General features: G+C 38.7%; 1 protein-coding gene across 1 annotated transcript; it reads right to left on the bottom strand.

Annotated features, from left to right (window-relative positions):
- Positions 1–76,122: 76,122 nt before the first annotated feature.
- On the bottom strand, positions 76,123–284,743 carry SRGAP3 (SLIT-ROBO Rho GTPase activating protein 3). The gene is made up of 22 exons (XM_088134308.1): positions 284,031–284,743; positions 188,619–188,814; positions 178,981–179,143; positions 160,942–161,004; positions 154,423–154,608; positions 147,908–148,036; positions 137,528–137,749; positions 136,712–136,813; positions 133,992–134,189; positions 131,485–131,569; positions 120,697–120,724; positions 117,589–117,691; positions 112,054–112,114; positions 111,092–111,169; positions 107,814–107,948; positions 104,671–104,776; positions 104,198–104,425; positions 100,572–100,651; positions 94,797–94,977; positions 91,449–91,598; positions 89,437–89,764; positions 76,123–80,324 (listed from the first exon to the last, which is right to left on the bottom strand). Exons 1-22 carry the CDS (start codon positions 284,095–284,097, stop codon positions 79,908–79,910), a joined length of 3,306 nt encoding a protein of 1,101 aa, XP_087990434.1. The 5' UTR covers positions 284,098–284,743; the 3' UTR covers positions 76,123–79,907.
- Positions 284,744–288,358: the final 3,615 nt, after the last annotated feature.

Raw genomic sequence — 288,358 nt, 5'->3', positions numbered from 1 at the left:
GTGTATAAAGATATGGAAAGGAAGAATATAATCTGTTTTACTCTCTATGTATGTATATATATATAGTGTGTGTGTGTGTGTGTGTGTGTATACACACCCACACACACACGCACACATACATACATACACACGTCTACACATACATGATGAAGACACTATTCTGAGATTATCAAACCTACTTAAATTTTCAAGATCAAAGTCTTTTAACTATTGCTGCCTGCTATCTTAGACTAATTATGCAGAGTCAACCATAATAATAATTTGCTAATGGCTGATGTCACACATTGAAATAATTGAAATTTGCTAATGGCTCACTTCACATGTGGGGCTAAACAACTGTTTGCTTATCATGAGATGTCAACTATGCAGTAATTAGTCTGGTTTGCACAATTTGCTAAGTCATAAAGCATAGTGTATAAGTCATAATGAATAGGTTCACATATCACATTAAGGCAAAACCAAACACTCCACATTACAGCTTGGCATGTTAGAGGGAACTTGTGTGTTCCTCAGAGCAGGATCTAACCTGAACAATGATTAGTAAAGCAGGTTTTATAATGATAACAGAAAGAATATTTATTTACAGAAATACATTATAGAGATAGACAAATCCTAGCACCTATTGGAAAGTTACTGTGACTAATTTCCAGTTTAATTTCCACCCAGCACACTCCCGGTCAATCCTCATATCCAGATCAGAACAAGCACACAGGTCACTCAGTACAGCTTGCAAAAATATAGCTCCGTGTTTATATATTAAACATCCACAAACATAAAAAAACATTTAACTGGCAAAAATGGGATAAAAGGAAGGAGAGAGAGAAACATGAAGAATTAACATGATCTCTATAAAGATATCAAAAAGATCTCTAAAGCACAGCACTTTCAGAGTCACCAGAAGCAATAATGCAGGTAATTAACATGGACAGATCCAAGGGGAGTGGCCTTTGGTTGCTCCAATGTTAACCCATTTATATACATCAAAGCAGCAGAATTGCGATAGAAAGTAGGACACCAGATTACCCCTTCTTTATTCTGCATCATTGAAAGAGAACAATTTGATGAATAGGGATGATGTATCCAACAGCACCTACTAATTTCATCATATCAGGGGAGAGTCAGAGAGCAAATGCTTGTGTGTGCGCACCCAGAAACAAAAACAGAAGAAATAACCCTGAATTTATCAATCTCATAGAAAAAGAGTAGACAGAACAATAGACAAAGAGGGGACACAAATAAATCCTTAACTCTCTATCAATACCCCATTGCCCCTTGTGGTTAGTAGTCTTGTAAGGAGCTGCAGAGTCAGTGCTGCTGAAGTTACACTTCCAACAGTGTGAATCTATTAGTTGCACAGAGTAAATAATCCTTTACTAATTTGCAATGTGTTTTAACAACAAACATTTAGATGAAGAAAATATATATCCTCAAGATTTTTCCGCCTGGCATTTTGTCTTTCTCTCCCTCTCCCTCTGTTTCTCATTATTTAATTATGTTTGGTGGAGGTGGGGGGAACCCTGAAACTTGTTTTTACTTTCCAATGGTATAAGTAGAGCACAATTTTGGAAAGAAGCTGCACTTTCCCGTAATATATTTCAATTTTGTGGAATCATGCCAGGATCTCTTTTAAAAGCATAGTCTCCAAAAAAACAAGTGACTCAGAACATAAGATTATGATAAAAACAGAAAATCCATAGCAGAAATAAACTGGTATATTTTATGAATTAACAATCCCTCCCCATCAGATCAATTGGCTTGATCGGAACAATTTTTAAAAGAGAGCAGAACAAATCCTGCATAAAGCCCCATGAGCAGAGGTTACCACTTTGACATTTAATGATTGAAAAATACACATTTAACTTGAACATTAGAGTTCTTCTAAAACTGTCATTTCTAAAGCACTCTGGACTGTTCCTTAGATCTGTTATTCCCCAGCTGTTCTCAGCCAAGATCACTATTCTTGTCATCATTTAGATTCCCTTCAGGCATTAGCTTAATTGAAAGCAAAGGGACTTCATCTGCAGTTTCTTGGAACCCATTATGAAGTTTCTGTCTGCAATTATGCTGGTAGCCCCTGGCCAATCTTCTCTTAGCTTTTAAGCAGAGTAGGGTCTGGTTAGTACTTGGCTGGGAAAGCACCAGGGTATTCTAGGGTACAGCCTAGATTGGAAAGTGGGAAAAGAATCCTGAAAAAATCAAAAACAAACCACTCTCTACTGTTGCCAAGAAAACTCCATGGAATGTGTCAATGGAGTTGAACCCAACTTAAATGAAAACCAGTGCTTTTTCATGCTCTAACAACCTCCATCTTCCTTTAGGTGCTTCTTTACACAACTCTCTCAAGGTTTTGTCTTATTCTTTAATCTCAACACTTGCTTTTCTCTCTTTGTTCTGGTATCCCAGCCATAAGCATTCCTTGATGAAGACTTCCTGTCCTCCATCTAAATGACGGTCTCCTCTGAGGAAGAAGTTGGAATTTCCACCAAGCCTATGTAACTTCTCTACTTTGAAAGCTGCATTGGTTACCAGATTGCTTCCAGGTGAAATTCAAGGTGCAGTTTTCACCTTTAAAGCCCTTCATAGTAGAGAATCTGAATATCTGTGGGACCATTTTCTCCCAATAACATCTCCCTGTCCCATAACATCAAGTAGGGCGGGTTCACTACAGGTCCTTTCTCTTAAGTACAGCCATCCACAGGAACCATGGAAGCATGTTCCAGAATATCTTCCTCCTGTCCTCTAGAATAGCAATGAATGTCTCTTTCTCTCCTGATTTAAATTAAAACATGGCTTTCCACCAGACCATGGGAATCAGAATGTACATACTCACCAAGTGATTCTGACTGGCTAACAACAGTTAAATCAAATGCAAAGGAAAATGGCAAAAACAGTAAGACACAATAAAGTAAAACATACTGTACCCAGTACCAGACATGCAACTCATCTAATTATAGCAGGCTCATACATTATCCTGTCCCAGTGCCTGGGGGTAGAAACAGATCTTTGGGGCCTTACTGACTGACAGGATTGGAACCAACTGAATGTTATGGTGTCTCCCTCTAGTGTTTTAATTTTGGGGCCATTGATTGTAGTATTCCCAATATTTTACACTGGTGGGGGCGGGGGAATTATTATTTATATTGTTAATGGTTTGCTTCAAATTTGATGGAAATTGAGCAGCAATTGATTGGAGCAGTTTTTAAATCTTGTAAGATGGGTAAGTGATAGAGAGATAGAGATAGAGATAGAGATAGAGATAGAGATAGAGATAGAGATAGAGATAGAGATAGAGATAGCTACTTTCAGAAAAATATGATGGAGTAAAAATCAGAAGAGCTTGCTGGTCAACTCTCTCAATCTTCTCCCTAAAATGTTCTCAGCATCTGTGTTGATAAAATTAAATACATGTTCATTACTAGTTAATATAAAACATTAACTAAGAACAATTCAGTGATTTAAAAATCAAAATAAAGTAAGTTCAACCACATTTAAATCACTATTGGGAAATAGATATCAAGTTAATGTTGACAAATAGTTTATCAAGCTATTACTTTGGGCTTTAGATAGTAATCCTATATAAAATTCCTGAAAAATAAGCCACAATGAATCCAGCAGTTTTTTTTTTTTTTTAATCTGCGCTCAGTTGTTACCAACTCTGCAGTGACTGCTTGGAGAAGTCCTTGCAGTTTTCAAGGCAATTGTTTTTCGGAAGTGGTTTGCCAGAGCCTCCTTCCTAGGGCAGAGTCCAGCTGGCGAGCGCAGGAGGCGGGGTTTCCGTTGCTTCGCGCCCTTTTTGGGCGCGTGCGGTTTTTCGCGCTTACCGGCAACTGCTCCCGACTCCTTTTTTGCAAGGCGCCGCCAGCATTTTTCCTCCCACCGGAGTGAGAGTACCCATTTATCTACTCACGTGAGTTTTCAAACTGTTGGGTTGACAGGAACTGGGGAGGAAACAGGAGCTCACCCTGCTAACGCGAAGGCTGGACTCGAACCGCTGAAGCGTCGACCATTTCTGGCCGGCAACTTTCAGTGTCATTAAGCCGCTGCGCCACCGCGTCCCCCGAATCCAGCAGTCCTAAACACATATAGGATTAGTGTGCTATAATTCCATGAGTATACATTTATCTGGAGATATTAATTTGGTAAGAGATCTAACAAGTTCCTAATAATTAAAAGAGTTGAAATGCTTATTTAAAATTTTGCTTGAACACCCTGTGAGGTTTTCAAGTGCTCCACTTTCATGCATTGTAATATCAGAGGTATCTAAGTAGCCCTGATAGTCAAGCAGGCATATTGGGGCTTAAAGCAGTCAGATTGATCCAACAGTTTATATAACTCATCTGTTGAATTTGAATTTGAATCTGATCAATCAGAAACAGAAAATTGAAGGCCAGTCAGAGATTAAAACTACCAGATGAGGCTTGATTGGAAATCTTAGAACACTGATATGTCATAGCTCAGACTGCTGTATGTCTTAAGCCCATGCTGGTCTTGAATTGAAGCAAAACTTGTATTTTCTTCACTAGCTAAGTCTGTCTGTGGCTCTTACCAATGCAGAGATGCATTCCAGACTTGTGTTTAATCTAATATTTGCTTGAGGTTTTTGGCAAACACATAGAACAATCAGTATCTGTATGTTTTTTCTCCTCAAGTTTTAGCGCCCAAGGACTGAACTATTGTTTTAAGAAACTGCAAATGTTTATATCCAACAGGACCCAAGAGAAAGATATGTCTCATTGCATTCATGAGGATCTGAAATTCAAATTGTTGGAGCTCGAGATTACAGGGCTAGCTTTAGACTGACAGCCCTATCATACAGCTGATTTGGGGTGCCATGAAATGATTGTCAATTATATTACTTATTACAAAGGTATTTTCACTGTCAGGGAAAGGCGTGGCCCTCCTTCAAATGCCAATATCTTGATGATCCTTGGATCCTCTGGACTGTTATCTAGAAAAGGGCACTAATTTCTTCTCCATTTCTGGCAGCAAAATGTTTTGGCCTGGCCCTGCAAGAACAAATAGTAGGTAGCATCTACAGAGATTAGCCTGTGTGTTTTATTAGTGTAGCATCCTCTAGCTAACAATAGACAAACTTTTGAGATGTAGTAGAAACTTGAAATGAAATGGCACTTTGTTTTCCTTTCCTTTCTCCAGGAGAAACCCTTAGCTCTGCAAAACTTACTAAGCAATAACTTTCAGAATCTTTTACTATTGCCTGTTGTGGCTGGGGATGCTGGGACTTCTCTGAACATCCATATAAGGCCACAAAATTAAGATGTTTAGGCATCGTATCATCAATCATGATTGGCAGTGGCTCTCCAAGTTTATTGGCAGCAATTTGCCAGTCCCTGATCATTATTGAACTGAAATCTTCTATACCTGTCAATCTATGGATCATGGATCCTCCACCTTCAAGATCACTTAAACTGCATTAATCAATTCATCCAGACTTATAAAGTACTTGGCTTCAGGTTTAATTCTGTAGGAGGGTGAATTTCCTTTTTTTCACAGCTAATCAATGTCTCATTTGCAAGGCCAAAAGTTTTGAACTGAGCAATAGAAGCACTTCCTTCCCAATTTAGCAAGAAATCTCCCTGTTCATATGAAGAAAATTACCAATCATCAGTTGGGGCATCTTTAAGATAAGAGGGATAATTATTAATATTTGATGTATGCTGGTGTACAACAATGTTATTCACTGAAGAATAGGAGCTATCAATTGTAGCTATTAGTCCCTAGGATGAATATTAGCGCTCAAGAAACATCTTTTCATCTGAAAGATTCTGTGCAAGTGGATATTTTGCCACCCTGCTGATCTTCAGCTCAGTTCCACTGGACCAAGTGAAGAGCAGAACTTCCATTTTAGGGAACAGTGATCTGTGTGTAAGTATTCCAAAGAAATACATTTTGTATTCCCTATAGAAAAGGATATAAATTGGATCCAAAGGTTCTGGAATATTCCCATAAATTTAAACTATGAAAAGGAATAACAGAGGAGCTATGTGAAAGTGAAGAGCTCATAAAGTCATAGCAAAAAGATGCAGCTATATCCATTCAAAAGGTTTTTAATTAAAACCGCAGACTGTTTTCATTCTTTGGTCTCCTCTGGAAAGCAAGCATGATTCACTGAGCTGAACATAAAAGAATACAACAAAGTCATTATCAACTGTGTCACAAAACTATGAAAATTCCAAAGTTGGTGATAGATTAAAAGTAAAAATGTCTTTTGGAACAAGTGTTACAACTCTTGAGATGTTATTTAGACTATTTATTCAGAAAACAACAAACAGAATAAAAGCAATACTGGCCACAAATCCAAGAGAGCCAGGCCTACTCTTATCTTTGTTTGCATCAACAACTCCAGCAAACTGTTTACGTGCGTCTGGTTATCAGCTATGATCTAAGTATGAAGATCCTTATTAGGTCTAGTGACACTGGCTCCTTATATAGAGTAGTTTTCATGGCTTTTTGACAAGCTTTTGGGTGCTTCCTATGACAATGAAAGGAAGGGTGGGAGGATCAGAAGACAAATTACAATGTGCTTTTTTATTGGTTTTATTGATTTGTTTTACAGCCTTAATGTTTATATTTTTATTATTTTGTATTTTACTGTCCTTAGCTACTTTAAGCACATTTGGTGGGAAAGTGGTCATTAGTAGAATAAATGTCACATGCAAGTGAGATGGGCAGCTATATTAATTAATAAGAAAGAAAGAAAGAAAGAAAGAAAGAAAGAAAGAAAGAAAGAAAGAAAGAAAGAAAGAAAGAAAGAAAGAAAGAAAGAAAGATGAAACAGTGGTTTGGTGTTTTTTTGGACAGGATTGTGAGATGAGTAATGAGAATGGGTAATAATTGGTTGCAATGACTATCAACCCTTATTTTCATTAGTAATCAAGTTCTTCTGAATTTTAAAAGGAAAAGAATCAGTGGGATTAACAGCGTAATTCTATATGTGTCTGCTAAGAATTACATTTCATGTAGCCTATATAATCCTATATTGTTGAGTCTGCAATCCTATGCGTCCTAAATATATTGCCCTTTAGATGCTTGGACTACATTTCCCACAATAATTTTAAAAATAGTAGAAGAACCATCTTCTCTTTATACAGGGAAGAAAAGAGATGTCACTATTTTGGATTTTCAGTGTTAACCCTTATATATTTAAAATGAGTCTAGAAACAGGTCAATATTAGTATAGAACGAATAGAAAATTATTTGTGCTCTTGTTGTTTTATACTGCAGTTCATCCTGGAAGAGCTTCTCCTATCAGCATTCACAGATAGATACCACATGGATTCTTCTTCCTCACAGAAAACATAAAGCAACCTTAGTGAACAAATGAACATAATCTCATATATGTGTGTTGAACCTGCTTTACCCACATTCCTTTTTAAGAAAAAGAGTCAGGAAAGAAAGTGGAAGAGTTTAACTTAATTTGCTTGGTAATAGATGTAGATCTGAAACAGAGTCAAAATTTATGCACACTATCTAATTGGTAACAATGTGATCATAAATGATAAAGTTCTGAAAACTACACCGCATTGAAGCAATTATGTAACCATGAACATGTTGGCAAATTGCTTTAATGTGTGTAGAACTAGGATTGAACCCTTAGTGCATGTTCTCTCCCTCTTCTTTTTCATTAATACTTTATCTGTTGCCAGGGAAACCAAGAACATTAGCAGCTTTTGTATTCTAGAGATCCAGAGAAGATTCTGTAGCTGCCAGTGTAAACAAATATCAGAAGCACAAACAAATTATCTGAAGCATTTTGAGATATTTGCGGAACCATTTCTTCAGCTATAATATTGCAACATAAAAAGTGCCCATTTCCAGCTGGAAAGATAAAAAATTATTGGTTTTGCTCTATTATACTTCAGATGGAGGGGTCATCTAAGCAGATAATGGCCACCATCTTTGCTTCTGATGGTGGAATAACCAATGTCCATTAACAAATCTTAGTTGCTAATATTATGCTTGAAACAGCTTAGGGAATAATTGGCCTGTTTTTTTAGACTGTGAAAGAAAATACTGGCTGCAATTCAGCCTTGCATAAAAAAAATTAGAGCAACATGAAAGGATTTGAGTTCTGGCTACCACTGAAACATTAAAATGTATATACAAAAGTAAAAAAAAAATGTATATCCTGATGCCCACAGCCCTTCATGTTAAATACAAATATTGAGTAATTAAGAAAGGTTTAACATTAGTGCATAATAGATATGGCTTTGCATTAGAAATAGATCCTGCTTAATGTGAATATCACATATATAGTTATTCTACCTAGACATCTAAAGAGAGTGATGAAAACAGCATGCTTTCTCACATTCTCTCTTTTTGTCCCACTGTTGTTTCAATTGAAGTTTGAAGCTTCTTCTGTCTTTACTATTCACCAAACAAAAGACACATGAGGCAGATATAGATTTTTCAGCTGCCTGTTTTACTGAAATGTAAACTAACTAATTGGAATTAGTTCTTCTAGACCAGTGATTCTCAACCTCCGCAACTTTAAGATGTGTGGACTTCAACTCCCAGATTTCCCCCTACTGGTTGGAGAATTCTGGAAGTTGAAGTCCACACATCTTAAAGTTGCTTCAGTTGAGCAACACTGGTCTAGAAGAACTAACTCCAATGAGTCAGCAAGAATTGTAAATAAGCAAGCAGGCCAGGGTAATCCAGCAACTGTGCTGGATCGTAAGCGTGTTTAATCAATCGATCAATCACAATACTAATACAATACTTTATACTTCCTTGCAATATAATATGGTACTTTAATTAACCTTAGTACTTGCTTCACTGTAATGAAGGATTTCATTTGTTAAAACTTCCAGGAACTGTTCCAGACATTTCCTACTTGATTCTGGGCTTCTGGACTCTTGTTTTCATGTTACAGCAATCAGATTTTTAATTTTCTAGAGTTCTGAAGAAGTGAAGGTTACCACTGCAAAATATTACATAACTTTCCTGTGCTACATGTTGCATTTTGCCTTAAGTAGTATTGTTATTGGGAAAGTGAGTGCATGAAGTATTCTGTTTCTGCCATTTGAAAGCACATGCTGTAATGTTCATTTATAATTATTAATTATCCCAGTATATCATTTTTGCCTCATATCTATGTGTACTAGATTTAGATTTAGATGTCTGCTAAATTAGATTTCTTTCAATAGTTTTAAACAAGAGATGACTCGTAATTCAAAAGATGGAATGCTAAGTGCTAGTATCTCCGGCCTAACTCTAAAGTTTTCAACTTGATATTAATTAAATGGAATACAAATATTATTTTATTTCATTTTTTGTATTAATGGTAAAATAAGAAACTCAATAACTGTGGTAAGTATATGAATAAACGGAAACAGCAAGATTGTTCAGTGTGATAGAAATAATTGAATTTATTTCAAAATTGAATAAATGACCAAGGAGAGCTAGCAAGAGGGTGTGCCAAGTTCCTTAGCAACAGATTTCTGCTGGAAATTTAAAATTTAATAGGACTTGCTTGATAAAGTTTCTTTACAAAAGAAGTTGGTTGGAATATAACTGATATTTCCATGCTGACAAAGCATTTTTTAGAAAAAAATACTATTTGAGTTTAACTCCACCACATTTGTGTACCAAGAAGTGCTTTAATGTTTCTGTCCGTTTTTCAACACATTGTATGTAATGGAAGAGGAACTACAAAATTAATACTGACATTTTAAACCTAAGCTTTCCTAATGACACTAAATTTGTGTTATCGAAGTGAGGTATTACTAAGTGATTGGCATTTGTATATTAGATGCAAAAAGAAGAAGCATTAGCACATCTTGCCTTAATTGAAGAAGTAAACAGGACTCTGGTGATGAGAGACTTTGTTACCTATCAGGGAGGAAGATGTTTGCTTGAAAAGCTTAGTTTCAAGGAGTGGCTGGTCATCTGAAGCATCCCAGGATGATAGAGACCTATACAGCTGTAGTATTTGTGGTAGAGTCCTGTACCATTAAAACACCTACGCTTAGGGTCACTATGGGCTTGTGACCATTTCTCAAGAGCAGGAAGACCTAACATCATCCTCTGCTCACACCCAGCCTGCCAGGAAAGAAAACGCCTCCCATCTTTTTCTGCTATTTGTAAAAAAATCATGTTTACAACTTGTGCTAGCTCAAACAATGTTGTCTGGTTTGCCTGCTCCTCTTCATTTCATTGTGCGTAGGTTTATGTCCACCCTAACTGGCTCCTGTGTACTGTGTTGGGAACCCTCCTTCCCCTTCAGTTGGTGGCCCTCCACAGCCATTTCTTTTTTACAAGGTCAGTGACAAAACAGTGAAAAGATGGGGGGGGGTTGTTTTATGATTTCACTGATGAAACACTGAAAGGATGAACCTGTCTTTTTTTTTTTTTAAGTAAATTGATAAAAGTTCTGCCACTTTTCTTCTAATCCAAGTGACAGGAAAAATGGTAAATCTGTGTGTGTTTGTGTGTGTGTGTGTGTGTGTTTAAGAAGGATAAAGAAGCAGGGAATCCACCAGTCAGGGACTTTAGTAAATGTCACCCAGTCAGACTGTCAGGCTATCACTTTGGCCACAACAGAATAATGGGTGAAAATCCAGAAAGGGATTTCTTAAAGTGGTTTCATTCCCAGCCAGATTACACAGAGAAGATGAGCATTTTAAGATTGCAGTGTTAAAAAGTCCTTATGTTAGTCCTGCGGCTTGGTGCTTTGCCCTTTGTTTCTGGACCTGAAAATTCTAGCCAGTATGGGCAGTGGTAAAGAGTGATGGGAGTTGTGGTCCTTCAGCTGATGTTGAACAACTGGTGATCACCTCTTCCACAGAATCCTCATGACTTTATAGATTTTCTTCAACGTATCAAAATCTGCCCAAAGTCTATAGCACAGCCAGCTTAGTGTGGATGGATCACTATCATCCTTTGATCCATCTTTCTTGCTTAATACCATGGCCTGGATGCTTAAGAAAAAAAAATCATCTACATTATAAATCTTTTTTTCATTTTCTTTTTTGTTTTTGAGGGTCACATCCCTATTCTGCTGAGGCAACCCAGCTGCCTACAATTATTATTTGTTAAGGCCGTCCACTCCAAAAAAACTCTGGATTGCTTACAACATCAGAGTATACAATTAAAAGAGTTTAAAACATGACAACAAAACATAAGAGCTCGGACTAAGAAACAACCATAACGATGAAAAAAACACGACACGAGGTAGAGGATTACATGACAGGAATTCTATGGTTTGATTTTTTTCTCTTTTTTAATGTCACAATTTTATGGAGACATAGTTGGTAATAGGTATCCTTAAATTCCATGGGGCTGACTTTTTCCTAAAGGGAAAAGATGAATCTTATAAAAAAGGAACTTAACTTGCATGGGGGTGGGGACACAGGGAATTCATAGTGATGTTACTGGGGACAGGGCGATACCAGTGGCTTTTCTCCTTGCTGGTCCACTACAACAAACTTTTCCATTCCTGACCTGAACTCAGCAGGTGCTGCAGTTTTCTAAATCTGGAGGGAGGGTCACTTTCAGAGAGACATTGGGCACCCTCGATCTGCCTGACCTCATGGAGTTGGTCAGTTTCCCTTGAGGAGTTGGACTAGGTGGTTAGGCAGAACCTGGAGAAAGACTGGTTTCCTCCAGGCAGGAACAATCCCTTGAGCAGGTTTCTCAACCTTGCCAACTTTAAGACGGGTGGACTTCAACTCCCCAAATCCTGGGAATTATGCTGGCTGGGAATTCTGGGAGTTGAAGACCACACGTCTTAAAGTTGCCAGGGTTGAGAAATGCCCTTGAAGTAAAGGGATCCTCCAGGTGAGGATGGTGAGCTAGTTATAAGAGCTGTGGAATGTAAGTTCATCTCCATTGCAAGTTTTCTCCCAGGAGACTTTTCAGCTAGAATCTGACTACAGCAGCAGTAACATAAGCCCTTTTAACACTGAGAGTTTTGACTGTATGGATAGCGAAGGTAAGGCCTGGTGGAGGCCAATCAGAAAGAAGGATACAGAGCAGGCAGTTCAGACATGGCCAGAGGGGATCTAAGGCAGCCAAAAGCTCTAGAAGCTGCTTTCATTCCTCACCTGCTTTTCCTGAAGGAAGCAGAAAAGAGGCTAGCAAGGGCAAGAGGGTCATTTCTCTTTTGTTTTAGAGAGAAATTTCGATCACTTGCTGCAAATTCTGAGGGTAACCAATCTGTCAGCTTTCTTCCTTTTCTTTTGCCATGGGAATATCAATGAAATATTACATATTTATACATATAAATATTACATATTTCCCAAGTGTGATCTAGAGATCAATATTCCCACGGCTGGAACTTTTTTAAAAAATGTGAAAAACTTCATCTCGATATGTGATTGCTGCCCTATGAAAGAGATTGACAGACGTATCAAGGGAAATTTCCTTTGGTGAGGGGAATGTTAACATGGGAATATCAGTATCCAAGAGATCAGCACTAAAAAACCAAAAAACTAGTGGAACACAGGAGAGGCATAGGATGAAGCAGGAGGGAGCACCCAGTGTTCCCCTACCTTGCCCTGCCACATGTTCAGGGAAGTAATTGGGAGTAGAGTTTCCCACCAGTAGCTGAGTCTGGGTGGAGGAGGAAAGGATGGATGGGTGAATGGGTGGATGGGTGGACGGGTTGCATTTATATCTTGCTCCAATCCACTCAACTCTCAGTAATGGAAGGGAATCCATTAATGACTGCCCTGAAATTGCCCTACAACAAAAATTGTATGCCAGCAACATTGCTCAGCCTCATTGCTGAGGCACAATAAAGTTCAGCTGTGGGGGCAGTACAGTTTTTGTCAATATACATTTTGACTATTAATTATTATTAAAATTTAAATTTAAATATTTATTGTTGTTATTATTATGGAAGGGAGGAAAGCAATATAAAGTGACTGTGGGGATGAGGTCTCAAATGTACATTAACTAGAGGGCTTTTTGCTTGTTTATTGGTCAATTTTTTCCAGTTCTTCATGACCTGATGGATATCGTTTCACCAGGACTGTCTGTCAGGAACTGATTTCCTGAATAACACTCCAGCACCCTCTGTTCCTAGCACAGAGGAGAGAATAAAGTTGGATTAGAAAATGATTGGAAGTTGAAAGATTGCTCTTAATTTAAATTTAAATTTATATTTGATGAGCTGTATTCCAGCTGAACAGTGCCAATGGAGATGACTGGTGCCTCGCCTTCTGAAGTGATTTGGGCTCATTTTGAGTCTGTGAGTCCTGAGGAAATAGATAAGGCCCTCTATAGTGTTAGTTCTGTCTCTTCTCAGTTGGATCCCTGCCCCTTATGGTTGGTTAAGGCCTCCTGTGTGATGACAGAAGATGGGATCCAAAGGGATGGATCAAACAGTAATCAATGCCTCTCTGAATAAGGGAATGTTTCTGTCTCTTGTGAAGGAGTTGATCGTATGCTTCCTGGTGAAGAATGGAACTGCCTCCCAGTGAGAATTCAGTAACTCGATCAAACTTTCTTGGACAATTAAAGACATGTTTCCAACCTTCCTTTTCTTGGAAAGGTTGTAGAGAAAATAGTGTCCTGCCAACTATAAAAGACCCTAGAGATAGCAGATTATTTGAATCTTTGCCAGTCAAGGTTCAGGCCAGGATACAGCATGGAAACTACATTGGTCATACTTGTGAATAATCTTTGGAGAGACCAGAATTGAGGGAGTGCAACCTTCCTGCTCCTGCTTGTCTCCATGGCTTTTGATACCATTGGCTATGGTTGTCAGCCTTACTAGGTAGGCCAGACAGGAAATGACCAGATGAGCTAATTCTACTTTATTGCAAAGCTACATTAACAGAATCTTGCAAGTCTGAAAGTACAATTCTCCCCCCATCTCCTTTACAGCCTGAGAAACTAGAGAGGGTCCCTTCTGAGCCTCTTGCCCTGCCCACTATCTAGCTCAGGCTATGCTCTCTTATCTGACCATTCCCTTGGCAGCGTCTCTTGGCCCAGTCTCCCAAGGTTTTTCCCACATACCATTAAAGTGGTATCTTTCTAAACCATCTCCAAGGGACTGGAATGAAGGGCAGTTTTGCAGTGGTTCTCCTTTTTCCTGAAGAGTTGGTTCCAGTTGATGGTGGTAGGAAAGGAAAGATCTATCCAGAGCCCTTAACTTTGTGGAATGTCTCAGGGATCGCTCCTCTCTCCACTCCTTTTTCACATCTATATGAAACTACTCAGGGACGTCATCTTCTGGCATGGTGTTTGCTATCATCAATATGTTGATCACTCCCAGTTATAAATTTCATCCCCAGGTCAAACACATGAAGTGGTGGAAGTGCTGCCCCAGTGCCTAGAGGCTGTCAAGGTCTGGATGGGGAGGAACAAATTTTGACTAAATCCTTCCAAGATGGAGTGGCTTTGTGTTTATGGCCTGAATGATTCCAGGGAAATTTCATCTTTGATTCTGAACACTGTACTCTCCTGCTCAGAAGTGGTTCAAAATTTGGGAGTCCTTCTGGACTTATAGCTGTTGCTTGAGGCTAGGAGGCCTTTTGCAAAGTTATATCTCATGTCCCAGTTGCAACCTTCCCTGGATCAGGATGTCCTGCTTACAGTCACTCATACTCTAATCACCTCCCATCTGGACTATTGTAATTTGCTGTCCATCAGGTTGCCCTTGAACAACATTCAGAAACTACAGCTGGTGCAGAATGTGGCAACCTGAGCAATGATGGGCATATGTCAATATACTTGGATGACTCTACTGCTTTGAGAGCTACTTTGGTTATCAGTTAGTTTCTGGTACAATTCAAGCTGCTAGTTGTCATCTTTAAGTTCCCATATGGTTATCTGAGGGACCACCTTCTCTATTCATCTGTCCTTCTGGCCAGATCAAATAGGATCAACTTCCTCCAGAACCAGACCCTACTTGATAGAGCCTTGGAGGCTGCCCCCACTTATTTGAACTTCCTCCCGGTGAAAATTCAATCAGCCTCATCCCTCCTAGGCTTCTGGAAAGCTTTGAAAACCTACCTGTTTTGTTTTGCAAAGAAGGGAGCTGCTCTTTGACTGGAAGGTGGTGTTTGTATTTCTTGTAATCCTTGTATTTGTATTTCTTGTATTTCTTTTTTTTTTTCATGTTTATGCTTAGATGTGTATGGAGTTTCTTTTATTTTATATTTTATACACTTATACTGTTAGCCACTTAGAGCCTTCAGGAATGACAAGCATACAAGCAATGCAAGTAAGTAAGTAAATATTTTCATTACATCACAATATTCTGTTTTGCATTTGTTTTCACTGCAGTTACTAGGCTTGATTTTTGCTTTATTATTATTTTTACTTGAAAATGAGGAATTTTGCTGGATGTACACATGGATTAGTCAGGCTACCCATCATGTTTGCATTATTTTAATAATCTGAGGGCTGGGATGTGGCTTGAAGTCTGCAGAAAATGAGAAGACATAATCCCTGAATCTCCTCTGATTTTAAACTTTACTTGAACCTTTTTCTTTTCCAGCAGTACAATCTGGATTAGGTTTTCTTCCATGCTGAAGAAAAGAACAGAAAGGATGCTGAAGAACAAAGAGTATGCTCTTTTTGCTTTGACACACACAACCTATTCTGTATCCCTAGACGATGAACATAAAATAAAGTCAGTGATGTGACCTGCACAGCTTATTCTATCATATATAGGTGCCATAATAGTATGTACAACCTGTGTGAGGAAGTTTTTGAAAACTTGAAGAAAGCAAAGGATTGCCTTTAGACAATGTGCTTTCTTCACATTTTCAAAAACTTGAAAGGGGTTCTCAACCTGGGGTGCCTACAACCCCAGGGAGTGCAAGATGGAATTTCAGGGGGTGTGACAATTTTATGCACTAAGTTAAAAGCTTATTTTTTAAAGTTCAATTTGTTCACTTGCATTAGAAATTAGACTTCTTCATCTTCAAATGTGATATTACTTTTGTAGGGGTGCGAACATTAATCAAACATTTCCTAGGGGTGTGGGGCATAGAAAAGATTGGGAACCACTGCATTAGAGGTTCATGTTCCTCTAAAAATGTCCTGGGAAGATGAATGCCAGGAGACAGTGAGGTTTCTGTCAACTATACTTGAGAAAGTGGGTAAAGATGAGATCATTAGACCATTACTTGCTCTAAAGGATCCCTGTAATCATGTTTCAGGAGGGTTGCAGAAGGCATTCCAGATCCAATACTAGAACACACATTTTCTTACTAGAGAATGGCCTCTTTAATTTAGATCAAGTTCCTCCCATATATGTGACATTTCATGCAAAACACTGTGTCCAAACCATTTCAGATTCTCATTTGACTCCAGTTCAGTGTTGAAGCAAGACTCCTTGTACAGCCTGTACTTGCACCAATCCCAAGCTTTTTCTCTTAGGAGAGATTTCACCTTTTATTGGGCTTCCTGGGTCTCTATTTCCCTCAATCCTGAAAACCTAAAAGGAGACAACTTTTTCACATTATCGCAAGGTTCTGGACCAATTGCATGTAAGAAATGAAAGGACTTTGCAGGGGCTTGTTGCAGATTGCACTAGTGCAAGGAGCAACATCATAACGGGGCTTGCAATGCTGGAAGAGGCAGCCCCAAAATATGACCAGAACCTCCTTCCCTTCTGCTTGTCCCAAGAGTTCTTCATCCCTGAAATCCCAATATTGATACAGGAGGAATTTTATGTGACCTTTTGCTTAGGTTTAATGTCAGTGCTGCTTCCTATAGGAATACATTTTCCATTACAAGGACAGGGTGCAAGCACGTAGGAAGGGTTGACTAGATTACAAATTTCATCAATTCTGATAACCTTGAATTCAAAAGGAAACAGGGAGCAATTTTAAAGGCAATTTGAACAATTATGAACTTGCCCTGGGCAAAGGAATGATTTAGCAACCCTTCTGACTGACCCACATTGGAGAATTACAGGGCCAATTTGGGTAAATTGGACTCCCCCCCCCAAAAAAATGTGTTGTAACAGTATATATATATACTATTTTTATTCTATACCCTACCTAGAGTCTTCAGATTAGCAACCACATCAATCTAAATAACTGAACTTAAGACTAACCCATCAACCAGAAAGCAGCCACCCTGCTGGGTCCTCCACTGAGCTGAGCTTGCATTACAAACCAACAAGCACAACTGTCTGGGAGCAATTAAATCCTCCACTACATTGCCTCCTTTGATTGATTGATTGATTCGATCTTTTTTATTTGCCACAATCCAGAGACTCTTGGCAACTTACACTCATGATCCTAAAATGTCCATGGTACAAATATATACAAAATAAGCATTAAAAGAATGATTCTGGGTGGCACACAGTATTAAAAACAATAAAAACATCATAATCAATGAAAGAAAGATAGACATCCTTAGAGAACAATAGAAACATACTGTAACACTCACCCATATTTCCAAAGATAGCCCCCCCAAGTTCCCTAATGCAGAGACTTTTCAAAGACTTGCTTAATCAAGGTCCTTGTGGGGACCATTTGAACTCTGGGAGGATGCTGTTCCAGAAGGCAGGTGCCATGACAGAGAAAGCACACTTCCTGGGTCCCATCAGGTGGTGCTGTTTAATCAACAGTAGGACCTGAAGTATACCAACTCTGTCCAATTATATAGGACAGGCAGACACCACGGGAGATGGTGTCATTACAAATCAAAAGCCCTCTTAAGCAATTGTGTTTTTAGTAATTTCCTGAAGCCTAATGAGGTAGGGGCTGCTTGAATTTCAGGGGTCAAGGAGATTTCAGAAGCATGGGTTTCTGGGTTCCAAGAGCAAACCTCCTCAGCTGGATTTCACGGCTTTGCTCAGTCAAACAAGTTCAGATCAAACAAAAAAGTGGAATACCAATGTCTGCTCTCTGAACTAACCTGTGTCTCCAGCTCCAGCAGAACTGTAGCTTCAGGAAGCTGAAGAGGACACTGAGCAGTCTCAGTCAAAAAGCTATTGTAGAAACCCTTTGCCTTCAGGCTGGCTTCTTCCTTTCTCTTCCTTTCAGTTCTTTCTCTTCCCCCAACCTCAGATATGTCCCAGCTGCCTGCTTCCCAATCTTCCCAGGCCTAGGCTCAGCAGCTTGCCTTCTGTTCCCTCCCCTCAGCCACCATGGATAACCCCAAACAGAATAACCCCTCCAACCCTTGATCTTCCCAGCGACTTTCCTGACATGGAAAAGTTATTTTTTTTTCCTTCCTGATACTCCAGAATCAGAATCCATTGGGGAAGGGTTTTTTGTTCGTTTGTCTTTTGTTTTCTGGATTCCTGAACTGGACAGGGGACTTGACCCAATGACCACAAGGGTGTGAATTGGCGCATTCATCACTTGCAGAGAATTGGTTGTTGATGGGAATGAAAAAGTCAATTGCAAAAGACTGAAGAAGAAAACCAATGTTTACTGAGTGTATTCTATTGATTTGTCCTTTGTTATGCGCAGAATATATTAGAATGCAAATAAATAAATGCAACATGCTATTTTCACAGCAAGAACACAAAAAATGCAAACACATAAATGTCTTAGAATGGCTGTTTTAGATATGCTTATAAAATAATGTGATGATTTCTTAGACCAGGAGTTATAGAAATGGCTAGTACTGATATCAGTTGAGGTTGAGACTTTGCACGAATGAGATGACAGTGCAAATGACAGCAATAATAGCAAGCATTCGAATTGTGAACAAGCTCAGTGGGTCTGATTGTTCAGATCTGGAAAAATGGGATATAACAGTCAATAGTATCTCTGGATACACAGTGAGCCATTTACCTTTGCACCAAACAATCTAGATTTGTGGTTATATCTGTCAAATGCTTCTAACACACACTTAATAATTTGTGACAAGAAATTATTTTTCTGAACACTCTTCCAGGGAGGATTTTTAAAAATGTGTCTTACCCATGATCTTTATTAAAGAATCATAGAATATAAAGCCTTGAAAGGTCCTTGGGGACCATGCTAGTCCAACCAACTGCAGGAATCCATTCTGACAGCATCAGTTTAAACACTTCCAGCAAAGGAGAGTACACCTCCATCCCTGAGGCAGTTTTTACCACTGTGGAACTGCTATTACCATGAGAAAAATCTTCCTGATGTCCAATCAAGATCTGCTTCCTTCTCATTTAAACTCATCATTTCTTTTCTTGTTTTCTGGAACACTGAGCAAATCTGTCCCCTCTTCTGCATAACAGCTTTTCAGATACTTAAAGACAGCTCTGGGGTCTTCTTTTCACATCTTTCCTCCAGGCTAAATGTACCAATTTCTCCAAATATTCCTTGCATATTTTTCTTTCTAGGACCCTTGGTTGCCCTTTGGGAGACACTCCAGTTTGTTGAAGTCCTAAAATATGGTGACTAGAATCAGACCAGGTATTTTAGGTATGGTCTGACCAAAACACAATAGAGAGGAAAAATTACTTCTCTTGACTGTGGCACTGTTCAAGGGGTGGGGGATGTCATATGCCAGTTAAGCATTGTTGAGTTTAATAGAATAAATATATTTCATTTATATGTATTGAATTATATTATTAGTACTGTGGTTTTAATTAGTTGTTGATTGAAATATGTTATGATATATCTTGGGGAGTGGGTTACTAGTGTAATTTATATTGCTGTAAGCTATCTTGAGCCTAGATGTTTCAGCATCATACAAGTTTAATTAATAATAATCATTATAACCTCCCCCAACTTTCTGTCCTCCAGAAGTATTGGGATACCAACATGGTGGTGCTAAGCAAGTATATAAAGAATTCATTTCAGCTAACATATACCCTCACCATGAATTACTATATGCATAACTTGCAGCAACATACATTTTCTGTAATCACAGGAACCTTGAGGTAATTAAAACTTAATGAGATTCTTTCCAGGAATTCTTGTTATTTGGCCATATTATCTGTGTGGCTTTAGTCAATTAATACAGGATCAGGAATGGCACCAGTCACACCCAGGCAATTGGCACAGCTTATTTAACCACAGCTTGATGTGTTATCCATGTCCTGTCATTTTTAGTGGACTTGACAGCTTCCTTATTGTTTCAGCTGCTCTGCATATTTCTATTGCTTTCTTTCAAATCCAGTCCTAATCTGCTCAGAATGTCTTTATGAGAAAGCTTTTAAAAAGACCTCCAGATCTCCTGAACCTTATCATAACTTAAGTCTTAGACAACTGAAGATCATATTCCATTCTGAAAAACCACCCTATCATATTCTTGATCAACCATATAGGCTTGCATCCTAGCTTTTTAGCTTGTACCAAGAGTATCATTAACCAATATATGACATGTTTCCTTTTGAAGCACATTCTTGATTCTCCTAAGCCTCAATCTGTTTTCAAAACCCCAAATGCTCCATCTCAAGAGAAAGCATAAAGAGTCATGTACAGCATCTCTTAGATTTTGAAAGGTCCACAGCTCCCACCTTATATCGCCTTAAAATCTCATCCTTTCGTGCTGGGGTAAGATACAAAAATAAATTACAAACAGGCATTTTTGACAACATCATTAGGTAGACTAAGATACTGTCCTCAAACAAGTGATTTGGGATTGCAAAAAAAAAAAACAGAAATTTCTCATTATTGAATACATTATTGTATTTTACCTGCTAAGGAAAGAAGGTAGCACATGTGGCAATTTCTGCCATGTACTTTGACTTTGGTGGAAGATGCATTTGCTGTTTTCTCTGAAGTAGCAAAGTAGCAAAGTATGACCGGATTGGACTTGGTCTCAAAGAAACATAAACTCATTAGGTGAATTTTCCTCATTGTTGTACCTGCAAACGATGAAAACCTGCTTCACCATATCTGCTTTTATAGCTATGCAAAATAGGACTACCAGATCTGAACTGTAAAAATCCAGCAACAACTGGTTGGTAGCAAAGAGTTCATTTGCTGAACCTCTTTGCTGACATCCAGTGTTCATCTGGATATTTGTAGCCTTAATTCACAGCTTAGCAGACCACCAATAAAAGATCATGTTAATTTTGTTCCTCCATATCAACACATGTTTTTTACTGAGCCTTTGAGCTTTTGTAATACTATTATTATTTATAGATTTATTTTTAATCGTTTAAGTTGTTCTAACTAACTTATTATTTTATTTTGTTAGCTGTTTTTGAATGCCCTTGTTGAATAAAAAGGCAAGGCATAAATCAAACAATAACAATACTGTTTTTAGTATTAATATTAGAAACAATAATGAATTCTCAGATCTAAAGTAAACATTACAGCAAATATATGGCAGCCACTAAAATTTGTAGGTTTCTCTACAAACATCTTATGTGGATTTTTATTTAGGGAGAAAGCAGGGAGTGCTATAACACTCACTGGATAAATGCTATAATGCTCACTGAATAAGATTTCAGTTTTTGGCAGAAAATAAAACAAAAGGTCTTTAAAATTTAGTGTACATTCTACTAACAGTGACAATATTTCTACTTCTGCTGTGACATTGTTTTTGAATACGATCAACTTCTACTTACTAAATTTACTGGACCTGGCTAGAACATTCTAGGAATATAGATTTATCTTGGTGAAGAATTACAGCACCAATGTGATTTATTGTCAGCTAACATGTGTTTCATTTATCACATTGTGGAGTCTAAAGATTCTCTGCTCCATTAATCAAAAGCCACTTCAGTATGGTATGTCCTTGTTATGAGGGTCATATGCAACTGGTAGTAGTAGTAGATCTTCGCACAACTCCATCAGACTGAATTGACTGGCTACAATCTTGACACTTTCACAAAGTATTTGCTGCTGTTAGTAAAATTTGATGTACTTTCAGACTTGCCAGATTCTGTTAATGTAGCTTTACAATAAAATAGAATTAGCTTATCTGGTCATGTTTCCTATCTGGTCTACCTGGTAAGGCTGACATTAATCTTGCAAGTCTCAAAGTACAATTTATTTATTTATGTTTATTTATTAAGCAAATTTATATAGCCACCCACCTCATCAAAAGCGACTCTGGGCAGCATACAACAATCAGATAAAAACAAATATAAAAACAACCTAAAAATATAAAAACTAATTAATAAATATTATAAAAACCAAGATACAAACCACAGGGGAGGGAGAATAAAAATGGCCCCCTCAGCAATGGAACCATCTAAGCAGGTCTCCGGTTTCCTGGGAGCCCCAGGTCTGATCACATCACCAGGTCTTGAGGGCCCTCTGGAATAGCAAAAGGGATGGCACTAATCTAACCTTGGGAGGAAGGCTATTTCCTAAGGCAGGTGCCACAGCAGAGAAGACACATCTCCTGGGATCCAGTAAATGCAGGTCTCTGGTCAATGATACCTGCCACATGCCTTCTCTGCAAGGTCTGATGGTGTCAGCCCTCCCATGTAAACCAGACAGAAAACAAGACTAGATGAACTGATTCTACTTTATTGTAAAGCTACATTAACAGAATCTTGCAAGACTGAAAGCACAAATCTCCTGCCCTCCCTATTTACCCCCTGAGTAGTTAGCGTGGGTCTTTCCTAAGTTTCTTTCTTTGACTGTTACTCTGTTGCAGACTCCTTTCTTTTATCTGATCGTTCCCTAGGTGGCATCTCTTTCCCTGTCTTCCAGCACCACCCTCACATTCCATCACAGATGGGGCAAGCTGATATAACTGGGGAGAGGCGGTCCCTCAGATAACCCAGTCCCATGCCATAACAGGCTTTAAAGGTTAAAACCAGCACCTTGAATTGGGCTCAGAAACAAACTGGCAGCCAATGCAGCTCACAGAACAGAGGTGCAACATGCGCTGTTCTCAGAGCGCACATAACTGCCCATGCTGCTGCATTCTATACCAGCTGAAGCTTCCGGATACTCTTCAAGGGCAGCCCCATGTAGAGACCATTGCAGTGGTCCAATCTGGAGGTGACTAGGGCATGAGTGACTGTAAGCAAGGCCTGCCAATCTAGGAATGGGCACAACTGGCACACAAGAAGCTGCGCAAAGGCCCAATTCTCCCGCCATCATCTTTACAGCCCAATAACTTAGGGAGGATCCCTTCTGAGCCTCTTGCTCTGCCCACTGTGCAGCTGCCGGCTATGCTCTCTCTTATCTGACCGTTCCCTTGGCAGCATCTCTTCGCCCCGTCTCCCAAGGTCAGTCCCACATACCATTACAGATACAGATTTCTCCATTATAATCAGTTGATGAGCTTCTATTGCAGTAGCTTTGGTCCTGGCACCCCTGTCAACAATAAATTAGACAGAAAGAAAGGGCTGTACTATCGTCCAGGGTGGGGACACTTAGGCTTCAGACCCCATGAGAGGTGAAAGGGACATGGACCTTGGTACTGTTTGCCCCCAGAGTTTCACCTGTTTTTGAGGGTTAGCAGTGATGTTGCTGTTTTTGTTTGGCATTTTATTTTGCTAACTTGGGTTTGATAATACTGAATTTTAAAAACTACCACAAATTTGAGGGAGAGCTTAAAAATGTCACAGGCTTTTTCTCATCTGAAATACACACAGACACATACAAACGCATTCATTTTAAAAAGTTACAGTGCTATATCTGACATTAGACAGTCACTATTAATCTTTCCTTCCCACCATAAACAATGTACAAAATTGCATGTATTAGGAAAAAAATGCCTGCAAGCGCCGTGTTGTATTTAGAGGGACATCTTGATAAATTATGTGCATATTGTAGTTCTAACTGCCTCCTCAAAGTCAAGAGATCACCTTGCAATCAAATGGCCCTGGGATGAAAAATAGATTATATCCTGCTAGGGAATAAACAAAGAGACGAAAGAGACCACACAGTGTAGTATATTAATCAAACGTCAGAGGTAAAATAGGAGAGCGAAAGTTAAACAGGAGGTTCATCTCTGCTCCTGCTCTGCTAGGACATTCTTGATCTAACAGACCCATCTTTGATTCCGTTTTTATTGTTATCTCTTATTCTGGGAACAGCGTTTCCATAACCATTTCAAGTAGGAGACAGCTTTCTTGGCTGTCTTTTTTCTTTACTGTTGTAGTTTGCCCCTTCCTCATCTGGTTAGAGGACTGAAGGTATTGGTAATAGGAAGGGCTGATAACATGGTGGTGTAGTGACTAAGATGCTGGACAAAGACTGGGAAGACCCAGGCTCAAGTCCACCTTTCAGCATGGAAAGTCATTGGCTGACTTTGGGCCAGGCACTCCCTCTCGGATCAACCTGCCTCATGGGGTGGTGGTTGTGGATTAAAAATGGTAGAGAGACCACTATGTGTACCGTCTTGGGATACTGGAAGAAAGCCAGGTTTATCCATCTAACAAATGAAACAAAAACAATGGGAATATGAAAGAGGAATCTGTAAAAAGAACTAGGGATTAAAAGTTGCTACAATATTCAACCAAGTCAAGTTCTACCTGGTTAGAACACTTAGGAAATGATGGGAAAACATATATTTTTCATATAACCAAGAACAAATTATGAACAGCTTGTTGGCATGATGATGTTTTATTTGGAATTTTGGCCTATTATCACTAATGCATTTATTTGTAAGCTTCTAAATTTGAATATACTCTAGACGCATTTGCAGTATATTTTACAAATCATAATAATTGGCAATATCAGTAAGTACTACTTTAAGTCCAACCACATTCTCTTATATTTACAAATCAGTTGGCTTTTTTCTCTTTTGGCCTATAATTTTCTTCCTAAAACACATGAACTGGGGATTCAATATTAATACATTTTTTTAAAAATGATTAAATGTGACAAATACTGCTCTAAAATATCCATTAAAAATCTCCCTAGATTTTCCTCATTTTGTTATCTATATTTCATCTAATTCATATTTAAATTGGCATACTCTAGCTAGATTAAGCTTGAACAATGAATTGAACTTCTTCCAAAAAAGCAGACCCAATGCATTTGAAGCCAAACCTGAATCTAAAGATGGTCCTCCTCCCCCTCCCCCTCTTCCCTACCTTGGCTCAACTTAGAAAACTAAACAGGGTTGGATTTGGTTAGTACTTGAATGGGAGACTGAGAAGTCACAAACCATTTTGGAAGAAGATAATAGCAAGCACCTTCTTTATTGTAGCCAAGAAAACTACATGAACATGTCTATGAAGAAAAAAATGTTGAGCTCGACTTGCAGGAGACTTGACCTATATATTTCTAAACCTTCTCTAGTCTCTCCATAAAAGGAAAATGCCCAACGGGTAGAAAAGGGGGCAAATGCAGATTTTTTCCCCCAAAACATCTATATCTTCCACTAATGGAATCACTTTAGTTGAGCTTTCCAAGTCAATCAGTGGATTTCAGATGAAGGTTGACATTGTACAGTGGTACCTCTAGTTACAAACGCCCCTCCTTATGAATTTTTCAAGATACGACCAGCTCCAGCCCCAAAAATTTACCTCTACTTGTGAACTCCGCCTCTACTTACGAACCAGATCCACGGCCATTTTCCCTGCTGCCACGTGGTCGCAGCTTCCTGTGGGCGAGATCGCGGTAGCAAGGAGACATTCGGTGAGGCTTGTGGTATGTTTTGTGGCGTTTGGAAGGTTTTTGTGGCGTTTGGAAGGTTTTTGAGGTTTAAAAATAAAATGCATATGTTTCAGAACTGTTTAGCCGTATTTACATTGAACCTTATGGGGGAAATTTACCTCGGGGTGTGACCAAATTTGGAGGGCGGATTAGCCGTATTTACATTGAACCTTATGGGGAAATTTGCCTCGTGGTGCGACCAAATTCGGAAGGCCGAACGGATTAACCGTATTTACATTGAACCTTATGGGAAACTTTACCTCCACTTGAGACCAACTCGAGTTGCAACCAGAGTCACGGAACGGATTAAGTTCGTAACTAGAGGTACCACTGTATATCAGAAATGTTTGCAGTGCTTTCAATACAGATTTTTTCCCCCATGTTTTCTTTCTTAGTAATTATTTTGAAAGAACTCTGAAGTGATCATCATTCTTGCCCCAATCCAAACCAGGCCTTTTCTAAAATCCTATCCTAATACTAGTCCTTTGCATCCTAAATATTATACTTATTAGGATTTGCTGCTTTTTGTTTACATCTAAGTTGAGTTTTCATTACTGGAGGCCCACTATCTTTTATGGTTCTAAGTGCCTTTGATTTCAATTTAGTATTAAATATTTGTTTAATGACATAGTACTCCTATCACACACACAAATTGGACTCAAACGAGCCATGAGCGCTCTGGCCAGTTATTGCTCTGAAGAAGCTTTCGAAATCAATTATAGCAAGACTAAAATGTTGGTTTTTGCAAAGAGACCTAAACTGCACATTTGGAGGATAAATGGCCAGAATATTGAACAAGTTAAATCCTTTAAATATTTGGGCATGGTTTTTCATAGCCCCACTAAACACAGTGCGCACCAAAGCTACATTACACAAAACACTCAAAAAACAGTGGCTGCAATCTAATCCTTTTACTTTACCAGGGGAGCATGGCATATCCCAGCAGCACTGAAGTTATACTCAGCTAAGGCTTGCACACAATTACTCTTCAGTGCCCAGCTAGAACTCTATCCTTATTTTACACCTCTGGAAAGGGTTCAATCCAAATTCCTAAGGGCCATATTTCAGGTAGCCCCTTGTATCCCAAATGTAGCACTAAGGAGGGAAGCAGGGTTGTCCAAAGTCGAAACAGGCGCATGGACTTCTATTATAGCACATTGGCTGAAACTACTGTTTTCCCCCACAAGTTTAGGTTCTTTTCTTATCAAGGATAATTATAAATCAGTATGGTTCAGGTCTATCTTACAAAAACTTCAACATCTTGGCTTCTCTAGTGAGGCATTCCTAATGATGGGCTACGAGCGTGCACTCAGTGAATTCAAACAGCATATCAAAGACCTGGAAGTCCAGCAGGACCAGTCCGCTTTGCCTAAGAATGTTTTTTTGAGCTGTCAAGACTTTTCTTACAAGCCAGCAAGATACCTAAATTACATCACTGTCCCCAAATTTTGGAGGGCACTAACTCTAGCACGCTGTAATGCTCTTCCTACAGCAGTTTTGGAAGGCCGATACAAAAAAGTCCCATATGACCTGAGAATGTGCCCCTGTCAACAAGGGGCTATTGAAACTATAGCACATGTCCTGTTATACTGTATTTTTTATAAGGACTCACGAACCCATCTAATAAGTCCTCATCTGATAAAATATCCAGGAAATTCTGATCTTTTTTATGTCCAGTTGTTGCTATCTGATCAGAATGATTTAGTTTCCCTGAACGTAGCTAAATTTTGTTATACTGTCTGCAAAATTATGCAGATTTTGACTGCCCACAGATGACCCCACCAATCTGTATATATATTATCATGTGCTATTCATTTCATTTAATGTATTTTTAATGTATTTCAATGTATTTTAATGTATTTTTATTTGTAATTCTGGTCCGTGACCATAATAAAGATGATGATGTTTAATTTTTTCCCCCATCATGGTGCCAAGGTTGGTTGTGCCTGGTGAAGGGCTTTGGTTGTGGACTCATATTAGTATGCCTGAGTGGGTTTCTGAATGGTGCTAGAAAGTTATAGTATTTTGTATAGAACTATGGGATCTTCCAGGCTTTATGCAGATCAGGCGGCTAGATATGACCAGATTGTGCTTTTATCTGGCTGATGTTCTTCATATGCCTTACCTGGCCTTCAAATGATTTGAGACAGAAGCACACATGGCAATCACCTGGCTTTAGATGACCCCTCAAAGAATCAGTGGTGGCTGTAAAACTTGGGCAATGCAGTTGACATGCCAGTCAGTGGTTGGCGACATGGCGTGGTAATAGAAACAGAGCTGGCAGTGCCAGAGGAGTTTGGTCATACATCTTAGCAGGTAGACAGTGGGTGAGGTCATCAGATGGTACAGGATATCTTCAGTATGCTGAATCTCCAGCTTTATATCTCCACCCCAGGCTGACCAAGTCATGCTGTAGAGGCTCTTGTCTGGAGGCTGTGGAGAGTTGAGGAACAGGCTTCAAGTGAACCCTAGCTAGACTGAGTGACACTGGGTTTCAGGGCTCCCTACCTCTGGGGATTTTCCATCTCTTGTCCTGGATGGGGTTCCACTACCTCATACAGATTGATTGACTGATTGACTGATTGATTGATTGACTGAGTACCATTAAGTCACTGTCAGCTCTTAGATTTTCTCCATGACAATCTGTTCCTAACCAAACAGAATCAGTGCACAATTGGGCATCCTCCTGGACTCAAGGCTCCTGTTCAACAAACAGGTTGCAGCCATAGCCAGGAGGGCTTTTGCACAATTTTGTGGCATGGCAAAGGAGGCTGTTTGCACCCCAAAGTAGTTTCTTGGAGGAGAGAAAAAAAAGCAGAGAATTAGCTTCCATTCAATATATACATGGAAAAAAGGATTAATTTCACACTCTGTAAGAGACATGTAACCCCAATTAAATTTATGTGAAAGCGCTTGAGGATAACTAAATGCAGAATATGGCTATCAGCAAAGACTTTTACATCAATAATACAAATATTGGCAGATTTACTGCAATATATAGTCTTTTACATCAATAAAACTGCAATATTTACAGTATTTACAGAGATTCAGCATACAGATTTACTGCAATATACAGTATTTATTTAATAGGCATAGATTTATTAGGTTTCTCAAGCCCCTCCATATTCCAAATCTCCAGCAGATCATCACATCTTGTTTATGAGTTTCCAGAGGCACCTTATCTACCCACCCACCCCCAGTTGAAAGCAAGGCAGCTGAATCAAGGTTACTTTGGGCAATGGGGTTCTTCTTTGTCGATCCTTCTGTATTGACTCTGTCTGATTGGATTACTAAAAATGCAGCAATAAACGAAGACTGTTTTCTGAGGCATGCTGCGCTTTTCCATCTGTGGGGTATTAGGAAAAAAGATGTAAAATATTTAAGTCATAAAAATCTGGGAGAGGAATTTATTTCAGCAGGATTGAAAAAGGAAAATGGAGTTGTTTTGCATATAAATCCCCACTATATCCAAAACATATATTGACTGATGATTATGGTAGGTATGTTGGGGTGAAAGTTAATCTACAATGGGCTAAGACTTTGATATTGGGGATTTATGACCCAAATGAAGATAAAACAGCATTTTACAAAGGACTTTTGGATAAAATATTGGATTTTATATATGAAAATTGGTGTCTCCTGTGGGATCGGAATGGAGTGGTTTCTCCACAAAAAGAACTTCTGAGAAAAATATTTAAAAAACACAGGGTAAATTACCAAAGTTTTTTTTTTAATTTAATGGATAATTTGGAACTTCTTGATGCATGGAGACATAAAAATGATGATTAAAAAGAATATACTTATTTTTCTGAAAGACATACTGTAGATCTTTTTCTAAGACTTTGGCTAATAATGGCTATAAAGTGGAGACATTACCAAAGACGTTTTCAGATCATAATCCAGTGACTAACTTTTGAAAGGAAAAATTGATCTTTTAGGTAGAGATTGAATGAGATGATATTATAAAAAGAAATGGTGGTGGTGGTGGTGGTGGTGGTGGTTAAAGGAATTTTTTGAGAATAATCTTAAAGGCACAGAAGTAAGGATGGTTTGGGATGCAAGAAAAGCTTTTGTAAGAGGATACTTTATACAATGCAATAGTGAATTTAAAAAACAAAAGGCAAGAGAAAATACAAATGATTTTGGATGAGATTAAAAAAAAGGAAGAATTATAAAAATCCCAGGATTGGCAACTATTACTCACCAAATTAGGCTTTTACTCAAACAATTATCTATGTTAACAGTGAGAGAGATGGAAATAAAGATGAACTATTCAAAACAAAGAATTTTTGAATTTACAAATAAAACGGGGAGATGGTTGGCATATAAGTTGCGAAAAGAAAAAGAAAAGAACATGATATTAAAGTTACAAGAAGTAAATATTGTAATTACAGATAATGTAAATATGCAAAAAGTGTTTCATCAGTATTATACTACTTTGTATAAAGTATTATAAAGGATGTATAAAGGATACGAAATTTCCTCAGAAAAAGTAGATGAATACTTATATAAACAAAATTTACCAAAGATTACAGATAATCAGAGACAAATTTTGAATGGGCCTATTACAATAAGGGACCTGTGTGAAGCTATCAAAAAGTCTAAAAAAGGAAAGGTACCTGGTCTTACTATAAATGTTTTGAAGATGAGCTTTTACAACCTTTACAACAAAAGATGAATAGTATTCTACAGTATGGAAAGATTCCTGATAGTTGAAAAGAGGCTAGTATAACATTAATACCTAAAGATTTAACTTTAACAGGAAATATCAACCAATATCTTTATTGAACAATGATTATAAACTATTTACCACAATTTTGGCTGAAAGGCTGAAAATAATTTTACAGGATTTTATTCATGAAGATCTATCGGGTTTTTACCTAACAGACAACTATGAGATAATATTAGAAATGTTTTGAATATTTTGGGATACTTGGAGCAACATAATGAAAAACAAGCTGCATTGATGTTCTTAGTTGCAGAGAAGGCCTCTGACAATTTGAATTGGATTTTTTTGTTTAGAGTCCTGGAACATATGAATCTTGGAAATAGTTTCATTAAATGGGTAAGATCGATTTATACTTCTCAGAAAGCACAAATAATTGTTAATGGAGACTTAACAAAATCTGGTGACATTCAAAAAGGGACAAAACAAGGATGTCCACTGTCTCCACTTTGGTTCTTGAGGTATTGAATAGAGACATAAGAATTATGGGAGTTAAGATTAAAAAAGAAGCTTATAAATTAAGGGCATTTGAGGATGATTTGGTATTAATTTTAGAAGATCCACTTGAGGGAGTAGAAACATTAATGGGAAAATTAAAGGATTTTGGTATGTTAGCAGGTTTTAAGAGTAATAATCAGAAAACAAAGATGTTAACAAAAAAATATGAAATTAGAAGAATAAATAGAACTGATGGAGAAAATGGTTTTAAGATTGAGAAAAAAATAAAATACTTGGGTATTACTATGACAAATATGAATTGTATGTTATTTCAAAATAATTATGTTAAGACATGGAATGAAATTAAGAAGGATATGTTAAGATGGGAGAAATTAAAATTGTCATTGTTGAGGAGAATCTCTGTGATAAAAATTAACGTTTTGCCAAGAATGATGTTTTTGTTTCAGACAATACCTGTTTTGACAACTGATGTACCATTTAAACAATGGCAAAAAGATATATCTAAATTTATATGGCAAGGGGAAAAAACCACGAGTTAAATATAAAGTGTTACAAGAGGCAAAGGAAAGAGGAGGATTGGGTTTACTGGATTAGAAATTGTATTTTGCTGTTTGTTGTTTGGTCTGGATGAAAGAATGGATGTTGCTGAGAAACAAGAGACTTTTAGATTTAGAAGATCATGACCTGAGGTTTAGATGGCATGGATATTTATAGTATGATAAAGTTAAAAATGTGGACTTTAAAAATCATTTTATTATACTTGCTTTATTGAGAATATGGAATAGATATAAACCCAGGTTGTGCCAAAAATTCCTTTATGGATCTCAGCTGAAGAAGCATATCATAGAAGAGGCACAGCAGACAAAGGCAAAAGATTTACTGGATTTAAAAGTATCGGGATTTACTGGAAAACCATCAAAAGGAATTTAAAATCAAATCAAGAGACCAATTAATGGTAGAAGAATATAATTGTCAATGGTTTTCCTATTTACAGGTATCAGAAAAATTCAAAATGGACAAAAAGACTTATGGTATGGAGCAAAGTAAGACAGAATTTGAGGTACAATTGTATACTGATGATGAACATGTAATTGCTAAAATGTATAAACTTTTGTTGAAATTTGAAACAGAGGAAGAACAGGTTAAAGAATGTATGATAAAGTGGGCTAAGGGTTTTGGTTATAATATACAGCTGGATTAATGGGGAAATATGTGGTTAAAAGGGTTGAAATTTACACTGTGTTACGATCTCAAAGAGAGTTTTTATAAAATGATGTATCATTGGTATATGACGCCAGAGAAATTATCTAGAATGTATAAAGGCACTTCAAATGTATGTTGGAAATATGAACGTGAAGGGACATTTTATCATGCTTGGTGGATATGTAAAAAGCTAAAAAAAATTGGATTCAAATACATACTTGTGTATTTTATGATCAATTTTAAAGATCAATATTCAATTGAAGCCAGAAGTTTTCCTTTTAGAACTAATGAATAAACAGTCAGGGGGAAAAAAACCATGGAAGATTATTTCAATATATGGTTACTGTGGTGAGGTTACTATATGCACAGAGATGGAAAGATTTGACACTACCCACTATGGAGGAATGGTTGGTGAAGTTGACAGATTTTGCTGAAATGGATAAATTGACTTCTTTGATTAGAGAAAGGACATTATCTACATTTATTGGTGACTGGAAACCTCTTATGGACTTTTTGCATAAAAATGAAAAAAATGAACTTGTGATTTATGGTTTTGATGATTAGATAGGATAGAAAGAAGAGTAATATGATGTAACTAGAGAGAGAGGTTAAAATATATTTGTATTTATAACTGCTGAGAAGAATATCGGAAGCTACTTCTTTATATCTTTTTTCTTTCTTTTCTATTTTTCTTCAACTTTTTTCCTTTTCTTGCACTTTTTACTTTTTCTTTGATTTCTTTCTTTTTCTTTCTTTCTCCTACTTTATATTAGTTTGCATTAGTTTTATCTTCTTGTTTAAAAGTTTCAATAATAATTATATATATTTACCTGGAGAGAAAGCAGGTGCATTTTCTAGGGCAATGGGAAAAGGTGCATTGCTGGAGCAACCCAACTTAGCTTGGACAGCTTTCACATATGTTGATCTGCATGCATGGAGGGTAGGACTATGAGAGGAGTCCTTGAAGCAGAGCCCCAAGCACAGTTCTACCATACAAGGTGTATGCTTGTAAGAGGAAGCTATGTAAGTTTTGGCTCCTTGTGTACCTGCCTAGGAATCTATTCTGATGAATGTTGGGAGCCCTATTCAGGAAAGAGATATAGAAAGGAGACCTGAAACACTACTGGAATAAGGAAGAGGTAAGGAAACGTACACTATGATGAGACTCTGTTATTTATTCAGTAGTACCTCTGGCACAAATTTCTGTCCAACACTTCAGGATGATGGAAGGCTTTCCTGGAAGTTACAGCAGGGATGGAAGAGAACTGATCCTGAAGTTCACTGGGTTCACTAGCAAACCTCCATGTGGCCTAATGTTCAGTCCACTTCAGAGACCTCACAAAAGCAGAAAGACCACTACAGCAGCCTGCATTCTTCTAAGCCAGTTTTGATTTGCAGGCTGGCAAAATGTATTGTAGAATGGATCCTTTTACTTTAATCATATTAAAGGGTGCCTTCACCCCCTGAGAAAACATTCTCATCTGCAGGGGTAACTGGAAGAAGGAAGCATAGTACCTTAAATATTTTCCTTTAATATAAAACAGTATCAGCTCATTAGATTACCAAGCAGTGAATATAGCCAAGTTCAACTTCAGCAATGGGCCCTACCAGACTGTGGGGAGAATAAAAACAATCTTTCCAAGTATTCCTTGGGTCAACATGCCAACTTTGCGACTCAAGTCCCACAAATACGGCTTTCATTATTCTTCCCAACGCAGCTCATTCATCAGGTTTCTGCAGCTATCACCTTTCCCAACCACAAAATGACATAAGATGAGGCCACATGAGGCAAGAACAACTGGAGATCTTTAATCAAATGTACTAACAGAAATCATATGTAACCTATGATCACTATGGCATTATAAACCTGGCCTCAAGTTAACTTGATTTTAAAATGCTGGTGTTTTATTCTGTATTTTCATTATTAAGTATAATGGTTATTGAAAGAACATTATGGACAAGAGAAATGAAAATCTTACTCATATTTGGGAGCCCAAATTATCATTGAGAATCTCTGTTCAGAGAGTGAATCGATATCCTCAATTCCTGACTCAGCACCCAAAATGTTCCACTGAGATCATTCACATTGTGCTGGCTTGACCTGAAAAGTAAGCTATAAAAACCCAGGCTGGCTGGAATTCTGGGAAATGTGGTCCCCACATGCCTGTAGGGCACCAGGTTGGGAAGAGCTGATGTCTATGGAAACAATGAGACAATTGAAAATAATTCTCTGCTTCTCTCTTGCTGTCTTGTTCTTTTAGGGAGTGGGGAGGTAATGTATGTTTAGGGATTTAAGATTTGTCTATGCTCTAGATACTACAGTCTGCTCCCAAGGATTACCGCTTTGGCACAGGGGCTTCTGTACTTAACTTGAATGAGGATTTCCAGAAGTTTGCTATAGGATTTGCTTTAGCTCTAAAATATAGGAAACAATTACAAATATATTGCTCTCTCTTTCCAAGAATTTCACAAGAGTTTTTATCCATAAAGTCTTCCCCTAAGCTTGGGATGAAAACTGAAAGGAATCTCCAAAAGTATCTAGTTAATTCTCTGGCAACATACGAAATCTCTTGGTAAAGTACCCAGGATGATTTTCTATTTAAGCAACTCTAATAAACAATAACCTTTTAAAATAGGGTATATTCCACTGCCAAATAGCTCATGCTATCAGAATTTTCTGTCCTTTTTTCTTATAATTTGAGTCCCTATCCTCTGGAGTAAATGAAAACACATGTGCTCTTATCATCTAATGTGACCACAATTAAGATGCTTAGGTTGTCTCTCCTTCAGAAGAAGCATTCCCCACTCCTCCAGTCTTACCATATTGGGTTCAGCCTTTTGGTCCCAGGTACTTCTTATGATCTAGACACTATACTTTCAAAACAGGTGTGCTTAGCTGCTGCCATCAACTGCTGATTTATATTTACTGGGGTTGTGGATACTTCAGAAATAATTTGGAATAAATGGTTCAGATCTCTCTGATGTTCATTAAAGGGGCCCAATCTTTTTCATACTTGTATGGAAGCCTGAAAACAGGCTGCTTAATGACTAACAGAGAGTGCAGTGCTTGTACGTGTACTTGCACGACATTTGCCATAGCTATCTTGCCTTCTCTGCAGAAAATAAGGGCATGTAGCCACTGGGATCATCTATCAGCATCAGAGGACTTTCCCATGGCAGAGGAGCTTGATGGTGAAAGGAATTCTGGAGATGGGAAAATGAATGGTGGGGAGGGGCAAGAGCATCTCACTGATCTCCCTGGTCTATGAAATGGGATTAAGATTGCTTTGTGTCCCAGGATGATCCTAATGACAGTGGGTAGCAAACCTGGGGAGTGGTGTGGTATGTGCATTTGTGTAGTGTATGAGTGTGGTGTGTAGTATGAGCATAGTACGAAGGGTGGCTAGTCTGCCAGGTGCCAAGGGGATGCTGAATGCTAATGCTAACCTCGGAAGTTGCCTGTAGATGGGCCAGTCAAGGTATATGTCATGGAATATTTTGGATTGGATGGGGTTCAAGGACCTGGGGAAGAGATGGCAGGGAGTAGTAGGGTTTGGCCCAGTGGGGGGAATAGAGCGAGGAGTAACATCTTGATTTGATTAGCAGAGGTAAATATGGCGGGGGTTAGGAGTGGGCCACTCTCAGGAAAAATGTATTCAGTGCCTTCTATCAATTCTATCTTCCAGCCTCCTGGGCTTAAGCCCAAGGACATCTCAGTGAATCCTCAGTGGCTTTAGGCTCTGGATATAGCTATTAAATGCCTGATTGGCCTATTATAAGGCATCCCTCATCCAGGATCTTAATATGGATGACAGTGCCAGTCTGGCATGTATAACTGAGACCTAGATGGGGATGTGTCCTTTTCAACAATGTGCCCATTTGGGTTTGGGGTATGGCATCTACTTTCCTGCCTGAGTTGCTCAATTCTATGACAGTGTTGGTGGTAGAGTTTCCCATGCTTATAATGCTGAGGGCAGAATCTGAAGCAGTTTAGGAGTTCATGGGTACGATGGCAATCATGGACCTTACCCAAGTCATCAAGTGCCTGATACCTTGACAGTCACACATTAGATGTGTTTTTTATCATGGGGCAGTGGCAACATGGGGATATGTTAACATTTGTCCTTCATCATAGTCAAACCACTATCTGATTGATTTAGATTTCTCTGTTGCTGCTACCCACTGCAGGAAGGTATGACCTTCCTTGGGGAATTCCCTGAGGCTTGGCTGCACAGTTCATTTAAAGCCTTAGTTGCTACTTGGAATGAGAGGGCGATTATCCTCTGTTCGTGGATCCCAGGGGATTCCCTGGTTTTCAGAAGAGCTCCAGGAGAGGAAATGGTAGAAGAAGCACCTTGAGTGTGGCTGAAGAAAGACAAGGAGCAAGAGCCTGTATTAAGAACTACATTAGTGATAAAAGTGGCAAAACATATATTTTTCCACTTTTATTGCAGCTAGAAAGTTGCAGCCAGCAGCCTTGTTCAAGATGACCAGTCCCTTTGAAGATTAATCTAGGCATTTAGGCATCTGAGCAATAGCTTAAATCCACTCTGAGCTAAACTCTGGCTTGCATATCCTGTTGAAGTCACTGAGGCATGGTCTGGCTTGGTTATCTGGGACAAGTTTAAGCCTGTAAGTATCAAGGAACTGGAAAGAGTCCTTGGGGCTGTGAGTATGGTCACTTGTTTATTAGATCCATATCCCTTCTGATTGATCAGTGCCTCCCAGGAGACAACATATGGCCGGATCCAGCATGATGAATTCATCCTTGAGTGAGGGGGTGGTTCTGCCTGCACTTAGAGTCCACCCTGTTCCTCAAGAAACCATTTTTGGAACCAACAGCATTGGATGATTGCTGTAAATGTAAATATATAATTGTTGTGTTTTATTCCTGATGCAGGATGTATTTTATTTCCTTACTGTTGTTCTTTTATTATGCTGTTTTTTAACCTTGTTAGCTGCCTAGAGTCATTCTGCAAGTGGGCAGCAATATAAATTTAATAAATAAATGAATACTTTGGGGGAAAATATTAGTGGTCAGACTGTGGTTTCAGAGGGCCCTGGAGGACACATTATCCAGGTCCCTTTCAATCTAGTTTCAAGCCTGGGGATAGTAAACATTTCTGGATGACCTCTCACAGGCCTGGGATGGAGGTTATGTGTCCATCTTGGCCTCTGATCTCTTGACAGTTTTCAGTATGATTGATCATGGTATCCTCCTGGACTGGCTCAGGGGATTGGGAGAGGGTGCTATGGTGTTTCGATGGTTCTCCTCCTTCCTCTGGGGCTGATTCCAGTTAGTGTTGATGTGGGGAAGAGATTTAGCCCTACACCGTCCTATGTGGGGTGCCTCTCCTCCTTTCCACTTAGTATCTACATGAAGCCACTGGGTGAAGTCATTGAAGGCATAGGGTTAGGTATCCTCAGTATGGGATGATACCAAGTATATATCTCAACCCTGGGCCAGTCAAGTCAAACACCCTCAAGGTTCTGTCTCAGAAACTGGGAGTCTGGATGGGGACTTAGGCTCAACCCTAGCAAGATCAAGTGGCTGTGGAGATAGTTCATTGTTAGTTCTGGATGGGGTAGCCCTCCTCTAGACAGACTTAACGTGCAATCCTTCTAGGCTCTCAGATGGCAGCTCTGGCTAGTAAGGCCTTTGTATAAATACATCTTGTGTGCCAATTATCCATTCTAGGATTGGGAGGCCTACTCACAGGCAATCATACTTTAGTTCCCTCTCATCTGGACTACTGCTGTGTGCTAGGCATGGGGCTGTCCTTGAAGACCACTCAGAAACTACAGCTGATACAGATTGCAGCAGCATGGGTAGTTGTGGGTGTTCCTAGGTACACCCATGTAACTTCTGCATGAGCTACCTTAGTTATCTGTGAACTTCTGGGTGCAATTCTAGTGCTGGTGGTCACCCATAAATCACTTCATGGTATTGGGCCTTACATATTTGTGAGACCATTTGTCTCTAGTTACTCTGCCCATCCTATAAGATCTGAAGGCTTGGCATGCTATCAGTCAACTAAACATCATGACCTTTGAGACCCAGGAAGTGTGTCTTCTCTGTCATAGCGCCTACCTCCTCCTCAGCAAAATTGGGTTGGCCCTGACAGCCTGGTTCTTCCCACAGGCATTGGGGCCAGATGTAACTATTTGAATTGTATGTCTGGCCCCAGCATAGTATGTTTTATTATGTTTTATTATTTTATCATTTTCTATTGTATTTGATTCTTTAATCCTTGTTAGCTACCCAGATTGATCTGGTGAGTGGATGGCTATATACACTGAACAAATGAATAAATTTGGGGGAGATGGGTGGCATATAAATTTAATAAATAAATAAATAAAGCATAAATATTTACTGTGTGCTTTACTAAAACAATTAAATTTTTCTTACATGTACTTCTGTCAAGGCAGGTGTAGTCCCTATCTGACTTTTTCTACCTAAATGCAGAATTAAAATGAAAGAGAAAGTATCACTGCTGGAATTTGGTAATTCAATATTTGGTAATAATGATTATAAATTAATATTATTACCAACCTCAGTATTTGGTAATAATGATAATAAATTAATATTATTCATTTTGACCCAACTCCCCATCTTCTCAGGAATATTCTGAGTCCTTTTTCTTAGCTTATTGCTTTAATTTAGCATCATCTGGAAACTTGATTAATATTTCCTTTACAAAGCTACCTAACAAGCGACGTTCTACCAGCTTTTCCGCAAGAATGGATCAGAGGTACACCCTTTGGAACGGCCTCTCCCCAGAGATTCACATGACCCTGATCCTGCTGGTCTTCTGAAGATCTGTAAAAACCTGCCTCTTCCCACAGACATCAGGGCCAGGTGGTTAGTGGAGCCCAACATTGGTGGATTTGTAACTAAAGATTATGTATGAGGTGTCTCAGCTTTGGTATTTTTGTATTTTTATATTGACCTATATTTGTATGTACTGTAAGTGGTTTTTACTGTCTTGTAGTGTGGGCTGCCCAGAGTTCTTTGCTTAAGATAGGCAGCCATATCAATTTCCTAAATAAATACATTTCCAAAACACTGAATATCCCCAGAGGCATGCTCAAAAGCCAACTTGGAGAAATAGTGAGGGAACTCCAATGACCTGTAATGATCCAGTGATTCCTATAGGTTATGATAGGTTCCTCATAGCCACTCAGGGGAATGGGATCGTCTTCTTTAAGAGATGACTCTCTGAAGACTAGGTTGAGTTGGATTCTGACATCTGGAAAGAAATGTTGAGAATCAGTAAGATTTACTTTCTAGTGAAGAAGTTTCACATTGAAAAATCCATTTATTCTTTGTAATGACACCTAGTCCAAAGCATTCCCAATTTAAAAACCTGATTCTTTAAAATCTCACTATTCCCACCATGAAAGAAACTCCAAGTAGGCTACATGATTCCTTCACACACACACTGCAGTTGGATTCATGCATCATGCAAAACTGAAGTTTGCTTGGTTATGGTTTACTGAATAAACCATAATTCACTAGAATTATCTTATACTAAGTCACATGGCTTATAAAGTACAAAAATTAGGTTCATATTACATGCTAAGACACAAACAAGCAAACCATATTTTGATACTGTGTGTATGGCAAATGCATCTCCATACATTATATATTCTTAAAACACTTCTAGAGCAAGTAGCAGGGGCAAGGAATTACTAGGAAACTGTGTTGACTGACTTTAGTTTTGTAGGACTTGAACCCAAGTATTTTGGACTACAACTCCTATTGTTGGCTATACAAATTATGGGAGCTATGTCTGGAAAGCCCAGGACCAGGAAGGCTGTTCTTAAAGTGGTGTTGATGTGCACTAACTTGCCGGCAAATACTCCCTTCAGCAACTGTCATGCCTATAATTTTTTTTTTAATAAAGAGTATTTTAATTGTAAAAAGGGGGAATTGGCATACTGCAAAGCACAGGTAATCCATAGGAATTCTTAGACAATTAAAAGAGTGGCTAACTAGGGGTGGTGTCAAAATCTGCAAGACGGCAGGTGTGACTCTGCAATCCAAGCCCTACTCCTTTTGCACATGTGTGTATCTTGCAGGTTTTGACCTCACCTGTACAGATGTCCTACAGCTGGCTGCTCTTCTATGCTTTCTTTGGAAATACACCCACTTATCTCACCACCAACTCCCACCCAACACAAAGGTACACTGGAGATTTGATAGCATCTTGGATTGCTGAAGAAAGTACATGTCTGAATAAGCCCTCTAGAAATATGGAAGTTTTGTGAGTGGCATATAGCCATTTTGTAAGAGCATTCATGGCACATTTTCAAAATGTCAGTCGTGCCCCCAGCAATCAAGAAAGTTGGAGGTCCCCTTTGTGTCTTCCCAACATTGTTAGGGTTAGGGTCCAAAGTGTTTAAGACTTTACAGATTAAATTGTGGAAGGAAATTGTGGACTGCTACTGTATGGAAAGGAGCACATCTGGAGAAATCTGGAAGCTAGAATATAATGATCCTATTAATAAGAATGTTGGCTCGGATATCTTGGCTAATCTTCCAGAACACATTATGACCTGTAAAATTTCCAGATGCTAAGATTTAAGTTTCAAAATTCCATTAGAAAATGCATACCTCAATCACCCTCCAGCATCCAAGTCAGCAAATCACCCACAGAAAGAGAAGCTCAAATGACTGAAAGCAGAGCCTTAATAACATTTGGAATCAAAGCCATTTTCCCTCTTCAGACAAATTTATCCTGCCCAGGAAAAGAATAAACACTTTTGACAGGAGAATCTCCATGATCCCATCATACATTTCCTGTGAAGACTGATGTAATTTGAAGAATGTGCATCTATTTCAGATTGCTGCCACATCCATAAATTTGTTTTTCATCTTTCACAGAGTAAGTTTGTTACTGCTGACACAAAGGTCATTTTAATAGCATCAGCCAAGCCGACTTCAAATCGCACGGGAACCTGACTGATTTGTGAATGAATATGGAAGAAGTACCATTGAACATGAGGGCAGACCAAAAGCCTAATCAACAGCTGCATTATTTCAAACAATGGGACTGAGCAAAAGGACTGGCTTATTCTTTCTCAACCTGGCATTTTCCAGATATTGGACAGCAACTCTCATAATTCCTAGCCAAAAGAATCTTCAAGATATCTCAAGGGTGCAATCTTACCATTTTAACTGGAGGAATAATTAAAGACCAAATGAGATATTGACTGGTCCAGCCAAAATGTGGATTTAGAGGTTTTGGGGAATGGAGTAAACCATTATTAAACAAATATTATATCCCATTTTTCTACACAAGATAGCTTTTCCTCAGAACTTTCTGTTTAAAAGAAGTGTTGTGGCTCTTTAGCTTGGATTGTTAGTTTAATCTTTTAAAAAAGTCATACCAATTTCACAGTCCTCATGTTAGGCTGCTTGTGCCATTTCTTCCCCCGGTTACAGTATGGAGCGTTGACTCTTCAGTACACATGAGCCACTGGGGGATGTTCAGGGCTCCTTGCAAACTGAGTGGTTTAATTTGCCAAAAAAGAAATTTTGGTAACTGCCTCAAATACTTGCCAGAAGGGCAGGTGAAGTCCATTTGACTGTAAATGTAACTAAACTAAGAAATACACATTTCTTTCTTTATTTAGTCTGCTCAGCTACTGTGAAGATAGTTCTTCTGGAACATTTCTTCTGGAGTGGCAGGACAACCAGGATTTCTCACTAGCTGGAAATCCCACCTTGTCCCAGTTTTTTGACTCCTGGAATTAATTAATTAATTAATTAATTAATTAATTAATTGAATTTGTCCCCGCCCATCTCCCCCCAATGGGGGACTCTGGGCAGCTCACAACTCATTAAAAACAATAAATAAATATACAATTAAAAACCTATATACATTGTTACAAAAGATGAAGGAAAAGTCCAGGAGGCCGATGGTTCAGGGCAGCAACGCCAGGCCTCTAAGGGGCTAGCCAACCCCACACTTGGTGACTTCCCTCCCTGCCCCAGGCCAGATGGCAGACCCAGGTCTTCAGATCCCTCTGAAAGGCCAGGAGTGAGGGGGCCAATCTCACCTCCAGGGAAAAGATATTCCACAGGGCGGGGTCTACAACAGAGAAGGCCCGCCTTCTGGACCCCGGAGCTCTTTTGCTGAGGGGATCCGGAGCATGCCCTCTCTGTGTGATTGGGTGGGTTGAAGTTGTGGGGAAGAGGTGGTCCCTTGCAATTTCCTCTTGCATCCTGATCAGAGGGTGGCATTGCTGATGGGGGGGGGGTTCCCCCAGGATGGGCAAGCTCAGAAAGGAGCAGGGGAACAAAATACTGGCTGGAATATTAGCTTTTCTGCTCCTTTCCTCATTTTCCTCATTTGGGGAGCAGAACTGAGGGCCCTGAGGCAGCATCATCAAAATACTGCAGAGGAAAGAGGAGTGAGGCTGGTGGCTATGTGGAAGGTGCCCTCAGAACCTTCATTTTGAAATCTGTGAATAAGGCTTTCTGCTCTTTCCTCTGGATACTTTCTGGAAATGGAAGGATAAAGTATGGATGCCAGCCATAGGAACAGCCAGGAGCTCCAGTGTTAAATCCACACTATTTCTATTTGCATCTCTACACATCTTACATGCATGCACATCCATTTATCTGCTTCCACTGATAAGCTTCTGGCTTCTAGGAGTAGTTAGCCAAGGGAAGGGAGTATGATTAGCGAGTTGCATTAGCTTATGTAATTATGCATTTATAGTATGTTTTCTTGGTTGATTTTCTCAATTAAAAACATAGTTCCATTGAGCAAATGCCAATATTTCCATTATTTATTGACTGATAGATCCCATTTCTTTCCCAGCTAATCCAAGGACATTCAGGTAAAAGATTTTATTATCAAGAAACCTAGGGAGGTGTTTTGAGCCAAAAAAGATAGGGTTTGCTTTCCTACCCCATAGTTAAGCAAGCCTCTCCATAAGAGTAGGTATGCTAAAAATCCATGGGATCCAACAGTTTCCAGTCAGGGATTGTGCTTGTGGTGGGAGGAACTGCAGTAGAAATATATAAAGATAAATAGTTGTGTTGGCAGAATTTCTACAAAACATTTAGTGCTAACATTATAACTGACACTTGGAAAAAATGTTAAAGCTGGTGACTCAGTGGCCTATATTGGATGCTATAGTATGGGAATTATTTCATATGTACAAGTTTATATATAAAATATATTACTATATAAGGAGAGAGAAAGAAGAGTATTTTGCAATGAAAAAAAGAGGTTCAAGGGTCTGTGCAGCTTGCCACAAGTGAAAAGTTTGATCTCATAGAATCTGATTTTCTTTTTTCTTCTTTTTATAAAGAGTACACAGCAATTTCTACTTTTATAGCCACTGTAGAGAGTCTGAAAATGCCCAAAACATTTCTGTACATCAACCAGCAGTAAAGGGGAAAACATTTACAAATTGCTCAAAGGAATTATGCCAAGCAAAACATGAGTACTGGGCACAAGGAATTTTATTTTTTTTTAGTACAGTCCCTGATTTCTTCAGTCTTTGAGGGCAACAACTGCTTAGAGATGAAGAACCTGACCTAACTAAAATCAAATTAAGTGGAAATGGGTATATCATCATGGTCAGAAAAACTGTTGTAGCAGTATCTAAATCCTACATATTTCACCATTACCCTCTTTGAAGCACTGGATTTATTCTCTCCATTTGCACATCTTTTTCCTTCACAGGTTCATTTTATATTACCATTTATACACTAATGCAGTCAAGCAGAATCTCCAGGAATACATATTCAGTTTCAAGGAGCGTTAGTTTTTATCCATATACTGTTGACTCAAGCCAGAGTGAGAGTGACCCAATTTTAAGAGCTAACAACTGTATTATATTCCTTTTTCTTGTAAATTAGCATCCTCTTTTCGCTGACTGTAGTCTGTTATTTATGAATATATTTTTTTCTGGAAGTACCTCACAGTTCAGAGTTTTCAGTAATATAATTAACTGAAAAGATCTGAAATAGGTGTAATATTTATGAAATCTGAAGCAGACTTTGTATTGGGAAGGGAAAAATATGACGGGGAGGTCTCATAGTCTGAATGTTACAAAGACCATGTTTCTTCTTTAAAGAAGGAAATAAATGCATTAATCCACTTTTAATTCCACTGACATATTGACTAAAATATGTACAACCATTGGCCAAATAGTAACTTTCTTCAGGATTCATACAATGATTTGATAAACTGCTTGTCATCCTGCCAAGTATGATGAGGAAAGTTGCTACTTCCTTTCTTACTTCATTTATCAGATCAGAAGCTTGATGAAAATCTCTTCACTTTCTAAGAGAGAACACAAATAACCACTGTAAAAAGTGTTTAGAGATATACTGTGGTAAGTTAAGTTGCCTCTTGGGCAATGACCAGGTTCACACAACACACTAAGCTAAAATGAGGTTGGGTTGGTTCATCTGTGGCTGACTACATCATGCAAATAAAAATAGTTTAATGGAAAATATCAGGGATAGACAAACCATGGATAGGTGTGCTTTGCTAATACAGCCAAAGTGTTCATATTTAATCCACTTAAGCTGATTTCACGCATCATACTAAATCATGGCTTACTGAAGAACATAATTGCTTGGATCATACAGCGCAGGAAGCCAAAAATAATTGTTTACAAATAGCTACAGAAGGTCTATATAACATATTATGCAAAAATTTAAAAATAGGCTCTTTTTTGCATTTAAATACAGTACATGGGAGGGAAGCTGAAGAGGCTAAATGGCTGCCTGAAACCTTGCAGAGCCCCAAAACTGCCCTGCCCTGCCCATCTTCTTGAGTGAGGCCACTGACATGCCACACAAAGCCCTCAAACTAATTGATGCTGTGTGCCATTCTGGGCTTACTCTGATATGCAAACCCAGCTGTGGAACAGTGTGTTTTGACCACACCTCAGAGCTACGTCTGACTTTATTCTAAACAGGGAAGAAGTTTTTTCAGATATTCCAGATTATTTATGTTCCATGTAGATATTATATGCATAATTTCTAATTATGGGCACTTCCACAGGAAGTTTGTGTTTTTCCTAGACCAGATCTATACACGTGTGACCCTGCTCTGAAATTATCTGTTTGGCAACTGAGCCAATTTATTGCCAACTTAGCCGCAGTGCAAGACAAACTACTCTGGAGCTGTTTTTCATCTAGACTTGCTGGAGCTGAGGGCAAGGGGACTTTTGATGTTGGGAGACCCAGTGCAACTTGCTGGAGCAGTGATTTTCTCATCTGGTTCTTAATGTTTCTAAATTGCAGGTCATTTTCAGACTGCTTTTGAGGGATTGAGGAGTGGGAATGATAGCAGTGTAGGAGCCCTCTGTGTCTGTCTGTACTCTTCAGACATAAAGCCAGTCAAATTAATATACATGACAAGTACAGCTGAATTCCAGACAAAGCTACATACATACACGTCCATCATGTTATTTCCTTTCAGGGTAAACAATATTATGCAAACAGGAGAAAAAGGAATCAGGAATAGTAAGCCTTGAGATAAGAAATGAAAGAAAGTATAGCTAAATCTAGTTTATACCAGCCTATTTATTATCCTTTCCATGTTTTTCAGTCCCTGCAAACCATCCTTGCTTCCACCATGCCTATACACTACATTATGTCTTTAAACTCTCACTTCTCTCTTTTTGAGGATCCCATCAACTGCAACTTTCTCGGTCTTTGCCTTCCTCTTGATCTCTTTTTTCTTTCTTCCTGTATTAGTTTTGCAATTCAATCTTCTGTCATTTGTTACCTGATTTGCTACCTGCTTCCCCAAAATCACACCACCCAAGTTGCTTCCAGGTATTCATAGCAGCTCTGGTCAAACCATGGAGGCAAAAATACTCTTTGCAACAAGCAGCACTTGTAGAGTGAAAGCTGGCACCCTTTTACACTAGTTGCAGACTAGCAGAAAGATCAAAGGGGCCTGTAAAGGACCCACACCTGGCAAAAGCATGGGGTTCAGTCAGAGCCCCCCTTCAGTGACCTCTTTCACCCAGTCAACTCTGGCAACAATAGAAAATAAATTCACATGACAAAGGATCCAAGGTTGACCTTTTCTGACAAGGGTGAAACCATAAGATTGCACAAACATTCTTCTCCACATCTATCCCATCCATGACTGGTTCAACAATTCCATAGTTGTCTTGCAATGATAGACCAAGGAAGGGAAACATTTGCATAGCCCTACTGGGAATGTAATGGAATTTGTGCAGGTTATACTAGACAGAACACTATCTTCAGACTACGGTCAGGTGATTCTGCTCTGCATGAGAAAGAGGCTATTGGAAGAACTGTTAGTAATCCTGGGCTATTCATCAAGAAGGATGTTGACCAACTAAGAATGATCCAGGGGAAAAAAAACCTAGAGGGTTAGAATCCATAGACAATCACATTAAGACAAAAATAACAGAAAACCTGGACAAAGGAATGTTATACAGAGTGCAGCTATAAACACAGTTCATGTCAAAAATACACACCAGCGTTAGAAAGATTGAAAGAATGCAATGTCCTTATCTTGTTCTCCAAAGAAATCCAGCCAGAAAGTATAAAATATCTGGTTGTTTATTGATAAAAATGCAAAACTCCATAAAATACAAGTTTCATGCAAAAACATAGAAAAAGTCACTTCTTCTCATATATGTGGCATCCAAGACTTATCTACTACACAAGTTTAACAAAGCCTCTAGCCAAAAAACTCTCAGAGAAGAGGTACACTACTTAGTTATTAGTTACTACTACATAACCCATAAAAATTGATTACATGGTGGCTAAAATTCTACTGAGCAGCTGGCCATGTAATCCTCCCATTTTTTTGCCACTCCTTGAGTAACTAGCATACAAACACCAATAGGTGGCAGTAAATAGCAGTATACGTGCAATACAACAAGGCCGAACTAAGTCACACAATTTTTCTAGCCTAAACACTGTTTTGAAGATAATGAGCTGCACTTCTTCCCATGAGAAAATTCTAACAAGGAAACCAGACAGCCACATATGCAACCACTGTTTATATTTCAAAAGTCCTAATGCAGTTGTTTACCATAAACTTTTAGAAGAAATATTCATAAACCACGAAGAAGGCAGGATTAAACAGAATTTCATGCATTTGGGCAAAACCAGGCTACAGATATTGCAAAAAAAGGTCCATCACAATGCCAGGGTACTTTCCAGTGTCAAATGAGGACTGTGGAAGGAAAATGAGGGGGTGACCCACAAATTTGATAGTAGGATTTCCACTTTATGACCTGAAGCTGAAAAAGGAAACATGTCAAAATATAGAGAATATATTGAGATTATAGATATGGTAACAACTGTAGACTGCATACATTCAACCAAGTGCCTCTGAGTGAGATGACGGGTATGAAACCTGATCACAGTATATTATCAATTCAGCTCTTCTCTTTTTGCTTCCAGTTACTAAATTCTAAAAGATTTGGGCAAGTCCACATGGATATTTAATCTCATTGGAATATAGAAATATAGTGGCAAAATGGAAACTAAATCACTAGAGCTGATTCTCTTTTGAAATAAGCAGAACTCCCTAAAGAAAGGCCTATGAATCTGGTGTAGAGTTTAGCTGTAGAGTGATTTTGAAGTTGGCTACGATATTTCAGTTAAGCGTATTAAAAAATAGCCCTTGTCTGTCTCACCACCTCCTGCCTCCGCTGCCTTGCTCTCATCATGTCCTTGGTGCTCTTTAATTACTTTATGATATACTTTGGGAATTTTGTGTCAGACACATATACCAGAGTCTCTACTCTTGATCTCTGCTCCCTGAAAGCAACATATATTGTCTCACATTGCTAGACACCAATTCCAGGCTTTCTCAGCAATATCTGCATACTTCTTCATTAGAGATCTTTAGTTCGTTCGTTAGTTAGTTCCTTAAGTTACTTACTTACTTAGTTATTCGATTTATATAGCTGCCCATCTCACATATGTGACTCTAGGCAGCTTACAATAAAATACACAATATAAAAATAAAAACACATAGCAGTTGAGCATCATAAAAACAACCATCAACAAAGCCAAGGGATGGGCCCCAGGCTTGGGCACAAAACCAAGTTTTAAGAGCCTTGGGAAAGGCCAGCAGGGTCGGGGCTAGTCTAATCTCAGGTGGAATGATGTTCCACAGGGCAGGCGCCTGGGCAAAAAAGGCTCTCCTTCTGGGCCCCACCAGCTGACCCTCCTTACCCAATGGCCCCTCCTGCCAGACCGGGTAGGACAGGTAGAAACAACTGGGGAGAGACCATCCTGTAAGTTTGAAAAACACTGGTCTAAAATATCCCATTTTTAACGCAAACCTGGATAAATTTCCCAATATTAATTGAGTACAGATCAGAGCATCACTTTATCCTTGAGGCCATGCCTGAGTATCTAGTAGGCTCTCCCTGGCTTCCCCAACTGTTTCCCCCTCTGAGTTCATTAATCAGTGTCTTTCCTTTTAAAAGGGCTGGGAGGGAGGAACAGCCAAAGAGCAACAGCTTCCTGCTGCTTATCCCTCCCCTCCAGCCATTTTCTCAGTTGTGCTGCTCTTTTCTTCCTGTAACAGTCAATGGAGAAACAGTTGCATGAACAGGAGGGGGGGGAAGCATGTTTTTTCTAAAAAAAAACAAAACTGGAGTGAGAAAATCAGCACTCCAAGCAAGAGCATTACACTATTTTCTTGCTATGCTCCTTCCCCCATCATGGCCATTTTATGTCTTTATTTGTGGCACTGCAGTTTTCCTTCCCCATGGAAACCAACATAGAAATCACCCCATTTATCTGCAAAATTGCTTCCTTTCTCTCTTTCGTTAGTTTATGTCTGTTTTCATATGTGATTTCACCTTTTCTCTCTCTCTCTCTCTTTGTGGGGGGTTATTTCCTTGATTTCTATATGAATGTTTTCTGTTTCCGCATATTTTTGTGGAATGTTTGCGAGCATGAGAAATAAAGACAAGAGCAGGGGGACTGTGAATATTTTGTGATTATTGCATTGAAGCTGTTTTTAAGTCCTAATGTCCCCATGGGAGAGTCAGTTTGGTGCAATGGTTAAGGCCCCAGGCTAGAAACCAGGAGACAGGCTAGAAGCTGGTAGATGGTGAGTTCTAGTTCCGCCTTAGGCCCAAAGCCAGCTGGATGACCCTGGACCAGCCACTCTATCTCAGCCCTAGGAAGGAGGCAATGGCAAACCACTTCTGAAAACTTGCCCAAGAAAACTGCAGGGACTTGTCCATCCAATTGCCAGGAATCAGCACTGATTCAAAGGGACCAAAACAAAAAAAACTGCCACAAGAATTTGAATTTGAATTCATGCCAAGGTTTTGGCAAAGTCCAATTCATCAGGAGCATAAAAGAGACTATAAACTCAACCCAATCATCTACAGTACTTAATAGTATTTTGTGCTAATGAAAAGCAGAAAAGAAGTCTAATGCCATAGACTTCATTTGTAAATTTACAATAGGAAAATCATCAACAGAACCCAATCTGAATATCTTTGACCACTGAGTTAGCAGAGTTCACGGACTTTTCTCATTCCTTTCCAAGTTTCTTACTTTTGATGGATAGACTATGTCTAAAAGATGTTAATGAAGGGATGACAGATGTGAAACAAATTTTGCTTGATGCAGAAATAATGGAATCAGATACTGTACATTGGATTTTTTAAAAAGTGTGGATTACAAAACAGACAAGGAAATACAAGTGACAGGAAAAAGTGTGGATTACCAAGTTTCTTACTTTTGGAGGCCCTTTTTCTGGAAAACATGTTGCTTTGGCTAATTTATTCCCTAGACTTTAGGTTGTTGTAGTGAAATATCTACAAGCAGCGAAGAAGTACTATTAAAGCAGTAATAGTAAACTTTTTGACAAAACTTCCCCAAAAAGCAGAATTACTTTGTCTCATGAAAGGTAAATAGTCATTTATATTTGAGAACTCTTTTTGTCCAATTTTTAAAGTATATAAGTTGGACAGAGAGCATGGTCTAGGACATTCCCATAATTAGACAGTTTCCATTTATGTGTATGTTTGTTTATCTCCGAAAAGTAACTCAGTTCATGATTTTTCCCAAAAGCTGGCCTCTCACCTTTTGGAAAACAATGATGTTTCTTGCTGGAATCCCTGAGACTTGACCAAAAAAAAAATAAAAAAAAAATGCAAGAATGGGCCAAAAAGCAGACAGCATGTCAAAATTGAGGATACTCCAATATCCTTTATCATTCTGCAGTAAAGAGCACTCAGAACCAAGGATTTTTGATAATGTAGTTGCTTCTTCATTCCAAGCAAGCTACCTGCTATTTTAGCATCTTCTGGTCAAAAGTTAAGTTACCTTGGAAACTCTAGCATGACATTTGGCACAAGCTACTGAGGAAACAATGACCATTTTCCAGATCATAAACCCAACGAGAGAGATAAGGGATTTGGGAGTTATTCATGATTATACAGAAAGGAGGAGAAATGTCACACACAGTGCTAAGAAGATGTCAGTCCTTCTGTTTCACACAACTCAGTGTGTGCTATATCACATCCATTTTTTAATTTGTCCTCATTAAAACTGTAGCCAGTCCATCTGTTCCCCTTTTTAAACAGTTCAAGAACAGGTGTGCCTTGGCTTTCTGAGAATGGTCCCTCCTACTAAACTACACTTTAGGCATTCATTAATTTTTCTAATTGAATCCTGGATTTTTTATTTCTGAAAGTATTATTGATGAATCTGCTGCTTGTGTCAAGGACACAAGGACTTCAGCTAATCTCCTGATAAGTATCTAGGTTTCTGCAAGATTAAATAACCACACCAGCTACCCATTCTATCTGGTTCCTATCTACCTTCCTTCCCCAACCTAATTTTTATCATTGTATTTTATTAGTAATATCAGGACAATTCCTAGAATCCAGTTGGATTGAGGCTGTAGAGAAATTGCATAAAAATAAATAAAACCTAGCTTGTTTTCAGCTATCAAAATTCCAAGCCAACATAGCATAGCCAATAATTATTTTTACCATATAATTTTGTGTCCTCTTTACAACAAAATGTATTTTTTTCTTAAATGAGTTGTGTGCTTCACAATTGACAAAATACTGTACATATCCTATCTAGCAGGGATCCCCATAAGATCACTAAAATTATCAAGTTGCACCACTGACTCTTGACACTGAAAACAGATATTAAGGGTGAATTTTAGTTAGAAGGCACAATTACTATGAAATCAGGACTTAGGCCAGTCTCAGATTGCATTCCTGACCTCCACCGCAGTATTTACCATTAGCCATCTGTGAACCATTTTTCCAAACTTTGGTTCCTAGAAGTTGCTATCCTAAGGAGCAAACTGTACCGCCTCAGATATATGCAACTAAGGTTTCAGCCCTCAAACGATACCTGTATGTAGCCTGAGGAAAAGGCCAAGGGCCAGATTCTTAGATACGTTGAGGCCAGTTTGGACTTTTTGAAACCTATCTGTAGTGGCAATCAACATCAGCCAGTTATCTCTCTCATCTGTAAGCTTTCAATATTGTTTGTTTCTGAAATTGGTGGTAAAAGTTACTTAGAGCCGATAATATTTGACTAAGGATGAATTCCAAACTAGAACAGGCAAGACTTTAAAAGAGGTAGAGCGTGAATCCAAGCAAGGACAGGACAGGTGCACATTGTTTCTGGGCTTAGAGCCAAAGCCTGCTTTTCATCACTGCTGCCAATGACAGTAATGAACCAAGACATCAAGAAGTTTCAGTCCATGCATAAGAACCGAAGGACAAAAGGACAACCAATTATTCACCAACACAACACACTGGAATCTTCTGCAAACATTGTATCTGCAGAGTAGAGTCCAGATGAGGCTTTCAGACCCTCATTGGTCTTGACCTCCTGAAATTCATGCTCCTTTACTTTAAGGTGAGCTTCCTAGCCAAAATATTGTAGATAATATTATTTAAAGGTACTTATGGAACCGTGGCGTAAATGTGGATGTTTGCCCTTTTTAATTCCTTGGCAGTCAAAGCAGCTTTCAAATTATGTAAATATTCTTCTTACCAACTGATTTGCATAAGTAAATTCAATATGCATGTAAATGTGGATAATCAAGCACATGATTTCCCGTCCTGTTGGTATCACATTAAGAAACACACAAGGCTGGGCTAAGAAAGTGCTTTTTTTTTTTTTTTGTCTGCGCTCAGTCATTGCTGACCCTGCAGTGACTGCTTGGACGAGTCCTTGCAGTTTTCAAGGCAACTGTTTTTCGGAAGTGGTTTGCCAGAGCCTCCTTCCTAGGGCAGAGCCCAGCTGGCGAGCGCAGGAGGCGGGGTTTCCGTTGCTTCGCGCCCTTTTCGGGCACGCGCGGTTTTTCGCGCTTACCGGCAACTGCTCCCAACTCCTTTTTTGCAAGGCGCCGCCAGCATTTTTCCTCCCACCGGAGTGAGAGTCCCCATTTATCTACTCACGTAAGTTTTTTCGAACTGTTGGGTTGACAGGAACTGGGGAGGAAACAGGAGCTCACCCTGTTTAACGCGAAGGCTGGACTCGAACCGCTGAAGCGTCGACCATTTCTGGCCAGCAACTTTCAGCGTCATTAAGCCGCTGCGCCACCGCGTCCCCCTTAAGAAAGTGCTTAGCCAGTGATAAATGCATGTAGGCTAGAGCAAACCCATGCATGTTCCTTTATGATACTGTTTCTGATACATTAGTGAGGTAGTAAATAATATCATGACAGAGCTACACATCTGCTCAACAAGCAGCGAATGCTTAATATACCGGAGCCTTTTTCAGACCCATCTTTTAAATAGGCAAAGCCTTTGAACAGAGACCATAACACATCTGTGGACTTTCCAGCATCCAGGACAAACTTAGTGCCCCATAAAAAGTTCTAAAGGGTGGTAAGTAAATTCTAATGCCTCCCACCCAGCTGGTGTTTTTAAGGGCCTTGAAGACCTGGCTTTTCACCCAGGCTTTTGGTGAAGGAGAGTGAAACCCCACTTTGAACTATGTGGGTTTGTTTCTTTTCATTCCCATCTGGTTTTGTCATCCTTGCCATTTTTACTCTTCATTGTTGTCTATTGCTCTTTCATTTTTCTTGTTTTAAATGTTTTTACTTGCGAACCACCCAGAGTCATTGGGAGTCGGGCAGCATATAAATTTAGATGATGATGATGATGATGATGATGATGATGATGCTGCTGCTGACAGACAGACAGACAGACAGATAGACAGACATAATTCCAGTATTTACTACATTGAAGGACTGTGCTTAAAACAAAAAAGCAGTTCAGGCATGTGATGAAAGTGCTAGGATGAGAGTCTATAGCACAATTGCTAATCTCATTCACAAATGCTGAAATTATAAAGCTGATTGTCACAGCATGGGTAGTCACTGAACATGCTCCATATCTCACATTGCACCCTGTGGTCAGCCAATTGTACATCTCCCAAAGATTTTGTTTAATGTAGGATTGCAAATATAGCTATGTTCAGTGGCAGGGAGACCCTTTAAACAATCCAAAATCACACCAAGTAAAGTGTAAGTATATTAAATGTTAAAATGAGAGGCAATTCAAAAATCATTTAGACTCTCAAGTGCTGGTCCTTCTCTTTTAATTTTTAAACATCTTTCACACACTGGCATTTCAACCCAAAGCACATTTCCCATTGATTCCAGCTATGTTTACATCCAGCTAAGGAGAATCAGAGTGTCAGATTGCAGTGTTCGAATGTGAATGACACCTTGCCTTACTGCTAGCTAATTTTGCAACCTTAGAACCTCAGACTCTTAATAAATATCAATTATAGAGTTAACTTAAACTCAGGGTGTGGAGGAACAAAAATATTGCATTCAGGGAACAGAACAAAAACAGACATTGATTTACTATTCATGGGACCAGTGAGTCTGCTTCCTGCTGTTCCCAATCGTTACAGTTTCACTGATCCAACACAAATTCTAAGGTTTTCCAAGCACTTATTAATTAAAACAAATTGTACAATATTGTAACATCTGGTGAAATATTTGGAGTATTTGAGTTGTACTGCAAGATTACAGGTATGGTTTCTCATTGCTACAGTTACTCTGAATGAATGGAGCAATGAAAGAAATTTCTGATAAATATGGGAACTGTCCACTGAAGCCATGGCTTGCTTAACCACAGTTTATAAAATAATTTGCAATTGGCTGCATTTATACATTTATCTAGTAGACTTTAGAGAAAGTGAACTGAACAATGCCGCTCCTACAACTTCCTGAAAGGTAGGAAAAAGGATGGCTTACTAAATGACTTTGTCAACATACTTATCCTCAACACTTACTTGAGCCCATCCATTTTCTGGATTTTACAATACACTGAATCCAGAATGAATGAAAAGCGTTAGGTTGGTTTAGAAAACACACAGATCCCCTTCCCCCACAAAAAGTCTAACCAAGGTTAAAGCTATACAAGATCAGCATATTGTGCAAGTGCTGCCACTAAGTTTCTCCCTTACCTGTTGTATGAACATAGTCACATAGTGTGAACTCCCTGCGCTACATATTCTGAATCTTTTGTGCATGCATCAGGGAGAAATGATGAACAATCAGAATAATTAATCTCAGTTATCCCAGCTGCATCCTTACCATTATTAAGATTCTGTTCCAGTAAAACAGAAGAGTGCTGCTTACTACCCCAGAATGATCAATAGTGTGGAAGGTCTTTCCATCTATTTTGACAGTCATCCCATTCCTCACTCTTCTCTCCAGCATAACTGTTTAGTGCCAACTGTAAGATATGTTCAGTAATCAAGTGGAATTATGAGCTTGTTCACACTTAGGAATAGTAAAAATCAAACTCTTTAATTCTCATAACTTCATAAATCACTTAATTCGAATAGAAGAGAATATGTGTAGCTCAGGGTTGAACTGGGGAGTTCCTGGAGTTCTCTGAGCTTGGCTGTTTTCTTGCAAACATTTCATTACCCGGCTAGGTAACATCTTCAGTGCACTGAAGATGTTACCTAGCCGGATAATGAAACGTTTGCAAGAAAACAGCCAAGCTCAGAGAACTTCAGTGACTTCACTTAATACTGACTGTTACTCTCCAATGCTCTTATTATTCAAAGTTATACACTTCCATCCCCTCACAGGGCAACAGAATGGAAACACCAATCTTTGTTAGGAACTGTGACAAACAAAAGAAAAATCAGAGTTAGCAAAAAAAAAAAAAAAACACGCACACATTAAAGGGATAGGAACATAAGAAACTTCTTCATACTGGCTAGATTTACATATTACACTTAGCCATAGTTTAACTAGATGAGTTAAGCCATTGCTTAACCAGATGTGTTGACTAAGCCACTATTAGCTGAATTTACACAACACACTAAGACATATACCAACAAACCACATTACTGCTTTTTGCAGTATGTGAATCCAGTCACTGGGTCAGATAAACTAGCCCACTTCTACCTATTCAACCGCAAATCATTAAGATCTCATTGCATATGGTGAAATTTTGGGTGGTGAGGTAAAACATTATAATAAACAAATAAATCCAGGAATCTAATTAATATGGGATATGTTAAGTAACGAACAGGTAAGGCAAAAATAAGGAAACAGCTTGGCTACTTATCTAGGATTTTTTCTTGGGATGGATTGGAAAGCCGTTGGCTAAATTCCTTTATCACTACTATGTGTAACATCTTAAGACACATAAAATTATTGAGAAAAATTACCCATGTTACTGTTTTAAATCAAACAACAAGACTTATCCCAGGAACCTTTGAGGTTACAACGTGCTCATGAGATAAAAGCATAACTAAGCTTTGTTCTCAGAGCTTTGCAAGCTGCCATGAACTTGTGTTTATTGCCATCTTCTGGATGCAGGGAGAAATCACTCGTCTGAATAACATTTAGTGTTGCAAATGTTTTCAGTATTTAGATTCAAAAAGAAATGGGTACAATCACAGTACAATTTCATAGTTTAATATAGATCAAGTAAATTTTGATTTAACTAGATCATTCTTATTTGAAGAAAGTAGCCTTAAAACACAATATAGGACTTTTGGAGAGTTCTCTATTTATGTTATTATAATTTGTAGACTATGTTAAGTACAGGGGAACAGCATTCTTGCAAAGAGTGATTCCATTTAGTCACTGCTAATTAAAAAAAAAAAAAGTTGACCAGATTTGTGCAACATTTCCATATATTAATTTGATAGTATAGATTTGACTTCAGAAATAATTTAATTAGGAATGCATTATATTTCACTGTAACAGAGAAGATTGTGATCAGATGTTCTCTGTACTTTCTGAGTCTACAATCCAGGTCATTGAGCATGTTCAGTGTTACTCTTCTCCCTTCTTAGAGTTTTTCATCTTTATATCAGACTGAAATGCCCTTAAAATATTGAAGCGTCTTCTGTTCTGTAGGATGTCCTTCCCAACCTAGCAAAAAGGTATATTTGCTGTTACATTTCATAACTTCAGCGTTTCTTTTAATTACAGTTTTTATTATCTATGCATGTATTTGTTTATTTAAATTTATTATAGCTGCCCATTCCTATAGACTCTGAGCTACTTACAAAATACAAAAAACAATAAAAATGGTTAAAAACATACAGCACCATGGGCAGGCTGGACTAAAACAATCATAAGAACCAGGGGCTTCACAAACACATTAACCTCAGGCCTGAGATCAAAGCCAGGTCTTAATGGCTTTTTGGATACCCAGGAGAAAAGACGCTGTCCATATCTTGGTGGGGATGCTGTTCCAGAAGGCAGGGACCATGACAGAAAAGGCAGTAATAGAAGTGAATATCTGTAGCTCAGGGTTGAACTGTGGAGTCCTTGGTGTTCAACAAGCTCAGAGAACACCAAGGACTCCATAGAAAAGGCACACTTCATCGATCCTGTTAAGACCCCAAGGACTCCACAGTCCTGTTAAGATGACAATGTTTAATGGAAGGGACCTAGAGCACACTCACTCTGCCAGAACATACTGGGTAGGCAGAAACAGTTGGAGAGAGGTGGTCCTTCAGATATCCATGTCCTATGCCATGAAGGGCTTTAAAGGAAACAACCAGAACATTGAATTGTAACCGGAAACCAACTGGCAACCAATGCAGCTCAAGTATCAGCGGTGACACATGGGCATACTGAAAAGCACCCATTACTGCTTGTACTACTGCATCTTGTACCAGCTGTTGCTTCTGAATGGTCTTCAAGGGCAGTCCCACATACAGCACATTGCAATAATTCAGTAATGAGATGACCAGGGTATGAATAACTGTTTGAAGGGCTTCCCAGTTGAGGAACGGGCACAACTGGCACATAAGATGAACCACCGCAAAAGCCCTCCTGGCCACAGCTACCACTTGTTCTTCGAGCAGTAGTTGTGAGCCCAGAAGGACCCCCAGGTTGCACATAAGAGTCAAATGGGGAGGTGCTACCCCATCCATGACTAATGATGAAAATATCCCTGACCCTGGGGGGCTAAACAGCCACAGCCACTCCATCTTGTCAGAATTGTGCCTAAATCTGTTCCCCTACATCCAGGCCCAAACAGCCTCCAGACACTGGAGTACGTCAGTTCATCAGTACATCAACAGCTCCACCTGCACAATCCGGGGTTGAGATATAAAACTGAGTGTCATCCCCATACCAACAGATGACTTTTCCCAGTGGGTTCATGTAAATGTTAAACAGGAGATGGGAGAAAGTCAAGCCCTATGAAAGCCCACAAATGAGGGGATGCAAGTGCAACCTCTGCCCCATCAACATCAACTGAAACCAACTGCCGAGGAAGGAGGCGGACCACTGTAACATGGTGCCTCCCGCTCCCAACCTCTACAGCCAGTCCAGAAGGATGCCATGGTTGACAACTTAAAAAGCTTTTAAAAAACATTGATCAGATGAAAACAAGTCAACAGATACAAAATTTATGAGGAATAATGCAGACACCAGTCCTTACAAGCAGTGGAAGAAGGTAAACAGTGAATCTGCATTGATAAAGGTCATCTTCCTTTCTTCAGTGATAGGATGAGCTCTATCCCCTTACACTTAAACACAATTTTAAAGGAGCATATACCGTCAGTGTAAACTGTGACCTAAATTCAAGAAAGTGACTTAAAAGAAAAAATACTGGAAGGCAGGAAGGCAGGAAGGCAGGTAGGTTACACTTCATTTGCTTAAATTATCCTTATTTATAAATGATATGTTTAGCAAATGCAATCTATACCTTTTTGTACCAATCCCTGAGCAAGCTCTGTTTTTATCTGTATCAGGAAGGGAGAGATGTAAATGCTTTTAAAATGGTACGTTGTGGGTAATTGTTTTCTTTTCTTCTAACGGCACCAAGGCAAGATGGAAGTTTATTACAGGCAAAGAACTTTGGTGGTTCAATACATTTGAGAAGGTTGGTGGATGGGGATGAGGACTTCGGAAATTTTGGACTGTTTTCTGGTGCTCTTGGATGTGTTGAGTTTGTTGTCGGGTTTTACAAACTTTACCTGCAGTGTGTTGATTCCACCTTCCATCCCTTTGATCTCAACCCCAACTGCCAAATTGTCAGTAGCCCTGGGTTCAGACTGTTGCTTCTTATTCTGGATGAAGGGCCTGACTCTGGCATGTATAACTGAGACCTACTGTTGATGGACTGTAAGAGGGATCCCCTCTTGGAAATATGTCCATCTGGATTTCAAATGTGGCATCAGCCATGACCCCCAGGTAAGGGTGGTGGAGTAGCCATTTGGGAGACTCTTATGGCTTTCAGAGGTGCTTCTCCATAGATAGCCAGATGTAAGACCTTGTTTATGATGGTGGGTTCTAGGGAACAGAAAATTCCTACTACTGTACCGATCTCTTTGCTGTGTAGCACGTTGCCTGAGGTGTACGATACTGGGGCTGGGTTGGTGATGGATTTTTTCAGGCTTATGGTTCTGAGGAATTTCAACCTGCCTTCTCTGGACAGAAGGACACAGAATCTGAAGCAGTTTCATGGCCCCTATGGTAACCATGGTTCTGTCCAAAGTCATCAACTACTCACAACAAAATTCACGCTCACCCACATCTCCCTTTTTGAACACCGCTATTATTTGTTTGGTCCACATAAGCAGGCTACTTTTGGTGCAGAGGACTGAGATGCCAAAATTCTGCATTTCAAGTTTCTTCAAAGGATGTGCAACCAGTGAATGGTTTTGATGAGCCATTTTGCCAGCCTTTATGTTCTTTTAAAACTAAGGATAACAAAAGCAATTGGAGTGGCATCTAATATTAATTTACGTGTTGAATTATACCATGTAATTGCTGATGCCATATGACAAGTCTTTCATGTGCATTAGGTCAACTGGAATTAGGCTATTTTCACCCCAGGATACATGAATATCCAGAAACATTCAGAAATGATGCCTCATTGTAGCAACAAATATCACAGATGTAATATGTAAGTGGGAAAAGGGACAATCTATTTGTAAAACATTTTTAGTACAAAATTATTTCATTAAAATGATATAGTCAAGGGAAAGCCATTTCACAAAACAGAAACATTGCAAATGCAAATGGAAAGTTATCCAATATTTCCCATTCAATTTTTAAACTATGTGGTAAGAGTAAGATTAAGGACAAAGCAAATTCATACAAAAATGCAATCTGTTCTATTTTGAGATGTATAAGCTCAAAGGATTTCTAGATTTATGACCAGGTTATTGCCTATTCATAAGACCCTCATCCTTAACCCATATAACCAATGAAGTGTGCAGTTAGCTCATTGAAATTCCAATTTTTATACTGTGCCTTTCTTTACGGATGCCCTCTGGGTCTCATTCAGCCTTTGATTCCTAGCAATAAAACCTTACAGCTTTTTCCAGCCTTCTGCAATTAGAAGCTAGGCTTCAGGACCTTCTTTGGAGTGGAGCCTTGCCTCTTGAAGTTTCTGATAAATTCTTATTTGATTAAGGGTTATCTCTCCAAGGTTGCATCTCATATGGGGAAAAGATTGAGATAGAGAGGATGCACAAAAAGGCTATAGTTCATGTATTTTGTGTGGCTGTTAACTCTGTTCCCATGACAACTCAAACTTTCTTTAGTTTCCGTTGACAGCTAACAATTCTGGCCTCCTGGTCACACTTGATAAGCAAAGGTTGCTGCTGTAACAGACTGTTGAATTGGATGAAATAGCATAGAAGGAACTGCAAACTGTCTCAATACCTCTGTTTCTCTTTATTAAAGGAGTTGTTACTCCAGATCCATGGTGGAACAGCTGATTTGCCCTTTTATTATCTTTCTCCTTCGAGGCATCTCCTTCGAGACTGTGTGAAACAATAAAAGTATTTTCTAAAGGCAAGATGGTTGGATTACTTATGCTGTTCTGAACTACTCTTAACACATATTCATTCGTTCGTTCATTCATTCATTCATTCATTCATTCATTCATTCATTCATTCATTCATTCTCAAACTTGCATTTCACTTTCCTGCCAACAGAAGGCACTCAAGTCAGCTTATGAAAACATAAAAATGCAATTAAAAGATACATTGAAAAATTAAAAACCAGTTAAAAACAAAACAAAACACCACAGCTGCAACAAGCAAAATCTGCTCTACCTTACACTATCTCTGCCAACAGATACATGACAGCAGGAGCGTGGCCAACTCTTATTTCATCTTGAGGAGGAACCTCCTTTCCAATGTTCTTGTGACAGTTGCAGGACTGCCAGAAGGATCTCTGTTCAAGATTTTAAAGCCGGGACAAAGAAAGAAGGGATAGCAGAGTCCCTCCAATAATCTTATTCCAACTGTAATGTTCCATAGGTTGTCACCAGCATTGTGCATTATGCCCATAAACAGTCAGATAGTGTTTTAAGAAGAGGGCTCTGTGTTTCATTTTTTCAACAGTCCCCAGCAGCAGACCAGCAGCCACATTCTGGATCAGCTGAAGCTTCCAAAACAGCTGTTGAGGGCTTTTTCAGCAAAAAAAAGAAACTTTTTAAACAGCAGGTACCATGTAATAAAATCCATCTGGCAAGTCACATAGTATTGTCTTTGATGCTTTTCCAAGGCCAATTTAGCATATAAAATTAGGAGAATACATTTGTGAACCATTTAACATGGCTGCAGTGGAAGGAGATCACTGGAGTGCTCTGCGATAAGCACATGTCAATCCATCTAAAATCAGAAGTGTACAGAATGATAGTCCACCCTGTAGCACTGTATGGCGCTGAGTGCTGGCCAACCACCAAAAGTGTTGAGCACCCTTTACATGCCATGGAGATGAGCATGCTCCATTGGTCATTAGGCGTTTCCCTTCTCGATCATATCAGCAATGATGCAGTCCAGCAGCAGATGGGTGTTGCACCAATCGCAGAGAAAATGCAGGAAAAATGCGCAGTGGTATGGCCACGTTCTACCAGCAGCACCCCACACCATCGCCTGCACCATCTACCACTTTAACACTGATGGCAAATGTCCATGCGGAAGACCAAAGCAAAGGTGGCAGGACACAATTAATGAGGATATGAAAGTTATACAGTTGGACCCAGTTGCTGCGTTCGATTGCATGAAATGGTGTTCATTGATCTGAAAAGTGGGCCCTGCCCCTGTGGGAAAACGGTAGGATAAGAAGAATTTGTGAACCATTTCTGTCCTTAAAAATAATGTTGTCTACTAGCTCTTATTAAAGTGTCCTAAAGAACAAAAAGTCTTCTGTTGTTGTTGTTTAGTCGTTAAGTCGTGTCCGACTCTTCGTGACCCCATGAACCATATTGCGCCAGGCCTTCCTGTCCTTCACTGCCTCCCTGAGTTTGCTCAGTTTCATGCTCATTGCTTCAGTGATGCTATCTAACCATCTCATCCTCTGCCGTCCTCTTCTCCTTTTGCCTTCAATCTTTCCCAGCATCAGGGTCTTCTCCAAAGAGATCTCTCTTCGCATTAGGTGACCAAAATATCTGAGCTTGAGCTTCATTATCGATCCTTCCAATGAGCAATCAGGGTTGATTTCCTTTAAGATTGACTGGTTTGACCTCCTAGCAGTCCAGGGAACTCTTAAGAGTCTTCTCCAGCACCACAGTTCAAAGGCATCAATTCTTCGGCGCTCGGCCTTTTTATGGTCCAGCTCTCACAGCCATACATTACTACTGGAAAAACCATAGCTTTGACTATGCGGATCTTTGTCGGCAAGGTGACGTCTCTGCTTTTTAATATGCTATCTAGGCTTGCCATAGCTTTCCTCCCAAGGAGCAAGCGTCTTTTAATTTCATGGCTGCAGTCTCCGTCTGCGGTGATCTTGGAGCCCAAATAAATGAAGTCTGTTACTGCTTCCATTTCTACCCCTTCTATTTGCCAGGAATTGATGGGTCCAGATGCCATGATCTTAGTTTTTTTAATGTTGAGTTTCAAGCCAGCTTTTGCACTCGCCTCTTTCACCCTCATCAAGAGGCTCTTTAGTTCTTCTTCACTTTCTGCCATTAGGGTGGTATCGTCCGCATATCTGAGGTTGTTGATGATTCTCCCTGCAATCTTAATTCCGGCTTGTGATTCTTCCAGCCTGGCATTTCTCATGATGTACTCTGCATATAGGTTAAATAAGCAGGGTGACAGTATACAGCCTTGTCGTACACCTTTCCCTATTTTGAACCAATCGGTTGTTCCGTGACCGGTTCTAACTGTTGCTTCTTGGCCCGCATACAGATTTCTCAGGAGACAGGTAAGGTGGTCTGGTATTCCCATCTCTTTAAGAATTTGCCACAGTTTGTTGTGATCCACACAATCAAAGGCTTTTGCATAGTCAATGAAGCAGAAGTAGATATTTTTCTGGAACTCTCGTGCTTTCTCCATGATCCAGCGAATGTTGGCGATTTGATCTCTAGTTCCTCTGCCTCTTCAAAACCCAGCTTGTACATCCGGTAGTTCTCAGTTCATGTATTGCTGAAGCCTAGCTTGTAGGATTTTGAGCATAACCTTGCTAGCATGTGAAATGAGTGCAATTGTGCGATAGTTTGAGCATTCTTTGGCGTTGCCCTTCTTTGGAATTGGAACGTAAACTGACCTTTTCCAATCCCGTGGCCACTGTTGCGTTTTCCAAACTTGCTGGCATATTGAGTGCAGCACTTTAACACCATCATCTTTTAGTATTTTAAATAACTCAGCTGGAATCCTGTCATCTCCACTAGCTTTGTTGTTAGCAATGCTTCCTAAGGCCCACTTGACTTCACTCTCTAGGATGTCTGGCTCAAGGTCAGTGATCACACCAGCGTGGACATCAGGGACATTAAGATCTTTCTTGTATAGTTCTTCTGTGTATTCTTGCCACCTCTTCTTAATCTCTTCTGCTTCTCTTAGGCCCCTGCCTTTTTTGTCCTTTATCATGCCCATCTTTGCACTAAACGTTCCTTTCATATCTCCAATTTTCTTGAAGAGATCTCTAGTCTTCCCCATTCTATTGTTTTCCTCAATTTCTTTGCATTGTTCATTTAAGAAGGCCTTCTTATCTCTCCTGGCTATTCTCTGGAAATCTGCATTCAGTTGCTTATATCTTTCCCTTTCACCCTTGCTTTTCGCATTCCTTCTTTCCACAGCTATTTGTAAAGCCTCATCAGACAGCCATTTTGCTTTCTTGCATTTCTTTTTCTTTGGGATGGTTTTAGTTGCTGCCTCCTGTACAATGTTACGGACCTCCGTCCATAGTTCTTCAGGCACTCTGTCTACCAAATCTAACCCTCTAAATCTATTCATCACCTTCACTGTGTATTCACAAGGAATATGATCTAAGTCATACCTGAGTGGTCTAGTGGTTTTCCCTACATTCTTCAATTTAAGCCTAAATTTTGCAGTAAGAAGCTCATGATCTGAGCCACAGTCAGCTCCTGGTCTTGTTTTTGCTGTCTGTATAGAGCTTCTCCATCTTTGGCTGCAAAGTATATAATCAATCTGGTTTCGGTATTGACCATCTGGTGATGTCCATGTGTAGAGTCGTCTCTTGTGTTGTTGGAAAAGAGTGTTTGCTATGACTAGCTTGTTCTCTTGACAGAACTCTATTAGCCTTTGCCCTGCTTCATTTTGTACTCCAAGGCCAAATTTGCCTGTTATTCCGATTACTCCTTGACTTCCTACTTTAGCATTCCAATCCCCTATGATGAAAAGGACATCTTTTTGGTGCTAGTTCTAGAAGGTGTTGTAGGTCTTCATAGAAGCGGTCAACTTCAGCTTCTTCAGCATCAGTGGTTGGGGCATAGACTTGGATGACTGTGATATTGAATGGTTTGCCTTGGATACGCACTGAGATCATTCTGTCGTTTTTGAGGTTGTACCCCATTACTGCCTTTCCCACTCTCTTATTGACTATGAGTGCAACTCCATTTCTTCTAAGGGTTTCTTGCCCACAGTAGTAGATATAATGGTCACCCGAATTAAATTCACCCATTCCCGTCCATTTCAGTTCGCTGATTCCCAAGATGTCGACGTTCAATCTTGTCATCTCATGTTTGACCACATCCAGCTTGCCTTGGTTCATAGATCTTACATTCCAGGTACCTATACAATATTGTTCTTTACAGCATCGGACCTTCTTTTCGCTTCCAGATACATCCACAGCTGAACGTCCTTTCGGCTTTGGCCCAGCCGCTTCACTCTTTCTGGAGCTACTTGGAAATGCCCTCCGCTCTTCCCCAGTAGCATATTGGACACCTTCCGACCTGAGGGGCTCATCTTCCGGCATCATATCTTTTAGCCTTTTAACATTGTCCATGGGGTTTTCTTGGCAAGGATACTGGAGTGGGTTGCCATTTCCTTCTCCAGTGGACCACATTTTGTCAGAACTCTCTGTCATGACCTGTCCGTCTTGGGTGGCCCTGCACGGTATAGCTCATGGCTTCACTGAGTTACGCAAGCCCCTTCGCCACGACAAGGCAGTGATCCATGAAGGGGAAAGTCTTCTGAGGCTTTGGTAAAATGCTTGGAAATTAATTTATGACAAACAAATCTACCATCACAAGGTGGCAGCACATCACTTTCTACTGTACTCCCCTACCAATCTGTAAAACTTCAACTAGCAGTAATACTCAATGCATTTATTTTTCACGCTAGAAAGAGAGAGTGAGAAAGTGGGTGTGGGCATTTTAAAGTATCCTATGCTAGTGAAATCTATGTGAATGTCAATTTGGGGAAGAAACATACCCTTCTGGCAAGCTCCAGGGCATAAAGGACTGGAAGCGCAGCACGTACCTACAACTTAGGTTATTCATTCCTGTGGAAGTCTACAACATGGTATCCTGGTCACTTTGATGTGGAAATGAGAGGAGAGTTGAGGGCAAAAAGCAGGGTCAGTGGCATAAGCTGGAGTTATTGTGCCTTTTAAGAGAGGTCATAGATATTTTTGTATCCATTTATATCTCACCTCTTTTATGCAAGCTAAGGCAGGGTGGATTGGAGTCTCCCCCAATATCAGCCCCACAATTGCCCTTTGAGGTAAGTTAGGCTGGGAGACAGGGACTGGCTCCAAGCGATGCAGTGAGCACCACATTTGAGTAGGGACTTTCCCACTTCCCTGTCCATCCAGTACCTTCCCACTTGGCTGTTCAACATTGCCATACATTGCATGAAGTTCAAGCCTCCTGCACATCTTCTTCCTTGGTGCCTCTTACTGTCAGGCCGGGTTATACTTCACTGGCTGGCTGCCCAAATCAAAAGAAGGAATTTCTCCAAGTATTAGTCCTATTGTGTGTCAAGGCTGCTACTAGGGCTGCCTTCCAGTCAGCATCCTTGATACATATTGTTGTTGTTGTTTAGTCGTTAAGTCGTGTCCGACTCTTCGTGACCCCATGAACCATATTGCGCCAGGCCTTCCTGTCCTTCACTGCCTCCCTGAGTTTGCTCAGTTTCATGCTCATTGCTTCAGTGATGCTATCTAACCATCTCATCCTCTGCCGTCCTCTTCTCATTTTGCCTTCAATTTTTCCCAGCATCAAGGTCTTCTCCAAAGAGATCTCTCTTCGCATTAGGTGACCAAAATATCTGAGCTTGAGCTTCATTATCGATCCTTCCAATGAGCAATCAGGGTTGATTTCCTTTAAGATTGACTGGTTTGACCTCCTAGCAGTCCAGGGGACTCTCAAGAGTCTTCTCCAGCACCACAATTCAAAGGCATCAATTCTTCGGCGCTCGGCCTTTTTTATGGTCCAGCTCTCACAGCCATACATTACTACTGGAAAAACCATAGCTTTGACTATGCGGATCTTTGTCGGCAAGGTGACGTCTCTGCTTTTTAATATGCTATCTAGGCTTGCCATAGCTTTCCTCCCAAGGAGCAAGCGTCTTAATTTCATGGCTGCAGTCTCCGTCTGCGGTGATCTTGGAGCCCAAATAAATGAAGTCTGTTACTGCTTCCATTTCTACCCCTTCTATTTGCCAGGAATTGATGGGTCCAGATGCCATGATCTTAGTTTTTTTAATGTTGAGTTTCAAGCCAGCTTTTGCACTCGCCTCTTTCACCCTCATCAAGAGGCTCTTTAGTTCTTCTTCACTTTCTGCCATTAGGGTGGTATCGTCCGCATATCTGAGGTTGTTGATGATTCTCCCTGCAATCTTAATTCCGGCTTGTGATTCTTCCAGCCTGGCATTTCTCATGATGTACTCTGCATATAGGTTAAATAAGCAGGGTGACAGTATACAGCCTTGTCGTACACCTTTCCCTATTTTGAACCAATCGGTTGTTCCATGACCGGTTCTGACTGTTGCTTCTTGGCCCACATACAGATTTTTCAGGAGACAGGTAAGGTGGTCTGGTACTCCCATCTCTTTAAGAATTTGCCACAGTTTGTTGTGATCCACACAATCAAAGGCTTTTGCATAGTCAATGAAGCAGAAGTAGATATTTTTCTGGAACTCTCGTGCTTTCTCCATGATCCAGCGAATGTTGGCGATTTGATCTCTAGTTCCTCTGCCTCTTCGAAACCCAGCTTGTACATCCGGTAGTTCTCAGTTCATGTATTGCTGAAGCCTAGCTTGTAGGATTTTGAGCATAACCTTGCTAGCATGTGAAATGAGTGCAATTGTGCGATAGTTTGAGCATTCTTTGGCGTTGCCCTTCTTTGGAATTGGAACGTAAACTGACCTTTTCCAATCCTGTGGCCACTGTTGGGTTTTCCAAACTTGCTGGCATATTGAGTGCAGCACTTTAACACCATCATCTTTTAGTATTTTAAATAACTCAGCTGGAATACTGTCATCTCCACTAGCTTTGTTGTTAGCAATGCTTCCTAAGGCCCACTTGACTTCACTCTCTAGGATGTCTGGCTCAAGGTCAGTGATCACACCAGCGTGGACATCAGGGACATTAAGATCTTTCTTGTATAGTTCTTCTGTGTATTCTTGCCACCTCTTCTTAATCTCTTCTGCTTCTGTTAGGTCCCTGCCTTTTTTGTCCTTTATCATGCCCATCTTTGCACTAAACGTTCCTTTCATATCTCCAATTTTCTTGAAGAGATCTCTAGTCTTCCCCATTCTATTGTTTTCCTCAATTTCTTTGCATTGTTCATTTAAGAAGGCCTTCTTATCTCTCCTGGCTATTCTCTGGAAATCTGCATTCAGTTGCTTATATCTTTCCCTTTCACCCTTGCTTTTCGCATTCCTTCTTTCCACAGCTATTTGTAAAGCCTCATCAGACAGCCATTTTGCTTTCTTGCATTTCTTTTTCTTTGGGATGGTTTTAGTTGCTGCCTCCTGTACAATGTTACGGACCTCCGTCCATAGTTCTTCAGGCACTCTGTCTACCAAATCTAACCCTCTAAATCTATTCATCACCTTCACTGTGTATTCACAAGGAATATGATCTAAGTCATACCTGAGTGGTCTAGTGGTTTTCCCTACATGCTGCTATTTAAGCCTAAATTTTGCAGTAAGAAGCTCATGATCTGAGCCACAGTCAGCTCCTGGTCTTGTTTTTGCTGTCTGTATAGAGCTTCTCCATCTTTGGCTGCAAAGTATATAATCAATCTGGTTTCGGTATTGACCATCTGGTGATGTCCATGTGTAGAGTCGTCTCTTGTGTTGTTGGAAAAGAGTGTTTGCTATGACTAGCTTGTTCTCTTGACAGAACTCTATTAGCCTTTGCCCTGCTTCATTTTGTACTCCAAGGCCAAATTTGCCTGTTATTCCGATTACTCCTTGACTTCCTACTTTAGCATTCCAATCCCCTATGATGAAAAGGACATCTTTTTTTGGTGCTAGTTCTAGAAGGTGTTGTAGGTCTTCATAGAAGCGGTCAACTTCAGCTTCTTCAGCATCAGTGGTTGGGGCATAGACTTGGATGACTGTGATATTGAATGGTTTGCCTTGGATACGCACTGAGATCATTCTGTCGTTTTTGAGGTTGTACCCCATTACTGCCTTTCCCACTCTCTTATTGACTATGAGTGCAACTCCATTTCTTCTAAGGGTTTCTTGCCCACAGTAGTAGATATAATGGTCACCCGAATTAAATTCACCCATTCCCGTCCATTTCAGTTCGCTGATTCCCAAGATGTCGACGTTCAATCTTGTCATCTCATGTTTGACCACATCCAGCTTGCCTTGGTTCATAGATCTTACATTCCAGGTACCTATACAATATTGTTCTTTACAGCATCGGACCTTCTTTTCGCTTCCAGATACATCCACAGCTGAACGTCCTTTCGGCTTTGGCCCAGCTGCTTCACTCTTTCTGGAGCTACTTGGAAATGCCCTCCGCTCTTCCCCAGTAGCATATTGGACACCTTCCGACCTGAGGGGCTCATCTTCCGGCATCATATCTTTTAGCCTTTTAACATTGTCCATGGGGTTTTCTTGGCAAGGATACTGGAGTGGGTTGCCATTTCCTTCTCCAGTGGACCACATTTTGTCAGAACTCTCTGTCATGACCTGTCCGTCTTGGGTGGCCCTGCACGGTATAGCTCATGGCTTCACTGAGTTACGCAAGCCCCTTCGCCACGACAAGGCAGTGATCCATGAAGGGGTGATACATATTAGGACACTTCAAAGGCAGTCATCACTGCTGGTGTCCAGGGTCCCTTTAGCTCCAGGCCTCTGGTTTGGCCTCTAGCAGCAGCAACACTCCACTTGCACGATGTCTCAGAGGGCTAGTTAAGAAGCACTAAGAGTGGGAAGGCAGGAGAGGGAGAGAAAGAGACTATCTTCATAGTTCTACTTTACTTCTGCACATCAGGCAGCTAAACTGCTAGCTAAACTAGACTAGCTAAAAAATAAAACAAAAAATGGCTATATTCGACATAAAACAGTTTCTTTCATTGTTCCTAACATGCTAACCATTCTCCTGATCTTCCATCTCTGACTGTTCATTCACTGGTTCTGCTACAGCTTCCTCCTTTTAGGAATTTTTATGTCATACTGCCCTGCAGTCCTTTTTCTACTTCTATCTGTTCCTGCACTTTTCCTTCTCTGCCTGCTATTGCTATGTCTTGTCCTACTGCTGTTTCTCCTTCATACCCCCTTTGCTGTTCAGAGTTTGCCAGCAAGACAGGCAGATGACTTGCTCTGCAAGGCCTCCATTTGTGTGGTTTAAAAGAATGACCCAAAAGCAGGAGAGGGAGGGGACTTGAAATTGCCTGTCAACAATTAGCTCCCCCCACATAGCAGACAGAGAAGGCCCTCCAATGCAGATCAATGCAAGACTTTGTCTTCTTTTGTTCTTCTTTATGAAGTTGCTTCTTCTCATTTTTGGTGATGGAGGTAGCCCTCTACTTCAACTTTATTATGAGAGGCAGTTCTGTGTTCTTCTCCAGGAAACCTATATTCACATACTGTATAACATACACACATACACAAATACATATAGAAGTATATATGTCCCAAAAGACCTGCTCATAGAAAGGAAAAGGATTGGCAATTATTTTCCTGGAACAAAAATTGGGAGGTCACAGCAGCAGGGGAATTGTCCAACAGGACCCATGGTAGCCAGCAGTCTGGACTTAATCCCTTGCAAGCTGTGGCCAAACTGTCTCTCTCTGGCCAGGTTTTTCTTAAGCTGATTTAGAGTTAAGCTGGCATCAGCACAGGACAGAAGCAGTTGAAGGCTATAGTGCAGATAAGCAGACAGTATAACACAGTACAAAGTTCTACTGAGCATGAAGAATTTGACTAAGTCCTTCATAAAGCTGTCAGGACTTCTGAACTGGCCAACACACAGCTCCAGACATTTGTAAGTGCAGGTAGAATCCACTCTTCTTACCAACTCCAACCAAACTGAGGGTAATCTTTTATTTCAAGACTGGAAATGATCACGTTCTTTCCTGCATCTCAAAGTTCCACTGATTCCAGTTAGGCTACACTAACAGGATTAAACCTAGGTCCTACTTGATGGGTACAAGTGGGAAGTGCAAAACGAGGACACACATGTTCATTCAAGTATCCAAGGAACAACCTAATTGAAATGCAGGCCTTTCGCCCTTTTCAATCATCTGTATTTGCACATGAGCAATATTTGTGGTAGCTCCTTATTTTCCTCTTTTCTTGGCAGACAAATACTAAACAAATGTCATCTGTGAAGCTGGCATCTGTCAGGTATTTGTTCCGTTGCCAAGGAATTGGGATAAATAAAAGGAACCAAATTAGCAAAAGAAAGGAGAACTGCAGATATTAGCAAGCCACTTGTTTATTTCCTTCGATTATAGCACTCGGCAATCAGAGGCACACTGAATGCAGAGGCTTAGCTTGATACAGTCTGCCAATCAAGGAACCATGATATTATCCTAAATATCCTATCCTAAAGATTTCAATTCATAAAATGTGCAAGATAAATAAATAAAATGCAGTATTAACTAACAGGCCTCTGCAATGCTTTGGATTCAGTTGGAAGGAGGTGTTTTGCAGTATCCAGGTGAACAAATGTAGTGACTCAGTAAATAAACCTCAATCGTTTCCAGAAGCCACATGATCTCAAGTTATACATATGAAGAATAAAGTAAAATAATAAAATAAAAGGTACTTTCAATCAATATACTGTCATTCTGCAATTTTAGTTAATTGAAAATAATTCGATCCCTCATCCTTGTTCTGACAGAGGGAAAAACTTCTCCCTCACCACTTTCTCCATACAATGCATGATTTTATATATTTTAATCGTGTGTCCACCTAGTTGCCTTTTTTTTAAGTTAGAGTCCTTAATTTCCATTGTGATCGTCCTCTTCTATATTTTTCCAGCTCTATTATATTCTTTTTCAAATGTGGCATCCAGAATGACACACAGTATTCCAGAAGTGGATGTACCATACTGTTGTGTTACATGATTAGCACTTTTATTTTCAATATCTTTCTAATTATCTGTAACATGGGGTTTTTTTCTTTCACACTTTCCATACACTGAATTGACATCTTCATTAATCTATAACCTTAAGATCTTGGTAGGTTTCAGACAACTCAGACCCCATTAGTATGTATGTGTTATTTATATACTGATTCCACATGGATTCTTGGTAATTTACAACAGCCCATGTAAAATCAATAAGAACAATATATTAAAGTATTGTTATATTACATAAATAGATAAAAAGTATCTATCCACCTGGCATCCACAATCCAGCAACAATTTTGAATGTTAAAAGCTCAATGAAAAAGCTGGGTCTGAGCTGCCATCAGGGAGGGCCCCATTTGGACTTCCAGGGGAATCCATGGAGGGAAGACCCAAGCACACTGTCTCCTGGCCCCTACTCCATAATCAGACACATGGGTAGGAAAAGACTATATTAGCAAAAAGAGAGCAACCCAGTCCTGACATGCAGTTTTCATTTTTATATCATTTTCTGAGGCAAAGACCCAAGGAGACATGACACTATACTTCAAAAGCTCTAAAGCAGCTGGGGAATTCTGGGAGTTGAAGTCCACACATCTTCAAGTTGCTGAGGTTGAGAAACCCTACTCTAAATGGCTCCAGTAACTCGAAAGCTATTGGTTTAACTACAAGAGTCATGTTAGAAGTTTGTTATAATAAGGCAACTGAGAAATGTATGCATATCACCACACTGAGGTATAATTTTAATAGACAGTTCCCATGTGAGATGACACTGAAAATGTACTGTGCCATGAAGACTCCGTGAAAATTAGGGCACTCATGCTTGCAAGCTAACAATTACTTGAACCGTGCAATTGAAAGGACACCCATGCATTTTAGGTGCAATGAAGTTCCATGTTGCATGTTGAAAGGGGAGAGGATCAGAGCTTAACTCCAGCTGGCTGCCTCTCCCAGCCTGTCATCAGAGGCAGCTGCTTTATTTTGCTAATTGTCAGATTGGACCTTCTTGCACATCATTGCATCACACCATTACCTATGAAGTTTTGAGGGAGCATGTATGCGCATGTATGTACACATCATCAATTTATTTTTTGTAAATACTTCGGTGTATTTAAAATATCATATTTACATTCTATATGGTACCAATATTGATCTTTGATAAATCCAGAAAGCAGCATTGGTGGTTACGCAATTGAACAGCAGCCTCTCTCTCCTTTTTGAAACGAAAAAATGTATTCAATATATTATAATTGCAGTTCCAGAAAAGTAAGAGGGGCAGGCTATTCTCATACAGGCTATATAAATGTAAAATGTCTACTGCAAAGTAATTCCCATCAAATTCAATAGGACTAACCCATCTCATGATTTAAGACTTAGATTATACTTCTGTGATTACTTACCTGGGAGTAAGTCCTGTTGAACTGAGTCAGTTTTCTGAGGAAGCATCTAAGACTGAATAACTTTGTGTGGCATAGATGATCTCTTGAGCATTCAAATAAATGGATGTATTTAACATGCACAAATGATGCTCAGTGGCATTATTTTTACTGTTCTCAAATCCAACAGAATGAAATATATTTCATAAATATTTTAACCAACTAGCAGGCATTCCAACCAATTTCAGTTTTTATTTATTCATTTAATTTGCTAAATGAATTAATGGATTTAAAGTTACTGCAGAGGGTGGGTGTTTTGTGACCAACTTCTTTTGCTCACGTTGTGCATGTGTAAATCTCATTCATGGTTCTTTCAGGCTTTGGTGCCCCGTTGTTCAGGTTATATTGCCCTATGACAGTTTGGTTCAGATCTGAGAAAAAAATAGCTAGATTGACACTGGTAATTCAAGTGCTCTGTCAAATGTGAGAAGCTGGAATTGGGGAAAGAATAGAGCGATGTGATGCTTTGGTTAGGGAGGGCTGCTGCATAAGCCCATGAAAAGATGCAGCTACTTTAAAGATTTGTGACAGTTGCTACATTGATGCCTCTACATACTCTTAAGTACATTTTTTAAAATTAAATCTGAAGAGCTCATAAATTTCAGTTTGGATTGCTATAAACCAGGGTTCCTCAACCTTGGCAACTTTAAGATGGGTGGACTTCAACTCCCAGAATTCTGGGAGTTGAAGTCCACCCATCTTAAAGTTGCCAAGGTTGAGGAACCCTGCTATAAACCATGCTGGTAATGTGAAAGTACTACTGACATCCTGTAATAACAGAATATTATTCAGACATTTCACATCTGATCCATAGGGATACCACAGCAAGGATGAGCCATTGGATCCTGTCCTGTAGATCTCCACATATTGAAATTGCCTTCCCCGTGATTGAAAACTCCAGTCTTCCAGATGCCAAACTATGTAGGAAACCTCCGTGATTGCTGCATGTTTCCCAATACTAAACCTCCTGTGATGTCAGGCCTAGCCCAAAGAACTCCTGGAGCCCATGCAGGTTCAATCAGCAAGGTTTATTAGCCAGCGCCTGTTTACAGAAATCTTCTCAGACTGACCACTAATTCCCAGGCACAGCTATTCACTATCTTCTGGAATGTTTAGGGATGCGCCAGCTTTCTCCGCTTATCTCCAGAGCGTTGCTCTGGAGACGAGCGCACCGTTTTCACCCCCCTTCCTCCATTCCAGTCCATCACATGTGGAGTCCTTGGTGCTCTCTGAGCTTGGTTGTTTGCTTGCAGACATTTCATTAATAGCTAGATAACATCATCAATGCGAGTAAGTTGGGGTTTGCTCCCTGCTTATATACAGTAGTTTGCCCTGCCAGTTTTGATGGGGGTGTGATTTTCTCCTTGGTAGTTCCTTGATTAGGGTATTGTTTTCTGCTTGTTTGTCTGGTGTTAATCCCTGCTTATCTGAGTGTTGGTTTCTGGAGAGGATGTGTTCTGGTCTTTTTGTTTCCTTCTTAGCTTTCTAATTATCTTTTTTGAATGGTTTGTAAATGTGGTTTATCTCTGTGTGTCTATTGATGGCCGATTTGTCTGGATGCCAAGCTTCCAGTAATTCCCTGGCATTTTTGGATTTAGCTTTGTCTAGGATGCTCACAGTTTCCCAGTTGAAACTATGGTTGGTGTATGTTGGACTGTATGTTGGACTTTAACAGCCACTATGTAGGACAGACAGGCAGAAGACTAACAGTGCATATCCATGAACACCAACTAGCAGTCAGAAGACATGATGAAAACTCCTTAATCTCACAACATGTGGACAGACTCACAGACAGAAGAAAACAAAAAGTCAAGAACACCTCCTCCCCAGCAGCCAACACCCAGATAAACAGGAATTAACACCAGACTAACAGTCAAGCAGAAATCTGCGTGATTCTTCTAGAAACTACTAAGGAGACAAACAATCAAGCAGGAAACAATACCCTAATCAAGGAACTACCAAGGAGAAAACCACACCCCACCAACACTGGCAGGGCAAACTACTGTAAAACTACAGGGAGCAAATCCCACACTTACTTGCACTGATGATGTTACCTAATTGGGTGATGAGATGTCGGCAAGCAAACAACCAAGCTCAGAGAGCACCATGGACTCTACAGTTCAAACCTGAGCTACATATATTCTGTTCTATTTAAACCTACAGTTTCAGCAAAAGAAAGTACTAAGAAGATAGGGCCAATGAAGCCAACGAAGCCTTCTGCACTCTCCCTTCAGGCAGCAGTAATCATACAACATGAAGGAGGAAAATACTGATACAAAAGATTCAGGAGCTATGCAAACCAAACATATGAGGTAAACAACAATATCCTGAGAACTGTGCTATCTAATAAAAACAGCAGTGTTTTTCTCAAATATAATACTGCTGCTGACTAAACATTTTGTGAGCAGTTCATTTTTAACAGGGACCATATTACGTGTTCATCCAAACCATGGGTGAAGAATCAAAATGCATGAACAATACCCTCTTGTATAGGTCTTCTACACAACACCATTTAGGGGAAAAAAACCTTAAAACCTTCTCTCCATTAATCTCTAAAACGACAGAGGACTCTGTTTGAGGCCTAGCTTAAAGCTACCTAAGAGAAAAATGGTAGCATGTTAGATGGGATTTAATAACATTTGCTCACTGAGATGTCAATCTTGAATTCTAAACCCTACTAGATAGTGAGCCTAGTGATCAACATGGGTTTCAAACATGTAACTTTTACAGTCAAATGCACTGCCTTACTTCATGTAAAACTAGGGTAGGGAGGAGAGAGATACAACAATAGCCTTCCTTTTATGGCACTCTAGAAGTTGATGCTCTAGAATATGACAGAATTTGACAAAGTTAACAGCTCTGAAGATGACACTTAGTAGAAAAGTCATCATCCTAACTGAAATTCCCTATTCTGAAATGGATTTTTGATAAAAGCTTGTTTTAAAAACTAATTATAAGAGAAGTGAAATATTGAGGTAGCCATCCTCCAGAATTCATGGTTTATCTTTTCCCCATCTGCCTCACATTTTCCATTATCATTACAGTACTACTTTTAATGTTATCTATTGAAGCTTCCATTCCTTCTCAACTATAAATATTGATTTTGGGATTTATTTCCAGAAGAATATGAGAGATAGGTATAACCCTTACTTAGATTTTCTAAGTAATTAAAAGCGTAGATTCTTGGGTGTTCCTGAAATTGAGTGTCAATTTTATTCATTTTATCTGCTTTTAGACCTACATAAGTATTTGCATTTTTACAAGTAAATACATGTGCTACAAAACACTATTGACTATTAAATCATGACCGGAATAATATTTTGAGAAAAGGTAAACTGTTTATTCAACAGGATGAGTCTGTACCCAACCAGTGGTTTGATCTACATGGCATTATAGCATACATAACATAGGATCCAGTCAGATACTCTAACTGAATGGAACTTTTTAAAATCATACATTACAGAGACAATATTCATAAAAGGGACAACAATCATTATATAGGGCAGCCAACCAGCAGTTTCCTAGAGTTTTCTGGCAACAACAAGAAGCAGCCACTCACAAGCAAACTGGATTCAGGAGGCCTATCGCCATACTATGAAAAATGCAGCACTGATAATATAGTCCAAAATATTGGATTTTCCAAAAAAAAAAAAAAAGGGGGGGAGAATTGTTTAGTCTAAAAAAGGAAAGTGCACGGTCCTTATATTATTAAAGAATCTTTGACATTTACATTGTTTGCTTATGACAGTTTCTGTACATCAATAATATAAGGGCAGGTGCAATTACTTCTAAGTCAGCACCATAACATATTTCACTTGGTTGAACAAAAAGAGTGCCTTCACAAGTTACAGGATAAGAAAAAAGGCTAGGAGAAGAAATAAATTTCTCTCAGTTTTAGCTAAAGTAGTTCCAATTAAGCACAAACATACATTCTGATTTTATGGGAAGGGTCAATTACTCAGCATTGCTGAATTTCATTTTTTTTATAATGTTGGTGGACAGCATCAAGTCCATCACTCATAGTTCTTGCATAAAAAATGTGTTGCCTTTCATTTTCTTCATACAATTTGTATAAATTGTACAAATCCCACCCTCCTTTCTAACTTCTTATATAACTTCTGAGTTTGGTTAAATATCAACCAACAGGGATATTTTCATTATTTATCATTAAGGATATTTAGCAACAGGGATAGCATCATTATTTAGCACCAGGGATATTCTCAAAAGAGATAGCAATTTTAATTAGCATTCTCGTCGTATAGCATTAGGGGGGTAGGATAGAATTGGTGTGGCCAGCAAAAAAAACTTGCTATCCCTTCCCCTTGTTAAGCAAGTTAACATGTGCTCCCCTCCCCCTCTCTCTTGCATACACGCACACTCACACACACTCACACACACTCACACACACTTTTTCTTCCCATTTGCTACTTGTATGCATTTTACATTCTCCCTTGAAATCTTTGTTGGGTTGGATCAAGCCATACCCAAATGTGTCTGAAAACACAGAGATGAATCAATCAGGAATTTCCCTTGTGCATGACAATCAGGAAATGGCATTTCTGCAGAACAAAATATGTCAAAAAAAAGAAATTGCTGCTAGCTGAAGCCTATGAAACAGGGAGACAAGCACTTCCTAAGAGAAAGTGTTGTTACTTCATCAGCTTCATTCCAAGTATTGTTACTTAAAACTACAAAGAGCTGGACAAAGAACTCTTTCACAATTCCTAATAGTCATCCGCAATTTGACAAGACTGAATAGTTTTTCCTTAAAATTTAAAGACAATTCTTGCTCTTATAAGAAAATGGAGGTAACTGTACAAGAGATATTTTGATATGTCCATTTCCCAAGCACATATAATCCAAAGATTTGTTCTGGTGCTCAAAAGGCACTTAAAGAGTTAAAAACAAACAAAAAACCACTAACAACCAATGAAAAAATAGAAACAAAAATAATTTAATAAAAGATAGAATGTATCATATCTTTAAGGAGAAAAGTAAACCTTCAGATAATTCTTATGCTGTCAAGTCATTTTCAAAAATATGTGTAACACACACAGATGTGATCAAAGCATCTCTTCTCCATAAAGCAAAGTAAGAAAAAATATTACTGGCAATGAAGATAGAATAGTTTGCCAAATGGCACCCTCTCTTCCCCCCCCCTCACTTTGCAATATCCAACCCATGCAAAAACTACATTTGTTGGTTTGTTACTACCACAAATGGAATATTTGCTGTTATAATGAACTAGGGGCTATTTATATGCTAGGGAAGGCTTGGGGACATGTAGGGTAACTTGGAAGGGGGATTAAAAGAATTTCATAAATGAAAAACTACCACTGTTAACTAATTATGGCATTACAGATGCCTACTACATTAGCAGACATATAGATAAACACCATTATCATTATAATATAATATTGAGGAACAATATTAGAATAACTACATACATTCCTTTCACACTATATATGAGAAGGTCAAAATTCCTTCAGGATTGGGGAAGGTTGTTCTCATTTTTACTGATGCATTTCTAATATACTGAATTATCTATTAAGTGCAAGGATTTGGAGTCACAGGGTCTCAATTAAATTTAGCATGAAGAAGAAACATTACAGTTCAGCAGATATTTTTCATACTGGAAGCAAGTACAGCAATATATAAACAGGCTAGAACAGGCAAGGGGCAGATTCATGAAATGAAGCATGTTCACAGATGAGATACAGAAAATGAGAATCACATGTGTGTTCACTTCAGAGGAAAACATTATCTCCTAAAATATGTCCTCTTCTATGCAATTTCTGAAAACAGATGGGATTACGAATAAGAGGATAAATATGACAGATATTTTCCTCCTTCAGCAAAATGGACTGCTTTATAAATTAAATTTTGGCTGAAGTGTATCAGCAAGTGAGTACAGCAAGCCGAATTCAAGGCCACCAATTACCCAGAAGTCATTAAAATTGACTTCTAATGAGGAATGGAAAATATTTGGTTTCTTTTTAAGAGATGGCCATTACAAAATAAATTCGAGGTATCAAGCAGTGGAACATGCGGATTTAACCAAGTGTGCAGTTTCAGTAAGATTTATCAATGTTAAAATATAAGAGTAGTGGAATTCAAAGGAAACAAAAAATCTACCCTAGTTGAAGGGCTGGTATTAGAAACATGTGATTTTAAAAAGCAGCAAGTAGAGCCTTGAGTTCAGTGAAAAGAAAAAGGGCAACCATGCAAATGCTAGAGCTCTTGGTTGTTGTGAATGTTTTTTTTGTTTTTTCTTTTGTTTTTTGCCTATATTAAACTACAGAAACAAATTTTATTTCTGTAAGCCCCAAATCACTCTATATTGTTATATAGTACAGTAGAGAAAGTGCAAATTGTCATATTGGTTCAGATATATGCCCAATTCAGTCAAGTATGGATCATGCTGTTCATGCAAGGGGATATGGTCCAGGAACCCCCTTATATACTGCTAAGTAACTTTAAAGAAATATGATTTTACTAAAACCCTCCTTGCCTGTTTTAATCCAGATTAAAACAGCATTTTTCTCCAGAGGAATCATTAGCAAAAAGGGAGATGAGAGAATAAAATATTTCAACCACTATATAAGGTAGCCTATTTATTTATTGTTATCAACCACAGGTTACTTCAAAGTCCTCTTCTGTTTTGAAAACAGTGGGAGTTGAGTTTCTCTTGTACACATGTAACACTGTGCTACAACATGAAATCCATACAAAACATCCTAGATTTCCTGTTTGTATAAGGGTATAATTGTACCACTTTTTACTCTTTGCATCCACATCTGGCATACTCCTCCAACCAGAAAATGACCACAAGTTTCCATATTTCAATGAAGCAGTCCTTAAGAGATGAATTTGAAGACAGAAATCCACCCATCTAGGAGAACAGAACTGATCATCATCAGATGAATTCAGTATTTCCAGGACAACTAGTGTTTCTTTTCATTTGTAACTCTAAAGCCAAATTGCACTGATGTGAAAATTCAGTTCATGAACTGATCAACAGTCTATTGCTCGATGTATAGTTGCTGTGTAATTCACCCACACAGGCAAAAACACACTCTAGCAGATGTCTAAGGGTGAGGTAAGTCTATTAAATTGTTACTGGGCTATATAAAGTTTCATATATACTTCTAGACAGACTTGAATATTCCAGTGGTAATTACATAAAATGACCATTGGTAGTACCAAATATTTTCAGCAATCTTGTTATATGTGTAAATGTCACAAAATCCTTAAACCGCTTCTACAATCCCAAGTATCATCTTTTTTTACAAGAGTCACTTTTTCCCTGTCTTTTCTCCTAATGACATCATTTGTACAATCATAGCTTCCTTCTCAAAAGAAATGAAGATCAGAATGACTAACCATTTTCCCAAAGAATGCTCCTTTGAGAGGGTAATAGCTACATTGTGCCAGATTTATCTGAAGAACTATTAGGAAAGAGCTTCTCAGTGGGTGTCACTGCAGGACTGCCCATTCCTGAGCTGCTACTGCTACTTGATCGATGTTGTACAACAGGCCTGATGGGACGCATAGGAGGGGGCCTCAGCTGAGCTCCTGCAAGCCGGGCTGAGAGAGCAGGTTTAAATGTCGTCATCATTTCAGTGGTTGAACTGCTGCTCCGCCTCATAGCTGCATCGGGGTCTCTGATCATGATGGTATGAAGGGGACTGGCAGGTTCAGAATTGACAGAACCAATCTGTGGGTTCTTCATTGGTTCAAGAGTGTCCAGGACAACATCAGGGGCTTGTTTCACAGTATTTTGCCTTTCGAGCTCACGCAGTTCATTCAGTGCTGTGCTCATGGTCTTTTCAATGTCCTGTAAACACAGAAATACAAACAGAAATGAGAGTGACCATTCCTTGAATTAGATGATGACCTAGTTTCCTTTCTTATTTGCTTTAGGCAGAAGGCTTGATACAGATAACCATGAGTGGAACAATGGCTAGTGCTTTCCTGTAGCACTGGCGAAAGAATTTGCATGGGACTGATGACAGTAATCAAGTTTCTACTTGCCCATGAAATACAGCATATAATCTTTGAATAATTTCACACTCTTATACAGTGGTCTAGTGCAGCCTTCCCCCAGGCTGGTTCTCTAGCTGGGAATTGTAGGAGCTGAAGTCCAAGAGAGGTGAAGGGCAAAGGTTGGAAAGAGTTCATGCACTAAGACACACTGAGAATGTGAAAATATATTTTTGGATCCAATTCTCTAGATAACTCTCAAAACTTTTGAACAAAAACATGATATTTTAGATACAACATAATTAAAAACATTAAAAAGAAAGTAGCAGAGAAGAAAAGATAAGCCTCTCCCCAATTTCATCTGCCCATCCTACCAGATCCAGCAGAGAGGGCATGTTATGGGTTTCGTCACCTAGGGAGCTACATTTGGCAGGCCACAGGCGGTGGGCCTTTTCTGCTGTGGTGCCCGCACTGTGGAATCTTCTCCCCCCAGAAGTGAGGTTGGCCTTGTCATTGTTATGCTTCCAGAGGTCCCTTAAGACCTGGTTATGCCAGCAGGCCTGGGGACCCCAGAGGATGGGGAAATTAGTGAGATGGCTCCCTTATTTTTAACATCCTTTTATTCTTTGTTTTATTTTTATTTTTATATTTTTAATGTACTTATTGACTGTTTTTAGCTTTGTTGTATGCCATCCAGAGTTGCCTGTGGTGAGATGGGTGGCTATATAAATTGGTGTAATAAACAAACAAACAAACAAACATACAAACAGGTGGACACAATATCAAGGGAACATGGTTAGTATACCTGGAGGCTCTATTTCTGATTTTAAATGGATGTGAGCTCTTTCAACTATAACTTAATTCCACCATGCAATTCCTCTTCTTTCATTTTTGGTATGGCAGAATATCATGTCAGCCATCTGTTTAAGGCTGAGATGGCAGTGCCACCTATCTTATCTGGTTAATATTAGTTGTCTCCTGGTGCATCCTCTTTGGATGGAAAGTGTTTAGGTTACTGTGTGTTTGGATCTTACATGAAGCTTTTGCATCTATCTATCTATCTATCTATCTATCTATCTATCTATCTATCTATCTATCTATCTAATCAAATTTACATGGGCGCCCATCTCACACAAGGTGACTCTGGGCAGTGTACAATAAAACCAATTATTAAAACAGAATATAAAAACCACTTAAAACAATAAAATAATTAACGTAACTAAAAACAAGATTGTGAGAGGGTTAATTAAGATGTTAAACATGGTGCCACCAACGTGGGGACTCTGCTGCCAGGCCTGATGAAAAAAACACATTTTGAGGGCTTTCTGAAAGGCCATGAGGGTTGGGGCTAACCTCACCACATGGGGGATGATGTTCCAGATGGTGGGCATCACAGCAGCCCTGGGTCCCACCAGATGGGACTCCTTAGCAGGCGGGACCCGCAACATGCCTCCCCTGCTGGACCTGATGGGACAGGTAGAAATAATTGGGGAGAGGCAGTCCCTGCCACTGGAGCCTATTAACTGCCACTAAGAGGAAAGAGGAGAGGGGAGTGAAACACTGACTAAAGTAATGAGAGTGAGGAAGATATAAATAAATAAATAAATAAATAAATAAATAAATAAATAAATAAATAAATAAGATTAAAAAACGATAAATTTTTGCCTGGGCACCAGCCACGCCCCTTTCTGGAGCACATGGATATGGCTACAGCAATATATGCATTAATCATTTCCTATTTCAATGGCCACAGTGCACAGTAATTGACTGCTGCCCTTGAAGAATAATTGGGGCTGCCCTTGTAGAGTGTTCAGAAACCACAGGTGGTACAAATTATTGGAGCCAGATTGCTTTCCTGTGTACATTTTATGGACCATAGTATACCAATCTTAAATCAACTGTACTGGCTTCTAATTAGTTTCACTTATGAGTGACTTCCCCTCCCAATTCCTGCTGTGCTGCCTCATTGTGGCTGGGTGGGGGGCAGCTGTTGCTGGAAGGCACGAGTGAAGAATGCAGAGAGTGTATGCCAAGAGTATGTATTCCCAGGAGGGTCACCCAAGGCTGCCCAGCTAAAGCAAGCAGGCACCTATATTGGGCAGCTGCAGTATAGGAAGATGCTGGAGGCAGATGATCACTTTAGTGACAATGGCAAAGGCATCAATTCATACTGTGCAGGAGAAGGCAATGGGAAACCACTCCTGTATTTTTACCAAGAAAACCACATGGATAGAAAATATAAAATGATTGATGATATAGTGCCAGATGATAGGCCCCTCAGGTCAAGTGGCACTCAACATGCTATTGAGGAAGAGATAAAGATCTTTCAGAGTACTAATGGTGTTTATGATGTGGCTAATTTAAAGCTTTTGAGACCTGTAGTTTCAGGAAAAGAAAATCCAAAGCTGCAAAGCAGAAATACAGTTGGAACATGGAACGTAAGAACGTAAGAACCACAAGCATGGGAAAACTTAACACCATGGAAAATGAAATGAATCAACTACACATTAACATCTCAGGCATCAGCAAACTGAGATGGACTAGAATTGTACACTTTCAGTCCGATCACACTGTTTACTACTCAGGACATGAAAAACAAAGATGAAACGATGTTGCTTTCATAGTTAAGAATGATATAGCAAGAACAGTACTGAGTTACAATGCAATCAATGATTGAAAAACATCAATTAGACTTCATGGACAACCCTTTAATATGATGATTAACCAAGTTTATGTTCCAGTCATTGGTGCACAAAAAGAGAATGTTGATGAGTTTTATGACCAAGTTCAATTTGAAATCGACAGAACGCGCAAGCAAATGTGCTTCTTGGGGTTGGAGGTTGGAATGCCACAGTTGGAAATATTAATGAAGAAAACATAGTTGGACTCCATGGCCTAGGAAACAGAAATGAAGCAGGAGAATAACTTATCTGTTTCTGCCAATCCAATTATTTCTTCACTGCTAACACAATTTTCAAACAACCAAAATGTCACCTATATACATGGACATCTCCAGATGGAGTACACGGAAATCAAACTGACTATTGGTAGAAGGAGGTAGAAGAGTTCAGTTATAATGGCAAAGATGTGGCCCAGAGCAGACTGTGGAATCGATCATGAATTGCTCATGTGCAAGTTTCAAGTTATGCTAAAGTCAAAAAAGAACACCAATCAGTTTCCACAATATGATCTTGACCATATACCCACCATTTTCAAGGAGAACATCAGGAATCACTTTGAAGTTCCGAACCTCACTGACTGGGAACCAGAAGAACTATGGAATGAACTTATAGAAATTGCTAAGGATAAATGTGAAAATCTACAGCCAAAGATAAAGAAACAGAAGAAAGCAAACTGGATATCAGAATAAGAAGAGAAAAGAAGACAAAGCCAAGAAAGACAAAGCTCTCAGGAAGAAACTTCACAAAAAAATTCTGAGAGCTGTCAGGAGAGACAAAAATCAGTATTACAACATCTATAAAAACACTGAAGATGGAAACAGATATGGAAAAACAAGGGAAGTCTTCCAAAAGATCTCTGAATGCAGAAGGAGGTTCCAACCTTGAACTGGTAGACTAAAGGCCGCCAAAGGACAGATGGTAACTGATTCAAAGAAGATCAAAAAGATGGAAGACGTATACAGGTAGTCCCCAGTTTAAGAATGCGTTCAGTCCGCAAGTCTGTCCTTAAGTCAAATGTGTACGTAAGCCGGAGCAGTATTATTGTATAATACCCTAATTTACTCAATCTATATGCAGAATATATACTGAGGGAAGCTGGACTATTCTGATAGCTGAAAATGCAACTGATCTCCAAGCTCTAGTAAATAAAGTCAAGGAGCACAGTAAAAAAATGGGACTAAAATTAAATATAAAGAAGATCTAATGACAATGGCTAAATATAAAGAAACTAATGACAACAGATAGAGCAACCAGCCTTAGAACTGACAGTGAAGACACTGAAGTGAAGGACAGCTTCTGCCTCTTAGGATCAACCATCAACAAGCAGTCAAAAATACACCACAGACTAGCACTTGGTAGAGTAGCAAATGAAGGCCTTGAAAAATATATTCAGACGCTGGAATGTGTCTACATCTACAAAGATCAGAATCGTGCCGGCAATGTTATTTCCCATGATGCTGTATGGAAGTGAAAGTTCAACTTTGAAGAAGCAGGATAGAAAGAGTATTCATGCTTTTGAACTTTGATGTTGGAGAAGACTCCTGAGAACACCTCAGATATCCAAAAAAAAGAAACAAATGGATCATCGAATAAATTACAAATACTTGATGCATTAAAACATGGTGCAAAATATATTCTGGCCACATTAATGGTAGAAAGGAAGCAAGAAAAAGGCAAATCTCAATATCCTTGTTTTTCTCGTCTTTCTAAAGATCATAATTCATATGGAACAAAAACAAGACTATAATTGTATTTATTTTAACATTTTAACAATTTACTTAATGATATACAGTAAATATTAAGGAAGTAGGCAATGACAACCACTTCCAAAAAAGCTTGCCAAGAATACTGCAGGGACTACTCCAGGCAATCCCCAAGAGCCAAAACTGTCTTGAAGGCACAAAAAAAATAAAAATAAAAATGTAGAAATAGGATTGAGTAGAATAGCATGGTCTGTTCCTGGTAGGGTGATTTGTCTGCTTTTGGGCCAGATCACAACTGGAATACTACAAACTACTTCCTATTCCAGAAATGAATGAAGTACTCTTGAATGCACAGACTGGCCCATTCCAAAGAACACCAGAATATCATGGGAATGGATCATGCTGTTTCGCCAGCAGCTAGAGAAAATATTAATTTGTCTTTTAGCTCAGTAGTTGACAATGGCATGCCTGCAAGATCCTTAGCACTCAGCAAGCACACAGCTTCTGCCCCAGTTAGTAGAACACAAATCTGATATATATTTTTATTAAAAAGACATGCTTAGCTTTGACAGATAACCTTTGACAGCAATTGACAAATAATAGATTGCATCACTTTCACCAGATAAAACTGACTTAGAGCACCTCCTAAAAAGACAGACTTGAATTGTGTATAGCGCTGTTGATTGCTAAAATGTCAATGTGCATAAGTATATTGATGGCCATCGCTTTTTGTTATGCGAAAAGTTTCTTTCCTCTGTCCTCATTCTTCTCATATTTCATTTTAGTGCATGATCCCCAAATTCTAACACTGTGGATTTACCCCATGCCATATGTGATTTTGTATACCCTGACTCCTCTTATCTATCTTAACTCTAGTCTAAAGAACCCCAAACATTGTAGTTTTGCTTGTAAGAGACATTTTTTAACCTTACTAATCATCCTGGTTAGAATTGACAATTAAGATATCAACGTGATGAGATTATTTCTACCTTTTAGGATCAATAATAAAGGAACAAGCAATCAAGAAATATGTTGCAAACTAGCACTTGGTAGAGTAATAATGAAGGCCTTGGAAAAGACAGTCAGATACCATGATGTGTCTACACCTATGAAGATCAGAATAGTGCAAGCCATAGGATTCCCTGTGACACTCCGTGGAAGTGAAAGTTCAACTTTGAAGAAGCAGGATAGGAAGAGTATTGACACTTCTGAACCTTAGTGTTGGAGAAGACTCCTGAGAAAACTGTGAACAGCCAAGGAAACAAATAAATGGATTGAACAAATAAACCCAGAGGTTTCACTTGAGGCACAAATGGCCAGGCTCAAATTACCACACTTTGGACACATTACGCAAAGACCTGGCTCTCTGAAGAAGTCTATAATGCTAGGAAAAGTGGAAGGAAAGAGAAGAGGATGACGAGCAGCAAGGTGGGTGGACTCAGTTACAGCAGCAACGCACGCACTGCTGGAAAACCTGAAAGACCAGGTTAGGGGCAGATTGTCATGGAGGAAATGTATGTGGTCGCTAAAAGTGAACACCGATTGATGGCACATAATCAATCATTATGACCACTCCTTTCTGCATCTTTCCAGCTCTACATTTCACTTCTTGAGGCCAGAACAGAACTCCAAGTGCAACTGCATCATACATTTGTATAATGACATTACAGATTGGCAGTTTTATTTTTAATCCCCTTTCTAATTGTTCCCGCCATGGAACTGGTATCTTTGCCCTGTGCTTTTTTTAACAGCAGTTGCACACTAAGTTGACATTTACACTTAGCTCAAAGATCCCTTTCCTGAATAGTCATTACCAAATCAGATCCCACTAATGTGACATTTAATTTTTTGTGTGTGTCACCATGAATCACTATTCTTATTCCTGTAATATTCACTAGAACAAATACCTGTACAGATAGATTTTCATATAATTTTGGGAAAGGTCACTGATAGTACTGACATTTTTGGATAGTTTTATGAGTATCTCTATGTCTGCTCAAAATTAAACACTACCAACTTTACCACAATTTATCTTCCAGGCTGTACATGATTCTGCACCCTAGAATGGTTGAATTCAGTAAAATATTGTATGAGAGTTATAATGTCAGGTTGCACTCCAACATTTACATATCACTGAGGAACTATTAAAAATGCCAATCTGACTAAGATAGTCTAATTACAGTCTTCCTTAGCCTTTCAGCCTCCAAAGATTTGTGGAGTCAAAAGATACCAGGTTGGGAATAGCTAGGCTGAGCTGACACTTGACTGTTCTCCAGGAATTATTATGCATTTATACAGAAATTTATAAGTTCTCTTTTCATATTTCTTTTCAATGTTTTTTGTTTTTCTCATTGTTCACAATTCTTTACTAACCATTTGTTACTCTACTCCACTCTGCTCCATTTCTTTAATATTATGGTCTTTTTTTTTTTTTTTTTTACTATTCTTAGCACTTTCTTCCTGCTAATTAATAATAGGCTTTTGATGTCAGGGAGTCATACCATGTCACGTTTTATGACCAAGATAAGAAGTTAGAAGAATCACCCCTTTCTCTGGAGTTCTTGCTGCCTGTTACAGATTTCTGAAACGCTTGATTTGTAATTGCTTCTCAGCTTGCTTCCCTGCCCACTTTAGAAGCAGCAGCCTACACAAACAATTACCAAGTTTTGTTAAAACAATTTGTAGAGCATCAGACAAAGAGTTGAAATGCTTGCTGCTGTTTAAATTAAACAACAACAACAAAAGTTCCCCTTTCCCTGTAAGTAGGGAATGGCAGCACTAAAACTAATTCCAATGCGACAAACGATCAGTGGCTTTATTTAACCATGGAACACCAATATCCATTACGATTTCTACGGTAGAAAGCATCACAATGCCAAGCAAACAAGTTAGGAAGTGACAGCATAATCAGTCAATCAACAGCCCACACAGAAAAAGTTGAAAGATGTCAGACTGAAAATCAACAGGTCCACTAACCTTTAAGCAACTCATGCAGTTAAAAGGAGAGAGGCTTGGCTGAACGTGACACGCACAGCTGTTTATTTTATGTTTTGTCCATAAATTCTACCTACTAAAATGCTTACTTGCTATTTCAGATTTTTAAAAGCCTCAGCAAACAAAAACTATTTATTCTATGCCATTTATTCTGCTCGATGCAAATCAGCAATCTCCTGATACATAAAGGAAAACATTTGATTTGAGCTAGAAAATCTTTTGACATCAGTAGATCTGCACAGCCTATTGCCCACTCAGCTGCTTGACTCTTTTTCACATACATGATAAATAGAGTGTCCTTTGGGCTTAGCTCAATTCCAGATGACTTCATGGAGACATCCATGCAGTTTTCGTACCTTCTTCTGAGAGGTTTTTTTCAACTTCTCAGCCTACAGATCAGGCTTTTTTTGATGATTGTCCATCCAAGTATTAACCAGGTCCAATCCTGCTTGATCAGCCAAGCTTCAGCTGGATGCTACTACCTAATCTTTACAAACACACACACACACACACACACACACACACACACCCCAAAGGCTCACAGTTGTGCAACAGAACTGATTTTCATCAGGAATGCAGCTGAGCAGGCACAAATTAAACTTCCCTTACCCTTGTACTGCAAGCCCATAAAAACATGGGCTAAGCCTATTGTAGCAAGAACATTACATATAGTTCTTCATGATGCATTTAGGATCACAGTTAGTTTATCCTGGGAGGGGGGGGGAGACCTTTCAATGTACCACTGTCTTCTATTTTATGATTAATATATCTGGAGATACTGTACTTTACTTTAAAGAGAAGATTGGTCTCTGGAGCTGTTTACAGTTAATATCCATAGAACAGGGAAAACAATGTGGTATGCTCTACATATTTTGGACCACACTCCCAGTGTAACAACTGACCACTGACCAAGAAACCCAGATGGCCCAGTGTTCTTTCTCCTGACCACAGATGTACAAATAATTACCCTATACATAATACTTCAGTGCTCAAAATTTGCATAAAATGATTTATTAAACAAAATTTGTTTTGGAGGGATTTTAACTTTTTAGAGTTCATTAAGCGCATGTGCACTTATTTCATTTCCTGTGGGGAAACAACCATATGATTGATGTTCAGAGTTCCACCAACAATTTTCAGCACTATATTCCCGGCTAACTCTTGGGGCAGCAAAAAAGAAGCTTGGGCAACTATTCTGTCCCTTAAACTCTCCCTATCCCTCCAAAAAAAATCAATTGACATGTATTTTAGCAGTGTTCTGGAGGATGCAAAAGAACAGTAGAGAGCACATGTTAGAGACTACTCTTAACTGAGAGTACATAACTCTTAGCTTCTCTTCGGAGGCTCTAATTTTACCAGGCACAAAAATTTGGTTTTAAAAAATTACTTTTATTGTGAAACACAGGAATGTACCATAAGTAATGAACTGACAGATGTTGGAAAATTCTTGATGCATGTACTTTGAGTTCACAAACTAATTAGCCTTAAAGCAAGCCATTATAAATTTAAATTTTTGAAATGCATTCCTAAATATCTAATGTATCTCTAATTTCTATAACATGCAGTTTCTATATAGCTCTCCTCTTACCTCTGCCAGGGCTTCAGCTTCTAGTGATTTCTGATCCCCAAGACTACTATGCCGAGTTGAGCTACAGGTAGACCTCAGAGGATGGCCATCACTCAATGTCTTTCTATCTGGATAATTGATACTGCCAGCACTTCCAAACGTTGCCATCCTGCGTTTTTCTGGGCTTTCGATCCTGCCTCTGTTCAATGGCAGCATGTGAGGACTGCTAGGACAAGCTGCTGCTCGAGGAGGAGTATCTATTCCTGGACCAAAACCTCTTGGGGGACTATGTGTGTCACCCCCACTTCGACGCCGAGGGATTGCTGCTCCATCAGATCTTAACCTCACCCTGGAAAATAAGATCCACATGCTTGTGAAATCTTTGCTCCAAATTTCCAAATTCAGCTGAACTGATGACTAATGTTCACTGAGCTGTTTTTAGGGAGGGGAAGGTACCCACTGCCTTGCAAATGGCAGTGTGTATCCTTTCTTGAAAAAGTTATCTCTGGACCCAGCTATTTGGTAACTTGTGCCGAGTTTCCAACCTTCCCTATTTAGGGAAGTTCTCAAGAAGGTTGTGGGACATCAATTACAAAGAATATTGAAAGAAGTGGATAATCTCAGTCTCTTCCAGTCTGGCTGCAGGCCTGAATGTGAGACAAAAACAGTGTTGGCACTTTGGTGGATGTCTTTGGGGGGTGTGTGGCTTTCCTGGTCTATTAGACCCCTCAGCAGCATCTGATACCATCAACCATGGTATCCTTCTGAAACTTCTGCAAGGATTAGGAATGACCACTATCATTTTACAGTGGTTGTACTCCTTGAGTGAACAGCTCCACTTGGTGACCATAGGGGAAGGAGAATCAAACCTTTGACCCTTTCTATGTGGGCTACTATAGGCACTCCCTTATGTTATTTATCTATCTGAAACTGCTGAAATATCTTCTCTTGGTTCAAGATAATGTATCACTAATAAGCAGGTAATATCCAGTTGCACATTTCTTATCTGGCCTCTGCTGAAGATGTTCTTATCCAGGGTCTGGGGCTGTCAGAGAATGGATGGGATGAAAGAAACTCAGTGATTTCCAAAAAACCCAAGAGTTGCTGTTTGACCAGAAACCATCTGGTTCATTATCAGCTCCAGTGTTAGCTTTAAAGGAGGTCACACTTCCTATGAAGGAATAGTTCTGTGATCTGGGAATTCTGTCTTCATGGCTTCTGCTTGTTCAGTAGGTCCCTGATCAGGGATACCTTTACCCCACTCTGTTTTGTGTGACAGTTGCTACTGTTTTTTGAACAACAATTCCTGGCAACATAAGTCTTGCCCTGTTACTTCCCAGCTGGATTACTGCAATGAGCTCTGTTGGTGGCTGCCTCTGAAGATGACTTGGAATTTCAGCTAGTGTAAAACAGGACATTACTATGAGAGGCAAGAGCCATTTTAGCAGAATTACACAAGTGGTGGCTGCCTATTTTTTAGAGATTTAGTTCAAACTTCTGGTTATGACCTACAAAGGCCTGCAAGGATCAGGTACAGGCTGCCTTTGGGACAAACTGTTCTAAGCAGAATCTGTGCTATGATTTGACCCTCTGTGGTCAAATCAGAATGAGATGCCTCACATTCCTGCCCCTGAAGAAGCAATGGCTGCTATAGTGTTATAGAACGGCTTGACCCCTGTGGCTCACTTCTTGCCTTTTTGAAACAATGGACACCATAACTTTTCATTACGTCTTTGGAGTTTAATGTTTTTGCTGATACTGTTACAGTTTTAGTTATTTTATGACATGGTCATTTTTTAAATAAATCATTTTTGTTGCTTATACCTAAGCAGCCTAAAGTCTACTAACTTCCAGTAGACCCAATGAAATAAATCAATATGCATGCTTCTTCCAGTTTAAACTTGACATTAACGTACAAATCAGCTCACAGATTTCCTGCAATCTATGCATTCAGATTTTCTTGCCTGTAGCCAGAAAAGAAAGGGGAAGAGAGATAATACTTGCACCCAAATGAGAACAAAGCGTTTTTTTACCGTCCCATTACTCCTCCAAATCCATAGTCTGGCATGTGATCTGTTGGAGACTGGATGTCATTCTTCGATGAGGCTTTGTCATCCAGAAGGGGCCCACTGCTTGCTTCGCTGTCTGCCTTCTGACTAAGGCTGTCAGAAAAAGCATCATCCCTGCGAATTACAAAACCCTTGGTTAGACTGAACTGCCCGAGGGGGGAAAAGCTTATTTATTAATCCATGCCAGCTGGTGGATGGAAAGGGTGATGGGTGTGGTTGAATATTTAGAGGAAAACAGAGTTATCAGAGATATCAGAAAGATTTGGGTTTCTACCCTGCTGCCCATTCATCCTTGAAAACTTTATATAAATCCCTGTACATAACATACAGGGGGACGCAGTGGCGCAGCGGCTTAATGACGCTGAAAGTTGCCGGCCAGAAATGGTCGACGCTTCAGCGGTTCGAGTCCAGCCTTCGCGTTAGCAGGGTGAGCTCCTGTTTCCTCCCCAGTTCCTGTAAACCCAACAGTTCAAAAATTCACGTGAGTAGATAAATGGGTACTCTCACTCCGGTGGGAGGAAAAATGCTGGCGGTGCCTTGCAAAAAGGAGTCGGGAGCAGTTGCCGGTAAGCGCGAAAAACCGCACGCGCCCAAAAAGGGCGCGAAGCAACGGAAACCCCGCCTCCTGCGCTTGCCAGCTGGGCTCTGCTCTAGGAAGGAGGCTCTGGCAAACTACTTCCGAAACACCTTGCCTTGAAAACTGCAAGGACTCGTCCAAGCAGTCACTGCAGAGTCGGTAACAACTGAGCGCAGATTAAAAAAAACAAAAAAACATAACATACAGGCCTAAAACATACTTTCTTTTTCATCTCATTCCTAAGTTTTCTCTTTTCTTGTAGCTAGATGCCAACAAAGTTTACACACTGTGTCCTATAGGATTGGAGTGTATAAATGCAGCACCTAGAGCTACCTAGCTTATTGTAAATTTATAACTGCTTTTTGTAAAGCACTTGTAGATCTTTGGCTGGTATAATTGCTAATTCTTCTCACGGGGTAACAATCAATGTTTAGGATGTCTCCCTAATTTAGTTAGAAGAATATTTCAAAAAGGTAGATGAACAGTAGCAGCTACTACCAGAATCCAGTGAAGCAGATTTGGAAAAAGAAGAATCTTGGTCAGCCTGCTTTTTAAAGGAAAATCTTCCTTAGCTCTTTCAGAGAAAAGGCTTCCACTATTGTCATTATAAATACATTTTTCCTGTTTCAGTGAATGTTGCTTTTTCTTAAAAGGCTCGATTGGCTGCATCACACTGACAACATTGTTTCAAATGTCAATAAGTTTAGCTGTCAATAATGGAATTAGTTGTCAACAATGGAAAGTGTGTCCACAGAGATTGTCTGTATCACAGGCATCCACTAGGGGGTACTACTGGGGGGGCAAGTGATGAAATGGATGACATGACATGACATCATAATGACTTGTATCTGCTATCAGGACACATGTATGAAATGCTGGGGGTTGTGTTTTGACATCCTAACACACATTTTGACATTTTTCATCATCACAATTAGTGGTGGATGCCTATGATCTGTACAAAAATGGGGAAATATAACCAGTGCCTTCCAGCTTTATTGAATTTCAACTCCCATAAGCCCCAGCCAACCTGACTCCCAATAATGGGAGATTTGCTTTAGAACTTCTTGCCTGTATAATTAGAAATCCTGAGGAGCAAAGTGCAAGATTTTATTCTGTCCTGATGACACCTTATATTTTGCAGATAGAACAGAAATTTCTATTCCTAACCTCATTTCATTAACACTTGAGTATGGTGTCCTGTCTGGTTACTCTATATATCAGAATATATCAGAATTGATGCCACTGGATCACAGTAATAATCTAGAAAAATATAAAGACTTGGGCTTTAGATTAAGTTCTGACTTTTGTTATCTTGGCATAACAATTTCCATGAAGCGTTCTCAATTTGAAACTACCCATTGTGATGCAAATGAAAAACCTAGAGAGATGGTCTGGAATTCTTTTCAATTCTGTTTTAAGTGAGACAATTTAACTCCAAGGTTGGTTTTCATTTGGAGAGGCCCTCCCACATTTATTACATTACATATTTTTAAATCACTATGTATTAAAGATGTCTATGTTCTTGGTTATACCCCTAGCACCTGGATTCTATAAAGATTTCAAGAATTGTGGACTTTTTCTGCATATGAATCTGGATAAATGTATTATCACATAATACTGGAATATCTGCACCTGATTTTCAGGAATGGATGAAAAATATATGTTATTTTTCAACAATTCATTTCTGGTGGTTGTGGGGTTTACAAGAGGGCAAGGAAAAGACTTTAAAGCAATTTGGTCTTTTTTATTGGCACTCTTCTGTTTGTAATATAATTCTCAGGCCTTTTTTTCCCCTTTTTCTTATTATGATTATTAATGTTGACCTTACATTATACTGTTAATAGTGTTGCTAATATGTATATTCTTGTTCTACTGATTAGTTGGATACAATAATACAAAGCAGTAAAAACTTCTGGTGGGGATATTATCTCTACCTCTATCTTTTTAACTCCATTCTTTTTTGGCATTGTTGGGTGAAGGTTAAGAGCAAGAGAGATACCTTCAGTTTTGTACTAGCTTAAGGCACTTATTGTACCCCTTTTAAAAATCTCTCCCAAACGGAGCCAATTTTTATATTTTGAAAGCTTTGAGAAGCAAAATGGACAGCACACAAATACATTTCCTCAAGCCTTAGCCCTACCCACTCAGATTAGTCCCCTTTTTCCTCTTTGGTCTGTTAGAAAAAGCAGAAGCTGCAATATTTTCCTTTATTAGTAGAGGCCGTTACAACGGTAAAATAACACACCTTAAAAAAATTAAAAATAAAGGAAAAATATTAATTCAAGTTGTATAGCTGCCCAGAGTCACTTGTTGAGATGGGCAGTTATACAGATTGATTGACTGATTGATTGATGATTGATTGAATGAATGAAAATTGGCTACATCATTTATGGGGTCTAGCTCCTGGAATGTCATAGAAAGCCTTGTACACCCTTCAGGCTGGATAAATTCTCTAGTTTTCTCTCCAGTGTAATTTTTCAAACACAAAAATAGAGCTGCAGAGAGACAGTTTGGACCTCCTCCCACTGAGTGTATCATGTAAATGTTACCTAATTACTAAATAAAAATGTGTTCTGCTTTATCTTTAAAATACTGATTTCTTAATTTTGGGTTGGAAAAGTGGGGGTCGTCTTATACATGGGGGCATCTTATTCATGGAAAAATACGGTAGTCTCCTTCTATAGCTGAATACAAATACATACATGAGAAGCTGTACATTAAAAGTGCCTACTTACATGTCTTGTACCACAATATATTGATGTGGTATGAGGCCATCTATGCCATTATGGCGTCCTTCCCACCAGTCTTCAGATGCCCGGTGATATAAGAGAAGTGAAGCTCCTTTCTTGAAGGATAACTCACGTGGGGACCGTCCAATATAGTCAAACTTTGCAATAGCTTCAATCTGTTCCACTTCTGTTGGGAGAAGAGCAGTAGAAGAAACACCAAATTACAGAGAATTGTTTAAAACTCAATATAATTTGTTTGATGCAGTGAGGTATCCCTGAAATGGCATGAATGTTACTTTACATGAACATCCAAGGACATTTCTGTGAAGGATATTTTTGCTACTTTCCCTAGGAAACAGAATGCTAATTGGCTCCTTAATGTTAAGGTACTACAGAGTAACATAAGCGTATGAGTGAAAGAAGGAAGAGGAAATAGTAGACAGCTGGGACAAGATTCCCTGTATTTTGAAGAATTGAAATTTGGGGGAAAAATCTTAGAGACGCCAGGAAGTAAGAAGTAAGCTTAAATCCCTCAGGAGGCAAAGTGGGGAATTTGCTACCATGGCAGTGTTTTGACTGAATGAAATCAAATAAATGTTTCAAATATTCTTGTGTGCATTAGTGACTGACTGGTTCAGCATTTTATATGATTACAGATATAATTAGTTCATTTACCTGTAAAATTTCCATCCTGCTTTTCATTGATAATTAGTTCAAATAGTCTTAACAGTGAAAAATAATCTGGTGAGGAGACAGGATGGTAGCCAATCACTTAGACAGAAACTAGCCAACAGAAGCAACATGTACTGTTTTTGTTCTACTACTACCTCTGACACTGTTAGAAGACTTGAAAGACCAGGTTAGGGACAGATCACCATGGAGAAAAACTATCTATGTAGTAAAATACTTGGGCACTGTTTTGACTAATATGAACTGTATGTTATTTCAAAATAACTATGTCAAGATATGGAATGAAATTAAGATGGATTTACTAGGATAGGAAAAGTTACAATTATTATTGTTTGGAAGAATTTCTGTAGTAAAAATGAATGTGCTACCTGATGTTTTTATTTCAAACAACACCTGTCTTGAAAAATGATGTACCTTTTAAGCAATGGCAAAGAGATATAGCCAGATTTATATGATAGGGGAAGAAACCAAGGGTTAAATATAACATTTTTCAAGATGCAAAGGAAAGAGGAGGACTAGTATTGCCTGATTTTAAATTGTATTTTGCAGCCTGCTGTTTAGTTTGGATGAAAAGTGGGCACTGTGGAGAAATAAGAGAATGTTAGAATTAGAAAGATACAATCTGAGATTTGGGTGGCATGGCTTTCTACAGTATGATAAAGTTAAAGTTAATGTAGATTTTAAAAATCAGTATGTTAGGAGTGCCATATTAAAAATATAGAATAGATATAAACTCAAGCTGTGCCCAAAAATACCTTTATTGGTTTCAGCACAAGAAGCATTTTATAGAAAAGAAACAGCTGGAAAATAGTGGGAAACAGAATGGTTAACATATGAAGATTTGTTAGTACAGGAAAATGGAGAACTTAAGGTGAAGTCAAGAGAACAACTGACTGCAGAGGGATTTAGTTTTCAATGGTTTTCATATGCACAATTAACAGAAAGATTTAATATAGATAAAAAGGTAATTGGAATTGAACCAAGACAGAATTTGAAACTGAGCTATGTACAAATGATGAATATGTGATTGCTAAAATGTATACACTTTTGTTGAGATTTGAAATGGAAGAAGAACAAGTTGAAAAGTGCATGATAAAATGGGCTAAGAATTTTGGGTATAATATACAGATAGACCAATGGGAGAGAATGTGGCTAAAAGATTTGAAATTCACATTGTGTTATAATTTAAGAGAGATCTTTTATAAAATGATGTATTGTTGGTATGTGACACCAGAGAAATTAGCTAAGATGTATAAAGGTACTTCTAGTCAATGTTGGAAATGTGAAAAACATGAAGGGATATTTTACTATGCATGGTGGATTTGTGAAAAAGCCAAAAAAAAAAATGGACACAAATATATATGATGATACAAAGAATTTTAAAGATCAATATTCAGATGAAATTAGAACTTTTTTATTGGGACTTATGGATAGTCAATTAGGAAAGACTCATGGAAGATTGGTTTTGTATATGGTAACTGCAGCAAGACTAATATTTGCATAAAGAGGGCGAAATACTGAAATACCTATGCAGGAGTGAATTCTGAAGATGGCAGAATTTGCAGAAATGGCAAAATTGACCTGTTTGATCAGGGATAAAACAATAAGTACTTTTATAAAAGATTGGAAATCTTTTATGGACTTTTTGCTGAAAATGAAAAAAAATGAAATGGTGATTTTTAAATATGCTGATTAAAAAGGGTTGAAGGGAAAAAGGGAACCATGGAGTCCTTCAGGTTCTCTGAGCTTGGTTGTTTTCTTGCAAACATTTCGTTACCCAGCTAGGTAACATTTTCAGGGAACCATGTAATATAATCTTAAAGAGATAATAAGTCTGTAACTGCTGTAAAGAAGATTGGAAGTTGCTTCTTTAAATATCTTTTTCTTTTTCTCTCTGTATTGTTTCTTGCACTTTTTGTTTTATCTTTTTTCTTTTTCTTAACTCTAGCTAGATGGATGGATGGATGGATGGATGGATGGATGGATGGATGGATGGATGATGGATGATAGACAGACAGACAGACAGACAGACAGACAAGGTATTATGTGGTCACTAAGAATCAACCCCAACTTGATGGCACATAATCAAATCGATCATGATGAAATTCTAATAAAATTTGTTTACCAGAGACAAAGATGGGCATATATATCCTGAGTAAGAATTCTTTTTCAAACTATCTTCAACTTTCTTTTTTAAATCTATAGTCTATTTCCAGTCAAAAGTGGCTTTAAAATAAAAATACTCAGGTTTATGAGTTTAAATCTATTTATGCCATTAGACATAATCCTCAAAATATATCTCCATAGCCAGAAGAAATTTGTACAGGACTATCAAATGCTAGCAATAAACAGTTCTGTGTACTATGTAGTATCATCTCTTTGATACACTCCTGGCTGTCTGCTGTTCAAACCAGAATCCTGAACAATATGAACCTTAATCAGATCCAGCAGAACAATTTTAATGTTCTTGTATGCTTAAAGGTAGAAAGCAATTCAGAAACAGAAATAATTCATGAATTATTGTCTCTCCTGGTACAGCAATATTGAGAAAAGCCCCTTAATCTAGATCAGCTTTCCCCTCTACATTTTCTGCTAAAATGCTCTTTAACATCAGCTGGGTATAATGGGAATTGTAACCCTAAATGTATGAAGAGCAGCATTTGGGAAACATTGTCTTAGACCATGTGACTTTGTGTGGTCCAAATGAAGTGACATTTAATAGTAATATGTAGTCTCAAGATGGCCTTCCAAAAATGGCCACACAATCTAGATAAAATACCTAATTCCTCACCAGTGCACTGGACCAGGTATGTGGAATTAGACTCAGAGAGGTTATATAAATTCATAAAATAAAACAGCTCTTCCTCTCCACGCTTCTCTTATGGTTAATCACCCAGAAACTCCAATCAAAACTATTAACAGAATCATTCAGGCATAAAATTGCCTAAATGGAAGCTTGCTTGCTTCGACTTTTTCAGTCAAGAAAGGCTTTTTGTCACTAACACTGAAAAATGAAGGTTGACATCACCCTGCTCCTTTTAAACATTCATCTTCAATTAGCTGACTTATCCTTTTCTCCTCTTATGCCCTTAGTTCCAACAAACAATTATGTCAATTTCCCCATATCTTGTATTGGTAAGGCACTGGATTGAGATATTCACAACACTGAGGAGAAAGTATTAATGGAACTAAAAACCATAAAAATAAATGGACCAGAGGCATGCTAAGTTCAAGCAATCTACAGGATTCTGGAACAAAGTTCCCTAAATTGTGAAATAAGCCAATTTAAACATTTGTTTCTAGGCGTATTATTTTTCATGATGTCCAAATCAACTTGTGCAGGGGGTGTGTGATTAAATAAGTATATTGTGTGTGTTTTTATGTGCAGGATATATAGAAAAACTGTGCTCTAAAGGTTAGCATACAAAAATAAATGAACATAAATATAAATATAACATGAAATGAGGGAATTAAACTGCATTTCTCAGAATTTTACTATTTTATCCTATTTTAATTTTTTGAACTGAAAATAATTTTTGTGAGGCAGAGAGAGAAAGATGTGTCAAAAATATTTAATTGGGATATTATTTCCCATTCTGTTCAATGATGCGAGAAGAGATGACGTTATCCAGCAGCTTCATGTAGATATTAAACAGGATGAGGAAGAAGGGAGAGCCCTGAGGCACCCCACAAAGCAGGGGCCTAAGGCTCAGCTGCTCCCCTCCCATCGACACCAACTGGAACCAGCCTTGGAGGAAGGAGGAGAACCACCGCAAAATGGTCCCCTCCACTCCCAGCCCCCTCAGCTGGTCAGTGGTACTGAAGGCCACTGAGAGATCAAGAAGAACCAGAATGGATTCACCACCTCCTTCCCAAGCTTATCACAGATCATTGACAAGCGCAACCAAAGCTATCTCAGTGCTACACCCCAGTCTGAACTCTGACTGGAAAGGGTTTGGCTATCTGCTTTCTCCAGGGCCCTCTAAAGCTGGAGACCAACCACCTTCTCAACACCCTTCCCTAAAAAGGGAAGGTTGGAGACTAAATAGAAATTGTCCAGATCAGCTGGATCCAAGGATGGTGTCTTGAGGAGGGGGCACGCTGCCACCTCTTTCAGAGATGATGGAACCACCCCCCTCTCAAAGAAGCATTTACCACTACATAGATCCACCCACATACCCCCTCCCTGGAGGCTATAACCAACCATGAGGCACATGGATCTAATATAAACAGATGTTGCATCCCAACAATAAGCTTGATCAGGTTCATGGCTGTCATGGTGGCCATCAACTCCTGCACTGTCTCCAAGTCTGCCCCCAAGTATGGCTAATTAAAGTCCCCCAAGACCATAGGTCTGGGGAATTTCACCACCATGGAGTATTGATTGATTGATTGATTGATTGAATTTCTCTCCCCTACATGCCATATGTATGTAAGTAACTGTTGTGATAATAGCCCTCAATAAATCCAGGAAACAAAAGTAGACTGTACAGTAAGGGAATGTCTGACTGAGAGGCCTTGTGGTTACCACTTGACATAAAACCAAGTGAAAACTCTGACAAGTCTCACCAGTTTCAAAATGCTGTCAGTTATATCTTTTCATACATTTATAGATTGCTTTTTATTATTTTCTTCCTGGGAAACACATTATAAACTAGAAATATAAGTTGTAAATGTCCTTGAAGATCAAGACTTATTTTCAAAGAGCATTTTTCCATTTCCTTTTCCTCCTAGAAAACTGGAGCTACATAAAATAACAATCAATCTGGAGGTGTCACTTTCATGTCAAATAGAAAAAGAGAATGCTAGCTTATTAAGCGGGCTATAAGAGTAACTTCCTTGGAATGCAATTGTGACAGCAACGCGTAGTGCAGGAAGATCTCACGTGGCCTACTTTGATTATACATCTTTCAAGGCATTTTATTATATCTACTGGCAGTGTCAAAGGCAGAGAGACATCCTTCCTTGCAAACAGCCATATGTTAATCCATGGAAATTTGATTAGTTATTAAATGCACGTTAGTGTTTCGCCATGTAAATGTTGATAGCTTTTCTTAGACGCAATTTTCCATGGCTTGTTTCTACACTTACCATCATCGCTGGTGTGTGGCTCTGTACCATTGTCATGATCTCCTTCATCAATAGTTCCTGGCTCACTGTGTGGGCTATCACTGGAATCAAAAGTAGAATAAATAAATATACTCAAGTTTTAAAAATGGAGAAAAAAGGGAAGAGAGATGTGAACTCCTTACTAATAAGTAAATGCAGGAAACTTCAAATGGCTCTGGACGCAGTTTCAGAATTGCAAAATTGGAACATCTCATGCTTTATAAAAACTGCAATGCCCATGAGAATGTTTTCATCTTAAAAAAATATTTAAAAGAATATCCTAGATTAATATGAATTCTACCAGGATTAGTTTGCAATTTTACCTTCAGCACTTCTCCTACTACCACATTTTCTACTTCCACTGTATCTGCATTGCTGAATAAATATCTTGCTGTTTACTGCTCCTCCTATCATTCTTTCTCCAGGCAGTAAAAGCAACAGGGATGGGTGGCACTGCCAGTAGCCAAATATAATACCATCGGAGATCTTACTCATCATGCTTCACTCCAGAAAATGACACAACTTTGGCATAGTTGGGTGAGTTCTGAAAGTGCCAGGACAGCCCTAAGCCACAGTTTACACTGCCATGACTTTACTGCTATGGGAGAAAATGTTTTTAATTTTTTCCCCGACTGTGGCAAGCTGAATGCCTTGTTGGAAAGATATACAGTCCTTTCTCAGAAATAAGCACATGCGTGAGAGTTGAGTGATGTCTGACAGTGGTGGCACCCTGGGGCAGCATCTATCAGATGAGAGCTTTGAACATGAACAAAAGGGCCATTGCCACATACTTCAGTCCAAAGAGGTCGGAAGAGCCCTTTTTGAAGCAGCCATCAGATACAAGAGTTGTGGGCAGTAAAGGACAGGCTCTGCCTACTTGTGCTGCTCCAAGTCCCACTGATTCCCTGGGCTAAAGGGCTTCCCTTGTCTCATGGTAGGATTGACCCTGCTTCCTACTCTTTTCTATTTTGTGCAGTTATTAAAAAGAGTTCTTTAAAGATATCAGTGCTAAATCAAACAACAGTCTAAATAGTTTTTGTGGAACTTGCTTATTATTTATTTGTTTTACATATTTCTATCTCACTGCGATCTCTCTAATATATATGTCCAAAGGATGAAAATTAGGAATGAAGGCATGAATCCATATTCTCCCATTTTCCAGAACTAAAGTGCTAATTATGTAGCAGAAGACTGATGATCAATTAATGGGTTCATTCTGAGAAACTGACTTGGCTATTATCTGCTAGCCACATTCCCCACCTTAGCAGGATAGGAACATCTGTTTTGTGTTTGAGAAGATATTCTAAGCTGACATAATAGGAAACACAGTCCTTGTGGGCTAGTCCCATTTTATATAACAGATCTAATGGAAATAGACATTCATTGATCTGTTCCTTAGATTTTATTCTGTCACAAAAGCCCATTAAGAATGCACTGGTGCCTGGAAAGCAGGAGCTAGACAGCACGAGACAAACTGTCATTGCTATCATCACCATCTGCTCCTGCTGTTATTTGTTCCCATTCCTGCTAACAATTATTTTAAGGAAAAGCTGCTTTCTGAGCAGGATTGAGAAAGAGATTCACCCAAAGTTTACCATCATCCTAAGTGGCTTCTGTCACCAGTTACAATTGCCTTTTCCTCTCAAGAGCAGCCATCTTAAGTTCTACTTCATCGCTACAGAAACCAGGAAGGAGGGGTCCTGGGGACAAGTCACCTTCTAGAATAAAGTGATTATAAGTTGCCCCAGAAAGTGGGCCAAAGACCTTGTAGAAGATTACATGAAAAACTGCTGGAAACCTGTTGAAACAGTTGGCATCTACACCTTACAGTCTCCTTCAGGTCATGGTCAACTCCTTATGTCTTCATGGATGCATTTATACAGTTTTCTTGGCAACAACATGGAAGTGGTGAGGAGCTTTCAGGATGAACGGCCATGGTTTAGTTTTCTGGTGTGCTGTTTAATTAGGATACCAGAAAACTAGACTACAGTGATTCAGCCAGAAAGCTCATCACTGCTTGATTGACATGAACTGTGAAAGCCTATACCAGAATATGAAAGTGGCTTACCATTGCCTCCTTTTAGGGTGTTTTATGGAGTCCCTAGTCTAACTTACAGTCCTGAGATTCCTATGCAGTTATACAGAACTACATAGAATACAGGGAGGTAAATATAAGGAAATCTTTGTGGAAAAATAGACCTTTAGGCTAGGGATTGGTTTTGGTTTTGATCTTAGCTTCATTACAGTTTAACACACACACACACACATATATATATATTTATTATTCTTTCTTAGTTTTTTCCCCCAAGATTGCTTCATTCATATATACTTACCTGGAAGCAAGTCCCACTGAACTCAACAGGGCTTATTTCTGAGTAGACGTGTATAGGATTTAATTGTTAGCTTTGGGAATAATTATCAGTTTAGTGTAATTGCTAAGCCCATCAAGACAATGAACTGTTAAATAAGAGTGAACTGTAAAATAAACAAAATAAATGCTTTTAAGAACCTTCACTGTTTGTTCTAATGCAAGCAATGCTTTCATGACTGTGCTCAATAATTAAAGTCTAACCCACCCCTTGGAAACCTGGTGCCTTCTAGAAGTTTTGGACTTCAGCTACCATGAACTGCAACCAGTAAGAGTTGTGGCAGCTGTAATCACCAGGAACTACAAAAAGACCTGATCTCACCTATGGACAAAGTATCATATAGCCAGGAAACAGTCTCTAATCAATTTTTGTTCAAAATACTGTGAAGCTGATGGAAAAGATGACTCCGGTAATGGGTATAAGATGAAAGGAGGATTACAGTTATTCTGTCTAAACTAGGGTTAGGAAACCCTTGGCTGACATATTGTCCCCAGCAACCCATCTGCAATGCCCAAAGCCTCACCAAAGTGAAGGAGAAAATGCAGTTTCCAGACTGAAAGGTTTTGCCACCTGTGTCTAAACAAATCTTACTAATGCATCAAAACATTCCTCAAATCACCAAAATGTGTGCTAAAGATTACAACTCTTGATAGCGTCATGTACATGGATGTATATATTTGGATCATTGCCGATGTATTTCTTCTTGCTGGAATCAGCACTATAAGTACTAAAAGGCAAATCATTGAAGCAAAGAAGGTGGCAAGAGATTGGTAGCTTCAAAGAATAAGACAGAACTCCACATTTGGAGAACACAAACTAGTATCAGTTGACTGAGACCAATGGCAGGAGAGACTTATAGATTAAGGAAGAACACGGGTTTCCCCTGTGGAAAGAAGAATGCTGGACTGGATGGAACTGGTTTCAGGCAATCTCTACTTATGTTCTCAAAGGACCTGAAAATGAATTAGGCTCTAACCTCCTTTGGGCTCCTACACTCCAGCAGCACAACATTGTCTGAAATCTTCCTGGGCAACCAAGAGATTTAGAAACAAAAATAATTATTCCTTATACTTCATACATATACAACAATCCATTCCAGTTTGGCCAGAGAAATCACCCTGCATCATCTCGCTATTTAAATTAAGAACACCTGAAATAAGCATCCCGTACTTAAATAAGAAGAAATTCCTAAGCTTCTTAAGATGCTACAGGCATATATTTCATTCCTAAGTTTCTTACCAGTACTCTTCCCCACCAGTCATGCATTTTTCATAAACAGGTCCTTCCAGTTCCCTGAGGGTAGGGAAGATGGCCTCATGATTGATTATGATGGTTTTGATGACCTCATTGACATGAGCCTGGCAGGACACTGGATCCTGCCCATCTGGAATATGCATCAAAGTTGGTCCGAAGCAGATGGCTAGATTGTAGGGATCCATCATGTTCTCATCACTGTATTGCGACAAGCTGCAAATACAAGTAACCCACAGCTACGACACCAAGCTTCAATTATTACACATATAGTGCTCTACATGCATTTCCTCCAGCTGGGCAAAAGGCAACAATTACAAGTAATGATGGACAAGTGATACCCCTCCCTTTTGCCCAGTGCTAGGTTTGAGGAAAAAGAGAACACTGAAAGGGAAAGAGTATTGACCAGGGAAGGCTATTTATAGCTCCATTCAAAGTAAACAGCTAAAGAAAATGCTCACTGGTTAAGGAAAGCAAAGAGGTATCTCATGACAATGACGACAGCTCGTGGCAAGGTAATGATGATTTGCTGGATCTGGTGCACTCTTTCTGCAGGGTTTTCAACTTCTGTAAATAAAAATGATATATGTGTTCAGGTTCAACCACTCATTTATTTATTTATATGTACGTACATCCCAACTTTTGTATACTGTACGCTGGACTTGAGGCAGTTCACAAGGACAAAAATGACAACAGACCAACTCAAGAAAATTCTGTTGACTGGGTTTTTTACAGACACAGTCAAGACAAGTAACCTGAAAGCCAATCTCCCAAAACTATCTCCTATGCTGTGGGACAGGTGCTTCTCTTTGCACATCAAGCTGCCATTTTTCAGACAAGTAGAAAATATTTATAAAATGTCAAATAAAGGTACACAGTAATCCAACAGCAGACCTGAGAAGAGATGCTATGTACAATATTCACTATATTATTAGGTGACAAAATTAAAATTAGAAATGAGCAAACACTGACCAAAATATGAGGTTTGGATCTAAGTCCAGCCATTCATCTTAGACTAATTTGGGGACCTGGTTCAAGAAGATAAAAATGTTCATAGCAAATAAACTGGGCAGAGGATGGGGATGGCGGTACTTCTTCTGTTTGTCACTACTGGATAAAATTTGCAGATTAATGTGGCTTCAGAGGTTCTTTTTTTAAAAAAAAGAAAAGAAAAGGCAAATATTTATTTATATGTTCCAACAAAAATTACATAAAAGGACCTAACCTGAAGGGAACACACCTGCCAGATACAAAATGAATTGGCTCGAGAATTGTTGTTTACCTTTTAGATCTCGGGGTTTTGTTGTGTTTTAAAGCAGTGTTTCTCAACACTCTGCAACTTCAAGATGTGTGGACTTCGACTCCCAGAATTCCCTAGCCAGCATGTTTTAAATGATGCACTTATCCTCTTCTTTGAATGTATGTATTTGTTTGTGGACAATGGTTACTTTGGGAATAGTATACTATTTCTTCAAGATTTGTGTATAAATTCTGTTCATGAGACTTAGTGAGATAGGATGCAGGGCCAAATAGCTCAGTCTTGAAAGAGTAGCCCGCTGTACATAGAACTTTTTGTTGTGTGTATGTTAATTACACAATACTACTTATACAGTATTATACAATAATACTGTTCCAGCATACATACAAATTCGACTTAAGGACAGGCCTTGGGAACAGAACTCATTCTTAAACTGGGGACTACCTGTATATGTAATCTTTAGAAGCAATAAAGATGCCTTTTTAAAATGTTGCTTAAAGTAATCATCAGAACTATTAAAAACGACATGCAGCATAGAAATAAATATCAAAGCATTTGCACTATTTCAAAATGTTTTTTGTGGAAGTGGAATCTTCAAATTTGGAATGGGGGATGATTTGGTTTTCCTTCCCATCTCAATTTTTGGAGCTTTTTCTTTCTTTCTTTGTAATATGTATGAACAAATCATAAGGATCTCCCTTAGGTAAGGAACTTGCAAAATTTCAGAAAGTGTGACAGGAATTGTAATGAATAAAAACCATCTAGGCCTTTAATCACAGCAGGTAGGTTTTCACTGCTGCAATTGCTTGGTGAAATGACTTATGGGACTGCCTTGTAACTTCACCCTGAATATGTGGTGAAGTTTCAGTAGCCTTACTGTTAGCTTCTTCAGAGCATATCTGAAACTGAACTCAGTAACAGCTGTCATGTCCTTATCTACTGCTTATGCTCGGTGAAGCAGAACGTCTACAAATAAGCACTGCCAGTAGGATGACAGTTGATTCATCATCTCTATTTAAATTATGTGTCTGTTTATAAATTCCTATTGTCTCTCTATTAATTCTGCAGAAATTACCGGTTTCATCATGCCAGGAGGCTAATGTTCTCCAGGTTTATTTTATGGTATGGCCCCCTGTGATTAGTGTGTTTTCAAACCTAATATTCCTTCTGCATCTGATAGAATGTCCAGTTGGTCCAACACAATGATGGACATCTTAACCACAGAGCATATAGAAAGGAGACCATTACTTCAATGCTGCATCACACCACCACCCTCAACCAAAAACATCCGTTATTAGGTCACTAAGGAATGTTGCTGACAAAATAAGTGAAGTAACTAGCAGACCAAAAGAAATTCAACACTTGTTTGGTGATCTTCTAAGTAATTAATACACTATACAGTATATAACTGAAGCAAGGATTATGAAGAGTATGCAAACCTTTCATAAACCTCACGTGTGACCGTCAGCATTAGAAAAAGACTAGACAAAAAATAGTATAGGATTAAGATTCAGGACAGTGAGCAAAATAAAAGAAAAGCTGCCCTTTAATAAGGATAAATTCCACAAACTAGAACCAATGGAGTATGCAAAATAAATTGCAAGCGTGAGGACAGTTACACGAGATTATAGATTAGTTCATCTATGCTTTTCTCTAGAAGCCTTACTGGTCAAAAAACAGATTTTTTTTTTCTGTATTAATGTAAGTTTAAACAAAAGAAAGAATCATGTTAATATGAGGAAGGTCAAGTTTCATTTTATTTTTATGCTTGTTTCCATAATATTTATGAACAAAATAATCCTCAAGGTATCCAGTAATATAAACAAGATGCTACAAATATTACTTAAAAGCAATATGGAACACTAAAATGCAATGAAGTTGGCCCTTTATAGCCTAAGAATATTTATTCATATTGCTGATGCTGCTTATATGAGAGTGGAATTTATAAAAATCCCACAATTCCTATCCCAATGAAAGTGTCTTTCAGCTTCTTGCTTATAACAAGGAAAAAAAGAGAGGGGAGGGAGCCTGCCTTCTCAGCCATATAATATATAGTGAATTACATGGCAATACAGATATGCAAATACCTTTCAATATACATAACACAATATCCTGCCAAGTCATTCAGCTGACATTAGTAATGGAATTGGTGTTTTGTCATACTGCACATCGCTGTTAGCCATGGTTTTTAAACCACTTTTTATGCAATAAACCACAGCAGCTGGATTGGTAATAACACTAAGCTATAAACCATGGTTTACTTTGCACAAGCACCTTATCTATCACATGACAGTAATATGCAGAATTCAAGAAGCTGACTTATTATAAATTACTCACTGTACTTACTTATAGTAGATATCAAATCCTGAAACCTTTCCTTAGGAAAGAGTGGGTTTTCTAGTCCCCGAAAATACAACTTTAAGACCCCAGCCACAGAATTGATGTCACGCTCATTTTGATCATCAGCAAGGGGATCTTCACCTGAGATAAAAGATTTATTTCTAACATCAGATTCCAGTTCTAGGTTATGCAGAAAATACAATGCACCATAGTAACAAAAAGGTGCTACAAAGATTTGGAAATCAGCTTCCCTTATGGCAACCAAGAATAACTGTTGTTGTTGTTGTTGTCATCATAATCAGCGTTATCATCATAATCTTGCCAAACTATAATGCTATAATGTAGGATAATAATATGTACATACAAACCCATCACTCTATAGCCTTTCAGGAAAAACAACATTATAGAAAGCGTAGAAAAGGAGTAAGTAGAAGTAAGAAATGGAAATCTAACAAAATTCACACAAGCCCCATTTATTATACTTCTCTTCTCCAACCTTGCAAATCATCTTTGTTTCTTCTCCATCCAGATACCAATTCATACATTGTCTTTTGGTCTTTAAACATCTCACCTTTCCTTTTGAGAACTCATCAACTAAACCCAGCCATGATTTTCTCAGTCTTCCTCACTTTTCTTCATATATTTGCTATGCAATTCAACCTTCATTCATTCTTGTCATTTGACTAAATCACTTCAATGTACTTCTTTCATCCTGGTCACTCACTTTTGTATTGAATCCACATTCATTCAGTACCCATTCATTCTTGAGCTTATGTTTTCTCATTTTATTACGCACATAATAAGTACTCCATTCTAACTGCATTCAACATATCCATCTCTCACTTCTATTTAACAAAGTGATAAGAAGCATGCCCTTACAACCGTTTTCACTTGTAATAAACTTCATTGCCCCCAACAGACCCCTACCTTTCTACCAGCATTTGCATGTCTTAACATTTCTCCAAACATGTTTCCATCTTTAGTAAACTTTCTACTAAGGCACACATTTACTTTTCTTATGTTTCTACTTTGGTTTTGCTCTGTTAATCTTCAGATTCATACTCTTATAGGCTCATACAGGAAATCTAATATTCACTGCAAATTATTTGGGTTCTTAGCCAACAACATAGCATCATCTGCATACAAAAGTTCACAGACATTCACTTCTCCAAATATGATTTCTGCATGTAATTCTGTGTTTAATAAAGAATGTGCAAAAATTATAAAATTCTTTGGTTTCATGAAGCAGTATTGCAAAATCCTGCAATACATCCCAAATTGCCATGCTTAAAATAGACCCAGTGAAATCAATAGAATAAAATAGTCATGACTGATTCAAGTTCAAGACCCAAATACCATAGTTAATTTCAGGGTAAACTAAGAGTAGAACAGAACATGTTACATGTGTCTTCAGTCCAACACATGTATTTACATCTACACTGATGGAGAATATCATTACTGACACATGTACTGTCATTTCATTTGAGAATGATTTTAATACATACTTGAAATATATGAAATCATCTTTTTTCTTCTATATATGTGAGATTTGTGAAATCTTTAGTCCTCCTATATTATGGCTCTCATTATTTAAACACTCTGTCTGTGACAAAAAGAAGTTGGGAGTTCAAACATTCCCAGATGGCCACAGTTCCTTCACCCCAATATAAGTAGACTTCAGTGCAAAACAGATATTCATAAGCTAAAAAGCCTCAAAAGTGACGAGTCAAATATGCATCTATTTGCAATTATGGAGGAAAAAAAATCTATTTTGGAATGTTAAAAATACAACTTATTCTGTATGTTTCCTGGCACCACAGAAAACATACCCCAAGAAGGTGTAAGCTGAAAATTCATCTTTAAAAACCTGTCAATTTATCAGAAGGAAAGAAATGAACTGCTTTATGGATTAGGAGATTTTTGCCCATTCCTTCTTCTGTGTTCATTTGGTGGATTGCTTTTAATCAAAAAGCTATCCTATAAAATTAAATTGTTTTAATTGTATTCTAATTTAGTTTAATTAATTTGTTTGCATTAACATAAACTAATATTGCTGGTAAAAAGAGATAGCTTTGATATTTAATTCAATTTGGAAGGGGTAAAAAATGATCTTCAAAAATATGAATGGTGAAATTCCATAAAAGATGATGTGGAATCCTCCAGTCAATAAAATTTTAATACTACCACATCTTCTAGGGTAAAATATAGGCTTGTTATATTTGGTATTAATGATAAAGCAGTCCTAGGAATCTTAAGAGTTGGGTCTCATAGATAAACTCTGCTTTAGCTGCATCCACTGAGCTTATTCAGGGAGGAGCACCAAGGTGCTGGGATGGGAGAGTATATCTAGGGAAATACCAATGGAGATGAATATATGACTTAAGGGTAGTAGATCCTGAAATGAATTGACCTGAAATAGTGGGAAAGAATAGACCGGGAACAGATATTGAAATCTGCCTGGTGATTCACCGCCCAAATAAGAAGAACACCCATGCTCCTAACATGTCCAAAGATAAGAATGTGGTGGTTCTAAAACCACACTGAGATACAGAAAATGTGTGACATAACCCAAGGAAAAGGGGAGATTTTAAAAATTCCACCCCTAAAAGAAAATAAAGGGAGAAGAAACAGGAGCCCTAAGATTTTCTGAACTCAAGAAAACACCTTCCAGATAGCTGCAACAAACAATTCTGGTAAAGATTTTTGGGTGGTAGAAGAAAGGCAGATCAAAAAGATTGCTGATATCAGAGACTACTTCTGAAAAAGGTGGAGAAGGGACCATGATAACCATGATAACAATGGGATGGATGAAGGTCAAAGAAGTGGCTTATCTCTCGGATCACACATGGAGAAGGCAGAGACAAACTCAGGATCTGTATATATCCTAAGGGGCAAATGTAGAACAACACCAAGTCATGGCTGGTGTGGGTCTTCCGGGCTGTGTGGCCGTGGTCTTGAAGTCTTGTTTCCTAACGTTTCGCCAGCACCTGTGACCGGCATCTTCAGAGTGCAGGAGCACAGACAGGAGCAGTTCTCTCTGTGCCCAGGGTGAAGTGACCCTTCTGTGGGTATTTATAGAGATCTGGGGGGGGGGGTGCTCCTGTCTGTGCTCCTGCACTCTGAAGATGCCGGTCACAGGTGCTGGCGAAACGTTAGGAAACAAGACTTCAAGACCACGGCCACACAGCCCGGAAGACCCACACCAGCCATCGTATGCCGGCCGTGAAAGCCTTCGACAATACAACAGCAAGTCACTTTATAAGAATGACCAACCAATTACGTACCTCTCTCAAATGAGTTCTTGATATCATTGACTTCAACCTGAGATCCAGGAACTCTAAAAATACCCTGTTGTTGTAAACCTGAAGTGGAAAAAAAAGGTATATTTTCAAAAGCCTATTTAAGCATTTGGAACCAACTTCCCACTTTAAATTTCAATCAGTTTAGTTATCCTCTCATTTAGGTGTTCCAAACATATCTTTTATTTATAGGATACCAGTAACAGTAGGGGAAAAAAACTTTTACTTCACAAATAAGTTAATTGATCCAAATCTAATTATATATCACCTCTTACCATTTTTATATATATACTCTTCTTTCTCATGTATCTACTGTATAAATAAATAATTGAATTCTCTGTAATCCTATATATGCAATTTATTTTGGTATGTTCAAGCAGATAAGGTAAACCCAGATGGTAGGGAAAGCTTAGGCAGTCAAACCTGATTTAGAATTTTCTTGCCTTGCCAAACCAAGAACACAGAATGATCCCTGCTAATTCTTGCATGGAAAGAAACAGTTGACTATAACCCTGCCTGTTCTATCACAGCTTCAGCGCAGTACATGAGGTGAGGGAGAAGAGGATTTATTGTGACAGACAAGAAACTTAGGTAAGCTGAATATGGCCTAAAGCCTTCTAATGCCTAGCTCACACTAGAACAGATGAAAAATTTTCAGGCACCAGCAGTGGAGGAGAGGGAATATTCACTGGATCTCATTCAAAAGTGTCCAGGGAAATAATTTAGTCAATGAGTACAATTCCATATCCAAATATTTATCATTCAGAAAGTATTTTGTTTTGCTGTTAAAGCAAACATTTGTTAATTAAGTATAACAATGGTTGGGTCCCATATAATTAGTCAAATAAACTGACATATCATTTTGCATTTCAGCGGAGACACGTCCTTGTGCTAGAACTTTGAAAGAAAACATTGAAGCCAGTGCGGAGGGAAGCAATTCAACTTACCATATAAATTAATATAGCGAATGCAACTTTCAACCACAAGTGGAATTGCCTGTCCAGAATCCTTGGAAAAGAAATAGCATTTTTTAAAGAATGAATATATTGATTTGAGTATATTGATCTGATGAGCCCAGTGGTTTGATGAAGCACACTCAAGCAAAATTGCACAACCAGGTTGAAAAATGAGCTCTGTTAGTTTAGTCACTGAGTTAGCAAGAAATTAAAATATGTAAGCTTTCAAACAGTGCTTTGCACATCCTTTATACTGTCCACTGTAAGAAAGACAATTTGGCAGTGTTCCTGAGAAGCTGAATCTTGATTATCAGATTGATGCATCTGGACCATAGCTATGAGCCCGGCCAGACCTTGGCTAAGCTACACTAAAACTTATGCATCACACACTAAATCTTCTAACTTTCGCAAAGCCAGTTTTGAAGTGCTATGCTGAACCTTGCATATTGGCGCACGTGGATGCACGTGTTTGGAAACGTTATCCTTTCATGAAGGTTGGCTTTTGTACTCATTCTTCTTTCCCTTTCAAAGAAGGGGGTCCCTTGAAACACATCCCTTGAACTAAAGCAACCTCTTATTCTAAATGCACCCATATTGTTCTAGATAGGGGGCCTCCAGTCAGTACCTGATTTCTTGTTCGGGCATTCCTTCTTCCTCTGATAAGCAAATAAGCAGCAAAGTAGGGGAGAAAAGAAAAGGTTAAGCAAGAGTAGGAAGAGTTAGGGCAAGCATATTTTCCAGAGGCTATGAAAGCTCAAATGCAATGGCAGCTTAGAAGGAACTACAGTAGTTCAGGCTGCGTCCAACACCCACAGAACTGCTTGGTATGCCATTACTCTGCTTCAGCAACAGACTCTCAGACGCTTCTTGCCACACGCTCCTTTCCCCCACATTGAGTTCTTCCGGCAGTTCCATTGCCCAGATCATTTTATTCACATAGCCCTCCTGGTAAAAACAGGCATTCTTGTCTTTTGTGTTCAGGGACATGCCTCAGTTTGATGGCCACGGTTTCTTGCTTTGGAACTTTTTTTCCCAATGCTTTGTTCCTTGTGCGGCGCTGCCTTGGCTTCCTTTCATGTGCTTAGTGCAGTGTTGTCCAAACGTGGCCACTTTAAGATGAGTGGACTTCAACTCCCAGAATTCCCCAGCCAGCCATGCTGGCTGGGGAATTCTGGGAGTTGAAGTCCACTCATCTTAAAGTGGCCACGTTTGGACAACACTGGCTTAGTGTGTTACTTTCAGTTTTAACATTGATTTAATGTTGATTTCAATGTTAACAATGTGTAATGTTGTAGTGTTACCTTTTTACTGTATGGGCTGCAGGCCTGAGATTATTCCAATTTTTTGTAATAAAAGCTAGAGGTTGTCCAAATCTCTCCGAGTGCTCTTTGCAGCTCCAAGATGTGTTCCCAGCGTGGCACTTCTGTTGGAAGCAGACCAGGCCAGGCCCCCATGGCAAGCCTGAGTTGTGGCATTTAATCATCTGGTTTTTTGACCAGGAAACTAGCCTCCTTCACTTTGCTTGATTCTTTCTGTTCAACCTAGCGGCTTCTGGTTATAGGTTAAATGGATAAGATTGGGCTTCTTCCCAAATTGTTTAGCATTGCTGGGTTTTAGCAAAGCTAAGGAGACAATAAAGCAATGGATTCTGGATGCAGACCCATAGGGTCAATTATTGTGTTTTGAGAATCTGGGCTCCCATCAGGTTCCCTCTCACCTCTAATCTCTGGAGTCTTAGAAATTAAAAGCATTCCCACTGGCATGTTTTGATATATTGCCCACAACAGTGACACAAGAACATATTCAGAAAATACCAGTGCAAGACTGCATTTGCCTTTGCAGATTTAATTCAAGTACAATCTTTAACTCATGTCTTTCTATATTACTGTTATTGTTGTGATAGGCCTACCCTTATTGCCTCCCTACTACCTGAACTCCTGTAGGGCACTAATGACTGTTATGTATTTTGTAAGCAGATAGAAATGTTCTATATATATATTTAAAGACAAGGACAAATATATATATTAAAGACAAGGACAAAATATGTGTGTGTGTGTGTACAGTGTGTGTGTGTGTGTGTGTGTGTATTTATATATATTTATTTATATTTATATGTTAAGTTTTGTCCTTAAGCCTCTTGGGAGGCTAATGATTACTCAGTGCTGAATACAGTTGTTCAGTTGTCACAATTCTTATCTTTAAAAAAAAAAAGTTTTAATTTTATCGATTTTATTTATTTGCTTTTGAAGACCCAATGTGAACACTGTGTTATGTGACTATAACAAAATGTAATGAAATAGAACAGAGCTTAGCAATGATTATTATAAAAATGAACATTCTGTTTCAAAATTCGCCAGTAATAATTTTCCTGAGAAAACTCTTTATTGGAAGGAGGTTTTATATTAGTGGTATAACAATGTTTTCAGTGGGCCAAAAGGCATAGAATTGAAATCAGGGGATTCAAGGAAAAAGTGTAACTAGTTAAAACAGGAAAATAAAAATAGGATTGTGCCCTATGGCAAATGGGTGCAATTTTTGGAAATCAATTTGGCCTTTGAGTGAAGTGACAGTGAATGATTTTTTTTTTTTTTTAACAAAAAGGGGATAGTTATGACAAAGTAGTTGGCATTAAATTATTACATTACATGTGTTAATATTATCTTGATAATAAAAATACAATTCAATGGTAACTATAACTACAATATTGGAGGGGCTCTAGGATCCACATCCAAATAGCTTGTACATTATGGTCCTGTTGATGAGTACAAATCTGGCAATCTGGAAACTCTAGCTTATGAAGTCAAGAGGAGGCCTAAGTGACTATATAGAGGCCATGTCACGGCTGTCAGTTGCAATTTGCTGAATCAGCAACATAATAAACTGGAAACTTTGGATCAGGCACTTGAATTCCATTTCTTATTTTGAATTTTAAAATACAACTTGCCCATTATATGGACTTAAATATTGAAATCCACATGGTGATTCACAGCTGGTCTACCTATATGATAATGAAGAAGGCTATTATACTGTATTTTACTTTATTTCACTTTTACAGAAAAGATTTCGAAGAAGCTTATATAGAGCCCCCTTGCAGTCTTCCAGATTTAAAAAGTCACAGCTGTTTAGCAGAATTGCATTATGTACCTTCCTCCTAAGGCTGTGCACATCGTGGAAGAGATGTTTTGCTCTGACAAGCAAAGGCAAGAACCCATGTTGCTTCACGTTGGTCTACTTTCTCAGAGCCTCTAAGCCTTCTTGTGCAAAGCTCTTCCTGAGAGGAGCCTTATTCCATTCCATCCTCTCAGTCTTTCTCCTTTCTTCCACTTGAAGTGCTTCTCAGCTGAGCAGGAAACTGGGGCTTCCCACAGCGTGCCCTGAAGTACTCCAACAGCAGGACTGGGGGAGAAGGCTTTAGAGGACCTTTCTCTCATAGCACTGCCTTGAAGTGGTTCAGGGCAATCTGAATTACCTTGAGGCAAACCTCATCACCTCTTCACTTCAATGAAGAGAATCACTTTGCTTCCACAATGTGAATCTCTTTGTCAAAGTGAATCTAAGTCACTTTGCCTACTTCAAATTCTTTCCAGGATATTGATTAGACCTTGCAGTGGCAAGTTCAAAGAACAGAAATTAGCTTTTCAGAAATTTACATTGCATATTAGTCAAGCCAGGTTAAATCTTTAAAAAATCCTAGAACATTTACTCAAAACCATTGGGGCCATTCACAAAGCAATCTGCTCTTGAACTAGATTAATAATAATAATAATAATAATAATAATAATAATAATAATAATAATAATAATAGTAGTAGTAGTAGTAGTAGTAGTAGTAGTAGGTAAGCTTAAAATTGTTTCTCCTTGCAAGGATTTACACTGCTTTAAGGAATTCAAATCCTTCTATATTTTATACGTGTGCCTGGAGTGCATGGATGAAATGCTGGATAAAGTTGAACAGCAAGATGATCCCAGTCCCTCAATCCAATTAAAACTTCCATTTCTTTAGTGTCTATTAAACTATAGGCCTTTCCGGGCAATCCAGCAGCTTTTGTGCATATAAAGCCTTTAGGGCTTGGTATATAAAAGGAAAAATATACTTGTTGCATGAAGCACAACTATATTTGGCTAATGAAAATTAAAAATGAAATACTTTACCTATCATTCAGTTGGCATTCTCAAGCAGCTGACTAAAAATATTTATTATTTCCTATCTATATTATTAATTATTTTCTCTCCCTTGGCCATTTGGGAGGAGGTTGCTACAAAATGTTTTTTAAAAAAAGAGAGAGAGGCAAAAGGTTCAAGAGCGCTTACTGGTCCAATGCTATCAGTAGAAGCTGAACTGACTCTTGTGTCCCAAGCATCTTTTATCAGCTTTATACACCAGTAACAATCTTATCTGAAAGGCAACTATGCAATCACCATTAAACCATGCTCCAGAATGGGTAGTGGGTTCAGTTTGGATTACTGGAATGCACAGTATATAAGGTTACTTTTAGAAATTGCAGTTGGCACACAGAAAAATATAGGATTATTAAATGGGAATGGGGATTTTGACTACGTTACATTTGTTGTATACTACATTGATTCTCAGTCTATTTTTAGATCGATTTTGAAATTAGTTTATTTTTCCAAGCCTGAAACAGCATGTGGAGTCAACAGTATGCAAATAATGTCAATAAATAAATAAATAAATAAATAAATAAATAAATAAATAAATCTACACACTGATTTCCTTAGCTTGTACCTATCCAAATCTTATTATATTTTTCTAAACTTGCTAAATGAGGTAAAGCAGTAAAATTAGATGGCCTTTTCAACAAAGGTTCTTGTGGCACCACTTTCCCAGCACCAGATGAAGACTTACTTGTTGGTGTAGATCTTGAAAACAGTTTATATTTTATGATCAAATCCTCTTGCTTTATAGGCAAGTTTTAATTATGTTGTTATTTCTTAATCGGTTACTGTTTGTAGCTTAAATTTTATATTTGGTTTAGGAGTTGTCTAGAGAACCTACATATAGAGCAGATATGCAAATTTGGTAAATAAGGAATAAAATCCAGTAATTAATAAATACATCACTTTTTATTTTAACTTTGATTCACAGGAAATCTTTTTCTAAGAAAGGAAACCATGCTGCATTTAAATTTCAGGAAGTCCATATAAACCCCAAGCTTCAAAGAACCATGGTAGTTCAGCCTGTAGTAATAACAGATGATAGACTGCAAATCAGCATGCTACCCTCCCATATTGTTGCACAATAATCTCTGTTATTACCTCATCCCTTCCCTTTGCATAAACAGAAGTACAAAACTCCAAGAGTGAATTGTATCCCTTGCTAGTTCAAGTGTGGCACCAGCAGACTTTGTCACTGAGAGAGAGAGAGCATACCAACCATTTTCATGGTGTGATGTGCAGTGCATGGGAAAGGCCAGGTCCAAGGAAAGGAAACAGGTCAGTGGTTAGAACAGGAAAGTGCTACCATTACATCCACAGTGTTCACAGACTCTTACTGTTAAACAGCCAATACCTTAATGAATGTTTCCATATTGCCGTTAAAGAGTTTATGATTATAGACTGAGAGAGGCCTAGGTCTCCTCATTTTCTGTGGTTTAGGGGGAAGACAGGGGGGCCTGAGAAAATGGAACAAAAGAAATCATAAAACATCAGTATGAATACAATGGCAGGGAAAGAGCTCCAAGACTGCAAATAGAGACCCAAGGAAGCCTCCATGAACTTTTACCTTGACATCTTCTTCAAATGTATGTCATTTAAATACAGATGACATGAAGAGTTTAGAGCAAGGTCTCCCCTGAATCTTAAGGACACAGTACAAGCTTCCTACTTTGGAGGAAGAGGGTTGGGATATTGCTTTATTATTGCTATTAGGGAACTTCTTTTTAAAATGTAGTTCACTTTAAGCAGGACAAAACAATATTTAAAATAAGCCGGGAGGTAAAAGCAAATCTTCTCTCCTCTAAAAAGGTTCTAAGCCCTTAAACCACCATGATCCTAGCTTTTTAAATTTTTGCACAAACTCCATCTCATCTCAATCCACTATTATCCTTCACTACAAAGGGCAGACTTAGTGGATTCTGACAAACTAAAAAGGTTTCTTTCAACTGCCTCTCCAAATATAAAAAATCCATGCACGTAGAATCAAAATGATTCTTTTTCTACAATTTGAACTGACCAATATCTTCTATAATCTTGAATTCTCATACATTTGGTTAGAAAAAGAATTCTACATTTGAAGGGAGCTGGTCTCTAAAAGCCATTCTATTCTACCGTTATAGCTACCCAGAGTTGTTTTGTGTGAGATGGGCAGCTGTATAAACATGATGAATACAGTAAATAAATAAATAAACAAACAAACAGTTCCAAACTTCTTTGTTCATTAAACAGTTCATTAAACAATGAAGCTTTATTGTTTTTTTTTTAAGTATTAGTTCTGTTTCTTTTGTTGCATTGGGTGTCAGACCTTACAACCTATTGTTTTTCCTTTTTCTACATTATTGCAAACTGAGCTAAAAAGCAAGAGCCGCATTTATTTGGGAGTTCTAGAAGCCATTCACTTGTATCTCCTTCCTTGGCAGAAAGCAGGCAGAGATCTGAATGAGTCTACAGACTGAGCCAGAATGACCAGCTTTGATCAGTCCTTCAAGGCATTATGCATGTTAAAAGAAGAGGAAGTGTGACCAACAACAATAAAGAACATTATCTTAGTACCCTCAGACCTTGGAGTAGAAGTGAATTTCATACCTTAAAAAGTTGTTCATTTACATAACAAAAAAGAAACTAAGAAACTAAGCAAGGCTTTAAAGCTAACATATCCCTCTTTTCATATAGCATTTTTTTCATATAAAAGAGTACCCAAGAGCCCTAGAACATACCCAATTTCTATGGGAAGAAATCACACTACATTTAAATTTCAGGATGTCCAGATAAATCTCTCTTCTGATCCAATTTCTGGTTCAGAAATTACCATATCTCCCCCATGTTGGCTTTATAACATCTTTAAAGAACATAGTCCTCAAGGCTCCCAAGAAAATAGTGAGTGAATGCTGGCTTGGCTCTTTGTCCTATTTCTCAGTAGCGTATCTTCATGTAGCTGGTTGGCTCTGTGTTCATGTGTGTTCTGATGCCCTGTATTTTGCTTAGGGAGTAGGCAGGCTCCTTGGCTCAACATTTTCATTTTGTTGGTGTAAGCTAGTGCTTATGAGAAACAACTACATAAGAATTTAAAGGAACAGAGATTTCTGGTTTTTCTGTTTTATCCAAATTATTTAACTTGACCAATCACCAGCAGAGGCTACCTGGAATTGCTTGGCCTTTCTAGGCAATGAAGCTCCAGTTTATGCAAAATGAGCTAAATAAATTTGGATTCACTTACATTTCAGTCAAAATAACTGAATGACCAGGAGGGTCTCCTGTATGCCTAATATCTTTATTTTTTCTGCAGCCTGGAAATTAAATATCTTGCGTTCATTATAAACCCAAGAGTCTCTACTTTATGTAAGCAGGCTAAGCCTGACAGTTTCCTTGTAGCTTCTTCCACTATATATTTGGTAAATATTATCCCCTCCCTCTTTTCTATCTTTCAGTGAGAAAATTTAGAATTAGCATGCTTCTCCACATGCCAGGATAGGCATTCTAACCAAACTGCTTTTCTGTACATGAATGATTGCTTCCTTATGCCTACGCATTATGCATATCAAAGAAACTTGGAAATCTTCCCTTTATCTGAAAATGTAAATGATCATTTGAGCTAATGATTCTCCATTATTGGTGAATCTACATGAGAATGTGAGCTAATAAATCCCCAATTTAGGAGTAGCTATTACTAACACAGAGCCATCAGTGCATAAATCAGCTGTGGGTAGCGTACACTTCTACAAAACCCATTCAGTTCTTCCTTAACTGCTTTTTTATCACTACTGCCAAGTGCTTCTAAATTACCTTTCACTACTTAACTGAATCATGTATTGCTCTCTTCCCAATTTCTGAGAGCAGCTCAGTTTTGTCAATTTCCTAAATGTTACTTATTTTTTTCTGAATTCATTCCTTCCCCCCTTACTCTTCCTTCTTATTGGAATTCAATATTTATTCTCATTCCTAATGCCTGTTCTTCACCCTCTTTATTACAGACAAAAGAATGAGTCAGAAGCCATCATATATCAGGATCTGGAGATTAATCAAATATCTGAGGATTTAAATTTAGTCATCTATCCCTAAGCACATCCTAACCAGCAAAGACTCACAGTTTGGCTAAGGGAGATGGTCACTATTACAAGTAGCTGAACAAACTGATATATCCAAGAAGACCCTGCAGTCCATTCTGCTGACAGAGCCTTACTCATGATTTCAAAGCAAGTCAGCTAGAAATTGCCACTGCAGCAAATACAAGGGGCTTTTTGTTGTCCTTCTAATTAATCTATTTGAGTCCTGTAATGCAGCCACAAGTAAGCCACTCATGCAGGGAGAGAGCTGCCATTCATTTTTATCTTTTTTTCTGTTCACAGCTCATGTTTGGAAGATTTTTATAAATTTGAAGCAGATGGATTTTAAAAGTCCATCTTATAGAAACAGTACCAACCAATCCCCAGAATAAACTACAAAAACAAAGAGTTCCACTTACCTAGTTGTTCCACATTCAGCTCTTTCACCTGGGGGGGTGAGAGGGAAGAAACTGTATGTTAATTTCAACCTTACTATTTATTTACATGTATATGTGGCAGAAGTACTCTGTTTTGGGGGGAAAGAAATAAAACTGAGATTGATATATTGCTGTAGCCCCTGTTTTTCAAATTTGGCAACTTAAAGATGTGTGGACTTCAACTCCCAGAATTCACCAGCCAGCATAGGGAATTCTGGAAGTTGAAGTCCACACATCTTAAAGTTGCCAAGTTTGAAAAAAACTGCTGCAGCCCATAGGGTCTTGTCTTAAAGGCAACTGAAAAGACATCTTTCAATAAGCCATTTGCAGGATAGAAACCATGCCCAGATCAGACATTTGAAGGCCTTTTAAAAATCAAAGGTGTTTTAATTCTTGTATTTTCACTGCTTTGTTTTAAGATAGGTAGTTTAATTGTTAATGGTTTTATTCAATTCTTTTTTTTAATTCTTTGTATATACTATTCTGATCTCCTTCAGAAGGAAGTGTTATCATCATTATCATCCACGTATACTCCAAAGAGTTTGAAACTTAAGAGCCTTGTACATCTCGTTCCAACAGTTGTTGAGGCATTGTGTGTTACTGTTTCAAGATTTCTTTCAAGGGTCAACTTTCACGCTATGCTAACTATATGGCAAACTGTTCTGCCTTCTCTTTATTTTTAAAAAATAAGGTCTAAGAAACGGGAGAATTTTGTGAGGAATTGCAATGCATGGGCGTGAGACATTTACTCTTTAAATGTCACAGAGCCCTCCATGGCTACAAACTAAAGAAAAGTGTTGCTAGTGGAAACATTTTTCTGTTGCTTCTAACTGTGCAAAAGAGTCATTTTTCAGAAAGCTGGGACTGGGGACCAGGGACCTCCCCTCCCTGTGTACTGTAATTGCCTCCCCAATGCCTCCAGCAGAAATAAATTGGAAGACAAACCTGCATAATACTGCATATTTACTATAATATGTAATTTGGCCACTAAATAACATTTTCCTAAGAACAAATCAGGATGTTTCCCTCAGAATACAAGCCTATTTAGTTTAGTACAGTATCCTCTAATGGCACCATCAATTCTAGAAAGATTAACTGTAGATGCCAGAGACTGAATCTGGACTCTTTAAAAGTAGTCCTCAAGTTATGATGGTAATTGGGACCAGAATTTCCATCACTAAGTGATGCAGTCATAAAGTGCGATATCACATGACTGCATCACTTAGCGACGGGGATCCTGGCAGTCCCTGTTGCCACTGTTAACTAAATACCACTGGTTGCTAGGTGAGGACACACTCCGATCCAAATCATTCCTGGCTTGGTTCCTCCCAGACCCAAGCTTCATTAAGGTAGCGGACTGCCTCCTCTATTTCCTCTTCAATACCCCCACACACACTTATCTCCCCCCCCCCCAATCTCTGCCCTTTTGGCCATCCTGCACAGCAGCACTCCTCAGCAGTGATGCTGGGGCTAAAGTAGAGGCCCAGGGCCTTCAATAGTTGAAGCTGGTCACCACCATCCCCAGGCCTCTACTTCAGCCCCAGCACCACCACCAAGCGCCACCTCAAGCCCCACCCTGCAGCCAGCCACCCCAGCACCATAGTGCAAAGCCCCAGCCACCTCTGCTGCCCTGCGTTCCGCAGGCCCTGCCATGCCCAGCTGACCTTTGCTGTCTTCTCATCCTGCTGCTGACAAGGTGCGCTTAGCCTGGCATTATGCGAGGCAGCTGCTGGCCGCACCAGGCCTTCTTCCCAAAGCTGCGTGCATGCTTCTCCAAATTGCGTGCTGCCTTCTCACAATGTTTCAGAAAGCTTCTGAGGTCTTCCAAAACATCGCAAGAATGGCATCACTATTTGGAGAATGGTGCAAGCAGCCTCAGGAAGGAGGCATGGCGCGGCCAGCGGCTGCCTCACAAAGGGCCAGGCCAGGCGTGCCTCATCAGGAGGAGGAAGAAGAAGGTGAGGGTCAGCTGGGCATGGCAGGGCCTGCATAGCGTAGGGTGGTGGGGGATTTGCGCTGTGGCACTGGGGTGGATGGCCATAGTGCAGAGCTTGAGGTGGCACTCCTCGGCGGCAGGCCCTGGGCCTCTACTTCAGCTCCAGTGCTGCCGCCGCTAAGGAGTGCCACTGTGCAGGGCAGCCAAAAGGGCAGAAATGTGGGGGAGATAGGCTGGTAGGGGGAGTTGAAGCACCCCTTTAGTCTAAGTGTGGGTGGGCCACCAAGCACCTGGATTTTGAACATGTGACCGCAGGGTAGCTGCAACAACCATAACTTTGGGGACTGGGCATAAGTACCATTCATTCAGTCCTGCTGCAACTTCAAATGGTCGCTGAATGAATGGTTGTTAAGCAAGGACTACTTGTATTTGAATCACATATACTTTTCTGCTAAGCTATGGGTTTTCTCTCAACAGAAGTCTCTGCTGTGCTCCCTTTGAAGAAATCAACCATTTATTCTATTGATTCCCAACAAAAGCATTATTCAAAATAAACTTTTCAGATCACAACTGTCTGAAATGTGTTTATTGCATTCATATCCCTGCCTTTTTTCCAGAAGCTCAGCGTGGCATACACAGTATGCTAATACTATCCTCACACCACTGAGATAGGCTACAGTGAAAGAAAGTGAATTGGTTCAGAATCACCCAATGACCTTCATGGCAATTTGAAGCTTCTCTTCTAAGTCCTACTGCAGGTATGGGCAACTTTCACTGGGCTGGGAGCCACGACTTGCTTTCCAACTAGCCTCCAGATTCCAGCCTTCCAGTGGAACAATGGTAATACTTGTTTGGTGGGATTTTGTTTGCTCTGTTTTGTTATTTTGGAGAAACTTATGTGTGGGGATGGGAATTGTTCATCATCCCAAGCCTCCTGCTCCCATTCTGACCTTTAAAATTCCAACAAGCAGTCTGAAAATACAGCCAACTTGTCAAATTTTATTGACACAATTTTAAGCGATTTTCAGGTTTTGGGAGTGGGCTACATGGATTAAAAAGGGAGGCTGTTTGTCTCCAAGCGGGCTCTTGCTCTTTTTCCCACCCTTAATTTTTGGGGGAAAAGTGTGCCATTAAGTTTCAACCATTTTGACTGAAATATCACAATATGACCTTAATTTGTTAGGGACTACATATGGGTGCTAGAGGCACTATACACATTTCACAGGGTGCTACTTCTATCCAAGTCTTAATCACTATACTTAATCTTAGTACACTTGAGGGCGGAGCTGGCGTCGCGGCGATACGGCGGGCGATCCTGGGCTCCCAGGATTGCAGCCGATATCTCCTCCCCCGGATGGTCCCGATGGACCTAAGCCGTCCCGTAGAGATGGCGATCGCAAAGGGCGCGTCCCGCGGATCTCAGGGACGCCGCAAGTCCCAGATTGATCCCGGGAGAAGCTCTTGAAGCCGGCGGAGGAGAGGCAGCCAAAATGGCTGCGAAAGCCGGGACAGCTCCAAAGGAAGAAGGAAGAGAGGGGTGTCAACTGGGTGAGATGGACTTTTACTATTCAACTATTCTTAGAGAACACCTTAAGTAACTTAAAGAGATTTTTAAAAGTGAAGAAAAGTGGATTAAGCGGCGAGATTGAGCCTTATAAAAAAAGGGGGGGAAATTTTTTTCTTTTCAACTTTCCCTTTTTAGTGGAATTGGCAAGATGTTTTTCTCTTAAAAAAATATATTTTTAACTGGATTGGCTTTTTCTTTTTAATACTCAATAACTCTTTATCTTAAGCCTTTTTTTTGACTAAGATTTCTTTATTGTTATAAGAAATTTATACTTTTTGATTTTGAAATGGGGAAAGTGGAGTTAAGAGAAAGTAAATGAAAGAAAGTTGCACTGCCATCTAGAGGCTCGACATAGTGCTTTTTTTCTTCTATTGTGACGCATGCTCAAAGACCCTGTGCTTTCTAAAAAGATAGTGGGATGTGCATGTTTATACAAGTGCCATCCGTAACTATAAACAAGAAAGTGGAGTTGAAAGCGATTTTGAAAATATCAAGATGGAAAGTTTGAGCTAGTCACAAGAGCCCTGATTAGTGGCAGTAGCTCTTCTTTCTGCTAGAAGCTCTGCTTTGCTCTCCATTCCCCCCTCAGTTGGATTTTTTTTAAAGAGACTTAGTCTTTTCCCTCCTCTTCTTTTTTTTTTTTCTCCTCTTGCTTTTTTTTTTTCTTATTTTTGGCAAGAACAAAGATAAAGAATCCTTTGACTCAATGAAGGTTTATCAAGATAATAAACTATACAAGAAACACAATGCAGAAAAAGATCTTTAAACTATTGAGGATGACTATAAAAAACTGGAAGAAGAGCTGCAGAAATTCCCGCAAAAAAAAAAAAAGAAAAAAAAGATATTAAAGCTAAAATGGACTTAATTAAACATAAAACGGGATCAATGGAAAAGGAAGAAATAGTACAAGAAATCAGAAACATTAAACAGAATTATTGTGAGGCTTATAAACTGAGAATTAAAAGGGTTAATCAACTGATAAATGAAGAGGGACAGACTTGTTCTTGGCACTGAGGGTGAGAAAAAGATTATACAAGATTATAATGGAAAATCGTACTAAGAGAATGCACAAAAAGAAGAAGTAAAACAATATTGAAAGAAACTACTTCAGATGTTCAAAGAAAAAACGAGGGGAATACAACAATGATGGAACTGACAGAAGCTTCAAAAAGCAGAATGTTTGAAAGGACATTTATTATTGCTTTCTCTTATCCAATAATATAGAAAAAGGAATAAACAGCTAGATATTTTGGGATATTGAATGAAAAGGGTGAACTCAAAATTATGCAAGCGCTGGAATAAAGTATAAATCTGAGATATATAGTTAAAAATTGTATTTGATTGTAAATGTTTTAAGAGATTAGACTAAAATTTATACATGGTTGAATATAGTAACATATAGATTTTAAACTAGAGACATTTTTGTTGAAACATGTAGTGAAGAATCTGGTTAGAACTGTAACCCGGTTAGAACTGTAACTGATACTGTAACTGATACTGGTTAGAACTGTAACTTTTAAGAATTGGAAAAATTAAAAAGTACTTATGCAGGAGGAAGTTATTGAAAATTATGGAATGTGCAGAGATGAGTTAAATTGAGATTTGAAATTAGAGTAAGAAGATAAGTAATTTTATATGACACTGAGAAAATATAGTAATGTAATGGATTAGGAAATTTTATAATAGAAATTTGATATTAATTATTATATATATACACATATAATCGATAGATGAAAATGTATTACTAATCCTATTGAAAGTTAAAACTTCTTGTAATAAATGATTCTATAGATTAGCTATGAATGATTAATAATTGTTAATTGATAAGTATACAAGTATATTTTGAATAGATGATATGAGAATTTAAGATTATGAAAGGGGCACCAACGAGTTGGTAACTGGTTGACACACGGTATAAAATGGAAGATGCTTTTTTTATGCCTTTTTATGTTTTTGTTTGTTCATGTATGTTTTGTGTTTGTTGTAAAAATAAAAAAATATTAAAAAAAAAAATCTTAGTACACTTAATTACACTACATTTAGACCCACACATCACTACACTACATTTAATCACTATACCTTAATCACTACACTGCAATGGTCCTAGTCCCACATTATGTAAAAGAATGTGGGTCTGGCCTTAGGAAGGAAGCAATGAACCATTAAGAAAAGAGTCCTGGTAACGTGGAAAGTGTGAGAACGAAATTCAAAATAACCCTGACTTGATTTTGTTTGGAATAAGACTCTGACCGGTTTTCAAGATTCTAACAGAAGAGAATCTCTCTAGCTCAGGGTTGAACAGGGTTGAACTCTCTAGCTCAGAGAACACCAAGAACTCCACATTTCAAGATTCTGTTACTTGACCTTGCTTATCTTGAAAAGAGCTGACGTACTAAATATTACACAACACTGACTCTGGCTGTGTTATTTTCTGAATGCTGCCTCTTTTATTTATAAGCTTACAGTATATAAAATTTACACTTACACCGGAAGAACAAAGACATTTTTGATTAAGTGACAGCCCAGGTGAAATGACTTGGATTTGCTTTAATGAGAAATTTTGCCCTGCAGAGGCAACACAATTCTCCTTGTCAAGGCAAAATGGCAGTATGACTTGCCTTAACAAGGTGCTTTGTCACTTTATAACCTCAACCTGGCATTTCCAATAGATGGAATGAGTTCTGCATTTGTGCAACACATTGCAAAAGCTTCTACTGTACTGACTGTTGGAAATGCTGGGTCAAGGCTGCAAGATGTCATAAAGCAAAGCTATCACTGCTTTTAGAAGCAGGGGTCACATTGCTTTTCAGATTTGTTTTGATAGGGTCTTTCAGCTGAAAACCCCATCCAATCAAATTATCCAATCAAAGCTTTCCACAGCCTTATTAAATGATAATCAGAAAATGAAGCAGATTAACATGAATTCAGAGGGTAGACAGAAATCTTAAAAAAATTATCTTAAACAACTACAAAGAAGAGTTGTTACTGTAGTAGAAATACTTAATTTAGACATTTATTTATTAATTACTTAGACTGTTAAACTCAAAATATCCATGTAATATAATAAGTAAAATCAGCAGGGGGTATGGAAACAGGCACCATGCTAGAAAGCAGGAGACGGTGAGTTCTGGTCCCACCTTAGGCAGGAAAGCCAGCTGGTAACTTCAGGCCAGTCCCTCTCTCTCAGCCCAACTCACCTCACAGGGTTGTTGTTGGGGGGAAAATAGGAGGAAGAACAAGTATTAGCTATGTTTGCCACCTTGAGTTATTTATAAAAATATTATAAATAAGGCAGGATAATTAAAAAAAAAAAAGTAGCAAGCTTTCATGGCCATACAGAATGAATGCTAAAGGCTGGAACTAAAAATCAAATTTTACAGTAAGCCTAAAGAGAAATGGGCAGAAACCTGGATGTTTTATAGTAAAGGAATAAGGAACTCCAAGGAATGTAAATATGTGCATTTGGAAACACGTGAAACTGTTCATGATGAGGAAAGAAAGTCAAGAGAAACTAATTCAAGATCTTAATTAGCAGTCCACAGTCAGTTAAATATTGGACTACAGATGCAGATCTTGATTCACAATGATGTGAAAAGACAAGTGCCTGGAGTTTTAATTGACAATCATGCTCTTGAGAACTGTTGGATCACGTATTAACTAGCACTGTACTCCTAGCAGGTCATCAGAGTCTTGTCTGAACTATGGGGAAAACTCAGATAGGTAAAGATTCAACTAACTGGTAGTCCTGCCTCTCATTTGTTAAAGGCCTGAATTTAGAGACAGACTCTCTTGAATTGCCAGGCAACGTGCCATGACTGATTAATGAGTGCCACACCACTGCTGCTATGAAGCACAGGCTTAATCACATAAAGCTAGATATTCAAGAGGCAACCCTTGCTCTCTTAAGGCGGTACCTTTCTGGAAGATTAACCAACTTCAGTGGCAAAGTATGAAATTTCAAAGACAGAACAAAAGCATTAACAAGTTCCCATCATTGCTCATATCTGATTCTTTGAGATGAAGTTCAGCTTAAGGAAAAAATTCCAAGTAACAGCAATCAAGCTCTCATTATGTGCTGAGACTTAGAATTATATGAATATTGAGAGGCAAATATCTGCTAGATTAAAACTAGCAAAATTTAATTAGAATTGTATACCTATGTTAGAACAACTGCACGTTTAAAACTAGAACAAAGGCAGCAATTCTAAATTTGGGAAATACATTTTTTCTAACAGCAAAATATGGCCATAAATCACAAGAAGCTTTAGCATATTGGGCATTTCTAAAATGAGAAATAGTCCCTAGTTTTCAAGTATAAGTGATAAAAAAAATCTCATGGATTCCATTTTAGTATAAGCTCCAATTTTTATTTAGTACAAGACATAAATCTTGTCCTGTCCTGAAAACAACCATTTTCTCAGAAATATTTTGAAGAGACCTTCAGCTAATGTTAGAAGTATCTGTGTGCTTGAAGAAATGAGTAATTACCTCATATTGAAGAAGACACGATTGGGAGAGGCTAGGTGCTCTAGCAAAGAGATAACCTAAGGACAACTTAAAAACTAAAACTGATTATAAGTAGATTCCATATCTTTAGTAGGAGGCTGGATTAACTTAGTACAAGAATTAATACTCATTTTTTGAAGTTTAAAAACAGAGTCTCAAGAGGCTACTCAGGCAACAGAGTGCAACCTCCTGTGAGTTCAGGAATCCAGAAGATGGCTGTCTACCTTTGCTTCAATAGAACTGATGCTTCACCACTTTGTAGGAAAGTAGTCCCTCTGGCAAATTGCTTTTACCATTAGAAGTTTCTTCCTATCTAGAACCTGCCTGATTGTAATCGGACCAAAGGTAACATCAGCCAGCACACTCAGTGTATTCAAAGTTGATGATAAAGAAAACAGCAGTCTTGTATTTTGTGGCTCAAAAACAGATATAGACCACGTGCTTGAGAAGTAAAGAGGAAATTAATTTTATGGAGAAAGACAATGATGAACTTGAATCATGATGGGTAAGGCCATTTCAACAACAACAAAATATTGTAATAGTTAAAGCAAGGGTGCTTCCCGTGGTAATATATGGCTGTGAAAGAAGATAGGTTGCTTAGAATTATAGATCAGCAATTAGAAATGCACATATTTAGGGAATGTAATGCAAGAGAAATGATGGACTAAGAAAAATCATTATGCTTGGCAATATTGAAAACAACAGAAAAAGGGGAAGACAACAGATAATGTGGATGAATGGGATCAAATAAATTACTGGAACGTCCTTGGAAAAGTTACAAGTTATTAGTGGGATGGGTCAAGATGGTGACCTTTTGTCTATTATGTCATCAGGAGCTGAAGTCATCAGGTACCTAACTATTCCTGTGTCCTACATTCTGGGATTATATGGTGGAGATATGATGCTACTTCCAGTATTTAGAGAGTGCTATTATATCTTCTCCAAGTTACTCCTGTAGGACTCAATTTCTGGATGCCTGTTATTTTGGTTGCATCTCTATGAACTAATTTATATGAATCCTTCTTAAAGCATGATGACCAGAACCAGACACGTACTGCCCAACCAATGAATAGAGTGAAATTGTCATGCCCCTTGATATTGAAGCAATTGTTTTAAATTAGTTCTAAACTAATACTGCAACTACATTACATTGCTAATTTGAATTCAGCCAGTGACTCACTATAACTTTAAGTTCCTTTTCAGGCACATTATTGCCAAGCAAAGCATCTTCCTTTATATTTAAGCCCTTGTCCTAGATGAAGAATTGTTATGTATCTCTGTTAAATTTCATTCTGTATTCTTCTTTCTCTATTTTTTAATGTATCGGCAACATTCTGAATGTATTTCTGTCTTCTAAGATGTTAGCATTTTGTGTCAACTGCAATTTAATAAATATTCTCCCACCACCTCTTCCAAATCATTGCTAAAATGTTAAGCCCAGGATTGTTTTCAGCAACATTCCCCTCAAAACCTCTCCACAGTTTTATAGGGAACACTTGATGAGTACCCTGGATACAGTTCATCGGTTACTATGGATCTGCTTGTACGCATGCATATTATATTATGCATGTGTGTATAGTTGCAGCAAATACACAGGCACTCTAAATATAGCTCTGGCACAGATTTCATCCTGGCTGAAATCACTCTGAAATTGCTGTCCCAAATCAATTTTGTTTTGCACGTATCTCTGTATTCACTTTTCGGTACATGTTATTGCAAACAAACTTGGAGTTTCTAACCAGGCTAAGTAATGTATGACTATACTTGGAACATTATTATAAATAATTAAAAGATCAAGCTATGAAATGCATATTATAATTGATGGTGACAATAATAGGAGTATAACAGCTTATAACTTAGGCAAGCTTATAACCAGCAGCTTCTCTGTTTGGTGGAAGGTAGGATTGGAATGATAAGGAATTAAAGAATGGGGGGAAATAAATGGGGAAACAGCTATCCTGATGTTCACAGAAGGGAGTGCTCACATACATGTATGTCCCATAACATTAAATCTAATTAATCCTTAGAATTTGTATGGGGAAAGCCAAAGCTACCGGATCCCTTCTCCCAATAATGAACTGTTGATTTATCTGGACATATAAATATATACCTACAATTTGTCCTATAACCAAACACCTCCTCAATACTTAGCTCCTGTGGGAAAAAAGGGTAATTGGAGTGAAGCAAATTAGTTTTTCTGGAATATATACAGAGATCAAGAAGGTCATTGTAGTTTGACAGTTAGTTCCACCAACTTGTCTAAAGATGTCCCCTTAAGCATAAATCTTCAGCAACGAAAGGGCTTCTGCATTAATTTTTCCGTTCTACTTGACAGCTATCAAGCAGAGTGACAGAAGTAACCCTTTAGCAAACAATATACCATTTTCAGTGCCAAGGTACATACAATTTCATTAAACCCTGAAACAGCTCAAACTTCTATACTTAGTGCCTTCCATTTTTATTGCCCTTCATTTTTACGTGGGATAACTGGGATTGCTTTAGTACCATATGTTGTCCCCTAGAATTGGAAAAGGTTGAAGAATATGGGCAAAGTAGAGCATGGGGAGCCAGGAAGGAGGACAGGGTGTTTTGCATTTAACAACTGGTTTGCATCAACCTGATTGAACCAGCCAGATAACACTCCTGGTTACAACAGCAGGCACAAGAGAGAAAACCAGAGCAGATGACATTTAAGTAAGAAATCTATGATCTAGCTTAAAATCCTGTAGTGGTGCAATGTTTAGACATGTCTGTAACTTACCTTCTCCTAGAGTCTGCTTCAGTAAGTCATGCTTAGCCTGCAGCTTAGTAATAAGGTTACTGCCATTCAAATACTCTTTAAATTTCTGAAGAAGAGAAAAACAAGTCCATACAAATATAAGCAAGGTGGACAAAGAATTCTGACAAAACACACTTTGGGCTACAAGTAGTTCTCAGTTAACAGCAGCAATTGGGACCAGAATTGCCATCGTTAAGCAACGTGGTCATAAAGCATGACGTTACGTGACCAAGCTGCTTAGTGAAGGCAATTCTGGCACTCCCAGTTGCCACTGTTAAGCAAATCACCATGGATTGTTAAGCATGGACATCATGTGGTTGCCACTTGCGCCTGCGGGCTTCCCCATTGACTTTGCTTATTGGAAGCTGGCAAAGAAGGTCACAAATGGTGACCATGTGACCAAGGGATGCTGCGACAGCCAGAACTCCAAGGACCACGTGTTCAGAGCTGTCGCAAGTTTGAACAGTCACTAAACGAGTGGTTGTTAAGCGAGGACCACCTGTATATTCATTTTCTTCATGGTGTTCTCAGAATTCTATACAGAATGAGAGGGCATATTTCTAAGCCTTAATGAATCAGATTTTGTTGCACACAGGATTTTTTTAGAGTTTCCTCTCTCTAAAATGTAGGCAACAGTAACACTCCCATTTATAATCTAAGGTCAAAAACCTTTGTATTCACCCATGTACTTGAGATCAGGATCTTAGATCATAAGGAGCTTCAATGAAAGCTTTGTTTTGTCCACCTTCTAAGAATGGCCTCAGTTAACAAAAAAGCTTCACAACTGCCTCCCACCCCACCCCCACAAAGGGTTCTACTCCTTTTGTGCAAACAATGATACAGCCTAGGTCTGACAGTTTGGCTGATCAGAAGCTTCAGAGCAGATCTTTGATTTTCAGATTGCCTCACATCCAGTAATAATGTCGTAGAGGGAAATAACTTTGCAGATGCTCAGAACAGAGGGAAAGCATGGGGTAGGAGGAGGGAAGAAAGGTGTATTAGTTGGAAGAACAGAAATAAGGAGATCAAAAATGGATACACACAGCACTTTAACACTACAAAATGCAAATCTCTGTAAGCCCTCTTAAGGAAGTGATATTTGTTATTATGATGCTACATATTAGTGAAAAGAATTCCCTGGGTTCAATTTCACATTCTAATTAAGTCAATAGATGGGTAGATAGGTTTAAGTTACTCATTTGCCTCTCATTTCTAAGCTCTGCTGCAATATGTGGTAAACTACAAAAACCCATTTACAAAGCTTGGCAAAGTTTTTGAGGTGCAATTACTATAGTTGAATACATAAAATACCAAACAATTGCTAAATATTATAAACTCTACTGTGAATATGTAGTATCATCCGATATAATTAATTTAAGGGCTAAAATAAACACTGCTTGGATGTTATTAAACTTAAAAGACCCTCCTCCATAATGCTTAAATGACATCAGCCTCTTGCAGATAGTTGTGCAATCTGCATGACTGTCTGTACAAAAAAGCATTACTTTATACAGCTGTACACTCATTATCTTCTACACAAGCCAAGGCCTTCCATTCTCAGGATCATAAGGCACATTGAGACCAAGAAAATTGTATTGGCTTTTCTCTGGCAGGTATTTGCCTTAGAGCAAGACTATCTGCAGGAGAATGAGGTTACCTGAGCACTATCAATGGAGGCAGGGCTTAACAAGTTTCAGCCTGGCTTGTCATATTGTGCTATGTGGTTAGGGGAAAAGTTATCTATGTTACTAAGTGCCATAATTCTCTCGATATTTCCTGCATTGCCTTCATAACCAGAATAACAAGAACTGATGCTTACATAATTCTTATTTTAAAAAGACTTCCACCAGTGAAGATCACCGATTATTGCAAAAAGTTTCTAAAATAGATATGAATCTCAGAACTTCCAGTTGTAACTAGGGCAAATCTGGTAACAGGGCCAGGAGAATTTACAAAGTTCTTCTCAACTGACTTGAACAATGGAGGAAAGGTACTTTCAGGTGCGTGGTGGAATATATAAATATTCCCTGGTCTAAAGGGATATGCTTAAGCAGTGTCTGGACATTTGGAATTAAAAATCTCAGGAGATGGCAATGGCAAGGCACTTCCATACTGTGAAGAAAACAACATGGATGCATCCCTGTAAGTCACTGGGAACCAAGCTGCAGGGATTTTATTTTACATGTTAAAAAAAAAATCTATATTTTTTTAGGGAGGCCCATTACACATTACAACTTTACATCAAAGCCATGAGGACTAATGTTAAAAATCCTCCTTCAAGCAATGCACAAATAATTCTGAGAGCTAATGCACATTAAAAGAACATTCATGCACACATGAGGGGGGAAGGGTGAGTTGATGTGCAAATACCATAAAAATATAATATGGACATTCCAATCTTACTGTCCAACCATAGATCTGTGGGATGAATATTTCACTAATGTGTTTTAAATGTACTGGGCTCAGTATAGACAGAAGATGTTCCTCACAGTAAAGTAGAACATTTCAGTTTCTTGTTGGTTGGCTCTTCTCTTGGCAATGTTTATTTTACTCATGTAAGTCTCTGAAGCAGCTGATTTGATGGACTCAGTTGAGCGACTATGCTGGAAGGCATCTGAGACATCAAAATCTTCCACAGTCAGCATGTCTTGCAGTGTCTGCATAGTGGCATCCAATGTTTTTCGCACCTGCAGAAAATGGATGTACAGAAAAGCAGAGTGAAAGATACAGTTCAGCACAATGAATATATGACTTTTGTTACTTTGACATTGTCTTTTTTAACTGAACATTTTCCAGAATTAGAGCCTTAGGTTTAATAGGATGTTCTTGTGTTCAAATGAAAAAATTCTATGTATGACACAGAGATAAGTACATTATCTTTAAGGTTTTTGAGGAAAAATGGTATCTCTGCATGCTATTCCAAAAAGTGGTAACATCATACAACCAGGAAGAAAAACCAAGCAGAACTTTAAGAAATTCTTTCTATCATAAGGATTTAAAGATGTCCTAGAAAGATGTTGTGTTTAACTTTGTACCATGCAGAGGTTGTGTCAGCTTCTCTTCACTTATGGAGTCACTGAAACATAACATTTAACCAGGAGTGCCTAAACCTTTGCATATAATTGTATACCATTGGATTTATAACACTAGAGCTAGCTACAAGCAAACTCTTCATTAATGTTCACAAACAAAAAATAGAAAGCTTCAATTATATCCATAAGCTGCTTCACACATTGCCTTTTGTTCTTTAAACTTCTCATCTGCTTCTTTTTCAGGACCAGATCAATTCTATCCAACCATAACTCTCTGAGTCTTCTCCTTCCTCTAGACCCTTTACCCATCCTTTTTATATTTGTTTTGCAATACAATCTTCATTAATTCTCTTGATAACCATCTCAATACACTTATTCCATACTGGTTACTTTATTCTCGCATATGTTCCTTGTCTTTGACCATCAGATTTGCAGGGCTGCTTCACAAAGAGACTATCTGAATGTTTCTGAATGTTTCACATTGTCTTAATACCTATGACTAATTAAATTTGTGAAGCCTCTAAACTCATCAGCAGAAATTTCTTAAGTAACTACAGTCTCAAAATGATCCACAATTATTTCTAGATGAAACAATTAATAATAAGCAACATGTGTAGCAATAGACCCACCAGAATCTCTGAAAACCATAGTAGATGAGTATTATTAGAGGCACAATAGTGAAAATGCACAGGATTCTAATGGCAAACAAAATATTGCAGTGCTCAGCCAGAGAACACTATATTACACTGGCAGTATTGCACAGAATTCACGTTCCCAACATTCCTATGATCAAGAGTCTATAAGGATGATTTTACAAATGTGAATTCAATAGAAAGTCATTTCATTCAATAGTTCAAATGTTACTCTTTGGGTCTGATAAGTAAGACATAGTTTTGCCTCCTAGGATTTTACTCCAAGTTCTTTAACCCAAGTAGGTGCAGACTTGGTACTTCCTTGCCCCTCCTCATTTATATACCCTACAGGTAGTCCTTGACTTACGACTACAATTGGGACCAGAACTTCCATCACTGTGATGGAATGGAATTATGAAGGCCACACTCAGGGAGGGAAACATCCTCTTTCGTCTCCTGAGGGGCGAGGAAGAGATAAGAGGATGAGACTGGCACCTCCCTGAGAATTCACTCTGTTTTCACTGGCTGACTGTGGGAACAAAGTTTCAGTCTGGGAAGATTCTTGCTAGAGGTTGTAGCTAATAAACATTGCTGAACTGAATCTGCATGGTCTCCTGGAGTTCCTTGGGCTAGGTCTGACAATCGCTAAGCAATGCAGTCATTATGTGAGCTTCGCCCAATTTTACAACCTTTTTGCCACGGTCGTAAGCAAATCACACAGTTGTTAAGCAAATCCAGCTTCCCCCATTGACTTTGCTTGTCGGAAGCCCCCTGGGAATGTCACGAATGGCAATCACATGACTCCAGGATGCTGCAACCATCATAAATACATGTCAGTTGCCAAGCGCCCGAATTTTGATCACATGACTGTGGGGATGCTGCAACAGTCATAAGTGCAAGGACTGGTCATAAGTCACTTTTTCAGTGCCGTCATAGCTTTGAACAGTCATTAAACGAATGTTCATAAGTCGAGGACTACCTGTATTGTAAACTGGGGATCCCATATCTATAATGAAGACACCATCACCGTAACCCTACAAGATTATCAGAATATGTGCTGAAGCTCTGGCAACAACATCCACCAAAGATGGGTAGTGATTCTTTTTAAAAAGGAAAAACAAAACATAGTCTAGTAAAACATAGCCTAAAACTCATATTACAATATATTAATTAAAAGTATAACCAAAAAAGGTTCCTAAGAGAGTCAGGTCCTAAATTATTTAATCATCAAAGGTTTGTCCTAAGTAAACAAATTACCATTTGTGGAGATATTTCAATACAGGAATAATGTGATAGTTGTACCTTGTACTCATTAGCAGACTAACTGTTGTATTTTGTACCAGGGGCAATTACTGGATACTTTTGAAAGAAAGTCCCCTGTGGTACATATTACAACAGTCACAGATCCTGGGTTGAAAACTATATCTTAGTCACGAAAACATTAACTATCCAAATGAGTTTCAACATCACTTCAAACAGAAGCATTAGCATAACTGAGTGGACAGTGCTTGTTTACTTACAGTTAAAAACAATTACAGCTCTCACCTCTTCATTCTCTATTTTGAGTGTGGCAAGTCTAGACTGTAGCTGATGATATCGCATGAGCAACTCCGTCTGAACTGGCTGCTGGGCGCTCACTTGACATACCTGTAGCAAGAACACATAAGCCTCTGCAAATTCAAGCTAAAGGAGAATATTGGCAGAAAAAAATTATCTTCAGATAAAGTGACCCCAAAATTCAAACTGCCATAAATGAACAATCAGGAATGAAGCACTTAAATTTTTAGCCAATAGAAGAATTTTTTTTTGAGTCTGACATGTAATTGTCATTATATATAAAATAATGACAGTAATGACCATTGATGCCAATATGCCAAAACAACTCTAATAGTTCCAAATATACTGGTATGTTGGCTCATTCTGACAGAGTTTACATAACTAGTGTTCCACAGACAGGATCTGAATTAATCACCTTATAAAAGGCCTAATTATTAATAGTTTTCTTATGCCTAAGATACAGCCCAGCAAAAGCCATCTGTTTCTTAATTTATTTCAATGGCGGAAAGAATTCTCAATAAAGAATGAACAATTAACAAAGAACCAAAGTACTGGTACAGTAATTGTCTAAAAAGTTCTAAGTGAAATGGAAAATAGCAATGATCTAAGCATACAGTGAAAATGTGGCCCTTGTCCTAAAAAGAAGAAAATAAGAAAAAGTAATCCCACTAACTATAACACCATTTCAAAACTAACAAATGAAACACAAATCCCATTAAAGGTATGAATTCTAAGATGAGAGAAGCATGATATCTGAAGGAAAACTGCATTATGAAGCAATGTGAACCATTTCTAATTACATACCTCATCCCCCATGTGAGGCTGGTAGTCAAACTTCAGAGGAGGACAGAAGACCTGGTTGCACATGTCCATGACTGTATGTTTGTCACTTCGTGCATCCAGGTTGTCTACAGCATTTTCAATTATGTCCAACCCCTCATGGCGTGAGGTTTCTAGATTGTATTCAGCAGAAAGATATGTTCTGAATGTCCGTGCTAAACTAGCATGGAATCCCAGGTCACAGCACTAAGGGAGAAAAAAAAGCCAGCTTAAACAGCAGCAGACACAAATTATTCTTAGATATTGGAATGACAGTTTCTTCACTTGAAGAAACACTAAGTAGGTATGTATTATTTGTTTGTTTTTTGCTTGTCTGTTAGATTTATATCCTATCTTTTCATTTAGGAGCTCAAAGCTCAACAACCAAGTGAGATAGGTTCAGCTGAGAGTGGGTGACTGGCCCAGTCACCCAGTGAGCTGCTATGGATAGGAGTGGACTAGAACCTGGATTTTCCTGAGGCCAAGCCAACTCTATACCACACTGGCTTTTCACTCTTCACTGCAATATATTTTATTGTTTATTTTTTAGGAGATGGAGATGGAGATAGATAGGACTGTGCTGAAAAAAGGACACTAGCACTGACTTCAGACATGTAATATAAATAGGATTAAAGACAAGAAAAAAGGAACAGTGAGCAATCTAGAAGGTGTCAGATCAACAATGCAATGTAAATACTTTTGTAAGACTAAAAATGGATAGAACAATGTCTACTTTCTCATCTGACTGAATCCTCAATAAAATAAATTCCAACATTCCTGCAGTAGGAAATAGGAGGAAAAAAAATCCCCCAAAACTTTATTTACTTTCTCATTGGTACATCTAGCTTTTCTCTTTTCTTATGATATTTTTTATTAACTATGTTTTAGTCAAATAAATTACAAACAAGTTTCTAAGGTTCTATAAGACTTAATTCCTGCTGGTGTTCAGGTACGCTTGGGCACTTCATTAGTAAACCGACATGAAAGAGAGGTTAAGATTGAAAAGAAATTTTCATTAGCATAAACACTTAGCAACCTTCTCCTGTATGATAGATCAACTTCTCAGCTACTCTGGTCCCATTCATCTTGTGGAAAATCTAAATATTAATCATCAACACAAAGTCTAATTTCTGCCAAAACAAAAGAAAATGCTGTATAAATTATGTAAGAGTGTATGTGAATGGGGGATACAAAAAAAAGTTATAAATGGTTATTAGTTAAAGTACATTTAATGAGAATTAGTTTATCTGATCTTATGCTTCATTGCAACTCAAAAGTGCAAGAATTTGCATCTGATTAAGGATTTCCATCAACCAGAATGACCTATTACAACCTCTCCTCTAGCCAGCAACATCAAAATACTCCAGATCATCCCAAAAGATAAGTATCTGAACAGTCTCTAATGTGGACTATCAATGGATAATGCTATTTCCAGCTTCAGATAGACTATGAGTTAAGAGCAGGATTTTCTTACATTTCTTTAAGAAAGGCCTGCATCCATAGATGGACAGATTTGTGTAGATCTACAGTATTTACATGAAGGAGAGGGAAAGAGAACCAAAGTGCCAAGACTGAATTGAAGAGTCCTGAGTCAGTAAAATGAAGCAATTTAAAGAAAACTCTTCATTTTCAATGGTGGCTGCACCACAGACTTGTATGTTTCCGTTACAGTATTGGCGGTTTTATTTCCAATCTCTTTTCTGATGATAATATCCAGAATGGGTTTTGCCTAGGCCACCGCTGAGGCTCACTGAATGATATGCTCTAAGCCCTCCACTATTCCCCAGGTCTGCAAATACCCAGGGAGCAGTAAGCTTCCAATAAAGCACTAAGCAAAAATACACTTTTTAGCTTCTACCCAAACTTGTAGGTTTGTGGCATTCCTCAGTTTTTAGGGGATAAATGCACTGCAGGCAGTAGGGAAAAAAAACTTATGTAATAAACCTCCCATACAGAGTCTGTGGTCTAACAAGCAATAATTGAATCATATGGGTGACAGCAAGGGACAAAAACAAAAAATTAGTTTTCCAAATAAGTAGCTGCATGCTGCCAAGAATACTTTTCCTGAAGTCTCAACTGTTCTGATTTTTTAAAAAAACATGTTCATAAAAGGCTTTACAGCATCATTTTTTCTCTTAATTCAAAGTGAACTACTAAAACTCTAGCTAAAAAAGAGACGTACAAATTATATAAGAGTGTATGTGTATGGAGAAGACACTTTCAATGATGATTCAAAGAAAACTTATCCAGTGATGATTCAAAGCCCTCAATTCAGTTCTAAATGAAAGCGAAGGGAGATTAGGCTTATTTACTGGGAGTTGAAGTGAGGAGAAGCAGGGCACATATATGAACATGCACAGTTGCCATGCCTAGTATGTAGTAGTAAAACTTTCTCAAATGTGTTTGAGATGGCTATCTCAAGATTTGCTGAGTAGAGATAATAAATCCCCCCCAAAGCAAGCCTCCACATCAGGAACAACCTATCTAAACCTGTGTTTTAAAGGAACAGTAAACGAAGGGAAAAGTAGATTGCTCAGAATATACTGTAAAGATATAAAAGAATGTAACAACAGAGCATGTTAAATGGATCATTAAAATGTGTTTATATGGCATACATTATCAAGCCTAGATGGGATTGTTCTCCTCCAATTTTAAGAAGCTTGATCAGAGAGCTGATTTACTAACCTGTCATTAACTTTATATAGTTAAATGGAGCTTTGTATCAGCATCTACCTTCTAATTATTCACGAGCAAGTTAAAAGGTTATCAATGCATACACAAGTTCTTTCATTTGACTAACAAAGAAAATTATAGCACCCATTCTCTGTATGAGTTTAGCTTTCTGTGCTCTATACAGTTCTACAAACAAAATAGAAGGCTGCTTGCTTTCAGTTCTTAGAAATGTTTACTGTGTTTTTTTATCTTTTGATTCAAAGGTCACACTTTTTTCCTTTTTTATTGTGGAGTTATTAAAACAGCAAAGTACAGTTCAAGTTATCCTATTACTTTTCATTACACATTTCCCTGGAAATGAAGGTCACAGAAGATGGGGATGTCTTGCTTGTCTTGCAGTGGCCTTATCCTCAATGACAATCATGTTAAAAATTATAAGTGCAATCCCACTTTTAACAAGAGGTCTGGGGATTACACAAAGGTCTGATTTGACAAAGGAAATAAAGTAGAGGTACTATTTTAATTAGACCCATAAACTAACACAATCTTCTTAAATTTGAGAAATCTAATATATCCCTTTCCCACACCCCAGGAAAAAGAATATTCAGCTGGTTCTAAAACATGTTCGGGTGAGGACTCAAGAATGGGTCTCTTTGGACCTAAATGAGACCCTCTCTGGGTTACTTTGCTAGGTTTTAGAGTGTGCATGATAAATTTAATCTAGTTAAGGGTGCTATGAGAACAGAGCCAAGAAAGGATGAAGCTCACTCACAACAGCTACTTTTCCAAAAGTGAAATCTTCCTAATCACTTCTAAAATGTTCACAGTATGTGGAATAGAGTCCACCTTTCCCTTCTATTTCACTACTTTTAATTTTAATTAAGAATCTTCAACTTTTTTAAAATGTACAAAATAAAAGGAACAAACAGATGGACAAAGCCAGGAATTTATTGTAGATAATACTTGGAAAATATTTTAATCAGTATGCACAAAGATGGAAAGACTTGGCACTACCCACAATGGAGGAATGGTTGATGAAGATGATGGAACTTGCGGAATGGCTACATTGACTGCTTGATCAGAGAAAAGACAATAACTACATTTATTGGTGACTGGAAACCCAATATGGACTTTGCATGATACAGAAAAAAATGAAATTATGATTTATGGTTTTGATGATTAGACAGGATAGATTATAGAAAGAAAAGAGTTATGTTGTAACCACAGAGTAAGGGGTAAGTTTATAATTGTACTTAAAACTGCTGTAAATAAGATCAGAAACCACTTCTTTGTGTCATTTTTCTATTTTTCTTTTACCTTATTTCCTTTCTTGCCCTTTTAGCTTTCTTTTTTACTTCTTTTTCTTTTCTTTTTCTTGCTTTATATTAGTTTATATTAGTTTTTATCTTCCTTTTTAAAAATCTTTAATAAAATTATATTAAAATATTTTAATCAGCATGAAAATAATTTATTAGGTAGTATGAATTTAAAGAAAAGTTGAAAGAAAATTGAATTAGCTTTCCCTAACCTGGGGACCCTGCACAAGTGAGAATGTCAACTCTAAGAATTCTCAGTCATGGTGCTGGTGCCCAAGCAATGCTGAAAGCAAAATTCACATATCTGGAGAATGCTCAAGAATGGGAAGGTTGACTGACTTCCTGACCTCAGAATGACAGATATTACTGGCCATGAAAATTCCCAGTGATCTTAAAAACCAGCTACAATTTATTGTGTGAGCTCAAGAAAAATATGTACATTGGTGAAAATGAATAAAAATCCCTATACTTAAAATAACATTCTGTATAGATTTTAATGAGAGCTAGTTTGGTGTAGTGGTTAAGGCATCAGACTAGAAACTGGGAGACCGTGAGTTCTAGTCCCACCTTAGGCACGAAGCTAGCTGGGTGACTTTGGGCCAGTCACTCTCTCTCAGCCCTAGGAAGAAGGCAAGAGCAAGTCACTTCCAAAATCTTGCCAAGAAAACTGCAGGGACTTGTCCAGACAGTTGCCTGGAATCAACATTGTCTCAAAGACACAAAAACAAACACACAAAAAAATAGATTTTAGGTGAAGTTGTACTCTCCTCACTACAATACTTTTCTTGTCAGATTCTGTTACTATCACATAGTTATTTCATATGCTGCATGAAAGGAGGGAATGAAAAAAAAATCAAGAATAATCTGAGCTTCTTTCTATGATTCTGTACAGCTTAAAGACAATTACTGCTGTAATATTTTTAAAGAGACCAGGAGCACGTGAGGCTGCCTCACTCTCTATCTCTTAGGATCAATAGATATAGGCTGTCTAAAAATGATCCTGAATAGCAGTTATGTCATGGAACCCTGCCTTCTTTCATGCAAGGCTGAGGGAGAAAGAAATAGCAGATAATGGTTAAGGTAGATGGAGTGGATCTACAAAATGTTAAGATCATTCTTGCAAGAGCTATGGGTTGAACCTGGAAACCAGTGGAAAAAGTGAGCTCTTGTTCATGTAACCAGGAATTGGGTCTAACTTGATTGTATCTAGCTAGCTTCATTGTTTATTGTCACCAGTAATGATGGTAGAAGAGAATTACTTTGGATTGTAAAAGAATCAGTGAACATATACAACCATGCACATTAGATCACAAAGAAATGCTTTGAGAAACTTATTCAAAGTCTGTACTTTTTAAAATACTGGCAAAATAAAATGTGTATAACTTAGCTGTGTTATTAGATTAGGCTCCAGAGAATAGAAGCCATCTGCACTGACTTTATTTTTAAATTTATTATCATATTCTGAACAGAGGGCACTTTTTATTGTTATGGCCTCTTTCTGAGAGAGACAAGCTAATCTCAGCATTTTTATTTTAGCTTCTTCTTTTTTTTTTTTTTGCTGCAGAAACCTTCAAGACAAAATGTGATGCTGCTCAAAGACCCATGATCAGCCTTTCAAAATCCTTCATTAATATTATTGGTGTTTGGAAATGACTTTTTCAAATGTAAGTGTTAAATTACAATCCCTATTATTCCTCTTCCAATGCTGTAGATCTAGAGAAATGTAGAACTAGATACTGCTCAAGTGTGCTGTCTAAATTGTACAACATTCCTGTTACATGACAGAGGAAGGAACAAAATACAAGACCATGATGGCCAGGAGGAAGAGTAAGGTATTGGGTTAAAAATACTGACCAACAGCTAGTGAAAGTTGTGATAGTTACCTGTAGTACACTGCTTAAGAAAAAGCAGAAGGAAGACAAAGTGACTTCCTAAGGTATCTTAGTCTTATTCAAGTACTCCTTCATTTTCAATACGAACGCGTCACACTGACAGTAGTTCTTTGCAAAACTCATTTGAAATGTTCTCCAGTTTTCAAAGCACTTGTCTCTGGGGAGTTCATAACTTCTCATCTAAGAATGCAGGGTTTTGCAGGTACAATTCAACATTATATAATGTATTTTGTGCTTGCCTCTTAATGAATGCAAGTTTTATAAATATGGAATTGGAAAAGAGAGAATCTAATGTGCACATGAGGATGTAGATGTATCACCGTTAAAAACAAGGAAATGTCACTAATTACCCTGAAACTATAATGGATAGATACAGCCGTTGTGCCTTTAACAACATATTGCATTTAATACACCTGATATGAGAGAAATGAAAGATTTTGGAACTATGGTGGGTTTGTCTGTTTTAATCTTGTAAGACACCCAGAGTCACTTGTGTGAGATGGCAACTATATGTATTTATTCATTCATTCTGCTCATAAAGTGAGCAGCAGGCATTATGACAGTGTAATGAGAGCATCACTGTTATATATAATGTAAAATGTTCCCTAGGAATTACACGGCAGAGTCTTCTGACATTTTACTTTGGGAAATAGAACAATTTTACATACAAGCAACAGCTAGTTTTACCAGAGAAATATGGTTAGAAATAAATGGATCTGGGTTTTTAAAAAGTTCTTCTGAGTTGCATAGATCTCTGGGCTTTAAAGGATTTTTCATTTGCATTCATGGATTACCCTTCACTCCCTCTTGTATGTTTTTAGAGGCCCCAACCCTTCATTTCCACCAAATTTAGCCTGCATTACCACAGTTGAAAATAGCGATAGCACCGCTAACCACACACTTCCGCATCTAAGAAGGCCTCACGATCCGCAGTACCTAATTAAAAAGGTATCACTTTACAGCCAAGCCCAAAGTAGACTAAACTCCCCACATCAAAAGAGACTCTTTCAACCACACAAACTTCCGTCTTGAGTAATTTTCAAAGCCACAAACCAAATGTTGAAACTTTCAAGTGAACGTGGGAGATACTCACAAATGTAGATGTTGTTTTAGAATGCAGAAAAAATAGGGGGTCATTTAGCTGCAGACATCTTCTGAACCTTTAAATATTACATTCAGACACAAAAAGCTGATACGCACCCCATGTTTAATTAAACTTGCCACAATTTTTATAATATAGTAATCCAGGATCAAGCTTGATAGTTTGAACCCATTGTTACTTATTATTTATTTCTTTAATTTTTGTGCATTAACAAGGACAGAATGGGATTCATGTCGTTTTTCTTATCAGTCTAAAATAAAGCTCAACATTAGATGCTCCTCAGCCGCACACAAAAAGCATGTTGCTTTTTGAAGCTTGCAGCATTCAATAAATAGAAAGAAAGAATAACTCTGGCCAATAAATTCCCCTAGGAAGCATTTTTCCTCTTGGTTTCATGCGCATGTACAATTCCTCTCCTCAGAAATTCTGAGATGCACTGAATCTATAGAGAGAAAATAATTTCCCATGAACTTAGCTATTTATCCATCCATCCTTCTACCTATCTGATCCATGAGGCTTTGACTTCATCTAAAGAATCCTGAAACTAAAAGCTGTCTTTAACAAATGATGTACAATGCAATACATTATGTTGATCCATGGTTTCCATCTAGTACACAGGATCAGGGAAGACTTCTCTGTAGGCTATTCCCAGAGTAGGTAAGTGTAGGCTAATTCACCTTTTCAATGGTGTGCTGTGGGTTGTATCCAAAAAGTCATTAATAGGACCAGGAATAAATTGAAATCTAAGTACTATTCATATTAAATATTAAAACAACACAAGGCTTTGGATTCAAAGGCAAAAAAGTACTTTGCAGTGTGTGCAGTCTCAAAGCACACTTTGATTGGGGGTAGCACAAACTATAATTAAGCATGATGTCTGTATTGAGCTGATAAGTCACCTATCAAAATAAGACCGTGTGTGTGTGTGTGTGTGTGTGTGTGTGTGTGTTGTTTTGCTCACCAGTATTTCAAGCTCTGCTTTTAAAGCCCATTGTAATGCTAATAGGGGATATATCATGCTGGTTATGTATTATGGGAATTAAAAACCCAACACACTAGGACACCAGCAGGTTGGGGAAGGCTAGTCTACATCCACCATTTGCAATTCAAAACATACATGCTATGAAATTACAAGTAACTCCCTGCCTTTTAGGAAGGCAAGGAAAAAAACAGCTGAGAGTTTACAGAAGATTTCCTTCTTACACTCATAGTGATTTCTGTGTCTATAGAACATCTCTATCTTACACCCATTTGTTTGTTTTTCTTATGATTCATACAGATCTTTTCAGAGGAACCAAGTAGTTTTGCTCGTCATAGGAACTAAGACTATATTTATGTCTAATTTTTCAACTGGAAAACAAACAATAGTGGGTGGGTCCTTTTTGTTTGCCTGACTAAGCGTCATGTTTACTTTAGTGCAGAAGAGCTAGTGAAAAATTGTTTTCCTTTCTTTATAAATGTAAGAAAAGCTGACCTTCTATTCTGACAGCAGTATCAAACATTTGCAGAGGGGATGGGACATAGTTGAAGGTTCAAGTGGATTATTATAACCCCATTTGTTTTTTAAAGTTCTGCATTTTAGAAATAATATATTTTAATTCTTTATTTTTGTAAAGTAATGTTCATGTGGGTAACATTAAAAGAAGATGACCCTCACAGGCTGGGTAAAACATAACTCTCAACTGCTATCTGATCAAGGCATCTCATTCCACTGCAGTATGCAATCTTAGGCAAAAATGCTGAGATACGTAAGATGGTTGATAATGCAAGTACTAGAAGTTCTCCTCACTGACTACCTAGGGGATCAATTTTCATACTGATATATTTTGAACACTGTGTATAATGTTCTTCTGACACATGTTAATCATATATGAAAATCAGGTCAGTCAAAGGGCCTTTCCCTCAGGAAAGCTGAAATTAGGACAGGTGTATGCAAGATATACAAGCTTAATATCATTTTGTTTTCTCAAGCTAACAATATGTAATTAGGCAAATTTACTTATACTGAATCAAATATAGCTTGGGTTAGGCCCCCTGAAGGAATTTTCTGGAGTGAGAAAAAAAAGCCTTCTGCTGGCTTCTGGACACACTCTGTGAAGACCCAGCTCCTTTGAGAAGTTCATAATACTGGGAAAGGTGGTAGGAAAGAGAAGTTGACCAGCAGTGAGGTGGATGGACTCAATTAAAATGGCAATGGGTGCACCACTGAGAAACTTAAAGGGCCAGGGTGGGAACAGATCATCTTGGAGAATGTCAATCTATGTGGCTGCTAAGAGTTGACAGAGACTTGATGGCACAGAATCAATCAATGGTACAATTAATATGATTTAGAGGAATAATTAAAGGAAATTAATTTTCAGCCTTTTAAAATAGTGCAAAGAGTTGAGATTAAAGATCATTGCTTTTATTACTATTTAATGACTTGTGTTTATCTAGAGTCCAATTTGTATTTCACCAGGAAGATAATAACCCTTATTGCAAGCTATAATTGGATTCAGTGCAAGTTGGCAGAAACCTTATTTGAAATGTCTGATCAAACAGAGCATGAACATGTATAGTGCTCTAATCCTGAGCCATTTGCAGATCTACCAAGTATATAAAAAAGACTTTAGATGTACAAAGTCCAGAGATTCCTAGTCTCCAACAACCAGTCACAAACAACTAACATCTTATTTTTCACTCTGGATTTTATGAATTTTTTGGTAGAGTTTTGTATGCAGTTCACAAACTAATGCTCAATCCATGGAGTTGAGAAACAATACCTGCCACTGGGAATAATGGTTATCTTTCTTCTTGAGTCTCCTGTAAGTGTCTGTCAGATCAGCCCTGATTTAAAACTTCCACCTTTTTATCTCTCTTCCAATCCTTCAGAATTATCGTCACCAGTTTCTATTTGGACATTATTGTCGACTCTCTCTGCTCTTGCCTGACAGCACTTATACCTGCTCAAGTCAGTCTCGATCTGCCTTGGCTCATATTGCTCTCTCACTGATGCTATCTTTTAGACTGTAATCAATTGAAAAAAAATGCCATTGTCAGTATAAAATATTGTAATAAATAAAATGTATAAATGATCATAGAACTGTACAGCTCCAAGCATATATGACACCACTAAATTCAGCAGTAGCTGAATATGTCTGAATATCTGAATATCTTTCTACTCCCATTGTTTTTATGAAACCACTGGGAAAGGAAAGCATCAAGATATGGATCCATAGACAAATAGTTATCTAAATACTTACTGCATGCTGAACACATTAGCAATTGGTCATAGCTTAAGACTGCATCACTACATGTCCACAGTCTGGAGTGCAGCCATTTCCATTGGAAAGATGAATGACACAGCTGTATTTAAGGAAAAGAGAATCACTTTGGTACTCACATCAATTAGGTCGGAAACATCATGGATGTAGTATTTACTGACTGCTGCATTTGTGGCTGCTAGGTTCAGCAGATAATCATTCCTAGCTTTAGTGCACTTGAGCTTGTTTTCAGAATATTTTGCTTGCCTCTGAAAAATGGAACACAGATTCAAACAAAATGTATTAAGTTTCCCAATTCTCATACTTTTCCAAATTCAGGCTCTTACAACATAAAAATATCCCATTAGATCAGACCATAGAATATCTCGTCCAACATTCTGTGGCCAACCACAGGTCAAAGGGAAGCCCTCAATCAAGGCGTGTGAATAACAAACCCTTTCTGCTGCGGTTTCTTGATGCCATGCCATCCCTGATCTTGGAGTTATATATAGCCATAATGACTAGTAGCCATTGATGGCCTTATGCTCTACGAATTTTTAAAGATAAGCACTATGTACTGATGTGCTAGTTATAATTTAATGAAAAAAACAGGGTAATGTAACAGCTATTTCTTCTGAATATTCCCAATATAGGATCTGATAGGCAGGTTTCAGTTTTTGTACTCTGTATACTAGGTACAGCTTGAACATTTGTCACCACATCCAGAAATACTTGGCGTCCGTCCCATCCAGTAGTTAGCAAGGGTTCAAGCTGTTTTAGAATTCAAATATAGCTGAGAGGTTTTTGTGCAGAGTTAAGATATAGCATCCGGCATATTGCACCACTATGTATATTACTCTATCTGCTTCCTTCTGAAGACATAATCCTCTATGTAAGTGAATGGAAATTTATGTAAAATAGCCATATGGCAATGTAGGCTTTTCTCCATCAGGTCTCTGGATCACAGTTCATAGCAAACATGGTGCATGAAATCAAATGTAGGGTGCCTGAAAAACAGTCTTAGCGCATGGCAGAGTGATTAAACAACAGCCTTGCTAACAACCAAATGCTAACTTTGTTTCATCTGATGTTGCTGAAAGCTGAGAAAGGAATATTTGTTAAGTAAATCTGCAATGAGCAGCAAGTTTATGATTAACAGTGTCTCTGAATTCAGAAACAAGCAGCCAGACACAGACACAAATTCCTTACCCAAATGGGGACATATCCTAAACTTTCAGTGCTACCCTGCAGTATGTCTGAGTTCACATATCATACTACACTACTGCTTGCTTTCAGGTAGTAAAGCACACAACTGGAAACCACGGTTGGCTACTGCCTCTTCCTAACTGCAACTGTGGCTTAGCTAGATATGCAAACTAGGGCATGCTGTAGGTCTTTTTTTTTTAACTGAATGTGAAAAGACAAACACAAATACACACACACACACATACACACCAATATTAAGAACACAACAAACTGAAAACAAATAATACAAATTGGAAATGAACATATGGAGGAAGAAAGAGAACGTAAAGTCATTAACCAGGAAACATTAAAAAAAGTACAAGTAGTCCCCAGGTTAAGAATGCCTGGTTTAAGGATGACCCATAGTTAAGAACAGAGCCTATTGTAGCAAACTTTGAGTTAAATACACAATGATTTGAGTTAAATACACAATGATTCGAGTTAATTGCACAATACTACTTATACAGTATTATACAATAATACTGTTTCAGCTTACATACAAATTCGACTTAAGGACACACCTTGGGAACGGAACTCATTTTTAAACTGGGGACTATTCATACATTCCTGCTGAGACAGTAAGATGTAAAAATGTGAGTTGCAACAGCAGCAATTATGGAATGCTAGTTCTGCTAAGAAATAAGAAATCCTCCCAATAAAAGCTATGTAGCATCGATCTATTGAGCTTTTAAATCTCCACTTTCCTTGGATCCAGTTGGTCAGGATGTGATTTTATTTCTATAGCTATGAGATTAACATCCAAGAGATAGTGATTCTCACTATTAAAAAGTTGTAGAACTAGCTATTTTAATTTTTGAATTATTATAGCGCATTATTTCTGAAATGAGTACATAGGTCAATGATCGTTTTATATCCAGGATGTTTGCAATCACTGATGTGAATGATGTTTTATAAGATCTCCAACTTACCTTCTGTCTCAGATAATAAATTCTGCCAATCACTATATTTCTTTAACTTAGATATATGGCCTCATATGGCTTCTGGAAGGTTAAAATCCAGTTGTTTGAGAAGGGCTAGGCCCACATTCCCTTTTTTGTAAATGTCTTTACTCCTCTTAAGAAAAGTATCCATGTTAATATAAATACATTTAATTCTCAGTGTTAAGCTGTACATCATGCTTTACTTAATATAGTTAACATAGCAGAAGTTCTAGTTTAGGTAACTGTCGATATATATAGGTCTTTAAATAATGCCCTAACACTTTTTTCCTTTTTTGCCATCATGAAATTACATCCAAAAATGGTATTTGGGAACTATCAGTGGTGCTATTAGATGCAAAGTTGATAACTGGATAAAAGAAGTTGCTGCAATATATACATTTATACAGATTGTTTGTATTGTAAGTCCAAACATAAGATGCCATCTGTGTGATGCCACTAAATCATTATCAGTGGCTCTTCCAAAAAGAACACATTCTAGTCTTCTCATAAATTAGTTAGCATATAATGATACCATAATGCTCCTCATTAAATCAAAAGTTATTGCCAGCAAGGATAAATTCAATTAAAGGAATGATAGTCAGAGGCAGTTTGGTGTAGTGATTAAGTCATCAAGCTAGAAACTGGAAGACCATGAGTTCTAACCCTACTTTAGGCACAAAGTGAGCTGGGTGATCTTGGGCCAGTCACTCTCTCTCAGCCCTAGGAAGGAGGCAAGGGCAAACCACTTCCAAAATAACTTGCCAAGAAAACTGCAGGGACTAGTCCAGGCAGTTGCCAAGAGTCAAAAACTGACTTGAAGGCATGTGTGCACGCACACACACAGACACACACACACAAACACACAGAGTTGGGGGGAAGGGCATATTACTAGACCTTCTATTATTGAGGAATTAACTAGTTTCAATGCCATTCTTACATGGGATATTTGAATAAATGATATACAATCCAATGTAAGAAGGATACTGTTTCATTTAAAATGATACTGACTACATAGACATTTTGATTTTTATCAGAAACATACTATTATCTTTATCATGCAATAGAAAATTCTTTACTAAAAGTTGGAATCAGCATATACAAGAGTTTCTTTCAATACTTAACATTTATATGTAACATACTTGACTTTAAGAAGAAAAACAAATATTTCAAATATCCAGTCTCAATATTTCTGTCCAGAATGACATTTGTACAGACAAAGGTGATCTATTGGGATAATTTGTTGGCAGGGCATATGGTCTACCACTGCATGGCAACTGCTTGTTTGATGAGAGCCTTATTTTCATTTGATCAATAGCCGAAGTGTCAGAAACACTGGCTTTGCTCATTAAATCAGCCCTCCATGAACTACAGACACATAAAAGGTCTTCACTTTCCAATGCAACCAGCACTCTTCTTATGCCCCTTGGCCACCATCATAAGTAAGTAAAAAACAGAAGTCAAATACGATAAGGAGTCAAGGACATAAAGACATAAATCCATAGTTCCTGTTGTTGTTGGACTCTTATCTGGTGTGATTAAAGAGCTCTTTGCCTGTATTTTAAGAACTGACTCATAAACTGATAGATTCCTGAGGGAACATTTGCATTCTCAGACCACAGGTAGAAAGGATTCCATTTGGAATAGAATAGAATAGAATAGAATAGAATAGAATAGAATAGAATAGAATAGAATAGAATAGAATAGAATAGAATAGAATAGAATAGAATAGAATAGAATATTGCATATCATTTCTGTAATCCGATCTGCTTCCTGCAATGCTAAGTTTTTGTTTTTTGGGTACTTGCAGGAAATTTTAAGACAGGGAAACATTTACAAACATAATCCTTCATTTTATTCTCATTCGGGAGTATGCAAAGCCATCTGACCAACAGTTCCCATATCCCTTTATAGAAGACTAAGCAGACAGCTGTGAAAAAATTATCACCTGCTCTGCCTGTAGACATAACCCTTTCACTGTGATTGCTGAATTTGCCATAAGCAGTCACTCACTCCAGGGTAGCCTTCTCCAACCTGGTGCCTTCCAGATAAATTGGAATTCAATTCCACTAATCCCAAACCAGTTGGGAGTTCTAACCCATCTGGTGGGCACCAACTTGAGGAAGATTGCTATACAGGAACATCCAGATCATGACACAGAGCAAACTTAGTTCAGATTCCCAACCTGGACTCTCACACATTGGCCTGAAGGCAGTTTTCTCCAACCAGCTGTCCTCTAACTGTACTGGAAGGATTACTGGTTCAGACAGCACACTAAACAACTCATCCTGGTTTCTTTATCAATCCACCTTGGGACAGCATGTGTTATGAGGCTGCTCCCTTTTGCAGTAAGATGTTTGTTTAATGGCATTTTAATTAAGATATGTGTGTAGGCTGTTATTTTGGTATGGGTGTAACTGTTACTCTGCTTTAATCTTATTTACAGATGTTGGGTATGTAAGCTGCTCAGAATCAGTATCAGTTCCAGCAGCAGCAGCATATAAACTCAGTAAAGTAAATAACAAAAATGAGAGGAAGGAAACAAACTGCATATACAAATTATTTATATTAAGCAAGGATATTTTAAAATCCTGGCTTGTTTTTCTGTCTGAAGATATCTGTAATCCTTTAGAGTAGTTTCTATAACACCAAGATTTTCCATGGATATTTCTTCTTTATTGCTAACTTAGCTGATTCAGAAAGGAAAGCATTAACAGGACAATGTGAACTATAATTTATTAGACAAAGTAAACTGTCAGCCCTAGATTATTTTGTCTAGAATGTCACTGCCACAAAGACAACTGATAAACTAACAAAAAAAATCCAAAATTCACCTTTATTGACTAAAATGTCCAGCCACTTCTTTTATGGTTACAATGAAGAAATAGCTCAACTGTTAATTTTGGACCTTCTTGACACCTTCTACAATATGTACATTAGTGTATTTCTGCAGGCCCGTCTCTAATCATAATCTCAAGGAATTAAAGCTTGAAGATATTGAATAGAATATTGTATTCAATATCCCACCTCTCCCATCATCTGTAGGGATTGAAGATCCAAGGGGAGCCCAGCCTTTGCTGCAAGTCCATGACTTTGAGAAAATACTCTAATTCATACTTAGAATACAGCATACGGTCATGAATGCTCTACAATCCAGCACAAGATTTTTCTTCTGCTCTTCACTCTTGAAAGACAATCAAAGGCTCTCTCAAGGTTAACTGTTGTTGGTAGCATGGGAGGGAAAGTGCACATTAACATATGGTGCTTCCCTATTCCTTTGATTTCTTTGGTTGGGGAGGCAAGGATATTATAGTTACGCAACAATCAGAAATATTCCTCCCATCTAGCTAATGGAGAAAGAGAGTGCCCAGACTGAGAAAGCCCCTTAAATCCAAGGCTCATGATTTTTTAAAAAATGGTCAACTGCACAACATCTGTTACTTTGAATAAGGTGGCTTTGTAAGATGGGCGTCCATGACTGGCTTTGTGAGATGGGCAGCTATATAAATTAGACAAATAAATAAAATAAATCTGGATTGCTGGAATGCTGCCTGCCTGCTTGAATTATTCTGTACATTTTCACTTAAGATCTTGAGACTGCTATATATTAGCTGCTCTCTTTACTGCCTGTTAGCTGTGGAAAAGTGCCAAAAAGGCAGCAGGTAGCTAGAGCTTTGAATCAGGCAGGCCTCATTCAGCAGGAAGGAGAGCCTGGGGGCAAATTGTGGAGCATTTCCACAGAGAGGGGTGCATTACCTCATCAAGGCCTGATGTGCTGAACCGTTAAGGAGAGTTGAAAAGAGCAACCTGTTGGGGAGAAAACCTTCAGAGAGAGAGAGAGAGATCAAAAAATCCAACAGAAGCAAAACAGCTTTTAAGGCCAAGATTCCTGAATCCAACAATCATATTTGTTGTTATTATTAGTCAGATTTATGCTCAAAGAGCATAAAATGATCCACACACAGCCCTCCTACTCTAACTTTATCCCCCCCAAACCCTATGAGATTAGTTGGGTTGACAGAGAGAAAAAGTAGCACAAAGCCATCCAATAAATGTCCATGGCCAAAGGGTTACTTGAATTTGTCTTTCCCCAGTCCTAAGCCAACATTTTAACCACTATGCTACATTGGCTGTTGAAGAGACTTTGCTGTCTGTGGTCAATTACTGTCTGTGATAATGTGACTAATTACATCTACTGGCTTGTAGAACACTTATTATATATGCACAGAATGCTTCCCCAACCACTGCAATATAGCCCATAATGCACTGGACACCACACTTTACTACTATTTCATTATCACAGAGGATAACCTACTCATGTGTCTATAGGAGGCCATCATCATCCAAGATTAAATAGTGAAATGGGTGAGATCAGAACTAGACATATTTGTTATTAAACATCATCCTGGGAATATATTCCTCTATTCATCTGCCAGTGGCCAGCCACATGAAAAACATGTCATACCACTCACCTTTTCCTTCATCTTCTCAATCTTCTTAACTGAGCTGCGGCGCTGAGGCCTATCTTCATGCCGCAATAGGTTCACACTGATGTCCCCTGCTTTGTTGAACTGCTTCTCTTCTTGCTTCTCAGCTTCCTTCAGCTTGCTTTCAGCACTGATGCTCTCAGCGTGATACATGTGGTAAGTCTTCATCACCTAAGACAAGAAAATAGCAACAGTTGGCACATGGAACATCTTCTTTCAAAAGCTGATAGAGGATTTTTTGATAGAGGTATATTAATTTTGGTTAACAAGTGCTCAGAATCTGTGGTGGAACAAGAAATAAGAGACTCCCAGGATTTTTTTTAATACTGTGATTAGGGTTTTAATAAATGTATTATGGCTCTTATAAGAATTTTTTCATATAGATTATATAGTTGTTTTATGTGTGTGTGTGTGTGAGAGAGAGAGAGAGGGAGGGAGAACTTTTTTTTTTAGGTTACACAGTTGTTTTTAACTTCAGCTGTGTATCAGATAAATATGACTGAAGATTTCAATCAAGTTCTAAATCCCTTATTAGGCTGGAACACCACTCCACCTGAATCTAACTCTCGTACATGGAAATTACTGCAAGCTTTTATGTTGGGTTTTAATTTGGTGGATGTGGTGTATTTTAAATCCTTCACAACAATAACACATCTTTTGTTCAGTTCGACATCAGAAGGGTTCTTGACTGGATTCTGTTCTGCTATCTCGATTGTTAGTAGATGAATTAATAAATATTATAGGCACTATTGCTATATCTGATCATTAACATATATACTGTACAGTATATACAGCATATATCAGTAAATTATCAGTTACTACAAGAAAGAATAATCCCATTTTTATAAAAGGTATTTAAATATATTATTCATAAAGGATCTTTTTCTAAAATAGATGCAAAAAGAGTTGGAAGGCTTTCCCCCCCCTTATAAACAGACATTCTGTGAATGGCTTGCTTGTTTGAGGTACTGCTTATGCTTCATGGGGAAAAAAATCAGAAAATTAAACAAGAAAATTTGGGCAAAATGTTAGAAAATTTTGAGCATATATGCAAGGCAAACTACATCAGAATTATATGCTTTTATGAATATTAAATAGGAACTTAATTCGAAGCAGAATAGTTATATAAAGCAAAGATTTAGCAAGTGAGGTGAAAGACCTGGTAAATTACTAGCCATTATCTCTACTATTAAAGACATCGAGGATAAAGTATTTAGCCATTCTGACTCAATAAATCAACTTTAAAAAACCTTATTCTTGATTGTATAATATTGAGTCACACGGAACCGAGTCAAATTAATCATTTTTACAGAATATAGCACCTCCTAAGAGTTCATATGAACAAGGGGTTATCTAGCTGCACCTTATTTCTCTAAACAAAATTATAGATACTATACCATTAAATCTATGAAAACAAGAAAAGCCTCTGGTCCAGGTAGTTACCCCATTTAGTGGCATAATAACCTATTTAATTCTTTGCTCCACTATTATTAAAGGTCTAGTATTATACCGTTTCAAATAAAGTTTTCCCAGCCTTCTTCAGTGAAGCTTCTATAACTGCGATTTTTAAGGCAGATAAAGATCCAGCTGTCTGTGCAATCTATCATCCAGGTTTTTTGTTAAATGCTAATGCACAAATATTGACTGCACCCTGACATGTAGATTGCAGAGATTATTGCCTTCAGTTATTCATCTTGCAAAATCTGGTTTTATCAAAGGTCACCAAGTGTACTGACCCTTATTCACATGATAAACTTACATTCTCTGACAACCCCAGTTGGAAATTGCAGGGAAATAATTTAGAAAGCCAGGTCATGGACAGGCAGGGATATTAATACTTTAGATCAGCTTAGTGCCTATCAAGTTATTAAATCATTTGTCTTTTTCTAAATTGTTTTTCTATAAACAATTAAAAAGTATCACTAATGTGATTTGTCACAGGTTCCTCCTTGAAAGATTGCTCCACAGATGCAAAGGCCGTGCTTAAATTTTAACAACCTAAAAATCCTATTTTTATACCTAATTTAACCTACACACCAGATATGTTCCTATAAGCCTATTCCCTCATTTACAGTGTTTTCAGCGTTTCTCTTAGCCTGATGGACTGAGCTCGAATAAAATACAATCTCTGCTTTTACTTCTGACTCTGCTCCTTTAATTCTGGAAAGTTTTTTTTTTAATCTTTTCTCTCACTTTCACAGTACCCTTTACATAGCCTATCGATTCATGCTATAGGAGATCTATTTCTCCTAGACATTATACATGGGTGAGTCACTTGGAAGTATACTTCACCAATTATCTCAGACTGTAGACTGATTCTCCTTTCCTTGCACATAGCTCTCGGCTGACTCTGCTTATTTCTCTCAGTCCTACAATAATTCAGCTCTCCTCCTTGCAGTCCAATGTGGTTCTCTTCTTGGACAAGTCTTCTTTAGACAAATTGATACACTTTAGCTTAAACACGCTATCTAACACACTCCACACTCTAGCACTATCAGCAAGCCAGCAAGCCACATACATGCCCTCCAGCCCTCCTTGCCTCTGAGTTAGCAACCAGCAAGTACACAGAGAATATAATGACGTTACCTGTTTTGTCTAGAACAGTTGTGAATCTATTGCGCAGGAAGAACCTATATCTTCCAGAACCTTGCTAACTCCCCAAAACATCACACAGAGAAAAACACTGCACTTTTCCAGTCTATTACAGCTCCTCTCAATACATACATGGGGAGAAAAGGCTCGGCATCTTCCATGTGGATCCTGTTCCACATGGATATTAGCTATTTGTAAGAACTCTGGAATAAAAAGTTATTAACAAATCAATGGTTCACAGCCTTAAGGAATATTTTATTTATTTTACAGGTTTTGTGTGCCTTCCCAGTCTTGGTGATGCACAACAAGCAAAAGGAGATGTAAGAAAGGACAGAAAAGGAGAGAAAAAGAAGATGTAAGACCAGACCTAGACATTCAGACTCTAGTAACATCCATATTAGTCAACTGTAATACACTTGATGTGGAGTTGCCTTGGTCAGCCAGAAACTTCCATTTAAAAAATGGCACTCAGCAAGTTGTAAATTGAGGCTGCACGAGCTACATAATTTCACTATTATGGGGAATGTTGCTTCATCTTCCCTGGCTGCTAGCCAAGGTCAGTTGGAAGTACTAGATTTAACCTTTAAAGCCCAGAACATCATTAAGCTATCCATAAAGTTCAGAATGCATATAATTCTTGGACCCATTATTTTGGGGTGGGGGTGGGAAATAAATCAATCTTTCCAAAATGTTTTTCTCAGATTGGAATAGAAACTACCAATAAATGGAGGGGTAACTTCCTATTATTTTTTCACCAAAATTTGTAAAGCGCCTAAGCCTTTTTAAATGCTTAACACGCTTCACTTTCAAAACAGCAACAGCAACAGCAGCAAGACCTTCTCTTATTAAACTGCTCTATACAGTGGATAGGACAACTGGGAATACAACAAAATTAAACAAAACATACAACTTGTGAGGATTCTTCTTGGAAAGTGTTTTAAATCTACATTTATGGTGACCATTTTTTTTTAAAGCTGCAGTGGCTTTTTGCAGAAGCCCGTGACTATATCCTTCACTAAAAAAACTGAAACAAGACATCTTTGTCTTAGAGCATCTCATGTTATGTAATTACTCACCTGTCAACTGGAATTCAATCAGTGTTCTAATAGACTTGGCTGAATGTGCCTTAGCTGACATCTGGACTCTGTTCTGGGGTCTTCTCACTTTAGATTAGACCAGTGTTCCTCAGCCTTGTCAATTTGAAGATGTGTGGATGCCAACTCCCAGAATTCCCCAGCCAGCATGCTGGCTGGGGAATTCTGGGAGTTGGAGTCCACACATCTTCAAGTTGACAAGGCTGAGGAACACTGGATTATATAGCTGATTTGGGTTAAAGTCTTATTACATTATTGCATTGCCTTATAAAGTATGCACACACACACACTAGTTTTCCCCAATCCACACAATTATTATTTTCCTTCAAGAGCCAGAAGTAGTTTTAAAACTCATTACTTATTCTTAAGAGGTGCCCTAGTAAAGAATGCTACTTTTTGCCTGATTTGTATGCTTTCCCAGGAGTTCTCTTCAATAAATACAAACATCATCTATGTATTTTTTGTCTTGCAGAGTTCTCTTGGCAATGCATGATAATTAGATACTTTAGGCCCTGAGTAATATAAACTAGTTTCTATCATACTGTTAGCACGTATTTCACATAATCATCCTATTGAATTGGAATAGAAAACACATTTTTCCACAGAAGAGTACAAAATTCAGGTAGGCATAGGATACCAGGCCACTCTCAAACAAAAAGTTTATGTTCTCAGATGCATGATAACGTGAAGAAGATAACATACAAAGCAACTTTGCATCTAAGTTGATAGCTTGCTAACTTAGATATACACTCTGGTTCAAAAACCATGCCTGAGATAATTCCTCAATCCATGTTCCTGTTCCACTTGCTACCAGTTTTTTCCTTCTACGAAGAAACATTCTCCAAGCACAAGACAAGAGCAATGTTTAACACCTTCTCAGCCAATGCCCTTAAACACTGAGCCACTAAACAAGACATAAAAATATCTTAAAACTTTATTTTTCAAGTATCCTGACAGTCATATCATGATTTAGAAAGTAAATTCTCTGTTTAGAAAAATACCCTATAGATATACAACAGTAACTAGAGCTCCCTATTGAGTGAATGGACTATTATAAAAGTGAAATGGGCTGAGACAATCATACATAAATTTGAAATGTAAGAGTTGTCTTACTACAATTCTCATTCCCTTTTTTCTCACACATACAAAACCATTTAAAAAAAAAAAACCTCCAAAAATTGCTATTGTGTCTGCTAAATTATTTAGATTTTTCTAAGCAATAGTACCTGAAACTTTCATAGAAAGTCACTATTATGATATTATGGCAAGGTTTAAGAATTTTTTAGCTGCACAAAATTTTAGGCCAGTGTGTTTTGCTGATAATTATTACACAGAAGCATTGTTAGGGTGGAATATCAACTGCAACAGCCAAAACTGGTTTATAGATTGAATTAAACAATGTGGAGGCTAACGTAAATGTTAACAATAGCTAAGACAATGTAAGTTTTTTCCAGGTCTACCTAGGAGAAAAAACTTTGAATGTATTGCTTGAATATGAGTAATCAAAAGTATATGATCATTTTCCCAACTGACTGTAAACAAAGCCTCGGAAATGAATTTAAGATGCCATGCTGAAGTCATCATCTCTGTGATTTCTAACTTCTTGAAGAAGAATTGACTTTTTCCACCTTTTTAAACAATGACCCTCATAGGCTACTTAGGGTTGAATCAGGATCTCAGAAGTACCACATGTACTTGTGTATTCCAAGTTTTGGGTTGCAAATGATCTTGGTTTGCCAAGGATTACTTGCTTTTGCATCACTTGTACCCTATTACAGAAGACCAGGAAGTCTCACCAAGGCTTTAATTTGGCCTGTTTGCATATGATCTTCGTCTCTGAGAAAGGTGCAAAATACACCAATGAAAAATAAACTGCTGTTACTACTAGATCTCTGCAACCTGCTCTTTCCTTGGCTCCCCTTCCACCATTTCATTCTCCTCAAATATTCTATATTCGCAATTCAGACTGCACCCAAAATACAACTATCTTAAAACAGTATACCAAATTGTTTTACCACCCAGCAGGTATAGGTCTGAACAGACTTTACATTACACTTCTGAGTTGCAGTATTCTCACAGTTACTAATATTTACCAACACTTTAGTATATTATAAGCCGCCTTGGGAAAATCTAGTTTTGAATGACAACATACCAGAGTTGACAATAAATAACTAACAAATATGAATAGGAGGAGGGATGTAAAAAACTATTCAGTGTCAAGGACAGATGACAGTAGCACCAAATTAAGAACATGTCAGAAGAACTATTAAACAAAACAAGTATTACTGTACTACTAATAATAACCGCCCAGAGTCATTCAATGAGACAGGTGGTGACAAATTAGATAGATAGATAGATAGATAGATAGATAGATAGATAGATAGATAGATAGATAGATAGACAGACAGACAGACAGACAGACAGACAGACAGACAGACAGACAGACAGACCGACCGACCGACCGACCGACCGACCGACCATCAGAAAAGCTACCCTGGAATGAGAATTGGCCCAATCAGAGAAACATTCTGGAAAAATAAAGGAAAAAAATAAGATAACCCCCCCCCCCCGCAATCTTTACTGTAATAGATTGTGCAACTTCAGACTTATCCACAAATCATATTTAAGAAAATCTGTTTTAAGGATTGAAATGTAGTTCTGACATAAATAGCATCCTTTTTCCTGATGAATTCTAATTAACTTGAAATACATCTGGAAATTTTCAAAAATGATCATACTAACTCTGTATTAGTAGACTACACACACACTTCACCATTCCTGAATCTTATGTCACAAGTGCCAAAGTAAAATTACTCACAGTGTAGAGTTCATTTGTAACCTTCAGGAGTTCTTCATGCATTTGAAGACCAATTTCCTTACTCTGCAACACAAAATAAGAACAGAAAGCTGAATGTGTAGTAGGTTCCCAAGATCTGTTGTAAAGAAAAGAACTGAATAAACATGCACTGTGGGCTTTTTAACATTCTTGAAGCTGGAGGTAAACAAAGATCAGCTTTGATCCTATAAAGCCGTGGTCCTCAACCAGTCATGTAAATGTCCACAGGTTATAGTCTGGGTGGGATATAGGAGAAGTCATTAAACTTTAAGCCTTCAAATCTTTTCACCAATGATAAATATAACAGAATACCTAAAATACATAAATATTCTTGGAAAAGTGGGATTTTATTTTTATCATGTGGAATCCAGATTCTTTGTCAAAATTATTAGTGGTATTTGAGATACAAAAGAATTTTCTGCTAAAAAGCAACACAACTGTACTATATGGCACTACAGGTTAAGTCTGGTCACTGTAAAAATTATGTTAGAAGACTTGTTTATGTTCTTCATAGTGCCTTAGAACATTCTTGCCATAATGTGTTAAATATAACTACAATGAGTATGATGAGCAAAAATAAAACAGGAAGCAGAGGTGAAGGCAGAGGAGGAATATAGATGAGCAAAAGATACAGATCTGGCAAGAATAACATATATCAAAAATGATATATTTTAGAATATGCGTACAAACCACTTCTCATGCCCTAAGGTTACCTAACCTGGTAACACCAACCTCAGAAAACAACAAGAGTGCAACAGTTCAATCCTGAGCTACATATATTCTGTACTGTGGGGGTGGAGAGCAGCAACACAAGGCAAGTACACCATTTCAGCAATAGATGACTTTGGGCAAGTTGAAACTTTTCTGAGTATATCAACTGACAAGCAAAAGACAGGATTTACAGCTCCTTCCTCCCCAGTCTTAAAGGAGCGAGAGTTCACACACTGTCATAGTACAACCCAAACCACATGATAAAATCACATGAATAAACTTTTAAATTTGTTAAGTGTGCGTACGACTGCATACTACTCTGTGTGTGTGTGTAGCAAGATTTCTGCATTGACCAACCAAGATCCTAGCTTCATTCAACAAACCAAAAATATTCTACCTCCACCAAAATATATATTTACAAAATACTTATTGCAATTGTTCAGATTTAAACTTGTTTCATTTATTCATACAACCTGCATTTGCTTACACTGATTCTCTTCTAAAATTAATTTTCTAAATGCTTCATCCGTATTTGACAAATACCATCCTCACATGAGAGTTTAATACAAACAGATCTGACTTCTAGACTTGTACCAAGTAAATGGAGTGAGTTGCCTAGATCACTGACTTGGGTGGCACATAAGTATGGTTGGTTTGCTAAAATTGAAGCACTTACACATTTTTCCATGCCTTCCTTTTCTTTTTTCTTTTTGACAGATTAAGGAACACAACAAGCAAAAACATTACAGGTAGTCCTCACTTAACAACCACAATAGGGACCAGAAAATTGGTTGTTAAGCAGGGTTGTCATTAAGTGAGTCACCACATGACTGGACCCAACTTTACAACCATTTTTACAATCACCACGGTCCTTATGTGAATCCAGCTTCCCCAATGGATGCTTTTTGCTGGAATTCGCTTAACAACCATGTGATTCATTTAACCATTGTAAAAAAGGTTGCAAATCATGATCATGTGACTGCGCGGGGGGCAACAGTTTGTGGCAGTCATAAGTGCAAGTACAGGTCGTAAAGCACTTTTTACAAGGCCATCGTTAAACGAATGGTCATTAAGCAAGGACTACCTGTATTTCATATTTCATTCCACCCAGAAAAATGTGCTCTGCTTGTATAAATCTTTTACATCTGTATTTTGAAATAGAGTTTAGGATGGTTCTTAACTGGGACTAGCAAAGATAACATAATCCCCAGTCATGCTAATGGAGGATGAAAGGAATTCATACATGTAGAGGATGAAGCCTGCAATCCATTATATATTCCTACCAAAAAAATAGAAGAACACTTGCACATGCTCTTAAATTGCAAGCAGATGGGAAAAGGCTTCCTCCTGTTGTCTCTGTTCAAGCACTTAGTTTGCAACTGCTGTTCAGTAGCCAAGGAAATAAATAGATACTGAAAATCTCAATATTTATTGTGGACAGTGTTCCAACTTGCCACCACCAACTAAACTGTTTAACAGCTACAAGTGCTCTTTTCCCCTTTTTGTGAGTGTCCTTAACCCATGCAATGAGCACATTCTTCACATGTGCACCTACTTCTGTGAATTTTAGTGGAGGAGGGTGGGAAGCCAACATAAAAGCAAAAAACCTGTCCCTTCTCCTTCCCTCCCCCACATAAGTCCTGTGTTATTGATGGCTTTTACATGAAGAAGCCACAGGAAGAGTAGAAGAAATCTGCTTTCCACCCTGGAATTTTCAATGCACAGCCCAGGACTTCAGGAAGGGAAGGGTCATGAAGTAAGAAAGGCTCAACCAATTCCTCCGTGCTTTCCACCAAATGGGTCAACTTGGAAATTACAGCATGCTGACTCAAATGAAACAGAGTTGTTGTTGTTGTTTTTAAGTAATTTGATGCCTAGTCCTTTTTCAATGTATGTATCACACAGGAAACTGCAAATCTTTTCTTGCCGGAAAACAAAACAGAGCAAAATTGCACTGATAATGCTTCATATGTGGAAGCACCATCTTTCCTGAAGATTACCTCTAGAACTATTTAGGATAATATTTTTTCTGGGTAATTCATTCCAGATTTTCTAATAATTGAATGGCAAATAGCATGGAAGTACTATAATCTGATAACCCAGAGTTTCATCATACATGGGGAGGGTGCATGCATGCCAAGGGACCCCGCTTCTGTCAAAAAGTCCTGTATCTAAACTCCACTGCATAAATATGACTAGCTATCAAGTAAGATAAGTGACCTGCCAGATGTTATCAAACCATTACTCCATACAATGCCAGCCTTATAGCCAACGGAATAAGGATGCTGTAGATGGCAGCTATCAACATCTACAGCATCCTCAACATATCCATCCCTGTTATAGAAGATATGCTGTGGAGAAAAAGGGTAGCTCAATTTACAAGAAAAGAACTGATGCTTAGTCAAAATGATTTGATCCAGCCAATCATAATTACTGGCAAAAAAAAATTTTTCATTCAACATTCATCACATGCCAGCAAGCAAGCTAGAGGAACTTAAAATTGGGAGAAGCTGATATGAAATGCACACATTATATTTCTACATAAATACGCTATGTTTGTTTAGGCTCCACCAGATCTGGAAATATTCTGTTGTTGACTCTCAATGGGGTTGCATTTCTCCATTTGAGACTTATGCACAATCTGGGGGTCCTTTTAGACTCTCAACTCCTGCTCATAAAGCAGGTGAAAGCTGTGGGCAAGAGGGCCTTTGCACAGGTGCATCTAGTGTGCCAGTGGCGCAGTTCCTGGACTGGGAGACCCTTCAGAAATCCACTCATGCCCTTGTCACCTCACAATTGGATTACTTTAATACACTCTACATGAGGCTGCTTTGAAGACCACCCTGAAGCTACAGCTGGTCCAGGACACAGCAGTACAGGCAGTGAGGGGTGCACTACATTAGACACATATGATCCTGCTGCTTCATGACCTTCACTGGTTGCCAATTGATTTCAGGGTGCAATTCCTCTTTAAAGCCCTTCATGGCACAGGGCCTGGCTACCTGAGGGACTCCTTATCTACAGTTGTCTCTGCCCATCCAGTTCAGTCCAGCAGAGTGGATGTACTCCAGGTCCCATCCATTAAAGAATGTCATCTTTCAGGATTCAGAAAGCATGCCTTTTCTGTTGCAATTCCTGCCCTCTGGAATGATCTCCCCCCAGAGATTTGTGTGGCTCCCACCCTTATGTCATTCAGGAAATTATCAAAGACCTACTTATTCTCCCAGGCCTTGGAGACACAGTAAATGTGGAGTCCCCCCCCCCACCTTTTTTTGCTTTGTTTTATTTTATTTGGAGCTTATTTGTTTTGGTTTGGTTTTGGTATTTTTGCTGCTCTACTAAGTTCAATTTTTATATGCTGGTTTTTTAAGTAAACCATCCAGAGTAATTTAGGAGTTGGACAGCCTATAAACTAAACAAACAAATACATAAATAAAATATGAAAAAGCATCAGTCGAAGGACATATTATTTCACCATGAGCATGATGGATCCTCTGCAAACAATTTTTGGGCCTTTTTGTTTTTCTGCAAAAAGAAAATGTTTGGAACAGAAAGACAGTAGCACAGAAATGTTTTCATTGCAAGATCCAAGATTTTTCCTAGTTTGTAACCTCATTGTTTAGATCTCAAGTGTACTCTGCCATAAACCTTTCCCAAGAAAATTTACTACTGCACTAGGGAGGGGTTGAGTTTTATGTGGCAAGAAACCACAACAACTAGAGGATGAGCGCCCTTTGTCACGATAACTTTACATGACCACTGCAACAAGAAAACCAGTGTTGCTTCTAAACAATATAAAGAAGTTGAGAGACAGGTTTATACCTCCCTGAGCCACCCCATCAACAGAAAAGTAAATGGCATGAGAGTATACCAGCTTGGTGTAACTGATGAAAAGCCCCGGGCTAGGAGCCTGAGAATAGATCATGTCTCTTAGGCAAAGGTTGTTAGAACAAATATAACAGCTTTTGACAGAAGGGACCTTCTGACCCATCAGCAACTCAATCCTGAGGGCCAAATAATAATAAAACTTCTTCGTGTTGTGCGACAGTTACACCCCTTCCTGGATCAGGAGGGCCTCCGCACAGTCATTCATGCCCTGGTCACCTCTGGGTTGGACTACTGTAATGCGCTCTACATGGGGCTACCCTTGAAGAGTATCCGGAAGCTACAGCTGGTACAGAATGCAGCGGCGCGGACAGTTCTTAATGCCTCTAGGAGGGCACGTATAACACCCCTGTTGCGTGAGCTGCATTGGTTGCCAGTTTGTTTCCGGGTCCAATTCAAGGTGTTGGTCATCACCTTTAAAGCCCTTCATGGCATGGGACCAGGTTATCTGAGGAACCGCCTCCCCCCGGTCATCTCAGCCCGCCCCACTCGGTCCAGCAGAAGGGGCAGATTGCAGACCCCACCCGTCAAGGAATTTCGATTGGTAGGGTCTAGGCAGAGAGCCTTTTCTGCTGTAGTGCCCGCCCTATGGAACATCTTGCCGCCTGAGGTGCGGTGTGCCCCCTCCCTCATGGCTTCAGGAAAGAGATCAAATCCTGGCTCTGCCAGAAGGCTTGGGGGCCAGAGGGGGGCCCGCACCTATGGAGATGGCTGGTGGGGTAAGGGGTTGTCCCCCCCCCAGCATCTTACAGGTTTTTTAGGGCCAAATTATAGGAGGTCTTTAGGCCATTTTTATATATGTTTTTAACTATTTATAGATTATGTCTATGTCTGGAGAGTCCTGTGTTTTTTTATTATTATTGTGAGCCGCCCAGAGTCACCCATTGGGGGAGATGGGTGGCATACAAATTTGAAAAATAAATAAAATAAAAATAAATAAAAACCCAAACCTGAATCATATATCCAAACCCAGCCAGCAGAACTTTATTCCTGAACTATTATGCAGTTCTGGTTTGACCCATGCCTTGCGCAGGAGGTGATCCCACTTAGAACAGTAACACAATGCTATCACTGTACTATTAGAGATGGGTATTATACAGTATATCTCTAGCAAAAACAGTGTTAAGATGTCACAAAACAGGTTGTGCTTCATGGCTGCTAAAGGAAAGCAGGCCAGGAAAATTCCACTAGTAACAGAATGCTGTTTGTGAAGGAGGAAAAAAAAAGTTATTTTTGTTAGGTAACAAGAGCTGAAGTATTTTTCAGAGCTATGGTCAATTATGGAATTATTCAAGGAATAGCTATTCATTTTTTTTCTATTGTTTCTGCTCACCTCACCAGATCTAGCAGAAAGATCATGCTCCAGACCCCCTCTATTCAACTATATCACCTTGTTGGACCCAGAGCCATACCTTCTCTGTGGCAGTGCCTGCCTTATGGAACAGTATCCCCCCAAAGATCCAGATGGTCCTGACCCTGTTAGCCTTTTGTAAGACCCTGAAGACCACCCATAGTCACTGGGAGTCGGGTGGCATACAAATTTAATATATTGTTGGTTGCACAGTCAGCCAGTTGTTTAAACTGGATTTGGCATTTTTATCCACCTGTCAAGTCCTTCTCAAGGACCTGGGATAGGCAGATGTTGTTTGATGGTGTTATAGGTATCATCGCAGAATGTCTCCAGGTATTGCAATGTCCACTATCCAGACTTTTTTGTCTTTCTTATCAACAATTGTTTAGTCTGGGGTGTTATGTGGCAGGTGCTTGTCTGTTTGAATTCTAAAGTCCCAGAGCACTTTCGTTTCTTCATTTTCTATTACTTTGTCTGTTTTGTTCTTCAACTTCTTTTCTGTTTTAGTTTGCTTGCATCTGATCTTAGTGTGCTGATTTTATTTTCCAACCTGATCTTCCATTTCGGTGGTGCACTGTTCGGCTTTTTTTCTTCTTTGTAGATTTTGCATCCAAGGTATTCAGTTATAACTGCAGCCATGCTGTACATTAGTTGGCTTGTTTCTTGCAGTGAGCTGGTGTTTATATTTGATATTACAGTATTGGCATCCTTTAATACTTGTGCTAGCTGTTTCTTTGCAACAAGCTTCAATGCAGGCAACCTTATTCTCTTCTTTTTGTGCTGTTCTAGACGCTCAGTTACTCTTTGTTTCAATTCCTCTTGTTTTTTAGTCAGAGGGCTTTGTTCTTTCTGAGGAGAAGGCAGAGGAGAGGGTGCCTGGTCTGGGAATGAAAATGATTCAATAGCTATGCTGGCTTCCTCTACTGCTGACTCCCCCTGGTTTGCCTCTACAGTCTGAGCTACTTCTGGCAAAGCTTTGATTTCTTTGCTCTGGGTAGACCTTTGCAGTTCTTCCAATTCTACTTCTGTGAATACTTTATTGCGTATTATAAATCAGCGTTGATCTGCTAGTCTTTGTTCTGTTATTTCTGATTCTGGATATTGTTCTTTCCAGAACTGGTACATTCTTTTCAGATATCCTTTTCTCGCTGAACTTGATTTGTAATAGCAGATCATTATTTCTTTGTTTTCAGTCTCCATATATTTGCGACAGGCAAACAACTTTTGTTCCAGTAATCCTGCAGCTGCTGGCCCTGGTTGCTCAGCCAACAGTCCGGAGTCCTATAGCCTACTTGTCACCAGATGTCCAGGAAATAGAACATCTAGCGTGGTCCTTGTTGACCTGGGTGATGACCGATCCAGTATAGGTTTCTGTAAATTATGTCTCACCATATTATTTATGGGAGAGACACTCTTTGTCTAGCTCCTCTGATGAGACCTGGTTGAACCACTGGCATAACTCTCATCCTCCTCAGAACATGCAAGCCCCACAACCATATCAAGGTAGTGCCTCATTGGGAGAATAATAAAAATTATTATTGTTGGTTGCACAGTCAGCCAGATGTTTAGACTGGATTTGGCATTTTTATCTACCTATCAAGTCCTTCCTAAGGACCTGGGATGGGCAGATGTTGTTGTTTGATGGTGTTAAAGGTATCATCCCAGGATATAAACTGTTCCAAGTAAAGCTTCCTTTTGCAATTGACTGATGGTGATTTTGTCAATGCTGATAGTCTTCAAGTGGTACTCCAGATGTTTTGGGATTGCACCCAAGGCACCTATTACTATTGGTACTATCTTTGCTTTCTTTTGCCACATTTGTTCTATTTTTGTTTGCAGGTCTTTGTATCTTGTGATTTTTTCCAGTTTTTTCTCTTCTATTCTGCAGTCTCCAGGTATTGCAATGTCCACTATCCAGACTTGAATGAAGAACAGAAAAGAGACATGGCAAGGCAAAAGTATTACATGGCCAGTACACAAAAAAACTAGCAGGTAAAGCAGATAACAACAAGCCCTGGCAATGGCTAAAAGCAGGAAAGTTGAAGAAAGAGACAGAGGGGCTAATTCTGGCTGCACAAGACCAAGCCTTAAGAACAAATGCACATAAAGCCAGAATTGAGAAGACAGCAACAAGCAGCAAATGCCACCTCTGCAAAGAAGCTGAAGAAACAGTGGACCACCTAGTTAACTGCTACAAGAAGACTGCACAGACTGACTACAAACAATGGCATGACAAAGTAGCAAAAATGATGATGATGATGATGATGATGATGATGATGATGATGATGACGACAATGACAACAAAGACCTGGCTGTTCCCCAGGTTTTCAGGCCAGAGGTTTAGGCAAACTCTGTAGTTGATGTGATTTTATGATTGGAAGATATCGTTTACCTTGGGTATCATGGGTTATTCCCTTTCATGGATCACTGCCTTGTCGTGGCAAAGGGGCTTGCATAACTCAATGAAGCCATGAGCTATACCGTGCAGGGCCGCCCAAGATGAACAGGTAATGGTGGAGAGTTCTGACAAAACGTGGTCCACTGGAGAAGGAAATGGCAACCCACTCCAGTATCCTTGCCAAAAAAACCCCATGGACAATATCAAAAGGCTAAAAGATATGACGCCAGAAGATAAGCCCCTCAGGTCGGAAGGTGTCCAATATGCTACTGGGGAAGAGCGGAGGGCAATTCCAAGTAGCTCCAGAAACAGTGAAGCAGCTGGGCCAAAGCCAAAAAGACGCTCAGTCGTGGATGTATCTGGAAGTGAAAAGAAGGTCCGATGCTGTAAAGAACAATATTACATAGGAACCTGGAATGTAAGATCTATGAATCAAGGCAAGCTGGAAGTGGTCAAACATGAGATGACAAGATTGAACATCAACATCTTGGGAATCAGCGAATTAAAATGGATGGGAATGGGTGAATTTAATTCAGGTGACCATTATATCTACTACTCTGGGCAAGAAACCTTTAGAAGAAATGGAGTAGCCCTCATAGTCAATAAAAGAATGGGAAAGGCAATAATGGGGTACAACCTCAAAAATGACAGAATGATCTCAGTGTGAATCCAAGGCAAACTATTCAACATCACAATAATCCAAGTCTATGCCCCAACCACTGATACTGAAGTTAACCAGTTCTATGAAGACCTACAACACCTTCTAGAACTAGCACCATAAAAAGATGTCCTTTTCATCATAGGGGATTGGGATGCTAAAGTAGGAAGTCAAGACAATCAGAATAACAAGCAGGTTTGGCCTTGGAGTACAAAATGAAGCAGGACAAAGGCTAATAGAGCTTTGTCAAGAGAACAAGCTGATCATAGCAAACACTCTTTTCCAACAACACAAGACATGACTCTACACATGGACATCACCAGATGGTCAATACCGAAACCAGATTGATTATATACTTTGCAGCCAAAGATGGAGAAGCTCTATACAGACAGCAAAAACAAGACCAGGAGCTGACTGTGGCTCAGATCATGAGCTTCTTACTGCAAAATTTAGGCTTAAATTGAAGAATGTAGGGAAAACCACTAGACCACTCAGGTATGACTTAGATCATATTCCTTGTGAGTACACAGTGAAGGTGATGAATAGATTTAGGGGATTAGATTTGGTAGACAGAGTGCCTGAAGAACTATGGACAGAGGTCCGTAACATTGTACAGGAGGCAGCAACTAAAACCATCCCAAGGAAAAAGAAATGCAAGAAAGCAAAATGGCTGTCTGATGAGGCTTTACAAATAGCAGGGACCTAACAGAAGCAGAAGAGATTAAGAAGAGGTGGCAAGAATACACAGAAGAACTATACAAGAAAGGTCTTAATGTCCCTGATGTCCACGCTGGTGTGGTCACTGACCTTGGGCCAGACATCCTAGAAAGCAAAGTCAAGTGGACCTTAGGAAGCATTACTAACAACAAAGCTAGTGGAGATGACAGTATTCCAGCTGAGCTATTTAAAATACTAAAAGATGATTCTGTTAAAGTGCTGCACTCAATATGCCAGCAAGTTTGGAAAACGCAACAGTAGTCACAGGATTGGAGAAGGTCAGTTTATGTTTCAATTCCAAAGAAGGGCAATGCCAAAGAATACTCAAACTACTGCACAATTGCGCTTATTTCACATGCTGGCAAGGTTATGCTCAAAATCCTACAAGCTAGGCTTCAGCAGTACGTGAACCGAGAACTACCAGATGTACAAGCTGGGTTCGAAGAGGCAGAGGAACTAGTGATCAAATTGCCAACATTCACTGGATCATGGAGAAAGCACGAGAATTCCAGAAAAACATCTACTTCTGCTTCATTGACTATGCAAAAGCCTTTGATTGTGTGGATCACAACAAAGTGTGGCAAATTCTTAAAGAGATGGGGGTATCAGACCACCTTACCTATCTCCTGAGAAATCTGTATGCAGGCCAAGAAGCAACAGTCAGAACCGGTCATGGAACAACCGATTGGTTCAAAATAGGGAAAGGAGTACAACAAGGATGTATACTGTCACCCTGCTTACTTAACTTATATGCAGAGTACATCATGAGAAATGCCAGGCTGGAAGAATCACAAGCTGGAATTAAGACTGCAGGGAGAAATATCAACAACCTCAGATATGCAGACGATACCACCCTAATGGCAGAAAGTGAAGAAGAACTAAAGAGCCTCTTGATGAGGGTGAAAGAGGAGAGTGCAAAAGGTGACTTGAAACTCAACATTAAAAAAAAACTAAGATCATGGCATCTGGACCCATCAATTCCTGGCAAATAGATGGGGTAGACATGATAGCAGTAACAGACTTTATTTATTTGGGCTCTAAGATCACCGCAGATGGAGACTGCAGCCATGAAATTAAAAGATGCTTGCTCCTTGGGAGGAAAGCTATGGCAAACCTAGACAGCATATTAAAAAGCAGAGACATCACCTTGCCGACAAAGATCCGCATAATCAAAGCTATGTTTTTTCCAGTAGCAATGTATGGCTGTGAGAGCTGGACCATAAAGAAGGCTGAGCGCCAAAGAATTGATGCCTTTGAGCTGTGGTGCTGGAGAAGACTCTTAAGAGTCCCTTGGACTGCTAGGAGGTCAAACCAGTCAATCCTAAAGGAAATCAACCCTGACTGCTCATTGGAAGAATTGATACTGAAGGTCAAGCTCAGATACTTTGGCCACCTAATGCAAAGAGAGGACTCTTTGGAAAAGATCCTGATGCTGGGAAAGACTGGAGGCAAAAGGAGAAGGGGACGGCAGAGGATGAGATGGTTAGATAGCATCACCAAAGCAATGAACATGAAATTGAGCAAACTCCAGGAGGCAGTGAAGGACAGGAAGGCCTGGTGCGATATTGTTCATGGGGTCACGAAGAGTCGGACACGATGTAATGACTGAACAACAACATCATGGGTTATTGCTTTTAATTGTTGGGTTTTAAATCTATATACACCACCCAGAGTCACTGTTGTGAGATGGGCAGCCATATAAATTATTTAAGTAAATAAAAAATAAATTATTAGTTGGACTACTTTCAGAAACAACAAAATATGACTGGTTAATAGGAATAATGGATTACATCGATTAAAACTTATACAGTTCTCAATAGTTTCCCATAAGCAATTCAACTACACTTACCAGGCTCCCTGTTCCCACCTTACTTTTTATATTTATATTTATATTTATATGTGTATCTGCATACATGAAAAAGGTATTCAAGATTTCTTTACTTCAAAAATATCTTTGGCTCTACATGATCCCAATTTTGCAAAAGCACATCATCTCCCCTCAAAATTCCAAACATCAGCCCAAAGTGGTTAGGGATCCCTGAAATGAAATATGAGTGCTCAAGGCCAAGAACAATTGCCCAAATTAAAGATAAAATACAGACCCATATTTCATAGCTGTCTGTCAGGACTAAATGAAGCATTTTTCTCTCTGACTCATATTTTGCACCCCAAATATTAATGGAAAATCTATGGCTCATTTTACCCTGTTGAAAATATGAAACCCTATAAGATCACCCTTCTTTAGACTGAACTCCAATAATTAAACTTTGAAAATATGGATTGAAAGGAACTCAATCCACTTTCATTCTATAAACCTTGCTTACACCTCACATCCTTCCTCTTTTCTAAAACTATAGGAACTATAGGAACTAGAAAATGGTTGTTCTATATCACTGAACCAATGCTGATGAGAAGAGCTGGGAGCTACTGATGAATCAGCTGCCATGATAAAGGCAAGGAAAAAAAATCACCATATATTCCCTGGCCCTAATTGCAAGGTAAGTAACCTTGGATGGCTAGGTGCCTTGTCCATATATAGCAGAGCAGCAGTTGAAGAGACAGGCAGCAACTATTATCCAAAGACTGACAAAAGGCCATTTTACATCCTCACTCATATTCAATTATTATTGACTTATTTTTAAAAGAGAAAAAAATCACCTTAAAGGCTTATTTTGTTGTACTTCCTTGGATGCTGCTAAATTCTGCCATACAGCTATTAAAATTCAGCAGGAGCTGACATTTCCCAAGTATGTTTTTCAGACTCCTGCTATTAAGCTTTGATTAGGGACAAAGTTTTAGTTTTACACAATACCATGATTTTACTCTCAGTATTTAGGTCATTCTGAACTTAGTTTCTAGGTCCTTTTAGTTTAGTATTAACAATAGTATGTTATTCCCCTACATGGAAAATAATCCAAATCGATGTTTTGTATGGCGCTGTTGTTAGATCGTTTCTGTTTTACTTCGTTTTTCTTCTTGCTTTTATGCTGGTCCTCAACCAAAATAAATGATGGATTTTTTTCTAGTCTATCATCCATTCACATCGCATGCCCGAAGTATGTGTATTTCCTACTCTCAGGTCAACCCCACAGGGTAGCAGTCAATCTTTATTTGACCCAGGACAGATTGACTGGATCCTCTTATGGTCCATGATATTATTCATAATCTTTTCAAAATGCATAACGATGTCCAAATTTCTTTTTTTTAAACTTCTCTGATTTTCCTTTTTAAAAACGTTCCTCCATTGGTTGCCATTCTTGACTGAAATGTCTTTCTTCTTCCTTTCTTGCTTTACAATGCAGGTCTGTGTTCAGTTACTCTATACGCATCTTGTTGCTCAAGGCTTTTTTCCCTTGGATATCATGGTAGCTTGCCCTGAAAGCCAATGAGATCTTTTCCTCTTAGAAATTCTGGGAATATTCTTTTTGGCTTTAGTTTTCACAGTGTCCCGTATCTCTTTCTGTGGCTCCTCATGTTCTCTTTTGCATAAATTAAGTATACTGAGTCTGTTTTTTATACTGTTCTTATAATTTGATTGTATGTTTCCTGCCTAAAAATCTTACAGAATGTATTCACGTTTGTAATCCCAGGATCAAAGACAGATGACCAATCCTCCAACCATCACCAACTAGAGGCAATTCACATATGAATCAATCATAGACATGTTTATATCTTTTATTGTTTACGGTAACTGTTTTTATTTACACAATGAAAATACCCATTTGCAATGGAAAATTTCAGCATCTATTACCATTTCTGCATGTATCGCCCCACAAGATATCAAAACCTATTAATAAATCAAAGGAAGAAATTAAAAGTGACATTTTTGAAACAAAATGTTACTCCAATTTACAATCAGGGAAAATCTTCAACAGCTGCAAAACAATTAGGACTGTTCCTAACCCTTAAGGTGTCAACCATTTCATAGCACATGTTATTAAAATGGATTTCAGCACAATCTCTATAGAGCTGTATAAAATCCTGGAAAATTTATTTCAAGAAGCAATCTTCCATTAATTGAAGCAACAGATACAAGTCTCATTCATGCAACCATTTTAAAGTGTCAGGCGACTTCCATCCCCCTCCATTTTCACATGATAAAATAATCCTATTTTTGTGCTTCATTCTTATTCATTAAACTAATTCACATTAGTCATCCTGGCTTAAAAGACAGTGAATAGTTCATGAAAACAACCATGCGGTACAACTTCAAATTAAAAAGGCTAACTGTTCCCAGAATGTAATAACTGATGAAAATATCTCTTTTTCCAAAATCAACAAGATCTTTTTGTCATAGGTATCTACTTTGGAAGTTTATGGCTGGGAAGATGGTAAATCCTGCCCTTATTGACAAACACTTGGCTTGCTGATATTCTAATGTCAAGCAATAATGTCATGATGTCAGATGTGTGCTTTGTTTTCTTGAATGCTACCCAAAAATAACAAATACAGGTAGTCCTCACTTAGTGACTGCCTCATTTAGCAACTGTTTGCAGTTATGACGGTGATGAAAAAATAACTTTACGACCAATCCTCCCATTTATGAACTTCACAGTTCTGTAAAGCAAAGGAAAGCTGAAGTGAAATCATAAGCAGTCATGGTTTCACTTAGCAACCGCTTCGCTTAATGAGTGCGTTGCCAGTCCCAATTGTGGTCACCAAAGAAGGACTACCTGTACATGAATAGGAAAGAAAAGGCTTGGAGTGATGCAAACCTGGTTAAAGGGAAAAAAGGCTAGCTTTGGAAACGTAAGGTACTGTTTGTATATTGGTAAATTTCACCAATAAGAGCATATTCCAACACGGACCAAGCCTTCAGCTGTGGCTTTAACTCATTATTTCCAGAGACGTGTGAACTCTACTGAGACATCAACCTCAAAGGAGATATTGTGAACAGAATCTCAGATGCATATGCAAAACTGAATAATGTGGCTTCAGCCTGATTAAAAGGAAGTGCTACATAAGGCAAGCTCCAGATGGAGTCAAGGCTAATGTTATCTCTTTTTCAGCATAGTAAACGGAGGAAATATTGTTAATACAGATCTAATGGACAAACCAGAAAATCTGCAGTTTCAAACTACCTTCCCAAGAATCACTACTGAAACTCTAGCCACATCTATGCCTATAGACTTAATCAAATAAATGTGCCAGTAAATAAATACACTCGTTTATTTGTTTATATTTATTTTATTTTATTTATATTTCAAATTTAGATATCGCCCATCTCACAAAAAGTGACTTTATTTATTTATTTATTTATTTAGCAAATTTATATGGCCGTGCATCTTAATAATAACTCTATGTGGCTAACAAAAATATAGATAAAAACACAATATATATATTTTTAAGACCTATGAAACAATAGCAATTTAAAAATGATTGAGGTATCTCACAGCTACGACAACATAAAACAAGACATCCATCCCAGGTTCCACTAACATTCCAACCCCATTGCCTGATGGAAAATCCAGGTCTTCATGGACTTCTGAAGCCAATGAGACTTGGGAGCCACCTGAATCTCATAGGGGAGGTTGTTCCATAAGGCAGGCACCATGACTGAGAAGGCACACTTCCTGGGTCCCATTAGATTGTTTCTCAGAAGGGACCTGCCAAATCGGATGGAACAGGCAGAAACCATTAGAGACAGGTGGTCTCACAAGTAACCTGGTCCTATTCTATGCAGGGCTTTAAAGGTGACAACTAGCATACTGAATTACACCTGGAAGCCTATGGGGAACCAGTGCAGCTCTCATAGCAGTGGGGTTATGTGGGAGTACCACTGTGCATCCAAAACTGCATATGCCGCTGCACTCTGGACCAACTGCAGCTTCTGAATGCTTTTCAAGGGCAGCCCCAAGTAGAGTGCATTGCAACAATCCAATCAGAAAGTGACTAAGGCATGAGTGACCATGAATAATGATCCCAATCCAGGAACAGGTACAACTGACGCATAAGATGAATTTGTGAAACAGACCTTCTGGCCAGAGCTGCCACCTGCTCCTCAAGCAGGAGTTGTGAGTTGTGCAACAAGCCTGTCTGGGAAAGTGCTGCCCCATGCAGAGTTAATGATGTAAAATGTCCAGAACCAAGAGTCTCCACAGCTATTTAATCTTATTAGGTTTGAGTTGAACCCTGTTATTACCTATCCAGAACCTCTCCACCTTCAGGCACCGGGAAAGAACCTTGACAGCATCACTTGGATGACTTGGAGAGAGATGTACAATTGAGTATCATCAGCATATTGATACTTCATCTGTACTGATGAATGACCACACCCAGTGGTCTCATGTAGATGTTAAATCGATGTGGGAAGAGACTCAAGCCTTGAGACACCCTGTAAAACAGAGCCCTGGGCCTAGATCTCTCACCACCACCACCACCACCACCACCACCTGGAACCAGTCTCAGAGGAAGGAGGAGAATCTTCATAAAACTGTGCCCCCACTCCTGACTCCTTAAACTAATCCAGATGGATACCATGATTGATGGTATTGAAAGCTGCCAAAAGTTCAAGGAGGCCCAGGACAGAGATACCGCTTCCATCCCAAGCTGCCAGAGATCATCTACAAGGAAGATCAATGCCATCTCAGGAGTATAATTTGGCCTGAAACCTAACTGAAAAGGGTCTAAGTAATCCATTTCTCCAGGACCCTTTTTGAAATTCTCCAGGACAGTTGAATCTAGCAATTGCATTTTAACAGAATGCCATCACTTCCTTTAAAGCAGGCAGAACTGTCACTTCCCACAAAGAAGCATTTACCACCAAGGGTAAATCATGTCATCTCCTAAGAGGCCTTGACCAGCCAGGGGAGACCTGGATCTAAAGCATGGCTAAGGACCTTGTCCACCTCCTCTGGATTATCAGGTTCAAACTCTGCCCAGATAACTGAGCACAATGGTGTCTCAGTCAATTCTGTAGGACCTGCACAGCCAGAATCCAACTCCGAGCAAATCCGAATGCCTTGATCCAACAGATGCCTAGAAAAGTCCTCACAGAGAACATGCAGTGGTCCCCATGGTCCCTCCTAACCGGGAGTTACCTGCAGTAGACTCCCAGCAATAAAAGCAGAGAAATAAGGTGCCTGAGATGAACTGATTGAATAAGGCCCTCCTCCAAGCAATGGGGTGGCGGAGGGACCTAGAGAGAACTCCAAGGCTAACAGGGAGCAATCTGTCTATGACAAGGGACTAATGACAGTATCTCTAACTCCAATCACATTCCCACTGCCTCAAGACTAAAAGGAAATCTAGCATGTGACCCCCACTGTGCATCAGGTAATTGATATCTTGGCTCACTGTGGCAGCCATCAACTCCCAGGCAGCCTCTGATTCCAGGTCCAGAGGAAGCAGATTGAAAGCCCCAAACTGTAAGACACCTTCTCAGCCACAGCACTGAGCAGCTTGGGTAGGGAAGAACCTGGGCTGCTTCAGTTCCATTTCTCTAGAGCAGTGTTTCTCAACCTTGGCAACTTGAAGACGTGTGGACATGCTGGCTGGGGAATTCTGGGAGTTGAAGTCCACACGTCTTCAAGTTGCCAAGGTTGAGAAACACTGCTCTAGACCAACCCTAATAAAAGTCAGCTACTTAATACACTGCTGGGTTATATTCCTCTGAAGATTGTCACAGGTTTGTCTGCCTCCTAACAAAGCTAAGAAAATGGCATGGGTATTGACCAGCCTAAAGCATGACTTTTTGCGTTATCTAATACCCATCCAGAACAATGTCTCTTGCATTCATCTTCATAGCTTTTCAGTTTCTTTTAACATGTCCAGATAAATACAGGCTATTGTGATGCCATGGCAAAAATCATTGATACTATTACAACAGAATACAGATTATTACACAACAGAGAAGGAGAGATTAATAAATGGCAGCTTATCATATTAGCTGTCCTCTATTTTGTCGTGTCTTAAAATGGATATGTCATCACCAGCAAATCCTTGTCTACCTGCAAACATGTGAATGCTGGGAAAATGTTATGCATTTAGGAGTCCAGAATATAGTGCACCACAGAGAAACAGAAATCCTTTGATATAACAAAACATGTCCAGGCAGATTTCCTTATTAATAGGCGAAGAGCGGACAGTTCAACACTCAAAGTTTATTTCTGCTCTCCCCAGCATGATTTTATCCAATTCTCATTCGGTTCCTCTCTTCCCACCCAGAACCTTCAGAGAAAAGGTCCCATCAGAATCCATGCTTGTTCTTCCATATATCTGACATGTACATGCAAAACTGAATTGGTTTTAGGCGTGACCCTTCTTTTGCCAGAAAAGATACAGTAAATAACACATGTTTACCTTTTTAAACAGCCGAATAACATCCTCACTTATCTGGGAGAGCCTGACAATGACATTATTCATGAAGATGTCATTCAGAGTGGCATGGTCTCTGCTCTCTCTTCGGGTCTGTGTCAATACCAGATACCAGCAGTTCACAGGAGAAAGAAGGTGTTGATCCTTCCTATAAGCAGAGAGGAAGGAAAAATGAAAAATGAAAAAAAAAACCTAGTTCACACATGAGGGCATTTTCTTTGATCTCAATAGTAATGATTTTTGGTGAATATACTCTGCTTTCAGAGTTTGCCAAAAGAGCAAAAAGAGTCTGAATTCACCTTTCCTATCAAGTGTGCTTCTTCTAGATGGCTGCCTCAGCCTATTACAGATCATTAGCCAATATGATGTTGCAATTCGTAGTTGAAAAGTTTAGAAAATTCCTATGGGGTTCTTCGATTCCGAGAATATCTTTACAGAAAATGCAATCACCAATTAATGAGGGAGGACTGAGTTTTCCGAATCTGGAGCTATATCATCATGCTTACCTATTGTCAAGTATTAAATACTGGAAGTCAACAATTGGTGTCAATTTTCTGATTTGGGCAACTTTGGAATATACATATATAGCACCTTTGGTTGGGTAGACAGTATTAGGATCAAAATACACTAGAACTGTATAGTATCTCTGGAAACAATTATGTCAATTAGAAAGTTATGAAATGTAATGTCTAATAAAAGATTTGATCCCTTTTCCCATGCTAAATAGAATTTGTGGGGAAACCCAACTTTAAAAATTGGGAAAAAGATGGTGACATGGAAAAATTGGATGGAAGCAGGGATACTGATTTTGGACCAACTGATAGACAATGAAGATGAATTTTAACATACGTTGTGTTAAGAGATAAATATCATCTATCAGATGTAACCCAATGGCAATATTTACAGCTACAACATGTGTTAACAACATTGTTCGGACCAGTAGCATTTTCAGCTTCTGAGACACCTTAGATACTAAAACAACTTGTTAAACTAAATTAAACTAATTAGTTTTTATAGTAGTTTGATATGCAGATACTAAGAAATGAGTGGAATAAAGAATTAGATGTTCATATATTGCCTAGACAATGGGAGAGTGTCTACAGCAAGAGTATCAATGGACCTTAAACTATGACCTATTCAACAAAAAACAATATTTAGAATTTATTGGACTACGTCTGTATAGAAAAGGACTGTCTAAGACAGCATTCTGTTGGAAATGTAATAAAGATAATGCTTCTTTAAAACACATGTGTTTACAATGTCCTATACTTACTACGTTTTGGGAGAAAGTAGTTGATTATATAAATATGACTGTGCAAGAAAAGCTAAAATTTTCAGAGGATAATATTCTCTTGAATTACATACCTATTACATGGAATTTGACAACTGGACAATGTAATTGGATCCTCCCTGCTCGCCGCTTATTTTCAAATGAGATAAACAAGAGGTTTTTGTCTAATTCTAGTAATACCAAGAATCCTCAAATAATATTCCTTGTGTTATTCCTGTTAGCGTACCTCATTTTTGCTGAACTACAGTGCCTATGTTCTGTTCATAGTATCCCACTGCAAAGACATCTGCGTTTCTGGTTTCAGAGGGCACACATCTATTTGTGTATATATATGAATGAGAACACTGTGTAACACCAGATACTTACCCAAATAGTATAAGTCAATGAAAATACATATAGCAAAATGTATAAGGAATTGCAATAGTCATTTAACTAATGTTCTCAAATCTTGACCAACTTATTTTAAAATGGGTCATTTGAAGGATTTGACAATCCAGCTGTCTTGAGTGCTAAATCAGCTGAGAGACCATGAAAGAACATCTGAAAGTTTGTGGTGAGAATGAATTAACTCCAGATTTTCAGGAGCCAACTTTTCAGGAGGCCAACTTTATTTATCTACAGTAGACCTATGAGATCTGTGCCATAAAAATATAGATGTCAACTAGATAGAAGTTAGGAGACAAGGAAAACATTAACTCTTTGTGGTTATCTACTGGTTGTCCAGATTTCTGCAGCCCAGATCTGGTAGTCATAATCTACTGACATATAGGTCAGGACTGGCCTTCAAAGTTTATGCAAGGTAATCAATGATGGGAGAACTACAGTGAATTCAAGCCTATTCACCAGAGAAAGAAAAGATACAAATGGTCAGGGTGCTGAGGAATGTTATTAATGTGTAAAGCAAATAAAAGATTCAGCTTTGTTAAGCTCATTTTCCATTCTCCCTTTGAAACCATTATGTTCAATAATATATCACTTCTATTTAAAATTGATGAACCACTTTAGAAGCTTCAGCAGCAGCACAATTTCTCCCATTCATTCTATTCTTTGAGGCTTCTAAAAACAGGGAAGGTCACTACTATATCAAGATTTTACTATACAGAAGACACCCTTAGACAGCAAATTGAAAGAACAACTCGACCTGTGACCACAATAGCATGCCATAAAGATTAAAACATTTTAGGAAACAAACTATATTCAACAAGCTAAGGAAATAAAGCCCTAATTTGTTCAACCTACAAGATGTTCAACAAGCAGAGCAAAAATGAATGAGTCCCTCTTGAGGCCATGCTATTTAGAATATCAAGCTTAAAAAAAAATCCAACAAAATGGATTTTAGATTTAAGCAGTAAACGATAGACTTCTTGAAGATTGTTGATCTGTACATAAGAATACAGGCAGGGCACATTCCTGCGGATCATACATAAGATCTTCCATTGCTGATTAGATGGTTTGCTGTTATAGTTGCAAGCTTCCTCAATTTTAATGCTAAGCAACAGTCAGCTATCCTTATGCGTATAATTAAATTAAACTACATGAAGCTGATATTATGCTTCCTCCCTGAGAGATGACAGAGTAATGTTCATCCATGTCTCTTTCAGAGAGCAGGCTAAGAAGGAGATAAAAGTCTATGCATACAGGACATACATGTGTTTAATATTTTCTAGATCAGACTTTTCACCATGTTGATTCTGAATCCTGGGAACTGTATTCTAGAGGACACTAGACTAGGTAAAATGTTCTAGACTAGTCAATCATTCCCATCTGTTAGCTGTAGGAAGAAAGTACAAAGCAGAGAGGGGCACACCAGCATATGGGCAGTTTTTATCTTCCATGTACCTTTCCCATGTACTCAAGGTAGCAGGAATTCATTTTGTAATATATGACTAGACTGTGCTCTAAATACATTAATTCATTGAACTACTGTATTAGTTGGGTTCATATCCAGGCAAACAGTAGTAACATTATTCTCATAGCTAGCAAGCCTAAATACATTACCCCTACTTATTCCTATTACTTAGTTCCATCAAACATACTTCTTTTAAATAGCAGTCACAATCTTCAAATGACCACTTCATTCTCAGATATTTTAAGCTAGCCTGAAAATACTTTAGAACCAAGTTAACAGAACAGTAATTCTTGGAATAAACGTAATAAACTTATTTGCAACAGCTATGCCAGAAACTTCAATTAACCAGACTTCCTTTTAGCTCTATGAGTCTTGCTCCACCACTTTGAGTGTCACAAGGGGGAAAAGCACATGTGCACGCATTCAAAGCTTAAATCATTAATTAGCCCAGCAAAGATGGATAGATGAAGAGACCGCCAATGGCAAGAGTATCAACATGGATTGTTCTGCTCTGTCATTGTATTTTCCATTCTCTTCAGTAACAATATATTTGAGAGAATATGATCTCAAGCAAAATGATGAAATGTATTCCTCATGTTCAAACACTTAGCCCCTTTATGGACAATATACAGAAAAAGCAGCAGGACTTTCTTCCATTGTGCCTTTAAAATACTGAATGATTCTCCTATTCTTTCTTCCTTAAAGCAATAGATCTTTGTCCAGCCTCTTAGAATTACTGCTGTTTGGAAGATCTTCTCCGAATCAAAAATGTAATCTTCCTTTCACAAGCAATGAACAAGAAGGTTAGAGAAACAAATCAATGCACAAATACTATGCCTTGGTTAAACAAGCTTCAAAACAGGCCTGTGATTTAAACAGTGCCAATAATTAATAATCAGGGAGAGGAATAAAAGAACACAATTAACAGCAAGTTTATATTTTCATTTCTTTTTAAAATAACAAAATAAAATTCAAGATGCAAACAATAGTTCTATGTCTTTTCCCTGCCCTTCAAACACATTAGCCTAGAAGAGCCAACACCCTCCAGCTGCTTTTGTTTGGGGACTTAGAAATAATTAGTTCAACATTTGCAGTATGTTCCAGGGCTTGCTCAATCCATTCACCAGATGTTACTCTCCGATCCATCTGGCTGCCAAAATGAATGGAAGAGCCACAATGAGCTGCTTTTGCTCTTTAGCTGCAACAACAGCCACCAAGTTCATGGGTCTCATAAGGATTTCAAGCCCATTAAGTTTTGGTCCCTTCTTTCTTTTCATCCTAGCCTCTCCTAACCTCACTATTAATGCCTTTAGAAAAGATATATACACAAATATGTTGTTCTTTCTCAAGCAAGAAAAATATGCTGTGTGTAAATAGAAAAAAGAAGCACGCCTATTGAATTCTGATATTTTGGCAACTAGCTGGCACTGTATAAATTGTGCTCCTTTAAAATATAGATTGTTTTAAGCACCTGATCTTCTTGTCAGATTTGGCTGTTTTCCCAACTATAAATGGCAACAGTCATTAATCCTTTAATAACTTAGTGTAGAGATTGCTGGGTTAGATCATATGAATTTTGTATAGGGCAGCTTCATGTATGTTTTTATTTTAAAATACCAAATTGTTTAAAATTTTCTCTTGAATTAATCATCACCCATACAAGACCTAGTCTTACTTTTGGTTCTTCCCCCAACCTCATTTAGATAAGCACAAAGAACAGGGTCCTTTCACTTGTGATGCCAACATTTCTGAATGCTATTCCCAGGAATTTTACTAGATTTTATCTTCATGTATTTCAATTATAGTAGTAGTAGTAGTAGTAGTAGTAGTAGTAGTAGTAGTAAGCAGCAGCAGCTCTTCAGAAAAGGCTTATGGCTCATGTGGTTAAACAGATTGAAATTTACATTATAATTTAAAAGAGCATTTTTATAAATGATGGTATATGGCTCCAGAAATATTGTCTAGAATGTATAAAGGCATTTCAAATTTATGTTGGAAATGTGGACAACATGAAGGATCATTGCATCATGCCTGGTGGACTTGTAAAAAAGTCAAAAATTTCTGGGTTCAAATACATATAATGATACAAAGAATTTTAAAAATCAACATTCAACTGAAAACTTTTCTTACTGGGATTAATGGACAGCCCATTAGAAAAGAGCTATAGAAGATTATTTTTATATATGATTACTGCTGTGAGACTATTATATCCACAAAAATTAGAAGACTCTGAAATACCCACAACGGAGGAATGGTTGGTGAAGATGACAGAACTAGCAGAGATGGCAAAATTAACTTGTTTGATTGGAGAAAGATGAACAACTACATTTATCAGTGACTGGAAACCCCTTATGGACTTTTTGCTGAAAAAAGAGAAAAATGAAGTTGTGATTTATGGGTTTAAAGATTAGAAAGGGTAGCTTATGGAAAGAAGGAAATTATGGTATAACCTTAGAGAGAGAAGGAAAAATATAAATGCATTTATAACCGCTGTCAAAAAATCGGAAGCCGCTTCTTCACAATCTTTTCTTTTTTCCATTTTCTTTTTTTCTTATTTGCTGTTCTTCCTTATTTTCTTTGTTTCTTTTCTAATATTTGTATTGTTTTTATCTTGTCAAAAATTTATTCAATAAAAATTATATTAAAAAGAAAAAGAAAAGGCTTATGGTTCCATTTGCAGCCCCAGAGTCATCTTTTTGTATTTATTGATTGGATTTATACCCTGTTGTAATCAATCAACTCTTGGTGGGTTATCGTTATTTATAAAGCAACAGCAGTTTGGATGCTTTTGGTGGGGGCTTAATACCTCTATGGAAACAGTTTTGTTAAGTTTATTAATAATTATTAGTGTTGACTTTGATTCTAATTGTTACTAAGTTATTCAGTTTGTTGCCTTTAAAAGCATTCAGTGAGAGCCATTTTGGTGTAGTGGTTAAGGTGCTGGCCTCGAAACCAGGAGACAATGAATTCTAGGCCTCCCTTAGGGATGAAAGCCAGTGGGTGACTTTGGACCAGTCACTCTTTCTCAGCCCAACCCACTTTACAGAGTTGTTGTTGTGAAGAAAATAGGAGGCAGGTATGTTCACCATCTTGAGTTGATAGATAAATAAAAAGGCACGATAAAAATCTAATAATATGCTCTTCTTAACTTATCTCTAAGCCTTCATTTTGACCAGGAAAGCAAAGACTAAGGATAACCCAGGATGAAGAAGCTGCCAATCATTATCCTTTTTGATAAGCAGAGAACTGTGATGGAAGACTTGAGTGAGGAGGTCCAAGGTCACTGGGAGTCAGAGAGGAATCTCAAGCATTTCCTCAGCCCACAGCCTGTGTGTGTGAAAACTAAGAGGATGATACTGGCACCACCCCAAGGAATTCAGAGTGTTTAGTTGTGGTCGTTGTGGGTTAGAGTTAGTCTGGCGAGATTCTGTCTAGTAGGTGTAACCTAATAAAGTGACTGAACTGTTCCTGAATTGTCCCGCTAAGTTTCTTGGGCTGAACCTGACAAGAACACACCCTTCCATTATCAAGCTTACTAAAGATAACTCTCTGAATTGAGCTAATGAAACCGAATCCATCTCCAGATTAATTCCATTCACACACTTTTTCACCAGTATTCCATCCCTGCATTCATCTCCATTATTTTAATCTTGGCATAGCTATGGTTCCAAACAGGACACAGCTTGACAGCATTTGCCTTATCTTCCTAAGATTCTCCCTCTTAGAATCTACACTGCACTAAAATTGCACTAAAGAGACCTATTTGGACACAATTGGTCATTGATGCCTCCTATGGACAATATGGTCTGTTATGAATGGTTCTGTCATGCTTCCCCCAGAAATAAACATCTAGGCTTTCCAGACTCGGATCCCTGATTCAGCACCTAGTTTCATCCCAACTTGGCTAAATTAGTTACTTTAATGCAGACTAGAATGAAGCCACATACAACAGATTTACCTATTTCAGTTCACAGCAATCAAAACATATTTACATTTACATCTATACCTATCTGCTCCAGGGTTTAAATCCTAGGCTTGTTCCCCTCCTTTCAAAGGCAACAGATACTTTTACCACTCTCTTTAAGACCAGTGTGGGGAGCTGAAGCTGAGGTATGTTCATGTAATAGCTTTCTGAAGCTTGGGAAAGGCTGTTTCCCATCTCGCCAGCTTTATTCCTAATATGTTTATTATCTGATCAACAGATGTCATTTCTCAGAAGATATGTCCAAATTTCTTGTCTTTCTGTTTTTTCTTTGTCTTTCTGCTAGTCAAACAACAGCTTTCTGTTTGTAATGCCCCAAGTCAGACATCATCTCACTTGCATCATACTGCCATTATCTGGCAACTCATAGCCAGATTTCAACAGTATGATCTTGGAAGGCTCCAGGAGGCACAGAAAAGGAGCTGTGGGTGGAGGCCACATTCAGCCAAGCACCATATTACTTCCATCACACTGCTATTGTTCCTCAGTTTTCAACAGTGTGATCTTGCTGGGCTCCAGGATATTCAAAGAGGTACTCAAGGGCAGGGAAAATGCATTATGGAAACTGCCCATTCTTAGCTTGTATGTTCCAGCATCCAGTTTCCTCATAGCAGCCCAGCAATTGCCTATAAGTAGCCAACAAACAAGCAAGGCATAAAAGTGCTTTATTTTGTGCTCCTGAAAGCTTGTGGCCTGTTCCTACCCTATGGGAAATGGAAAATATGCCAGTTTTGTTACCATGCCTAGAGAAAGGGAAAAATTTCAATCATTTGAATATCTCTTTTGCAATATGGCAGTGTTTCTCAACCTGAGCAACTTTACAATGTGTGGACTTCAACTCCCAGAATTCCCCAGCCAACTGGAGAATTATGGGAGTTGAAGTCCATACATCTTAAAGTCACTGAGGTTGAGAAACACTGTCATATGGTAATATAATCCCATTCTTTATTTTTTGAAGCAAAATGCATTATTACTTCCATCCAGCTTATGCATTAATTTTCACATCAAGGTATACCAATTTCTACACAACTGTGATTATTATCATCATTTTACAGAGCACTAAATGAATTATAAAATTAAAACCGTCCTCCAAATCTCAGTGATTTATCTTTCCCTTACATAAGAAACTAATATTATGCAAAAGTAAAAAATACAGTAGCCTTAGCTAAGAAATATACATTTCATAAATAACGGCACAATGATTTCCTTTATGTGTTCCAGTGTTCCACTGCTGTTCCAAAAGAGACTTGGGAGCCATTAAATTTGGAATACCAGGGTCGCATCATCAGCCAATCGATCCCAAAATGCATCTCGTCAGACTAGCAATGATATGTACAGCGTTGGAGCCAACTTTATACACTAGGAGGATCAGGTAAAGGAATTAAGGAGGAATTAACAATAGAGAATGATGAGATTTTAATCAAAAAGTAATACAAACACTTCCACTCAAATAAAGCTGAATAAAATAGAGTTAGGGACCATTGCCCTAACATCACACAGCTGAAGTTTTAAAACTTGGGGCCAGGGTGGGGTACAAGATAGTTTGGACCAGCAAATAACTGATACTTGCACCTTAGGAAGACTGCTGGAAAGGAAACATAAAACTTCAGCTAGTGAGCTGCAAAAAAACCCACAGTATGAATATATTTTTTCTTATAACATGCACATGTAGAGTTCATTTAGAGTTCAGAATCTTAAAGACAACATCAGAACATGACACACACTAAAAAGTATCAGTCACGCTTTCCCAAACCAGACACCAGATTAATACTGGAAATCAAAGTGAATAGCTAATAAAAAATATCCTGAAATACTAATGAAAGGGAAAAGAAAAGATAGTTATCAGTTTACATTCTTGGACATTACTGTCTAGATTCTGTAAGACAAAACAACTTTGGAAAATACAGACATCTGCAGTAAATATTATGCTGGTTAATACAAGCATACATACTTTTACAAACACACACAAATTCCAATGGAGGAATTATATTAATAAAATAAATAAATGTGTAACTTCAATTTGTGCAAGCCTTATCCCCCACAGAGTGTCCAACATATCTGTCAAATACAATTGGTCCTAAATCTTTATTTCTCTTACCAACATATACAGACATTCCTCAAATTCTGAGAAGCTTCATATTTTTAGATATTAGAGTAAGAGGCGAATATATTCTGTATCTATACCTGTACCAAGGAAAGTCAGAAGCTACTCTTTCTTTCTTATGCCCCCTCTTCTTCCTCCCCCCCCCTTTTTTCTTTTCTTTTTTTCCTTTCCCTTTTCTTGATTTTCCTGTATTTCAACGTTTTGGGAAAATGTAATAAAATTTATAATAAAAAAAAATTCTGAGAAGCTTCATCAATTTCTGCTAATTTCTTTTATTTAATCTCCCATTTCTACCCCCAGCAATATTTTAAAACAGTGTGTCATTTTGAGATAGCAACCAAGGACACATTCTTCAGCGACCCTCTGGGACAGCCAAAATCAGTAAATACACGCTTACTTGAATTGATGGTGTTCTCTGGAGCTACGAATCTTGGAGGAAAATCTTTCCGCTAATTTTTCCAGATTCCTGGAATATTCCAGTTCAATCTCAGCCTTTCTACGGAAAAACTCCTGAAGGTCTTGCAAAAGTTGTAATCGGGATTCAGACTGTTGTTCTAGACATTTGAACTGCTCCACCAACTGGGTACGAATTTCTGGAAGCACCAAAACAGAGAACAAAAAGAATTTATAAATACATCGGAACAGAACCTATACTGTATGTAATTTAGCTTATTTTGTGCCTAAACAGAGCAGAGCAATCAAGTCTGCAGTGTAGGAACCATAGGGATATTGCACAATCCCCACACAAGACCAATGATCTGTGATTATTCATTCTGTAAGAATTGGTGTTTTTGCTAAAGCATTATGAAGTACATAGAGAAGAATCAGCGAGATATACACAAAATATTAAGCAACAGCAAAACGTTTTATAAACCTAAGTAATCTGAGTACTGATTCTTATTAATCTACAAATCTCACATATCACAACAGTTCAGGTGGCTAGGCCAAAGAAAATGATCTTGTTCTGCAGCTGTCCCATGGTTGCAAACAAAGTCTTCTCTCTGTCTCTCCTAGGCTAGAGCTTTTGTAGGCCTCTGGCTTCCCACCTCCTAGAGCCTTCTCAAAAGAGCCTCCTTCTCTGAATGAATAATGTTCATTACATGTTCATGCAGGACCTGTTACTTCTGATTGGTTCTTTTGCTTATCTACAGACTGGTCATCACAAGTGCAGGAGCCTAATGTTTGTTTCAGCAAGCTTTGCACAACATTTCTGTGAAACATATCTTTTTCTTCTGAGAATATTGCCTTTGTCACTGTTTTGACATTCACTTCCCATAACATGTGAGACAGTGCCTTGTTAACATTCCCTCCTATCACTTTCCCAGCTTCCTTGATATTCTTTGCCTGGCCTTGTTGATCATCTTGCCCTGTCTGTATCTCATCCATGGATTCAGCCTTGCTCTTGTTATTCACTTCTGTCATTTCTGTGTATGATTTTCCCAGCCTCATTTCAACCCTTTAAAATTTTTTCTCCACTCATACATTAAAATGGCTATGTTCAAATCAGTCCTTTTTATTATAGCCAGTTGCAATATACTGTATGTAATAAAATACAAATGACAACATAAATTGTAATAGCTTATTCCAAAACATGTTTCCCCATATCTGCACAAAAGCTGACCTCACACTTCCTCTTATATTGTGCACGCCCAGATGAGCATGAATGAACAGGATACATAATTAAATAGATTGACTTCACATAAGTACATAAATGCATAATTGGATTGACTTTAAAATCTTCACGCTGAATGATGGAGGAAAAATCTTCCCTATCTACTCTGGTAGGAAAGGAACAATTAGGCTAGGACTGAAGTATGTATGGTGGAATTAGATGGAGAAAGCATTTTCATTGCCTTGAAAAGTAGAATGAAATACAGAATGAAGTGATGTAAAATCCCTCCTGAATGTGTGATATATTTAACACAACCTGCTCTAAATTCTTTTGATATAGTAGGTTACAAAATTAATAAAAGCCATACAGCTAAGCCATCTGTGTTCACAGGGCTTCCAATATTTTTCTACAATGCTATCAAAAATATTTAACAATCATTACCGTGTGGCAACTGCTGGCAAATGCCAACATCCATTAATGTTAAAATAATAAAAGCTGACTCACCCAAGTATTTTAAAATTGAGGTCCTTCTCTTCATTCATTTCCCCACACACAATCTTGCTTTGCATGCAATAAATGCAATACCATTTTGTGTTAAAGTTAATATGAATCGGAACAAGAATAAGAGATATCACTAAAGTCTATGCTCTGGAGATGGGGAGGAATACACTCTGCAGAGCAGCCTCTCCTGTGTGCATCTGCCCCTGAGAGAAGCAGATCTACAGCCTGTAGACCTACAAAGAACACCAGTTTCTCCTTCTTTTGTCCCTCACTTAGCCAGCCCCATGGCAAGAGGAGCAGCAGAGAAGAGGTCTCTTCCCCAACCTTCTCTTATCATGGGTGGCAGGAAACACAGAGGGGAAAGAAGTGGGAGGAGAAAACAATGGAAAAAGACTCTTCTGGATTTCCAGAGGAAGAAATGGTGGACTGAAGATGGCTCTGTGAAAAGCAAAGCCAACGACTGTGGTGAAATGAAAAGCTGACAAATAGACCGGCTCTTCATAATTCCTCTCCGGACAAAGAGAGGACTTGAGATTGCCCGTAAGTGCTCCAGACAGTTGCTCCTTGCAAGGGAACTGAAAGACAGCAGTCTCAGGTGGGTTTTGAGCACTGGGAGATGAGAGAATAGGCATCTTGCTAAAACTACAGTCACCACCTTTAAAGGGACACTAAGTTTGCATATTTCCTTTTCTAATCACATTTGGAAATTACTTACTAACTACTTTTCAGCTATTAGAAACCTTTAATGAAAGAAAATTTTAAATACAAGCTTAAGAACTTTAAAAAAATTGAAATAAACAGCAAAAAGACTTTGATTTTAGAAAGTTAAAAATGGATTAAGGGTCCAGGTAAATTTGAAATAAGATTTTGGAATTAATTATAAAGAATCCTTCCCATGGGAAAGTCAACTTGTTTTGAATTTTTTCTAAGAGATAAACAATTTTAAGAATTGGACCGTAGAGGGAACGAAAGATTTTAATTAAAGGAGAATACATAAATATGATTAACAGCTAGAGAATGACACAAAATATTATAACATTGGAAATACTGAAGGATACTTTTGAAAAATGGAATCAGAAGTTATTATCAACAATGTCAATAGTGATGTTTGCTTCTATGGACAGGCTGAGTCCAAAAGATGTTTTAGAAGAAATAGCAGAAGAGGGACAACTTTTATCTGATAAGACAGAGGAGTTGACACTGAAAGTGGATCTACAAATGACAGGTTACAAGAATGACATGGAAAAAGATGTTTTATTGGACATACAAAAGAAATTGGTTGATGCTTTAAAAATCAAAAGGGAATTACAAATAATAAACCAAGAGAGTAACCCAGATAATTCTTTTATATTGGATTTACAAAAGAGGTTTGTTAAAGCTTGGATGAATCTTGTGAGAAAAGATAAAAAAGAAATGAAAAGCAATCAAGTTCTAGGACATTGCTTGAACAGAATAAAGATTAAGACTGTTAGAAGTAAAAGGAAGGAATGTAAAGTTGGTTTATTTGATCAAGGTTAAAATAGATACATTGTTATTTTTAGCAACTTTTAATGAACTTTTGCTGACAACAGACTGAACTGACAGTGCTCTATGGATTTGTTCATAGATAACAGATGGGCATGGGATGAAAAGATCATTGGTTGTAAATTAAGAGGAGGTGAAATTATTTATACTTGTGATGAAGGTTGGAAGTCACTTCTTTATATATTACTTTTCTTTTTCTTTACTATATTTGTTCGTTCTTTCTTTCTTTCCTCTAATTTTTCTTTTCCTTTGCACTTTTTCTTTCTTTCTACTCTTCTTTCTTTTTTTATTTGTATTAGTTTTTACTATTGCAATTATAATATTTAATAAAATTATTTTTAAAAAAAGAGAGAGAGAAAAGGCTTTTCTGATGCCAGTTCTCCACTGCCAGTTCTCCAACTCCCTCTCTGGGCTGTCACTGAGGATAGAGCCCTTATTCTGCTTCATGGCAGAGTCTGATGAGCCAACATCACCTAGCACTGGCTTCCACACTAGATGAAAGCTCTTCAATGCTACTATGCAGAAGAACCCTCAGCTTCTCTGAAATGGCTACCAAATGGCTTTTCATCACTGCATTTATTGCACTCATGGATAGCAGTTATGGAAGAGATTATGTCATTTGTAACTATTGCATGGAAAACAGTTTTCCATGTTTCCACTTAGGCAGAGGAGCTTTCCACTTAAAATATGAGAAACAGAAGGTTTCCCCTCTACTCCAAATCTCCAACTGGTTTTTCAAGGATTGTTCTGAGAACTTGATGAGGTTCCATGAGAGACTAAAGGAAGAAAAAAAGCGCCCTCAAACACAGCCAATTTTCTATCACTAGAGTTTTGCCTCTTGATCAGGGGTTCTGGAAGAAGAAAAAAATCACTAACAGGTCCCGAGGCCTGAAAGTTTCAAACCCCCTGCTCCAATTTTGCTTCATCAAACAGCCACCCATGCTGGACAGACTGTGCTGAGTCCAGCAGCAGCCCATACAGATGTGCTAATGCTACCCCACTCCCTCTAGCTAATTCAATCATACATGCCTGCAGAAACAACCATTTGTAACATGCATTAACAGCAGCTAAGAATTTATATCAACTTTACCCTTCATATTTTCCAGATCTCTATATCTTGCCTCAAATTTAAAAAGTTAACCTGAAATAATCAAGCTTAGGGGAACTGGGCATATCTCTTTTCCCACTTTCTCCCATGCTCTGTTTCTGCCCCATTCCCTCCAATACATTTAGAACCAAACACTCTGGAATTCGATGTCCTGATTAACACGCTCCCTAGAAGCTTTTCATAGGACATAGTGAGATAATATTGTTCTTCCACTGGCTGATATGTATCAGGGACTAGCTGCATCCAATAATATCTGTCACTGTGCTACACCCTCTTTAGCAAATCAAGTCATCTTACATGATACATCTTCTTGTAATCAAGAGGAAAGAACAGCTTCCTTTGACATTTTTTTGTGGTTGCTCTGACATGCCAACAACTTCCCCTTTCTCAGTCCCCTTCTAAGCCTCTTGCATAATGTGAAGAAACTGCTAATCTCTTAACCTGGGATTGATTCCTGGAAACCAAACAATCAGAACCACAAAGGGAAAAATTAACCTTAGTTTCTATAAATAATTGGCCTCTAGCCACTATAGGAGCACTATATTCTTCCTAATGTTGTCTAAGCAAAAACCTGCTCACATATTTAAGCTGAACATTTTCAATGTTTAGGTATTAATTAACTATTTTATGAATGAAGATCAGGAAAGGGGCTGCTCTTTACTTTAGAAAGAAAAAGTTAGCCACTAGGTACACAAATGAAGAAATCAAGGTGGTAGGAAAAGAACAAAAATAAATCCAGGGCAAAAAAAATATTAATAGGATTCCCACTAGGATTACTGCAGTTTGAAAAAATACTACTGTGTTTGCTTCTTGGTGGATTTGTTTTTTGCTTATATCAATCTTTTGGATTTCTCTTTTGCTTATATCAACCTTCTCTACCTCCAAACATGGACTTTAATTCCCCGTCAACATTCTTGGGCTAGAAATTCTTACAATCCAACTCATCATACCAGCTTGGAGAAGACTATCCTATACAAGCATATGAAGTTGCTTCATCTAGAGAAGTTCACTATTCTATTCTGATAAATGTCAGGCAAAAGTTTCACAGCTTAGAGATCCTTCTGCACATCTGGGACCATACATGGCATAAAACTATCTCCTTCATATCAATCTCCCCAAAACTTCAGATCTCCTGAAATTAAGTAGGGACTGGGCAAGGAGACATCTTCTCAGTTGTGGCATCTTGCACAAGAAATATGCCTTAGTCATCTCCCGTTTGGTTACTACAACACACTCTACATGGAGCTGCCCTTGAAGAGCATTTGAAAGCTGCAGCAGGCCCAGAATGCAGTGCTGCGGGCAGTTTTGGCATTTCCTCTTATGCCCACATAATACTATTACTCTGCAGGCTGCACTGGCTCCCAGTAGGCTTCCAGGTATGATTCAAGGTGCTGGTCATCAGCTATAAAGTGCTGCATGGCATAGGGCCAGGCTATTTGTGGGACCAAATTTCTCTCATTGTTCCTGCCTGCCCCATCAGATCTAGCAGAAGGGGCATACTCCAGATCCCTCCCATTAAACAATGTCATCACGTTGGACCCTGTAGTCGTGCTTTCTCAGTGGCAGTACCTGCCCTATGGAACAGCATCCCCCTAGAAATTTGGATGGCCCCAACCCTGTTACTGTTTCCTGAGGCACTGAAAACCTAGCTGTTCCCCCATGCATTCGGGTCAGGGGGTGGATGAGCTCCGCTGTTGTTGTTAATGAGTGGAGTCAATGGGTGTTGTTTGTTTTAACCTTATAATCTGCCCAGAGTCACTTGTGTGAGATGGGTGGATAGATGGATGGATGGATGGATGATGGATGGATAGATATCAGAAGAGTTGGATATCAAACATAATGATGTTTTTATATGTTTTATATGCTTTAGCTTTCTGTTATATTACCCAACCTTTTGGAGGGTTGAGGCTTTATTGGTCTCTGTGTCCCCTCTGAACATTCTTTCTTATTCTACCAAGCTATCTGGTTCAGTTTTATTGATCGCTGTAAGCTTCCCCTCTTTTTTATTTTTTTGTTTTTGTTTTTTGGGAAAGTATAGGGTGGCTAATACTGCAAAGAAACAAATGTTGCTTCAGTCTATTTTTTTTTTTTACTACTACTAAAAAAAGTCCTACAATTAATGCATTTGTTGTTAGAAAGAAATCTAACATTCTAACATTCCCCCCCACTTCATTCCCCCCCCCCCATAGTGCAGATCAGAGGCAGCAGCCAGGTGTGCGTCAATTATAAATTAAGAGAAAAATATGAATTGACCAAATTGTTGTGAAACTGATGTAATACTTCAAGGATAAATGATTTTATTAAATTGCCCCTCCCATTTATTTTCACTAATTCAATCATTTCAGTATTCATCAATGCATGTAACTGGGGAAAAACTCCAATGAACTCAGTCAGGTTAATTGATTGATTGATTTATTTAATTTCTACCCTGCTGCAATCTAGAAACTTTCAGTAGCTTATATAGTTTATAAAAACCAAGTAAAACATCAATGGTAAAAGAGCCATGAAACCAGTAAAGTAACATCCAAACATCAGCCACAAACGATGAAAACAGAAAGTAAAAATGGCATGATAAAATCAGAAGAAGGCTCTTTGGAGATGGGTGGCATACAAATGTAATAAACAAACAAACAAACAAACAAGGAGGGGGCGAGCCTGATCTCTACCAGGAGACCATTCCTCAGTGTTGGCTGCCACACAAAAGCAGTACCTTCTTGTTTCAGCCCCCTTGGACCTCCCCTAATGTGTGACTAGTAACTGTTTCTCTCAGTTGGTCAGGTCAGCAATCGTTGGAGTTGGCAATCCCGCAGATATCCAGATGGCAAGCCATAAAGAGCTTCATAGATTAAAACCAGCACCTTAAATTGTACCAATAAACCAACTGGCAACCATTGATATAGGATAAGAACACCATATGCAGGAAGGTGGGAGAGGGTGCAGAAAGGAGAACCCTAAGTTTGCAGGGGGAGGTTGTTTTGCTTTTTTTTTATGATGGAGGAAAATCTTTAAGGAGAAGAACCAAAAGTAGCTGGATGCAGGAACTCAAATGCAGCTGAATGCAGTGATCACGGAATGTGAATAGGTCATGGGGGAGAGAACAATCCTGAACAGCAGCATTGTACATGGCAACCATTTATTGCAAATCCCCCCTTTTTTTCTTAACTTGCAAGTTTCCATATATATGTGTTTGGCATCCTGTGAATCATCTGACAATCACTCCTTGTTTTCTGCCAGCAACCAACTGAAAAATGATATGGGAAGTTATCCTATTTCCCCTTCAAAAATCCAGTGGGATGTGATTTGTTGAAAGGCTCTTTTAAAAATAATATCTACTTCAAACCATGCCTACAGTATCCCCACACATAGCAACTCTTTTGAAAGAGCTGACTTTTACCAACAGAGTAAAAACTTGAGGGTTGCTAACAGCCTTCTTCCTCTAGCTTTGCAATTCAGCTTTTATCTCCAAAGCTCCCTAATGTATTTGGGGATTTGAAATAACATGATTTCCAAGAGATTTCCACTTGAAAATATCCAATGTTTAATAACCACATTGATGCATCTATCACTTTATAAAACCAGGCCAACAAAAAGTTAAAACAAGAATGGGTTACAGAGTAGGTCATCCAAAGGATAAAAAAACAATATAAGACTCAATCTTTTTCTTTAAATGCTCAGTAATTCAAGTCTCTTTTTGCAGTGATTTCTAAACTGCAAGTGAGAAACGATGAGCATTTTGAAGTATGTAACCATTAAAAGGCAGTGAAGGGAGGCAGAACTGGCAGTTTCCATCCAAACTTCTCTGGAAGCAATCAAAGAATTTCTGCTGAGCCCAGCTTACAAGTTCATTTCCAGATATATTACACAGACAGCATTAATATAAAGGAAGCTGTTTCTTCCAAGTGAGGGGCCAAATGTTAACTTAGGAAAAGCCCACTGTATGGGAGTCATAATATACCAAGCAACTATACATCAGTGGACATAATTGGTTGCAGTTATTCTCAATGCAACATAGAAGCTGTAACTTAGAGGGGAGATAATGCTATCACTGGATACTAGTTATAATAGATTTAAATGTAATCTTCACAACCAGAGGCAATCAGCAGGTTAATAGCAATGCTGTGGAGCAACAATAGGCAGGAGCGACGGCACTCTTTCTACCTGTAGGGGCTTCCCAAGTAGCATTTCATTGGCCAAAGTGGGTTATGGACTAAACAGGCTTCTGGTATGATCCAGCACATCTATTACTACATTCTCATCTTTTTTTTTTTTAATCAACGATGCAGAAACCCCCTTCTTCCAGAGCAAAATCACTCTAGCTGGAGAAGGATGGGGAAGCAGCTTACTTCCTCTTTTTCCTCCAGCCCAGATTGCAAGTCTCAAGTCTCTAGGCAATTGCAGACAAAAGCAGATCGTCTCCTTGCAAAGCACATACAATTTTACTGTTGAAACAACAAGCAATCTTTCAGTCCCCCAACACTATGTAGGACACTGCAGCACTGATGTGCCAGTTTGGAATCCAAAAGGCACTCAGCTGTGAGCACACATAAATACAGGGAGACAATGAGGGAGACAATCGATTCAGAGAGCCGTTCAAAAAGAACAAGAAAGGGGAAACAAAGCCAGAACAGCACAAAAGATTCAGACTACACCAGAAAACTATTTGGCAGCCTCCAGAGGGGGAAAATACCTCTAATATAAACATTATATATTTTTAAATCAGTAAACAAAAGCAACAATATTCAACTCTTTCAAACAGATATCTGAGCCATGAAAGTCACTGTGTGATTTTGAGCCATCTTCTCTCAACCTAACTCACCTCCCAAGGTTGTGAGAGTTAAAGTGGAGAGGAGTATTAAGTACAATATTATGAGCTCTGGAAGAAAGCTGGAATTTAAATGTAACCAATAAATCAATTGTGAAAAACACTGTTGAAGTCCACAAACTGTATTTTAAATACTAACCTAGGATTTACTGAGAGTAATTCACATCTCATAATTTAAAAGTTTTTCCGAATCTAACCCCTTCAAATATCTATATATTACTAAAACTCTCATTGTGTTTATCTGTTTATCTGTTTGTACCCTCACGTTAGCACAAAAAGTGCATTATACCACAACAATTTTTGAATCAAGATACCTAAAATCTGCTAACTTAAAGAATGTGTAAAAAATCCAGGACCCATTACTCCTGTGGAACTGAAATTTCCACAATGTTCACACCAGTTTTATTCGCAAAGTTGTGGCTGTTGCAGTATCCCCGCAGTCACGCAATCATGATTTCCGATGCTCCCTGCCAGCTTCCCACAAGCAAAGTCAATGGGGAAGCCAGCAGGAAGCTGGAAGTCACTCCCACTCCCACTTTCTACCCATCCATGGCCATTCTGTATATCTGTTTAGGTAAGTAAATACTGACTTATTACTGAAGTTCGTTTGCCAGTACAATTATTTTTCTATTTGTGATATATACTCTTCTTAGATGATCATGGGACTGTCCAGCATTGGGGTAAAAAAAAATATGGTCAGCTTAAAATTTAATGTTCATTCTGGCCACATCAGACTGCACTATCTTTCTCTCAAAGGATGACCCAACAGGTCACAGGGTTGTCTAGTTTTAGACTATAATTCCTCTCCTTCCTGGCCATGCAAAGTAGTTCTGAGAAAAAGTTGCAGTCCCAAATATCTACAGTTTGCAGGACACCACATTAAAAAAAGATTTATATCCATCTACCCTTCCAACCAACATCAGCTTATGCTGGTACAGTTTAGTCAATTTACAATTATTCAGCACTCCAAAGATTTACCTGAGATGTTAGCTACCAGATAAATGATAGTCATTTTTGAACCAATTCAGATTTGTGCATTTTCATATAAAGTCATTGGTTTTAAATTTTATGTATGCCACAGTCATGTAAGTAAACATCTTCCTTACTCTGTAGTCACTTCCATGTGGAAGAAAATGTGACAAAGGATTGTCTCATATTTAGCACCAAATTTTAAAAAGGCAGGTGGGGAAAAATGTTTGCAGGAAGGAAAAATCACCTGAATTAACAAAAATGTTGAGCTTCAGTGTGAAATTTAAACTTTCAGTAGTTATGAACATATATTGTAGCCTAGGACACTGTGAGATGTTCCATGGAACTAAGATACATGACTAACTACCCTTCATCTCCACTGATCAAAAATTATCTGAAGTAAGCTAAAGTTTGTTCAGAAGTGCAAAACACTAGAGCTTCAGAGCATAAACATTCCAATGAAACATATGGAATTCTCATTCGCAATTTAGAAATCAAAACTACAGGGAAGCTCTCCCCTCGCTGTTAATGTTCAGTTTAGGAAAGTATCAATTCTAACCATAGACGTTAGTAGTGACAGAAGCACTCTTACCCAAACAGCATTTATTAATACTGCAAATTATTTATATGGGGCATGTTCATTTCAAATGTTCTGCAGACTACTTTTGACAGCAATTAACCACTCTGGAGGCATTTTACCGCAGTATCAAATATCACAGTTACAACGCAAATACTGAATTATTATCAGAAATTACTCTTTTTTAAAATCACCATTACTTACACTGTTCAAGCAACTAAATGGAGCAGATAAGTGTCCTATTGTCAGAATCCTCCAACTAAATATTTCATAGAGTCATAGAACTGTGGATCACAAGGATCATCTTGTCCAATGATGGCGAATCTTTTGGGCTTGGCATGTCAAAAATTTGTAAAATGTCTAACTTGACTCTGCTGGCATGTCACCCCCCTCCAAAACAAAACAGAAACAATTCTTTACATATTCATTTATTTAAAAAAATACAGTCCAATCATGTGTGGTGCTATGTATTATATAAAGAAATGTCAAATAATTAAAAAATAATAATACAAGTAAAACAAACTCAGTTTCTTTGGTAACTCAAACATGGAGTATAGTTGTTGTTGGATGTCGGTGAACACTGGCGTGTCACTCAAAACATCATGGCATGTTACCTTTGACACACATCACTGATCTAGTCCAACACCTCTGAAAAATTTATCAAGCCATCATTGAGATGTGGCTGTCCAAACTTTTTTTAAAAAAACTCCAAAGATGGCGAGCCCAACCCCCCCCCCTTTCCATCTTTATGTCTACTTAGCCTGCTTGAAAAAGGAAATGCTCCCATTATTCACTAAAGAAATACAAGTAATTACATAAAGAAAATAAGTTTAAGTTCATAAATAAGCACACAGATTCCAGTACTGTGTGATTCCTCTGTTTTGAAAGAGGACAGAAAGCTTAGCAGATGTTCCTAGAAATTATCCAGTTGCCCAAGAATTAGAACAGAGGGTGAGCTCCCTGTTTAACGAATGCTTGAAGGACATAACCCAAAACAAATACACTACAATTTTTAAAAAAGATAAATGCTGACTAGATTATGCTATAAATAGGTATGTTGATTGGTCTCTTATCCTAAAACAAGCCTTCCCTAATACAGGGAATTCTGGCTGGGAATTCTGGGAATTTCAGGCTTGTCTAATCTGGAGAGTGCCAGGATGGGAAAGATGTCAAGCAAATATTTTCCTGCTTACAAGCTTGGAGATAAAATAAAGGAATTATATAATAGAATTCCAGTTGCTCATGGCAAGAGAAAAATGAACCTTACTCATCAAAAAGGCCTCAAAAATGCAGAACCTATTTGCCCAACTAGGTTTTCCTGTCTGTTATTCTCATGAATAGTTTTAATGCCTTCCAAAAATTTTAGGCCTGCCACTAAGTCTCCATATCCATGAAACTCTCAGATACCCAGGTAATAAATTATTTTAAATTATTGTTTCAACTTATTTCATTTTCAGTTAGTTCAGTTTGCTCTATGCCCTCCTGAGAAGATCTGTGTTCTGAAAAGGGCAGCTGTTCTTGGCATAGACAGACAAAGGAAGGGGGTTTCTCTAGCAACCAGGATCAGATGAAAGCTTTTAGAATCTCCTCCCTTCTCTAGTTTCTATTCAGTGTACCGGTATCCATACAACTCCCACAGAGACTTAGACTCAAATACCCAAGAATCTGTGGGTTTTTCAGAGGGGGGCTAGGCAGACAGAGGATGAATCAATTAAATGTGTATTGAGCTTCTCTAATTTCCTGCTCTTTTCAGTTGCTTTAGAAGCAGATGGCCCAGAAACAGAATTATTCACATATTGTAACTTCCCTACCAAAAGCAGAAGCAAAAAATCTATCCTGGGAAGTTCAAGTAAAAAAACAGATTATTTTCCACTAGTTCCCTCTTTCGTTGAATGACCGTAAGATATTCAAAATACAGTATTTTAAGTCCTTTCACCTAAGGGGCACTTGCTATTTTTCACCTCAGTTTATCTCACTTTGCTATTGGGATGATATAATGAAGGAGACACAGACACCCAGGACTACCACCTTGAGCACCTAGAGGAAAGACAGGACATTGTCGCAATCGTAAATCATCTACTTCAAGTTCTTTTTACAGAACTACACACTACGGAATTATGCTTATAAATTATGTTTCAGTTTAAGGTTGACTTCATCTCTTCATTACAAAGCATTCCCATCCAGTTTGTGTTAGCCATATTTCTTCATACAGTGCAACTAATGCCATAGTTGTTGTTGTGTTGTTTTAAAGAAAATGCAAGGATTTTAAGAGTGTACCTTTGGGATTCCATTTTGGGCACATTCCATGATAAACCAGGGATTAGCAATATTAATCAGCTACTATAGTTTCAACATATTAGATCTTGGCACTTCACTTCTGAAAACTGAGTACCCCACATCAGCCAAAAAGGCATGTGCTGAATTCTCTGTTCATACTGGCAGATTTCCTGAAACTACTGACACCCAAAAATATCTGGCAGTATCAGCAACAACCACAGCAAGGCAGGAACTACTGCAATCTTTCACTGCTCTTTTATTGCTTTTCAAATAATTTATCTGCTGGACAGAAGTTTACTGAATTCTACAACTCGCTCTGGCAGCAATTCAACTGTAATAGCTGTAGCCACCAACAGTTCTCTAACACACAAGGTAACACACACAGTAAATTGTGCTTTAATTTCATACACGTTTTATTGGGGTTTTTGTTTTTGTTTTGCCACATATAATGGAACACAAAGTCTGCATTTCAAAACATTACCAATGCAGACTCTCAGTGAACAAGATGGAATGTACTGAATTTGGAAATGTGGCTTACAAGGACTGGCCTAACAGCATCCTTTAGCATAGTCTATTAATCAAGCCCCACACAGAAACATATTTAAGTAGGCCTAATTTCCCCCTTCTCTCCCACACTCCATACATAATGAATCATTTATCAACCTCCTTTACAAAAAATGTATGCCTGTGAGTTCTGTGCATTGGATACAGGTGCACATAATCTTGAAATTTAGTCCTGTTTCCTGTCACATACTACCTATATACTGGGATACAATCCAAACTGGACCAACATCAATTCCTAACTCTTCTCAGCTAGAGTATAATTATTCGCTCTCACAGTAGCCCATTTCAAAAATAAGACTGAAACATACAATTTTCAAGGAATGCTGTTAACATAAATAAGAAATGTAAAACATGTTTTTCCAGCAAGTGTAATATAAAACAGTTAACTAGAGATCTCTGTATTTACATTATTTAAATTTATATTTTCCAAGTGGAGGTATGCACTTACACTTCATCCTGAGAAATAGTCTGGACTGACCCTTTTTTAAACCAAGGATATACAGAGATCAACAAATCAAGCTGTTTGGGTCAGAGACCACTGCTATGAATCATACTACAATTCATTCTAGAGGCATATTCTATATTTGTTTTTATTCACAGAATTGTCCCACTTTCTCTTCAATTGTTATATAAACAACTTCACAGCTGGAGAAACACCCAAAACAGAAAAAGAACTTTACACACCCTTTCCAATTACCAGACTATGATCTGGTAATCTTTGTAAGCCAAAATCCCTCCAATTATAGTAAACATTTTCAGATCACTTATAAATCCATCCCGTCCCAATTGCTTGTTACCCTTCAAGGCCTTGTAACATATCTACCTCTTTCTGCTCTACAATTTCGGTGGGACTCACATCACAGGCACTAAAAATAAGCCAAGGGGGCAGGTCATTCATTAAATACCACCCAACCCATGTGTTTGACAGAGAAAGATGTGTCTAGGATTTCCCTTTTTTTGTGGCAGACTTCCCCAATCTAATGCTATCCAGATGTTGCACTCCAATTCATCTGGAGGTAGTTTGTGGTAAGATTCCTGTATGCTCGCTCTCCTTATGGGTCCCACCTAATTAAAAAGAAAAACCTATGGCTCTTAGTACCAACTCATCATGAAGCAGCATCTTTATGCTTAATCATTTACGATAATAGATCTAGGCTGCTTTTCCACCAAAACTTCCCAGAAGCTAAGGTTCACACTTTCCCCTGAAGTTCATAATTCCCCTTTTTCTATTTTTCCCTATTTAGACTTCAGTTCATCTGAAAGCTAATTATTCAGTTCTTTCTTTAATTTTTTTAAACTTCCTCTGTCTGGCGCATATGGAAAGCAACTAACAAGAGTTTTAAACAGAAAAAGCAAAACTTGCCAGAACAGGATCCACCAGTCATTGAGCTGTAAACTTTTATTTTAAAAGAAGCACAGCAAGAAACTAGGAAAGATCAAAACACAAATGCTGTTCTTCTATGCAAAAATATGTGATACTCTTCTAATTGGGAGTAACTGACTTGATCCATGACTTTGCAGCAAAGCTGAAATATGTTCCATTTTTAATTATTTATAATTAATTAATTAATTATATGTGTTTGTATTAAAGATTTTTGTAGAATACTTCACCAAAGATTCCATGGTGATTTTTTTAAAGAATTCCAAGGTTAATTTCAGACCTGATTTATATGTTCCATAAGCCATGCCTTATTTAATTCTGGTTTCCTGGATTTGGGTCCCTCCTGGGCTGTGAAAGCAGCCAGGGAGGTGACCCACGGTTGGGTCCATGCAGTAGTGTCGGCCTCTTTGGTGCACCCCCTCCTCAAGAGGCCGTCCTTAGCCCCAATGGTTTGCAATAACTATCGACCAGTCTCCAACCTTCTTGGGGAATGTTGTTGAGAAGGTGGTCAGTCTGCAGTTGAGGAGAACCCTGGAGGAAAAGGATTATCTAGACCCGTTTCAGTCAGATTTCAGGCCAGGATTTAGCACTGAGACAGCTTTGGTCATGCTTGTTGATGACCTGTGGCAGAGCCAGGTGGTGGTAGTATATCCATCCTCATGTTCCTTGATCTTTCAATGGCTTTCGATACCATTGACCATGGTATCCTTCTGAGCTAATTCAGCAGGTTGGGGATTGGGGGCACCATTTTACAATGGTTCTTTTCCTTTCTCTGGGGCTGGTTCCAGTTGGTGTTGATTGGTGGGGAGAGATCATCCCCGAGGCCCCTCACTTGTGGGGTGCCGCAGGGTTCAATTCTCTCTTCCCTCCTTTTCAACATCTATATGAAACTGCTGAGTGAGGCCATCTGCTGGTTTGGGGTTTGGTATCATCAGTATGTTGATGATACCCAATTATATCTTTCAATTCCAGGCTGGCCAAGTGAGGCTACTGAGGTTCTGTCCCAGTGCCTGGAGGCTGTGTAAGTTTGGATGGGGAGGAACCATCTTTGATTCAATCCTACCAAGACTGAGTGGCTGTGGGTGTTTGGACTGCCCAGATTTGGGGATATTCTATCGTAGACCTTGGATGGGATTGCACTTCCCCATTCAACGATGGTGTGCAATTTGGGAGTCTTCCTGGACTCACAGACCCTGCTCAATAAACAGGTGGCAACTGTGGCCAGGAAGGCTTTTGCCCAGCTTCATCTGCTGCACCAGTTGTACCCTTTCCTGGATCGGGGAGGTCCTTCAAAAAGTCACTCATGCCCTGGTCATCTCATGGCTTGACTACTGCAATATGGTCTACATGGGGCTGCCCTTGTAGACCACCTGAAAGCTTCAGCTGGTCCAGAATAAAGCAGCATGGGCGGCGATGCACCACACTGGCAAGCAGTGCAGCTCGTGAAGCAGAGGTATTACATGGGCATGCCTCTGCTTCACGAGCTGCACTGGTTACCAGTTTACTTCCAGGTGCAATTCAAGGTGCTGGTCACTACCTATAAAGCCCTACATGGCATAGGGCCTGCTTACTTGAGGGACCACGTCTCCCATAGTATCTGCCCAATTGGTTCGATCTGGCAGGGTTAGTGTGCTCCAGGTTCCAGCAATTATCAGGACCCCGGAAGCACACGTTCTCTGTAGCAGCACCTGCCCTCTGGAATGAGGTTCCCCCTGAAATCCGAATGGCTCCCAGCCTACTGGTATTTCAATGGGCCTTAGAGACCTGGCTCTTCACCCAGGCCTTTGGAGAGGACAATTGATGCCCCTTTCTTTATGTTCCCTTTCTGGGTTTACTTTCTTTGCCATCACTGATCCTTAGTCTTGTGCTGTTTTTGTATTTTTGTATTGTTCTGTTTTTTATAGATCCCGGTTAGAGTTGTTGGGAGTCAGGTGGCATATAAATTTAATAAATTATTATTATAGTTGGTCGCACAGTCAGCCAGATATTTTGACTAGATCTGGCATTTTTGTCCACCTATCAAGTCCTTCCCAAGGACCTGGGATAGGCAGATGTGGTTGTTTGGTGGTGTTAAGGGTATCGTCGCAGGATATAAGCTGTTCCAAGTAAAGCTGCCTTTTGCAATTGACTGATGGTGATTTTGTCAAAGCTGATGGTCTTCAAATGGTGCTCCAGATGTTTTAGGATTGCACCCAAGGCACCTATTACTATTGGTACTATCTTTGCTTTCTTTTGCCACACTTTATTTGCAAGTCTTTGTATTTTGTAATTTTCTCCAGGTTTTTTCTCTTCTATTCTGCTATTTCCAGATATTTCAATGACCACTATCCAGACTTTTTTGTCTTTCTTATTACCGTATTTTTCTGACTATAAGACGTATACTTTTTTCTAAAATCCTTACCCTAAAAACTGAAGGGTGTCTTATTCAAGGAAGTCAGCCGAGAATCGTGGTTGCAAAACTGCCAAACTTTGTTTCTGCAGAGAGGCTTCTTCCTATTGCTAGCCTCCAATCACGAGTGAAATAGCTTGTCTCCCAAACAGACTTCCTCCAATCACGAGCCTGATGTAACTGATGTCAGCTGATGCTGAACAAACCAATTAGAGGAAGGCTGTTTGCAGAGACAAGCTATCTGCAGTTTCACTCGTGCTTGAATGTAATCAGTTATGCAAAAGAGCCTGGAAATAGAGCTGCAGAGAGACGGTTTGGACCTCCTCCCACCGAGTGTATCAGGTAAATGTTAACTAATTACTAAATAAAAATGTGTTCTGCTTTTTACTATCTTTAAAATATTGATTTTTAAATTTTGGGCTGGAAAAGTGGGGGTCGTCTTGTACATGGGGGTGTCTTATTGTTGGAAAAATATGGTAACAACTGCTAAGTCTGGAGTGTTATGTAGCATAATTAATAATAATAGTAATATATTATTTTTGTTGGTCACAGTCAGCCAGATGTTTAAACTGGATTTGGCATTTTTATCCACCTATCAAGTCCATCCAAAGGACCTGGGATAGGAAGTTGTTGGAGGAGGAGGAGGAGGAGGAGGAGGAGGAGACTCATATACTCCTCTTCAAATCTACATGTTTCTCTTTCTCAAATTGGATTATCGGCAATCAATGTGCACATAACTGGATAAGATTACATGACAATCAAAGCTCTTTCTCTAGGAGAAGTCTTTTAAACAAGAATGATAAAGTAGACAGAACAGCACCCCAAAAAAGTGAACATGTTTCACCATGTTTCACCATGTTTCACCAAGTTTCTATTTTACTTCAAAGCCAGCAACAGCCAGTTTTAAATTCTGCTGTCTCAGAGGCACAGACTGTTTTGCAGGTCCTAGTAATTCTAGGCCAACAGTTGCTACAGCAGCGCTTCCTTTGCTTGTGGCAAGTCACAATTCCTACCTGACAACTGAACAATATAACTCAATACATACCTCTTTCCTTATCTGCATTTCTTTATTCCTTTCTATCTCCTTCTGCTTCAAATTCCTTAGAGCAGAAAGGACATAGAACTGTAAAGCAACTGCCTACATTAGCAGAAGCCAGTTTTAGACCTTGTTAGAGCTGGAGAGGATGCCCTTTTGTATCCCTTCTGCTTTTTCTTTAAGCACAATGAGGAGAGAATGGCAGGTGAACACTCAAGAGCGGAGGGTTTGGGAATTTCCCAAATCCAGTAGAAGACCATGCGGCAAGCTGAATGGCATTTTCCTAGGACTCAGTAGAAGCAAACTAAAGGGGAAGGTGCTGGAGGCAATCTATCCAGCTAGTAATCAGTTGACTGGCTTGTCCCAAATAAGTGTTCAATAATTTTCCTGCATATTTAAAGTCAATCACATAGGAAAAACTGATCTTCAAACACCATGACAAAATAAAGGCTAAACTGTATTTGGGTGCTGCACATCAAATGAAAAATGCACTGAATTTTCAGACTGGCGCAGTTGAAGGGGAAAATGTGGCTGTGGAATTAAGATACTTCCAAAATTCCCTTTTTAGCCCTTTTCCTTCGAACTAGTTTTTCATGCCCATCTGCCACAAAATTCTACCCCCTAAAATGCTACAGATTTAAGATTTCAGGAGGATTTTCCTCTGTCTCACATCTGATCCAAAAAGGCCCCAAATCACATCATGATTATTATGTTTGGCTACCAGACATCATGTATAAGGTTAGATGAATCTGAAGCTCTGATGTACCAATAGCTGCACCTGGATATATCAGCTTTCTTTTTCACTCTGCCATCTATATCTTGTTATTTATTCATGGAATAATGGAATCCCAAATTCAGGAATTAAAAAGAAGAAGAAGAAGCACGGAGTCAGATTAGATTTCCAGTTACTCCCCCATGACTGAGCTTGCTATCTTATTCTGCTAATAGTGAAGATCTTCAGTTTATTTCCATTAATAATATCCACTGAAGACCGTTTCAGTGCATTATGCAATTAGAAATCCTCTCTACCTAGTTCCCAATGATGCAAAGGTCAATCAGTGGGCTCAGGTGAATGTAATTACCGCTTCTCTTCAGACTTTACTCATCGACCACGAAGACTTTGTGGATGAAGGGGGCAAGTCCAAAATGTATGTCCCCATTACCTATTCCACTCTAATCCTTTAATGCCTGAACAGATCTTGTATATGTGTCCACACTGATAAGTTTCACATATAAAAATCTGTGTTTTTTTTTTTAAAAAAGCCTGCAAGGTCAAAAAAGCAGATGCTATCTATCCATCTCTACTCTGTCATAGTCAGAACAAGTGTTTGTGATGTTGGCTCTTTTCCCAGAAAGCCACAAAAATGCACTTAGATGCAAGAACTGCATAATGTTCACTTCAGGTCTTACAGCAGCCAATTATTCCTCCAGGCTCCTAAAACCCATAGGAGGTTTTAAATTATATAACCTCCTTTAAGAGGGGGGGGGAAATCAAAGCCAAGAGAACTATCATGCAGCAGTAGAAGCTGCTGGTGTTCTGGAAGCTGCTGGTGCATACTGAAGGTTATCATGTGCTTCAAGATGTTATTCTCCAGGCAAAGACAAGCAGCGCAGAGGTCTACAACTTTTAGGTGTTCAGATTTGTGGCCACTGCATTACTGGAAGGAGCCTGGCGTGGAAGCCTGTCCTACCCCATAAGTAAAATTATAATTTTCCTTTAAGGAGAAAAGAGGAAAAGTATCAGCCTTACCAGGTAGATCAGATAGGAAACACAGCCAGATAAGCTAATTCTACTTTACTGTAAAGCTGCATTAACAGAATCTTGCAAGTCTGAATGTACAATTATCCTGCCATCTCCTTTACAGCCCGAGAAACTACGGAGGGTCCCTTCTGAGCCTCTTGCTCCATCCACTATCCAGCTGTGGGCTATGCTGTCTCTTATTTGACCATTCCCTAGACAGCATCTCTTTGCTCTCCCAAGGTCTTGCCCACATACCATTACAAAAAGATATAACTCTTCAAAAAAACGTTGTAAGCTGTACTGGTTGCCAGTTTGCTTCTAGGTGCAATTCAAGGTGCTAGTTATATAAAGCCCTACATGGCACAGGGCCTGGTTACTTGAGGGACTGCCTGTCTCCCATAGTATCTGCCTGGCCAATTCAATCTTGCAGGGTTGGCACAACCCAGGTTCCTTCAATTAAACAATGCTAATCTATTGGGTCTCCAAAAGCATGTTTTGTCTGTAGCAGCGCCTGCCCTCTGGAATGAGGTTCCCGCTGAGATCTGGATGCCTCCCACTTGGCTGTTGTTTAGAACAGCCATGAAGACCTGGCTCTTCACTCAAGCCTTTGGTGAGGGAGGGTGAGACCCCTCACTTCATTCCATCTGGTCTGTTGTGCTTGCCATCTTTTATGTTTTACTGTAATTTCTTTGATTGTTTTGTCCCACCCAGAGTCACTAGGAGTCAGGCAGCATACACGTTTAATAAATTATTATTATTAATAAAAAGACAACTTGTGTATTTGCACCAAAATATTGATGCTTGGCCTGACTATTTCCATATAGCATTTTAAAGTGCCATTCAGCAAGTGAAAAAGAAGAAATGGTGTGCTAAACCACATTTACAATAAAACAGCCACCAGTCTGCAGTTTTTTGTCTAGCAGTTGAAGACAACATAGTACACATGGGCTCCATTTACCATTCATAACTTTCCTGGTACCCACCAGGCTGTGACCCCTGGCAATTTTTAAAAGATTATATTTTAAAAAATGATAGGAAGCTAGCAACCACAAAATAAATCACTACACTCTAGCATATTTACAGAAATGTCTTTGACTCCCATAAAAATCCTACTACAAAGCTAAAGAGCATCTTGGGGGGTTGGAGCTAATTCACCTAACATAATTGGATGCTTGTGCCTAGCCTTGCCAACATTTTTTTTGGTTATTTATTTTTTTATTATTGAAAAGGGAAGAAAAACACATAGAAAGTGCTTTAACAAAAAAGTGAAAGAAATTCAAAAAATGTTAATATGTCATTATAACAATAAACAATTATAATTCTATATATACTTATCTAATGCAAATATTATTCTAGTACATATATATTCCTAATTCATTTATATGACTATGGTTTTTTTACTTTTTTAACATTTTTTTTACATTTTGTATAAATGAGTCCCATATTTCATTGTACTTGTCCATACAACGTCTACGTCGATAGGCAATCCACTCGTAAGTAGCAAGCGCAATCAGATGTTCAATCCATTGAACAAATGGGGCCATATATTTACCTTTCCAATGCTGCAATATCAGTCTTTTGGCCATAATAAGGGCACAGAGAATGCATTTAGGTTGTCCAGTTGCCAAGTTCCATGTACTAGGTATGTAGTTCAAAAGAATATTATCCTCTGAAAATTTTAGCTTTTGTCTCACAATCATAGTCTTGCCAACAATGACAACTTTGTGAGAGGACAGGTTTCTCACAGGAGCTGTTTTATGTATGTTCACCACATCCTCTCAAAATTCCATACATATTCTTGACCCAAAAAGGTTGCCTATCCTGCTATCTATAGTTCTTCCTATTCTTTTTTGGCTTATCCACATAAAAGGTAAGCTAAGAGATAGCTAATGTAATTTAGTGACCTTTAAGAATGACCACAGCTTAAAATCTGGATTTCTCTGCTTTAAGCAGTGAATTATTAGAAGGTTTAGCATTATTTTTATGAAAGAATGACAAATTAAATCCTGTGGAATTCTACCAGTTCAATTTATTTGAACTGAAATTTATACATTTTGTAATGAATATATAAGTTCTGCTACTCACATTCAAACACAATCATACTATTATGTATTGTTTCTGGTAACAATAATATCTGAAATGGGGGGTTGGGCCATCTTAAGAACCATCCCTTTCTTTCCCAGAATATTTACAAAAACAACAATATTTCATGCACTTGGTGAAAAAAATATATTAACTGCCAGTGAAACAATAGGTATAGGGAATTCCAGCTTTACAAAAATGGTGAAAACTAATCCTGAATATTTAAGGGAGGAAATGATAGCAGAAAATTCATTAAAAAAAATTACAAGCGTGATATTAAGGGAAGCTGGGAAAAAATGAATATAATTGTATGAGTTGAATGTTTAAATAAATGATGACTTTAACAAACGAAGGGAAAAAATAGAAGATTTACCTGTTTGGAATGAGATGCTACTTTGATTTGAAAAAAACAGTTGTTATGGGTGCTGGAAATCTGGACTCAAGTTGGATAAGATGGAGCTGAACTCTAAGGACCTCCTGAGCTACAAGTTCATGAGAACCAAATTAAGAATGAGTCCCAATATAACTGTTCAGGCATTCAATACTATTTCTTTTAAGTATACTTGGAAAAGAAAGGATCAATCAAACAATGATTTCACATCCAAACATCAACTAAACGCTATTATAATTATTTATAGGACAAATATTTTAAAGTGCATGAACTGTTACAAATCAAGCATAGGAAAATGCTGAATAAAGCAGAAGTGATAAACAGCATAGTTGCTTCTCTTCCCTTAACTATTTTTTTTTTTTACTTAAAAACCTTTTTTAAAAAAAAATTGATTATGTGCCATCAACTCTTAGCAACCACTTACGAAGATTTTCTCTGTGCCGATATGTCCTTAACCTGGGGACCTTTCAGGCCTTCCAACAGCGCACCCATCACCATTGTAACAGTGTACCCATCACTATCCGTCCACCTTGCTGCTGATCATTTTCTTCTCTTTCCTTCCACCTTTCCCAGCATTAGAGCCTTCTCCAGAAAGCTAGGTTTTCGCATAATGTGTGTGAAATAGGATCATTTGAGCCTGGTCAATTGTGCCTTGAGTGAGAACTCTGGGTTGATTTAATGATTCATTTGTTTGATTTCTTGGCTATCCATGGCATTCTCAGGAGTCTTCTCCAACATCAACATCAATGCTCTTTCTATACTGCTCTTTCAAAGCCCAAAGTAATGCAACAGTAGCATTAATACTTAACATATATCAATGTATGGGATGTCAAATTGTTCTAAATTATACTATATGGTTTTTAGTGGGCCAGTATTGCTGCAGTTGTGCTGGCGCAGGTCAGCAAAAGGAGAAAGAAAAAAGGGAGAAGAAACTCAGTTCTAGCCTTGAAGTGCAGGTGTACTGTCACGAGGGCTGATCTGGCTACTAAGCATTCCCATTGGTCCAGCCTTGTATATAGGTGTTGGGGACTAGAGTCCTGGCGGGGAACATCCACCTCCTTAGTTGCTAGGGGACAAGCTGACAATCTAACTGAAAATTGAAGAGAGAGAGAAAACAAGAAGGGAGAAAATGAGGGGAGAAACAAGGAGAGAAAATGTGAACTACAAAGACTGTTGTAGAAAGGAGTGGCTGGAGAGAAAAGTTGAGAGTAAAGTTGATGTGAGTGTGCGGAACAGTTGTTGGTTCCCAGGTCAGAGAGGGAGAAGAAAAGTCAACAGGTGGCTTCCCTGGAGGAAGAGAAGCAAAGTCCCAGAGAGATGAAATCTTCACCAACGCCCAGAAACAGGGGGAGGGAGGTGGAGTAAAGGGGAGGATATTAAACATTTAGGAGTAGAGTTAGAGGGGAATGGCCTCTGGGAGAAAGATTAAGAAGAAACCTGACACCAGGTAGAAGCCAGGAACTTCTTGTAAATACCTACTGTAAATAGTTTTGCTGTATATAATAAAGAAGAAGCATAAAAGCCTCCACTGTCTTGGTTTCTCTGTGTCAATTGCCATTCTTGTAACCCTAAATACATACCCAGTTTTAAAAGAACCCAGTTACACCATGAACAAGGATGTACAAATGTTCAGATATGTTCTTACAAGTGCATTATTCAAACAGACAAAGACAATCACTTAGAATAGCATGTTCTGCACTTTCCTTCTGTCTTATGGAGTTTGTCAATGAACAAGAATTTGGCTGTACTTCTAGGACAGAAACCAGTGTTTTAGCATCCTGGAAAATAATAATTATTTTCCTCTTTCAAGTGCTCTGAAGAACATCACATCTGCCCTCTAAGTAGGCTTTGCATCTCATCCAAAACTTAATTCCAAAGTGACTGGATTCAAAATAACAAGGGGAAATTTTAGGTTGCAAAAGGATAGGTCTCTGCATGATTTTACTTGTCATATTAAATAACAAGAAAAAAAGATAATCTGGCTACAGGAAACATGTAGGGATAAAGGAATAAGTTGACCTATAGTACGCTGGCTTTTGTCCAACACAGTGAAAAGAAAAAGAGAAAAACTATGTACAGACAGAACATACTCATAACTGTGATAGTCTTCACACATATATAACTCCATGAAGACTACAGCAAGGTTATACAAATTATTCAGAGGACAGGTCCAAAATAAGAATGTTCTATATTCTTAGAACAACCAAAGACCAAACAACACCTGAAACTGATAGCGTGTATGCAGGTAACACTTGTAGTTATCCCTGTGCGAGGGACACCAAGCAGGACAAAACCCACAGCATTTTGGAGAAGAAAGTTTAATTCTTTCCCCTCTGCTATGATCCATAGAATATTCGTTGTTTGAAAATTCATCACTCCAGGGCACTACTTGCTTAAGTACATTTGGAAAAGGGGAGGTCAGTGAAGCGGCAGTTGCACATCCAAACTTCTACTAAGCCTATTTTGCTTGATCAAAGGGTAGAAAAAGGTGGAACAAAGCACAGGGAGGAGTATTAGCCTTCTGTCTTGCCTACCATAGGCCCAATCCTATACCTTCCCCCACCCCCTAGCAGCACCATAGATTTTAAAAGTCGACTTTAAGCATTTCCATATGATTGGTGCCACATTTAGTTTGGCATAACTCAGCATATGAGCAGAAACAATCACATTTTTGCATTATCCTGACAAAAGGTATTATCCTTATTTGATCTCAGAAGAGCTCTGCATACACTAAAAAGCCCAGGGAAACACAAAGGATTCATGAAGCCAGAATGCTTACATAAATGGAAACAAGCTTCAATCTATCATGCCTACAGTAATAGTTTGTAACTTTGAAGCCTGTCTTTGTACAGGGAAGAAAATAGATGGCCATTTATTCACATCTGTAGAAAATTCAATCAAGCTTATTTAACTAATCATAAAACTATTTTGAATTTGGATATAATATGCTGGAGATTTTAAAAACCACAAAAATGCAGAAGCAGCACTTTTAATTCATTTTTCAGTGCATTTTTATCTGTTCCATAAGATAAGCTTCTCATCCATCTTGTGTCCATGGGTGTGGATGTGTTAACAGTAATCAATCATTCTCTTGCAAGAACTCAGGAATCTGCTTCTATAGAGCCGATCCTGAATGATTTCAGATAACAGGAAAGGAACAGCCAAATCAATAGACAGAAAAATAGAAAGAGATAGAGAATTATTCTTCCTCAGCCAGCAGCATTGACAAAAACTATTTCCACATGATGCCAATAAGTCTCTAATACAGAGTCCCAAATATCAACTAATCCATAATGAAATGCAAAACTTTGATAACAATACTGTTCCCTCATAAATCTGACAATAAAACCAGCATCAACCAATGGAAGTAATGTTTTCCTAGTCAGGTTGTGAAATTATACTATGTATGTGAAACGACTGCATTATATTCGTAAACGGCAGTGGGGGAGGCGGTGCATGGCTAAGTGGTTGGTTTTGAATTATGAGTGAGACTCAGACAGAATTCATCCAGCAAGACATTACTCAAAGCTGCAGGTTGTAGGCATAGAAAAACATGATAGAAGTGTTCCAATTATTCCAGAGGCAAAATATATCCTTAAGTCCATTAACCAATGCTGCGTTCTTACAGTTTCCTTGTTTCTTGCCAGAAAAGATTTCCTCCTAAAAGGCACTGATTAAAAGAAATCACCTCCACAGTAAATAGCTCAGCTCCTGGTGCTTCTATGTAATCTATGTAGCATCTGTGTAATTTTCTTGGTGAGAATATGAACATGGTTTGGAATGGCCTTGCCCAGGATGTTTTTACTTCCCAGGCCAGCCTATAGCACTGAGAGTTCTCCATTTCCAGTCCTAAGTCTGATCCCGCTTACTCCCCAACCCAGATAAGGTGGGCCAGATGCCCCCTCCTACTGCAGAGTTTCTCAATCTCAGCAACTTTAAGATGGGTGGACTTTAACTCCCCTTGCTGGTTGACGAAATCTGGGAGTTGAAGTCTGCACATCTTAAAGTTGCTGAGATTGAGAAGCACTGACCTAACTTTAGGATAACCATGGCATTAATTACAATTGCGCACTTAAAACTAACTGAAGTTGGGGAAGGCTCAAATGGGTTTGAGAGTTGTTCCAGTTACTTTTGCCATTACTGTTGATACTAATACTCTACACTATTGGTGCTGCTTTGCAAACATATTGAGAGGATTAAATTTAAATTACAATGAAGATCCTCCAAAAATTGAAAGAAAGATTGGCTCTGGTTGGTTACTATGAACTTCTCCCCTTGCATTCTTTCAAAGTATCAGCTTAGAGAACGATTGATATTCTAGCAGCAGTAGCATACAGTGGTCAACAACAATTAAATGCTGTATGTAAACCTTCTCTCATGTACCTGCAGGAACAGGATTAAAGAAATTTTCTTCTGTTTTCATTCAATTGTCATTTTTATGCAAAGGTTGTATTGCATAAAATTGCATTGTAGCTAAGGTTAAAAAAACAGCTTCCTGGATTGGTTCATGATCCTAACTAATACTAAACTGAGTTTAAACTGAGTTTATCTGGGCTTAGACTTAAGAAACTGCTATTGGTTGAAAAAATATGGCCTCCAATCTTCTCTCTGAGATCACATCAGAATTAGAAAGAGGAGGGAAAGCTCACAAGCCTAGGATTATATGCACAACACTTAAGTGTGATTTACTTGGCATTATAGTGTATATATTGACATGGAAACCACACAGTCAAATTATGTTGATGCCTGTAATGTTCTACTGCACATAAAAAGCTCTGATAGCTGATCTCTAGAAACTACAAAAATTGGGTTAAATGGGTCTTCATATACAAGAGCAATACATTGAATCAAAGTACCCTGCTATATTATCTACTGTGCATTTTTAATTTGTGTCTCAATTATCATTATAAAATGATCTCATGGTATGATAGTAAATAGTAAACAACTGTACAGAAGCATAACTTTTTTTCAGAAAAATCTGAAATTTTCAAGTCTGGAACTATCGCAAATAGAACATAAATAGAGAAGTAGATGCTTACATGTTATACTCCCTAGAAATACTGCTAAAATAGACCATGCATTTTTTAAAAAAGCACTATTTACTTTCAGTTCTGAGGCCCAAATCTGCATCACACGGAGCTCATCTTTAGGCACTGAAAAAGATTATGCTCCTGGACAACAATCCCTTCCTCTTACTTCTAATGTCACTATGGTAACTGTAAAAGCATCCAAAATTCCAAGAAACCAGGGAAACTCCAGATAGAAGCAACTATGAATCAGTGGATCAGCTTGACCATTAAAATTATTCTGGAACCAGGCAATGAAAGTCTGTACAAAGATTCAGTTTGAAGACAAAAAAAAATCCAAACTCATTTTCCCAGTTGGAGTCATTAACTGATTTCTTTTGGTTCCAACAATGCATTGGCCTTTGTGCATGTGCAGGAAGTCTTTTTTCCAAATCAAATCAACTTTCTGAATCGGATTGACTCAGTTCAATGATCCAGGTCAAGATCTAAACTGAACTGATGAGTCAAACTGCATTACTTCAATGATTCAAATCAGATCTGACACAAATCATAATAAAAATGCCTCTGGAAGGACAACCAACACCAGATGGTGGGCTATTTTAATTGGGGGAAGGGGGTAAAAACTATTTTAGCTGCAATTAAAATAGTTTTTACTAAATAATGTTTGCCTTTCACTTGTTTAAAGATCAAAGTCCAAACACTGTGCAACCAAAAGGAAATATGGGCGTTATATTTTTTCTATATAATTGCTCTCTGGGCTAACAAAAAAATAGTCCTGGCTGCAGGTAGCCTCATGAAGAGCAAGACAAAGTGTGGGCAACTTAGTGAGCAGGGGTCAAGAATTGCCTCTTTTGCCATCTGAGATGGAGTACAGGTAATTCTCATTTACCAACCACAACTGGGACCAGCAACTTGGCTGTTAAGTAAAGCAGTCGCTAAGTGAAACTGTGACTGTGTGTATGATCTTACTTCAGTTTTCCTTTGCTTTACAGACCTGTGAAGGTCATAAATGCAAGGACTGGTCCCAAAGTGATTTTTTCATCACTGTTGTAACTGTGAATGGTCTCTGTACAAGGCAGTCACTAAACAAAGACTACCTATATATGCCACTTGTGATAAGGAGACTGCAATTCCAAGGAATGGTAATATAACATAATTTTCTTTGCTCTGTATTCATATTACCAAAGCCAATAATTCCTAGTTGATTAAGCAAGACTGTAATAACCAAAAATCTGCCAGAGAGATTTTACCAGATGGTATCTGCTTTCGAGATCATGTAGTAAACAAACTTGGCCATCAAAACAGAAGAGGCAGAGAAATGACAGACACAACATTTTACAAATGCTCACCACCCAAGAAAAAGATTGAATACAAAATAAAATAAAATTCCACATTCAGAACTTAATGTACTTTTTTTTTCACCCCTTTCTTTTTTGATGTTCTGGCAGAGAGGAGAAAAGACACTCTCTTATTGCTTGCACAATCTTTGGCCATAATATTTGAAGTATTTCCTAAATGACAGGTCACAGAAAGTAGTCGCATGTTGTATTCATTTTGTTGGTACTATTTGTTGGTTGTTTTATGTAACCTGTTGATTCTATTCTATATTTTACTCAGTTCAGTGATTAGATTTTAATGTTAAACAATCTAGAGATGTTCAGAGATGTTTTAAAATAAGTAATTTTCTCCTCTGAATCATATTTGTTAAGAATGTTCTTCTATTTTTCCCAAATCTCACATCTGGTCTTTTAATTATCACATTACTGGAACTTAACATGAAAATACTACCAAACCATAGATTCCTACTTTCATATGAATCCACAACCTAATGAGACAATTACTGTTCTATTATTTAAAAGAACAGAGAGTATACCCCAACAAGGGCCATCACATTCCCCCTAACCAATACACCTCTTCTTCCCCAACCCCATCTTTGACATCCTTTCCTCTGATCTAGGTTTTCTTTTCCTGGCTGGGGCAGGGGACGGAATGATAATTTTAGGGAAGAGTCGGGAAGGGGGTAGAAAAGCTGGTAGATACCAATAAATTGACAGACAGAAATAGCTTGTCCTTTGCTTTCATTAGCTTAAATTCAGCTCCTGTGGCTGACTTCCACTTGTGCAATTGGAGTTTAACTTCTTTTCTTCTCCCTCTGTATGCCCTCACATCTGCTCTGAAAGTCCCCCCAATTTTCTAGACTTCCAGGGAAAATGGCAGATTGAATATGGCTCCCTTTTCATATGGAGCTGATGTCTACGGCAATTAGAGGAGCTGGCAATTGGTTCAGCTCTTCAAAATCACCTCCAGATAAAGGAGATGGATGACAGGATCTCCCACGGGTACTCCTTACAGAGGCCCCCTGTGAAGAGATTGCAATCTAGCAATCTCCAGCAGGTGGAGTGCTCTGGGAGTCGAGGGAAAAACATCAAGCCCAGGCTGCAGAGCGGAGCCTTCAAAAGGACACTAGATTTGCTTTTACTTCCTCTTTTAATTAACATCATAAATTCTCTATTCGTGATTTACTTGGCAATTAAAAACCTCCTGAAAGGCAAGTGGCTGTATACTAGGAGAATTTCCTTCTATCCTGGGAGAAAGAAGATTAAAGTAAGTTTAAACGTCAAAAAGAAATACTTCAACGTTTGGAAACAGCGAAAGGGAATTGAGAATGCTGATTGGGGACAGTTAAGAGGCTAAATGGATTTGAAACAGCTTTTTTAAGGATTGTTTTAAATGTTTAAGAAAATACAGTAAATGGTTTTGGATTTAACTACAAGAAAATCTGTCCTGGGAAAGTTTTGCTTCTGAAAATAAACACCAGATAAGACTGAGCTTTGAAGGTTAACTAGAGAATGAGAGTGCAATTAAAGGAAAAGATATATTTTAACACAATGGAAGAGTATCGTTCTTTCAAAGAACAATTGTTAGCTGTTTGGAATTAGTATGTCCAGGAACTATCTTTAAAATTGGGACTAACAGAGGTTGTAGAAGAAGAAAAGTTTTTATTGGATAAAATAGAAGTTGACGATGACTTCAATAAAAACCTTAAAATGGACTTTAAAGAAATGCCAGCTTATAAGAGAAACATGGAAGATGTGAAAAAAGATGCTGTAGATTTGAAGATGGACTCAAAGTTGCTTGATTATAAAAATGATACAGAGAAAAAAGTTTTAATGGATAAGAGTGACTTTGAGAATTATCTGGACCCACAGAAGGGAAATATCAACTCTCTGAAACCTTTTCTGAAAATAGATAGGGAGAGAATGATAAGAGATTATTATTTGGGGCTTTATTTGGAGAAGAGACTGAAGACTGAGCCTTCCAAAAAGAAAACAAAACAATTCTAACTGGATCCATCAGATCAGGGTTAAAGTGTCTATGTTTTGATCTTGTATTGTTAATACTGAATTTTCTTTTTCTGCCCAGGACTGTAAGATGATGATTTATACCTGTAAAAGTGATTTATTTTAGTTTAAAATACATATGCTATTATTATTGGTCTTTTGGGAAGAGATCTTTTAGGTTTTGTTTTTAAAAAATAAAATTAGAAGTTAAAATGTATAATAGACCTATTTGTTTAAGCTTAAAACATATAGTTTATTATTACTGGCACTCAATGCTTTTGCTGATTAGATTCATTGTTGAATATTCTTCATAATTTGGTTATTGTTTAGGGATGAGAAAGGGAATGAAGAGGGCTTTTTTTAGTAATAGTAGAGAAGGTTTTAAGTTACTGTTAATGCATATACTTGTTTGGAGGGAGGGGGAAGTCACCTTTTATATTTCTTTCTCTTTCTTCTTGTTTGTAGGTCTCTTAGTTTTGTATTAGTTTTTATACATATAAAATTTAATAGAAATATTATTTTTTTAAAAAAAAGAAAGTCCCCCCAATTTTCTGAAGCAATTTGGAAGTAGTAAAGGATCAAGAAATGGATTAAATCCACTGTAATTTTGTTTTAATAATAATAATAAGAAATAGATATCTTCTACACCTATCAGAACACTTCCTTAATGGCACTTTGACCACTTTAGAAAAGTCTTTCTACTGCTTCATGACTCCTATAGTAATTTGCTGATTTGCCTGGAAAAGAAAGGCCAGATTCCCAACATGGAACAAGAACTGGTTAAGTAATTAAAAAGAAGAAAATGCAGGAACATGAAAGGCTGGAAGTGCTATACTAGTCTGAACAGTTCCAATTAACCCAGTTGATTCCAATGAAATCAGCAGCACTAGCACGAAAGCCATTTATTTGATCTAATTATTCATCAATTAGATTAAAACCCACAACCGTAGCTAAATGTAAATGGCATCTGGCATATCACACACATACACCCCCTACATATTAGTTCAGCTGCAACTCTTTAATCATCATCCTGTCCTCTGCACACACATTTCCCCCCCGGGAAGTGAATCAAACATTCCTATTAGATAATTACTATGCATACGGTATAATTCAGCAGAACCTATACTTCAAACAACCCCAAATTACACAAGAGAAGAAATACCTTAGGCCAAATCATTCACAGACACCAAATAAGTATGCCAAGCGGTGGAGAGGTAGAGAGGCCACCACCTTTACCACCTGCCTTTCATCACTGCTCAACATGCTTTGCCAATCACTCTGCCATGGCTAAAGATAAAGGTCAAAGTGGAGCTCGTATTAGAGCTGCAAAGAACTCTCCAGTTATTTCCCATCACTGCTTCTGTAAAAAAAAAAAAAAAGTTCTCTACAGTCTTCATAAGCAGCTATTTGATATAGCTAAGTTATTTCCAGTGTTCAGCTTTCAGGATAGGATAGCAATTTCAAATGACTTTCTAAATAATCAGGTCTGATATAAAATGTAGAAAAATCACCTAAATATGATGAGTGGTATCTATTAATAAGAAAAGAGAAAACAGATCTTCCATACAGGTTTAATTTTTTTTTATTATTATTATTATTATTATTATTATTATTATTATTATTCCCATGTTTATCAACATTTCTACAACACTAGAATTCACTAAGTATTCACTGTTCATTATATTATCATCCAGAAACCATTGAGAACTATAACTCAGACTGGATTAATACACAGGACAGATTATGCATTAGGAATCAAATTCATAATCTACCCAGAAGAAAAGGAGAGATCCTCTTTATGAGCTAGTATGGCTATAAGGAGCACCTGAAAAACTGTCCTGGAAAAAAGCAGTGGGAATCCTCTTCCTTAATGCTGTCCAACACTCCACAGAGATGCTGTCACCAGGAATCAAGCTCAACCTTAGAGCATACATGCATATACACCCATCCTACTGTTCTCTTTCAGGGAAAGTGAAGTTATGCAAAAAGCGGAAATAGCCAAAGAAATTAAGCTAAATGTAGGTTTTGGGTTCTTTTTTAAAAAAAAAAAATCTGTTCAATCATGTCCAGTTCTCGGAGACTGCCTGGACAAGTCCCTGCAGTTTTCTTGGCAAGGTTTTTCAGAAGTGATTTGCCATTACCTCTTCCTAGGGCCGAGAGAAAGTGACTGGCCCAAGGTTACCCAGATGGCTTTGTGCCTAGGCAGGACTAGAACTCACAGTCTCCTGGTTTCTAGCCTGATGCCTTAACCACTGCACCAAGCTGGCTCTCAAATGTAGTTTACACCAACACTATTCAGCAATAAATTAATTTTCAGACCCATACTTCTCAATGCATTTTAATCTAAATTGTTCCCTGCTCTGATTACATTTTTTGCAACTTCCATCTTCTATATATACACATTACTCATTATCTTTCTTTTATGCATTTTTGTAGCAATCATTTTCTTTCATGCATTTTTCTCATCCATAGCCTCTTTCATTCCATCATTCCACCAAGCATTCTTTTTCATACTTTCATACTTTAGTGTAACACCACAGGAGGCACACTTCCTCTTTCCACAGTCCTTCTATTTTCACTTTAATTTCTTTTACTTCTTTCTTTTTCTTCTATGCCAATTCTTTCCCAAGATTCACTTTGGATACTACCAACGTAAGATTTGGCCCACATACCGAACTTCTCATCCTTCACTAATTCTCCCAGTCTTTCATCAGAAACAATCAAATCAATCTTATTTTCAAATTTGCATTTGCTTCTTTGCTATGGGTACATACAGTGGTACCTCGGGATACGAACTTAATCCGTTCCGTGACTCTGGGCGTATCCCGAGTTGGTCGTAACCCGAAGGAAATTTCCCCATAGGGTTCAATGTAAATCCGGTTAATCCGTTCCGCCCTCTGAATTTGGTCGCACCCCGAGACAAATTTCCCCATAGGGTTCAATGTAAATCCGGTTAATCCATTCCGCCCTCCGCCCGAATTTGGTCGCAACCCGAGGCAATTTCCCATAAGGTTCAATGTGATTACCGTTAATCCGTTCTGGCGTCCACGGACCACACGGAAAGCGGCCGGGCGCGGCGTGGTGCGGCGCGAAAATGGCCGGGTGCAGCGCGGCGCGGCGCGAAAACGGCCCGGCGCGGCGCGAAAACGGCGCGGCGCGGCGCGAAAACGGCCGCGGACCACGCGGCAGGGCCGGAAAAACAGCCACGGACCACGTGGCACAGGCGGAAAAATGGCCGCGGACCACGTGGCACGGGCAGAAAATGGCTGCGGACCACGTGGCACGGGCGGAAAATGGCTCGTACCCCGAGGCGGAGTTCGCAAACCGAGGTAAAATTTTGGGGCCAGAGCTGGTCGTAACCCGAAAAATTCGCAAGCAGAGGCGTTCGTATCCCGAGGTATCACTGTATAGGAATTACCAATCTAATTCATTCTTGGATCTCCAAATTATCTCCTGAACTCTCCTGCCTTGTTCCTACCACTCATGTCACCTAACATCCCCTCCCCCCAAAATAATGAATCACATTATTTTAAAATGTGCTGTTTTTCCCAAAATTCACATCTCATTCTCTAATTATCACTACTGGAGCTTAATTGCAAATATCACAATCCCATGGATTCCCATTTTCATATGCCACAACCTAAATTATTTATACATACTTTCTGACCTTTGCTCATAACTAAACCTGTATCTTCACTTCCCTGCAGGTATTTATCAACTCCAGTCCCCAAGATCAGATCACAGTCATTCTTCCATAAGTGGGACTGTCCAATTCATTGGTTGATTTGAGAATCTTCCAGCCTGCTTTGAATTCTCAGTTCCATGGACTTGTAAACACAACCACCTTTAATAGGCATTTATTAATAAAAATATAAATCAAAATGCAACGAATCAAGTCAAAAGGAAAGTAATTGGTATATGGCATTTCTGCTCTAATAAGAAACCATGCATAAAAAGTAACATGCTGTTACAAAAAGGTTTGGCACTGATGCTTATACCAAGCACAGCACATCCAGAACAATTCTTCTTCCACTCAAGTAAGTTTCCTCTTCTATTCCATCCTCAGTATAATTAACACTGCAATTTTTTCCATTATAGTCAGTGCCTGTCTAGGTATATTGGAAAACAATAAAAAAAAGACAGTATAAGTTATACGGAATGCAGAACCTAACACCTGACTAAGGACTGTAAACAGTATATTAATGAATGAAGTCTGGCACTATAAAAGAGACAACACAGAAATAAAATACAATCAATCCATTTGTAACTGACTTTCCCTCAGCCGCTGCTGTCATCACAAAAGCAGTTAAGGGAACTGTAGACAGCCTTCAGACATAACCGCCTTTCTCACCTAGCAATTCCTAGACAAGACAATTTTGAGAGTAACTAAAATAAACCACAGCCATTAACCCTGCATCCTGAAATTACTCTGTCAGCTGGAAAACATGTATAATCACTGTTGTTACAAAATAATAAATTCTGTTCTGAGGTTGCTTAGCTTGACCTCTCTTTGGTTTCCAGCATTGAGAATATGCGACATGGGCACAGAACTTACCCTGACCAAATAAAGTGTTTTAAAAAAAAAACACGCAGGCAAACTTGCATCTACTGCCAGTGTTGTGCCTTCTTGAGGGTTTCATGCTGCAAGCTCCAAAATAAATAAATCCAAATAACAAATCTTGCAAGATGCCAGTGATTTTGCACAAGAATGCCAAATACCCCACACGCACTCAGACATATTAATTTTATTTAATGTTTTCATTTAATTTTGGTGTTCCACAGGTGGCATTACAGAGGCCTTGGTGCCTGCAGACACAATGGTACTAACTTCTGTCGCTGATTTTGTTCAACCCACTTGCTCATAGTTTTAAACTCCATATCATATTTACTGTTAGATTGGGTTCTTAAATTGCACTAAGTCATGATTTCATTAGCTAAAGATTGTTGAATAAATCACATTAATGGCTTAGCATGACACGTGGACACAGTCTTAGCATGTTTAAGTTGGGTTTTATTTCTGCTTATGGTCTGCTGCTTTTGCCTGTTTGCTGTACAGTATTTGATTTTACAGCTTTTAAGTATAAATTTTTCTTGGCACCTCATATGGAAGAGCAGCTTACCCTAAAATGGATCACAGATACATCCAATGAAGTTGGGATATTAATAATTATCAGGCAACATTCCATTAGAAACAAGAAGGCAGCCTGAGTCAAGGTATTTAATTCTCCTAGGCTAGTTTATGAGATGGCTAGTTTTGCTCTTTGTCAGTAAGTTCTTTTATATTCCTTAGTAAGCGATGGGTAATTTAACATTATTAAAAGGAACAGCAAGGGTCAGATTGTGTGGATCACAACAAACTGTGGCAAGTTCTTAAAGAGATGGGAGTACCAGACCACCTTACCTGTCTCCTGAGAAATCTGTATGCAGGCCAAGAAGCAACAGTTAGAACCGGTCATGGAACAACCGATTGGTTCAAAATAGGGAAAGGTGTACGACAAGGCTGTATACTGTCACCCTGCTTATTTAACCTATATGCAGAGTACATCATGAGAAATGCCAGGCTGGAAGAATCACACGCCGGAATTAAGATTGCAGGGAGAATCATCAACAACCTCAGATATGCAGACGATACCACCCTCATGGCAGAAAGTGAAGAAGAACTAAAGAGCCTCTTGATGAGGGTGAAAGAGGAGAGTGCAAAAGCTGGCTTGAAACTCAACATTAAAAAAACTAAGATCATGGCATCTGGACCCATCAATTCCTGGCAAATAGAAGGGGTAGAAATGGAAGCAGTAACAGACTTCATTTATTTGGGCTCCAAGATCACCGCAGACGGAGACTGCAGCCATGAAATTAAAAGACGCTTGCTCCTTGGGAGGAAAGCTATGGCAAGCCTAGATAGCATATTAAAAAGCAGAGACGTCACCTTGCCGACAAAGATCCGCATAGTCAAAGCTATGGTTTTTCCAGTAGTAATGTATGGCTGTGAGAGCTGGACCATAAAGAAGGCTGAGCGCCGAAGAATTGATGCCTTTGAACTGTGGTGCTGGAGAAGACTCTTGAGAGTCCCCTGGACTGCTAGGAGGTCAAACCAGTCAATCTTAAAGGAAATCAACCCTGACTTGGAAGGATTGATAATGAAGCTCAAGCTCAGATACTTTGGTCACCTAATGCGAAGAGAGGACTCTTTGGAAAAGACCCTGATGCTGGGAAAGATTGAAGGCAAAAGGAGAAGAGGACGGCAGAGGATGAGATGGTTAGATAGCATCACTGAAGCAATGAGCATGAAACTGAGCAAACTCAGGGAGGCAGTGAAGGACAGGAAGGCCTGGCGCAATATGGTTCATGGGGTCACGAAGAGTCGGACACGACTTAATGACTAAACAACAAAGGGTCAGTTACCCAAACCAACTTTTATTTATTTATCAAATTTATATGGCCACCCATCTCACACAAGGTGATGTACAATAAAATCAACTATTAAAGCTGAATATAAAAACCAATTAAAACAATGAAAGAATTAATATAAGTAAAAACAAGATTGCAAGAGGGTTAATTAAAATGTCCTATGTCATGCAGCCAACATGCAGGCTCTCTGCTGCCAGGGAATCCCCAGTCATGATGAAAAAAACACATTTTGAGCGCTTTCTGAAAGGCCGTGAGGGTTGGGGCTAACCTCAACCTCAGGGGGATGATGTTCCAGAGGGCCGGCACCACAGCAGAAAAGGCTTGTCTCCTGGGTCCCATCAGATGGAACTTCTTAGCAGACAGGACCCATAACATGCCTCTCCTGCTGGACCTGATGGGACAGGGAGAAATGATCAGGGAGAGGAGGTCCCTCAGATAACTTGGCCCCATGTCACATAGGGCTTTAAAGGTCAAAAACAGCACCTTGAATTGCACCCGGAAGCAAACCAGCAACCAATGCAGCTCATGGAGCAGAGGTGTAATGTGTATCCTTCTAGGAACATCCATTTTATACCAGCTGAAGCTTCCGGATACTCTTCAAGGGCAGCCCTACATAGAGCACATTACAGTACTCCATTGGGAGATGACAGGGCATGAGTAACTGTGAGTAGAGCTACATGATCCAGGAATAGGCACAACTGGCACACAACAGGAAGTTGTGCAAAGGCCCTCCTGGCCATGGCTGCCACCTGCTCCTTGAGCAGGAGTTGTGAGTCCAGAAGGACCCCCAGATTGCACACAGGGTCTGTTTGGGGCAGTGCAACCCCATACAGTACCAGAGATGGTAAAGTCCCAGGATTGGAAGGCCCTAAAGCCCAAAGCCACTCAGTCTTGCTAGTGTTCAGTTGAAGCCTGTTTTTCCCCATCCAAACCCCCACAGCCTCCAGGCACTGGGACAGGACATCAACAGTAGTTCGCCAGAGGCAGAAAGGTACAGTTGAGTATCATCAGCATACTGATGATTCCTCACCTCATAGTGATGGATGATCTCCCCTTGCAACATGGATTCATTTTATTCCCTGCAATCTTTCAAAGCAGAGAAGGGAAAATATTAGCATTTTTTTCAAATGAGAAAAAAAAAAATCTTAACACTTCAAAAGCAGTAAATATTCTTCCTCTCCCTGCGCTTTTGCAATGTGTCCTTATGTATTCTTCACCATGCACTGTGTTCATAGAACAGAATTAGGTAGACCGGTTCACTGTATAACTGGACTTAACCCCTTTGATTTCAAATGGAATTATTCTGTGTGATGATGGAGAGAGCCTCACACTGCCAGCATGGTTCTCTTGTGTTGCTAAGACTAGCCCTCTGTTTGACAGGTGGTCCAAAGGAGCTTTGAAGTTGTCTCTCAACAGTTAAAATCTAAACCATAAATAAATATTTTTTTTATTTCTGTCAAGTACCAGCATAAAACAACAACAACAAAACCAGACATACAAGGACATAGCCATTTCAGCAGTAAATTAAACTTAAAATTGCTAACATAATGATGTAAAATCTTAAGCCCAACATTCTATGAGTAAAAATATAGAATAAAATAAAAGTTGTTAAACTATATGGCTAAAAGTTGCCCAACTATATATTTAATTTTAAATCTAATCAGAAATTCCATATCTCTTTAACTCCAATGCATAAAAATATTTTTTTTTACAAGTACCAGCCAGGCAAAATGCCTAATGCCACTAAGCAATAATATAAAAATAGAGGATCACTTATTAAAGGATACATCCACATAATCTGGCTGTAAGTATCCACACCTACACATATTTGCAATCTAAAACCATTCCAAGATAACAAGGTAAGAATTGCATTATAATCTATTAGCAGTCAAGTCGCCAGTTCACAAAGGTGGCTTAGATGTTATTTCATGTTACCCTCTAACGCAACATGTGTAATAGTCATTTTGTGTAATAAAATTATTTTTGCTTGAAAGGAATAGACACATAAAATTCCTCTTATCAGCCTGGATGATGGAACAAGACAGACGTGATGTTCTTGGTCCATTAATCTCCACAGAGAACACAATGGAGTAAAACATGGGTAGTGATTTTTCTCATTCCCATTCCACAAGAACAGGTGCTCTAGACCCTAGACCAAGAAGGTACAGAAGTTACTCTGGGCAGTTTTTCCTGCTATAGCAAATTATATTCCTTAAAAAAAGAAAAAGAAATAATAAATTACATTAGCATTAGCAATTTTATGTAAATATTTTCAGCAGTGCATAGAAGGTTGCATCCACCAGACAATATAAGAGGTTACTTATAAGAGCCTGGCAGCACCTCTATTATAACCCCAGTGACCATTACCCAACTTCAGTGGGGTGAGCCAAACATTTCAACCCTTTTTTCTTCTTGAATTTTGGAGACATGGGTGCGTTTAAGGGATAAAAGAGATGCCTTAAATCTTCCATTCATTTCCCCCCTTTAAAATCCCACTCTCTGCAAACACTGAGTCCTAACCCCACTCACATTTGGAGTGAGACCCTCAACATGACAAGCCTAGTAGAGTTTTCCAACCAACAGACATTGCACACCCTGGCTCTAAATCAGGCTACTGCATCATCCTCTGCAACTAAATGTAGAAGCTGGAGCTAAATCAATCTAGAGTGACTGACTTATCACAAAGCTCTCCCATAGTTAAGAATTTTGCTACTTATGAATGGGATTATCAGAAAAGTATTCCACCCAAAATGGAGCCATAATTTCTGAATATCACACCAGTAAACAACCATTTGCAATTAATTACTAGGAACCAATGTCTAAAATCACACTGACCTTCACTATAAAGGCAAATGTACTGCATCATTTCTAAAAGCATACAAGAGCAGACACTTTTCAGAAAACTGAACCAACTTTCTATTTCTATTCAGTATTAGCCATCTTTAAAAGGAAGGAAATATAAACAAAATGGCTTGAAATTCAGCATGCTTCCACTCAAACAAGCTTCAAAGGGCTCCATTGCTGAGCCTCAAACAGAGATCTATGGAGGAAAGCTGAAAAGCAATTAAAGCAGAAGCTCAGCCTCTTAGTCAAAAGATGCACAAAGACTCAAATGAAACATACTGCTAGCTAAAGAGCTGCATTAAATCCTTTCAATCCATATAGGGATCTTAAACCAACAGACCACATGTAAAAGATCAAAGTCGGAATACAGCAGAGTCTGTCAGAAGGATGCAAGAGCAGGAGTGTGAAAATAAAGATTAAGGCCAATCTGCACACTATCCATTGAAGCCACACATACAAGGAATAGGATTCATTACTCACTGTACAATGGAACCCTGTTCTGGTGTCAGAATAGAGTCTTCTTGGCTATGGCTCCAACAAGAAGACTGCCTATAATTTGGAACTGAATGTATCAATTTCCAGATCTGCATGTGAACAGTAAATTGCTTGCAGATCTTTCCTGAAAAATGCACGTGTTTCAGGCTAGTTGTTACCCATAAATGTCATGTTATAGGAATTCTATAGAAAATCTTGCACCGAGAATGACCCTAACAAGGATTTACAGAGCTTTTCATACCATTATTTACAAGAGAACCGAATTATTTACTAGTTGTAAATACTGTATCCATGATTCAGTGCTAAATGTGATGGTTGCAGTTTTTAAAAAAGAGTGGAAATCATAGACATTAGTTCCAACAGCACAAAGTACAGTAAGTCCAAAAACAGCAGTACGTTTCCTTACCACTTAAATGTGTTTTAATTGTTACATGATAAAAAAAGGCATGCAGTACAAATTCCAGCTGAAACTTTTTGAAAGGAACACTGATTTAAAGTGCTTGAGAAAAAAAATCTGAATGATTTTTAAAAGGAAATCAAGTTTTAACGTATTTATCATCATGCGAGGTCTATCTTTCTGATTACTTTTATTAAGGAAGGCATTATCTATGTCTATATCAAATCTAATAAATCCTGTCATTTTAATAAGTCCTGTCACACTCCACTGGGACTTCTCAGCAGACCTTTGCAAACATAAAAAGTAGAGCCTTTCTCTCAAATTGTTGTCCTGGAAGTTCTGCAGAAGATACTCATTAAAAACTTCTGAACTCCCCTATTCCATCGCCCAATATATGCAATGATAATCAAAAATAGCATATACCTGAAAGCCATAATATAATTAAGATAAAAAAAGGGAGAAGTTGTTTCCATCAGGAGGAGAAGAAAAGCATAGGCAAAACTGTATCTACTTAAGCATAAAATGACAAAGCAATCCTATGAATATTCCAGTAATAATGCTTAGTTCCAAACACATGTGCATACAATCGCAGCCTAATACTTGGGTGGGTGTCTCTGTTAATTTTACTTACATCAAACTTCTTGTTTTCTTAAATCTAATGTGTTTTCCATCAGATTAGAGTTAGGTTTTCAGGAAAAGTTCTGTCATGCATAATTTTGTACACAAATTTTTGTATGGATTTATTTCTGAAATCTATCAGCTGTTTGCTTTTTTTTTTTTTTTTTACTATAATGCACATTTTGTACACATCCTGTGATTAGAGAACTGTACTCTAAAATTTAGAGAAAGGCAAATTATTTCTACAATTTGTTGGTGGGCTGTGACCCTGATACACACACACACACATGTTGATATGGCAACGCTGTCCTGTCTCTGGTTCTTCAATCTCCCTTCCTCCCCTGCATTCCCACAAGTCAAATGCTGCTCAGATACTTATACATTGCTTACATTTATTTCTTGAGTGTTTCTGTTTCATCAAGCAAGATTGCTTCCATCTTTCATTTTCAGATAAGATGCCTTTGGGCACAATTGTAATATGGAAACATTCTGGGTATTAAGTTAAAAACATTTTAATTCCTTTTATAATAGTGGCACTCACAATACTGGCACAAACCAAATAGGTAAGGAACAAAATAAGCAAAGAGAAACATGGTATAGATTGGCTCGAACAAACGCAAGTTAATTAAAACCAAAGGAAGCATAAGGAAGTGACTGCTCTAGCAATATTTCCAACCTCAGTCCAGAAGTAACTGAATTATGTTATGCAAGGAACTCAGAATGAGCACCAACCACCAAAACAACATATTATGAAAAGTGGCAACTCTAACTCAGCTCTACATTGGATCCCCAAGTAAACAATGGTACAATTAGGCAGTTTTTAAGACTTCTAAAGTTAACTTAGAATTGGCCCATAAAATGAAATGCATGAAATAATGGGGAAAGTATACGTGCATTTCTCCTTGTCTTCCCCCAATGTCTCCATGTCAAGCAGTTATCTCATACTCAAAAAATTCCCAGATGTCTGAACATTACCTAAGACAATGGTTGAGCTCAAAGACCATACTTGGCCCTAATGGCTTGTTTTAAATTAGCTTGATGAATGCTAGGTTCACACAACACAACATACTGAACCAAAGCAAGGCACATTATGGCAGAGTGAAATAGAAGAGCTGTGGCTACCCAAATGCGAAAGGCAGGCTCCCTTGGAAAGCACAGACATGGTTCTTACTCCATCCACTGAAAATTATGCTGCTGGCAATCTGGACTCTCTTTTGTAGCTGTCCTTACAAGTGTATCTGCCCATTCCTTCCAGCCTGAGAGGAGGAAGGGCCTCCACTCAACTCTATTGTGGTCTCTTACTGTTGGGTGCAGGGAGCTTTTCATTAAAGCCCAGTGAACGTTCTTGGGTGACAAAGCAGGAATGTATTTTAACTGTGAGAAAGAAGAGGAGGGGGAGGGAACCAGCCAGCTGCTTAGAAAGCAAATCATACCGTTCTTCAGACCCAGCATAAGAATTCATTAAGCCCTTGCTGAAAAATAAAATGCATTCTTTAATCCTCACCTACGGAGCCTTTATAATCTTTGATAGAAAATAGTAGAGTTGTTGAATGAAAAGATGCTATCGGATGTTTGAGGGGCTTTTCTGCAATTTCCCAAACTACAGTCTATGAACGAAAAGACAAAGATTATAAGGGATCTGGAAACTGTGTATGTCCTGCAAATTTGCTGATGATTCTATATATGGATGTATGTATTTTAAAAATAGACATTCTGCTTTTCAAACCTTTTCCCAGAGTGGCTAGATTGAACAGGATTTTTGAAGATGTGCTCCACTGTACTGGTGTGTGAGATGCAAGCATATATAATGTAAAATCCATTTTCAGAACCACAATTTACCTCGTCTTTGCATTTCTTTCCATATTGCAGGCAACTACAAGAGATTAGCCAAATTATATACCTATTAAAGCTGTCAGCAGATAGACAAAGGAATCAGTGTAAGATGTGACACAGCCAAACCCATGAAACACAGGAGAAAATGGAAGAAAACTCTCTGTAAGTAGCCGGGCCTGCTGTGAGTAAAGTGGGCTTTTAAAAAATTCAAAACAAAAGGCCCTGAACAAACACACATATTACTTACAGACCCCACACTCTTGGTCTGACCTGGCATTGTTACTTTGTTTTAATCTTAAAAATATCAGACCTGAAAAACATATGCCAAAACATAGGTAGCAAAATAAACTGGATTTCTGAAAATTTGGACTTCCTTAAAAACTACAGAAAGTGCCTACAGGTGCCCAAGAGACCCATTGTCCTTTCCCCTTTGCTGTGGCTGCAAAAAATAGAAAAATGCAGAGGGTTTTTCTTTTTTAACGTCAGTAAAAAAAAAAATGCAGGGCTTGTAGGAAACAACAGTAATCCAGTAAGCTACTACTAACTATAGAAAGTAAAAAAAAAATGAAGGTACATGAGCAACAGTCAGACATTTCACAAACACATCAAAATTCTCTAAGTTACCCCAGTTTGAATACAAAGACAATAGAACGATGCCAACTATATTGGGTATTTGCTGGCCAGCTTAAGTTAGGAGCTCTAAAAGCCAATAAAAGAAAAGAGAAAAGAAAAGAAGTAAATCACGTAAAGGCTGTGCAAGGAAAGTACCAGTGCGTTGTTGTTTTCTTCTTCCCTTATGAATTTTATTCCTTTGAAGATGTTGTTGATTGTTTCATGTGTCTTCTCTAGTTGTTCCTTTTTTATTGTGACGAAGGTGCCATCTACATACCAGATCCATACTTTTGGTTGTATGCATGGAAGTGCTATAGTTTCTAGATGCTGCATTACAGTCTCTGCCATGAGCCCTGAGAGTGGCAATCCCATGGGTGTGCCTCTGATTTGTTGGTACATTTGTCCATCAAACTGGAAATAGGTAGTGAGGCAGAGGTGGATCCTGGGTATTTCAATCTTAGTGTATTTGAGTAGGTCAGGTGTGTTGTGTAGTACTACTATCAAGGATTCTTTCGCTAGTTCTGGTTCTATGGATGTAAAGAGTGCTGTGACATCAAATGAAACCATAATTTCATCTTCATCTATGTTTAGGTCTTTGATTTTCTGGAGGCACTGTAGTGGGGAGTTGATAGAATATTCGCTCCCCTCTGTGAGATGTCCAAGCTTTTTTCTAAGTCATTTGCCATGTTGGATGTTGGGGTCCCTGATAACGATACAATTGGATGAAGAGGTATGCCAGGCTTGTGTATTTTTCGGCATCCACAGATGTATGAGAGGATGGGTCCATTGCTTTTCATCCGCCACTGTTCTTTTTTTATTTGACCTTTCTTGGTCAGGTCATTAAGAGTTCTCTTGATCAGGTTGTCTGGTTTCTATATTGGGTTGGTGTTTACTGGGATGTAGGTTTCTTTGTCCTCCAATAATTCTTTGACTTTCTGTATATATTGTGATCTGTCCATGATAACCATGGTTTGGCCTTTTTCTTTTGGGAGGCTGATGATGGTTTGGTCCTTCTTTAGGTTTCTGAGGGCTGTTCTGTCCTCTACTTTGAGTTGGTTCTGATTCTGTGTTCTTCTGGTCTGTGGTATGATTGTCTGCCTTATGTTTTCTTGTACCAGGGACCCCCAACATACAACATAGCGAAAGAACTTATCAGCCATCAATAGACACATAGAGATAAATCACATTTACACAACATTCAAAAGAGACAGTAAGAAAGCTAAAAAAGAAACAAAAAGACCAGCACACATTGTCTCTAGCAGCCTACACTCAGATAAGCAGGGATTAACACCAGACAAACAATCAAGCAGAAAACAATATCCTAATCAAGGAACTACCAAGGTAAGAACCACACCCCCACCAACACTGGCAGGACAAGCTACTGTATATAAACAGGAAGGAAACCTCACATTCACTAGCACTGATGATGTTACCTAGTCGGGTAATGAAATGTCTGCAAGCAACCAAGCTCAGAGAGCACCAAGGACTCCACAGTTCAACCCTGAGCTACAGATATTCTCTTCTATAGGGATCTCATTACTGTCATGAAATCTCTGAGAGAGGCTGAGGGCACTATACATTTCAAAGCCTATGCTTTAATTGAAAGAGAATTCAGTTCAATACAGTATAAAAATCCATACTTGCAACTAAAACCCCCTAGTGAATTATGAAGATGAATAATGTATGTGTCTTCAGAGAGTTAAAACAAAGACACCCACATGCACCTGACTGAAGGAGGGTAGGAGAAAGCAATTACAAACCCAAAAGAAAATGAAAGAGATGATGCTAAGTGAGCCTCTTAAAAAAATTATATATTTAAAAAGGAAATGGCTTGTGCTGTCCCAGGACCTTGCTGGATATTCATCTGAAGCTTGTGCTGACCACCTAAAATGCACCTTTTTCGTGTTTTGTGCACTGTTTGCTCTCCTGAGAATATCCCTCATATTGGGAAAGGCAGAGGGGGATCAATATTTATTTTATTTTTATTTATATTTCAAATTTGTCACCGCCCATTTCACTGCAGAGCGATATACTACCATATCCAGCAAGGGTTGTTCAGCTTGTTTTCTGCAAGCAAAACTTTTTCACGTGAATGACAGAGAAAGGCCAAAGAGCCATTATACACAAAGTAAGTGAGGTTACAAAACTAGTAGTATTTTATTGAGTCAACCTGAATCCTGTCTTTCTATTTAATCAAATACTCAAGTTGGGTTCTGTTCAAGCCAACTCAGACACTCCACTGGAAGAACAATTTCACCTGTTCATATATCAGTACAGGTTTCTAGTTCAGCTTTGATTTCTAATAAATCACTACTCTCATAAAAAATGAGGAAAACCAGAAAGGAGGGTTGATTTTTGCTGCTGCATGTACTGAAGGCAATTTTACGCGTACTTCATAGGAAGTATATATGAGTGTGTGTGACCAATCTGAACTCCATATAAGCTTTGTGCTGGGTTTTGCCTTAAAAAGCTTTAAGACCATTGGAATAAAATAGGCACTTGCAGAAAGTCAGAAATATGACCTTGATGGAGATATGCAGGAACTGTTGCCTAAGCAAAAGTATTTTTTAAGTAGAAACAGAAGCATTGTAGATGCCTCCCTAATTCACTGAACTTTAAGGAAGAGGAGAGGTGCAACACAATCAGACTTTCAAGACTCTGTTGTTATAGCCAATCTCCATAAAAGTAGTTCTAACCTTCTTGTGGAGTTGATCTCCTGGTCTGGTCTACCTAGTGGGGCTGACAGCCTCTCAGGAGTGAAAGAAGCCTGGCATTACCACCACATAGCGTTGGGCACTTATGCTCTATGCAAGTCCCAGAACTGTGGAAAGTAATGCCCATATATTTAAGCTTTAAACCTGTTAAATCTCACCTTAATTAATGGATTTGCCATTTTTAATGTCTTTTTGCACATACAATGATTTCTGCTTTCTGGGGTGTATTCTTACTGCCTCTTGGACGATAATTTTAGTATCAGAAGCTGGGACAGTGAAGGAGGAAGAACGAGTTATTATGGGGTCCTCTAACTCTAAAAAGGGCCAAGGATAGTTGAAGCATCTAATAAATATCTCTTTTTCTAGCTGTACTGAATTCATCCCAGCCAGCACTTGGAAATTTTAAAACAGACAAGACATGATCCACAAATATACACAAATATGCATTCACAGATCCAGGAATAATTTCCAACATTTAATCATCTTAGAAATCATGCTGAAATATTGCAGCTTTAACGGCCTTGCAAAACAGAAAGAGGGAAGGGGCAAAAGGGATCTCCAGGGAAAGCATATTCCAGGAAAGGCCTGCTAGAGAGTTCCCAGCCCTTGGGGAAGAGATTCCCATTGGGCCCTCTCTGGATGTTGACCCAGCAGGCTGATTCAGTTTTGGCAAGGCAACATTCATTGTACGACTCATCCCCATTCCCATCTGAGTCATGCAGCAGAGGAATAATATCAAACATTTAGAACCAATCCTCATATATACAGTGAGATGGGCAGCATATAAATTTGATTAATAAAATAAAAGTAAAAAATAAATATATGGAGCAGGCATTTCTTGTTGAGCTTTCCAAGTTGAATTTTAAACTTACACTTGACTATTATGAGTCCATGAAAACTCATGCCCCGTTTTGCTTAAGGCTTATTTTTTTCCTTATTCTTCTTCAGCCTGATTTCATAAATAGAAAAAATTAACAGCCCTGCCAAGTGCTGAACTCAGATATGCATTAATTCCACAACATTGTCAATGTTGTGGCAATAAAATATATTTAAACAAAGAGAATTTTTTAAATTAATTTAACCAGTAAAACTGAGCAACCATTAAAATATTCTAACACATATTTCTCTCTAGATGAGGAATGACCAACCCATGGGCCCTTTTGTAGCCCCCAGAGTTTCCCAGGATTGTGTTGCTAAAAACCAACAGACAGACATTTTCAACATCACAATTCTGGTTAGCTTTTAAAAAATAATTTGAACTGTAAAATTGTATGTTGAGTCTCATGGTGGCTTAATACTTCTATTTGTTGTCAAACCGCCCAACCCCTACAAATACAGAAGTTTGAGAATGTTAATTCCACCCATTCCAATGATGTCACATAATTGCCATACCTCCTCTGTCCCTCAGAGGCCAATTCATAACTTGTTGATTATTGCTGATTATCTGCCCCAGGCAAAACAAAAAACAAAAAAACCATTCTGTCCTCCTATTTTAGATATTTCACTATGCTGCCTCTTTTCTGCCTTGAGTAGGTCTTTAGAATTTTTCAGGGGCCTCTAGTCAGAGACTTCACAGTACTCCTGACTTCATGATTCCTGTTGCAGGTGTCTCATTAAATGGAAGACAGAAGCATTTCCCTCAACCTGGCTGTTGTCATTATTGCCTCTCCAGCCCACTTCCTTGCCAGGAAGCGTGGAGCCCAGGTGACCCAAGATGTTGAAGGGGTGCAATATACTAAACTGTTCCAAAGTCATCTACTTGCAGGAGACAAGTTGCCACCTCTTCCCCAATTCTGCGCATAACTTCCTCGATTAGCTTAAGACATTCTGAACCTATAAACCAACATGTAATATAAGTCAATGACTCATAAGCATTTTCTTAAAAGCAGAAAGTAATACCCATTATTATAGAGGAATGAATTACAGATTCTTTTCCACAGATTATTCAACAAGTCAATTCAGTTCCTTCCACAATATTCTTGTCAAACTGCTCCTTCACATTAGAAAATATGTTTTTCCTTTATTGAAGGACCATAGCATCAGCCAAGAATTTTACTGCCATCTTCATTGTCCTTTAGTGGAAATCCAAAGTATATATCTGCTACTTTTGCAATATTTGAATCTCTTCTTTCTGCTGAATCAGTATTGTTCCACGCCAATTTTAAAAATCTATTCCTGTGCTATACACATGTATAGCACATGTATTTCCTTATGTAACTGCTCCATTATGTCATCTAAAGCTCTTCCACTGCCTGAAACTGGATTTTCTCCAGTGCATCTTTGTGCCCCTTTAGTATGCAAGAAGATCTCCAGATTGAAAGCTGTTCAGATATTTCCAACAAGGGATAAATATTTCAACTAATCTCTATGGTAGAATGATTACAGTACTGAAAAGACATCAAAAATACAAAGAAAATATACAATAAGTACTTCATTATGGGATCAGAATAGTCTAACATATTGAATTTTCATGAGTACCAGTAGGATTATCAATTTAAAGAATCTAAAAGTATATGTGTTGGCATATGGTACAAGCCATAACATTCTATTAGCCACTGTCATGATGTGACTAAGGGTTCTTTTATAGCTGGGTGTGTGTCTTTAAGGAGGACAACTGCTTCACCAAGAGATGGTGGAGGCTTTTTTTGATCTTTTTATGTACAGTTGTATGTACAGGTATATTTACAGGAATTAGTGAAAAGCAGAACTATTTAAAGCAGTGTCCAAACTTTCCAGTTCCTAACTTTCTCTACCTCTCTCCCAGAACTATTTGCTAGCAACCACCCACTCCGTTGTGTTGCTACCAACGCCCCTATTGCCCTTCCCTCAGCATTTCACTAAGAGACAGATGTAAGAAGGGAATTGGTTGAGTTACTTTGGAGTGTAAAGAAAGTGGAAATCCCTCATGCTTTTTTTGGACCTCTACAGCCATCCCTCTGTGTAGATCTTGTGTGATGCACATCCCTCTGGGTCTTCTGCCCAGCCCTTCCCAGTCCTGGGCATCCCCAAAAGCTCCAGGAATCCATCTCCCTCTGTCCTTGTCTGCCTTGGCTTTGGGCTGAAGCCCATCCCTCAGCCTAGGTCTTCACTTGACTTCTCCCAAGGAAGCATCCAGCTGACTTCTTCACTCTCTTCTCTCTCCAGGATCAGGAAATAGCAACTGCACTCACAAATTTCCAGCACACTTACAGCAGTGTCTCTCTCCAGCCTTACAGCTTCAGCTGCCTCTCCAAAGGCACGTTCTCCACCACTGGCACAAAAATGGCAATGTCTCTCTCTCTCTCCCCCTGTTACAGCTCCAACTGGCAGCATGTCCCCAGCAACTGAGGTGGTGGGTTGCCCCCAAGGGCTTTAGTCTCTAACACCTATATACCGGGCTTGCCAATGGGCTTGCCCCACAATATCCTGGGTAGCAGCCAGGGCAACTCATCTACCCTTGTGACAGCACAGCTACACTCCAAGGCCATACCTTCTCCCCATTTTTGGTCTTTTTCTCTGTTGACTCAGGCCAGCTTAGCAACAGCCAGTCTGCCCACAAAACCCATATGACACAGGCACTTATAACTTTTTCTTGAAGTTTGATTTTCATATATGGGAGAAACATGACTCCACAAGTTTGATGTCATTTCCATTTTTGAGAAATACTGTCAATGTACTGAAAGGTACAATATGCATTCTTACAATCTTCATTCTAGGGCTTGGTGCTGGAGCATATATAACATGCTTTCAGCTACTGGATGAGGCAGGTTATCTAGACTGAATTCAGGCCTAATTAAGAGAAACTACTTTTATCAGTGTTGTTCTATACCAGTGATTCTCAACCTTTTTGAAGCTGCCGCCCCCCTAAGGAGCGGAAAATTTTTCAACGCCACCCTTTGTGAAAATCCTGTAATTTAGGGTATAGGGAGGGGGGGGGAGTTACTGAATTATAAAAGGCAAAAAATTTAAGTAATTTTTTTCAGTAGACTGGCCAAATCAACAATGAAAGTATATCGAAACTGAGGGGAAAAAACAGAAATGAAGCGAACGAAAAGCAACTCAAGAAACACGGGTCAAATCAAACATTCATATTGAAAGGACGCTCAACGCACGCACTGCAATTAATCACGCGGGAAGACAGCTGATGCACGCGCTGCGATTAATCACGCAGGAAAACAGCTGACACATGCGCTGTGCTGGTTGGGATCGGAGAAGAATCATAGTGTCGAGTTCTTCAAGGTCAGCCTACCTAGAATACAAATTCGTCTCACCATTCTTAGAAGTGCGTAAGGGCAGACGTCGCGTAAGTTCGTTTTATTGCTGGTACAAATGGTGTAAACCGGATAATCGATTTAATAAATTTTTTTTGGAGTTTTAAAATTAAGTTCGAATGCCAAAACATGGTCATCGCCCCTCTACCGCCCAAAACATGCCCACTGCCCCCCTACCGCCCAAAACAAGTTCACCGCCCCTCAGCATCCTCCCACCGCCCCCCGGGGGCAGTACCGCCCCCGTTGAGAACCAATGCTCTATACTGATAAGCAGACAATGATATTGCATCTCTGTTGGTTCTGCTGGACTTCTTAGAAACCTTCAGTACTGCAAATCATGGTATCTTTCTCAATAGCTCTATTTGTACAACATGCTTAACTGGGTCGTGTAGGCAGCAAACAAGTCTGAACTCCCTATCCCGCACCAACAACCCATTTAATTAATCCAGAAGGCATTAGATTTAGCCCAAACAGACCTGGTTTTCTGTTTGCCGATAAACCATCTTCCCAATTCAACATACTCCTTCCATGTTATGTAAAGCACTTACAGTAGGGTTAGTTGACTATCCTCACTCATAGGACTCTAGAAATTCCTATTTCTATCACTTCAGTTATTTTCAAATCCATTTATTTGTTTGTTTTATTCAATTTATATCACCATGGTGATTCTGGGTGGCTAATAGCAGTTAAAAACATATAACCAACAGCAAAAATAAAATACATAACTGGTGAGCATAGTAAAGACCAATCAAACCACAATTAAAATAACCATCTCACGGGCTCTAATTGACAATCTGATCTCCAAGCCCATGAATGCAATACATCTTCAGGGCCTTGCAAAAGGCCAGTCTAATATCTGGGGGAATGATGTTCCAAGGGTCAGGCACCATGACTGAAAAGGCTTGCTTCCTGGGTCCCGCTAGATGACACTCCTTGATTGATGGGATCTCTAACATGTTCTTCTGCCAGGCCTGAAGGGATGGATAGAAACAATTGGGGAGTGCTGCAAATAACCCAGCCCTATGCCATGTCCACAATGAAAAAGAAGATGAAAAAGGAACAGGAAGGTACGGAGATTGGTAATGCTCAAAGTGGCTCCCAACAGTTCTAATTTCTGTCTTGTCTCTCTGATTTATTTATATGTTCCACCATCTGGATAAGGAGAAAAAAAGTCAGCAGTTGGCAAAACAAATGGAAGAGATGGGGAAAATGTGTCACTAGAAAGTTTCCCATAATGTTTTTATTTGTGCTTAGTAGTTATTTCTCTTTGTCTTATTCTGCGGCCAATAACATAGACTTTTTTCCTTTGTATTTCAGAATTCTAATAGTAAAAAAAAATTCTTTAAAAATGAAATGCCTCTTTCTTGCCATTTGAGAGGATAAAAAAAAGGCTGTTGTATGACATATTGTTTGAAGTAAATACCTACACCAATTTTTTTTGAGACATAATTCTGCTGTCCTGGACTTACTTTATGCCTTTCTAAGCCTCATCTTCTCACTTTCTTCTGTTCTTTTTCTGTTCATTTCTTCTTTCTAGGATCTAAACAACTTTCATGAACAGCACTCTCGATAACTCTTCCACTGGCTTCAGGCATGTGAAGTTAGGGAAGCTCAACAGGTTGCCCCAAATCTTCTATACATTATCACAAGGGTTAGGCATTACTGTACCAATTTTCTGCAGGAAACTGCTTACCTTCCACAACATGTCTAGCAGTGCTGCTGGAATGAGGTATTCCTCCCTCCTAATTATCATTAACAGTAGACGTTACCCATATTGTAATTCTTCTGCTACCATGCTAAATGTTTCCAAATCTCGCTTAACATTCCTTATATACAAGTATTTTACATTGCATATAACTAGTACATAATCCACTTCACAGTTTATTCCTGTAACTGCTCCTATGTAAGATTCTTTCACTGGCCTGAAAAGGAAGGAAGAATGGAAAAGGGTATCTTTTCAAGGCCAAATGGAGCCCCTACATTCTCCCTGATGCCGCCAATCACTAACATTTTATGTAATAAAATGCTGACATTTCAGTTCCTCACCAGCATATGTAATTACAATGCTATAGTGACTGAAGGGAAAGAAACATTATCTGCAGACAAAGCAGACAGTGGATTCAATATTATCAAATTCTTCAACCATCTCTATGCCAGTCATCTTTGTTTTTTCTTTTTGTTCCACTCAAATTTGTTGGTTTTTATGGTTATTTATTATGCATGGAAGCTATACCCACCTTTCTAGGAGCAGCATGGGAGAAAGCATCTGACAATGCAGATGTCATCAGAAGTTCTTAACCCTGGCTGGTTCTTACTAGGAGAGAAAATTTATTTTATTTATTTATTTATTTATACTTCAAATTTAGATACCACCCATCTCACAAAAAGTGGCTCCCTTAGAGAAAATCCCTTAGAGACTCTGGCCGCAAATTATTAAGGGATTAAAAATAAAGACCAAAAGTTTAAATTAGGCCTAGTAAGAAACAGTCAAGCTGTCCAGATCTTCCAGTACAAATGTCATAGGATCTTGTTCCTTACGCTGGCTAGGAGCGTTAGAGATGAAATCCCAGTAAGGCCCCTGCCATGCAAACTATGAACTAAATATAAATAAAATATGAACTGAACAGAACAGAACCCATGCTATTAGGCCTACCTAACCATTAAGTCAAACACATAAAAAGTGGATTTTTTTTTTTTTTAAATCCAACATAAAGTGAAAGAAACAACATGCTTGCCACTAAAAGCTTCATGTTCAGGCACTGGGTTGAGGAATTTGCCTATTCAAAATAGAGCTACATACTCTAAGAAAGAACAGATACTGTTTGGGATGCTCTTAAGAGTCAATACTGTAACTGAAGTAAATGCAGTAACCGAAAGTTCCTAATGCCAGCTTCAGCTGGTATATCTATTGCATCCTTTTCTGGCCAGGGATAACCTAGTTACAGTAGTTCATGCCCTGTAACTTGACATTTAGACTACTACAGCATGCTCCATGAGGTCTGCCCTAGTGTTTGGTCCAGAAGCTGCAGGATTTCCAGAATGAGGCAGCTAGGTTGCTGAATGAGAGACCTGATCATGCTGAAACTAGTTACAAATTAGCTATCAATCCAGGTCAAATATTTGCCCTGGACCTTTCAGCTACTCAGAGACATGTATATGAGACAGGCTGCTGTATAAATCTAATAAACAAACAAACAATCCTTCCCCTAGAAGAGGAGATCCAGAGTAATGTTATCATTTTCAAGTGACAACACTACTTTGAGCTGCACAATCTGTTTATCTTCCTCCATGTTCTTCAAACTGCATCAAAAGATGTTCGTGCATCCACATTATGATTGGACTTTGTTTTTATTGATTGTCTCCATGATAGCTGACCTTATTAATGAAAACTGCTGAAAATTCATGCACCAAAATATCAAATATGGATACTTACTTTTCAAAAAAAAAAAAAAGGCCTGGATCTGTGAAGTCCGTCAGGATATCTGACAGATTGCTATCACTGTTGCAGATCAGGTTAATTCCTAAGATCAACATAGCAGGTCCACCTGCATGTTCCTCCATGAGCATGACCACCCAGGGTCACTTCCTTGTGAGATGGGCCATGTCTAAATTTGAAATGTAAATAAATAAATAAATGTGCTGAGAACCACAGAAAAACTCCTTGTGGTTACTCCCAGGCAGGTTTTCTCATGAATGCCATCTTCATTCTCAAAAGTTCTCCCTCCTGAAATTTGAGACTTGCCAGTGATTAAATCATTTAGGCTCCTTTTAAAGACCTACCTCTTCACACAAGCCTACCCTGTATAAATACTACATGTATGATCTTGATTTTGTTTCACTTTTTTTCTTTCAGTTTTTAACTTGAATATATCATTTCAGAGTATTTTATATAGTTTTACTATATAATTTATATTTTGTACCTTAATTGATTACAAACCAGTCAAGATATAGAATTATTGGAAGCAATATACAATGATATTAAATGCATGCCAACCAGCCTACACAGACATTGCAAGAAACTTTTCAGCAGCTCTGACAACATAAAAAGCAGTCATAAAATTAACACTTGAGGACCAATCAAATCAATAAGGAAATAAAACTAGTATCTTCAACCTCAGTATTACAGTGAAAACATAGGCAAGGATATAATGAACAGCAACATTCTGGTCTGTATCTGATATCTCAAGCAAATTGTGAACATATCTGATCCGATTACTTACCACATCATCCTAAACTAAGGCAACCAAATCTTTAAGGATAAAAATCATTGGGTCTTACAATCTATCTTCAACTGGGAATCCTTTTTTTTTACTTGAAATCTCACCAACGGAATTAATTGGAAAAACTGGTTACAATCTTGTGGCATTTACATGAGGCAAGAGCCTTTAATTTTTTTTCAAAGTGGTAATTAACTTATATAGCAGATAATACTGTGCAATATTCCATATGGTGGTTCTTTTATATTAGGTCCACCTGATCTAACCCCAGCAAACATCTTTCAGAAGGTACTTTTTTACTTTCTTTAAAAATTGAAGGTCTGCATCTTGGAGAATAAAATCAGTACAAGCTTTTCACTTCTTAAATACACTTAAAGTAATGTAAGTACAGTGGTACTTCGGTTCACGAACGCTTCTGTTCACGAACAGTTCGGTTCACGAACAGCTCCATTCGCAAAATTTTGCCTCCGTTCGCGAACGCCGGATCAGGTTACGAACAGGATCTGCGGCCATTTTCCCTCCCGTGACACGTGGTCGTGGCTTCCTGTAGGGAGGGGGACTCTCCCTCCAAGCAATAACCGCCTCCCCACCCGCCTTCCTGTCCTCCACGCCAGAAGTCGCATCGAGCAAGGTTAACGTTCTCTCTCTCCGTACTGTACTTTGTGTCATATTTTTGCGGTTTAAAAAAAAAAAAACATGGTTCAGAACGGATTAACCATAATTACATTGAACCTTATGGGGAAATTTGATTCGGGACACGATCAAAAATCGGTTGGCGACCAAATTCGGAGGGGTCAGAACGGATTAACCGTATTTACATTGAACCTTATGGGAAAATTTGATTCGGTTCACGACCAATTTGGTTCGCGACCAGAGTCGCGGAACGAATTAAGTTCGTGAACCGAGGTACCACTGTACTACTTTGTTATCTCTCTCCATTTTGGCTGTAATTACAGCCATTCTACTATTATTGTTCTAAAACTTTTTTTTTATTGCCTACACTGTCCTTTCTGATTTAATCAAAATTCTGCTCAGTTGGATATTTGCCCTTTTCCTAAAGCTATTCATTCAGCATTTATGTTTGGAGGTTTTGTTACTTCCATCTCATTCCACTTAATTTTCTGGCAATAATCTCCACTGAGCTCAACTTTGGGACAGAAATCTTCATTTAAGAAATACAAAAAAAAAAGATGCAATTCTCTGACTTGCAACCATTTATTCCACTGCAGAAGCTGAATGTTTCTCTGTTCATGCAGGGGATGAGAACCACCTATCCCACTTACCCCATAAGAGGACTGAGAAGATTACTCACTTTCTGCAGTTGTATCTCCTCTCTCAGTCTTTCCTAGCCTAATAGCTTCTAGATATTTTGAGAGCGCAGAATTCTCAAAGGCCAGGCTGGCTGCAAATGTGGAGAGCTGTAATCTCTCAAGCAGGGTGAAAAAGACTGCTTGGGAGTTAAGCATGTGCTTCAGTATTTTACTCAGATTCAATAGGAACCCCAGCATTTATGATTGCTAGAATTCTGCTTGCCCTTCAAAGAAATGGAGCCGGGGAGGGAATTGCTCCCTGTATTGAGTTTCCAGATAATTTGTCAACAACTTGTCCAAGTAATTCAAAACAATCTTAAGGAGACAACTGTATGTCAGGAACCTGAACAGAGATTGCAGGACAGTCACATCCAGAAATACCTGCTTTGCACTTGACAATTGTGAACATTCTGATAAATTACATTTAACTGAGAATGCAGTGCTACAAAATACACAAGTAATCCTGGTGCCCAGTCCTTAACAGGGCCTAACAATTATCCTTCTTTAATTATTAAGTACATATTTGACAACGATCTAAATACAAAGATATTGTAGGCCTGACCTCTCCACCTCTGGGGCTCTTTCTGCTTAACGGTTAGAATGGGGTTTAAAGCCATTGATGGAAATTGGCAGGTTTAGAATAGGTTGCCATACTGACATTCTGGAAGAGAACACATGGTGCCATGGGATAAACCTTTTCTGCAGATGCATCTCATCAATCAGAAAATTTGATACAGAGAGTCCAGTTATAATAGCATGGAAAGGCAATACAAGACTTAGTTTTAATGTGTCCCTGCCAGAATATATATAATTTCTAAACAGATTCTCCAAACCTCCACCACCTTATATCTTGCCCTAATGAGTAGTTAACACAAGACCAAGTATTAAATTAAAACAGTATTTTGTGTTATTATTGTTATATTCTGGAGTATTAAAAACAAAAAGCAATAGACACACTACACAGGCTCCAAACAGGAAAGTGCTTTAAAAATACACACACACACACAGCGTTTTGACTGTCATCAATTTACTCTGCCTGTCTTCATATTCACTCAAGGAAGACAGCATTCCTCCTCATTATTCCAAAAGATATGTAACTGCAATGAACAGCATGACTAGGTTTTGAGATGGAACCCATATGACTCATAGGTTTAGATATCACCCCCATCAGATGGAGTTCAAATAATTACAACTTGAGAGAGAAAACCTAGCAGTTATTTGACATGGTCTGCTACGTTAAAGTGCATCCCATTTCTTATGTGATGTGTCTTTATTCACTTTGATATATGATCACTGCATGCACCCCTTGATTGCTTTTCAAAAGCAATCTAAATTAATGTGGATTGGTAAAGGGTAATTATCACTATGAATAATTAGTGCATGCTAATAAATGCAAATAGGACAAAGCTTACTAGTGCTAACAGATCTTGTTCATGATATGCTTTCAGCCGAGAGAGTTTGGGTAGCATGGAATAAAGCTGCGTCTACAGTTATAGGGAACATTTGGAGGGCAAGAGGCAATTTAAGCAAAGAAGGGAATCCAGAAAAGGATTTAAACATTTGGACTGAAAACTAAAAACACAGATTAGTACTAGTAAAATAAATCATTTGAATAACATTCCTATGAAGCACGCAGTATGTCAGATTAGCTACAAAAAAAAATCTCAGCTTCCAAATTTAGATTTATCTTAACTAAGGGATACCCTGAAAAATGTATCATGGGTAAAATGGAAACATGTTCACAACCTTTTCCTGGCTGAGGATCACCCTCACTCATGCAGCAGTAACCTAGGATTGTACTCCAAAGCAAATGTATAGATTGGGGTGCACATTCTAATAAAAATACAGCTTGCTTCAAATGGGATATACTGTATCTACTAAGCATGTTTGCAGAGGTCCTGTTTCAGCATCAAAATAAAATGATGGGCCATATCTGCATTAAGCTGTGAGTATCCCATTTGGAAAACTTCTGCTAAATAGAGTGAACAGTGCTGAACTAAAGGGATCAATCAGCTGATTTGTATCAATAGAGAAAACTGGTTTATGCCAGTAACGTATTATAGACAACAGAAAAATTGCAGCAAATAGAATAGTCTATGTTACGAGTACACAAAGTTTTGGATCAAGGGTTGCAGAGGTCCTTTGAATGGCAAGGTGGGAGCCATGCTCCAAACAAAGGAATGGAGAAAACCAACAAAAAGATACCAGTTATGAAAGAGAAACTAAAATATGCTGATATGGATAGAGGAGAACTCATTCCACACAAGGGCTATTGGAGAAAAGGTCCATCTCCATGATTTTGCCAATTCAAAGACACACCATGGATACAGCAGGACCTTTCCTGAGGACTGTAGATGACTAGGAGGCTGATGAAATTGAAGGTGGTCTAGAAGCCAAGCATGTTTGGATAAAACAACTGGTATTTGCAAATACCCTGTACAAATACCCTGAACCTGGCTCAGCAGCTGCTTTTTCCATACACTAGATTACACGTATTCTCCTAGTCTATTAGCCAGTCAATGAATGCCATTGAGAAGCTGCAACCTCATCTTTTAACCTGGAAGATTATCATGGCAACCATAAGACCAACATGGCCAGAGACATCGGTCACGGAAGGAGCAGCTTCACAGGAGCTGCCTTATCCCTCTCTGCCAAAAGATTTTTTTTATTTGACAGCTGCTGAAGAATGAAAGGGCAGTACAGGTAGTCCTCACTTAACAACCACAATAGGGACCAGAAAATTGGTCGTAAGCAGGGCAGTCGTTAAGCGATTCACCACAAGACCGGACCTCATTTTACAACTATTTTTACAATGGTCGTAAAGTGAGTCACCACAGTCGTTAAGCAAATCACGTGGTTGTTAAGTGAACCCAGCTTCCCCAATGGATGTTTTTGCCAGAATTCACTTAACAACCATGTGATTCACTTAACCACGTGATTTACTTTATGGCTGTTGTAAAAAATGTCACAAGTCACAATCATGTGACCGCGCAGGGTGGCACAATGGTTTGCAAGGGTCATAAGTGCAAGTACAGGTCGCAAAGCATTTTTTCCAAGGCCATCGTAATTTTGAGCTGTTGTTAAACAAATGGTCATTAAGCAAGGACTACCAATACATCTCAGTCTCATACACCAGTGAAAAGACCAAAGGCCACTCAGACAAAGCTGTGAATGCTCCCTCTCCTCTTTCTTTTCCTTCCACTTCCCTTTCTTTGCCCATCTTTTAAATTGGTAGGACACACTTTCAGCTACAATTGCCTGGAAAAAAGGATAAAAACAAAGTGTATAATATGCACATATTCAGGTGTATGACTCCTGATACCTAAACCTATTAATCTTAGGATCTGCATCTTCAGAAACCTGAAACAGAAGGCTTGTAAATATGTCAAAAGGGTATCTCTTTTGCAATCTATCTGTATTTTACTGTGTTTGTATTCTCCCATATATTTCTATGATCATTGTGCATATAATACAATCCACACATATTGGACTTCAAGAAAAGGTCAAGTATAAACCTGTTTCTCCAGAGAAATCCTGAAGTTATCTAAAAGATTTTGACATTTACAAAGCAAATGTGAAATACACTTAGTTTCCATAAATTTGACTTCACTCTACTCAATTATTCCTTTGCAGAAAATCTCATGACCGTGATAATATTTCAGTTTTAGCTCCATGATTTTTTTATCTGTATTGCTTTAATATTAAAAAAAAACATAAAAACATAAAAACACTAAAACAAAAATTAATAAAAGAGAAAAAGGAAAGGAATACCTTATTTAGGTAGGTAGTTATGTTACATAATGAGTGTTCCCAAAATAAGAAAATAATTCAACTTTTAAACAGTAGAATAAACCTCATTCACATAGAATAATATTAGTCAGTCTTTCCAATACACTGATAGTTAGCCTATTCATACGGAGCCAGTTTGATATAGTGGTTAAGGCACCAAGCTAGAAAGTGGGAGACCATGAGCCCTAGTCCCGCCTTGGGCAGAAGCCAGCTGGATGAACTTGGGCCAGTCGCTCTCTCAGCCCTATGAAGAAGTCAGTGGCAAACCACTTCTGAAATCTTGCCAAAAGCCTGCAAGGACGTGTCCAGCCAGTTGCCAGGAGTCAAGACTGACTCGAAGGCACCCAAAAAATAAAAGCCTATTCATAGCTGGAGAGCTAGGATATATCTTCAATTCAGGGTTTTAAATTAGGTATAGCAGATTCTTTCTATTAAAGTAAAAGAATTAGGTCACGCTCCATGCACTATAAATCTAGAATTCTTCATAAATCAGTAGCTCTACATTTTTGGTATGACATTCACATCTTGAACCTGGTCTTCCCAACACCATATTACATGAGCTTATCAATATTGTCAAAATGCTGCATAAATTTCAACACACTTCTCCATTCTTGCATATGATTACTATATTTTATAGGTTGTTAAATGTTAGAGACCTTGTACATTTGATGCAAAGTCAGAATTTATGTTTTAAATTTTTAAATGGACATGAGTCTGCAATACAAAAGAAGCTATAAGAAGGATGCACAAACTCCTTTCAAGGTTCTTAGCATTATAGGATTCATAGAATGTCTATTAGGAGCTTGCCCATTCAGAAATAAGATTCCTTGGTGAGTACAGCCAGTCACAAAAGACTCATTTGCCAGAAGGCAAACAGTTGGTGAAAGTGGTCTCCATTATCCACCTTCACATTCAAGATGCTTTCTACTACCTTAAACTTTTTTTTCAGAGCAGGTGATCATACTCCCAAATACATTCTTGGGTTGCAATCATCTGTGGGTTTTTTATTTTCTAAAAATATCAATGGGGCCCAGAAGAAATCTGCAAAGTAAGTATAAAGCTTTTCTTTGCAACATGATAGCTTCCAATTCAATTTTCTTTTCTCGAAATTAACACCACTTTAGGAAGCCTGAAGACAGCTAAGAGCAGTGCCTGTATGCATACTAGGAGGTCCTAGCAGTAGAGACATAGGGCTCTATGGGCCTTTCAGTATAGGCACTTCCTCGCTAGTCCCTCACAAGTCCCTGACCTTGCCACATTCTTCTTGTATTTAAGCATGTATGAGGGGCCTGCCTGTTCAGAGTCTGTGTGACAAGCTCCACAGGCATCAGAGCTGGTCCATCTCATACTCACTCTGAGTCCTTACTAGACTATCTTCTGGAAAAAAAACACTAGTGTATATAAACAATGGAAGCTCCTCTGAGCTTAGAATAAAACAAACAGGGTTGTGCAAAGGATGTAAATGGATCCTTCACTAAATGCAATAATACAAGCGAAGCATCCCTCCGGGTTTTCCCAAGTTACTCCATTTGTGTGGACAGACAGGTTGATAGATGTCCCCATCAAAGTATAGTCAAAGCAGGTACTTGTACAGACAGCCAGACTGGGAAAGCCGTTAAAATAACTACACAAGAGCCTTTCAGAGGAAGCAATGCCCTCAATGCTTCAAGGAAAGATGCTTCATTAAAATTAAAATGCTTTAGAAGCATTTATTCAAATGTTTTGCCCAACAACATCCATTGTAATTCTACCTGCAAAGGTCTTTTTTAAAAAAAACCAAACTTGGTTTTATTTTAAACTTAAGGGAAAACATATAAAGCATTTTCATTCTAAAGATTCTCTGAATACAGTTTACAGCTCGTAAGGGACAAAAGAAACTCTTCAATTTTGGAGGCCATTTCCCTGGAGAAAAGAATTATGAGCTTGCTTCATTATCTAGTCCAGTGTTTCTCAACCTTAGCAACTTTAAGAGGTGTGGACTTCAACTCCCAGAATTCTGGGAGTTGAAGTCCACACCTCTTAAAGTTATCAAGGTTGTGAAACGCTGATCTAAGGAATTGGAACACAGCAAATGAAGAGTTACAATTCAAAATCTACAGGCAGCTCCCTGCCACACCCAACTCCTAATATTTGAGCATAGGTTCACTCTATTAACAATTATGACTTTCCTGATTTCATTATGCTTTGTGATTTCATGTGAAATACATCAAAGACAATGTTCCACATGTTGCCTATCACTATTTGCTTTTTGGTTTGGGTGATAGAGCACTTTTTTTTTTTTTTAAGCAGAAGGTGCACCCACCATGTCTGGGTTACAGAAATTCAGATGACTGCTAGATGGCAGTAAAGAATTGGCTATTCTGTATCTTTTGGCCCTCTGGTCACCCAGGTTTCCACAGCCCAGATATGGCTATCTACAACAAGGTCAATCATCGCTTAGTTGCAGAGCAAAGATATTCATTGACTGTCTGCAAGCTTCCCTGTTGCATGACAAACTTAGGTGATTTATACATCTTTATCATCCATAGAACCAACTGAAAGCATGATTTTACTTCTATAAATTTTATTTTGCTGCTTATCTACTATTTCATAAAACAGTCTGGAGAAATTAGTATATACAATATACAAAAGGCAATATTCAGGAGAATGGCTTCTAGTCAAGAGTTGCCCATTCCTTGCTACATGAAATAAATGTTAGACTCTACAAAGGTTCACACATTCAGTGCACATGAGAGAGTAACCATATCTATCCCACAGTAAATGAATAATCAACCACGTCCTTAGCAGCCATACGCTCACAGTTAATACAAAGAAGTGTCGTACATAGGTTCCTGAATTCTGGTTAGGGTTCACAGTTACAAGAAGCCCAACCTTTCAGAGAACTACAGGTAGTCCTCACTCAATGATCATTCGTTTAGCAACCGTTTGAAGTTAAAGTGGTGCTGAACGAGTGTTAGTTACAGCTGGTCTTTGAAGTTATGGCCATTGCAGCACCTCTGCAGTCATGTGATCAAAATTTGGGCATTTGGCAGTCCACTTGCATTTACAACTGCAGCCTGTGTTTCAGCTCTCCCCACCTGCCTATCTCCCCTCCATCTCTGCCCTTTTGGATGCCCTGCACTCTGCCACCACCATCTACATCCGCCACCCCCACCTACCACTGCCGCCCCCAGCTGACCTTCTTCCTGTTGCTGATGAGGCACTCCTTGCTGACAAGGCAAATAGGTGGGTGGGGGGTGTTGAAGCAGAGGCAAGCATGGCAGGGCAGAAGAAATGTGAGGTCCTTGCCTAACAACTGCAACCGAGAGTACTGGAACTGCTGTCACCAAGCGATGCAGTCATGTGGTGTTTTGCCTAACAATCGCTTCACTTAGTGACAGAGATTCTGGTCCCAATTAGGGTCGTTAAGCGAGGACTACATGTATGTGGAAGGCTGTTCTCTTAAACAGAAATATATAATACTATGACTGCTATAGAGTTGCTTTGATCTTCTGTGTGGCATCTAGTCTGATCCTTTTCTTTAAAAGTCTTTTTGGTGGTTGGCCCTTGAAATGTCCTCCCAGGGAAGCATCCCTGGCAATAAAATTGCCAAGACATTTTTATTGTCTCAGATCTTTCAACTACTCTGAACTAATCTAGCTACTGTTTTTACTGCATATTTTAATTACCATTCAACATAATGACAAGGGAGCACAGAAATCAGCCTTTGGTTAGTGCTCTCCTTTGCCTTCCTTGATTTCCATCCTGCCATGTTAGTTCAGGCGAGAAATAAAGTCATAAACTCCAGTGACAGGGGCATCCCTGAGAGGGGAGGTGAACATTACAGTAGTGCAAGTTCCTGCCAGTGGGAAAGGGCAGTGCCAGCATGGGAAAAAGGGGAGGGTGTAGCTCTGGAGTGATCCCAAAGGCCCATGTGAAGAACCCAAACCGTAGTATTTAAGCTTCTCTGAAGCAAAGTACCCCCAGAGGATACTCATCCACAAAGGATCATTCTGAATGTAAGATTTGTTTGTTATTTCAATTTATATGACCACCTATCTCAACATCATGACTCTGGGTGGCAAACAACGGTTAAAAACACAAAATAACCCCACAATAAATATGCAATCAGCAGCCAAGGTAAAAACCATCACAACCACCACCATCTCACAAGCTCAGCCACATGTTCCAACCCCATACTCAGTGGCATAGCTTCTTCCATCTCATTTGAACTTGGGCAGATACACAGGCAGTAAACAGCTAATATGCAAAGCCAGTTATAAAACTCTATCATCACTTATTAATATCAGACACTTCTATCCTCTTGTGTTAGAAACTAGAACTTGGAAATAAAGTGCTACTGCAATGACTTTCAAATGTAGGAAGGGTTTTTTTTAATTTTTAATTTAATATGGCATGGTAAGATGTAGGCGTATATGTATTTATTACCTCAACTTATATGGCTGCCTATCTCAAGTTCATGACTCTGGGCAGCTAGCAATAATTAAAACAGCATAAAAAGCAAAAACAAAAACAACACACACATGATCTGCAGCCAGGGTAAAAACCACCTCACCAATAACAAATCCACAAGAAGAATGTCTTCCTATAGCTCTTAGCACCGTATTATTGTCAGGAAGATACTGGAATTCCTGACAGTAACAGAAATGCAACTGTGACTTCTATAAATATGTTCCATGAGGCTCAAGCTAACATTTTGCCTTCCCAGCAAAGAACAAAGTCATATCAAATTCACTAGGGTGTGGGCCTGCATGCTTGAGAACATCCTGTGCCCACTGAAGAATTATATCAGATGCAAGTATATGTCACTCATAGAAGATACTGTCTGGAGGACTGGATATATGATTTGAGCCCAAATTGTACTGCTTTCTGCATGTGTGAGAACATGGCAAAGAGCTATCATTCTCAACAGCTTTTTTTGCCTCAACCAAGCACTGGGCTGACATTCTCCACAACTTTGGCAGATGCACATTTGATGGTCATCCAGTTCCTTGTTCTATCTGAGCGGATATATATTTGACAGCAGCTAGCACCGAAACGAAGTATTAAACCATACTGAGGCAATTCACAGAAAAAATATTGGCCTGAAGTTGCGTATATTCAATTTATACTGAGTACCTTTCACCACTATCTTTGTCACAGTCTAAAGCGTATAACTCCCTTTGCTTTATGGCAAAGATGGCTCTAAGTAAGGTTTTGATTATGAATGCTATAAGATCTACCATCTATTGCAGTGTTTCTCTACGTTAGCAACTTTAAGATATGCTGGCTGGGGAATTCTGGGAGTTGAAGTCCACATATCTTAAGGTTCCCAAGGTTGGAAAACACTGATCTATTGTATTGTAGGCTTTTAAAATATCACATTCACCATTATTTGCCAAATATGGTTAAGAATGTTTGTCCTGGCTGAAGGACAGAACACTACATTTGTCAACCTCCTTGCCCAAAAAGACACTGTTTACTGGGATTCATACTAAATTAGTAGGGATTGATATACAAATGGGCCTAAATTCATATTTGTAGATGAGACAAGTTTATATCTCATCTATAAATGTTCTCAAATTACTGTCAAGTGCTTTGCTCTTAAGTGGGTGTCTAATAGATACAGCCGTAGTGCTAAAAATAATTGCAGAATTAAGCAGAGACTACAAGAAGTTCTTCATGGTATGTTCTAGGGAAAAAACTCATACTTCTACTGCCCCAGAAGCCACCCAAAATATACTCTAAGCTACCTTCCTGAAACAGAACAGACTATTTTAATTATTTATATTACATTCACAAAGTCCTAAAATTTACCATTACTGGCTATTTAGCCTAACATCTGAATGATCCAGTGTTCATGTATCTCCAAATTATTAGTTATTTCGAATACTGTCAAGGCCATATGCATTATTTTTTCTGAACTACAGAGATAAGATCTTCCTTAATTACAATAATTAATTCATATGCATTATTTTTATAATTAATATGCATTATTTTTACAATAATTAATATGCATTATTTTAAATAATTAATATGCATTATTTTAAATAATTAATATGCATTATTTTTCTGAACTACAGAGATAAGATCTTCCTTAATTACAGTAATTAAATAATTATGTAGTTTGACGAGTTCTTCCTGTCCTTGAACATCTTTTCATCTGAATAACTTCACCAACCGATGCCCTATAGTTGTGTTGGACTACTACTCCCTTGTGGGCTACAAAGGATGGGCAGTATGGTCTTTAGTGATTTCCACTGCTGTATAATGGGGTAGCAAGTTGACTACATTATTTGATGAGTCCAGATGCACATTCAATTTAGGTGTCAGGACTCATCTTCGTTATGATTGGCAGCATTCCAATGTTTTGGAGAGGCTTGAAAGCATAACTCCTCTTCAACAATCAGTTGTCCCAAAGATGAAAAATCCTTATTTAAAAGTTGAGATGCAGTATTACACTATAGGGTTTAAATTATACCTTGTTAGTGCAGTTCATTGAATCATTTCCCCAGAGTCTTTTACTGGAAATAGACCATTCTTCCTGTTTGTGTATGTAAATGTCCTACTTTTAATTTTCCAGGATTTCAATCAACTCCTTAAAGGAATTGTTCACATGCCTAAGGTTGCCTGAATTTCTTTCTGAATATTACTATCAAATCATACTAGAAATTGGGCAGAGACGAGGTAGGTGTGTATACATTAGTATGCTAGCGAATTAATATAATATACTTAAAGAGTTCTTATATGTACGTAGGCCCATCTCCAAGTAAACATAGAGTGTTCCTTCACTCCCAAGGAGCAGATTCCATTATCAAGTAATTTCTCTGTCTTCCAGTAAGAGAAATCCATTGTTTCTTTCCCCATCTTCAGTGCCAAATGTGAACAGTGATTTTTCTTTTCTGTAAATAACCCTCTTTTATCTTTGGCAGTTTGTCTTTTGTTAAAAAGATCTGAAAGCAATGAAGCCACATAGAAGCTCTGAGATTTCTCTCTCCCTCCCCCTCAATTCACAGGAAGTATCTACCGGCCTGTTTGCACAACACACTTAATTAGGTCATGGGGGTGGGATGTTAGCAAATGGTGCACCAGGAAAACTGGGTCAACTGACCCAGCCAATTAACCTTAAAGAATTTACACTGAGCCCCAGACTGCTCCTCACCAGACACTCCATCTTTGAAGCTTTTCTTATTTTCACACTCATACCCCAGCATCCACACAGAAGGTAGAAAGGGGCAGAAAGAGAAGTGAATATCCTTTTCCAGACCTGTCCGCACTGGGGCTCGCATCCTGATTTAAAAAAAGAAAAAATCTCCACCCATCTGGTGAAGAAAAAAATGGAAGAGCCGAAAGTTGAAAGTAGTGACAGTTTCCTAGCCTGTTTCACACCAGATGGGAGGACTTAAAATACAGCCAAGACAGAGTCTTCCTGGTTTATACGCCACCAATGCATGGAAGCAGGTCAACTGGTCAAGGAAGAGGATATTTCATTAGCTGTGTCTGCATACATAGCCATTGTTTCCCTTGCTCTTGCCCATCCTGACCTCAGTTTCCAAACAAATGAGTCCTGAAACACTAGGAAAGCCTTTGATTTGGGATACCTGTTATCTTTTGTTGATTCCTTATGGGCATTACTGCTTATTTCCTGCCTTACTTAGTAGTTCAGTACAGTAATTTGACATAAACATTATTTTTAAATTTATTTAAATTTTGAAAAACATACAAAATATAGACAAAACACCAAAACACACTAAAAAAATGGTAATTAAATGGAACAATCCTTAAACTTTAAAAAATGATAGAAACCAGAAAAAGGAAAAAGCGGGGGGGGGGGGGACCAAATAGACTAAGAAAAATAAAAAGAAAAAATCTACCTTACATATTAAATGTATCAATTGTCACAGGCTTACTAATACTATATAGTAATATAGTATAATTAAATATAAAAGATTCTTGTAAAATATCATACAATCTTTGCCAGAGAAGTGCATATTGCTTCATCCTTTGATTAGTAGAGAATATAGCCTTCCAAGACAGATAAGCTACACATTTCCTTAAGTTATTCCTTAACATCTGGAATAATATCACTTTTGCAATTTCTCAATATAATTTTCTTTAGCCACCACCCATGCACAATACAACCATAATTCCTGATAAACAGTCAGATTCCATAGCCTGGGAATATAATTCAACATCACATTAACATCTTTAACAATTAAAGATTTTCCTATAAATCTACTTATGTACATTAAAATATAATTCCAAAAAAGTACCAAATGATCATAGGACCATATCATATGAACTCTCACATTTTTTACACCTCCAACAAAGAAAATATGATGTCCATCCATTCAAGTATGTTCTTTGGGGAGTCCAATACACTTTAATGAATAATGTTTAATGAATCAACTTTAATCTCAAATCTGTCGATACCATTTAAACATTTTTAAGAATGCAAAGCAGCTGTTGGGGCTCTATCAGAAATTCCAGTTCTTTAGTCCATGTTTGGAATATCCCAGAAATATCCTTTTTAAAAATATTCTTAAGCTTTTGATAGAGATATGTTATAGGCTTTACTTTTGTCATGGGTTCCATCAAATATAAGATCATCTCAGGTGCCTTTGAAATGGCCAAGATATCTGGCCCATTTTAAGCCATTAAAACATGCTTAAATTGAAAATATTGCCACTGTTATGAATTAGGAAAACCAAATTCAATTTGAAGTAGGGATAAATCCTTATAACAATCATTACATAACAATGGATTCAAAACCATAATCCCAGCTTCTACCCAAACTTTCCAATAGAATGTTTTACCACATATTTTTAGTGTAGAATTTTTCCAAAAGGTAAATATTTATGACTCTCATTATCAAAACCCAATCTATGCCCCAATATGGCCCCCAAATTTCTCACCACCTGTACTTCTGGACATAAAAGATATTTTCTACTATATGTTGTTCCAAGAACTTGCCATAACCACAAGGGAAATAGACAATAATTTTCCAACATAGCTCATAATGGATAATATTCCCCTATATTTTCATTCCACATACAAATAGCTGATAAAATGTAAGCCCAATGATATTTTTGCAAATCAGACATATTAAAACCACTTTCCTCAAATGGTAATCTCATTTTAGCTAAAGAAAACCTTGGTGGTCCATTATTCCAAATATATTTCCTAAGTAATTTATCAATCTGAAGGAAATATTTATTTGATATTAACATTTATTTGATATTCCATGTTTGGAATATCCCAGAAATATCCTCTTTAAAAATATTCTTAAGCTTTTGACAGAGATATGTTATAGGCTTTACTTCTGTCATGGGTTCCATCAAATAAGAGATCATCTCAGGTGCCTTTGAAATGGCCAAGGTATCTGGCCCATTTTAAGACATTAAAACATGCTTAAATTGAAAATACTGTATTTATCCACCCTTACTTGATTTATGTACCCTTACTTGATTCATTTGATACTGTATCAATCAAATACAGTAAAATCCTGTATTTATCCACCCTAAGTTAGACTTGGTTCGAATCCAGCCTTCATGTTAACAGGGTGAGCTCCTGTTTCCTCCCCAGTTCCTGTCAACCCAACAGTTCGAAAACTCACGTGAGTAGATAAATGGGTACTCTCACTCCGGTGGGAGGAAAAATGCTGGCGGCGCCTTGCAAAAGGAGTCAGGAGCAGTTGCCGGTAAGCGCAAAACTGCGCTCGCCCGAAAAAGGCGCGAAGCAACGGAAACTCCGCCTCCTGCGCTCGCCAGCTGGGCTCTGCTCTAGGAAGGAGGCTCTGGCAAACCACTTCCGAAACAATTGCCTTGAAAACTGCAAGGACTCGTCCAAGCAGTCACTGCAGAGTCGGTAACGACTGAGCGCAGATTAAAAAAAAAAAAAACTTGATTTATCCACCCTTACTTGATTCATTTGAACAACATTAATTTTACCCAACAAACCTAACAGAACTTTAACCTATTTATATCCAATTAAATATTTTCTAAAACTTTCAGCATATCTGTTTCCATATATTTGGAAATATTTTGGGATATGTAAAGCCTCAAATATTTAATATGATCGGTGGAGATCATAAAACCAAACTCTTTACATAACTGTGTTGATATTTTAGAACCTAAGGGAAGTAAGCAAGATTTATCCCAATTAATCTTTTAATCAGAATACTTTCCAAAATATTGTATTACTTGATAAGATTAGGCAAAGAGGTTGAGTACAGTTCCAAAATTGCCAAAATATCATCAGCATATAAAAATAATTTGTACTCACAGCCTGCAAATTAATACCTTTAATGTCTAAGAATTGCCTTACAATCGTGGCCAAAAGTTTAAGGATCAAATTAAACAGCAAGGGAGAAAGCAAGTAGCCCTGTCGAGTGCCACACTAATTCAAAAGAGTTTGAAATCATTGGATTAATTATAACTCTTTCATAGGGTTACAAATAATAAATTTCAATCCACTGAATAAAGTCCAGTGGAAAACATATCTAATCATCACTTGCTTTAAAAATTTAATCCAAATCAAATCAAATGCTTTTAATCTGTAACAAAAATTAACTTGGGAGAGCTTCACTTCAAGCTTGCTTTAGCTTTGATCAAGGAAGTTAAATCTTTCAATGCCCATCTAAGACATTCCCCCACATTTATACTGAGAAACCTCATGAACAAGGACAAGGCAGTGGCTTCACACAACCCTACTTAGTTTGATGCATGCTCCAAACAACAGAAAGACCCAATGCGCAGATTTAATATTTATTAATTAATTAATTTAAATTTATTGGCCACCCAACTCCAGTGGACTCTTGTTAGATTTGTTAACAAAACTATAGCAAAGTGGTAAAGATGGTGGAGGCCCAGAATTGTAACCAAAACTTTATTATATTCCAACAATATTCCACTTCATGATAGAATATTGTTGGAGTATTTTTTTCATGGTAATGAAAAAAAAACCTTTCAGATTACATTGCATTGAAAATGGGATGAAAATGTAGATACAAAATATAAATAAGATAAACCATTGAAGAACCACATTTCCAAAACTAAAAATATAACAGAAGCATGATCATGTAGCTCAGACATAACAAGTGAGAAATAAGAGTAAATATTGCTTTACAAGACCAACCCTTATTCATAATGAAATGTAAAAATCCTCAAAATAAATATAAAGTTCATTGGGAGGGGACAGGTTAGGCCCATTCAAATTTATTCTCAAGTCAGAAGAGATCATTACAATTTCTACCTCATCTTTTTAAAATTATTGAATTTATTTTGCTCTGTACCTGTTCCCACCCGGATTAGAATAGTGTATATGACAGTTTTGCAAGAATGCAGAAGAGCCACAAACTAAAGAAGATGTCAGATATGGCTTCTTTCAGAATTTCAGTGTCTAAGTGTTTAAGCCAGTGTTCTCAACCCTGGCAACCTGAAGATGTGTGGACTTCAACTCCCAGAATTCTGGCAGAAGTCCATACATCTTTAAGCTGCCAAGGTTGAGAAACACTGGTCTAAGCATTATGGATGGGAAAGGATGAACATAGCCTCCATCACAAAGTCCCAGAAGCCTAATGAATAAGACTGAGTAAAGCAAAATTTGGAATAGTTTTGCAATCCCCAACCCTCAACTCTAGAAAAACCTGATGAAAAACAGCCAGGTGAAGGCGCTCAAAATTAGCTCCATTTCAACACTTTTCAGGATTTAGGTCTTTCCAGGACAGCCATTTGGACTGCTTTGGTGAGAATGTTTCTGATCATGACATGCACCCCCTCCAGCCACAGTTCACTCTTGACCAACCCCCAGCCAGTTAAATCACTGCTACAGCTAGAGAGAAAGAGAGAGAGAGAGAGAAGCTTCCCAAAGGTATGAAGTGATTCTGTGACCATAGCAACAGAGTCAGTGTCTTCCTTTTATGCAAACACTGCCAGTTCAACTGAATCATCCAGCAGAGATTGGGTATGATATTAGACAAAGCATGTTAAAAAGCACGGACTTAACAAAATCAGTATAATTTACTTGAAAACACCTTCTGTGAGAATGTATACGTTTCTCTTACCATATGAGGAAGAGGAATTGGCTGTATTCCTTTTGGTTTCATGTTTTTATCTTTTTTTTATGGGGGGGGCGGTTCTAGTTTTGTATGCCACCCAGAGTTCATTGGAGTTGGGTTGCTTATGCATTCAAATAAATAAATAAATAAATATTCCCAACGGCGAATTCCCCAAATTCACGTGGAACGACCATGCACACTATGGCTATGATCCAGCATCCTGCATCCTTTCCCCCCCCCAACAGCAATTTTTTTTTATCCCAGTGTAAAGCAACCACATTCACTGCTCCAGGTTTGGAACAGCCTGATTATGCCATGGAGGCAATTACCATCAGACAAAAGGAGTCAGACGTGTAAACAATCCCCTACAAAACTTTGTATGCACTTCAAGGGAAACCTGAAATATTGGCCAATATCCATCCGATTATCATCTGCTAGGTAATCCCGCGGACCTCTCAATTTAAAACACAAAGCTTCTTATGTGAGGACTTGCCCCCCCTATAATGCACTAAGGCGCAAATGAGACTTAAGCCAAAGAGCCGCTTGCCAGGGAGAGGAGTCACCCATCTGTAACTGCAGCTCTAGGACAAGACTGAATCAAACGCACTGCAGACGTTTCTTGACATTCTGCACTGATGTCGCACCCGCTCTTTGCCAATATTATTTTACAAGCTCTCCTTATCTCAAGTCAAGCCATCCGAGTTTTAGAGTGGTTTACAGATAAGATACTGTAGCAGATTGTTCTAAGATGAAGACAAATGTTTTTAAGTCTCCTGATAAAATAAGAGCATGAAGCTCAGCCACCAAACACAGGCATTGCACACAGACTGTCAACCTGGCATCCGAAGTTTACGGTAAGAATGATTAGGCAAATTGAAGTAAGAGGCTTTCTCTGAAACCCCTTAAGAGCCATTGCCTTTTAAGGTTAAGTCCAACCTGCTGTCATTGAATCAGTTGGACTGCAATTCACCTAGTGCACAATTAGCATGGCCACAGGGTATCGGACCCTGGAATACTTTGTTTTAGATTATACTAATTGTTTCAAATAAGCCTGTCTTGTAGGTAAATAGTCAGCTGTACACCGCATGGTATCTTACTCTGTGTACATATTTATATGCACATGGATCAAAGCATGCATTGACTACCCCACTTGGAAACTTTAACAAGAACCAGAGAAGGTGTCTTAAAACTGACATCAGTGCATATTACTGGACAAATACAAAATTGGAAGAAGCTATTTTCTTGCTTTTTGTTTGTTCTGTTGTGTCTCTTTCCCATGGTCTCAACTCAAGAAAAAATTATTAACAGTACTGCCCTATATGGGAAAGCCAGTTTGGCATAGTGATTAAGGCATCAGGCTAGAAACCAGGAGACCATTCTAGTCTAGTTCTAGTCCTGCCTTAGGCATGAAGCCAGCTGGGTGACCTTGGGCCAGTCACTCTCTCTCAGCCCTAGAAAGAGGCAATGGCAAACTGTTTCCAAAATCTTGCCAAGAAAAATGCAGGGACTTGTCCAGGCAGCTGCCAGGAGTCAACACTGACTTGAAGGCACACACAGACATGCACAAAAAATCCAACTCTATATACTGTGGAGTTCAGTGAGTCTTGCAAGCAGATAATAGGCATAGGACTGTAGCTTCACTTAGGAAATTCTTATTGCGATAAGACCCACTACCAGTTAAGTTTCCTTCTGCACAGAAGGAAAGCCTAATCTGTTCTCATTTCCACCCACCCCCATTTCCTTTTGTTGCCTGCAGAAGCGTTGAAAGAAGGCATTTGAGGAAAGAATATCAGTCAAAGTGTTAAACATTCAGGAACTGGGAAGCTAATGTGCCTCTCTTCTCCTGCTGCAATTTTGACTGGCACAATGGAGAAGAGGACCCTTCTGGCATTAGCAATAATTCAGCCAGCAGAGAACAGCAAATTAGGAGTGCTCAGGTTCATGCATCAGGTTAAGCCAAAACCAAATAAACCATATTATGGCTCAGCACAGTTGTGCAAATTAGGTCAGTGAGAAAACCTTGGTTCCAATTCCTGACACACACAGCCACAGTGCCCTAGAGCAGGGTTCCTCAACCTTGGCAACTTTAAGACGGGTGGACTTCAACTCCCAGAGTTTAAAGTTGCCAAGGTTGAGGAACCCTGCCCTAGAGAGAGCAAAGCAGAAAATTGAAGTTGAAGTCCACCCATCTTAAAGTTGCCAAGGTTGAGGAACCCTGCCCTAGAGAGAGCAAAGGTTGAGGAACCCTGCCCTAGAGAGAGCAAAGGTTGAGGAACCCTGCCCTAGAGAGAGCAAAGCAGAAAGGCTGGAGAGGCCACCAGGCTGAATATCAGTCATGGGTGGAGGCAGTGAGGCCAACCAGCACTCTTAAAGCTGATCAGTTGAGATAAAGCAGCTAAGCTTAGTTTAGAGGAAACAAATACAGTAGGCAAGAGAAGAACTGGAATGTATTATTTTATGAATCTACTCAGGGGAAGGCCCTGTGCTAAGGTAAACTCACATTAGTAACACAATTACTAATTAATTTAGCTTAGTATACATACATATACAAACCCTGTGTTGTTCCCCTTCAGGATGAGCAAAGTTCAGAAAAAGAGAAAGAAAAAAGAAGATATAACTAGATCTAATTTAGATTTAGATGCTAGGTGTTGCAGATGCAACACCTAGCTGAAAACTCCTGGTTGGTACTTGGATAGGGGACCAATAGTAAATTCCTGAGCTTTATACTACATAGAAGAGTTGAAAAGGAGTAAAGGAAAGCCACTTCTGAACTCTTGCTAAGAAAAGTCTATGGATATGCTCATGAAGTCAATAGCAATATAACTTTTCTTTTAAGACCACTAGATAATCCAGTAACACCAACCAGAATGTGAGTAAGATCAGCTTCCATTTATGGTCAGCTGTTTTACAAACAAAATTTAAAACAAAACAGTTTCCCAGTCTTGAAAAATTTAAGGATGGTTTTAATATTTCTGTCCTATACTGTATTCTGAGATGAAATGTTTTATAAATTAGGTTAAAGAAGGCCGAACACGGTTTTAACATAATTTACAGAAGAATCGTTTCTTGAAATCTTGGTGGGGGGGAGCTTTTCCAAGTCAAACAATATTTATTCATTTCTTCAGCTTATTTGCCTCTCTTATTTCCAGAGACCCTGAGTGGTTTATGACACAGAAATTTAGAAATAACAAGAAACCAAATAACCTTAATAATGACCACAATGTTGATGTGCCACTGTTTGGCACAAGCGATATCCCTAAACACCTTTCTGAAGAGCCATATTTTTACAGCTCAAAAACATAATAGGGAAGGAGGTATTCTGGACAGCTGGGAGCAGGCTGCTCCAGGGAGTTTGGGGGGGGGTTGACTGGGAGAACTCAATCTGGCATTCTCTCTGATGAGATACCTCAGCAAGTCCTCTCTACCAGATTTCATTGGGTGGGTAAATTCAACTTGGAGAAAGCAGTCTCAGACATATCCAGGCCGTAAGCCAGATAGGGCTTTAAAAGTGTCAACCACTAGTTAGAATTGCACCTGGAGGCTAACTGGCAACCAATGCAGCTCTCATAGTAACAGTGTTACATGGGCAAACCTCAGCATAGCCATAATCATTTGAGCTGCTGCATGCTAAATCAGTCAAGGCTTCTGGATGGTTTCAAGGACAGCCTCATGTAGAGGAAGCTGAAGTAGTCCAGCCATGAAGTGATAAAGGCATGAGTGACAGAACACAAAGCCTTTTGTTCAGGAAATGCCACAACTGATATACAAGTTGCAACTCTCCCCCCCCCCCCCCACCATCCCATCTGCTGTTTAAGGAGCTATGAGTTCATGAAAACCCCAAGATTGTTGGCTAGCTTTGTATCAGGGAGTGTAACCCCAATGAAAGCTGGATTCAGTCAGCTTTCAAATTTACAGCCACTCCATCTTGCTGGGATTCAATCTAAGCTTGCTTCTCCCCATCCAGACCTCAACAGCCTCCAGATACTGGGTCAGCACTTCTGCAGCATTTCCACTCTGGCTGGGGTGGAAATATCTAACCGGGTATCATCAGGATACTCACTCATGCCAGCAGATGTCCTCTCCAAGGGGATAAAAAGAGGGGGAGAGGACTAAGCACCCCTTAATAGAGTTTAAAGGCTCCACATCTCCCTCACCACCACCACCAACTGGAACTGACCATTCAGAATGAACTTCCTCAGAGCAGAATATTTCTGTCAAATCTAATCCAAATAAAGTACGGAAACCATTCTCTAGGGTAAGTCCATGGTTTAACAGGCAAATATTTCCAAAATATAAATTGAGCCATCTGGAATTAGGGCGCATCATACATATTGGAAAAAAAAAAGTAATAAATATGTTCCATGTATCAGCTTTACATTCAAATTTGCACTAAGAATGAAATTCCAGTTCTTTCTTGCTCCATAGGTTGATTGTGTCCCATCCTATCCACCTTGTTATTCAACACAGATAATTTCTAGAAAGTTGGTCTACAGCATATACCACTTACTGCAGCATTACTTTTCAGCCACTTTTGTACATATCTGTAATCTGTTCGGTTCCTCTTTGAAACAGTCCAATGAATTACCTGAAGTCTATTGGAGAGATTACTGCATAGTTTTCCAAGGTAAAACTGGAGACACCATAGATGCTAAAATAATCTGTAGCCAGATTTGAAAAATCCCTAGTTTAGATGCAGTGGCAAACATTAAAGCCAGCACCCTATGGGTAGGCTGAGGACCACATAATTCAATAAATGGTAAAACACCCTGAAACTGAAAACTGAGTCAAAGCTTTTAAAAATGTGTTGTTGTTAGGAATACTAGTGTATTCCTAATCAACAAGCCAATTTGAGGAAAACACTCACTTGACGAGGGATGTGCAAAATGTTTCCAGCTCAGAAGAGCTGTTTCAAGTATTCTGATCTTGAAGCAAAAAGTTCCAATAATTTGTTCTGAGGTTGGAAACAAACGCACTGTTTTGTTCCAACCTTGGAACAAAACATAGCCATTTTTATAATCCTAGTCATATAAAAAAGTTTGAAGCACAAAGTTTTAATCTCAAAACAGGCCATTTCTTGTGTTCTGACCTGGAAACAAAGTGAAACAGTGGTCTTCAAACATAACAAAGTCAAAATAAAACACTTAAATTGTTTCAAGTTTTGTTATAATAGAACTTAGTAAATAAAAACATTCTCATAGGTTATTTCAAGCGAGGTTGTTCTGTTCCAGGCTGAAAAACAAAACATGATTCCCATTTCATGCATACCCCCTAGAAAATTGGAGTTGAGCAGCTACAATAAATTTAAATAATAAATAATAAATAAAAGAGTTATCTGAGTTATCTGAGCTGTTCACCCCTATTATGCCATTTGCGACCTATATCATTTGTTAAATGACCTAGACATGCAATATGCATCAGACTTCTAACAGTAGGATTGTTTTGCCTGTCGGATGTTTCATAACTGACTTGTTCATATAAAAGTAGCCACCATTTAAAACAAACAAACAGCTATATGTACTACTCCTATGAAGAGTGCCAACATGGTTTAGTTTATTTCACTGACCAATTAACCACCTCCCAAACTGGCAAAGCCAGTCTCACATCCACTTCTTTGCACACAACCACACCTCAAGGTAGTGGCTCCTTACTGTAATTTTACATTATATTTAAAGCAGTTACTTTAAAGACAAGATCAAAGTTGCCGGTACTTAATCCTTCAAAATTCAGATACTCTTCAAAGCAACAGGCGCTATTTCAGCTTGACTTGAAAAGCTTTTTAATCATAGGAGCCAGCAAAATACTTTATGTGGTGAACTAAGCTTCTGTCTTCAAGTTGTGTTCATTAGCTTTACCTTGATATAACGACAATATCAGTGAAAACAGAGTTTCATTAGTTTCAGGAAATAAACAGTCTCTGCATGAACCAGAAGGTCACCCTGGAGTTTCCCTTTCGGGCAGCCTTCATCAGATCCAACACTCAATTAAAAAGAACACAGATAAAACAGCTTATGGAGCTGTTCATCCAACCTTGAATTATTGTGGACAGGACTGTTCCGAAGTGGCAGAAAATATCCATATATTGGGGGAAAGAAAAGGAAAGGAGGTCCTTCCTGTTAGTGCTATCTTGTTTGCTGTTTTACTTCAAGAGTTAGAATTTTAGCAAGCCTGAGACAATCATAAGCCCAGTATCGCATCTAATTTTATTCACTTGATATACAGCCAGTTGGGGTAGTGGTTAAGGCCCCAAGCTAGAAACTGGGAGACCGTGAGTTGTAGTTCCACCTAGGCACAAAGCCAGCTGGGTGACCCTAGGCCAGTCACTCTCTCTCAGCCCTCAGAAGGAGGCAATGGCAAACCACTTCCAAAAAACCTTGTCAAGAACACTGCAAGGACTAGTCCAGGCAGTCACCAGGAGTTAAAAAGTGACTTGAAGGCACACATACACATACACACACACACAAAAGGATATCACAATGGATTTCATGATGGATTTCAGTTCCGCTCCCTTCCATTATGGGTATACATTTTGTTTGAGAGGGAAGTGTTCAGACTTCTGTTGATGCCTCTAAGATATTCTGATGTTGTAACAGATGCAGGCCTTTTAAACCATCTTAACTTGGAACCATAATGAGATTCCATGTAGAGAAAAACCCAGCAAAATTATTTTAGAAAAAAGAATACACGGTGCTACTTCCCACAACTGTAACTGTCACCCATATCAGCCAAAAAAAGTATGTGTACAAATGTTACCAAGACTAGTACACTACTCCTTTTACCAAGAATTGGGCAAGTGCACTACTCCTTTTACCAAGGAATGAGCCCATGTTTAAGATGTGTGACAGTGGCTTCTCTTTACTGACAACAGATAAACTAATTATGAGCTACCTTTGAGAAAATAGTCAGGAAAAAGTTCAGAACTGATTGGGCTTTTCAAAGCAGTAAGATTTTGTTTTCAAATTCCCTTTGATTGAAACTTTATTTACATGGTAAAAAGACTTACCACATAAGCAAAAGAAAAAAATAATTAAATACAGATAGTCCCCAGCTTAAGAACAAGTTCTATTCCCAAGGTCTGTCCTGAAGTCGAATTTGTATGTAAGCTGGAACAGTATTATTGTATAATACTGTATAAGTAGTATTTTATAATTAACTCAAACCATTATGCATTTAACTTGAATCACTGTGTATTTAACTTGAATTTTGTTACAATAGACACTGTTCTTAAGTATGGGTCATCTGTAAACCAGACATTCTTAACCTGGGGACTACCTGTACTCAATATACTCTATTACAGGGAAATATCTAAGTCAAGATCTCCACTCTTGTTGAGTACTTTCAATACTGGGGTGCAATGGTCCCTTAAAAGGATGCTGCAGTTTAGTCATTACTAATTTTAAACCCAGTGGACTTCTACTGTGATTTTCTCAGTCTCTATATCCTCCAACTATGCATACATATATACAAGGCCTGGATTAACAGTTAGGAATTATATCTTTCCCCATAGGTTCTTCTAATCCTAAACTATCTAAGGGCTAATCCTTAATTACAGGGAGGTTTGACTTTCAATAAACCATGGACATGATCAAGAAACCTAAGGAAGAAATACTGGCACTTTTGAACTAATCTCCCTTTATTTTAGGTGTCAGATCAGAGATACTTTTCTTTTTTTACTTAGTTCTTAAATAAATTTGTCAAGAACAAATTCAGATATGAAAAAGTTTATCAAGGCATGTGAATAACTGTTCCGCTATCTTTAAGAATCCAAACACTTATTTTTCAGAAGTAGGCCTCTCCCAAAACAGTGGTGTCATATTTCTCTACCAACATTTAATCTGTTATATTTACACAAAAGATGTACGCACACAATCAAATTTTCCATCCAAGTCTGTAAACAGTATGTACTATGTAACTGTTCTTTCTTCCCCATTCTCAAAATCTCTAGAAAACAGACATTGCAGGGCTCAATCAAATTATCAGGACATATCCACTGGCTTCACCCTATTTGTTTATCCTCATTCCTTCCTCATCTTCTCAGCAGAAAATGCTCTATTGTGAGACCAGAGTTTCTGGTACAGTACAGTAATTAAGAGCTTTTCCTTGCAGCATGTGTAAAAAGACCAAATCACAAGCCACCTTCTCTTTGACTTTTTGCTACTTTTAAACTATACACACATAATAGCCAGAATCCACTCGTCTAGAACTTTAAAGCCCCATTCTCACAAATTCATTCTTCATCACTTCAAGTGACAGGAAGATCATATTTATGATATACAAACCTCAAACTATAGAAAGGGGGGAGATCTAAAGCTTGAAGAAGCTAAGAAATAAACCCAAAGGCACAATGTTATTCCACTCTAACACTAGGTAGTAAAACAAGAAATGCAGGGGATTGGGATCAAAAGAGAGGCTAGTTCTGTTTTATGAAGTAAATAATACCCAATGAAACAGGAGAGGGAAGAACAACTGGTTTGCTAGATTAAAGTAAACAATGTATTTTTGTTTTTGACCATTTTGCAGTATGTGACCACATCCCCTCCACTAAGGAATAGAGCCTTCAATGATGTAAAAATCCAGAATTCTTGTTTTTCAAAAAAACTAAAAATGCATGAATGTTTAAATAGCACACTGAAAAGCAGCAATTACATTTTTTATTCAAGAAAGGAGGGAAGTGGTTTAGGAAAAAGTTGGCTTTACTCAAAGCAGAGAACGTATTTTTTCCTTACAATTAAAGGTACAGGGAAAGGTATGGAAACATCTTTCATATTTAGAAGATACCAAAGTTCCACTTCCCTAGAGGTGCACCTCCTTCTCAACAAAAGAAGCCAGGAGAAGTCTTAGAGGAGGACCAAGCTGACAATCCCTCAGATTAAAGATATGAACCTTATCTTCAAGTGAATGCACCAAACCATAAAGCCTGGTTTCCAAACCACAATGGCTGGGTTCATACAACACACTAAGCTAAAACCAAATGAACCACATCACTTACCACAATGTAAGAACCCATATTTAGACAGCCTTGGCACCTAACACAGGAAGTTATGTATGATTGGAATGGAACAGAATGTGTCTATTGCAGCAATGAGAAATCTGAAACACTTTAACTCCACCCGCTTGATATCATTACTCTGTCACCAAGGCCTTCAGCCTCTTTAGAAATGGTGTGCAGAGCCTAGCTACAAACAGATTGTCCATCCCTGGTTTAATCCATAACATCTTTTTTCCACTCTGCTGATGTTTTTGAGCTTAGATAAATTATTTTATTGTTGAATGAGTTAGGCAAATATGCATGCACTAATACAACACAGTTTGCTCCTAGAGTTCAGTCTTGCATATAAACAAACACATTTTCAGTTGGTTTGTGCACAATGCCAGCTGCGATATCCAAAGCCTTCCAACTGCTGAGTGAAAAAAAGCCAATTTCTAGACCATTTTAATTTCTATCTAGTCATCCGCTAACCCAAAGATTAATATAAAAGGATTCTGATAGGCAGCATTTCAAAGAACCTGCTGACTTAGTTGAACTCCCCTGGCTGTCATGCAAAAATTGTTCTGTATGTTGGCTTAACAGGAAGCACCTATGATAGATTTGATGTGTTTCCATTAGAGGGATCAATTAATCTTTATTATGGATGGTAAAATTGCACCTTGGCTCATAGCCTCCTAGTTGGTTTTTTTTTTTTTTTATACCAAGCTTCCTTCATTTGTTTGCCAATATTCTCATACATACTATATTGTGTTTATATCAAACACATGAAAGCCTGGGTATGATAACACACATATCAACAGGGGGAAAACTATCATTTAATAATAGTTTTAGCAAATGCATCTAAAGATTCAGGATTATAGCTTCTCACTGAAATGTAGATTACACAAGAGGACAAAGTGTGTGTTCTTCAGCTCCAGTGCTAGCTACCGTTACTGCTTAAGCTATAGTTCTACCTGTAAATAAAATATTAGCCAATCCATGAAGTCAGAGACATCTGGAGACCTACAAGATGATAAAAAGTCCTATAATAAAGAACCATATTCAAACCAGAGATCTAAAGAAAAACCATGCACACAAACACCAGAATCTTTTTTAAAAATGTGTTTATTTTTAAAGGCAAAACAATTACCATTTCCCCACATAGCTCAAATAATTTTTTAGGCAAGATGATTTCTTAAAACAGCACAAGATTTTCTACAGCGATATGAGATATAAATCTAACAAGCAAGAAAAAATATTCCATCAGGAGGTCATCATTTGGAAGAATATCCTGCACTTTTTAAATTGGATTTTATTATGCTTAACTAAAAAAGAAGTACTTCAATGCCAAACAGCCTTAAAACTGATAAGCACAGCAATAAAAAGGAAAAAGAAAGAATAGACAGTCTGGAAATAAAGTTATAAACAGAACTACAAAAACATTCACCATATTGCTGCTCTTCTTCCTTGTGCTTTGCTGAAAAAAGACTAATTCAAATGTTGACAAACAAAACATATCAACAGTTCATTGCAAATGGGGTGCTTTCTCCTTCCAATGTTATGTAATGATTCTTTGAATCAACTACCATACTCAAAAAATCCACAATTCTTGACACCTGAAGTCAGATAAAATATCCTGAACTTAAACAGTCTCTAGAGAAAGGAGAGTAAATCTTAAGAAAAGAACTTCTGAGGATTGGCCCATACATAAAACATACTCATCCTATTTTCTACATCATTCCGTTTCTTCACCCATTGTTCAGATGAGGCTTGCTTCCCACAACTCAATGGTTTCTTCTCTTGCTTGATTTCCATTGCACTCAGTGAATCCATGTAGAACAACTGAGAAGCAGGGAAAACTGAATCAGCTGTGCAACAGGGGAAAACTGAAGAAGAGAAAGTGAGATTCCCCCACAGACCCAATCTCCCTTCCCTCTCCCATAATCACAGCTCAGTAAACTGCTAAGAACTGGAAAAAACTGGGCTGTAGGAGTCAAGACAAGTGGAGTGGAGTGGTGCTTGAAAAGGGGGCATGGAAAGCTGTAGCATCTCCACCCCTACTCTAAAAGTTGAAAAATCAGATTCAGATTAGAAAATGTACTTAAGATTTATTCATGTATTGATTATGTGAGTATGTATTTATTGAATAATGAATGGTACTCAGAAAGTAATTGACAACCAATATTCAGTGTCCGGCACAGGGATGATTCATGCATGGCAAACTGAACTGTTCCTTCTGGATGTTCTGCAGATTAGGCAATCCCATCCGAATACATCAAGGCAACCTGTAATTTGGTTTTAGCTAAATAGGTAGAATCAGAGTAAAAGTACACAGGATTGCGCCTTAAACAAAAGTTATTTGGGTGTGATAGTAGTCCACACTTCTTTGTTGAGAAAAGAAGAAAAGGGGTGGGAAGAGAAGGCAACTGTAGTTTTGATCCAAGGAAGAATTAATCTCTCAGGCAGAACAGGACTATCACTCTTTCATTAGTAGATGGATTAATCCTCCTCCAGCCCATTACCAGCCACCCATGTCATGTGCAAGACAAGCAGAGCAGGATAATTCACACACTGTAATGACTGATTAGTTGCATGTGAAGATTGATGTCCAAGGCTAAATAGCTATGTGCTATTTCTTGAACAGCCTTACTGTTTCTTTGCTCAAAATACATTGAGTTACCTAGACTTAAACCAGCCCTCCCCAGTCTGGGGTCTTCCAGATTTCTTGGATTATTCCAAAACATTCCAAATATATATTACGGGAGTTGTGGTCCTGATACATCTGGAGAGCACCAGATGGGAAAGATGGCACAAATCCATGCTCCTACCCTCCATTCAACAACAGTTCCTTGACTACGATATCCTGATTATGACAAAAGCAGAAAGATTTGATTCTGAATTATTATTCAGAATTGTTATTATCCTGAATGTGTTCTCAGTGCATATTCTGGGAAAGACTCACCCTGTCTATCAATTTGTTTTAAAACATCTTCATTATTGTTACACTAGCTCAGTTACAGTATATTCAGTTTATATATCACCTATCTGAACAGAGATTCCAACTCTCAATTTTATCGGCTCACAGTTGTTATTCCAACATCCCAATTTCTTTTTCAAATATCTCATAACATGATTCTGTCTCAGCCACTCTCCCACCATTTCAGTTTGGTTTATATGAGGTACATCTATGCCTTTTAAATCCTTGTAACTCACACATTATGGGGTGCTGATTCCTTACGTCCAAGGGGGCCAGGATAGGGAAAGACTATGGAATTCAGTGGGTGATTTGGGGCTAATCCCTCTCTCAGCTCAAGGAATTTCACATAGCAACTGTTCTAAGGATAAAATGGGGAGTGAAACACTTCTGCACAAGCTGTTGGGAAAAAAAAGAGAAATAGAAATGAATAAAATAAGCAAATATGTTTAGCCATTTCAACATTAACAATATTTCTCCATATCATATAGCCGTGTTCAGGGCTTTCACTTGTATCCTTGCAACAGAATAAAATGCACTTCTTGACCATCCAACATCTATATCATTATTTACATCACACTTCAAGAATCAGTACAAAACAGTAGTAACTACTAGATTATTATAAACAACTGAAATTACCTGGCAACCCACTGAGGATTTTATTCTCCTCATTCCTTCTGTTAATTGGCTGATTGTAGATTATTTCATTATTAGGCTACATCCTGCTTATTATTTAAATATACAGGGTTCACTGCTTATCAAAAACGGTTAGTGTCCTCTTAAATGAATGGGTAAAATCAAGAATATCCCTACACCATTCTAAAGGGGTTAAATTAACCATTTCTCTAAGACTTATAAACCAGAGCAATGAATTATGGAATACAAAAAGACTAATTTGCTCCCAATCCCATCTCATCCAGAGATGGATGAGCCAGCTTGCAGCAGCAACTCAGTTGTACAACCCACAACTCGATCTGCATATATATATATATAAAGATACACTGAGGTTCACATCCCAGACTCTCAGAAAATCTCAAGGCTGGTATAATCCTCTGCCCAAGATCCTGGAAAGCCAGAACTCAGACGTACAAGGCTGAGATAAATGGATTACTGGTGCACTTAACAGTACAGCACAGGCAGTTTGCGGTTACCACAATTCCTAGGATGATAAGCAAGCATGAACTTACTCAGACACCAGACATGGCTTCAATAATCATCTCAAAGATTTTGTAGTGAAAGCCATTTCCAAACGCAGCTACAAATCACAAGCTACATTCAAACAACATATGCTATGCCTTGCTGAGTCCTGGTTCATTGTTTAAGCCACATCTGACTGGGTTCACACAGCATATTAAATCATAAACCTTCACTGACAAATTATAATGCCTGGGTTCAGAGAAGATACTAAGCCAAAATCAAGCAAACCACAGTATGCCTTAGCACCATCAGGTTTTCAAATGGATCAACAGCACTTTGCTTTTCAGTACTGAAATCTGATTTTTGATTTTTCTAAACTAATGCAGTTAAGGAAAAATACATTTTGATTTTCTCCTGTCAATCAACCTGTCATCACCCTGAATGATACAAACTGTATATGTTTAATACCTTTGCCTTATCCTTCTACATTCATCATGTAGTTGCACATGGGAAGAAACATACAATTTTCGGAAATCAAGTTACGCTTCTAGAGACCAGAGTCAATCCAAGCAAATTATGATAATAATGACCAGTTAGCTAGCATACTCACTTCTCCAACCTACCTCCTGTTCTCTCTCTCTCATATTCATATATACATAGGCTGTGCAATGATCCGGATTTGAAAGGGAAGCAGTGATACATACATGACACCTATTGCTATCTCCTTAAACCAAAAGTATATTTTCTTGGGATCATGCAGCAACAGCAGCATAAAAAATAATATTTGAAACCAGAGCTCAGTACAGCTTCATATAAATTAAAGATTAATTTCTCCAATCCACATACCATACGTTTGGTCTATCATTTTCTTTATGCTCACTTGGAAAAAGACTTCCGTAAAATCCCTCAGAAAGGATATTTCACATCTATTCCTTTTTATGTTTAGGATCTAATTCTGCATAGCGGTCGTTTTCAGTATAGCATCTAATGGTTATTGTACAACTTTATTCAGCTCCACATATGTTCCCAACACAAACAGATCAGAAAGCTGCCAATTAATATCACCAATATTTGTCACAACCATGTTAAATGTCTCCAAGACTTTCACCATAGACTGCTACGTTGGCTGTTACCCATTTTGTAAGACGTTCTAAAGACCTCTCATTTTGACTGTGAGATTAAATACCACTATTCAATATTGCCATTACTTCATGGCAATAGAAACAATATGTACAGTGGTGCTTAAAACTTTGTGAACCCTTTTGAATTTTCAATATTTCTGCATAAATATGACCTAAAACATACAAACTCAAACAAAACAGTCAATGGGAACAAGTGAGCCATCACTTTGCCTTCCATGTTGTCTGGACTGATTGTAATTTCCATTCAGCACAGACAGGAATTTGAAACTGATTATAAGTTTTGATTTCAATTTCCATCTCACATGAACCAAGCTATAGGAAGGAATGCCTATTCTATAGTTGTGCATTGGTGATGCACATGTATCATCTGACAGCCACAGAACATACGACTCTCACTTTTTCCTTTGTGTGACAGTTCCAAGTCTTACAAAGAAATTCAACGCAACCCTTTTATTTCTCACAGACACAAGCAAATATTTTCGCATACACAAGCAACCGAAGCAATGTTGTTATGCAATATCATCACAGTGAATATCTCAGCTCAGCTACTTGTTAAACAGCAGCCAATAGGATAAACTAAATATGTAGAAACTTATATAGGTAGTCCTTGTTTAGTGACCACAACTGGGACCGGCAACTTGGTCACTAAGTAAAATCACAACTGTGCTTATGATCTTACTTCAGCTTTCCTTTGCTATACAGACCTGCAAAGGTCATAAATGCAAGAATTGGCCATAAAAGTACTTTTTCATCACCATAGTAACTGCGAATGGTTGCTAAACAAGGCAGTCCCTAAACGAGGACTACTTGTTATGTAATGTTGTCCTACATCACAATAAGACATAATATCTTATGTATTATGCAAGCCCATACATGATTAAAACAAATCACTGCTTCACACAAATATGAACCCATGCATTCCGTATGCCATTTTGGCACCAAATAGAACTGATCTTCCTGGTTTTAGAAGACTGGTTGTATCATATGCCGTATTCTCACATGATCTTCTTTCAGACTCTGTTGACTTCATCTTCCAACCCTTACCTCCAATTTGGACTAAACATCTGCCTTCTGAAAAGAACTGTAATAGACCCAAATGTGTAGATTTGAATACAGCTTACCTCTGATCACTGATGGTCCACACAGCCCTTACTTTGCTATTTCCTAATTAAACTTTTTTTCCTGAGCTCAGACAAAAATCCCTTGAGATCTGAGATACAGGAAATTGATTTATATTAGATTATCACTTGTTTATAAGTTTGGCTGAATCCAAAGCAAAGCATCTGATTACATGTATGCTGGAAGACAAATGAATAAATGCAAAATATGCCCTTTCAAGAAATAACAATTAAAGCTTCCCTCCACAAGTGTTCCTGTATTTTACACTGGAATTATCAGCAACACTATAATTTGGGAGCAAAGTTTTGTAACTCCACAAGCTAGAAACATTACATAACTATTACTTTAATTATTTCCCCTCCTGATGTTTAGTTTCACCTTTAAAAGAAAAAAATTTACACTCGTCAGCACTGAAAACAACTAATTAACTTTTTTACTATCTCAAAGTCACAGGAAAGCATTTGATCATCTCATTTAATCTATTGTATATTAAGCCTGGACCCCTTCTACAACCTCCAAGAAATAAGCATATCTTCCCAGTTACCATCACTCCAAAATGCAGAACAAACAAGGTGCCCATGTCTGGGGTGCATATACGGGAGAAAGAAACTCAGCCAGTTTAGCTCCCCTTTCACCACTGGAAAAGCATCCATGTAGGACGTTTCCCATCTACCAAATATACTATGAAAGACCCAATTCACATAGCAAAGTGCACATCATGCACCAGGGAGTTGGAAGACAAACAAGTAGTGCTTGCTTAACAACCATTCATTCAACAACCGTTCAAAGTTATGACAGCACTGAATGAATGGCATTTATGACAGGTCCTTGAAGTTATGGACATTGCAGTGACTCTATGGTGACATCATCAAAATTCAGGGGCTTGGCAGGCCATCCACATTTATGACTGCAGGATACACTTCAAGACTCCACACCCACCTATCTCCTCCATTTCTGCCCTTTTGGCCATCCTGCCCTCTGCCACCCTGCCCTTTGCACTGAGCCCCACCACCCCTAGCTGACTTTCGCCTACCTGTTATTCCTCCTGCTAGCCCTTCACAAGGCAGCTGCTGGCCTCACAAGGCCTCAGGGAGGGTACGTGCAGCCAGCAACTGCCTCACAAAGAGCCAGGCCCAGCACACCTTGGCAGTAGCGGGAGGAAGAAGAGGCAAAGGTCAGCTGGGGGTGGCAAGGATGACGGAGTGCAGGGCAGCCAAAAGGGCAGAGATGGGGGGAAATAGGCAGGGGAGTTGAAGAGGAGGCAAGTGCAGCAGGGCAGGCATGTACAGCATGAGGTCCTGGCCTAATGACTGCAACCAGGACTACTGAAATTGCTGTCATTAAGCGGTGCAGTCATGTGATATTTCACCTAATGACCACATCGCTTAGCAACAGAAATTCCAGTCCCAATTAGGGTCATTAAGCAAGGACTACCTGTATTCCCTTTTGGACATAGATCATGCAGCAAATGTTGTTTCCTAGTAAGGCTGGGTTTATGAATGCCCCAGAATGCCAATGTCATAAAGCAACAATAATGCCTAGATGAGTGCAAATCTTCCATAATCACATCTATCTTAGCAATTCTACCAGAAAATTATTTAGAAGAGACTATTATCTCAAACACAAAGGTCTTACAACTGTCACATATTAATGAATTCTTACACAAATTGCACCTTTATTTAAGAATCAGGGCTTCCTTAATATAGCCTAGAATGTACATGCATACAGACAGCAATATATACTTAAGTGGGATCACATGTTCCACTCTTAGATGATGTTAATTTTTGTATCTTTCAGGTGTGAATGTTATCACTTACAGAAAGTCAAGACCCATTTATCTATTTACAAATGGATTTGTCTATTTGCTACCAGAACCACAATCTAAGGTGATTTTGTGTGAAACAGCAATTCACAGGTAGAATTTCTGTAACCAAAGCAAAGGGAAGGCAACGCACTTCTTGACTACTGATGCCTTCACTCAAATATTTCTTTATCAAGTATGAACTAAGCTTTGCTTAATCACAGAGTGTTGTCTGGTGGCATCATCATCATCAAACTTCTATACCGCCTAACTCTCAATGACCCCGGGAAGCTCACAACAATCAAAGACATTACAATAAAATCAATCTAAAGATAAAAGATGGCAAATGCACTGAAGTGAGGGGTCCCAATCTCCCTCACCAAAGACCTGCCAAGAAAAGTCTTTACAGCTCTTCTAAACAACAGCAGAGTGGGGGCCATCCAGATCTTGGGGGTGCTGCTACAGAGAAAGCAGCATGAGATCCTGAGACATGACATTTTTTAATCAAAGGAACTGGGAGCACACCAATCCTGCAGGATCAAATCAGCTGGGCAAATGTTATGGGAGACAGGAAGTCCCTCAACAAGCAGGCCCTATGCCATGTAGGCATTTATAAGTAATAGCCAACACCTTGACTAGCACCCAGAAGCAAACCAGTGCAGCTTGTGAAGCAGAGGTGTTACATGGGCATACTGAGTTATGCACAATACAGCTCGCTCCACCGCATTCTGGACCAGTTGAAGCTTCTGGGTGGTCTTCAAGGGCAGCCCCACATACTACATTGCAGTAGTCAAGCCACAAGGTGACTAGGTCATGAGTCTGAAGGGCCCCTGATTTAGGAAAGACCACAATTGGTGCACCAGATGGAGTTGTGCAAAGGTCTTTCTAGTCACACTAACACCTGCTCTTCAAGCAGGAGCTGCAAGTTCAGGAAGACTCCCAGATTACATACCAACCTTAAAGGGAGAAGTGCTATCCCATTCAAGGTTCAAGTTAGAATATCTCCAGATCTGGGTGGTCCAAACACCTACAGCCACTCAGTCTTGGTAGAATTGAGACAAGATGGTTCCTCCCCATCCAAACCCACACAGTTGTCAAGGCACTGGGACAGAACCTTGACAGCCTCACTTGGCTGGGCCAGGATTTAAAGTTCTAACTGGGTACCATGAGCATACTGATGATACCAAACCCCAAACCAGCAGATGACCTCACTCAGTGGTTTCATGTAGATGTTGAAAATGAAGGGAGAAAGAGTAGAACACCGCAGCATCCCATACAGGAAAGGCTTAGGGAGCCATCTTTCCCCCACAACCAACACTGATCGGAACCAGCCCTGGAGAAAGGAACAGAACCACCATAAAATGGTGGCCCCAATCCCCAACCCACAGAGCCAGCTCAGAAGGATACCATGGTTGATGTTATCGAAAGTTCAAGGAGCACAAGGATGGATGCATCACCATCATCCTGGCTCCACCACAGGTCATCAACAAGCACAACCAAAGCTGTCCCAGTACTAAATCCCAGCCTAAAGCTGACTGAAGTGCCTCTAGATAAGCCATTTCCTCCAGTATTCTCATCAGCTGCAGACTGACTACCTTCTCAACAACCTTCCTCAAAAAGGAAAGGTTGGAGCCTGGTCAATAGTTGTCAAAATCCACTGGGTCCAAGGACAGCCTCTTGAGGAGGGGGCGTACTACCTCCTCACCCAGAAAGGCTGACACCATGGCATGGACCCACCCACAGGTCACCTCCTTGACCACTTTTACGATCCAGGAGGGCCCCAGATCCCTTATCCCTTATCATAGGGAATGATTACATTATATCATCCCAAAACTTTACTATCCAGATTGCCATTTTTCATGGCCTAAAGTTTCTAGGTTCTTCCCTCTTAAATCCATAAGAAGAGAAGGTGGGGAGAATGAGAAAGTATTCACAGATTCTCTGTTAATCAGATGAAAAGTCACTTTGGCGTCTCAACATCCTAAAATTTGATAATCCAGTCTATTATTGGGTTAGTGGCCTTTATATGCTTTTATAGTCTCTTCCCTGTTGTACTTAATGTACTTTATTGTTTTTACAATTTTAATATTTTAAGTAGCTGTGTAATCTACCAGAGAACTGAAATTATTAAGTAGATCAGAAATAAATAACCAGGCACAATTCAAAGAAATATGGGCAGGTCAAGCAGCTACAAATCAGAGTACAACCTGACTAGGATTCACTGTCTTCACACGTACAACATTTCTTTGAAATAAAACTGATTTCTTTGCAATAAAATTTTAACAGAAAAGGTTTAAAAGATTAACAGAAAGTTACTGACTGGGGTTCACACATCTTGCTAATGTTGTTTGTTTAGCTTGGCTTAGAACTACATAAGAACAAAGCTATTGTGTGAAAACACTGTTGCAGTTCAGAAATGATAAGTGCATAATGCAAATTAAGGCCCTTATCTGGAGACAGCAAGGATAGCTACAAGCCAATTTGTTTCTCATTCTTTCTTGTCAACTGAAAAAGTAACATAAATACAATGAACCAACAGCTGCTGTCTATCCTGTTGTCTGGAGAACAAATGGAGAGAAGTTACATGTTGAGTGGTCAACATGAATGAATGATACAGGAGGTAGAGTTGCAGATATTTACATACAGACAGCACTCTAGATGTTATGCTGAAGATACAAATCATGCATCTCAACTGCCCAACCAGTACAACTTAATGTGTAAATTAAGTCCTCACCTTTCGAATGAGTTTCCACAACGGGCTAAGCCATAATTTATTTATTTATTATAATTGTATACCACCAATTCCATAATCCAACAATAAACAAGTAAAAACACAACCTACAACAAACATAACTAATAACAGTAAAAAAATAGAACCCCCTTGACATATACTGAACAACATCATCTATCAGAATAATTCCATTTTGGTTACCCTTCTAAAAATCATGCAGTTGGTTTGACTTTGACTAAATACAGTCTGTGAAGCCAACTATTGTGGCTTATAAACCATGATTAAAGGGACTGTATAAATATCACTCATATAGTTCACAGATAAGAAGAGGATGAATCAATTTGTGAAAGAAGCATAATTATCCTTCATAACCAAATTTTGGCTCAATTGTCTCAATAACTCCAGTTTAAATATTTTTCCTTTTAAATTTACACAATTTTTAGATTCACACAATGGGAACAACTACTTACTTTGGTAGCAACAATAAAGGAAAATTAACATGCCTGCTAGAATTGCTCAGAAGTAGTTGTACATTCACACCCACATTGTCCTACTAAAAACATTCTGCAATTCTTTCCTCTCTGACAAACAACAGTAGAGAGATAGTATGTCATTTGGCTACTTCAATCGTAAAGCGCTATGATATAAAAATCGCCCAAATTATACACAATCAGATGATGTGTGGTGCAGAACAATCTGTATGACATCCATATCCCTGTTCAAAGCCAGCTATGAAAAGACTGAAAATCCAGAGCACAAAAACAGAGATCAAAGGTCAGCAGCCCTTCTCCAGTCTGGCATTTACTGTACTAATCCAAGTCACAGCCTAATACATTTAAAGCACCCAAAAGATGCTCAGGAAAAACTTACACTGATGCCAACTAAGCCTACATTCTACACTTTTAGTTCAGTGGTTTACTTAAAGTTAGGTGGACTTTCAGGCTGTGTTCTGCTGGTACAATATAAATTTGATAAGTCCCTCCTCTCAGAATTAAATATACAAATAGAAATAAAGTGGACCATAGAGGAGAGTAGAAGAGTATATAAACACATTTGTGGAAAGAACGCAGCAAGCTGCTGAGTAACTGCCTATGAAGCAACCACTAAGACCTGTTTTGACAGTGAGAGCAGATTAAGAAGTTTCCTGAAGGAACTACTACAAGATATCCAAGAACAATTACTAATGAAAATATGAGGTTGTTAGCTTTTGAAAATATAATCAGTCATACCTCATGCTGAAATCAAGAGGGAAGCTTCAACTGACACCAACAGATCCAGAATTACCTCCTGGTGCTTCCGGGAGTGAATGTACAACTGCATTCATTAGAGAGTCAGAAATCTATACTACAACCTAGCATAGCCTTCTCTAACCTGATGTCCTCCAGATGAATTGGGATTCTGATTCCAATAACTCTCAATCAGTGTGGCTGACTATATCAATAATGAACTACCACCCAGAGCACTCCAGACTGGAGAAAGCCAATCTAGTGCAAAGATAACCATTGTGTGTCCTTCAAAAGATCTGAAGTTCAGGAGTGAATTAGACCTTTAGATTTAACATCAAGTCTTCCAGGTTGCATGTGGAAGGTTCATGTACCATCTTGGTCAGTTCTGTGAGTGAGAGGTGAACTATAAACAGAAGCTTGCATGGCAGACTTTATCAGAACCTTACGTGCACATCACCGAATGCAAACATTCAGTCCTGAATGTTTTTGAAAAAAATTCTGAATTACTCGGATGAAAGTATGCACAGAGTTTTCCAAGGTATAGTTTTCCACATCAAGTAATATTCCTACACTAAGCATCAACCACTGGATTCTGAAGTAGGGTTGGGAGATCACTTTCCAAAACTCACCCCCATCTCCATCTAGAAATCTCTTTTGCATTAGCACTGCCCACTACCAACAGCCTAATATATGTGCATGCAAAACTAAACCCTCTCTGTTCTTTCAAAACTACTCCAGCAAAAATCTGTGAATTAGAAAAGCTTAACTGGATACCAGCACTTGTACTGTATTAATTCTACAACAAACACTCAAGTGCAAGATGTAGATTCAGCCCCATGCTTACATTTAAGCTACTAATGGGTCTCGACTAGGGAGAGGGAGCGAACATACAAGAAGTATTTCTTTTTTAAATGTTATCTTTAAAAAAAAAAAAAAAAGCAAAGCCAAACTAAGAAAGCAGTGTATCTTGTAGGTTTTCTGCTGTGCCAGGAGTGTTGCATAACAGGGAAAGGAAAAATGTGTCTATAATAGGTTATAGCCAACCTATTTAAGGCAAGCTTTCATCCAAGGAGGTATCATGGGTGCTGAAATTGGAATGCAGCCAGCTGGACTTGTTTCCCCAATATTCACCCCCTCTTTATGTCCTATAGCAGAGAATGCTCCCCTCAAAACCTCATCTAGGAACACTTCCATTCCCGGTGTTGTGTGACCTAAGAGCTAAAGACCACAAATTGGGGAGGGAAAGGCCACAGATTTTAAGAAGAAAATCTTAAAATCTTGACCGCCCATTCTGTTTGACACACACAACGTGCAGACCACACAGGCTCTCATCAGAGTGCTAGTCAATGTGTCAGCCCAGCCACTGCTTTCTGGAAGCAGCCTACCTATGGGAGATACCAAATTCACGCCTACGTCCCCAGCAGAGGCTGGATGCAAACCTGCCCTCCAGGCATATCTATGATGTACCGATGGATGCCCCGCCTGCCCTAAAACGGGCTTCCATCAAAAGAAGGCACCATTTATCAAGCTAGGCATCGGGAAGGAGAGCCCTCGCCGTCGAGAAGATCCGACCCGAGAGGGCCCCCCAAGCCACCATTCACACAACTGCAATGCAGCTTTTACTACCCTGCCCCCTCCGCGCGACACACCGCCCGACCTCTGGCTTCGGCAAGTCCGCTCCGATGACCCCTCCCCACCCCACCCCACCCCACCCCACCCCCGGTGCATTCCCACTGAGAGAACCGAGGCAGAATACGATTCCGAACAATGAAGGGGCCGAAGGAGGAGGGGAGGAAAATGGGATGGGGAAGGGGGAACGCTTCGGAAAAGGGGGGAAGCCAGACTTACCTTTCACTTGAGTTTCATATTCTGCTATAATCTCTTTGTCTTTCTTGAACTTTGCTTGAGATGACATCTTTGGACAGCTCTGCTCAGTCCGCGGGCGATCCTTGTGTTTGCTTCCTCGGCGCCGTCGCCCGCTCTTCCCTCCGATTCCCGAAGCGCTCTCCTTCCCTCCCCCCCCTCCTTTCCCGAGCTCGATCCGCTCAGGGAGAGAGAGCCGCGCAGCGAAGAGGAGAAGGGCAGCGTCTCCCGTCTCCCTCGGCCAGAAAACGTCCCGGCATTTGCCTTCAGCCAGCTGTAGCAAGGCAGGACCTGCTCGAAACGCTCGCGAACCGCTGGCGCTAAGAAGCGGGGTGAATGAAGGGGAGGAGCGAGGAGGGTGTGTCACCTGCACCCGAGTAGGCTTCGGGGGGGGCTAAAAAAGACGCCAATAAATAAATCAATAAATAAAGCCAAGCGCCGGAAGCCGCCCCGCGAAAAACCTTCAAGGAGAAGTAGAGGAAGCGAGGGGAAAGCCGAAGCTCCTCCTTCGTTAGCATGGAGGTAACGCCGCGGCAGGAGAAGCGGCGCCGGCAGCGCTTGGCCAGAAGGTCAGCGAGCCGCAAGAGCTCGCATTGCGCCGTCTTCCTCTGCCCGCCTCTCCCGGCGAACTTGGCCGGGCTGCCGGCGAGGCAGCGGCTCGGGGGAGCGGGGCTCGCGCACGGAGCTACCTTCTTCTGACGGCAGCCTTGAATTAAGTTCGCCCCACGTCACGCACCGAGCAAGCCCCGCCTTCCCCATTTTGCAACAACTGGCACATTGTAGCCTACAGGGCGTTTGAACGCACTACGAGGGAGGGAGGGCAGAGGCAGGGTTTGGCCGAGGCGGAAGGGAAGGTCCGCGGAAGCCTCTGGTCTTCGCGGCGCGCTCGAGGATGTTCCTTCTCTTTGCAGGTCGAATCCCGCGGCTCGAGAGGCTGGGGAAGCGGCGCGTCCGAGTGAAAGGCCAAAGGCAAAATGGGGACGGCGGGGGGGCCGCTTTTTCTCATTAAGTCGACACGGCGTGGTGCTACTCTTGAACAGCCTTGCTAAGCTGGCGACGGGAAAGGGACTCAACCAAACTCCGCACGCCACGGAGACTTTTCTTCTAATGTCTTCTCCCCTGTTCGTATCGGTAACCTGTAGTATAACTTTAATGATTGGTTACTCAAAAATAAAGTTTACTTCGTATGCAGAGCCGCACTTTTCTGTCCTCTCTGACGTGCGGAATCAGGTTCCACAATCTTTGGGTCTGTGATCCTTCGCAGTAAGGCCTCAGAGGGCAGGACTACTCAGCACTCAACCCTGTGGAGTACAGGGCAATTTACTTCTAGGTAAGTGTGAACAGAATTGCAGTCTTGCTTGCCACATCCATCTTATGGGTGTCCTCACAGAACATACTTAGCAAAGTTAAATTAATTGTGCCTTACTCCAGTTTGATGGATTTGTTTAACACACTAATCAATAAACTGATCAAACAAGTCAGGATCACAAATCCTGTGATTGTCTAGTTTGTGGATCAGTGCATCATGCAAACATCCTAATCATGAGAAACTGAAGTTAAGACCTAATTTAGTGCTGAAGCTTAGTTTTTTTTAAACGGTGGTCTATTAAATAACAACTAGTAGGCTTCTCAGATAAGGAAGCATAATATATGCACACCACAGTAGCTGGGTTCATCAATTGTGCTAAACCAAAATCCACAAAACAACATTACAGCTTAATGCTGTGCTTGAATTTGGTTGGTGAAGGCTGTGGAGTGAATCCAAGGAAGAAATGGTATTTGGATCAACTCTGGCAAAGTTATTTCCTTAGCAAGTTACAACAGCTAGTTAAACAGGGCTAATCTTGAAAAAGCTAAGCAGAGTTGACGTGGTTTGTATTTAGATAGGAGGCTACTACCCCAGGGCCATGGACTAGACTATGAAGTTAAAATATCCCTGAAGAAAATAAGACCTTCTAAGAAAAGAACATATATGTCTATGTAGTCAATTTGAATGAGACTTTAGTTTCATTGAAACTGTATTAACCAAGAATGTTTTGTGCCCTTTGACACATAGTTTTCCATCCCAGAGTGCTTGAAGGGAGTTACTGTTATGTAAATGTGCATAAGATTGCAAATAGAGGCTGGAAGCTCATCAAAGTGTAGCATTATTACTTTCAAAGGATTTAGATAAGCCTACCTCTGCATAGGGGACGTGGTGGCACAGCGGCTTAATGATGCTGAAAGTTGCGGCCAGAAATGGTCTACGCTTCAGCGGTTCGAGTCCAGCCTTCGCGTTAACAGGGTGAGCTCCTGTTTCCTCCCCAGTTCCTGTCAACTCAGCAGCTCAAAAACTCATGTGAGTAGATAAATGGGTACCCTCACGCCGGTGGGAGGAAAAATGCTGCGGCGCCTTGCAAAAAGGAGTTGGGAGCAGTTGCTGGTAAGCGTGAAAAACCGGGCACGCCCGAAAAGGGCGCAAAGCAACGGAAACCCCGCCTCCTGCACTCGCCAGCTGGGCTCTGCTCTAGAAAGGAGGCTCTGGCAAACTACTTCCGAAACACCTTGCCTTGAAAACTGCAAAGGACTCGTCCAAAGCAGTCACTGCAGAGTTGGTAACGACTGAGCGCAGATTAAAAAAAAAAAAAAAACCTCTGCATAAGATTAGGCTGTTAATTAGGACAAAGCGTTTTACAGTCCTAATGTTACAGTAGGTTCTTCTGCTATTATTATAGCAGACTTTTACTCCTGTTTAAATTCTGTGTTGAATAAGCTCAGTCGAAACAGAGATGATCAGAGATAATAGTCTAACCATTTGAGGCCACCACACTGGGAAAAGCTATACTAGCATGTTTAGAATAACAAAATAAGAAAACATTACCACTCACCTATGTATTAAGTTGCTCAAAACTTATATGAAAACAAGGCATATAGAAAACAAGTCTTTTATTTTTTTAAGGAATGGATGCATCTGCAGCTTCTGTAGATCTAATTATGTGAATTTAAAGCTAGACATAAAATATATTCTCTTAGAACTGTTCCCTTTGTGAATGAGGCTGAAGGACATTGCCTGGATAAAGCTGTGTGTTGATGCAGTGCATTAAATTATCAGGACTCTTCTAATTAATTAAAGATATGCTACTGATTAGTAAATCAGCCAGCGTTTTTAAAGAAGTGATTATTTCTTACTAATTATTTAAAAATTGTGGGTGATTAATGTCATATTAGAAGATAAATTTGCTATGCAGGAGATGGGACTTTTTGTAACTGAAATCTATCTCACAGCATACATTAAAGTGGGTTTTTGGTAGAAGATTAGCTTTTTCTTTTGCAAGTTTGTGCAGATTTTAAATGAATATAGTGATTTCCCCCAGAGGTAGGAATGGACCCAACCCTGCTTGCTTTTTGCAAACAAGTTAAATTGGTTCTGTTCCAACATGCTTTCAGCCCTTAATTGCTTTGGGCATTTTGATTGTGAGTTTTAATCTTATTCATTCATTCTTCATATTGTGTGCTTTGCCTGTTCTCTACCCAGCATCCATCAGGACTGAGGTGGGATGTAAGATATTGTTAAGCAAATACAGTAATCCATTGAAACTAAGACAATTTGTCATCTTAACAGTTCTTTCATGCAAGTTGCACAACTTGAGTTGCCATGACCTGAAGTGAGGATTGCACGTGGCCCTCACAGCCCCTTCACAAGTTGCCACCAACCTGGAATTTTGAATGTGACCGAAATGGGATTATATATCAGGAAGCGGTCAGATGAGTTGCATTCAGTGAATGGAATTTAACTTGGGTGACAGGAAATGTAGTTTTTGTCCTGCTCTGCCCATTTCTTGAAAGTGCAGCTCTGGCACAGAGGGCAACTGTAGCCTTTGCCTTAAAATGGTCATGTACCTCTTTTTTAATTGGGTGACAGCTCAATATATTATTGTTTTGTTTCATCCGCACTTTATCTGAGTGTATGGCCTATTAACCAACATAGGCAACTCAGCTTTGTATGAGCTACATAAGATGTGGGAAGAAAAGAAGAAAGGAAAGATGATCTCTAGTGGATGCCAAGAACAACAAATAGAAGTTACCAAACGAAGCGTAAAATCCGTCCATGCCAGTTAAATATTAGGACTGAAAAATGCCATGAATTTTTTACTAAGACCTAAACAGTAATGCAGTTCAGCCCTATGTTTACTCCAGAATAAGACTCACAATGCAGTTGGTTTAGTCCATAGTAAATGTATGCAGAACTACGGACTTCGGTTCTTCCAGATATTGTAGAGTAGCTTCATTCAGTATTTTGGAAAGTTAATTCATTTTTATTGTGAGACTATGAG

This window comes from Python bivittatus, unplaced genomic scaffold (genome assembly GCF_059951505.1).
Source record: "Python bivittatus isolate LINGU-HERP-01145 unplaced genomic scaffold, Pbiv_v1 ctg000080_np1212, whole genome shotgun sequence".
NCBI classification, from domain to species: Eukaryota; Metazoa; Chordata; class Lepidosauria; order Squamata; family Pythonidae; genus Python; species Python bivittatus.
Note: the sequence above shows the minus strand (reverse complement) of the source record. Positions and strands in the feature narration are given on the sequence as shown.

What these genes read in the sequence shown, in the direction of transcription:
- SRGAP3 (XM_088134308.1), bottom strand. Translation starts at nt 284,097, where the DNA reads ATGTCATCTCAAGCAAAGTTCAAGAAAGACAAAGAGATTATAGCAGAA. An exon ending in TTACAAATGAACTCTACACT is followed by an intron (nt 154,609 to 160,941) that starts GTGAGTAATTTT and finishes TTCTTGTCTTAG; the next exon opens with GTGATGAAGACTTACCACAT. An exon ending in CAAGAACTCATTTGAGAGAG is followed by an intron (nt 107,949 to 111,091) that starts GTACGTAATTGG and finishes CTTTTATCTCAG; the next exon opens with GTGAAGATCCCCTTGCTGAT.